Consider the following 261,299-nt stretch of genomic DNA (forward strand, 5'->3'; position numbering starts at 1 on the left):
CCTCAGCTGTTCCTAGGTTCATCTCTCTTTATATGTAAGGAAGAGCAAAACAGCACATCTACATAGGTATTCAGACAACCCAGCTCTCATGCAAATCAGGCAAATCCTGTCTATTTTTTAAACCACGTCCCATGATGTCAGCCCTTCAGAGTAAACCAGACTAGGAAACCAAAGTTACACAGGCCAATATTACTTTTATTGCAAAGATCTAGTAACTGTTCTACCCCAGAGTCAGGTTTCTTTTATCTAATCATTGTCTTGGTAGGCCTTTCACTCTTCCCACTACACGTGGGTCATTCTATAAGGAAATATGTGTGGTGGTGGTGGTGGGGAATCCCACCCTTGAATGCATGCCTCCGCCTTCACCTCAACTCTTCTTCTCCTCATGCTGTCTGAACATCATTAGGGATGCAAACTCCTTTGTACTTTTCCTTTGTAATCCAGACAAACATTTCTGATTCTGCAAGAATGATCTGGTGAGTCCCTCCCTCCCTCTTCACTTTCCATGCTGCAGACAATACTTGAGTTGTAAGCATGTGTGGTTCCCCAAGAGATCTGCTTAAAAATCAAGAAGGCATTTTGTGCATATCTACTTAGGAATAGGTCCCCTTGATCTGGGTAGGAATTAATTAAAAAAGATGTAGAATTGCATTGCTCAGCTGCAGTGCAGGTGTGTCTCAAAACTCTTGGGAGTGAGACTTCTTCTGGAATAACCATAAATGCAAATCACATTTGCAGAGGCAGGCAAGAAGAAAAGGTCCTCATATGGCTTCAACCAGGCAATCACAATGGAGAAAAAGTGTCATCCACATCCATTCTAAATATATAGCCAACAGTATAGCCACACTATTTTTCTTTTGTTTTTCCATTAGTCCTAATAAATAATTAAATATGTTGCTGCTGCTTCCAATAGTGCAAGTTTTGAAAAATTAAAATAAGGGTTGAGTGATTTCACATTACAAACATTTCCTCAGGTAGAGCTAAGTATAGATATTTCTAAAGGATATCATAAAAATGCCAGTATAGAACTGAAATATGCATTGATGTTTTTGGATGCTCAGAAAGCATTCGATAATGTGAATTGGCAGTTTATGATAAGACAACTACAGATTATGGATTTTGGGGAGAAATTTATAAATGTAATTAAAGCAATCTACAATAAGCAAATAGCTAAAATAATGATTAATGGAGATATGACTGAAAAGATTAATATTATGAAGGGAACAAGGCAGGGATGCCCTTTATCCCCATTATTGTTTGTATTGACACTAGAGATACTAAATAGAACTATAAGACAGAATAAGGATATAAAAGGTATGAAAGTTAAGAGAGAAGAATACAAGCTACAAGCTTTCGCAGATGATCTAGTATTTATCTTGGAGGAGCCACTAGAGACAGGACCTGTATTAATAGAACAAACAGAAAAATATGGCGAGGTAGCAGATTTGAAGGTTAATAAAGATAAAACAAAAATGTTAGTGAAAAATATTACTGAAAAACAAAAAAAAAAGAATTGATGGGAAAGTTAGAGATACAGATTGTAAAGAAGGTAAAATATCTGGGGATTCACCTGACAGCAAGATGTATAACAATTAAAGAAGTTAACTATTATAAGTTAAAAAGAGAAATTGAAGTAGATTTGGATAAATGGAAAAAGGTACAACTATCATTAATGGGTAGGATTGCAATAATCAAAAAGAATATATTACCATGATTGTTGTTGTTTTTTTCAACAATACCAATAAAATTGGAAAAGAAATATTTTGAGGGGCTAAATAAAATAATTTTGAAATATATTTGGCAGGGGGGAAAGGCAAGGATTAATACACAGCTATTTCCAGAGACATCATATCAGGAATTCTTTATTGATGGTTTGGGAGAAAATAAAGAGGAAGCATTACTTGAGGATTCCAGATTGGCTTTCAACTATGGAAGCGTTAATACACCCCAATATGTTTAACATGGGAAACATTATAAGATATAAAGACCTACTAACAGATACGGGGAAGCTGAAAACCAAACAACAATTAGAGGAACAAGGAATAAAGATGGATTGGTACATGAGAAAGCAAATACAATCTAGATATGAAAAAGATGCGGAAAATAGATGGTTTTAATTTGGGGAGAACAGAGTTAGATGAAATACGGGAACTGAAGAAAAATGGATTTTAAAAATGTATAGCTACTTACTATATAGGGAATTAGAGGAGGAGCAAGTTAAGGAGTCAATGATAAAATGGTCAAGAAATTTTGGATATACCAGTGTTTTTCAACCACTGTTCCGCGGCACACTAGTGTGCCGCGAGATGTTGCCTGGTGTGCCGTGGGAAAAATTGAAAGAACACTGACCTAGGAGACAGCGGTGAGAGGAGGAGGAGGAGGAGGAGGAGGAGGAGGAGAAACAGCCGCGGGCGGAGCAGCGCTGTAAGACTCTCTGGCGGGGCACCGGAGCCTTGGCTAAGCTGACGGCCCTACTTCGCTGGAAGCAAAAGCCCGGGAAAAGAAGTGGGCTCGACCTCTCTAGGCACCAGGGCTCCACGGCAGCATAGCTCCGCCCCCTTCTCTGGCTTCGGAGGGTCTCTTGCTGAAGAGAGAGAAGCTGGGGAGAGGTGACCGGCTCGCTTATCGGAAGAGGACGGACGGGCGGCTAGCCCGGCTCGCCTGAGCTGTCGCGTGGTTGGTTGCCTGCAACGTTCGGAAAAGCTCTTCTTCCCCAGCACGCGCCACTTACTCCTTACTCCCCGCACGGCTGAGGATGCGAGACTCCCGCCTGGTCGGCTGCCTGGCTCCGCTTTCTTTGCTCGCCGCGACCCCTTACCCCAGCCCGAAATAGAGGGATCTGACCGCTTCGCTCTTGGAGGCTTCGCTTGCGTCTGAAAAATTACATGGCTGATTTTTTTTTAACCTGTCCTTTTGATACGTTGCATAATAAAATGTCCTTTGGACCAAAGTAATTAAAAACCTTTGGGGTTCCCCCCCCTGGAGTGAAGTGCTTTTGATGGTAAAGGTGAGAAAGAAAGAAAAAAGGAAGGGAAAAAAGGAGAAAGGGGGAAGGGGAAAAGGGAGGGAGAAAGAAAAAAAGGAGAATAGAAAAGAAAGAGAGAGAGAGGAAGGAAGGAAGGAAGGAAGAAAAAAAAGCAGGAAGAAAAATTAAAAAGAAATGCAAGTAGCTTCCAGTTTCCACAACAAGTAGAAAGCAAGAAATTGAGAGAGGGAGGGAAAGAAAGTGGGAGAGAGAATGGAAGGAAGGAAGATAAAGAAAGAAAAGAGAGGGAGGGAAGAGAGGGAAGGAAGGAAGGAAGGAAGAAAGAAAAGAAGAGAAAAAAGAAAATACAGAAAGATAAATTAAAAAGAAATGCAAGCTTTCTTTTTCCTTCACAGCAAAAACAAACAAACAAAAGCCCCAAAATAAAATTAAATAAAGAGGCTAATAATAATAATAATAATAATAATAATAATAATAATAATAATAATAATAATAATAAGAAGAAGAAGAAGAAGAAGAAGAAGAAGAAGAAGAAGAAGAAGAAGAAGAAGAAGAAGAAGAAGAAGAAGAAGAAGTTGGAAGGGACCTTGGAGGTCATCTAGTCCAACCCCTTGAGAACACAGGCCATCCTCGACTTACGACTGTTCGTGTAGCGACCATGGGGAGGTCCAACGGTGCGGAAAACGGTGGAGTGCCTCGTGATTTTTTTCATGAAACAAGTGTGCCTTTGCCCAAAAAAGGTTGAAAAACACTGGGATATACGATTGAACTAGATAGATGGCAGCAGTTATGGGAAAGAAACTACAAACTGACAATGGCGACAGCGTATAAAGAAAATATGTACAAGATGTTCTACAGATGGCATATGTCTCCAGAAAGACTAGCTAAAATGTTTAAGGACAGATCCATGAAATGTTGGAAATGCCATCAAATACCAGGCTCTTACTATCATATGTGGTGGACGTGTGCAGTAGCTAAAACCTATTGGAACATAATCAAATCATGGATAGAAAAGATGCTACAACAACATATAGAACTAGGACAAGAAATATTCCTGCTGGGTATTTTACCAGAGAAATATAGTAAAGAGAACATATATTTGATTATTCATTTAACTACTGCAGCTAGGATTGTGTTTGCACAAAACTGGAAGGCACTGAAAGCTCCTCCAGAAGAAGAGGTGATCAGGAAAATAATGGAATGTGCGGAAATGAACAGATTAACAATGATAATTAAAGATAAGACAGAGTCAGAGTATTATGAAATTTGGGGAAAATTTTACGAGTGGGTGAAAAAAAGAATATGCTTAAAAGACGGCTAACACTAATTTAGATGGAAGAAAAATGAGGAGATAAGGAGGGAGACCCAGGCGACACAGTATTGCATAACCGGAGGTAGTATAAAAATTTATAGAACTATATACCAAGAAGGTCAGATTTATAGAAATATTTATGTAATAGAAAATTAATGTTATCATACCTAATATAGATATTGAAAATCCAAGGAGAGGAGCTGCTCGGACATCACCCCTAAATTGTATCGGAAGAGGAATGGGAGGGAAGAAAGGAGAGGAGAGAGGGAAGAGAGTAGAGGAGGGGGAAGGAAGTAGGAAGGTTGGAGGGAAAGAGGAGGAGAAGTGGGGAGAAACGGGAGGGGAGTGGTGAGCGAAAGAGGAGAGGAGAGGAAGTAGGAAAGAAAGGAGAAAGGGAGAAAGAAAGTAGAGAAGAGGGAAGAAAGAGAAGGAGGGTGAACACAGTGAAAGGGGAAATGGACGAGCAGCACCCAAACTTACGTGTATGTATCCATGTATGGCGGTATATTTGTTGATTTGTTTGTGGAAGAAATGGAAAAATAAAAATGAATATAAACACACACACACACACACACACACACACAAAGAACTGAAATATGCTGCTTATAAGTAGTAACATACTTTTGTGAAAGATTTTTTTCTATGCAAATAAGCATGGAAATAAGCTAAATATAGAAGTGATGTCTGCTTATAAGTAAATCAATTGTTCCAAATATTAAACTTTTATCTAATAAACATATTTATATGCCATATAAATATGCATATCACATATATTTTCTTAGAAACGAATAAATGAACATTGTTTATTTAACTCATCAATTTCTTACTTATAAAAATATTTTTATTGGAAATGATAATTTGCATTTATAATATTTTATTTCTGTTCTATTGCTAATTTTCTATCATTTAGTGCTTTGCCTCTCGGTCAGAGGTTCTGGGATTTTGTTTTAAGTTCTGTGAATTGAAAAAGTTTTTTTTAAAGGACAGATTTTTAAAAAAAACAACTGTTCTATGTTATCCAGATATAAAAAACAACAAATAACAATAAAAATTAATGTTGGTTTTTTTGGGGGGGCTAAAAGTAACTGGCGTGTACAGGACTGGGATTTAGGCTGAATTGGTTGACTGTGAGAAGGTTAAGTCTTCCCCTCCTTTCAACCCATTTAGGGTTTCTCTTCATAATTGATTCAAGGGTCTTGAGAGAACAAGTCTGCACCATGATTTCTCCCCAATCTCAAGAGGGAGGAGATGATTTTACTTCTTATTAACCCTTCAGTAGGGTTGAATTTCTTCTTCCAGCCGGCTGAGTAGAAGATTCTTGTGAAGAACGATTTTATGTGGTTTCCTGTTTCTTTAAGGCACGTTCTCATGGATCAACTGACAGCCCTCAGTGCAGACGCTTATTTACCTAAGAATGCAACTCAAGTTTTAAAACATGGCTGGATGGGGAGTGGAAAGCAGAGAAACAGATTTCTCTTGCTTTCCTGGCAACTGACCTAAAAAAGCATAATAATGCAGCCTTCAGGGCCTTTTTAATTTTCCTTTATGGGTGGTTGGCAGCCTTCTTGGGAAGACATGCCAGAAGCAACAAGCCTGGCTGCACTAATTAAACAGGCAGGTAGATCTTTGCCTTTGGAGACCGACCTGCCCTCTCCTTATGGACTGTAGGCTTGGGTAGCCAAGTCTTTGGAACCAAGAGAGTCTCCCTAACAGGTGACATCAGAACCAGTGATGTGTTGTGCCAATGGAATGAACACAAAGAAAGAATGCAACTGGAGAAAATTGGGAAAGGAAATCCAATCCAGTCCTTTACTATGATGCTAGATGGCAAGTAAAGAATGGGGATATGTAGCTAACTTCTCTGCCAAAAAGCCAATTTGAAGGTGATCACTCATTCACTGCTTAGATCAGAGGTCCCCAACCTTTTGGGCACCAGTGACTGGTTCCGTGGAGAGATGTTTTTCTGTGGTCCGGAGGGGGCGTGGTTTTGCTTGTTGCCTGCATCCTGCCGATGGGGCTTTGCTTGTTTGTGTGGACCAGTTGCTGGCATGCCACAGACAGGTACTGGTCCACAGACCAGAGGTTTGGGACCCCTGGCTTAGATGTTACTTTATTCAATCATATAGAGATCTTTGTCCATCTGCCACCAGCAAAATTCAGAGATGCTCAACCTTGGCAACTTTAAGATTTGTGGACTTCAACTCCCAGGATTCCCCTTAAAGTTGTCAAGGTTGAGAAACACTGCATGAGTATAATAAAAGACCTTCAAGTGAGGTTTATTTGTGGCAAGGATGCCATAAGTAGCTGTAGACCACTACCAGGCCTTGAGCCATTCAGAACTAGGCCACAGAAGTGACAGGTGAGTGTGTGCGCATCCCCACTTGCACGAGCAGTAGGCGAGAGTGAGCGATGTGTTCCATTTGTGTGAGTGGCAGGTCCACGTGCCCACCATTTTTGCAAATGGAGCTGCACTTGCGCATGCACTTGCCCGCTGCATGCACAGAACCATCTCCTCTTGCCCCCTCCCCCATGCTGGCCACAACTTTGCTGTAGACTCCCTGAACTTGAGAGCATTTATGGGATGGTCTTTTGAAGAGCATTTTTATATTTGGGGCTGTATTTTTCATTTGGATAAATGAGCAGTGTGGTGGCCTAGTGGTGAAGATGCTCACCTCTTACTCACAAAGTTGAGAGTTCAATCCTAGGTAGCAGCAGATGTTTCTCTCCTAGGCCACAACGAAAAAATATCTATTGTGAACTCTGCATGGCGTCAGGAAGAGCATTTGGCCAGTAAACGTTCAGCTCCATCCACTCGCCCGACTCTACCGCGAATTAAGGGATTACGAGGTCGTAAAAATGGAGTTATTGTTCATTTTGATAAATTGAGACCTTGGATTTTTGTCAGGAGCCATGGTTAGAATGCAGCATTGCAATCCAAATTCTGCCCACAGTCAGGAGTTTAATCCTGACCAGCTTAAGATTGAGTCAGCCTTCCATCCTTTTGAGGCCAGTAAAATGAGGACTCAGATTGTTGGGGGCAACATGCTGACATTTGTAAGCCACTCAGAGAGTGCTGTGAAACACTATGGAACAGTATATAACTGTTAAGTGCTATTGCTATTAAGACCCTAGTCTTAATATGGCACCATATTCTTGACTGAGTAAATAATAGTGCTTCATTTAATGGTGTCCACAAGGCACAAATCTTTCCCTCTGTTTGCATGAATGTCACTAAACATTAACCTCTTTTCCAAAATTCTAAGAATGCTGTCAAGGGAAGTCTTCTCCCCTTACCTAATTGCCATCAGGGATTATCCTGATAGGCATTACAGCTGGGAATGGAACTTCCCTTCCTCATGTATTGCAATTCCAGAAACTCTCATGTGACAAGGATATTTGGCGGGCAGGGGAAAGCAGTGTTGTAAATAGAAGACAGAATATTGTTGGCAGGAGATTCTCGGGAGATTACAGCTGCAGAGGGAGGAACTGACTTTGAAGTCCACCTCACATATGGCAGCTCCCCTTAGAAAACTTCCATACAAAATCAAGATTTATTTCCATTTCATTAAAATTAAAGTTGGGAGAAAATTGTTGACACACACCCCTTCTCTTTCTGGTAACCGCCCTTACTGTCCCTTCCTACTCAGATATATACCGATGAAACTTTTAAAAATATTAAATGGATTTCACATGTAAGATAGTTCCTTTGAAGTGATTGTACTCTGGTCTAGTTCAAAGGAATTGTGCTCTTGAACTGCTTTTCTTCTTTTTCTTCTTTTTTTAAAAAAGCTCTTATCAGAAAGTTAAACCATGGCTGAGAACTGGTCCACCAACAGAGGTGTTTACATTATTTTTTGTATGTGTGCAAATCTATGATCCTGTTCGCAGAAAACACTGTATATAGTCAGAAGAAGAGAGGATACCATTACAATTGTTTTAACACATTCGTGGTTGGCTTAAGCTTTGTATAAGGAAATGTGTATTGCATGGACATGAATTATGTGTGGGGCATACAACATAACACATATTAACACCTGGCATTTATGATTAATCCTTACAACTGTTCTGCAGAGGACCAGTCCTCCTGTTTCTATAAGTACAGGTAGTCCTTGACTTACATCCACAATTGAGCCCAAATTTTCAGGTGGTAAGTGAGAAAATTGTTAAATGAGTTTTGCCTCAGTTTACTATCTTTCTTGCCACCGTTGTTATGTGAATCACTGCAGTTGTAAAGTTAATAACATGACTTAAGTGAATCTGGCTCCCCCATTGACTTTGCTTGTCAGAAGGTCACAAAAAGTGACCGCACTGCAACTGTCATAAATATGAGTCAGTTGTAAGCATCTGAATTTTGTTCATGTGACCCTGGGGATGCTGCAACAGACGTAAGTGTGAAAAACAGTCATGACACTTTTTCCCCATGGCGTTGCAACTTCAAACCGTCACTAAACAAATGGTTGTAAGTCAAAACCATCTGCATATATCAGGATATGGCTCAACCCACATTAACCAAAAGTTCAGAAAAAGTCCTAACAGCCAGAGTATTCGAACATATATTTCATGAAATAATGAACATGGTCTTTGGCTTACAGGGTTGTTCAAACCCTGTCTGATGTTCAAGTTAAGATGAAGAGAACTGAATCCAAATTTATAACCGCTGTTTGGGGTGGGTTAGTTCCATTTTTATTTTTCATCCCTGTGAGAAGGATTTTACACAATAAAGGCTTGTGGGGCTTTTCTCTCAAGCAGAGCCTCATGGTTTATTTTTTAAAAAACAAACAGGAAATGCTAGTTAACCAACATCGCTGGGTTGGGGGGGAAAGGGCGGAGTCCTAATAGAGCTTATTTGATTTGCTCTGCCCTTGGTTGATTATGATGAAATTTGATCCTTACCCATGCTTAAACTAAGCTTTGTTTACCATTTTATAGGAATAGATTGAAAGTGTTTTTCTCCCAATTCCAAATTAGCAGGTGGAAATTTTATACTGAAAGGGTAGGTCTAGTTCTCTTGTTTTCCTATGCTGTACGCTGTCATTCACACACACACACAAAGTTTATCAGTGTAAAGAAAAATTCTGGATATATTGTAGGGAAAACAGTTTATAGATTGGTAGTGATAATGCAACACAGAATGTTTTAGGTTCTGCTGGCTGATGATTCATAATGTGGCAGGCATCCAATCACTAGAAATGCATTATAACAGCTGGAATAATAAGAAAGACATAAGTCAGGGCTTGTCCATTCTGACAAATTATCAAACTTGTAGTTAACAGACATATACCCACCCACACATATATATGTATATCAGGCGCACATAGTAATTTATGATGATTGCAATTATACAAACTATATGTGTGTGAGTTTGGTTATAATATACCTGTGCAAAGCACCCCTGCCATAGCAGATTCCTGGTAGATTAAATGTACGTATTTTTCTCAAGTGGGGATTTTCCCTCAATTATTTGTATAAGAATACGAAATGAATTCTGTGGATCAAAACTAGGAATTGCAAATGGGGTATTTTCAAATTTAAAGAAGAGGTGTAAAGGGTGGAGGAACATTGACTCAAATCAACCTTGGGGGAAGCTGGTAGCGGTCTGATTGAGGTTTAGTGTTTGTACTTTTCCAGATGTGGGGTGTTAAAATTTATAGCATTACTATTGACTATTTCTTTTTTTAAAATGCACTTATTGTATGGTTGCATGTCACCTAGCTTTACCACAGTGATGGAGGCATCTTCTAAATGGATTAAATCAGGGCTTTTCAACCTTTTCAGAAATTGTACCACTTTTAGGACATGACAATATTCGAGTATCACCAGTGCTTAACAAGGTGTCAAAAACTTGATGACTAAAAAAAAAGGGGGGGGGGTATTTTGGGTTTTATTGGTTACATTCATTTGTTGTTATAGAAATGGCTAGCTAGTTTATAATATTATGGAAAAGTAAAAAGTTGAGGTTCAATGTTAATGTTTCCTTCTACTCCTGCAACAGAGGAAGTCAGAACTCAGTGCCTTTTCTTTTTCCCTTTTCCCTCTCACTTTTCCCTTTTTCTCTCACCCTTCGCTCGCAAAAGCCCCCAACTCACTCACTCACACTTTGTTCACAAAAACCTCCACTCGCTCTCACTCACTTCTCTGTCTCTTTCAAAGGAACCTCGCTCGGTCTCTCCCCCACTCACTCCGTCTCTTTCAAAGGCCTCTTGCTCTCTCGCTCACTTACTGCCCTGTCGCTTCCAAATGCTTCCAAATGCCACTTGCTCATTCACTCGCTCACTTACTGCCCCGTCGCTTCCAAACTCCACTTGCTTGCTTACTTACTGCAAAGCTGCCAGCCACACAACACGCCTGGCCGTGGCAGGTCAAGAGGCAACCCCGGGCAAAGGAGGGGCACACGCACAACCACCTTCAAGTATGCACTCTCCTCTGCCTCTGTGCACACACAGGCAGGTCTGTGATGTCGCCGGTTCACTTCACCCGGCTGCTCCGTGTCGTGAGAATGCGCTGCTGCCTGCCAAAACCAGGCTGGGATCTGGGTGGCATAGGGCAGGGCAATGGGAGGGAGGGAGGGAGGGAAGGGAGGGAGGAAGGAAGGGAGGAAGGGTGGCTGTATCAGCTGTAGCCCAGTGCTGATCCTGGGCTCCTGCCCAGCTCACTTGCTTGCAGAAAGCAAGCAGAAAGCGAGCAAGCTGGGCGGGAGTGCGGGATCGGTGTGTGCAGCTACAACTGAGTCACGCTCAGAAACGCCGATCCTGTGCTCCTGCTCAGCTCACTTGCTTGTGGAAAACATGCTGCTTGCTAAATGAAGCCCCAGGATCAGTGGGCTACAGCTGATACAGCCGTAGCCCGGTGCTAATCCTGGGGCTTCACTTTGCAAGCAGCATGTTTTCCACAAGGGATCTGGGCAGGAGCTGTTTGCTTGCTAGCCCTTCCGCCCAAAACACGCCACTTGCTCACTCACCCTTCCTTGCTCACTGTTCCTCCAAAAACAGGCCAGTCTGCCCCTTTTATACCTTTTCTTCTCTCTGCCCTCCTCCTTTTCTCTTCTGGGTGCACCAGAAGCTCCAATTAGTATGTCGTGACGTGGCAGATCCTGGGGATTCAGGCAAGCTCTGCAGCTTCAACTGATCTTCTCCAGGTCTGTGCTGCTCCGTTTTAACTGGTTCCCTCCCACACTCCAATTAGCTAGGGCTCTCATACCACCAGCCAGGTGCTCGCGTACCACTGGTGGTACGTGTACCACGGGTTGAAAAGCCCTGGATTAAATGATAACATCATCATCCTCTTAGCTGCAAAGACAAGTTGCAAATGGGAACTTCACATGGAGATTTTGCATTACCCCACCCCACCCCCCTTTTCTCTGTTCCACAATGAGCTATTTCAAGTTTGTCTGCAATGCATCCTAAATCACATTCAGCAAGAGTTTCTGTTGGTGAAAATGTCTCACATTAATTCATGCCCCAATTCCCGGGTTTGATTCAGTTTTCTCTCTGTAGCTTTTCAGCCACCACACTGTCGTTCTGAGACAATATCACTTGGAAAGCAAGAGAGGGATTGTGCCTTCAGGGTTTTGCAGAAGTCCTTTTCTAGCATTCATTTGGTTTGTGGAGGAACTCAACAGGAGAAAGTACAGAGCATGCAAGAAAGCTGTGTGGGTTGAGAGACACAGGTTGTGTGGTCTTATTAGTGGTTTCTGAGTGACCAGTTGGTGAGTAAGCTCTGATTCATTCACAGCATTGGCTTGTGTTGTATGTAGCTTTTGAGAAAAACTAGCCCTTTCAGGCACTGACATACCTAAGTAAACCTATTATTGCAAGAATGGTACTTGGTTAGTTTTAGTTTAGTTTAGGGTTTTGTGTGGGGGGGGGCGGTTGCTTCAATCATCTGCATCTGCCTTCCCCAGTCTAGTGCTCTGTGCATAAGTTGCATCACAACCCTTATGAACTCCAGCCTGTCTGTACTTTAAGATTTATGACCACTCTTTAGTACTCATCACTTGCACTGATCTGTACATCTAGAGCAGTGTTTCTCAACCTTGGCAATTTTAAGACACGTGGGCTTCAACTTCCCGAATTCCCTAGCCAGAAGATGTCTACACATCTTAAAGTTGCCAAGGTTGAGAAAACCCTGATCTAGATCATACTTGGGTCATAATATAGCTGCTGGTGATGTACGGTAGTTTATCACCAGATAAGCTGAAAGATCATGCAGTGTATGCCTCCCAGCATACACAAAGGACAGCACAGCAGGAGGCTGATGGTGCAGATCAGCATAGGGGTTGGACAGCTCCGGGCGATAAATGCTCACACAGGGTAAGCATAATGAGTTAAGCTGTTGACAGCCCCAGGCATGGTCAGCCTGGTGGGAAGCCAGGATCTACACCCATTGTCACCTGCACTGGCAGGAAGCCCAGGTTTGAACTGATTGGATGCCATCCACCTGGGCAGGTACAAATAGACGCCAGGCTTCCCTGTTTCCCCAGTTCGTTCTGTTCTGAATAAACTCATCGTTACCCCAGCTCTGTGTCCGTCTCTATGTGAAGCACGCGACTTTACAGATCACACATTGTGTTGGCCTCTTTCTACACAGTACATTTTACTTCAAACTAAGATGCAAATCTTCCGCAAAGTTATACTCTTATTTTTTTTTTCCTTTGCGATGAATCCAATAAAAGAAAGAGAATTGGTAATCATACCAATAGTAATAGTAATTGCAAAGTTTATATCTTTTGTGCCTTAAAGTCAGTGTTGACTCTTAGTGACTGTCTGGGCAACTCTGCAGTTTTCTTGGCAAGGTTTTTCAGAAATGGCTTGCCATTGCCTGCTTCCAAGGACAGTGGGAGAGTGACTGGCCCAAGGTCCCCGGCTGGCTTCTGGTCTGAGGCGAAACTAGAACACATAGTCTCTAGCCTGATGCCTTAATGCCAAAACTGATTCTAACAAAATAAAGGTAAAGGTAAAGGTTCCCCCGCACATGCGTGCTAGTCGTTTCCGACTCTAGGGGCCGGTGCTCATCTCCGTTTCAAAGCCGAAGAGCCAGCGCTTGTCCGAGGACGTCTCCGTGGTCATGTGGCCGGCATGACTAGACACCAAAGGCGCACGGAACGCTGTTACCTTCCCACCGTAGTGGTCCCTATTTTTCTACTTGCATTTTTACGTGCTTTCGAACTGCTAGGTTGGCAGAAGCTGGGATGAGTAACAGGCGCTCACTCTGTTATGCGGCACTCGGGATTCGACCCGCCAAACTGCCGACCTTCCGATCGACAAGCTCAGCGTCCTAACCCACTGAGCCACCGCATCCCCTCTAACAAAATAGGTGACTATTATTCCTAGTTTAGAGATTTTGAGAGAAAACTCAAAAGTTTCACTGCAGATAGAATGTATGTCATCTGGCATATATTATCCTAGGCAAGTATTTTCTCTTAGCAATGGAATATTTGACTAGGATAATATATGCCAGATGAGATACAGTGTACCTGAAGTTCTGTAATGTACTCTGTGTTATGATGTTATGAAAATCCAGAAGGAATATATCAGCTTGTCTATCGGACAATTTTCCATTGTTTCTAGACCAAATTGAATGCTGGTTTCACCTATCTTACAAGCCATAGAAGGGTGCTTCATTCTGATGTAGTATGTGCTAACCTTGCTAAATGTCCAGTTGCCTCTTGGGAAAAGCATCTTTGGATATTAACCTTGCTGTTACGATTTGCAAATCATGGCTTGCAGGTTAGCTTATGTGAATTGAGGTAATTGTATCCAAGCCATGTTTAAAATTTGACTATTTATTAGACAATGGTAACTACATATTGCAGTTTTAAAATTTTAATTTGAGAATTTTTCATGCATCTTGGGATACCTACAAAAATGTTAACTAGGATCATTGGCACGGCTACACTGAACAACAACAGCCTGATTAAGACTCAGATCATTGTTGATTTTATGCAAGGTAACAATATCTTCCTTGCTTAGGAGAAATGTGAAAATGTAAGTAACTTTAAAATTCTTACATGAATTGATTTTTAATTATCCATAAAGTTTAAATTATTTTAATTTTTGCCATTTATTTATTTTTCCACTGCATACTTTGATAAAGCTTTTTTTTAAAAAAATGTTTGTTTAACTGATTTCAGCAGTACTGCAAATTAAGATTATAATTATAGCTCTTGTGCTTTGGTTTTTGTTTTTATTATATTATATGCAACTCCCCCAACAAACATATAGTGCATACAAAAACTGAAGATATTGTTCAGCTTTAAATAAATAAAATATTCATCTTTCCATTCAAATCAATAAAGTAGCAACTCAAATACAGAATTAAGCACCCATCTGTAATTAGGGATTGCAAATCCAGACTAATTCTATCTTTTCAACATTGAATAATTATCTTCTTTTCTATCCCCAAGCACTATAATCCCATAAGTCTTTGTGCAGTAATGAATTCCAAATTTTAGGATCTAATTCAAGTGCATAATCACACCCTTAAACTACAATGATCTTTGTAACACCCGTAACAATGCTGTGAATATAAATCCAAAATGAAACATTAATTGAACAATCCAATATCGCATAGATAATTGTTCTCTCATCTCTCTTCTGTTTCCAACTTTTTAACTCTGTTATCGTCTATCCAAATAATAAAGCCGGGTGAGACCTGCTCAGAGTGGGCATGAGGCAGTCTTCAGTGCAACTCCAGATTTGTTTTCTGATCAGATCTTTTTTTTTATTCCCATTTATATCCCGCCCTTCTCCGAAGACTCAGGGCGGCTTACAATTTAAAGCACAAATCAATGTGCTTAGCAATAGCCTTCATTCTATGTATATGCCTGCTTATTAGGGCTTTCCCCTCTCCAAGCGGCATTATTACAAAGTCAGCTTATTGCCACCAACAATCTGGGTCCTCATTTTACCTACCTCGGAAGGATGGAAGGCTGAGTCAACCTTGAGCCTGGTGGGATGCGAACCTGCACTAATTGCAGGCAGCTGGTGTTACTTAAGGAGGCATTAGCCCACTGCTCCACCAATTTTAAGATACAAATGAGCCAAGGTGGTGCAGTGGTTACAATGCCATATTGCAGGCTAACTCTGCCCACTGCTAGGAATTTGACCCTGACTGACTCAAGGTTGACTCAGCCTTCCATCCTTCCAAAGTTGGTAAAATGAGGAGCCCAGATTATTGGGGGGCGATGTGCTCACTCTGTAAACTGCGCTATATAAGTCCAAATGCTATTGCTAAATTATGATCATGATTTATCACTTGTTGCTTGCATATACAGTGAAAGCTTATGCACCAGAGACAAATTCCTTGTGTGTCCAATCATATTTGGCCAATAAAGAATTCTATTCTATTCTATTCTGTTCTGTTCTGTTCTGTTCTGTTCTGCTCTGCTCTATTGCTAGCTAGAGGAACCCTTTTCATGGAGTACAGTATATCTTCACCTCTCTGCAGAAAAAATAGATTATTTTAAAATTAATTCTTAAGCATACGGACAAATTCAACTTATGAGTACAAAACCCATTCATTTAGGATATACATTTACGCTAGCTGAAAAACTAGTGTTCAATAAAGCAACAAAAGTTTAAAGAACAGATGTTATGTGTGTTCACGGACAGTATATCCTTGCATCAACTGGATGAAATGTTATCTTGCCTTACAATTTGATATATAATATACGGTACATTCATTTTTGAGAAGAATCAATCTTCCAGTTATTTTTCATAGACATGCACATACACATACCCAAACACGAAAGTATTCTCAAATATCATAGCTAGTTTAGCTATAAATCACACTGCCTCGCACAACCTTCGCCTTCGACACATCTCACCGTGTCTTTCTAAGGACAATTATGAGTTTTTCTTTTCTCTGACCCAAAATTAACTTCAGTGGAGAGCCTGTCTGATCTGATTTTGGTCACAGTAAAATTTTCACCATAGACTGTGCTTAACAACAACAAGGAACAACTTGTTAAAATATGATTTTAAAAAACTGCTTCCAAAAGTGAACAGCTAATTAAATTACATTTAATTCACATTAAATGCAATGTGGTGACTACAAATGAAATGCAAACTTGCAATAAACATGGCTATATGACAAGTACATGATAGCATCCTCCTCCTCCTGCCCCCCCCCCCTTCTTCTTGCAAGCCAGAAATGCTGGGGAAAAGCCATGGTCTACTTACATCCTTTTCTACAGCAATAGCTTTGCTCTGTCAAGGCTTCTTCCACCTACATACATACAAACCCCCACTCCCCATCTTTGCCTCCATTTTTGCCTTTGCCTATGGATAGCTTTTTAAAAATAGAAGAAGAAAAGACAAAGCTCCAGCTGAGTTTAATAGGATGTCTCATTACCACATCCTCATTCATAGCTCATGCTTTGGGGAAAGAAGCCTTTGTTCTCCTTCATATTCCTGTTCATCATTTAAAAATAAAAATAAAAATGCTAATATGCTGGTGGGTGCACATCTGCATTTAGTCTTCTCTATTCATGTTGCAATTTATTTAATAGGGCCAAGAGCTTTTAATAATTGTATCTCAACTAGCGTATTAGAAATACATCTTTATTTATGATCGTCAATATGATAGCTGTTCTTAAGACCAGACAAGAAAGAACATGCCAATTCATCTTTTGTGCCATATTCTTCTTTTTCTTCTCTTTCCCTGCAGATTCTTCTATTAGCTCTCTATAACAGAAAACACTCACAGTGTGTGCAAAGCGCTAGTCTCCCTTTTTGTGTGCATGGAAAATAGCGTGGCATATACGGTTAGGGTTTCAATTTTTAGCATTTTTTTCCAGTTCTGGTTTCATGTCTGTGGTTTGAGCAATATTCTCCCCTCTTCCAAGAGGCCCCCCCCCAAAAAATTTATGGCTTTTTGTGTCCCTATAAGAGTGTTAGATTCAATTTGTTGCTGAAAAAAATTGAGGGCCAACCCTGGAAACTGCTAGTCAGAAGTATTTCTCAACTTCTTCATTTATTTTACAAATGCACCACATTGTGATCTTTGTATTTGTGTGTCATTCTCAAACTGTGTACCATTTTGTAGGACGCTCCTGTTCAGATTCTGGGATTACACGAACTGAGAAATGTTCCACCAAAAAAGACAAAAATATCAGGTTCGGGAAGCTGAAGTTTTAAAAAAGCGGTCTAGCAATGTAAGCCTTAAGGAAATGACCCCCATTTTATATAAATAGCTGCATATCAAATACTGCAATAACATAATAAACTCAACAATATTGTGTGAAACTTAATTGAAGCTAACAGTATGAAAACGACTCTATAAGAGGTCACGTAAATACTACTACCATTTATATCTATGGAGATTCTCAATCATCCAGGTCATGGTTGTCCCGAAGATGCTTTTTCAAAAGGCAACTGGACTTTCTTTGTTTTTTTTCCCCCTTGAAAACCTTTTGCTTCTCATCCAAGATGCTTCTTCAGTTCTTAGTATAACAGTTGGCTAGATTGCTTTCACAGTCTGGATCTATCAATTAGTCTTGGATAACACTGCAATTATTCTTTAAAATAAATGAGAATACATTCAAAATAAAGTCACGACAGATGTAAATTCAATAATTTCTTCCTTCTGGTCAGGAAACATCATTCCATTTCCCCTTCTTTTTACATTTCAGGATGAACAAAGCAGGGGAAAAAATTAGTTTCTTCTATAGATTCTTAATAACATAGTGACATAATATATACCACTTGCATTTATTTTCTGTAAGAATTATACTTTGCGTAACACTTACCAAATATTACATTAATATTTCCACACCTTCCCACAAAATGTAGTTCAAAGTAAACATAAGCGTAAGCTGAAACTAGATGTGTAGCAACATCTAAATAATACAAAGCTGTGTTTCTCATCTTCAGCAACTTTAAGACGTATAAACATGCTGGCTGGGGAATTCTGGGAGTTGAAGTCTACACTTCTTAAATCTGCTAAAGTTGAGAAACACTGACACAAATGAACAAAATCCCTGAAAACCTCCATTATCTTTCATCCTTTTTTAGTAGTAGTAGTAGTGTTTCTCAGTGCTTTTTTTGTAAAAGAAAAAGGTGCCGGAACTCACACATGTCATACAACCTGCCTTGCCTACCCTACAAGGTTCCATCCAAAAAAGGTGCCGGAACCCCGTTCTGAGCGTTCTATGAGGAAAAAAGCTTTGGTGTTTCTCAAAATGGATGTAACATTTTGTCGTTGATTATTTTTATGCACAAACAAGCAAATGCCATTTCTGGTCTCAATTATCCATGCTATATTTATCCTCAGGATAGATTTTGTAACATGCTATAAGCAGTTCGGTCTTTGAAGGCCCATTGCTCAGTTTCTACAGAATTTGGTTGGTTGAGCAATAAGTAGAACTAAATTTATTGCCATTCTACAGCTAATGTAGGCTGTGTCTATTTCAGTCCCCGTCCCCCACTGTTTTGAGAAACTGGTTTTAAAGACTTCATAGCTTGCTATGCATCTCTGTCTCCAGATGGGGAGGATGTGTTGACAAGTTGTTACTGTCAAGGACAACAGAGTAGTCCTTCTCAGCAGTTGTCTCCAGTTACATAATTCTTCCAGACATTTTCTCTCCTCTTTTTTATTTTTTTATATTTCAATAAAAAAAACAACTTCTGGGGAATCAAATGGTCAGAAATTAAAATCACAATCACATATAAATATACATCCCAATAAACAAGAAAGAAATGGCTTGATGCTTGCATGCCAACATGAAAGGCCCTCTTAAACAGTTCTGGTTTTAATCATTTCCTAAAAAAACTAATAAAGTAAAATAACGTTTATAGGATGGAACTGCTGGAATATATTTGTAATGGCTTGTTTTTGATGTCAATAATTTTGCAGTTGTAATAGTGAAAACTTGATTGAAAATAATGTGGCCTTTTTCTAATTGACAAAAGACCTTGCCTTTATTTTATAGATGTTTTAGAGGACATTTTCTCCACTACTTCAGCATATTATCAGTTAGCTTTAATTCTAGGCTCTAGAAAAAGCTTAAGAATTTATTTTGAGCACACCTAGCCTGACAATGTCAGAAGTCATTTGCTTTTTAGTAGAGTGTAATTCCTGGACAAACATGAATCTAGCATCTAAAACAAGCAGGCATTCCCCAGTTAACACAGGCTAGCTCCTGAGTTCATTATCTATGAGACATGCATACAAATTGGGGGGGGGGAACCTTGATCAGTGGAACAAAAAATGGTACAGAAATTTTTATTTCCTATGGTTTATGACTTCTTTAAATCAGTGTTGGCTTTGATTTATTGATCTTTACTTTCTGCAACTGTTGATTGTGTATCATGGGATCAGCAGGCACTTTGACAATTTGTAGCCTGCATTTTTCATTCAAGGGTAGTATCATATTTTACAAACTTTAGCTAAACGAGTCATACTGTAAAAGCCATATGTCTGGTTAGTAGAACATTGTACCATTATTACAATGTCCCTTAATTTGGCTGTACCACAACTGTGCATAGACTTCCCAATAAGCATTAGGCAAATGGGTCCCTGTGCTAAAACATGTTGTTCAGTCATGCAAATGGAAGACAGCCAGTTTCTCCTACAGCACCTATGGAGCTTCAGTCATCTGTCTTGACCTGCTCAAGGTGTTCATTTCATTCAAGAGGAGGATTTTATATTTGGCCTGCAAAATATAAATTCTATACAAAATCCGTAGCTACATATGCTAGTTCACCTGTGTACCAAGCAGTTGCATTGTTATAATGAATATACAGTGTGTTGCTTGTGTACAAAAAGTTCTCTTGCCAGAAGCAAGGGAAATAAATCCTACCTGAAGTCATGGACTGCCAACATTCCCATCAGTGTTGATAATTCTTGATTAAAGCAGTCAGTGATCTGACTCATTCTAAGCTTCATTGTTCCCCCTTTTCTTTACCTCGTTGGGACTATGCAATGTGTGCACACCTTTCTTATTTTAGACTTTTGGACTAGTTGTTGCAGAACAACTAGTTGCATAGTTGTTCCTGTGCCATCCCTTCAGACTCCTTCCCCCTCACCTTTGAATTGTAGTGTTGGAGCAAATTGTTGAGACTGCCTTGGTCTGCAGGAAGAATAAATCATCTGGTACTAAATGAATAAAGCTAGACCACTCAGTAGAAACTCTAATAATGAAATCTGAAGCTTGCATATTTTTGAGAGATGTGAAAGAAGAACTTAATGTTGGCAAAACTGTAAAGTTAACAGTAGACAACAAGATAGCTAGATACTATCTCTAACTACAAGTCGTCCTTAACTTACAATCAGCCATTGAGTGACAGTAGAAAGTTATAATGGATCTCTCCAGAGCTACTTATGACCTGGTTTTGAAGTTCCAACAGCTGCTCCCCTCGCAGTCATGTGATCGCATTTGGGCACTTGACAATCAATCCACATTTATAGCCATTTGCAGCATTCTGCAGTTACATGATCACAATTTACAATATATTTTGCTGGAAACCAGTGTTTATTTTCAGTTTCCTGCAAAAATGCCCATTGGGTTCACATAATGACCACAATATTCATTAAACAACCTCAGAATTCGATTAGCAACTGCAGCATTCGCTTAACAGGCACTAGAAAAAAAATGTCATAAATTTGGACACAGTCAAGTAGTTACCCACTTAATTGCTGGCATGATTTATGACTGTAATTCCCAACTCAATTATACTGTAATTGTAAATTGAGAACTACCTGTACAACTGTAAGGAGCAGCTCATGGCAGAAAACCCTGGTGAACTGATCCCTCTCAAGTCACAAGGAATCAGAAGCAACTGAACCAGTGGTGGGATTCAGCCAGTTTGCACCACTTTGGCAGAACCGGTAGCTAATTTTGTGTTGCCTAGCCCTAGGCCCAGAATGGACTTCCCAAAGCGGCATCCATGCAGAGAACTGGTTGTTCACATATTTGAATCCCACCACTGAACTGAACAATGATGAACTTATGGCAGAAAAGATCATAAGTAGAGCTCTGGTACTAAAAATAGATTTCTGGGCATTTAGTATGCTCCAGGATACATTAAAGGATGGACAGGATCCTTTGGACAGGATCATGGGGACAGGATCATGGGGAGGCTGAGCACCACCACATGTTTATTGGACCCGTGCCCTTCCTGGCTGGTTTATGCAGCCCGGGAGAGGACACGCAGCTGGTTCCAGGCAGTTATATCGGCTTCTTTGAGTGAGGGTATCTTCCCCGCCGTCTTGAAGGAGGCGGTGGTGAGGCCTCTCCTCAAGAAGCCTGCCCTGGACCCTGCTGTATTGAATAACTTTCGTCCTGTCTCCAACCTTCGCTTTCTTGCGAAGGTTGTTGAGAGTGTGGTGGCGCATCAGCTCCCTCTGGTCCTGGATGAAGCGGATTATCTAGACCCGTACCAATCGGGTTTCAGGCCCGGGCACAGCACGGAGACGGCATTGGTCGCGCTGGTGAATGATCTCTGGAGGGCTCGGGACAGGGGGCATTCCTCTGTCCTAGTCCTATTAGACCTCTCGGCGGCTTTCGATACCATCGACCATGGTATCTTGCTGCGGCGTCTCAGGGGATTGGGAGTGGGAGGCACAGTTTTACGGTGGTTCTCCTCCTATCTCTTGGGACGTTCGCAGTCGGTGTTGGCAGGGGGGCAGAGGTCGACCGCGAGGTCTCTCATTTGTGGAGTTCCTCAGGGGTCGGTCCTCTCGCCTCTCCTGTTCAACATCTATATGAAGCCGCTGGGTGAGATCATTCGTGGCTTTGGAGTTGGGTATCATCAGTACGCTGATGATACCCAACTTTTCTTTTCGACCCCAAACCACCCCAGTGATGCCCTCGACGTGATGTCCCGTTGCCTGGAGGCGGTTCGGGTCTGGATGGGGAGGAACAGACTCCAGCTCAACCCCGACAAGACTGAGTGGCTTTGCATATCTTCATCCCGGGTTTATTCGGACATTCCACCTCTAACTATGGGGGGTGAATTATTACCCCCCGTAGATAGGGCTCGCAACTTGGGGGTCCTCCTAGATTCACGGCTCACCTTGGAAGATCATATAGGAGCCGTGACTAGGGGGGCCTTTGCACAGGTTCGCCTGGTGCGTCAGTTGCGGCCCTATCTTAGCCGGGATGATCTGTGCACGGTCACTCATGCGCTCGTGTCCTCTCGTCTGGACTACTGCAACGCTCTCTACATGGGGCTGCCCTTGAGGACCACTCGGAAGCTCCAACTGGTACAGAATGCAGCCGCGAGAGTGGTGTTGGGAGTCTCCCGATACTCCCACGTTACACCTCTGCTCCGTGAGCTGCATTGGTTGCCAGTTGTCTTCCGGGTGAGATTCAAGGTACTGGTAACGGTATTCAAAGCACTCCATGGCATGGGGCCGGAGTACCTCAGGGAACATCTGCTGCCGGCATCAAGCTCCCTGCGCCCTGTGCGTTCCCACAGAGAGGGCCTCCTCAGGGTGCCACCGATCAGAGAATGTCGATTGGTGGCCCCCAGGGGGAGATCCTTCTCTGTGGGCGCTCCGGAGCTGTGGAATCAGCTACCGGTAGAGCTCCGGATGGCGCCCGATCTTCGCTCCTTTCGCCGCGATCTCAAGACATTTTTGTTTGTACAAGCCGGCCTAGCCTGAGGGGGAGTGTTGGGGTTGTTTTATTTTTTGTTTTTTAATTTTTCTGGGGGTTTTTAGCGTTGTATCATATTGTTTTTAACTAGGGCAATTGTTTAATCTGTTTTTAATGTTTGTATTGGTTATTTTATTCTGCCCTGTGAACCGCCCTGAGTCCTCAGGGAGAAGGGCGGTATATAAATGTTATTAAATTAAATTAAATTAAATTAAAGGGACACGGTGGCTCAGTGGGTTAGGACACTGAGCTTGTCGATCAGAAGGTCGGCAGTTTGGCGGGTCAAATCCCGAGTGCTGCGTAACAGAGTGAGCGCCTGTTACTTGTCCCAGCTTCTGCCAACCTAGCAGTTTGAAAGCACGTAAAAATGCAAGTACAAAAATAGGGACCACTACGGTGGGAAGGTAACAGCGTTCCGTGTGCCTTTGGCATCTAGTCATGCCGGCCACATGACCACGGACAAGCGCTGGCTCTTCGGCTTTGAAATGGAGATGAGCACCGCCCCCTAGAGTCGGAAACGACTAGCACACATGTGAGGGGGATCCTTTACCTTTAGGATACATTATTTCTTAACTATAGTTAGGCATGTCAAACTAGTTGGTGAATCTTGACAATAAAAACAAAATAGTTCTTGTATATCTATTTTGCCCAAATTTGAAATATGAACATGTTAATTTCAGCGTATTAGTGGTTACACAAGGTTTATTTTTTCTATTGTTTTATTTTATTTCCAAAATTGCATGACAAATAAAAGTTGTCAATTAATGTGTATTGGCTTCATTTCATATTTTGAATGAAGTTCTTTCATTTTAACTAATGGTACTGTTTTTTCCCCTGAGTAAAGGACATTACTACAAAATTTGTTATCTTTTAAAGTATTTGTTTCCAATACAACAGATTTATAAAACAGTGTGTATAATACTGGCCATTCTAACATCAACATTTTGATCGCATGTGATTATATGCATGTCCACATTGCCAGATTATTAATTTATTAGCAATAATACATTAAATTAGTTGTTTCTGAAGTTAATGTAAGATAGCAGTTTTGTCTAAGTAAGTCCAGTATATCTGTAGATATTGCCTGATATCTATTATTTTTAAAAGTCATTGTTGCATTTTCTACTACTTAATTACTGTAAATATAATAACTTGATTTCATTATAATGCTAGCAGATAGGATCTGGGAACCAAACACATAATCTTTGTCCATTTTTTATTCCTTTTATTTTCCATAAGTATTCTACTAATTACTAATGCTGTCATCTGTCTGAAGTTATACAACAGATAAGCCTTAACAAATATACTGAACATACTATTTCCTCTTTGAACTTTCTGATTGATATATTTCAGGGTTTTTTTCCCCAATGTATTCCAATTAGGACTGTGCCCTAAAGGTTCATAAATTGCCATCAACTCCTTTATATACTTTTAATCTGCTGCCAAGGAAGAGATCATTTATTCCAAACATTCAACAATGTTTTTTTCTATTCTTATACAATTATATTTTCCATTTTTTCCCCCCGCTAACCTATTGCAAATACTTTGAGGTCAGTTTAAACATACGCCGTTAACAAAAATAACGTTATGTATCTCATCTGAACTTCTCTGATAATTAATTTCTCTCATTAATTAACTGGGCTACGTGGTAATGTAATGGTAATCGAACAGCAGCTACTGTAAGTTACCAACTTGCTTATTTTCAGTTGTGTTTTCTTTTCACATTTTCTAAAATTTTCCATTATTAAAACTTGCCTTTGCTGTTTTGCAAGCTGAGCCTAGAACAACAGTGTTTTAAGTAAAATAAAAAATCTGCATTCTTGAAATGTACATAAAGTATTTTATTAGCCACTTGATCACTTCTTATTTACTTACTTTGAGAAATATAAGACATTCATACATTTAACCAGTTATGTTTTCTACTCAAATATAGAATGGAATGGAATGGAGTGGAGTGGAGTGGAGTGGAGTGGAGTGGAATGGAATGGAATGGAATGGAATAGAATAGAATAGAATAGAATAGAATAGAATAGAATAGAATAGAATAGAATAGAATAGAATAGAATAGAATAGAATAGAATAGACCTTGGAGGACCTCTAGTCCAGCCCCCTGCTCAAGCAGGAGAACCTATACCATCTCAGACAGGTGATTGTCTATTCTTAAAAATCTCCAGTGATGGAGCGCCCACAATTTCTGGGGGTAAGCTGTTCCAATGGGTGACTGTCCTCACTGTCAGGAAGTTTCTCCTTAATTCCAAGTTGCTTCTCTCTTTGATCAGTTTCCAACCATTGTTTCTGGTCCTTCCCTCTGGTGCTCTGGTGAACAATGTGACCTCTCAGATATTGGAATAGTGCTATAATGTCTCCCCTGTTTCTTCTTTCCTTTAGACTAGCCTAGGGGTAGGCAACCTTGGCTCTTTTATGACTCATGGACTTCAACTCCCAGAATTCCTGAGCCAGTCATGCTGGCTCAGGAATTCTGGGAGTTGAAGTCCACGAGTCATAAAAGAGCCAAGGTTGCCTTTCCCTGGACTAGCCAAACCCAAGTCCTGCAGCCATTCTTCATATGTTTTACTTTCCAGGGCTTTGATCATCTTAGTAGCTCTTGTCTGAATTTTTTTCCAAACTCTCAGCATTTTTTTTGTGATATGGTAACCAAAATTGGCTGCAGTATTCCAGGTGTGGTCTTACTAGGATTTTATAAAGTGGTACTAATACTTGGCCAGATCTTGATTCTATGCCTCTATTTATACAACCCAGGATTGTATTAGCTTTTTTGGTTGCTGCTGCACATTGCTGGCTCATAGTCAAGTGATCATCCACTAGGACTCCAAGGTCCCTCTCACAGTTACTGTTTTTAAGCCAGATCTCACCCAATCTGTACTTGTACCTTTGATTTTTCCTGCCTAAATGTAAAACTGATTTTAAAAAGACACCATCTGAAAAGGATTTGAAGTACTCTGGGGATATCTAGTGAATACTATTGGCAAACAAGCTTGCTTACATTTTGGACTGACCTTGGCATTAAGATAAAAACCTGAAACAGCTGGAGATGAATTTGGCTTAGACTTGTGGAGGTGGACACTTACTGATTTTTGTTTGAAAAAAAGCCTCCACCAAGGACTATTTATAATTATTACAAAATGGAGAAGGATCAGCCACAAACCTCGCTTGACTATAATCTTATACTTGAAACAATTTACAGAATCACCGAGATGTCTATCTCCAGATTTAATAATTTACATGCCAACCTTAAGTCACATATTGAAACCCAGACTGCAACTAAAGAATTTACACTTCAGAATATAACAAAATTGGAAGATATTACTATTGAGACAGAGGAATATAAGCAACAACAACAAAGTACTAAAAAAACTAATATCCAAAACCTGACTTTACTCAAAGAACCTACAATGTTTAAACTACAAGGAACCACTACTATGACAGACAATCTTAAAGGCCAACAACAAACTAGGGAAAAATTTAATACTCAACTTCTGACCCTCTAAGGAGCCTACAATTTCAGAAGTACACTACATGCAAGATAGTGATGCCAATATAGAGGAAGCCTAAGACCAACAAAGACAACCTGTGGAAGGCTTGGACAGTCAATTACTAACTATAAAACTGGATAAGATTTTCTACTCAAAACAGATCAACCCAGATGGAAGAAGAATCCAGACTGAACCGCAGACAGAGATGTCAGAGCAAATAAAGAGAGTGGTATTAACATGGCAACAATGTAATGTCTATAAATGGTTCAACCCTTGTATATTGCTGATGGTTGGATGGCCTCCTCTGGTGCAAATAATATACATGTGAACAAATCAAGACCTACTTGGCAATTTAAAGCCCTGGGTCTGGAAACCCGACTGGTAAAAAAAAAATCTAGAGTTAGATTTAAAAATATGAATTCCTAGAGAATTATCATTGGTCATTTTGTTAGTAATTTGTGACTTATTAGGATCTGAAACAGAAAATATTCATGAGATAGAATTAAAATGTGTTTAAGTATTTACTAAGCTTATTTCAAATATTATAAATTTATATATTGATATAATGGAAATTTGGCTTATGGATCCTATGTTTGATGTTAAAATTTTGGTTATGTATAAGTAGAAGTAGATTGATAAATATAGACTCTCCGATTGGTAACTTGTGATGTATTAGGATCTGAAATAAACAATGTTTATTAGGTAGAAGCTAGCTATTTAAATATTGGGTTATGTTAGATGATACAATTTTTGGTGTAATAAGATAAGGAAACTTTGGGTTGTGAATACTATTTGGGATGTCAAAGGTTAAACTTGGATACTATAATTAACATCAAAATTAGATAAAATTTAATAACAGGATATAGATATACCTTATCAAAATTGGATTGAAAAAACCTTCTTTAATTGACTATGCTATTCCTAGAAATTTGTTAGTTTAAATATGTTGTATTGAATGTTGAGGGAAATAGAGAAGGATGCTATGATAATGTAACCCGAACTACGTATTGAAAACTCAATTGATGACTACCCAGGTATCAAGATGCTTTCTAAATATATAGGTTGTAGTTTGAAAAACTAATAAAACTTGGGTTTTTTTTAAAAAAAGGAGATGATAAATGATTGAAGTGTTTCCATAGAAAGAATAGCCATATTTAGAGAGATTCTGTATAAAAAGTTATTTTTAAGAAACTAATCCATTTTATGTCTATACTTCTTCCAAACTCTCAACAATGCCTGTCTTAAAATATGCACTTTAAACACATTATCTACCTTCTTATCATACAACAAATATGCATGCCAGCCAAATAACAAGTCGTGGCCCTCAAGATTTAATAATCTCTCTTGTATCAAATTAATCCAGTCACTTATTCCTGCTAACGCAGCAGCTTCATAATATAATTTAAGATTGGGCATTTTAAGACCACCTCTTTCACGAGTATCCTGCATAATCTTAAGTTTAACTCGTGGCCTTTTCCCTGCCCAAACAAATTTATTGATACCCCGCTGCCATTCTTCCAAATTAGAATCTTTCTTAAGAACCGGTATCATTTGAAATAAGAATAAAAATTTAGGCAGGACATTCATTTTCACTGCTGCGATTCTTCCCAATAAAGACAATTGCAATTTTTCCCAACTCTCCATTTCTTTTTGAATTTTTCCCCATAATTTTTCATAGTTATTTTTATATAACTTTGTATTAGAGGGTGACAAAAACACCCCCAAATACTTGACCCTTTTAGCAATCTCAAATCCAGTTAATCCTTCTAAAAGAGCCTTTTGCGATACTGTCATATTTTTGGCCAGAATTTTAGTTTTTTGTGCATTAACTTTAAATCCAGAAACCTTCCCATATTGCATTATTATCTCCATCAGGTCCACAACAGAGTTCTCCGGCTGGGTCACCGTAACAACCAGATCATCTGCGAACGCTCTCAACCTATAATCCTGATCTCTAATTTGTATACCCTTAATTCTTTCCGAATTCCATATTTTTACCAATAATATCTCCAATGTTAACACAAATAACAAAGGCGATAACGGACACCCTTGCCTTGTGCCCTTCTCAATATTACATGCTTCAGTCAAACTATTGTTAACTATTATTCGGGCAGTTTGTTTTTGATATAATGCCCTAATTGGTTGCAAAAATTTATCCCCAAAATTCATTTTATCTAAAACTTTCATCAAAAATTGCCAATTCAATTGATCAAAAGCTTTTTCAGCATGTAAAAAGATTAGCGCCGCAGGGATCTGGTTGTTCCTTTCCAAAAACTCTAACACATCAACTATATGCCTCACATTATTTTTCATTTGCCTACCACTAATAAACCCAGTTTGATCCCCATGAATCACCTGTTGCAGAACCCTCATCAATCTGTTAGCCAACACCTTAGCAAATATCTTATAATCTGTATTTAAAAGTGATATCGGTCTGTAATTTTTTACTTGAGTAGCATCTTGATCTTCCTTCGGAATCAGAGAGATAAAAGCAGTTCTCCAAGACAGAGGCACCTTTCCCCCTCTCTGAATTATCTGGAACAGTTCCTTTAACGGCTTTATTAACTCCATTTGTAAATTTTTGTAGTAAACCGCATTCAAACCATCCATACCTGGCGCTTTGTCCAACTTCAATTCCTTAATTGCTATAAAAATTTCTTCTTCTGTTATCAGTTGGTTAATCTCCTCTTTTTGTATTTGCGTAAGAACCGGGATGCTAGCATTCTCCAAATATACATCAATGTCCTTTTCATTAATCTTCTCCTTAGCATATAATTTAGAGTAAAAATCCAGAAAGGCTTCCTTAATAAGATCCTGTTGAAACACAACCTTTCCCTTATGTTCAATTTTATCTATATTGGAAGCCCTTTGTTTTTTCCTTAGTCTATAAGCTAGCCATCTACCTGGCTTGTTAGCATTGCAAAAAGTATTATGCCTAGCAAACCGCAAGTTGGTTGCCACTTGATCAGCCATTAATTTATCAAATTGTCCTCTTAATAGCTTAATAACCTCCTTAGTCTTCACATCCGATGGGTTCAAAATCAAGGCCTTTTCTTTTTCCCTAATTTCATTCTCCAGTTCTTTCCTTCTGGCTTCTAAAGTACGTCTATGTTTATTATTCAGTTTCTGACTGATCTTGGAAAGCTAAACTGGGGTAGACCTGGCTGAGCACTGGGAAACTGCTTGAAAATCCCAGAGCTGTAGACTAAATTGGGAAGTCAGGGAAGCATCCGAGAAAATAGCAAACCACTTCTATTTTGTTGCCAAAAAAGGCACAATGAAGTAAGGTTTGAGAAAGTATTTGTCTTGATATGTCTTGATATGAACAGAGCTGAGAATTAGATTAATGTTGACTTCCTTTTCTTTTTTAGATAGATTGGACAAAACCGTAAGGAGATGACTCAATTATAATTCCTCCTAAGTCTGAAGTGTACGGGCAGACTTGATCTATGCTACATAAACTCATTGAAGGTAAATGGGGACAAGGGAAATTAATCTGCTGATACATGCCTCTGGTGACAAGCAAAATGGTTTTAGCATTCTCAACTCCTCAGTGTGCCACTTAACAAAAATGAAGGATTTATATGTTGCGTGCATGGGCTCGTGCTCTTTATATAAGCACGTAAAGACTTGATTTGGACTCAGGGTCCAAAAGAGATTGTTGCTACCCTTCCATCTTCATTACATGAAGTTACTTCAACATCTTTTCTCTGGCCAGGATGTGTCTTTTTAATCTATAAATGCATCAGAGCTATTTATAGTTTTAAGCACTGAGAGGAGAAGAGTAGAGCCTCCAATCTTGCACATTTAGCCTAAAATACAAAAGTGGCAGTTGCCCTGAAATAAACCTGTTTTGACGGATGCTTTATGGTCTTCTTAAAAATGTGGCTATTGACATTATTTATTTATTTATTTATTTATTTATTTTATTATATTTATGTACCGCCCTTTCCCGAAGGACTCAGGGCGGTTTACAGGGTGATTAAAACAAAAAATACAAAAGTTAAAAACAGATTAAAAAAATTATATACATCCCTGAACAAATAAAACCCCAGTTAAAATTAAAATTAAAATTAAAATTCTCAGCCTGGGCCAGAGAGCTCGAAGAGCCAGGTCTTCAGGTCCCGGCGGAACGAACGGAGGTCGGGGGCGGTCCTAAGCTCCACTGGCAGCTGGTTCCAAAGGGCAGGCGCACCCACTGAGAAGGCCCTATCCCTGGGTGTTGTCCGCCGGCAGTCTCTTACCGGCGGTACCCTGAGAAGACCCTCCCTGTGGGAGCGCACTGGACGAAGGGAGCTTGATGCCGGCAGAAGGTGTTCCCTCAGATAACCCGGACCCAAGCCATTTAGGGCTTTATAGGTCATCACCAGCACCTTGAATCTCACCCGGAGGGCAACCAGGAGCCAATGCAGCTCGCGGAGTCATTTCCTTTTTGTAAGAGCCACCTGGGAACTTCAAAGTACAGAAACATTTTGTGAAAAGTTGGTGTGATCCAACCTTAAGGCATGAAGTTGAGGATCTTCTTACATTCAGAGGATAAAATTATATTTTTTAAAATATATACTTACATGGTAATCTCCACTTCATAATTTAATAAATAAGAGGTCTATTTTGTGAAGAAAATAAAAGCATTAATATTAGCAGGTTCATATATAATATACCACAATATTTATCATGGGAAACAAAATTGCAAAGGCTATTTTTTTTCATGTATGCATCATTTATACCACTTAGCAATGTCTGAAACTTTTCTTCCCAATGTCTTCTTCACTTAACTTTGCCACATATTCTATGAAACTAAAACCAACATAAATGATCATGTATTATTATTATTATTATTATTATTATTATTATTATTATTATTATTATTATTATTATTATTATTATTATTATTATTATTATTGGGATTTATATCCCGCCCTATCTCCCGAAGGACTCAGGGCGGCTAACAACAAAACATATAATAAGTACAGAAATTAAGATAAAAATAAAATTAAAATCATCTGTGCAATAAATTAAAATTAAAAATTAAAAATAAATTAAAAATTGTAAATATAATTAAAATGCCTGTCAGTCCAGGTCAGCCAGGTGGAAAAGGAGTGTTTTGAGGCCGCGGCGAAAGGACTGGAGATTTTGGGCCATCTGAAGCTCAGGGGGGAGCTGGTTCCATAGGACTGGCGCTCCCACAGAGAAGGCCTTCCCCCTGGGGGTCGCCAGCCGACATTGTCTAGCCGACGGTACCCTGAGGAGGCCCTCTCTGTGTGAGCGTCCTGGGCGATGGGAATTCGTTCCCGGTAGCAGATGGTCCTGCAAGTATCCCGGGCCTAAGCCATGTAGGGCTTTAAAGGTAAGTACCAGCACCTTAAATCTCACCCGGAGGGCAACCGGTAACCAATGCAGCTCATGGAGCAGAGGTGTTATATGGGAGTATCGGGGAGCTCCCATCACTACCCGTGTAGCCACATTCTGCACCAGCTGAAGCCTCCGGGTGGTTTTCAAGGGCAGCCCCATGTAGAGAGCATTGCAGTAGTCTATACGGGAGGTAACGAGTGCGTGGGTGACTGTACGTAGGGCATCTCGGTCCAGAAAGGGGCGTAATTGGTATATTAGGTGAATCTGGGCAAATGCCCCCCTAGCTACGACTCCAATATGATCTTCAAAACTGAGTCGTGAATCTAGGAGGACGCCCAGATTGCGTGCTCTATCAATGGGAGGTAACATCTCTCCTCCTATAATCAAAGATGGAACCTCTTGGACTAAATGAGATGACGGTATGTAAAGCCACTCAGTCTTGGCCGGGTTGAGCCGAAGCCTGTTCTTTCCCATCCAAATCTGTACCGCTTCCAGGCAACGGGACATCACATCGAGGACATCACTGGGTTGGTTCAGGGTGGAGATGAAAAGCTGGGTATCATCAGCATATTGATGATATTTCACCCACGGATGATCTCTCCCAGCGGCTTCATATAGATGTTGAACAGGAGGGGCGAGAGCACCGATCCCTGAGGTACTCCACAACTAAGGGGCCTAGGGCTTGACCTCTGCCCCCCTGCTAACACCGTCTGCGAATGGCCCAAGAGGTAGGAGAAGAACCACCGCAGAACGGTGCCTCCCACTCCCAACCCCTCAAGACGACGCAATAAGATACCGTGGTCGATGGTATCAAAAGCCGCTGAGAGATCTAATAGGACCAGGACAGAGGAATAACCTGTATCTCTGGCCCGCCAGAGATCATTCACCAGTGCGACCAATGCCATCTCCATGCTATACCCGGGTCTGAAACCCGATTGGTACGGATCCAGATACTCAGCTTCCTCCAGGACCAAAGGGAGCTGTCATGCCACCACGCTCTCAATGACCTTCGCAAGAAAGCGAAGGTTGGAGACAGGACGGAAGTTGTTTAAAATAGCTGGATCCAATGCAGGTTTCTTAAGGAGGGGCCTTACCACTGCCTCTTTCAAGGCGGCAGGGAAGTACCCTTCACTCAGTGAGGCATTGATAACTGCTAGGAGCCAGCCTCATGTAACCTCCCGAGATGCATAGACCAGCCAGGAGGGACACGGGTCCAACAAACATGTGGCAGCACTTAGTTTCCCCATGATCTTGTCCACTTCATCCAGAGTCACAGGATCAAACTCTTCCCAAATGTTCTCAGCCAAATTCATCGTTTTCCTCTCGTCAGATACTGCCCAGTCAGAGTCCAGACCAGCCCGAATCTGAGCAATTTTGTCCACCAGATATTTACTAAATTCCTCAGCCCGTCCTTTTAGGGGGTCCTCTCCCGTCTCTTGATTTAAAAGGGAGCGGCCGGGCGGTTATCTGCGGACGCAATGAGGGTGGTGAAGTAAGCGCGCTTTGCCACCCTCATTGCCACAAGATAAGATCTAGAAAAGGATCTTAACTGTGTTCGGTCAGACTCGGACCGACTGGTTCTCCAAATGCTCTCTAGGCCCCTTCTCTGGCGTTTCATCTCCCGCAGGTCCTTGGAGAACCAAGGAACGAGTCGGGACCTGCGCCGGGTCAGAGGCCGCAAAGGGACAACGCGGTCGAGAGCTTCCGAAGCAGCCTGTTGCCAGGCATTAACTAAGGACTTGACCGGGCTGTGGGAGAGGGAGGTGGGAATCAGTCCAAGCGCCATCTGGAATTTATCTGGGTCCATCAGGTGTCTGGGGCGGAACCACCTGGTCGGTTCCATCTCCTGACAGCGGGGGGTGACGTGACGGAGGCCCAACCGCAGGAGATAATGGTCTGTCCATGAAAGGGGTTGAGATGTTGGAGTAACCCCACCCAGTCCATTAAGCCATGTAGATAAATGATTTTTAAAAATCCAAAATCCTCTTGGCTTTTGTCTTAGTAGACGTAATAAAAATGGAATAAAAATGTGCAAGTTTTCAAGTTCCTCCAAATTATTCATTATGCAAGCTTGCAAGCATGGGGGGGGGGCTGTAAAGAGGCAGGAAGCAAGAAGAACCACAGCAGGCAACAAAGAACAGAGGGAATGGCCTTGAAGGACAGGAGGAAGAGCTGCTACCAAGGCAACAGTCAGATAAAGGGGGCCTTAGTCTGGGCAAAGAATGTAATGTGAGTAAACATCTCAGACAACCCCCTCCCTAGTTTACACAAAGATAAAGGGAGGGAGTAGGGAACTACATTCAAGATTCTGTTATAATAGCTTTTTAATAAAAGTAGCACTGACCCATACGGCATTGTCTTCCAATGCCATCTGGAGTTATAATATGTAAGGAGAGCCATTACTCTACAAAGCTGTTTGATCATGTTAGGTAGATGACTATGGCCTAACTGGTTGGGTTGGCAATATATATAAACTATGATCGTATTGTTGTGATAGAAACTGTATTGTATCACTTTAAATGTGTGATGATTGGCCAACGCTGTTTTTCCAACAGCCATAAGAGGGAGCTAGAGACATAGCTTCTCTCTCTCTCTTATTCTCTCTGTTACGTTTGCTGTTACTTGCTGATTATTGTGGTTTGTGGGTTTGCTACTGTTTGCTAAACCTGAAGAACTGTGTTTTGACTTACGGACTGGTAAGAAGACTCTGTATTGGATAATCCTTGGACTATTGTTATTTGCTATCATCTCTTTACTCGTGTATGACCTGGACTGATTTTTTCTTAGACTGTGCTATTGTATTATTCCACAAGTAAACCTTTTTTACACACCTCAGTGTATCTGTGTGGTTGTTGCGTAAACTTGACTACTCTCAGTATCCTCTTTTTCTGTGCAAGCTCTTGTTAGCTCAAGAGGTACTCTGCACATTCTTATCAGATCATGCAATAATTTCTGGCCTAGAAAAAATGCTAAGAAATTATTGTCAGTAACATAAATGTTTCCTATTGCATTTTATTGCTTCTTTTAGTATCATGATGTTTATTTAGGCACAATCACCACCTTCCCCTAAATAATATTCTTTGCATTGAGAACCCTGTCTTATACAGCATGTGTCAAGAGGAAAGATCCATTCATGCTCATCTTCAGTCTTAGATTGTGGGGTTTTGTTTTTAAAGACCCATGTCAAACACTCTTCAAAAAATGCAAAACAGCTTTTAATGATCTTATAAGATAGGATAAAGGATGGCTTTTGCAGAACGAAATGTCCATGCTCCCTCGGAAGAATCTCTCTCAAAGAGAAGAGGGATCAGCAAATGCAACCTTCACAGACTTTCTCAGACTTTCTCACATATAGCCTTTTCCCAACTTTGGAATCTGACATCAGTATCAATCTGGCCTCAAACCTGGGGTGAAATCAAGGAAAGATAGATTGCATGGAACGGAACCTTACAGGTAGTGCTCTGCTTGGCTATTGGGTTTTCGAGAAACCAACCAATAATCAGCAGCAGATTTAAGCCTCAGCTTGATTAGCAGTCAAATGCCAAAATATCTTCTGTCACAGTCTTGGGCAACTGTCTCGACATCCTTATTTTTTTACTTTTGTCTGCTACTACTTCCATGATAGATTATTCTTGACTGGGCTTTGACTATGCTATTATGGTTCACTCTTGGAAACCACACTCTTTCTGTTTCTTTTTAACTTCTGTTCAATTATGTCTTGTGCTCTATTAGTCAACCATGCTTCCCAAATTATCATTTCCGGTGCAACAGAAGGGAATGAATAAATACACGCCTAAATGGTATTTCTACTAACACTGTTTGAAAAGTTGCCCTGTAAACCAAATAAGATCAGATTTTAAGTTTTGTCCTGACTCTTTCACTATTTGATGAAGATGACCTCTTCTCAAGGCCCTGAGTCATAAAACCTTTGGATCTCTGACCCAAGTCCTGGAGAAAATCTACTGTATTTATGTGATGACTAAGGATCAACACCAAGTTGGGTGTACATAATAATTTATACTCATATATCACCTAGGCCAATACAGCTTATACTTTAACACTGTTTTCCTGATAATTGTGGTGCCCCAGCATATAATTTGTGTATGTGTGTATAAAATTTTACTGACAAAGAATTAAAGGGAGACTAGTATAGCTATTTCAAGCTATTTAGCTCTCATCAGCATACCCTTCTGAGATTCGAGTTGTTGCTCTCTAGCCCCATCTAGTGGCCTGGGGAGTAAATACCAATCTATTGTTTTGAAGCTAACCCAACCGCTTTACCCAGGAACCCTCACTCTTAGAACAAGTGCATGCTGGGAAGCCAGACTCCATTTCCTTTAGCATTTGGAGGGAAGCAAAAGCACCAGGAAGAATCCAGCCTAATCTGTGGCACATGGTCATCTGAGGAAAAACCCACATCCCATACACACAGCATCACTGGTGAGATTTAGATTTTATCTATATTTGTTAATTGTTATGTTCACCAGCAACTCAATACTGCTTATTTTGTATTTGGATTTTTATTATATGTATTTCTATTTTTTTCCAGTTTCACCCATCCTGTTCCTTTAATAAAGCATTCAGATCTACGCATATGGTCTGTTTTATTGGAGGATAGGCGGGTTTAACTGCATGTGAAGCTGCACACACAGTAACAGCAGGGCTTTTTTTGTCATAGAACGCTCAGAACGGAGTTCCAGCACCTTTTTTGGATGGAACCTTGTAGGGTAGGCAAGGTGGGTTGTGTGACATGTGTGAGTTCTGGCACCTTTTTCTTTTACAAAAAAAGCACTGAGTAACAGTAAGGACAGAGCAGTAATGCTGCTTTCTGTTTTGCTTTCGTTAGGCAGAAGAGTACAGGAGGTGTTCTTATATTTTACCTTTAGTGTTCATGTTGTGTATGTAAATAGTTAGCAATAAGCCATGGAAGAGATTGCAAACACAGTGCAGCTTTGCAAGGTTTAAAGCGGGAAAATAAGGTGCAATCATTGGACGCCACAACCAAGGAGCGGGAAAACAGACTGCTTGTATTGGTTACAGTTCAAACGCTTTCTCTATAAAAGGGTTGCAACATTTGACAGTTGACAGTTGACTTTGTGTATTCAATAAACTCGTTCAGTGTTAACCACTCTGAGTCCTCGTCAATTCGAACCAAACAACTGGCGACGAGGGTGGGATTGACAGAAGACCAGAGAGTAGGAAGAATTGTCGTGAAGGCGGCAAATTCAGAGCGAGTCACAGTCAACCGAGCGGCCGCGGCAGAATAGGAAAAAAATTCTCCGAATGGCGCAAATCGGGTCACTGAAGGAATTCGACCCTAACTTCCCCGAAGATTGGGAAGAATACATCGGTCAGGTCGAAGGATTCCTGTTAGTGAACGGAATCACTGACGACCGAAAAAAAGCGGCGGCACTTTTGACAATTTGCGGCACACCGGTCTACAGAGTTGCTGTCGGGCTGTGCCAGCCACAACCAGTCTCCAGCGTGCCCTATGCCGACCTCCTCGCAAAACTAAAGGTTCACTTTACTCCCCGAAGGTCCGAACTCTTTTGGCGGCGCATCTTCGAGAAGAGAAATCAGAGACCGGGGGAGTCCATACAGAAATTCGTCGCTGCCGTCAGGGAAGCCGCAGTACGTTGCAAATACGATAATTTAGAAATTAGAATTCGGGACAGAGTCGTGCTGGGCTTACGTGATGAACAATTACAAAATAGAATAATCGCCAAACCTACCGGCGATTTACAGGAAGTGCTCGACGAACTCCTAACGTATGAGTCAACCGGGTATCGCGACCCCCCCGCAGTAGCATGGCGGCAGCACCCGAAATTAACCAAGAGGGCTATGTGGACTGCGGGGAGGTGGATCAGCAGTGGGAGGAAGAGATCGCCGAAGTCTCCAGGCGATTCGGAAAGATGGCACCAAGACAACTCAGAAGCGAGGGGCCGGAACCTGGCCGCCGGCAACAACCCGCAACACCGCAAAGACCACCGACCGGGGCACAACGACCGTGGCGGGACACCGCAACCAGACCGCGCGACAACGACACCCAGAACCGATGTGGCAGCTGTGGCGGCAACCATCCCCGCGCTTCCTGCCGATTCTGCACCGCCAAGTGCAGGGCTTGCGGCAAGACCGGCCACATCCAGGCCATCTGCAGAAACCGCGTTCGGGACTCCCGTCTGAACGAAGTCGATGTGTGGCCAGAGGGTAAGGTAACCCCCAATGCTAGTGGCAAGGAGACCCCTAGAACCCGGGTGAAAATTCCAAACCTAAGGGAGGTGGCCCGAGTCAATCGGAGACGGCGGGGAAGGGGGCACAATTTTCCGGACGGAAAATTAAAAATCACAGTCCTTCTGCAAGGGGTCCCTTGCAGAATGGAAATCGACTCAGGGGCTTCAGTGTCGATAATTTCCACTGAAACCCTTGAGAAAATTGAACAACTAAGCGGAAAAAGAATTCCACTTAGTCCAACAAATATTCAATTAATGGACTTCCAAAAAAGTCCAATAATCGTAAAAGGAAAGACCAGCCTTAGAGTAAACTTTAAGGGGTTTAAGGGGGTCTTAGATTTGATAGTTACGGAGGGAAATAGGACCAGCTTAATAGGGCTTAATTGGTTTCCTGCCCTGGGAATTTGGATAGGGGGAATAAATTCAGTGATTAGAAATAAGACCCTCGAATCCGTCTGCAAAGAATTTGCAGACGTATTCGATGGATCTCTAGGCAAGTACAAAGGGCCCCCCATTAATTTTAACCTAGACCCCTCAGTAAATCCAATCAGGCTAAAGGCCCGGAGGGTACCTTTTGCCTTAAAAGAAAAAATCGAGGCCGAGCTCGACCGGCTTGTAGGCCTCGGAGTTTTAGAACCTGTTGAGGGCGGTTTGTGGGAGACGCCGATTGTCACACCCCTCAAACCCAATGGGGATGTGAGAATCTGCGCCGACTACAAGGCGACCCTCAACATTGGAATGAAAAAGCATGCTTACCCGGTCCCGACGGTGAAGCAGGTCCTCGCCACGATCCAGGACGCCGCCATCTTCGCCAAGCTCGACTTGGCGCATGCGTACTTACAGTTGACTGTTTCCAAAGAGGCTGCAGAGGCACAGACAATTGTTACCCACAAGGGGGCGTTCCGAGTCCACAGACTGCAATTTGGAATTGCAGCAGCTCCAGGCATCTTCCAAGAAGTGATGGAGAGGACCTTAAAGGGCATACCTGGAGTATGCCCTTACTTTGATGATGTCCTAATAGCTGGAAAAGATGAAGGAATGTTAGTAGAGCGGCTGGAACAGGTACTGGGTAGATTTAGAAAGGCTGGATTAAAATTAAAAAAGGAAAAATGTAGCATAGGGGTTAAATCCACTGATTTTTTGGGGTTCAGGATTGACAAAAGCGGAGTCCACCCTACCCCTGAAAAAATTAAAGCAATAAAAGGGGCTCCTGAACCAAGGAACAAGGCTGAGCTACAGGCCTTCCTAGGCTTGGTAAATTTTTATCACACTTTTGTGCCACATAAGGCTGCCATTGCAGAACCACTGCACAGGCTTTTAGATAAGAAGACCCCTTGGCATTGGCAAGACAAGCACAAAGCGAGTTTCCAGACCTTAAAAGACATCCTTTCCAGTAGCTCAACTGTAACCCACTTTATAGAAAACAGACCAATCTACCTGGCGTGCGATGCTTCGCCTTATGGCGTTGGGGCAGTAATCAGCCATTTAGACACCCAGGGAATGCAAAGACCCATTGCTTACTACTCCCGCACACTAACCAAGGCAGAGCGGAACTATGCTCAAATAGACCGGGAAGCTTTAGCCATAGTGGCAGGAGTTAAAAAGTTCCACGACTACCTGTATGGCAGGAACTTTACAATACTGACAGACCACAAACCCCTGCTGGGACTGTTTACCACAGATAAACAGACTCCCCAAATTATGTCTCCCAGGATGCTGAGATGGTCCATTTTCCTCTCAGCATATTCATTTTCCCTCCAATACCGACCAGGTAAGGACATGGGTCACGCAGACGCTCTTAGCAGATTGCCCCTTAGCACAACAGAGGAGGACCCTGCCCCAGTGGGACAAGTAATGTCCCTACAAGATATTCCTGATCTGCCCCTAACTGCTAAAGACATAGCTGAGGCAACCAATAAGGACCTCATCTTAAGGAGAGTAATGGCCTGGGTCATGAGTGGTTGGCCCAACGCCAACCCGGACGTAAAATACAGTCCATTTTTCAGAAGGAAAGATGAACTATCAGTTCATATGGGTTGCTTACTCTGGGGAACTCGTGTAGTAATTCCAGAAATCCACAAATCAGCTATTCTATTTGAATTGCATGAGGGACACCCCGGAATAGTAAGGATGAAGGCCCTGGCTAGGAGTCACTTGTGGTGGCCAGGATTGGACCACGACATTGAGGAATGCGTTGCCAATTGCCATCTGTGCCAACGTTCCAGGCCTGAACAACAACACATCCGCACACATAAATGGGAGCTAGCTAGGAATCCTTGGTCCAGGATTCATATTGACTTCGCTGGACCTTTCCAGGGGTTAACGTTCCTTGTAGTGGTCGACAGCTACTCTAGATGGCTAGAAGTAGTACCGGTCAGTTCAGTAACGGCAGGCAGAACAATACAGGCATTAAGGGGCCTCTTTGCCACTCATGGGTTGCCGGATTTAATAGTGTCTGATAACGGGCCACAATTCACATCTATTGAATTTCAGGATTTCCTCAAGGCCAACTCGATTAAGCATAAGACTTCTGCACCCTTCCACCCCTCCACCAACGGATTGGCTGAAAGGAATGTGAGGACCACGAAGGACGCGCTTAAAAGAATCATCCGAGGTGACTGGCATCAGAGACTAGCTGAGTTCTTGTTGGCTCAGCACACAACCCCTTGTTCGGCTACAGGGAAAAGTCCAGCTGAAATGAGGTGGGGCAGGAAAATTTTGACCAAGTTGGACAGACTACACCCTGACAGACTCCAACCAAACATTGAATTAGACATTCCTAACAGAACATTTGAAGTGGGGGACTTGATTTGGGCCAGGAACTACGCCCAAGGGGACAAATGGATTCCAGGGGTGGTAACTGAAATCTTAGGTCCCCTATCATACATCATTGAGGGGGAAGGGAATAGGATCTGTAAAAGACACATAGACCAGCTGAGGAAAAGATCTAGTGGGTGTGTGCCGGCTGAGGGGGACCAAAGCTCAGTAAGGGGAAACAGTACAGACAACATTAGGCCAGAAAGTGGTGTAGAGGTTGGGCAAGATGACACATTCCCTGATGCCCAACAACAACAATTCAGTCCAATTGATTGGGAAATACCCCTGCGAAGTAGGCCAGTGACCACTGAATCCCAAACACAACCTAATACACAAGGCAGTACATCTGAAGCCAGTAACCCTGAGCCCAGGTCTAGTAGTAACCAGCATAGTAACCAGCAGCCAAGCAGTCAACCAGGAAGAAGGGTCCCTAATAGCCAAAGTAACAGATACCCGTCCAGAATACATAGGCCACCAAAATACCTAATGGATTTTGTAAAGAAATGACACCAACTGGGGGGTAAGGGGTGTTGTGTATGTAAATAGTTAGCAATAAGCCATGGAAGAGATTGCAAACACAGTGCAGCTTTGCAAGGTTTAAAGCGGGAAAATAAGGTGCAATCATTGGACGCCACAACCAAGGAGCGGGAAAACAGACTGCTTGTATTGGTTACAGTTCAAACGCTTTCTCTATAAAAGGGTTGCAACATTTGACAGTTGACAGTTGACTTTGTGTATTCAATAAACTCGTTCAGTGTTAACCACTCTGAGTCCTCGTCAATTCGAACCAAACAGTTCATATCATCCAAGATCTTACAGGAGAGCTTTAGATTCATTTTGGACTGGAGAAGCTCCAATGCTTGCAATCAGTATAAGGACAAAGATGCTATGTCTGCATGCTGGATGGGGAATTCTGTGAGTTGAAGTCCACACATTTTAAAGTTGCTAGGGTTGAGAAACACTGGGGATATGTATAAAGCAAGTACTGGAAGCAGAGCAGCAAAATATTATTTATGCATTTTTGCATGTCAGCTAGTGTATAAAAGAACATTTTATTTTTGACAAGTCAGGCCCTTTGTAGTCCTGAAGAGTTTCTTCCTCTATCTTGTGCAGAATCTGGAAAACATTACAGGTTAAATTTTAGCATTTCTTGCTGTCTCAGTCCAGACTTGGAAGCTGGCTTTTGCCTGCCTTGAACTCTTCAAAATCTCCCTTATCTATATAAATGTTCTGGACATCTTTTATCGGAGCCAGATGGTCTCATAATATTTTTTCCATCGTTGTTCCTTCACCCTTTTATTTCCATCCAAACAATGTCTGTCCCACTTGCCAAACTACACATAATAAAACATTCCTCAGTATTGGCACTATTCCCTGTTCCTTGTTTTGTCTACGTCTTTTGTGAACTATCTCTTTCAGGAATATATTACCCCATCTGCTTTTGCAGTACTTTGATCCTATTCTCTGTTAATCCTGTTACATAATATATCAATTACTTTAAAAGCAAGGAAGGTGAATTCCACCAGTTCCTCAAGCAAGAACTGTGAAATCAATTAACACTATTCTGATTTTTTCTACACAGAATCTTATTTACTTGATGTTTTATTAACTAAAAACATTTTAATATTGTTCCTCATTGATTAAGATTCTAGGAAAGAATGTGATGTATGGAAATAATAAATCAACAAACGATTATCCTGTAATTGTAAAAATGCTAATCAACATTTTTAATGCTTGGGTAAATACTGCTCATACTGTCTTAGTTTAAGATCTATCGGCTTGTTAAATATGTGCGAGGAACATCTTATTAGGGAGCCATATTCAAGGACAAAGATGTGATCTGTTGTTAAAAGCTCCTTCTTTAGCAGTGGATTTGAGATGTGCTTTTAATATTTACATTCTGCTTTTTCTTAAAACAAAAATCTGATCAGTACATGTGCTATATATATAAAACTGCCTTATATCTAATTCATTTTATCCTTCCAACAATCCTAGATTAGCCTGAAAAAAACCAAAGTCAGATCCAAATTCACCCATTCACACCTAATGAAGGTCTCAACCTGAGTCCTTATTCTACTCAGATGGTTTAACCATCCCATTTACACTAATAGTCCATAGGTAGCTGCACTTAGAAGAACTAAAGAGCCTCTTGTTGCCGGTGAAGAAGGAGAGTGCGAAAGTTGGGTTCTTAACATTAAGAAAACCAAGATCATGGCATCCGGCCCTCTCAATTCCTGGCAAATAGATGGGAAAGAAATGGAGGTAGTGACAGATTTTATTTTCCTGGGCTCCAAGATCACCGCAGACAGGGACTGCAGCCAAGAAATTAAAAGACGCTTGCTCCTGGGGAGGAAATCCATGGCAAATCTAGACAGCACACTAAAAAGCAGAGACGTTACCCTGCCAACAAAAGTGTGTATAGTCAAGGCCATGGTCTTCCCACTTGCAATGTATGGCTGTGAAAGTTGGACCATAAGAAAGGCTGAGTGCCAAAGAATTGAGGCCTTTGAACTATGGTTCTGGAGAAGACTCCTGCGAGTCCCTTTGACTGCAAGGCGATAAAACCGGTCAGTCCTAGAGGAGATCAACCCTGACTACTCTTTAGAAGGCCAGATCCTGAAGTTGAAACTCAAATACTTTGGCCACCTAATGAGAAGGAAGGACTCACTGGAGAAGAGCCTAATGCTGGGAAAGGTTGAGGGCAAGAGAAGAAGGGGACGACAGAGAATGAGGTGGCTGGATGGAGTCACTGAAGCAGTAGGCTTCAGAAGATGGTAGAGGACAGGAAGGCCTGGAGGAACATTGTCCATAGGGTCGCGATGGGTCGGACACGACTTCGCAGCTAACAACAGCAGCTGCACTTGCATATCTTTGTAATTCTTCTTCAATCATGTTAATTGCTTTCACCAGAATTAATTAAAAATAACTGTTGGTTACCTTGAAGCTTTTACTTCATTGATGCTGGAGGAAAAAGATGTTTTTTGTCCAAATGCTTAAAATACTGATATGGTATCATTTCGGTTGCTTAGAAACCAGACTTGTGTTTCTTTTTGCTATATCGAACCATAACAATAATTGATGTGGGATTCATTCATTCATTCATTCACTCATTTAATTTCTGTAGCTGCCTATTTCAATCAATGACTGTGGGTGGCTATCAATATCAGCCAAATTGTAGTTATCCTGTCTGATGGAAGCAACATTTCTTATTAGTTCTTTGGGGTGCAAAGATTGTACAGTTGTGATTCATGTAGGAAGCTTGTTTTCCAAGGTTAATCCATTCAGAGAGTCATCTGACTGCAGTAGTTTGTCAAGGGCTGACTACAGTACTTAGGGCACTCAATCTGTCCTTTAACTCACATTGCAGTCCTAAAAAGGACACTATTGGCTTCAGCATTTTGTGACTTTTAAATGGGATACTGGGCTATATGCAGTCTATGAACAGCCCACCCTGGAGTTAGCATGTGGGGCAAATGGAATCTTCCTGCACTGTCTAAGCTTTGACAACTTTAAGATGTGTGGACTTCAACTCCCAGGCCCCCCATCCCCAATGGCAACCCTCCAACCATTCCCATGCTCCTTACCTGCAATTCATACATTTTGGGTTACAGTGACAGCTGGGATTGTCTGGATTGCCATTGCTAAAAAATGTGGTCACATGACATCATACTTTACAGCCATATTGCTTAGCAACAGCAATCTTGGCAGTCCCGGCTGTCATTGTAACCTCTAGGACCCACAATCTCAGTCCCAATGGCCATTGTGTCTCAAGGGCCATCTGCATGACCTCCCTTGATTTAAATGCAATGTTTCTATTAATACAGTCCCAGATTGCATTGGCTTTTTCAGCTGTTGCCTCATATTGATTCTAGTACTCCTAGATCTTTTTCACTGGCACTGTCATCAAGCCAAATCTCCACAATCCTGCATCAATGGGTTTGACTTTCTCCTCCCAGATTCAGGATCTTACACATCATAGTTGAACACCATCCTGCTGGATTTGGCCCAGTGTTGAAGTCTGCCATGATTATTTGAAACTGAGATTTTATCCCCTAAACCAGGGGTCTCCAACCATCCCCTCTCCCCCATCATTACAGCCACTGCCACTGCTGGTCCATGGAGCCAAAAAGGTTGGAGTCGGCTGCTTTAAACTGTAGGCTAACCTCTCACTTCGAGTTATCTGCAGATCTGAGAACATCCCTTCTGTTCTATTCAGGGGTGTCAAAGTCCGGCCCAAGGGCTGGCTGCATCATACAGAAGCCGTGCCCACCCCATTGCCGGCAATGGCAAAACTGTCCCGACACCTTGCACGACATCACGTGATGTCACGAGTTTGACATGTCTGCCCTAAGTTATTTATAAAGATGTTGAACGCCATGGACCAATCCCTTCATGCTGCAGAACCAGTAAAAGTACAATTAGTTCTGTGGCAGTGCCACAATCGTATTACAAAGAGTGCTCTTGCTTTTCTGAGGGAGGCAACACATTAAGCAATTTTACTTTCTCCTTTTCTTCTTCCTGATGCAACCTCCTCGACCCTCATCTCTAACATAGCTCCAAAATCCTAATGGTACCATGCCAGTCATGCTGTTTTGCCTTCCAGGCCTTCAACATTTCCTTTCTCCATTTTCCCTTCTCTTGGCAATTCTTTTTGAAGGAGATCTTCTTTTTCGGGATCTCCCACTTGCCAACCCTTTAGATTTCACAGCATGGGGTAGCCTGGGTTTAGTGAACTATCTTCCTGGACTCCAAGATACATTACTTTTCTCAATTTTTCTTCTTCTGCCTTGAGCTCCCTGGTGGTAGCAGTTGTCCCACTGTTGGGATAGAAGGCTGGATTAGATCCAGCAGCCTGTTGTGCTCATCCACTTGATGGGCATTGCACAAAAGCTCCTGGAGGCTTTCTTCTTCCTGAGATTGCAGAGAGACTTAGGATATTTGAATGCTTACAACACCTAATTCTTTCTTCTTCCTACTCCTGCTCCTCATTTTTTCTGCTTCCCTTTCATTCATTCCACGATCACCTAACATTTGTAGTATATACACTCGGAACGAGCTAAACATGGCATCTTTTCAAGGACACCATGTCAGGGCTACAACCTTTCCAGTTTAGACATTTTTAATATAATATTTAATACTTTGTTTTTATTCATTCATACTGTGCAACCCACTGAAAAGATAGGGTGCTAGGCGTTCTTGCTTTATAGTAGTATGCCAGTAAAAATATGGCACAGATAATACAGATTATTTATGGATATAAACATTACATTCCCTCTGGATTCTTAACCTACTTGTAATTCATACTCAGTGCTAACTTGCCAAGACTTTCTTTTCTTTTTTCTTTCTCCAAAGGCTTCTCTTTTTCCAAGATCATTTGCTCTTTCTTTCTTGCAGCAAAAGAAGTACTGTATGGCAACACATCTCAATCCAATTTAAAAGACATTTTACTTAGAATAGCAAAAATAAAAAAGTCTAATTTCTTGAAATAACCACACTCCAGTGAGCGTAGATGTTGCATTTTTAAAACCCACTAATACTTGGTTGGGTTTCATTTTTTTTACTCGATTATATTTGTTCATTTGTTATGAACACATACACACAAATCTGTAAAGGTGTTTTATTTCATAATGTTAAATGTTAAGACAAATTAACTGAAAATCATTTATTTAAAGAATAAATATGCTGGGGATACCAGAAATCTGGCAAAGTTTGCAGATTTATTAAGAGGGAAATTACACCCCAGTTTTAAATCAAGACACCATTCTTGAAAGTAGCACATTGTATACAGTATAATCAGCACCAGTGACTGACTTTTAGATCCTTCTACTCTTTCCCTAAAGAAATAGAAGAATCAGCCTCTCAAAAGGCAGAACCAGATGCTAATTAGCTTAGCCTGTTGTGGCATTAGCAAGATTGTTCTAGTTTCTAAATCCTTGGAGCAGTTTTCTCCTTTAAAAATATTTCCCATATTTTTCACAAACAGTCCAGCTCCACCACATTGGGATTGGCTTCAGGTCGTGATTAAGCTGCAATGGGATTTGTCTGTTTGGAGGGTGTATTGCATGAACTCGGGCAGCACAAATTTGTAATCCATTGTTTGTGGCTTGCTATGTTATGTGAATCCAGCTAACTAGGGTCAAACAAATTATTGCTTAAGAAAAAGGATGAAGGCAGCCCCCCCACTGACACCCATGACATCAACATGCAAATAACACAGTTATGTAATTATGACACCACACATGCCTTTTAATTTGGCCCCCTGGATGCTAGTGCCACCCACATGGTAGCAAATAATGCCTGACATGTACTCACTTTACTGTATATTTAGATCTACATTTATTTATTGTAATGAGTATTCCTTTACATGCTTTCTTCTTCTACCCTATTTGTAACCACAAAGAATGACATTTGCCCCCCAATTGTGCCTCCTTATCTTTTTAACAACTCAATGACACTACATAGAGCAGAAAAAAGGTGTCATGGACGTTGGATTAACTGTTTCGGCAGGATGGCTGTCTTGAAAGTGGGAACTGTCTCTTTCCTCTTCTCATTAGCTTATGAAACTAAAGATCTAGGAGAGGATTTGCCCTGCAGAGCAAGGCTGATAAGTATTCTAATCTTATTTGCTGAATAAGGGAAGGAATTTATTATCTGTTTACATTGCTGTTATTTTAATGAAGTTTAAAGACTGAATGACTGTAGAGAAATGTGGAGACAGATGAAATACAGAATCAGATAGCAATAACACATGTAACAAGAATCAAATCGACGGATAGATATTAGATTTCTATATTTGAGATATTTTTAAAGGATTGTGATATAAAATAGTGACACAATAAATATAGCAAGTCCTGTATAGAGGAGAAAGATTATAATGATTTGTAGACCCATTGCGCAAGGAGGGGGGGGGAAATTTACTAGATTCATTTGAGACATATTTGTCAACATTCAACTAGGATGAATGCTGTATGTTTAACGTTGGTTTCATATATGCTGTGCACACTTTTTAAATATTTTTCCTTTTTATCTTGTTTATAATTTTTCTTTTTTTGTTCCTTTTTAAAAAAAAAATACCTTGTCTTTGAAATAAAATTTATTATTTTTTAAAAAGATCAAATCAATGAAGGAATCAAAACAGTAGGGAAAATAAATGAATTAATGGAATATTATGCTTCTAATCCAGATAAGAATAATATCTTCTGTTCCACAACTGCACTGAATAACAATTCTGCATTGGAAAGGACAAGTATTTTATCTGACACAACAGAACTTACATCACATTCCTGAGATTCTTTGGCCCATGAATAGTAGTATCTCAAGTGCAAGACAGATGTTTAGTCATGCAAGGCTCCTTGCTGAGGGATGTCAGATAACAAATCTGTTCAATTTGCTCCTCTTACTCCATCTACCTGAGTTCCTGGAAAGTGTTAATTGCCCATTTCCTGAAGTTACTCTTGGACTAGAAGACCATAATATAAGACTAGAAGACCATGAGCACATAATATCTTGACTAAAAATTGGTTAGGTTCTTGCTCAGTATATTGTGGATGTGAGAGCGATCTGGCTGCAACATCTGTCACCCCATTGATTGCCAGGGTTGATTCGGCTGATCTGGCTGGCTAGGCGGGTGTCCCCTTCCTCCCTCACCACTCCATGTGCGTCCCTCCCGAAGCTGCATGCTGGGTGGAAGAGGACGACCATTCCAGATAGAAGGAGTGTACCAATCTTCGGTCAAGGGTATACGATAGCTCAGTATATTGCATGGATCCAAACAATAAATTCTATAAATTGTGGCTCTGACAACTATGGGGTATTTTTTTAAAATCTGAAGATAGCTTATGACTTCCTATACTTAAGGAAAGTGGCTAGAGAAGTAATTTTCCTTGAATCAGTTTTCTGTCTGATGCTCCAGAATAAGCAGGTTCTTATAGTCATCCTCTGTTGAACTAGCAGAATGATTCTTTTGTAATGAATGAACCAATCAGAATTGAAATTATAGAATAGAACATTCCGCCACTCCCCCAAATGTTCAGTCTTAGCTAAAACATATAATTGCTTAGCATGATGTGTGAAGTCAATCTCTATCTATGGGATAACAGCTACTAATAGTTTCCCCCCAAAAATGCCTTAACTAGTGTTCCCCAATTGTTTGTCTTCCAGATGGGTTAGAATTTAACAATTCTGGAGAAAACCAAGATGTGGAAATCCAAAGTCAGAAAGAATCTGGAAGCACTTTTTCAGACTAATACATTTTTATTATCTTTATTTTAAAAAAGACATTTTGATGAGTTGTAGCTTACTTCATCAACTGCATCTGAGGAAGTGAACAGCAACTCATGAAAACTTAAGGTTTCTGATAAAATTTGTTAGTCTAAAAAAGTGTTACAAACTCTTCTGACTCTTGGCTAACATAGATTAACGTGAGTGTCCTCCTTCAATGCCCAAGATGTGGGAAATTGTCCTTAGAACAGGGATATGAATGGCTGGTGGTGAGAATTGAATTGCTTGTAGTAGCTGGAATCAGAACATAATCCTATCTATACAGACTCTTCCTTGGGAGTAAATCTCATTATACTTAATTCTGAATAAGCGTATTTAAAACAATAGTGCTAGTGATTCTAATTGAAACATATCACTCAGCCTCTAATTGTACAATGGAGTATCCCAGATGTGTTGCAATCCGAAAGACTGTACTTAGAAATTACATAAGTCTGTGGTTTGCATTGGGATAAAAAAGTTTAGCTGTGCATGTTTACTGGAAAGAATGCTCTCTGCTATAAAGCCACAGGCAAGATTCCTTTCCCAGTTTCCAGAATTGGGAATATCATGCAGGCTAGGAATTCTGGAAAATGTTGGTCTAAGCATATTTGTACCCAGAATATTGGGGAAGACTACTTTAAGCTTACTTGCAGGAAAGCTGTACAGGTTGTTTGAAAAAGCTGGGGTTGTCAGATCTGGATTGCAAGAACTGGAAGAACTCTTGTCAGCAAAGAAATTCAGGAGACTTTGCAGAATATATTGGCAGAGTTGCTCAAGATTAATGCAAGCTAATGACAATAATAACAAGTAATTGTAATCAAGAAGAGAGCCAATTTGGTGTAGTGGGTAAAGCATCAAGTTAGAAATGGAGTCTGTGAGTTCTAATTCTGCCCTGGGCACAAAGCCAACCGGGTGATTTTGGGCCCATCCCTTTCTCTCAGCCTAGGAAGGAAACAATGGCAAACCATGAAAAGCATTGCCATGAAAACTGCAGGGACCTGTCCAGGCAGTCTCTGAGAATTGAACAAAATTGAATGGAAGAAAATAATACGGTAATTAGGAAAAAATGTTACTAAAATGTTACATACAGAAGAATTCATTTTATTTACTGCTTTCCTATATTAAGTTTTCTTGTGGGGCTAAGAATTTTAATATTTACAGTGAATAGGCAATGGATCTCTAAGGAGTTCAACAGGTTAATCTGCATTACAAGAAGTACCTATTTTTTGCTTCCCAGAAAAGTGTTTTGCCTCTGAAAAATTACAAGGGTTTTGTAGGTTTTTTTTTAATCTACCACATTCTGGTTCTCTCTGAAAATGCATGTCCCAGGATGGAGGTTATTGGTGAGTGCTGCTAAATCAGCTTTTACACACATTCCTTTATTTCCTTGCTGGAGTTTGTCCACATTTTCTAAGGAGAAGACTGAGGGGAATACTTGACAACATCCACTTTCTAACAAGAAATATGAAGTTAGTTTTTAAGAGCCAGAAATGGATCCCTCAAAACTGGCCATGCTGATTGGGACTGCTGGGTGTTATATTGCTATTATTAAACATTATCTTCAACTTTTCTGCTTTGGGTTTTCTGGTGTCAATCAGCAATATCTGAAGGCCACCTGTTCTGAGTTATGAGGCTAATAATGTTGGCAGGGTAAGTGGGACCAACAATAGGTTGGATTTTCTATGTTAAAGAAGGGGTTCTCTCTCAAGCAGTAGTGGGTGAATGGTGCTTTTTATTAACTGACCAAAGATTTTGATCAGATTCTTTGTTGGAGTCACAGCCTTACTTATCCTCTTTTCTGCACAAAGCTCTCCTTAAGCCAAGAAGTTGCTAACAAAGGAAATCCCAACCTCCTTTCCATTTTACACGGCCAAGGATGGTCTCAATGATTGCTGGTTTGGACAGTCTTGTCTTTCTATGTCTCTAATATGGACACATGGGCATCCTTGGCGCTCTCTGAACTAAGCACACTGGTGATGTAACCTAGTTTGGTAATGAAATGTCTTCAAGAAAAGCACAAAGGAGCACCGAGGACCCCATGGTTCAACCCTGAACTACAAACATTATTTTCTATGGATGCAGAGAAAGTTGGCCTTTCCTGTCTCTGTCTCACAATACACCAAGACAATAGTATTTCATGGAATCAGCATTCACCAAATTATTTCATCCCGTCTCAATGTGTTTAAAATGGTCCTTTCTACATGGTGTCTGTGTCTCAGGCAACTCCTTTATTCTTGCTTCTACTACATTCATTGATAGGAAGCAAATTATTGTGCATCCAGGCACTTATGAGTAAACTCATCTCTTAGCATTCTTTCTCTTGGGAAAAACTAGAGGAGCCATTAGTGAGCAACAGGTTTTTCCTAAGCTTGCAGTACCTTAAGGATTATAATTTTTATTAAAGCACTGACTTTCATGCACTTTATTAGAAGGTTTAACCCGATTGATTAAACGGAATATGTTGTAAATCATTTTCATCAGTTAATCAGGTAATAATGTATTTAATATGCTTTACAACCATAATGGGTGTGACCTAGCAGCTGTTTTGGAAGTAGTCACTAACCATAGGTAATTATCACTGTCTGCAACTTATACATTTCATTTCCCTCTGGGTTATTTGTTTACTTATTGAGTCACTAATTTTACTTTTATCTCTCATCTCCCTATTTTTAAGCTGTGTACACCCCCCACACACTTAACCATTTTAACCACTGGCTACTGAATCGACACTCGTTTCTGGATCCAAACCACATACTAAGTCATAAACTAACCACATACTAAGTCATAAACTGACCACAGGGGCCGATCTTGCATAACACGTCGGCCGACATGCGGTGCGACTGTGTGAACATCACCATGTTGCATGAATTTGATGAAGCGGACTGTAATCTGAAGAAGTTTGTAGCACAAGACAATCCACTTCCCCAGTCGTGAAAGTGTGAACAAAATCCTTGCGGGCTTTTGCAGCACAGACCAACACCGCTGCCACCCCTGGAATTCACTTCACCAAATCTAGGAATGACATCTTTAACAGGCCACTCACTCTCGTCTTGGGCGGAGCAAAGTGTGTGTGTGTGTGGGGGGGCGACTTTAAGAAAAGTTCCACAAAGGAAGGTGTTAAATGTTCAGTTCAACTCAAAACTTAAGAGAAAATTTTTATAAAATGTTTTAATAGATGGCATCTGGATCCCAAGAAGTTGTCTAACATGTATCCTAATTTACAGTCTAAATGTTGGAGATGTGGTAGTTTAAAAGGCACCTATTTTCATATGTGGTGGACTTGTAGAAATATAAAAGTTTTTTGGATTAAAATTTGGTGGAACATTCAAAAGATTTTTAAGAGAAAGATAAAGTTTTCTCTGCAATTGGGTATTGGGTATTGTTGTAGATTGTGATGTTAAAGAAACCAATTTGATATTGAATATGATAACAGCAGCACAGTTACTGGTGGGACAATATTGGAAGAAGGATAGTTTGCCTACTATAGAAGAATGGGTGTTTAAAGTTTCGAATCTTGCAGAAATGTCCAAGATTTCTGCTTACTTGAAAGATCGTTCACAGGAAAGATATATTTCAGTTTGGAGGAGATGGATAGATTATATTCAGAACAAATATGGGACTAAAAAGTTCCATTTAGCTTATGAGTAGATTTTAGAGGGATATTGTTATTGGTACTTTGTACGTAGTTATGTTAAAGGGAAGCTAAAGCACATTATGAATTGGGTTAATTGTATATTACGCATGATTTTTATTTAGAATATGATTATTATAACTATAATCCTGTATTTAGCTCTGGGAAGTGTGTGTGTGGGGGGGAAGTGGGCGGGTTTGGGGTGGGGGGAGATTTGGGGATCTATTGTAAAATCTTGTTTTTGTAAAACTCTTTAATAAAAAAAATATGTTCGGTTCAACAGGTGAGGGGAGCTTTTAAGGCAGGGGTCTTCAAACTTGGCCCTTTTATGACTTGTGGACTTCAACTCCCAGAATTCCTCAGCCAGCAAAGCTGGCTGAGGAATTCTGGGAGTTGAAGTCCACAAGTCATAAAAGGGCCAAGTTTGAAGACCCCTGTTTTAAGAAGTGGTTCTTCGAGCGGCCGGCTTGGGGGAAAGGGAAAAGTTTCCGAAAGTCGAGGGCAGAGAGAAGCAAGCGGGCCAGGCCGTCCCGGCCTCGCCATTCGAATCCCCTCAATTGTTTGTGCAGAAGAGCCGAGGCGCAGCTTGGTGGCACCAGATACCTCCCTTTCCCCCCCCCCCCCGGCTGACTCCGATCCCGGCCCTGCCGCTCCCGAGCCTCTTTTCAGCTCCGGAATTTGCCGCTCTCCGCAAGCAGCGCTTGTTTTCCATCGGCCGTCTTAAGCCGAGCTCCCAGTCTCCCCGCAAGGCGAGCGAGGGAGCCGTCCGCCTGCCCGTCTCCGGCGAGGGAAGCTGCCCGGGCGGCTCGGCTCGGCTCGGCTCGGCTCGAAGCGGCCGAGCCGTTTCCCTTGGAAGCAGGCGCGCCCGGAGCTCGTGATTGGAGGTCTCCGCGTGGAGGTTTCGGCCGCCTCTCCCCGGAGCCCTGAGGCGTAGCAGCCGCCTGCTCCTCCCTCTCTTGCCTCCCGCTCGCCCTCCCTCCTTCCCTCCCTCAGCCCCGCACCGAAGTTTGGGAAGCGTCGGGGAAAGTTTGTGCGCCGCGCTCGGGCCGGGAAAGCCGTCGCCGTCGCCAAGCATCATGGCGAGCAGGCCAGCCGGATCGGAAGAGGCCGCCCGAAGAGTTCCCTGCTGCTCCAGCGGCCCGCTTCTCCTCCGGAGAAGGGACGGCGGCGGCGGACGGCGGCCCCTGTGGCTCTTCTGCTTGGCACTTTTCTGGAGACTCAGCGCCGCCGACTCGGAGTTTTCCATTCTGGAGGAGGCGCAAGTTTTGGCCGCTCAAATGAGAAAACTAGCCGCCGAGGAGTTGGGCGTCGTTAACATGCAGGTAGGTAATATTGCCCATTTGCTAATCTCTTCCCTCCCCCTCCTTCCCGATTTTCTTTTTCTCCCCCCCTTTCCTTCTTTTTTTCCCTTCCTGGTTTTCCTCCCCCCCTCCCCCGTTCTCCCTTTCCCTCCATCTACTAGAAGCTCTTCCTTTCCCCCTCTTTTAGTACCGATGCTTCTCCAAGATCCTCCGTCTTTTCTCTTAAAATGCCTGATGGAAGCAGCTTCGGCGCCTCGATTTAGAAGGAGCCGGAGGGAATCTCTCGGCTGGAGGTTCTCCCCGTTCCTCGATGAGACTCGGGGAGGGGAGGGGGGGGCAGGTGGCGTGGGGCTGGGGAGGAAAGAGGAAAGTTTCTCTTTGACCAACAGAACGTGCGTTTTCTCACGACCGTCTTACTGACTTCTGATCCGGGCAGCCTCCCGTACCCTTTTCATATGAGAGCATCGATGAATGCTGAAACACGATCTCCTGGATTTAGACTGCTGCCTCCTGGACAGAGATACTTTCCGGGGTGGGAGGCAAGCTTGTAACGGGGGGCATTTTGCATACTTTTGGTCTGCCTTCAGAGGTTTGGTACATAATATGCTACCTTGGAAGAGATTAGGTGGAAATCCGAATCCTTCTTTGCACGTAACTTTCGGCGGATTGGAAATCGCCCAATTGTCACAAATAACTGAAGGTTTTTAACTAAGTGTGAAACCAAAAACTGGAATGAGGTTTCGTGGTTGGTTTAGTGCCGCTTTTTTCCTGGAAGCCATTCTATTGACCAAGTTTTCCCTCTGAAAGAAAGTTAATGGAAAAGCATTAAACTCTGCCTGATCTTTGATCAACGGCTAAATTATGCCACGGGTGCAATTTCTCTTTTGCGCTGCAAGTGCTCAATTATTTTAAATATGACTTAAATCGAGCACTTTGTGATGGCTGATAACGAGGTGGGAAAGGAAGGCCTTGTTTTTTGGGGGAAAAAATATTCTTACGGTGCACACCTCCCATACTTTAGAGACAGCAACAAATTTGTCGGGAGAGATGGCAAGGAGGGGTAAATACAAAATGATTATAAATGGAAATAGACTTCAGATAGGCATAATTTACTTTCCTAATTGAAGGATTTAAGTTAGCAAGTTCATTTGTTTCCTGCAAAAACTCATTCCTGACCCGGATAATTTGCTCCAGTTCAGAGGGAACCAGATGATTAGTAATTATGGTCTATTTCTGCCTTTGTGGTTGCATATTAATGACAGTTTGAGTATTGTCCTTGCTGCAAAGGAGGCTAATAGCTGTGTTACTGCCACCAAGGGCCAGCCCAGCTCCCTGGACAAAAGGTGAAATTGGATCCCCAACACCCTGCAAATGCAAGTAGTCAGTGGCAAAGGCAGTTTTTAAAGCTTCCTAGATTGAAAAGGAAACACTTCTATGGAACCAGCAGGGGTCTGTGCCCAAATGGCTCTTTATCTTCTTCAAACCGGCTCCCTTCCATTATCTTTTGAAATATTTTTGTTTCGCTTCCCTCCTGGGGCTCAGCCTTTGTCAGTTCTTCTCTTCCTGGCCTTTATAGTAAGAAGCCATACATTAAAATGACTTCGCTTAACAAGGTAGATAGTAGTAAATTATTGATACACTGAACTATGGAGAATTCACAAGTCACTTCTTGCAAAGAGCCGAAAGATGTGTGTGTCTCCCTCTAAAGAAGCCTATGCATACTCTGTGGTCTCTTGCAAATCTGTTAAGGATTATTGCAGGTTTTTGTTTTTGTGTGTGTGTACTGTGTAGTGAAACCGGATCTCTTCATTTTTAAGAACTTTGCATATTTTTGGGTACGTATGAGACTTCTTTTAATCCAGTCAAGGTGTATTAAATACATACACATTGATTATACGAGTGCTTTCAAATGTGTAATTTAATCGTATTTAATAAAATGCCTGTCTTTAGGAATGGCAGCTTTGAATGATATTGGTTTCAATAAAAATACCTGTAACTATAGCCTACTATTGGTAAGGGAAAAGTTTAAAGCCAGATGCCTTCAGTTGATTAAAGCAGTTTTATTAATATTTATATTTTGTTCATTTTAGAGGAACCTATTTGTGTTATAAATGCTTCTGTCTGAAATGAAGGCTGTGATTTCTGAAGTAGAAACTGTTAATTTAGAAGGCTGTAATTTTGTTGACTCCTGGTAATAAGTAGGCAAATATTCTTGTTATACTGAAAATCTCCAGTTGTAACAATGATATATGATAGGATTGCCCTGTAGTTCTAAGTGTTGTCAGGTGTCCTATAATTGCAATAGATATAGAAGAATAAACATTTACAACATTTACTTAATTACGAGTTTGCTCTGAGTCGCTGGAGCAGCATAGAAGAAAATATGATGGCTGGGATAATCGAGGTAAAATGAATGATAAGGATGGGGTTTAGAATAGATTAAATTGTGGTATAGGTGAAATAAAATAAGATTACATGATGGGTAGTCCTGAAGAAGAAAAATGTAGATATTTTGGATGTGACCCTGAATATTTAGTGGCGATACAGCTGATTGGGGAAGTTAAAGGTCTGGAGGTAATTGTACAAATTTAAAAAAAAGGAAAGTACTCTGTGACACAAGCAGAAGATGAAAATAGAAAAGTAGGTAGCCACTCCCAAGTTCATGAGACCAATAAGAGGATCTGTAGCTGAATTAATATGAAAGACATCGTGGTGTTTATTCCAACTCTGAAGAACAGTAAACCATGTTTTGATCTATTGTGAAATTTTGGCCCCGAGGAAAGCAGAAATATCAGGATCTGGGGAGAAGTGTACTGAGAGGTTGACTTGATAAAATTTGCATGTATGGGAATTATACAAGATTGCCTATGAGGAATATGAGGGGGAGCAAATGTTTTCTGTTCTCTCATTAATGGATGAAGAATAATGGCCAAATCTCTCCTGGAAAGGTGAGAGGTAAAATCAAGGGAGATTTTTGTGCCGGAAACCTCCATGATGTGAACGTGTCTATAAGAGCAAATGCTCTGCAAGATGCAGAATGCTTTTCAGAAATTAGGCAAACTCTGCCTAGATTATGGCTGTCAATGGTTGTTTTCCCCCCCTTTCTGTTTAATGCATTAAACTTTCTGTTTAATGTATTCCATTTCTAAAACCAGAAATTATAAAAAGCGTAGCAGCATTTTTTTGTGAGAATAACACCTTTTCTTCAGATGATAAGGATTCATATACTTATATAGTGGAAAATATTCACATTTATTGCATAGGAAGTTAAGGTTGGAGTAGGAATACATTATCCTAAATAGTAAGCTGCAATTAAGATTTGTTTATGTTTTCATGGCAATATAATTAAGGCTTTGATCAAGTTTATTGGTATAACTAGCTACTTTTAGATTTTGCATGCCTCATGCTTTGTTTTTGATTAAAGTTTCTAAAATAAAGCTTTTATGCTTGGTATAATAGAATGTAAAATGTATTCCATATTTTGATGCATGTTTACAATTTAATTCTTAATTGAGGTTTACAAACCAGACATCTTAATAATATAGGATTCTTTTTTTTTATTAAAGAGTTTTACAAAAACAAGATTTTACAATACATCCCCAAATCCCACCCACCCCAAACAACCCCCCTTCCCCCCACTTCCCAGAGCTAAATACAGGGTTATAGTTATAATAATCATATTCTAACTAAAGATTATCCATAATATAAGATTAACCAAATTCATAATGTGCTTTAACTCCCCTTTAACATAACTACATACAAAGTACTAACACTAAAATTAATAACAATATCCCTCTAAAATCTACTCATAAGCTAAATGGAACTTTTTAGTCCCATATTTATTCTGAATATAATCTATCCATCTCCTCCAAACTGAAATATATCTTTCTTGTGAATGATCCTTCAAATAAGCAGAAATCTTAGACATTTCTGCAAGATTCGAAACTTTAAACACCCATTCTTCTATAGTAGGCAAACTATCCTTCTTCCAGTATTGTCCCACCAGTAACCTTGCTGCTGTTATCAAATTCAACGTCAAATTGGTTTCTTTAACATCACAATCTACAACAATACCCAATAAAAACAATTGCGGAGAGAACTTTATCTTTCTCTTAAAAATCTTTTGAATGTTCCACCAAATTTTAACCCAAAAAGCAATAATATAGGATTCTTAATTTGGTACAAAATAATGCGTGTAATTTACACACACACACACACACACACACACACACACAAAAAAAAAAATGCCAACATTTTACTTCATTCTTCCTTTTGAAAAAGTTTGTACAACATTCAATGCATGGCTTAGCATTGACAACATATTGTTCATAGGCCTGTGCCAAATAATGTGGCAAAACGTGGCTTGTCATTATATGTAAAAAAAAAATGTCTGCAACTTTTAACGGGGATGGCTGCTTAAAGCCCCCCTTCCCCAACTTTAAAAGTAGCAATTCTTGTTGCTGAAATACAGTGTGTAATTTGCACTTTGGAAAAGTTTGGTTCATCTGGACATATACTTAGAGGACACATGGGAGCATTTTGCAGTAATGATAAGAATATTTGTTTCTTGAAACTCAGTGACATATAATTATGTACATTTACCTGGAATGAGTCCCATTAAGAAAGGCTGACTTCAAAGTAAACATGCATAAGGCCAGGTGGGTTAACTAATATGCTGGCTTAAACATTTGCATACTTCACACTCACCTCTAGATTTTTCAGCTGAAGATATGCATGGTTTAACTTGAAAGGCATTGAATTGGTACTGGAGCAATTCATTTTTCATTCATATGTATATTAAATGCTGTCTGTTCAGAATAATAACCACATATGTGATACCATAGGAAACATTATACATAGGTGTGCTGTGCGTGAGGTAGGCATATCTGCTGATTCCTTTTTCTAAGTAATGAAAACTAGCTTCAGCTGACTCCTAGCTTGATTTCAAGAAATCTAGATGGGTCATTCTTTTCATCCTATGTGTTCTGCTTAGAATGTGACCTGCTTTTTTAAGACCTTTGCTTCTCCCTCAGACTGGGGATCACCTGTAACCTTTTTTATTTGTGTATATTTTTAAAGATCTGGAGGCTGTTTTCTTTGTGTTTGTTTTTAAGTAGTTCACATGCCAATCTTGGAATTATCTATAAAATAGAAGAACAGAATTTGCTGACAAGATGGATCAGCAGCATACACAAAGGTCACGCTTCTTGTCAATATTGTAAGAATTGATCATTTCATGTTGATTTAATCCTGCTATTTGTTTTGGATGAAAGTCATCTCTTAAAATCATTGTTAAAATATATGCAGCCTAGAACAATTCACTACTTTGGATTTATATTGTACATCTTTTGTTCATGGCAAGGACTGCAGTGGCCAGCAAATCTCTGTTGCATAGGCAGGAAAATGAGGCCAATGATTATTCTGATACTTCTATTATAAACCTCGTGTCAGGAATTTCCATTTGAGTGTCCTCCTGAGAAATGGGGTGGGATTACTGTAATTCTGACTAAATCATGTGATATGAAACAAGGCTATGTTCAACTCTACTAATCTGCTTGTCTAGTGAGATGATTCCTGAATAGTCACACAATAAAATACTGGTCAGGGTTGATATTGATTGAAGCAGCATATAAATCCAGTAAATAAATATATAAAATGGATCTTCCTGAGGATCACTAATTGATTAAAACCATCTCAACTTGCAACGAGATAGGCAGCAAATAAATTGTATAAATGAAATAAAGAAATAAATAAGATTAAATGAATACATCACACAATGAAAAGATGTCAAGTATTTGTTTTAATCCTGGGCTTTTTAACTTTAATGGCCAAGTATGGAGACAGGAGATGGTTCTTTGGATTTATGCTTAGCTGTATTGTCTTGACAGGCATAGGATCAGCAGTCATGAGAAGCAATGTAAGAATATGTAGGCTTTGGGTTTGATCCTATAGATGTTTTTCTCTCTATATTAACCAAATAGGGTACACATCTCATAGAACTGCTGCAAAAATGTTTAGTGGGTTCCATTATGTGTATTTAGCTATACCTCTTTTTCCTATTACACTTTTGTGCCTTTCCCAGCCCTTAATAAGTTTTTAATGTTGCCTAGCTCACATTAGAAAGGGAAAGATTGAAGAAGTAGTACAGTATTCCATACTAACAGTATAGTGCTAAACTGCTTCAGATTTCTACTTAATGAATCAGAAATAGATTTGACATATACAAGGGTCAACAGTTCATTTCAAAGTTGGGAGTACCTAGTAACAGGATAAAGTATTTTGCTGGCTGGGGATTTAGTGTAATAAGAATTGTTAGGTTGCCAAAAAGTGTCAACACTTTTTGACATAGTACTGCTTTTAACATTAGTATGTACTGCATATTTGGCTTGAAGGGGTTCTGTTACACATTCTACATTCATTGTATTTCTAGCCAAAGCCTTATGCATTGATATTTACATTATTTTAACATTAATAAAGCTGAAAGAAATATACAAAGGGAACATTTCTGTTTCTTGTTCATTTCCTTTGTGTGTTTAGCAGTACTTGGACTATCTGTTGGCCTAAGTAAAATTATTCTAGTTTATCCCAAATAGTCAAGCTTTATATGAGAGACAAAAGGTTCGCATCCCACCAGGCTCAAGGTTGACTCAGCCTTCCATCCTTCCGAGGTAGGTAAAATGAGGACCCAGATTGTTGGGGGCAATTAAGCTGACTTTGTAATAATGCCACTTGGGGGGGGCGAAAGCCCTAATAAGCAGGCATATACATAGAATGAAGGCTATTGCTAAGCACATTTGATTTGTGCTTAGATTGTAAGCCGCCCTGAGTCTTCGGAGAAGGGCAGGATATAAATGGGATTAAAATAAATAAATAAATAAATAAAAGTGAACAAATGAATATTGCTGTAATCCCACAATAGCTAAGTATATAACTACAATTAAAAATTACTCAAGTTAAGTACCATATGGTTTTAGCTTTAATTAGCTTTAAATATTTTTTGTCTGTTATGTGTTATAGTATAGTTAAAGAGTAAAGGGTACAGGTTTTGCATGAGAGTGTTGAAAGCTTTCCAAATGGAATTTTCATCTTAAGTAATGTCATGAAGGTAGAAATGGTTGAATACACAGAGATGAACTGTGCATTTAATTTACATAAAATCCAGTTAAATGTGGTTATTGTCATGATCCTATCCTTGCCTATTTTTGGAATGCAGGTTCTGGTATAGAAGTCAAAGGACAAGGATGCTGTATGTCTAGAAACAGATTAGAGCATTGGTGTCCAACATTTTGGCTTCCCTGGGTTGCATTGAGTGAAGAGGAATTATCTTCATCTACATATAAAATATATAATATAATTAATGCATATAAATATCACTTCATATTACAAAGTAATGTTGAAAGTTTACAATCTTGGGGGACCGTATTACTAGCTGTCCAGGGCCTCATGTAGCCCATGAGCTGTGGATTGGACACTGCTGGATTAGAGTGTAAGCATACGAAGGATTGATGTAGCCAGCAACTCAGCCAGTTAGTAGATTTCTTTGCAGTTGAGAATTGGGTAGCTGTTACAAAACACTATGAATAGGTGGCTTCTTTGCCTGGAAATTAGGGAGGCTGGCTGCTTTTGATGCACTGATGATATGTAAGCTTAGGGTTACTCTCAAGAGTCATCGGTATCAGTGAAGAGATAAGTGAATCCATGATAAAATATGGCAATTTTCCAGCTTGAACTGGCTTCTCAATATAGGTTACTGGGCACTGTAGTAAGCCTTGCATTGATAGCCTCAAGGTGGATTTGTAGGTGGGGAATCATAGCTAGTGTAAAATATTGTAGCTAGATTGCTGACAGTGGCTTTAACCCTCTATGAACATAGTAAACTAATAACAACAACGTTGGAAGGGACCTTGGAGGTCATCTAGTCCAACCCCCTGCTCAGGCTTGTTCTAAAAGAGCTGCTCTGGCTGCTGGTTTGTTGTCAAATCATGTTGAAGTTACGTGTTGTGACAAAGGCCGGGATAAACCTTTCTTTTGTTCCTGTACATCAACTTAGATTCTAGTGAGGATGCTCTCTTGGGTGGGTGATTAGCTATGTGATAGCCCAAATTATGGCACACCTGATGCAATCATTCTACAGGTAGCCCTGGATTTGCAGCCATTTTATTCAGTGACCATTTGAAGTTACAACAGAACTTGAAAAAAGCAATTTATGATTGGTTTTCACACTTGCAACTGTTGCAGCATCTCTGTGATCATATGATCAAAATTCGGACACTTGACAACTGTCCCAGGGTCATGTGATCACCATTTGTAACCTTCCCAGCTGGCTTCCGACAAGCTAAGTTAATTTGTAAGCCAGATTCACTTAATACCTGCATGGTTCACTTAAAGTGGCGAACGTACGTAATGCTCCTTATTTTGTTATTTTACATTTTGTTATTTTATTTCATATTTTATTTTATTTGCATCTCACCTTTGTTATTTTTATAAATAACTCAAGATGGCGAACCTATCTAACATATTTTCCTCCTATTTTCTCCACAACAACCACCAGTGAGGCGGGTTGAGCATAGGATGCTGTGATAGTTAAAGTGTAAGGACCAGTTGTAAAACATGCTTTTTAGTGCCATCCTGACTTTGAATGGTCATTAAATGAATGGCTGTAAGTCAAGGACTATCTTCATAGGAATTATGAAACAAAAGGTGTTACTACAAAAAAAATTAAAATTAATTTTATGAACATATTATCTGCTTGAGACTTTTGCCTGGGTGCTTGTGGGGGATAAGGAGAGGGGCGCCTGATAACACATGAATTGCGACATCATCACACAAATTATGTGACTTGTGTGCTGACATGTAGTTTCATAATATCATTATGTAATCTCGTAATTACAAGCTACATGGTGCAATTATGTAGTGTACAAGTCATTTTGACATCATCATGGCTTGAAAGACAGGGGGCTCTAAATCATGAATTATTTGTCAATATATGAGCATTTATTACATTAACGCTTTGGATTGAATAAATCCTGAATTAACTTTTTACCAAATAAATTAAATTTTGGAGTATACTTGGATTACATTAGTTTTCAGATATTTAACATAAAGTGAAATAGGCCAGCTCAATAAGTCACAGCTTTTTTTTTCTTTGTAGCTTCTGGTTGCTGTAGAATTTCCCCCCCTTTTTAATCAGTCGGTTATTTAAGGAAACCAAAAGCAACCCAAAACATTACAACTGATAAATCTGTATGGAACCATGTTTCTTACAAAAACTGTGTGCGGTGTAGTAATTAGAATTGAAGGAGCCAAATAAAAAATCATCTGGTTTACATGATTGTGCATTGGTTTGGATCCAACCATAACAGCCTTTTTAAAATGCTCCAAGACTGCCCCAAGTCCACAACAGTTTTTCATCCTATTTCTCTACCATTTCCTTTCTTTCTTTTTTTAAATAGCCAAATATTTTGGAAATATGGAACAAGGTACTGGTGAAAAAGCAGTTAATATTGTTATGCTTAGGAGAACAAATCTGAATTTTTAATTAGGCTTTAGTTGTTTCTTTGGAGCGTCAAGGCATCATTAGAGATGTAAGTCTTGTTGCATTAGCTGAGAATGACATTTCACTTCAAACACAGAGAATACAGCTGTCCTGCTCTGATAAAAGTTGCCAAATGTGGTACAGCAAGGTGGATTCATTGATAATTAGCTGTCCCATTTCACTGCTATGTTGAAGGACCCTGCTGGTCATGTACCAAAAAAAAGAGAGAGAGAGAGAGAGAGAGAGAGAAAGAGAGAAAAAAGAGTTATTAATTGGGAGAAAATCCGAAAGCTTCAATCCAGCTATTGCAGGGCTGATAAAATATTTTGTTAAGAAAGCACGTATATAATAAGTAGTGTAAGTGTTAGGTGCAGCTTCTTAAGATGTTTACGTATTAATTTAGTCATCTGGAAAGAATATAGGCTGTAATGATCCCTTCTTGAATATCAAAAGAATAGCTTTGGCCCAAGCAGTCTCAACAAATTGGGGTAGCAGATACCCATAGTCTAACATGTCTGAATGAAAAATGTGTTTCATATGGATTGCACACATTCTTGGGTCTATTGTATGAGGAGGAAAAAGATCTCAGGGTAGTGCAGTGATTAGGGACTGGAAACAAGGATATCTTGGTTTAAAAGCAGTTTTACTAGAAGACCTCACAGGTAGATCTCAGAATGACCCCAACTCCTTCAGAGTTATGATGGTGAGCTTCTCACTGTTCCTCTTAGTTGCGGTTGTCTTAATAAACCCCACAGTCACAAGATCACAATTTGGGCACTTGGCAACTAGATAGCAATTATGATGACTGTGATTCCGCACTCACCATTTGTGACTTACCTTACTGAATTCCAACAAAGTCAATGGGGCCCTTAGCAGGAGGTGGCAAATGGTATTGTATGACCTCACACTTAACAATGTGGGATTTTCTTAGCAATGGTAACCTAAAGTGCTGTTTTAAGTTGGCACGATAACATGACATTGTGATTTATAACTTCATCTCTTACCGATGGAGTTGCCTGCTTCAGTTACCATTGTTAAGCAAGGACTATTAACTACTTATACAATGATTGCTAACCTAGAGTAGGAAACCCGCATGTAGTATCTGCAACATATTCCCCCCCCCGCCCCCGCCGCCCCAAACCTAGTCCTTGAGGTCATGCTGAAGCAATTTAGCAATACAGTGTTTTAATTTTAGGGGCTCTGTTTTGCTCCCTCTTCCATCAGAATTATGGTACTGGGAGTGGAAAGGATGTGTAAGTTGGAGATGAAAAGTGAAGCAGATGGGATCTGATCAATATTGGATGGGAGAGTCTCAGAAAATACCAGGGCTGTTGACAAGGCCTAATGCCCTTCACTTTTTAGTTACAATGTACCGTAGTTTCTTATACGTTTGAAATGGTTCTTAAGATATAGCAAGGAATTGATTATTCTGTCTTCTTTTTACTTTCAGTTTAAAAATGTGGGCTAAGATCAATAGAATCATTAAGGACAAACATTAACTTAAAGTTTTGTCTGGCAACTTTCATCAGTTTAAGTATACATCATTGTATACTGATCTCTTTTGAGGCAACATGTTAACTGTCAGTAATAGATAGGCACTAGACCAAATCTAGTTTTTATATGATCCTTTAATTATTACCTGAAAAAAAAGTATTAATTGCAGGACTGTCTTCATTTTGACTGAAAACATTTTTTTTCCTCACGAAGATCTTGTATAGATTTAGAGTCAAATTAAAACAGAATTGTTTGCCAACTAGAGGGGAAAAAATCCCTGCATTTTAAGTAAAGAATTATGCTGTGGATGGCTTATGAACATGTCAAAACATCAGTACAATTTGAAATTTCATTCTAATACATGTTTGCAGTAAAACCCTCCCACACGTATGAAAAAAGTTAATACCTTTTCTGGGTTTCTCCTTGAAAAATAACAATTTTTGTGATATAGTTGAGAGGAAAATAGCTTGTTCTAAATACAGATATTGCAATATTTAAGGGAGCCTTCACCAATCATCAGTATAGCAACTCCCAGATGTAACATTAAAACTATCTTCATACTAACCATCAGTAAAATTAAAACTGTCACTAGTCTTAAACAAGGCTGGTCAGAAAACAAGGGATGTGCATCAATAAGAAGAGGGAGTATGTTTCACTGCTTATCCAAGTAGCTTTTTCAGATTGAGGGTTCTGGGATAAGCAATGAAAGGTTTCAAACCAAAAGAAAAAGAAAAGAAGTTCCGTTGCCATGACTCAACCTCTAAACAACTCTATCTGAATGAATGAAAATCTTCAAGGATGCCTTCCTATAACATACTTTGTAACCCTTACTAGCATAGATGGAGCTTTTCTACACTATCAGAAAAACTGCAATATTTCTTATGGGAAATATGTGAATGTTTAGATACTACACATTCTTAACTCTCTTAAAAATCAAAAATAAATGTATTTTCCTTCCTCTTTTTATATCTAGTCTAGTTGATATTATAATCCACTTTCTTGGTTCAGGGAAGAAATGGACCTCATCGAAACAGCAAATGCCTGTATGCAGAGAAGTATGTAGATCTGATACTTGTATTTGAAGTAGTGCTTTTATGAAACTAGTTTGAACTAACCCCAAAATATAGGCAGTCCTCAATTTACGACCACAATGGAGCCCAACATTTCTGTTGCTGAGACAAATGTTAAGTGAGTTTTGCCCCATTTTACAATCTTTTTTTGCCACAGTTGTTAAGTGAACCACTGAAGATGTTAAGTTAGTAGCACATTTGTTAAGTCAATCCAGCTTCCCCATTGACTTTACTTGTCAGAAGGTCGCAAAAGGTGATCACTGCAGTTGTCATAAATATGAACCAGTTGCCAAGCATCTGAATTTTGATCATGTGACCATGGGGATGCTGCAATGGTTGTAAGTGTGAGAAATGGTCATAAGTCACTTATTTTCAGTGCCATTGTAACTTTGAATGGTCACTAAATGAATTGTTAAGTCGAGGACTACCTGAATGCAGGCTTGATTATTATGAGTATGCAGGGCTTTTTTTCTCATAGAATGCTCAGAACAGCGTTCCGGCACCTTTTTTTGCAACCAAAAAAAAAAAAAAAGCTCCCTCTCTTGGCTTTCGAAAGCCTATTGCAGGAGTAGGCAATCTTGGCTCTTTTATAACTCGTGGACTTCAACTCCCAGAAATCCTGAGCCAGCCACGCTGAGGGGAAAGAAAGAGGTTTCCAAGCTGAGTCATGCTGGCTCAGGAATTCTGGGAGTTGGTCCTTGAGTCATAAAAGAGCCAAGGTTGCTTACCCCTGCACTAGAGGAGGACATTAAAATTATTTACAAGGTTACTTCTTTAGGAACTAAACTTTTAGAATCTAAAACAGCTAATTCAGAAAAGCCAACAGGAAAGAACCTCACATTTTTCATCCGCTTCTGTCTTTTGGAAGGTAAAATTAGATAACAAAATAATCTATTTCCTATGTTAACATCTCTGCAATGAAATCAATAAAGGTAACAGGAAAGAAATGAGAAACATTTTTCTCAATGTAATATGTCTAATTTAGGTGATGCTAGAAAAGAAATAGTATCTTTTGTACATACCCTTGAAAACTATTTTGAATCTATGACCATCTATTACAACTAAACCACTTTAAATCGAACAATTCTTAAGAATGAAATATTCTTAATTTGGACTTTACTTTTACTGTTTGGACTGTTGTGTCTTTTGAAAAATAGATTATTTAGAATCTAGTTATGTTGCAATTCAGTCTTTAAATAATTAACCTAGTATATACATAACAATATACGATGTTTTCCATGGTGAGCTTAACATCAATAACAACATTTATTACAAAGGCTAAAACAATTTCTGGTGGTATTATCTGTACATTAAAATTTTGTTTAGTCACAATCTTTCACTTTTCACATTCTGGACAAGCAGTGGTCATGTATCCTAGCAAAAGATGTTACATATGTGCATAAGCGTAGTCAGTAGCATATGCCTTTTTAAAAATATCAAACATGCAAAGAAACAAAAATAAGTCCAAAATATCTGTATTACATCCAGAAATGCCAACTTTGAAACCAATATTTCTCATCCATAACTATGGCACCCTAAGGATACCTGCATACATGCAAATGCTTCTCTGGGATCAGTAATGCAGCAGGGATTGCTTTTTCCTTCCAGTAACAGATTGCTGGGAAATACCAAACATGGCCTTGAGAATTCCAATGTTTGTTACAAATTTTTCTGGATGTGGTTGGAAAGACGCCTAGAAATGCCAGCACAAATACATCACACTTGCTGAACGGGCACACACAACTAATTACAATCTTCAATTATATGTGATATATCTAAAATGAGATGGGCTGTCTCAACTGCAACCTGCAAACTGTTCCGTTTTGTGGCAAAACAACCCAGGACAAGCTGATCAGCAGAGCTTAGAGAGGACTCATTAACACAATTTTTGGGAAGGAAAGAAAAAGGACAGTTTAACATCTTCCAGTTGATGTTATGTTATGTAACATCTTCTGGGAGTTGAAGTCCATGAGTCATAAAAGAGCCAAGGTTGCTTCCCCCAGGCCTATTGGCTTTCAAAAGCCAATAGGAATTGCTGCTGAGCGCGCCAAAAAACCCGGCCGACAAACGTTGCACAGACAAGTTGTCTGCAGCAAAGGCAGGAACTTTGCACCCCTCCCTGCTGCCCAACTACACCATCTCAATTAGGTAAGTTAGATATTATTTGCAAATAGGATGGCAATAAACAATTTAGGCTGCATTTACATCAGGGCTTTTTAACCTTTTCAGAAATTGTATCACTTTTAGGACATGACAATACTCAAGTACCACCAGTGATTAACAAGGTGTCAAAAACTTGAATAAAAAAAAAGGGGGGGGTATTTTGGATTTCATTGGTTAGATTCATTTATTGTTATAGAAATGGCTAGTTTATAATATTATAGAAAAGCAAAAAGTTGAGGTTCAATGTTAATGCTTCCTTCTACTCCTGCAACAGAGGAAGTCAGAACTCAGTGCCTTTTCTTTTTCCCTTTTCCCTCTCACTTTTCCCTTTTTCTCTCACCCTTCACTCACACTTTGCTCACAAAAGCCTCCAGTCGCTCTCACTCACTCCGTCTCTTTCAAAGGCATCTCGTTCAGTCTCTCCTCCACTCCCTCTCTTTCAAAGGCCTCTTGCTCACTCGCTCACTTACTGCCTTGTTGCTTCCAAACACCATTTGCTCGTTCACACACTCACTTAGTGCCCCAACGCTTCCAAACACCATTTGCTCATTCACTCACTTACTGCCCTGTTGCTTCCAAATGCTTCCAAACGCCACTTGCTCACTCGCTCACTTACTGCATTTGGAAGCGACAGGGCAGTAAGTGAACGAGTGCTGGTGCTGGAGGCCATCAGCTGTTTGGCGCCAGAGACCACTGCCACGAGGAACATAGCTCTGGGTCAGGGTTCAAAGCAGCTGTGGGTGGGGGCACAGCACGGGCCGCGGCATGGCAACTGCGGGGAGGGGAATCCTCGCAGCGGCTGTGGGGAGGGGAATCCCCACGGCCTGTGGCTCCGAGCTGCAGGGGCAGAGGTGCAAAGGACGGGTGGTGACACCGTAGCAAGACACCGGCATCGCTCCTAGTGACAGCACCTCTGAGTTCTGGCACCTTTTTTTTTTTTTTTTAGAAAAAAAGCACTGCGAGTATGTATTTGGGAAAATGTAGCTTGTGCCTGGGATCTCTCAAATGCTTGCTGTCTAAGCTTGCTTGCTTTAGAGCCTTGGTGGAGCAGTGGGCTAATGCCTCCTTAAGTAACACCAGCTGCCTGCAATTAGTGCAGGTTCGCATCCCACCAGGCTCAAGGTTGACTCAGCCTTCCATCCTTCCCAGGTAGGTAAAATGAGGACCCAGATTGTTGGGGGCAATAAGCTGACTTTGTAATAATGCCGCTGGGGGGCCGAAAGCCCTAATAAGCAGGCATATACATAGAATGAAGGCTATTGCTAAGCACATTGGTTTGTGCTTAAATTGTAAGCCGCCCTGAGTCTTTGGAGAAGGGCGGGATATAAATGGGATTAAAATTAAATTAAAATTAAAATTAATTAATTAATTTGTATCCCACCCTTTAATATTTTTGCAAATAACTCAAGGGTGGTGAATATACCTAATACGACTGGCTCAAAAGTCATCCAGCTGGCTTTCATGACTAAGGCAGAATTTGAACTCACGGTCTCACAATTTCTAGCCAGGTGCACTAACCACCAAACTGTCTCTCATTATTCTGTATACTTTTACTGTGCCAAACTTCATTTTGCTAAACTTTTTTCAAAGCATAAATGGTTTGCAACAGATTTGTAGCCTAAAGATTTCATTTTAGTTATGAAACAACTTTCCATAATTCCTTTGAGTGCCACTTTGCCCGTAGTGTTATGAATTTCCATATTGTAATATAGTGATTTGGTTTGGGACTAGCTAGAACTTGAGTGAATGCTGATAGGATATTCACATTGAAATAGTACTATCATTTCAACATTGTCAGTATAGGATTGAAAATTTATGAAAAATGTGTATATGTGCAGAAATGTACATATGACAGTCTTAAATGTTGCCCACAAAATTCCAAAATTAACTTTAAAAATAATAGACATTTTTATAAAGGTTGGAAAATCCCAGGCCATTTGTGAGATTTTAGGGTAAGTTTATAGATATTTTGTAAGACTTGAGAATTTCATGAAAGTTTTTTAAAAATACGTTAGCACTGTCTTGATTGTGTAGTGGTGTTTACCCCCTGAAAAAGTTGCCCGTTCCAATTTTAAATATAAACAGTAAGAAGAATTGCAGTGCAGTTGTTATAAAATGATTTTTAATTTCCCCCCAATTATATTTACTAAATCAAAAACAACTGCAAACAGCCAGGAGTCAAGAAAAACAATTGTCAGTGATTTGCTGCTTTCTCTGGATTATAGAAGCCAAACTTTTATTTTCATTTCTAATATCTGATCTTCATCTTACAAGGTGAGGCATCCAAGTTACACAAAATGCAATAGTATAACAAACTCTGATTGATTAAAAATGGATAAGATTAGGATTGTTCTTATTTTTTCTATTTTTTTTGTACTTGTCTTGATGTAATTTGTTTACAAATGAGTTGAAAGATTTATACTATAGGAAATATTTTGTATACGTTGCAGGAAAGGGCTTTCTACAATTCATGTCAAAATCAAGCTATTCTGCCCAATAGTAAAATACAAGTAACTCCACCCACCAGTTTGGCTGCTGTTTAGTTTAAAACAGTAGGTCTTAGTTTACTGTTTCTTATGAATTTAGCTCCTGCTCAACATTACCCCTTCATAACTTCAAATACTGACATTCTAATTAACGTCTCGATCATATTAATATAACATATGAGAAGTATCAAGTAGCTAAAATCCTGTATATGTCTAATAATAAACAACAGTTAAAGCATTTGGGCTGAAACAGCTCCGTTTTCTCATGGGCACGCCTCATAAGTTGCCCCTTTGTGTTGAAGCCAAAATCTTGATCTTGTGGGTGATCCAGTGTTTGTTGCTCATAATCTCTTTATAAAATGTGTGAGCATGAAGGGGATGTTTTAAATGGATATACTGCCTGGATGAAAGAATGCTTTGTGCAGGGAAGCATTGTCCAGTTGTGGATCTCGTCACAGTTCCTGTGGAGCTTCCCAAGTCCTTCTGACTCAGAGAGTGGGGGGAAAAAACCTCTCAATTTGAAGCATGACTGGAGAATAATTAAAGGGGGAGGGAGGGGGAAAGAAATAAAGAAAGACATGGCTGGGGGAAGGGATTTGTTGCTGGCAACATAGAGAGCCTTGGTGCTGACATTTGTCATGTCAACATTTCCTCCTTTTCATTCTGTAAATAAAACTCTAGGATTTGCAGAGGAGACCTTTCTGATCTTTAAGTGCAAATGAACTTTTTTTTCATAATAAGTCCAGGCAGTTAAATGTATTGTCTATTTAAGTTAGATAAAATCTTGTCTTTGACCCAATATTCCGTAGATTGGCCTTCTTAAAGAGTAGTTTTCCTTTTAAGAAATTGCCAAGCTCTGCAAGCTGTGCTATAACTATAGCTATAACTAAAGGAAAATGAAGAGGTAGAATACTTAAGACTCTTAAAAGCTTACTTAGGACGATATACACTGAGTACCCCATACTAATGAAATATGTTTTAGCTCTCTGTGTTGTAATCCGATGCTTGTTACTGATATTTAATTTACACGCAGGGGGGGGAGAGGAATGCTATTTTTCAGGGTGTATGTTTGTGTGGCTATGTATAGTGTTTCTTTTACCTTCGTGAGTGAACCGCTTAATAGTTTCCCCGACCAGAGTTTGCTTTATATAAATTTATGTTTAAGCATTATATTGTTCCTTGTAATATGTGGATGCTGTACTGTGATTGCTTAAGTTTCTATTTCTGAGTGAGAAGGTTGAAACCAATGCTATCTCCTCACTCAGAATTCCACTTAAACCTTATCTGGTTTCTGTAGAGTTAGTTGCCTGTGGACTTTTATTGAACTAAGTCTTCCCCCATCTATTTTCTTTTGTCTTTGGCATTACCTGTCAGCCGAGGTGGTGTATTTTCCTCACAAATTGATTGATTTTGTTTGTGTGTGAATGTTAGGTAGGAAGCAAGAAGGCAAAAATCCTACAAAGGTTTTGCTTTATAAGTGTGCAGAATGTGTGCCTACGGTAACATATCGAAGCAAAACGTGGGGCTTCATAAGAAATAGTCAACTTTATATTAATGCTAAACCTCTTTGATAGAAATAATTGTAGGCTTAACCGCATGGCAGCCAATTCAGAGCATGGAAGAGAATGGAGGTTGGGATGAGAAAGCAGAACAGTGAAAAGGAAAGGTGACTTTTTTTAGGTATGAACTGGATGGAACTATAGGAGGCAGTCGCAGAAGTAACCATTCAACAACAGCCCAAATGGAACCCATCTGCTGTGCAATTGTTGCTAGCTCTAATGCTGGCATTAATCTGCTTTGGAACTGGGGTTAATAAAGGTTTGTAAAGAGGATGTGCTGAAAATGGGGCAGGAATGCTATTTTTGAGGACCATATAAGTCACCGGTGTCAAACTCGCCACGTCACATGACGTGACATGACGTATCATGACTCTTTTTGCATTGCCGACAGTTTGACACCCCTGATCTAAGAGGTCAAAGTATTGGTTTCTGCATTGATTATTAAGTTCAGTGTGTGACTAAGGTGGTCATAATTATCTTTTAGACTGCAATTGCATTGCATGTTCCCTTATACCAGGCATCCTGATTCTGAGGTCCCAAACAATTAGGCAAGCCAGGTTGCTTACTTTTATCCACAGCCATGACTATGAAGTGCACTAATGTAGTGATACATCCTTTTTTTACCAACTCAATAAACTAACATTCATTTCAGTTGAGCAAATCTATTCATAGAATCACAGATTTGGAAAAAAATGTAAGAAATTAAGTCTATCCTCTGTTCAGTGCAGGAATCCAAATTAAAGCATTCTTGAGAGATTCTTATCAAGCCTCTGCTTCAACTATGTAAGGATGGAAGAAAATGTACCATCTGACTAAAGTTTTGGTTCTGCAGTTAAACTGCTCTTCCATTCAGTGAGTATCTGCTATCTGATGTTCCAAAATTATTGATTTGTGAATAAACATTCTGGGGTGAAACAGCTCAAGATTTTGAGGTTCTTAAAGACTACTGTCCATTCTTTTAAATAGTCATTTCTCAAGGCTAAACTTACCCAATACCCTCTTTCCTCCTTGATTTATTTTTCAACCTCCTGAATATCATTTTAGCTTGAATTGTCTTTAAAAGACATTGCCAAGAACTACACAGGTAGTCCTTAACTTATGAACATAAATGAGCCTGGAATTGTCATTGTTAGTCGTGGTGGTTGTTAAGCGGGTCAGCATATGACCACAGCCAATTTTACAACCTGTTTTTTCTGGCGGTCATTAAGCTAATATTTCAGTTGTTAAATTAACCCTTTCCCCCCAAAAGCAGGGGTTTTTTTGCCATAAACTGAAAGTAAATGACAAAAAACAGCCAAAATGACAAAAATTGCTCAAAATACAAATCTAAAATGCTAAGTGTCCAAAATACAGTCATGTGAAATAGTGTGTGCAGATGTGAAAACTTCAAAACTGGGTTGTCAGTAGCTTTGGGGAGGTCCATCATAACTTTGAACAGTTGTGAAGCAGCTCGTCATGAAGCAACGACTACATGTATGTAGAATTCATGGTATAATTTAACAAATGCAGACTAGAGAGGTTCTGTAAAAATTGAAAATTTTTGATCATCTGCCAGCCCTAAAATTGCATTTGTATTCTTTGTGACCATATCACAGTTTTGGCTCATTTTTAGCTTTCAAGCAACATACTGTTTCTTCCAAGTCTTGCTTCAGGGTATCTATGGCCAGCAACAACATATTAATAAATCTTAACATTTTGGGGAAAATGAAAATGATGCTGTACAAGCGTTGTTAAAGACTTTCAAAAGATTTCAAGTAAAACAAGTAATTAAATGGGTACTATTACAGAGATGGTAATATATGCATGAATATAATGCAAATTTAAGGAGTGCCATTTATGAACTATTTGTTCAACTCTTGATGACTTGTTGATTTTTACACATCGAAACAGTATCAAGCTGTGAAATCCTGAGTTTTTTTTCAGACTTTCAAGATAGCCAATTTTATTTGATACGAGTTTCCTATAATATTTAAAAAGTTCCTTTGATTTAAATTGCTCTGATTCACTGTCCTTCAAACATTATTAATATTCTTGATTAGTAAGACATTTAGTACATGGCTTAAAAATATTTAGAAGCAGATGATTTAAATTTTCTGGCCCATATCATTTGTTTCTCTGAATTCCAAAATGAATATCTGAAGCAAGGAAAAACTGAACTCATTGTCTACCTAGGTTGGGAATGGATTAATCACATATGGAAACTTTTCATAGTGTAAGAAGTGAAAAGTAGGAAAACTTTGCTGCTTGCATTGAAATGCCAAAATTTATCAGAATATTTGAAGCTTAAAAAAATATCTTAGTCTGTTTTAATTGTTTACAAAATTTGTGTCTTCTGACCTTTCAGTTTTTATCTGCATGGCTTGATTTCCTCAGGAATCTATTAAAAACTAAAGTTCTTTTTCAAACTTTCAGTGTTCCGGTCATGCTTTTAAAAATTAATTTCACACATACAAAAAGCAGCAGCTAACTTTTTGTAAGTGCAAATAAAATTTCCTTGTAAGTTGTGGTCCCAGGGCAATTAGCAGTCTTTTGGACAAGAAAATAATTAGCAATCCTACCTTAGGCTGGTGGTTGGGTGGGGCCAGGCTAACCTTTTCCTTAGCATAAGGGTTTTGCAGCAAGACATAAATTAATTGGCAGACACTAAAGGATATTAATCATTAGGCCTTTTGTTATCTCACAAACTAAGGCAGCCATTGCTGTTTTGGTTTCTTGCCTAGTTTTTACCTTTACTAACTTAAATTGCTGCGACTAAGCAAATTCTGACTGTCTGTAGTTATTTTCTTTTGAGATAGTCTGTTAGAATGCAAGCGTTCATAAACTAACAGTATTCAGAGTTTGCTGATTGTCTGAAACATGCCATATAATTAATAGTCAAGGTACAATGCAATGCTTGATTGAAAAAGCTTTTGTAGTGACAATATTAATCTGTAAGGGCTTTGCTACAAACAATATCATTAAATGCATTATATATATGTACATATGGCAGTACTTTGCATGCAAATCAGAATTAGGATTCTTGTGTGTATTGTAGAATGGAATAACATTTGTTAATGTATTCCTATCTTATAAATCAATTTATTTTATTTATTTGCTGAATGGCAAACAATTGAAACAGGAAATGACCTTAGATCTAGTTGCCATGACACCCTTCAGTCCTATCTAGTTTTCAGGAAGATGAAAGGATATAACTATCTTTTGATAGTGAGCAACTAATTGGATGGTTGAAAGTGGGAGAGATTTAATGCAGAAAAAATAAAAAACAGGAAAAAAAGTGGAACAGCTGTGTTTTTGTGTACACCTATAATCCTCCAATACGACATTCCAAGGACAAAATGACCTGAATGAACCTAAAACACACAGATTCTAATACCACTGAAAAGAGTTTTTTACTGTTTTTTAAAGCATATTTGCAGTGAAAATCACATTATCCCTATCCATGCAATACTTTTATGGGAATTTTTTCCTTGTCCAGATATTTTTATAACCAGGATAAGTAACACTGAAATTAATCTGGAGAATGAAGTTATTTCTGGGTGGTAGAGCAAGGACAGTGAAGTTCATTTTTATTAGGTTTAAATGGCATATTTTATTAAAAGCAATGGAGATGTTCATGACCAAAGTCAGGTTCAATATATATATAAATGTTTTTGTGTAAGTAGGTGTAGATGTAAATTGTATATAAGAGGCTACAGTTCTGCTTACCCATATATGTAGTTATACTGATGTTGCATACTATTATTTGTAGTGTTTTTCTCATTTTTCACTGAAGGATTGTATTCAATATTTAGAAAGCGTGTTCAGAAGAGATTTAAAAAGGGCTATAATATTTTGGCAAATAGTTATACTGTATGTCACTTTGAATCCTTAAATTATTGTATATAACATCTCCTATCAAATCACTTTATTTCTGTCATTGACCAGCTCAGTCTCTTCATAAATGTCAGCCTTGATGCAGCCATTTTGATATGGCGGATGCTCTTTAACTTTCACATTAAAATTAGAAGAAAGTTTGCAATTGTTTACCCATCTGGTGTAGCTTATTCATTGAAAGCCCAAACTGACTGACTATTGTGCACCCATCTGGTCTAATTTCTGTCCCTTCTGTCCACCGGGTATAATGCTATAACAAGTTGCTACTTAAATTTTACAGAGATGAGAAAATTGTCAATAAGCTTCTTGCCTTACTATCGCAAACACTGTATTAATCTAAGAGGCAGATTGCTCAGAATTTCATATGATCCTTTCAAAAATCTATATAATCAGAACTCATACAACAACATTTGGTGCCATGACGCAAGGTTACTAATCCCAATTTGAAGCCATCCTTGAAGTTTCTCCTCCCAATTAATGTATGCTTGTAAAACACTTGCATATGAATGTACCCATATGAATGTACATGTATGTAACAGTACCCAGCTGTCAAACTTCAAAGGAATGGCAGGGGCAGACAAAGATTAAATTGCTATAAACTGAATTAATAATGATTAAAGTGAATTGCTCCAGTTATAATAATTATGTATCTGCTAACAGCTTTTACATTCAAATATATGTACACATCACACATATAGTCAAATACATTTATATGAATATTCATATCCCTCTGCCCTTCCAGGAAAGAAGAAAAAAACAGGGTAATGAAAGAGGGGAAAGAATGACAAAACTAAGCTGGAACAAAATGGGATACGGTGAGAGGAACAGGTAGCGTGGCAGAGAATATATGATAATATTAGACAATTCACACAAAATACAGTATAGGTTTTTTGGGGGGTTCATGTGTAGGTGCTGTTTTGACTGACCCATGAATGCCTGTTTGTTAGTAAATTCTGTTGTATTCAAAGTCTCTTAATCTCAGGTGGGTATGCTTAAGACTTCTAGTCCTCTTCAATCATTATGAAATTTGATAGCAATATGTTTCAGGGATAAAAAGCTACACTCTGTCCGCTTCCTTTTTGTGGTCTGCAAAATGGATGGGATCAAAACTAGCCCCTCTCATTTTTCTTTTGCATTAAAGCTCCAGAAGACCCCTTACAGAACAGATTCACCCATTTTCCAAGTACAGGCCTCTATGTACTTTGCAAAGCTTGTTGTGGCCTCTGAATTGAGAGACTTGCTCAATCCTGATCTATTTCTATTCAATGGCAAATGAGAGACCTTCTTAGCGCCACCCGCCCCTCCCCCTTCATTTCAATATATAAAAGAAGCATCAATGCTAAAAAAAAAACGCCATAATCTGAATAGAAACAGATCTGTATGTTTAAATATAATGCCACAGGTATTTCTTCATCTCCCAGGATTTTAATGCATATATTTTAAACTAGACATCATAGCATCAGTAGAGAAATACAGAATCAAATATCAAGAGCAACTACCTCTGGCAAACAAGTGAAATGTATTGTGTGTTAGTATTATGATGAGGAAAAAAAAGTAGCAAAAAATCAATTGTACTCCTGTGGGATTTTTATTTAACATGGACAGTATGTATACTTTACTACCAGGTTCAGTGCCTAGTAGTATCAGGAAATATAAAGATTTTAGAGAAGTCAGATCAATGTTCATTTTGCAATATTTTTTGTAGTTAAGCAAACCCATTGCAATGGTATTTTCGCCTTTGGTTCTATGTTCACCTGGTGTATAGTCTATATACTGACATGCCAAATACCCAGAGCAAAGTACGCCTTGTTTTCATCCTAGTTCCATTCTTCAGGAAGCTTTGAACCCATCCCATGTAATCATGGGCTTAATGGGTGAGTGGTTCTTAATGACAAAATTAATATACGAACAAAAGCTTGCAACCTGACAGCATGGGAATATTGGCCATCTGAGATCAGGAACATAAACCACAGAAACCTCTTTAGTTTTTGAGACTTCCTATATGATAGCTATGAATAGATTGGTAGTATTTTATTTTTTTTATTTATTTTAATTCCATTTATATCCCGCCCTTCTCCGAAGACTCAGGGCGGCTTACAAGCTTAGCAGTAAGTAAGTAAGCAGTAAGTAAGTAAGTAAGCACACAGGAATTATCGCCAGATATTCTACATTCGCTTTAAGATTTCAAACTTCAGTATCTCCCACAAGTTTTATTTGATTCTGAAAGGTAGAGATTCTGTAAGGAATTTGAAAAAAAAGTGTCTTATTTTCAGTTTAAACAGTAAGAATAGATGGGTAATTCTGGGGTAGATCTGTAAGCAAGTTTGAGGAAACATCTCAATGAAGGAGAAAAAAATATCTCCCATAGTCTTTAGAATGATATTATCCAAATTATTTTAATTCTAATCTGAAAAATATTTCTAGCATTGTTTGTAAAATGTTAAAAAAGGGCAAATAGTTATTCATTTCAGTTTTCAAGATAGAGCATTCATGAAAAAAAAGGGAATGTGATTCTCCAAAATAATGTATGAGGCTTAAAGTCATTCTTTTTTATTTTGAAACCACATATAACAGAGCCATATAATATCTGTCAGTAATTTTTGCTGATGTTCCAGAGTTGAGAGAGATGTGTATCCACCTATTTTCTATCTTAATCTACTGATAAATGGTTTCTATAAAACCAGAGGACAAAAGGTTACAGTGTACTACCTTAGCCCACTTACTGAGTGTTGAACAGGGGTGTCAAACTCGCAATGTCACATGATGTGTTGTGGCGTATCGCAACTTTTTTGCCATTGCCAGCAATGGGCTGGGCGCGGTTTCGCTATGATGCATCCGGCCCGCAGGACAGCAACTTGACATCCCTGGTGTAGAAGAATGAGTATAATGGCACCTGTTATGAAACATTTTCAGGTAATTCCTTTTTTCAAATTATGATATTCAAAAACTTGCACACTCAATCAAATTTCTCCTTAGTTGCATCTACGAAAAATAGTGCTCCTCGGGATGGAATACCTCATATTTTAGTACTATTTTTAATGTATTCTGGCTCTACAATTGTTAAGAGCAGCCAAAAATTGCAGTATAGAACGTTGCGCCTTTTCAGCACTTAGTTTACCTGAACTAATTACTATAATTGCACACTATGCTCACCTGGCTATTAACTTTGCTTATTTTTTTTTTTGTATCTTATGTTGAGTGAACCAAGCCCATTTTGTTATTTTGTGATTCAGTGTATTTTGCCAAATTGGAAGATTACATAACTCAGTAACCAGAGTTAAGTGTATCTTGTGATGGGGGCCCATATCTTAGATGTCAATCCTTCATTTGCATAGAATCAGAAGGTAAGATTATCTTAATCTTTTATGAATGAACAGGTGTTGCTGCATACAACTGTTTTGCTTCTTTTCCCCCCACAGGTGACTAAACCAGCTTCTCTTCGCTGCAGGTCCCAGCAGATGGTTGTACGTGTAAATTCACAAACATCCACCCTGGGAAAATCTTTGAAGCGGTGTCATCAAACTTTCTACTAGATATGGTTTTCTTAATAGCTTTGAGGAGGCACGCTTTGCTTGCACCAATTACTTTCCAAACTATCCCACTGAATAATGTCTGCAGTCATACTAGGGACCTAATGGCATGTGGTTTGGTTGTTGCATTAATATTTACACCCAATTAGCTTCTCCCTCTGTGATGGAGATGGGTGGTTTCTAAATTTGATAAAGATATAAAATCTCTTAACTGAAAAACTTTTTGTTATATATTCTATTGATCTCAGAAGAATCTAAGTAATTCTCACCTGCTAGCATTTTTGGTGGGAATGTGTGGATAGGTTAGGAGCATGTTTCTCTTAAGAGCACGTAAATGAATTATCTTAGGCAATTTAATTTTATTTCCCTCAGTTTTTTTAAAGGCTAAAAATAATTATTAATACTAATAATCCTTTTCTGCAGTTCACCTGCTATCCTGGGAAAAGACAGTTTCAGGTTAGAGTTGAACACTTCTATCAGGTACAGGTGTAGAATTTGTGTTACACTAATTTTAAGAGATATTTCGGGCTCTGAAAGCATTTGTGTATGTGTGATTTTATATATATGGTTTCCTTCCATGCATTGTGGAATCCGCTAGGATTTCATGTTGATTCATATTGGCAGAAGCAAATAAAAAATAATTTAGGATGACAAATCACATTTTCTATCCCTTTCTTCCTTTGAAACAGGCTGTGCTTTGGGTATTTTTCCCTGTTTTGTATTAAAAGAAAGACCATGAAAATAGACAAATGATAGGATAGGACTCTTATTTTGGAACAATTCATCTAGTTACTCAGTTATTGAAACCATGGGCCAAAGTAGTGCTTTCAGAATAATAGCAGTTTGAAAAATCAGTGAAAAGCAGGATCACATAGCAATATCATTTTCATAATTGCATAACTTACATGTGAAGAAAAACAGCACTAAAAGGTTTTGCTCACTTTTCATACTTCAAAATGAAAATGAAGATCTCCATTCTTTGTGAAATGCCTTTGAAATATCAAAAAATTGCCTTCTTCACTTTTACAGTATGAATAAAGAGCTATTGTGTTGTAAACTCATGAAAATTGTGTATAAACACTTTGAGGTTTATCCAGAGTCGCTTGATAGGGAGATTGGATGTCAAATAAATTTAATAAATAATATAAAGAAATAAGATGTTTTGTTAGCATACACAATGGATGGCTGCTGCATTATCAATTACAGTTTTAAAATTGCCTGGAGTTTTGGCATTAAATTTGGTCACTCGCTGAATATTGGGCTTCTGTGAAATTACTATGAAGAGCTTAGTTTGTGTTCCTGTTTAAAAATAATTTATTGTGATGTTGATGATTCTGTAATTCATAGCACGTGCAGAATATTTTTAACTGCTTAGTAAGGTTTTCTGTGACTTTTATTTCTATTGCATGGTATTGTTGTTAGCTGCGAAGCCATGTCCGACCCATCATGACCCTATGGACAACGTTCCTCCAGGGCCAGGCCTTCCTGTCCTCTACCATCTTCTGGAGTCCATTTAAGCTCACGCCTACTGCTTCAGTGACTCCATCCAGCCACCTCATTCTCTGTCGTCCCATTCTTCTCTTGCCCTCAATCTTTCCCAGCATTAGGCTCTTCTCCAGTGAGTCCTTTCTTCTCATTAGGTGGCCAAAGTATTTGAGTTTTAGCTTCAGGATCTGGCCTTCTAAAGAGCAGTCAGGGTTGATCTCCTCTAGGACTGACCGGTTTGATCGCCTTGCAGTCCAAGGGACTCGCAGGAGTCTTCTCCAGCACCATAGCTCAAAGGCCTCAATTCTTTGGCGCTCGGCCTTTCTTATGGTCCAACTTTCACTGCCATACATTACAACTGGGAAGACCATAGCCTTGACTATAAGCACTTTTGTTGACAGGGTGATGTCTCTGCTTTCTAGTGTGCTGTCTAGATTTGTCATGGCTTTCCTCCCGAGGAGCAAGCGTCTTTTAATTTCTTGGCTACAGTCCCCATCTGCAGTGATCTTGGAGCCCAGGGAAATAAAATCTGTCACTACCTCAATTTGTTCCTCATCTATTTGCCAGGAATTGAGAGGGCTGGATGCCATGATCTTGGTATTCTTAATGTTAAGTTTCAACCCATGTTTTGCACTCTCCTTCTTCACCCACAACAAGAGGCTCTTTAGTTCTTCTTTACTTTCTGCCATTAGTGTGGTATCATCTGCATATCTTAGGTTGTTGATATTTCTTCCGGCAATCTTAATTCCAACTTTTTATTCATCTAGCCCTGGCTGTCTCATAATGTGCTCTGCATATAAGTTAAATAGGCTGGATGACAGTATACAGCCTTGCCGGACTCCTTTCCCAATTTTGAACCAATCAGTGGTTCTGTGTCCAGTTCTCACTGTTGCTTCTTGGCCCACATATAGGTTTCTCAAGAGACAAATAAGATGGTCTGGTACACCCATCTTTTAAGAACTTGTCACAGTTTGTTATGATCCACACAATCAAACGCTTTAGCATAGTCAATGAAGCAGAAGTAGATGTTTTTCTGGAACTCCCTAGCTTTCTCCATGATCCAGCATATGTTGGCAATTTGATCTCTAGTTCCTCTGCCTCTTCGAAATCCTGCCTGTACTTCTGGTAGTTCTCGATCCACATACTGCTGGAGTCTAGCTTGTAGGATTTTAAGCATAACTTTGCTAGCATGAGAAATGAGTGCAATGGTGCGATAGTTTGAACATTCTTTGGCACTGCCTTTCTTTGGAATTGGAATGTAAACTGATCTTTTCCAATCCTGTGGCCACTGTTGAGTTTTCCAAATTTGCTGGCAAATTGAGTGTAGCACTTTTACTGCATCGTCTTTTAAGATTTTGAATAGCTCAGCTGGAATACTGTCACCTCCACTAGCTTTGTTGTTGCTCAGCTTTTCTAAGGCCCACTTCACATTCTAGGATGTCTGGCTCGAGGTCAGTGACCACCTCATTGTGATTATCAGGAACGTTAAGCTCATTCTTGTATAGTTCTTCTGTGTAATTTTGCCACCTCTTCTTAATCTCTTCTGCCTCTGTTAGGTCCCTGCCATTTTGGTCCTTTATCATGCCCATTTTTGCATTAAACGTTCCCTTCATCTCTCCAATTTTCTTGAAAAGATCTCTGGTCCTCCCTATTTTATTGTTTTCTTCTATTTCTTTGCACTGTTCATTTAAGAAGGCATTCTTATCTCTTTTAGCTATTCTCTGGAATTCTGCATTCAATTGGGCGTATCTTTCTTTTTCTCCCTTGCCTTTCACTTCCCTCCTTTCCTCAGCTATTTGCAAAGCTTCCTCAGACAGCCATTTTGCTTTCTTGCATTTCTTTTTCTTTGGGATGGTTTTGGTTGCTACCTGTTGTACAATGTTGTGAACCTCTGTCCATAGTTCTTCAGGCACTCTATCAGATCTAATTCCTTAAATCTATTTGTTACCTCTACTGTATATTCAACAGGGATATGATTTAATTCATACCTGAGTGGCCTAGTGCTTTCCCCTACTTTCTTCAGTTTAAGCCTAAACTTTGCAATGAGAAGTTCATGGTCTGAGCCACAGTCAGCTCCTGGTCTTGTTTTTACTGACTGTATAGAGCTTCTCCATCTTTGGCTGCAGAGCACATAGCCAATCTGATTTCTGGGTTGACCGTCTGGTGATGTCCATGTGTAGAGCCGTCTCTTGGGTTGTTGGAAAAGAGTGTTTGCTATGACCATCGTATTCTCTTGACAAAATTCTATCAACCCTGTGCCCTGCTTCATTTTGTACTCCAAGGCCAAACTTGCCTGTTATTCCGGTTATCTTTTGGCTTCCTACTTTAGTATTCCAATCCCCCATGATGATAAGAACATCATTTTTTGGTGTTAGTTCTATAAGGTGCTGTAGGGCTTCATAGAACCGGTCAATTTCATCCTCTTCAGCACTGGTGGTTGGGGCACAGACTTGGACTACTGTGATATTGAATGGTTTGCCTTGGATTCGAACTGAGATCATTCTGTCATTTTGAGGATTGTATCCCAGTATTGCTTCTCCTGCTCTTTGATTGACTATGAAGGCTAATCCATTTCTTCTGAGGGATTCTTGCCCGCAGTAGTATACCTGATGGTCATCTGAATTAAATTCACCCATTCCTGTCCATTTTAGTTCACTGATTCCTAAGATGTCGATGTTCAGTCTTGTCATCTCTTGTTTGTCCACGTCCAGCTTGCCTTGATTCATGGATCTTACATTCTAGGTTCCTATGGAGAAAAAATCTTTACAGCATCGGACTTTTCTTTCACCACCAGACATATCCACAGCTGAGCGTCCCTTCGGCTTTGGCCCAGTCGCTTCATTCTTTCTGGCGTTACTAGTACTAGCCCTCTGCTGTTCCCCAGTAGCATATTGGACGCCTTCCGACCTGAGGGGCTTATCTTCCAGCGTCATATCGTTTTGCCTTTTGGTACTGTCCATAGGGTTTTCATGGCAAAGATACTGCAGTGGGTTGCCATTTCCTTCTCCAGTGGATCACGTTTTGTCAGAACTCTCTGCTATGACCTTTCCGTCTTGGGTGGCCCTGCAGGGCATAGCTCATAGCTTCATTGAATTATGCAAGCCCCTTCGCCACGACAAGGCAGTAATCCATGAAGGGGATTGCATGGTATATTTATAGCTAATTGTACTTAATGTGATATATCAAAGACTAAATCAGGAATAAGAATGCATAGCCTTTTTAATTCTAAACAAATTAGTTTTGTTTATTCTTCAGTTATTGAGCAGATTAGAGACAGAAAATATATTTGACTGAGATGATCAAATGAGGCCAAATAAACTTAAGATGTACAAAAGCCAACTTTTGCTTGCAAGCTCTTTCCTGCTCCTTTATTCCTCCTTTTGGGTATGCAATGAAACAAAATAGAAGGCCACAGTTAATCACAATTTGTCCTATAAATGTACCTGAAACTGTGATTAATGTTTTGCTGGAGATAAGATTTATATGCCAGTTTTTAAAAAGTTAGCTTTTGAATCTAGATTGTTTAGAAGTTAGTGGCTTTATCCATATCATGCTAAAATGGGATTGTTTTAAGGGTTATTAGTTTAATCCAGGTTTGGAGAGCATGTTTCTGTGCACACAATATTAAGCCAGGATGCCTGGATTTGTACATTTCATTGTTTATTTAAAGAATATATTGGGCTGGCCACCCAAACCTCATAAGCTGAGCGGCTAACAATAAGAAAGCATTAAAAACCAAACAAACAATATAGAAAATATAATACATTATAGCTCTGCTGTGGTTCTCCGGCGCCTTATGTCTCCTCCTAGAGGAGGCAGACAGCACCGGAGGGGACCCCGCTCACACCGTACCACCAGCGGGGCATTTTCAAAAACAAATGAGGATAGGTAGGGAAACAATAGGAAAAGAATGCAAGTCTGGAAAATCCATAAAAAAAAAGGTGCCAGAACTCTGTTCCGGTATGTTGTATGACAAAAAAAGCCGTGATGTTAGGATTTGGTACTGATGTACGTTCAGTTCTAGAACATGCAGTCAAGTATTGTTGAATCTGTGTAGCCAAATTGCATGCAACTTTGACAAATATAAGCAAGGAGTCCTTCAAAAATCTTTTTAAATTGTTTGTAGTCTGTCTTAAAAGGTCTAAAGGGAAACTCCGTAACTTGGCTTAGTTTATTTGCTGATGTTTCCTGCAAAATATTCCAGCAAGTGAAGCAACCAGATGTTTTGTTCTGCTGGTGCAGATGTGCTAATGACTTTCTCCTTTTCTTTCTTCTTTTCATATTGAAGAACAGAAACTGCTAGTAAGAGCTTATTTGTGACCTTATTTTCCACACAGTAAAATCTTGAGCTTGTAACTATGTAAAGTTGTTATTTCTATGGATTCCTAAAGTGTCAGGCTTATAAAACTGCAGATTGTAAACAGCTCTTTCCTCCCTTGCTTTTACAAATAGCAGCAAAAAATTCTGAAACGTTCTGGCTGTTTGCTTAACTGACTTAGGGCTGCTTGTTTCCTAAACTGATCTTAGGCAGATGATGGGAAACAATATGAATCTATCTAAAACCAGAATGTCATCTCCCCCCCCCCCTCTCTCTCTCTCTCTTTTTCGTCTGAATGCTTCATACCTCAGTGGCCTTTCCTTGGCTTGTATTCATTTATCTAAAATTTCTTTCGTCTTCTTTTTAAATTGTTTGCATTTGGAACAGATAGGACAGCTGGTTCCCTGATGATTTGAAAAGAAAATGCAGAATTTCCAAGAGAGAGAGAGAGAGAGAGAGAGAGAGAGAGAGAAGAAAAGTGATAGGGTACAAATGAAATGTGTAGTCATTTAAAAAAAATCTAAAACTGTGTTCTCTTCCAATTGTTGAATTTCCATAGACATAGAACCATTTACCAGTCCTTACAAAGCAATGATGATGAGCACATGCTGATACTCTGTGTGTGTGGGTGTGTATGAGATGTAGCTGGCATTTCTAAAGCCACATTTCAGAAATTTTCTTCCATGTTTTTTTTTAAAAGTGGGGGGGGGGAGAGAGAGAGAGAGAGAGAGAGAGAGAGAGAGAGAGAGAGAGAGAGAGAGAGAGGGGCGTACAGTTTAACTGAGGAAGAGAAGGATGGTGAAAGAAGTTAATGGGGATTTGTCTACAGAGCCACTTTAAATAGGATGCTAAGAATGCCTTTAAGTGTATTGATAATAGATAAAAAGGAGGGGGGGGAGCCGTATAGGAAGTTGGAGAATTCCTGTGCCAGAATAAAAAAGGAGATGTTAATCAAGAGATGATGATTTTCTGAGTTTAATTAGATTCACATTGTTTCTCATCATTTGCCTAATATCAGTTTAGGAACCAAGCAGTCCTAGGTCATTTAACAGAATTGGTGGGATTTGGGGGGAAATTGACTTTCAGCTTGCCTTTAGAAACATAATTTATGTTCCTTTTTTGCATTTCATTTCCCTTGCAGTTAGCTTTGTAGTCAGGACAGATAGATTTTATGGTGTCATTCCTGCTTTGGAAGTGGTTAAAACGAGAGCTGTGCTCATCTGTAAAATGAGGCCTAGTTTGAGAGTATGGCTGACATTTTAGCATTCTAATTTCAAAAACCTTCTGAGTTATAAATATTTTATGTGCAGTGAACCATCCTTAAAAATTAAATATGAATGAGTATAACCAAACCTTGCTGCACACTGAATACACTGAAGTTCCAGAATTTCTGTAAATGTGTGCTGGGGAACCTTAAATTGTTTTTAATTGAGAATACATTGGACTATTGATCACCAAGGGTATATAGCTGAACAGCAAGGATTTGTTTTAAATGAATTGCTATGCATTCTCTAGAGACTCATATATTTATTTTATTTTGTTGTTAATTTGTTTCATTAGACAGGCAAAATGACAGGTGCCATACTTCTTCCATCTGTAATTGAAATTATTTAATTGTAGCAATTTGTCAAAAGCAGCAGTTGTTATATAATTGAAGGTAGCTGTCAGAGAAGAAGCTGTTGGATGTAATTGATAATTGTTGAAAACGGCCCTCTGGCTTTCTCTTACTAATTTATAAGTTTAAAAACATTGCTTTCATAGATGGATTTTCATTTGTTTGGGAATGCATTCTTCTCAAAGAGATAACGTATTTTTTTAAGTGGCAATGCTTCTTTTTTAAGGGTACAGTTTATCCCAATTGTGCCATAATATCCAAGATTTGGAATATGATTTTGTATTTTTGGTTGTTTTTCCCCCCAAGTGCTTTTTTCAAAGTTTTTCCAGGTCCACTCTTAAATATTTGTAAATATAGGCAGAACGTAGAATAATAGCTTTATTTGGGAGTGAAGCGGAGGAATGAAGAACATTTTTATAGATTAATATGGTCCTTTGTCTTACAATTAACCAGTCTGAACACTAAGCTAAAAGGCAAGATGACTTATGAAATCTGTTCATGAATAAAAGTGATGAGAGATTGCTTTCACTGCCCAAAGTGGCTACTTGGCAGTGAAAATTTTAACTGAAGAGTGGTGCGTCATTTTTTTAAACAGCACTGAGCAAGGAGATTTATAACTGATCCTTTTGATTGCAGCATCCCTGCAGTCACATGATTTCTGTTTGCAATCTTCACTGCTGTCTTCTGATAAGCAGTCAATGGGGAAGCTGGCAGGAGGTTGCAAATGGTGGTCACATGACCATGCGATAATGCAAATGTGCGGGATTGTCAGGCACAAATAACCAGGCACATTCATTGAGTTCAAAGCACAGAAGCACTTATTATTACTACTTATGTATAAGAATCTAGTCAACTAACGTTCAAAGTTAAGTTGGCGCTACAAAAGTTCCATGTAATTCATGGGATGAGGCTGGACTTGGGTCTATTGTGGCAATGTAATGATGACATGTTTAACTCCATCTTACAGTTCAACCTGCTCTTTTCCTATAGGGATTGACCTAATGACTATAACCGGGACTGTTGCAACTGTTGTACTGGAGCACAGTCATGAGATGACAGTCATTGTCATTGTAAGACATAATAACAGAATAACAGACTTGAAAGAGACCTTGGAGGTCTTCTAGTCGAATACCCCACTATTCCATTTTCCTCTTAAAACTTCCATTGTTGGAGCCCACAACCTCTGGAGGCAAACCAATGGTGGGGTTCAAATATGTGAACAACCGTTCTCTGTATGGATGCCACTTCCGGAAGTCCATTCTGGGCCTTGGCAACAAAAAATTAGCTACCGGTTCTGTCAAAGTGGTGCAAACCAGCTGAATCCCACCAATGAAGCAAACCATTCCATTGATTAATTGTTTTAACTGTCAGGGAATTTCCTCTTAGTTCTAGGTTAGGTCTCTCCTTGATTAGTTTCCATCCACTGCTTCTTGTTCTGTCTTCAGGTGCTTTGGAGAATAAGTTGATCCCCTCTTCTTTGTGGCAATCCCCTAGTCATGCTTTACACTTGTCATACTTGTGACAGCCTCATAAGTCACACTTTTTGATCACATCGCTAAGCCTTGTCAGTCTTAAAAAAACGCTTGCAATCTTCCTGTAAATGGTTCTTAACCCCATGGGGTTTCATGAACCCCTTTAAGTGTTTAAGAAGTGTTTGACAATATGTAGCTGTTTGGAGTCCGGCAAGGCTGTATACTGTATACTGTATACTGTCGCCCTGCCTATTTAACTTATATGCAGAGCACATCATGAGAAAGGCAGGGCTAGATGAATCAAAAGTTGGAATTAAGATTGCTGGAAGAAATATCAACAACCTAAGATACGCAGATGATACCACTCTAATGGCAGAAAGTGAAGAAGAACTAAAGAGCCTCTTGTTGCGGGTGAAGAAGGAGAGTGCAAAACTTGGGTTGAAACTTAACATTAAGAAAACCAAGATCATGGCATCTGGCCCTCTCAATTCCTGGCAAATAGATGGGGAAGAAATGGAGGTAGTGACAGATTTTGTTTTCCTGGGCTCCAAGATCACTGCAGATGGGGACTGTAGCCAAGAAATTAAAAGACGCTTGCTCCTGGGAAGGAAAGCCATGGCAAATCTAGACAGCACACTAAAAAGCAGAGACATCACCCTGTCAACAAAAGTGTGTATAGTCAAGGCTATGGTCTTCCCAGTTGCAATGTATGGCAGTGAAAATTGGACCATAAGAAAGGCTGAGCACCAAAGAATTGAGGCCTTTGAACTATGGTGCTGGAGAAGACTCCTGCGAGTCCCTTGGACTGCAAGGCGATCAAACCGGTCAGTCCTAGAGGAGATCAACCCTGACTGCTCTTTAGAAGGCCAGATCCTGAAGCTAAAACTCAAATACTTTGGCCACCTAATGAGAAGGAAGGACTCACTGGAGAAGAGCCTAATGCTGGGAAAGATCGAGGGCAATAGAAGAAGGGGACGACAGAGAATGAGGTGGCTGGATGGAGTCACTGAAGCAGTAGGCGTGAGCTTAAATGGACTCCAGAAGATGGTAGAAGACAGGAAGGCCTGGAGGAATGTTGTCCATAGGGTCGCGATGAGTCGGACACGACTTCGCAGCTAACAACAACAACAAGCTGTTTGGTATCATGTTTATCATGGAAATAGAATTCTTTCATTTTGTATCTGGACAGTTGTGTATAAGTGTCTTTCACTGTGTATACTTTATTGCCTTTTTAATATCAAATTAATGTTTGATATTAATATTTAATATTAAATAATATTTAATATTTAATTTATTAAATAAATAATACTAAATATTAATTGAAATTCATTTTACTTGTGAAAGACTAAAGTATGTGTATTCCAAAGATATGCAATGGAAATCACTCAAAATAACTATGGAATCAGTATAATATGCTTGCAGTGGTGCAGTTTCTTACCAATTTTTGTGGTGAAACAAAGAAAGCGCATTTCCCATAGTTTCTCCTACAACCTCACTTAAAAGAGGGGAAAAAGCTGAGATTTCCAACTTGTATTCTTCAGTGATGTTTATCATGTCATTCCATCTCTTGGCTGTTGAAAACAATAATACATTCAAAAAAGGGCATTGCGGCTACAGAATATTAATTATTGTCTTGTTTTTGCTAGCCTTCCCCAATTTTGTTTATTTATTTGACTTATTTATAGCTTGAGATTAATAGATTAGAAAACAAAGGCAGAAAGAAGCAAAATGATTAATAATACAGTGTATATAAAATTACAAATGAAAGCAAATATATTGTGTCCCAGTGTAATGTTGCAGGATCTAATCTGGGTTGGTCACCAGGATCAGAAGTTTAGTCTTTAAAGCTTTCGTGCATACCGGTAGAGAAAAGTTACCTGAGGATGGGCTCCAGCACAAGTCCAAAATCTCAGAAGACTAAACCTCTGGTCCCGGTGACCGACCCAGATTAAATCCTGGAAATAAAATTAAGCAGTGCATTATACAGACGTTCTAGCACCGGGTAACCAGAAATAATATTCCCTGATTAACTGAAGAAAACTGGAGTACACGCCCTTTACAGCAATTACAATTGCTTTATTAGAGCCGCAAGCCAGAAGGTTTGTTCTGGCTGAGAATTCTGGGGATCTGGAAACTAGCAGCACAGGAAAAGCTGGTCTGTGCAAACCTGTAAAATGCATATTTCTCACAGGATAACGCTGAAGAGTTGTTGTAGCAATTCTTTGTTTGGATCCTAGAAAATGTGTTTTCATTTGACATCAGCCTTGGCATATATTATTTCCAAGTTCATATTATTTACGTAATAGATAGATAAATGAGAACAGTTAAATGGCTCTTTCTGTTGGGCTTTTTAAAAGCCATGTGCTTCTTGATCTTGCTAATCATTGTTAGAACAACACATGAAGCATCATACATATTAGATGGTGGTGGGTTGTTGTTGTTTTGCCCAGAGTATGAAGTTACACAGACTATGCTGTAATTTTTCATTCAGCAGACAGCTGTGTACTGTATGTGCTTTTTGTATGATAGATTGTCCTAGAGAGTAGAGAAATCACCAAAAAGGAGACAGACTCTCTTGGCATGAACAGAATTCAGAGATATTTGTGGTAAGACGGGCGGCCAATAAATTTAATAAACAAACAGATAATAAAAACATAAAAAATAAAATACATCTTGGTGATGAAGTATGGGAGCTGATTAACATTTAAGGAATGGGTTTAAGAAACATTTAAGAAAATGGGTTTATTTTCAAGTCATGTTTGTGTTGCTGCAACAAATAAAGTTAGTATTACTATTTCATGGTAGTTGGATCTGAATGTTGGTATGAAGAAGCAGAAGAGAAAGAATACAGATAGTCCTTGGATTACATCTATTTGTTCAGACACCATATGAAGTTATGATAGTGACGAATGAATCATAGCCACGACTGATCCTTAATGTTTTGTCCATTGCAACGTCTTCACAGTCATGTGATCAAAATTTGGGCACTTGGCAATTTTTGCTGGCTCTTATAATTTCTTCCCCTTAAGTGTCATCCTGCAGTAATCATTGTTTAATAAAATTAAATTTCCTCCTTCCACTCACCCAATAAACTCTTGTTCCTTTTTCCTAAAACATGTTTACTGTCAACCTTAATCCAGATAGTTGCTCAAATTTACCGGGCAGGTAGGCATTCCAGGACACAGCTCCTTGATATGTGTGTGTTTAAAATGTGTGTAAGACATAAACATTATTAATCATTTTCTCCTATGTGTTCAACTTAAATGGAGTAAGAATTTGTTTCTCAATGGGAGGGAGGGATTGGTATTTCTGTGTTGCAACAACCTTGTCTGTACTCAGACTCTGACCTTCATCATTCTACCTCTCAGAGCTGATCCACCTTATGATTATAATTTCATTTATATATTTATTTCTAAGAAAAATGTTTGCCTTTTTCCTATCTCTTTCCCATCCCTAATTCTTTTGTGCTGTGTCCTAGATATCTGAGAGCAACGGAATATCTTACTGATTTTTATAAGACTCTTGGAAACTGGGGTGGGGAAGGGTTAAAGGCTTCTAAATAAATACATTGATAGTTGAAAAAAAAGAACTCAGCAGAAATTTCAGGGTGCTAGCTATTATTGAATAGACAGTGGTTGGTACAGACTCAACTTTATTATTCAGCCATCATAGTTAGTCTGCAACATGACATAATGGCATTATTTATGTGAAAATAGCTATTTTCCTTTGGAAATGAATTTGTCTCTTTTCCATTTAAATAATTTGATTTAGTTTTCATTTTATTTGACCTTATGTTTGGACTTTGGTGGTTTAACTAACTTTTACATCTTACGTGACTCTTTTCTTAGTCTCTGCTGAGAATACAAGAATCTTTTTGGAGAATTATTACTCTTCTGTTATAGAGTATAATAAATATATGTTCTTCATTCTCTACTCCCAGTCTTAACATGATGACAAATAATAGTGCATCTGGGGGAAGGGTGCCCTACCATCTGTTTTATATTTTGATATTGCATAACATCAGCTTCAGTTCTCTGAAAGATTGCCATGTACATTGTCAAGACTATAACATTTGTCAAATTACATATACTAAATGCTGAATTGTTTTAGCATATGGAACTAATTTTCTTCCCCACCCCCCTTCTTTTGGCTTTGAAAAAGTACCTTGATGGCATATTTGGTACATTTCCAGCTCTTCTTTATTGAGGGAAAATAAGAGTTTCCAAGAGGTTATGTGTAGAAATACAGTTCCTCTGATGGGACTTCCTTCTGATTTTTATAGTCTAGAAGTCTTTCATTTCAGTATTAGTGTGACTTGGAGCAATTATTCTCTTTGTCCCATTGGTTTTTACAAATATTTATTTTTGTTAGAATTGGGCCTTGACAGCTCAAATTATTGGATAGTAAGCCCAACAAAGCAAGTTTTATGAATATGCTTTATCTATTGTAGTGACAATTTGATTTCTTCTTAGTTTTTACAGTTCTGCAGCTAACATTTTGGTTTCTTTATATACAATATTTACGTACTGTTGGGCTCAGAAAATGGTTTATATTGTAAAGATCAGTAAAAATACAAATCTATCATAAAATATGAAATGCACTGCTCACCATCCATCCCCCAAAGTCTGTCCAGAATATCATTATCTCTAATCATTGTCAGAAGGCCAACAAGTGCACCAACCTTATCTCCAGAGTATAAGTAATCCTTAGTTTATGACCAGTTGCTTAAGCAACTGTTTGAAGTTACCATAGTCCCTACTAGGGGGCTACGTGTGACCCAGATTCAAAATTCTGGTATTTGTCCCAACTTCCACCATGGTCATGTGACAGAACTTGGGGCACTAGAGAGAACTAAAGATTTTAGTTAAAGGAGAAAAATACACAAGCCTCATTAAAAGGTAATTAACTGGGTCTCATAAAATGACACAAAACATAACATTGAAAATATTGAAGGACGCTTTTGAAAAATGGATCTAGAAGTTAGTATCAACACTGTCAATAGTGGTGTTTTTTTCCTATGGATATACTATGTCCAAAAGGTTATGGAAGAAATGGCAGGTGAGGAACAAGTTTTATTGGACCAGACAAAAGATGGCTTTGAAAGTGGATCTACAAATGACAGGCTATGAGAATGACATGGAAAAGAATGTCTCACTAAAGAAAACACAAAAGAAACACACACACACACACACACACACACAAAAACCCCAACAGATTATATTTTAAAACTACAAGGAAATACAAATAATAAATCAAGGGAATTACCTGGATAATTTTTTTACATTGGATTTACAAATGAGACTTGTTAAAGTTTGAAAAATCTTGTGAGAAGGGAGAAATAAAAAATGAAAAGAAATGAAGTTCTACAATATTTGAATAAGACTAAAGATTAAGATTGTTAGAAATGGAAGGTATGTAAAATTGGTTTATTTGATTAAAGTTAAAATAAGATAAGTTGTTACTTCTGGAAACTTTTAATGGATTTTCTTCTAACACTAAAATTGAAAAGGTGATGCCTTATAAATTTGCCTGCAGAAAAGGGATGGAATATGAGATGAAGGGATTGCTGCTGTAAAACTAAGAGCCAGTGAAAAATTACAAAAATTGTTTTATAATTGAATTAAAGGTTGGAAGTCACTTCTTTTATAGATTTCTCTTACTTTAATGCATTTTTCTTTTTCTTTCTTTTTAATTGTTTAATGTTCTTTTTTCTTTTGCACCTTATAATTTTTCTTTTTTAGTTTGTATTACTATTGTCAATAAAAATATTTAATAAATTAGATAGATAGATAGATAGATAGATAGATAGATAGATAGATAGATAGATAGATCATTCTACTGTTGACAGCCAATTCTTTCTCAACAATTTTCCCAAGAAAGGGAACGCTTGAGATAGGATATTATGTTCAGAGATGTATAATAAATATATCAGCAGTAAGGGAATTATGTTCATTCTATCTTAATTCCTGGAGATCTCCCAAAATGCTAACTTTATTTCATAATTTTTGAAAAATTGATGGCTGAATATACTGTATTTCATAAACAAATTTGTGTAAGATACCATAATATGCCTTCTCTGCTGCTTCTTGCAATGCTAGCTTTCTTCTTGTTTGTACATTAAATTATTTTCTATGATAGTTTTTCTTAACCATATTCAAAGTATCCAAAGTATGACAGTAAGTGGATGCAGAACTTTCCTGTCACTGCCATATTTGTCCAGCTTGTCAAAGTATGAATTTGCTCATGGAAGGTTTTGGAAAGTCTTAAGAATAACATTGCTTCATCAGTTAATGCCTGTTGCATAACAATAATTTGATTCTGCCTTTTTCTCTGGTCAATAAGACCACATCATTTGAACTTCATGTTTTTTTAGCTTACTAGTAAAAATAAAAAGAATATGATTCTTCTTCCTTAATAAAGGACAGTTTTATCATTTTTAAATATAAAGCTCAAGTAAAAGGCTAGCTTTCCACTATAGGTGGAAATCATGTTAGTTGGGACTATTTCCTTTGTTTCTTTTGATGTCCAAAGATTCGGTTAGAAAAGAAAATGATTTTTCCCCTCAAAATGATACCCTTTAATGTCTTTTCTTCTGATGTTAAATTATGTTTATAACTTAATGGGGTGAGGTAGACAATATTTAGCATTAGTAACTGATCAGAGCTTTTAATGAAGCTGTAGAATGAGAGGACACTTGACTGTTGCTCATTTAAAATAGTTGTATTTTACGTTTTTTAATCCCTTTAAGCTCACTGAAACCTGAAAACTCAGAAGATTTAGTGGTGCCCTCTTCAAGGGTGGCCGTGAAATCAAGAGTTCAAATTTCTAAAATTCCTGAAAACCCCAGGAGGGAAAGAAATCAGGGAAAGTGACATTCATCAGCTCAGTGGAACAAATATAAGATTATTTCACAGTAAATTGTGTTTTCTGCTCTGAATAATGGCTGAAAGACTGCTGGGAAAAATTTTCTTGCCAATCTGCTTTTTATATCTTCATTTGATTTGATGTTATATATATAATACTTGCTTCCTTGTCTTGTATAAAGTGGAGGTCAGAGCTGGAGAACTTAATCTATAGAAAAGAACAAAAATTTTAGAGTTTTGATCCATGTCCATTTCCCTACTAAATATTCTTTTCCACTGATTTTCCATCCCATACGTCTTTAATTTTCATTATCAGTTCTATCTTGATATTTTAATTGTGCTTTTAATAGTGATGTATATTGTGTTTTCATCTGTTGGCATAACTCACTAACAAAAATATGTGTTCATTCTAAACAAGTGAAATTAGAAAATCTGTTTTGCAGTAATGTTTTCTATAAACTTAATTTTAAACCTCAGACTTTATAGACAGAAGATATATTTTTATTGTACAGAATTAAATACTAGATAGGCTTAAGATATGTTTTTTCATATACACCTGCAAACTCACTGAATAGAAGAATGGACATGATTTGTGCATTGCATGAACAGTGTCAGTATGTGTTTTCCCATAAGATAGAATATAAGTGTTTATGCTGTTTAGAAGAGAATATTTCTAGCTCAGGGTTGAACTACGAACAGTACTGATGATGTCACCTAGTTTGGTAATGAAATGTTTGCAAGAGCCAAGCTCTGAGAGCACCAAAGACCCCACAGTTTGTTTGATAATTATAAATAATTCAATGTTCTTAATAAAATGTGTACAACCTATTTTGGATAATAAATCTCAGAAGTTGTATTTTTCCTTTGTGATTTACTAGTTTGTTTATGCTAAAAGTATTTAAAGATTTTGGTAAGTTTATATGCTTGTTTTAGAACTGGTTCATCTAGAACAGACATGTCAAACACAAGGCCCGGGGGCCAGATCCGGCCCGCGAAGTGATTTCATGTGGCCCTCGAAGCCATCCTGGAAATAGTGAGGGAACAGCCCCCACTGCCCTGGCCCTGGCCCAGAGACCCTCCTTCCACCAGAGACCCTCAGATCTGTCCCACTCCTGCCCAGGCCCCCATAGGCACCCTTGATGCGAACGATGTAGAGCTGGCCATGCCCACCCAGTAGGCCATATGCACTCTAGCCACACCCACCCAGTAGGCCACGCCCACCCAGTACATACCCACCCAGCGCCCTAAGGGCAACCGCAATGTTGATGCGGCCCTCAATGAAATTGAGTTTGACACCCCTGATCTAGAATAATGCTTTCATGATATAGAATGATAAAGAATAAAAATAAATTTGTGTCTACATGTTTAGGATTGAAAATGAAGCGGAAGGAGAATAATTACTTATTTCATAGTGAATAAGCATTTCTGCATTTCAAAAAAACTTAGGAAAAACAAGATTTGAAAGAAGCACACACACACACACACACACACACACACACACACACACACACACACACACACACACACATATATATATATATATATATATATATATATATATATATATATATAAGGTAAAGGTTCCCCCGCACGTGCGTGCTAGTCGTTTCCGACTCTAGGGGCCGGTGCTCATCTCCGTTTCAAAGCCGAAGAGCCAGCGCTTGTCCGAGGACGTCTCCGTGGTCATGTGGCTGGCATGACTAGACGCCAAAGGTGCACGGAACGCTGTTACCTTCCCACCGTAGTGGTCCCTATTTTTCTACTTGCATTTTTTACGTGCTTTCGAACTGCTAGGTTGGCAGAAGCTGGGACGAGTAACAGGCGCTCACTCTGTTACGCGGCACTCGGGATTCGACCCGCCAAACTGCCGACCTTCTGATCGACAAGCTCAGCGTCCTAACCCACTGAGCCACCGCGTCCCACATATATATATATATATATATATATATATATATATATATATATATATATATATATATATATATATATAAAGAGAGAGAGAGAGAGAGAGAGAGAGAGAGAGAGAGAGAGAGAATTTTTATTGAATGTACATTTAAAAATAAAAGTGGACATGTTACAACTTCCCTGGCTACAACACTGCTATTAGTTCCCTTATGTAACAAAGGGAAAAACAGAACAGAAAAATACATTCTATGATGGGACAGAATATGACAAAATGTACATATAACATCTGTAAGTTTTCTGGTAAACAGTCTTTCAGTTGTCTACGTTGTAAATAAATATCTTTCAATTCTGTCCTGATATAGGTGCTAGTAAAAAGTCTCTGCGTTGTCAACTAATCAATCAATAGTCATCTCAGCGTTCCTCCTTAATTCTAACTATTTGTACAAATTGTTCCAAATTTCATAATACTCTGTTTCAGTTTTATTTTTGATCTCTAATGTTAACCTGTCCATTTCAGCGCAGGATAGAATTTTGTTTATTATTTCTTCTTCAGTAGGGGTTTCCTTTCTTTTCCATTTTTGAGCATAGGCCAATGTTGCTGTGGTTAAAATAGGCAATAGTAAGTAAAAAGATCATTTGCTGAATTTATCATTAATAATCCCTAATAGGAAGGTTTCTGGTTTTAAATCAAATTTTTGTAATAATAATAATTCTTCAAGCCAATTCTTTATCAGGTGCCAAAAAGTTTGCGCTTTTAAACATTCCCACCACATGTGATAGTAGTTCCCTGGAAGCTTTCTACATTTCCAGCATGTTGGTGAGGTTTTTTAAATCTATTTTTGCTAGCCTTTTTTTATCTATTTTGCTTCCCATCTATAAAACATCTTGTATAAATTTTCTTTATAGGAGGTGGCTAGTGTTAACCTCCTGTTTCTATCCCATCGTGATTGCCAATTGTCTAGGTCTATACTGTAACCGAATTTTTTGCTCCAGATTAGCATTGTATCTTTTACCTGTTCTTCTAACATATCTTGTTCTAGGTAAAGGTTCCCCCACACATGCATGCTAGTTGTTTCCAACTCTAGGGGCCGGTGCTCATCTCCGTTTCAAAGCCGAAGAGCCAGCGTTTGTCCGAGGACGTCTACATGGTCATGTGGCCAGCATGACTAGACGCCAAAGGCACACAGAACGCTTCCCACCATAGTAGTCCCTATTTTTCTACTTGCATTTTTACGTGCTTTCGAACTGCTAGGTTGGCAGAAGCTGGGACGAGTAACGCACTCTGTTACACGGCACTTGGGATTCGACCCGCCAAACTGCTGATCTTCTGATCAACAAGCTCAGCGTCCTTACCCACTGAGCCACCATGTCCCTTATCTTGTTCTAATAAATATTAATATATCTTTTTTATCATTTTGTCTTCTGTTCCTAGAAGGATTTTATCTAATTGTGTATGCTCTAATTTTATCCTGGGTTCTTTTTTGTCTTTTCTATATTGTGACTGTATTTGTAGGTATGCCCACCATTCCAGCTCTATACCGTCTTAAAATAGTCTTTTCCTTGTTTTCAAATCTCCATTATATCTTTATATGTGATTACTCTTCCTAAGTTTATGAATTTGGGGTGCATGAATATCTCTAATATTGATAGCCAATTGGGGATTTCTACATAGTTAAATATTTTAATTTTAATCCACGCGTCTAATAGTGCCCGTCTGATATAATGATTCTGGAAGTACAGATGAGCCTTGTTTTTCCTGTCCCACATTATGGCATGCCACCCTATCTGCATGTCGTGGCCTTCTAGTGCTAGTAGTCTTCTATTTCTTAGGTGTATCCAATTCTTTATCCATACTGATATTGCCACCTGATAATATTTTTCCCAATTCGGGAGGCCGAGCCCTCCTATTTCCTTTGCGTCCTGTAATAATTTTAATTTAATTCTTGGTTTTCTACCTTGCCAAATAAATTTGGATGTAATTCTGTTTAAATTTTCAAAAAAATCCTTGCCTAATTTAATTGGTACATATTGGAATAAAAAGAGTAATTTGGGTAGTATATTCATCTTGATTGTCGCTATTCTCCCCATAAAGGACAGCTGCAAGTTTTTCCATTTGTCTAAGTCTGCTATACACCTGTAATACATCTTGCCGACAGTTGGATCCCCAAGTACCTTACTCTTTTAGATGTCTGGATGTTAATTTTTTCTACTAGCTCAGTTTCTTGTAAATTGGACACGTTTTTAACTAGCATTTTAGTTTTTTCTTTTTTAACTTGAACCCCGCAACATCTCCATAATTTTTCAGCACCTGTAGTAGTCTTGTTCCAGATTCTAAGGGGTCTTCCAGAATAAAAACTAAATTGTCTGCCTAGGGCTGTAATTTAAATGTCTCTTTTCTGTTTTCTAGTCCTTTAATCAGCTTATCTTTTTGGATTATTTTTGTTAGTACTTCTAAAGAAAGAACAAATAATAGAGGACATAGTGGGCAACCTTGTCTCGTGCCTTTTTGTATTTGAACGCTATTTGTGAATTCTCCATTTATAATTACTTGTGCTTCTTGTTTGGAATAGATTGCTTTAAACATGTTTATAAATCTTTCCCCAAATTCCATCTGTTTAAGTTGAGTCAACATAAAATTCCATTTGACGTTATCAAACGCTTTCTGAGTGTCAACAAATCAATGCCATTTGTTTTTCGCTGTGTGATTCTTAATATTCTAAGTTGTCTATTATAATCGTAACATTGTGTCTAATTTGTCTTTTGGGCAAGAAACCGTTTTGGTTGGTATGGATAAATTCAGCCAAGTATTTTTTTAATCTTTCTGCCATTATAGTCATGAAAATCTTATAATCCGTATTTAATAAAGAAATGGGCCTATAGTTTTTAATGGAAGTCAAATAGGAGTTTTCTTTAGGAATTAGTGAGATAGTTGCTTCTTTCCATGAGTTTGGGATTTTTTTCTGTGTTTAGTACTTCGTTAAATATGTCCAATAAAGTTGGGGCCAAAAGTTCTTGGAGGTTCTTGTATATTTCAGATGGTAATCTGTCGGGGCCAGGTGTTTTATTACTTTTTTGCTTTTTAATTGCTTCTATAATTTCCTGGGCTGTTATGTCCTTATTTAATATATTTTGAAATTCTTCCGGAACCTTCGATAAGTCCACTTTCATGAGATATTGTAATATTCTTTCTTCAGTGATCTTTTCGTCATCTTTATAGAGATTTTTATAGAATTCATATGTCACCCATTTTTTCCCTTCATTTTGATGTAGCATCTCCCCTGCTTCATTGCATAGTTTACTAATCCATCTTTTATCTTTTTGTTTTTTCAGTCTATGGGCCAACCATCTGGGTTTATTTGCCTGTTCAAAAAAAATTTGTCTAATACTTTTTATTCTTTGTGCCATTTCTTCCTTTTCTATAATGTTAATGTATTTATTTATTAATTTATTAATTTAATTTCTATACCGCCCTTCTCCCGAAGGACTCAGGGCGGTGTACAGGGCAATAAAATGCAATAAAAATATAATATACAAAAGTTAAAATGAGAATTAAATAGAATGGCCCAATTGCAGTAAAAAGTTAATTAAAATTACAATTAAAATACCCCAAAAACATCAGACCAGGCCGGCTTGTTCAAACAGGTGAGTTTTCAGGTCACGGCAGAAAGAGCGAAGGTCAGGAGCCATCCGGAGCTCAACCGCTAAATGATTCCAAAGGTCTGGCGCGCCCACAGAGAACGCCCTCCCCCTGGGGGCCGCCAGCTGACACACTCTGACTGACGGCACCCTGAGGAGGCCCTCTCTGTGGGAGCCCACTGGACGAAGGGAAGTTGCCGCCGGCAGCAGGTGCTCCCGTAAGTAATCCAGACCCATGCCATTTAGGGCTTTATAGGTCATCACCAGCACCTTGAATCTCACCCGGAGGGCAATTGGAACCCAATGCAGCTCGCGGAGTAGAGGTGTTACATGAGAGTATCGGGAGACCTCCAACACAACTCACGCGGCCACATTCTGCACCAGCTGAAGCCTCCGAGTGGTCCTCAAGGGCAGCCCCATGTATTGCAGTAGTCTAAACAAGAGGTCACGAGTGCATGAGTGACTGTACGCAAGGCATCCCAGTCCAGATAAGGTCGCAACTTAGGTTGGAGACCGGACGATAGTTGTTCAAAATAGCCGGGTCCAGGAGAGGCTTCTTGAGGAGGGGTCTCACCACCGCCTCCTTCAAGGCGGCAGGAAAGCTACCCTCACTCAAAGAAGCAGTTATCACTGCCTGGAGCCAGCCTCGTGTCCCCTCCCGAGCCGCATAAACCAGCCAGGAGGGGCACGGGTCCAATAAACACGTGGTGGAGCTCAGACTCCTCATGATCCTGTCCACATCTTCCGGAGTCACAGGATCGAACTCTTCCCAGATAACATCACCAAGACCACCCATGTCACCACCGTCAGACTCTGCCCAGTCGGAGTCCAGACCGGTCCGGATCCGAGCGATTTTGTCCGAAAGATGTTGGCTAAACTCCTCAGCATGACCCTGCAAGGGCTCCTCCCTCACCTCCTGATTGAGGAGGGAGCGGGTCACCCTAAACAGGGCGGCCGGGCGATTATCTGCAGATGCGATGAGGATAGCAAAGACCTTGCTGTCCTCATCGCCGTGAGATAAGACCTCATAGAGGACCTTAGTCGCAATCGGTCGAATTCAGACCGGCTGGATCTCCAACAGCTCTCTAGGCCCCATCTCCGACGCTTCATTTATGCTTATTTAAATCTAGTTGTTGTTTTAGGTCTCTACATTGTGGATTTTTTTGTAGTTCTAATTCTAATTTTTTTGTGTTCTTCCTCTAAACTTTTTCGATATTGCCTTTTCTTTTTATTTTCATTGGCCATGTATGCAATTGCAGTTCCTCTCAAAACTTCCTTGGCCATATCCCATAAGTTTTGAGTGCTAGTCTCCTCTTTCTTGTTTGTCTGGAGGAATATCCGCATTTGTTCTTCCATCTTGTGCTTAAATTCTTTTTGGTTTAGGATTGCCATTTTTAGAGTCCACCTCCTTGTTGTTGTCTTCTGTTCTTTCCATTTGATAGGATTATGGTCTGCCCGAGTATTAATGTCTATTACTACATCGTCTATATCTGAATTTAATTCTTTCGTTGTCCAGACCATGTCAATTCTGGACCACGATTGATGCTGCCCTGAATAATATGTAAATTGCTTTTCATTCAAATTTCTCTCCCTCCAACTATCTTGAATATTTAATTCTTCCGCCATTTTAAAAAAAGTACCTGGTAATATTCTTCTGGTTCATTTTCTTACTTCCTCACTCTTATATCTAATTCTCTGTCTGTAACTGCATTAAAATCGCCAATTAAACAAATGTTCTCATATTCAATATCAGCAATAACCATATGCAGTTTCTTATAAAATTGTCTTTGTTTCTCATTGGGGGCATAAATTCCTACCAGGACGACCTTTTTTTTCTTCAGGGATATTTCAATTATCAGTATTCTACCTTCCTCGTCTCAATAGATTTGTTTTGCTGGAATTTTTTCTTTAACATATATCACAATTCCTCCTTTCTTCTGCTGTGAAAGCGATACAAATTTGATTCCTAGCTTAGAGTGGTTTAGTAGATCTTGGTATTGGTTCTTTATATGTGTTTCTTGTAAAATTATTATGTCTACGTTTTTCTTACTGAGCTTGTTCAAAATTATATTTCTCTTAGCCAGGGAGTTTAGTCCATTTACGTTTAATGATAATACTGTTAATACTTCCACATTACTGCCTATATTTTGATTTTGTCACTCTTGTCGGTCTATCTTCCTTGAGTTCTTTGTGTCTACTTTCATCATCATTGTCATAGTTCATTTTCATTTTTTCTCTTCTCTCCGTTTCCCGTTCTTTGCCTTGTGATTCTCGTGTCTTTCTATTATATGTCTCTGTATTGTTCTCTTCTCTTAACTCTCTTTCTTCTAATTCATCTTCATTGCCTAGGTACTGCTGGAAAAATTCTTTTGCTTTGTCAATCATATCTAGCCTGTATCTTTTTTCTTGCCAGGTCACCAGAATCCCTTCTGGCATCAGCCACCTAAAATTGATGTTTTGTCTTATTAATTTTGATGTGATATCTTGGTAGAGCCTTCTTGGGTGTCTTACCCTCCTGGGAACTTGTTTGAGGACTGTTAGTTGTTTGCCTCTGTATTCTATCGGGTCATCCCTGGTTCTGTGCAAGATCTCATCCCTAACTGACTTCTTAACAAATCTAATATGTACTTCCTTGGGTAGGTTATTTCTTCTTACATAGTTTGTGCGGATTCTGTATATTTCATCAATCTCATTTGCCATCTCTTCTTTTCCTGTCCCTAAGGTCCTCGCTAACAAGTCCGTCATCATTTCTGGGAAGTCCTCCCCCTTCTCTTCTTTCACGTTTTGAAAACGTAGATAATGGTCTGCTTTCTTAGTTTCAAGCAGGATGATGGTTTTTTCTAATTCTTTGTTTGCTTGTGAGAGTTTTTCATTCATTTCATCTACTCTTCTTTCCTCCTTATTCATTCTGTCTTCCATTTCTAATAATTTCTGTTCATTTTTCAATATTTGTTGTTGGAAACATTCAAATTTTCCATCCATTGCTCCCATCTTTTCTTTAAGTTCTCCAGTATCATTCCTTATTTCACCTATTTCTTTTTTCAGATCCTCGTGATTTCTCAGCATAACCTCTTGTATGGATTGTAGCATTGATTGTAGGTCTTTAAGTAAACCTGCTCTCTCCCGTGTCATCATCTCTTCTATGGATCTTTGCCCTGCTGGGCTTAATTCCGCCGATGAGGCTTGGGTTATCTGCCTTCTTCCAGTCCCAACTCTTGTTAGATTTGGGATGCTTGTCATCTTTCGAAATGACGTCAACCAACCCTCTCACTTATACACAAACTGTCTTTCCTTCCACCATACCTGGAGAATTTATTATTCTTCCAAAGTTATAGTCACTAGTGCCTTATGTCTTAACAATAATATATTTTGTTGCTAACACAATATAAAACCTATTACGCTAACACTTCTAATATACAATAATCAATATTAATCAATTTCAAGTGTTTATATTCCACTACAGTCCTAATTTATCTATATAGTAACATGTAACAATAATATAATCATTAAGTTACCTAAATATTGTAACAAGTATTCAGTTCATTAGCAGTAAAGACCAGGTTTTACAGTCAGTCTCTTGGCAGTTATAGATATTATTGTATTCATCAAGAAGACAAATAAATTTTCTCACCCTCCTTGGCCATTCAACCTTTTGTTCCTAGTTAGCCTCCTCCAATTCAATCATACAATGGGTTATGTTCAATTAATTCTTATTGGTCTGAGCTCTCAATTCAATTATAGTTTATCCCTTTTGTTTTAGAAAATTTTTAAAGCAATTACTTCACTTTTTAACTTATGAGTGTCACCCTTCCCTCATTTAATGCTAATTGGTTGTCAGTTCTTGTTCAAAATGTCCGCTCTCTCTGCTCAGTCCACACTGTCGCTCTTCAAAGTTTTTTTAGCTTCTTCTTCTTGGCTTTGCTGCAGGAGCCAGAAAGAGAAACCACCCTTGTTCACCAATCCTTATAGCCTATTGGTTTGCTACTTTAAGGTAAAATCTCTTTTCCCCCTTCTCCTTGTCGCCGCTTTCTGTCAGGGTAGATGATTTTCTCCTTTCACTCTGGGGCTTCCCCTCTTTTCTTCTCTTCTTTGAAATTCTCTGGAATGATTTCACGATCTGGAACACTTACGAAGGTTCGCTGAGTACTCACTCCGCCAGGTTAGTTGAGTCGCTGTTCCATTGATTCACCACTGTTTCTGTCCAAGTGACAGCTGTCATTTCTTCACGACCGCCATAATGGGCCGTCTCCTTCACCCAGCTTTCCCCAAGCCTTTCCTGATTTTTGCGGTTCGGACTGCTGTCGAGAACCATTCACCTGGGTGCCTCCATTTCCAATCTCCTTCCAAGAGATCTGGGGCTTTAAAAAAACCCACCAGGAACAGAGAAATGGCTGTGAAATCGGCACGCTCATTCAGAGCGGCGACTCGGCACAGCCATTCCGTTTGACAGCTGACTCCACCTCCCTAAGATTTGAAAGAAGTATCTTGTTATTCAATGTACATATGGGTTTTAAAGTATGTATATTTTCTTTAGATTTGCCCATTGGCCTTAGATTTAGTCAATCCATTAACACTTTTTTATACTTTTTTGTTACAGTGCTTTTCAACCTGTCGTATGCATACCACCTGCCAGGTGCCAAAGTACCACCAGTGGTATGCGTACCACAGGTTGAGCAGCACTGTTTTATAGCACTCTCTGGCCAGTTTACAATGTAGAACAGTGGTTCTCAATCTTTTCTTCACCATGGACCCCCTTTAAATAACTTTTGTGACCATGGCCATGGACCCCCAAGGCTTAACTCAAAATTTAAATTATAACATTTCTTCAAGCCTTCACGGACCATAGACCACCAGGGATACATGGACCACAGGTTGAGAACCACTGATGCAAAGCATCAGTTTATTGATCTGGAAAGGATGGAAGGCTGAGTCAACCTTGAGCCCTGTCAGGATTGAATGGAGGATATGGGCGGAGTTTGCGTGCAATACTGCACTTTAAACAGTGTGCCACCTGGGCTCCTCCTAATCCCCACCAATTAAATTCAGGTGGGACAAAAGGAGGTTGAAGGGTCTCCAACAGCTTCTTTCTACCCATGCAGCTTCTCATCTGTATCTTCTTTTAGGTCCCAGGTTGGTTGAAGGCATGCAGCAAAGAAGGGACAAGAGCATAAGGATAACTTTCTCCTCGCCTTTACAGTGCTGTTCGAATGCTCCTGAGAGTATAACTCAAGAGTTAAATTAGGAAGTTTCTGGTTCAAGGATATGCCTGAATAGTGAGCAATTTCTTATCTCTGTCTTATTAGTTTGGCCTAAGAAAGACGATTGTGTCTTTCTTTTATTCTAGTGAAATATAAATAAAGATACAGTGGTTAATATAAGCTGTTGGATAGTCCCCATTCACCCTGAGTCCAATTTACCTTTCAGATATAGGGGTATAAAAGGGGGGAAGGCTACAAATGCCATCCTTTACCTCTAGAGGAATAATTTTAAAGGCAATGATTATTAATATTTTTTTTAAATTTTTACTTTATATTCCTTATATGGTACTGACCTAGAGAAAAAAAGAAAAAGTATGAAAGGAGTTGAACTGGTAAAAAAATAAAAATGCAAATGAAAGTAGTAATCAATGCAATAACTGCATTCTCCTTGTTTAAAACTTGGGCGATGCATTATCCCTGTGGTGGTACTTCATGTGAACATCAGCACTGGGAGAAGAAAGTATAAGCCCCTCCCTTCCCATCATGGCAAATATCTATAGGGGCCTCTACTTGATATCAGATAAAAGCAGTTTAGAAGTCTAGACTGGTTCCTAATGAATTGAGATTAACAGAGAAGAAAACCTGAAAGCAAAGAGATTGGAAGAGGGAAGGCATTTTTAAAAAGCTGCATTGAATTAAATGTATGTGTAAACAATTCCTATACTTGGACAAAATCAGATTTCAGATGTAAAGCTTTTTTTAAATTTATGCCATTTGAATGCAATAGCAGGCACTCTGGATGCAATATCCTAGTCTTTTTTCCACAAAAACACAAACACGTTTAATTTAATTAAGGAAGCATATGTGTGTCTAAATGAAACTGGTGTGGTTTTTCGTTCTCTGGTATGATAATTCTTTTAAACTTTAATCTTTTGCCTTATAATACCAGTACTCAATCCAGCTGCTTTTTATTCTGAATATGTTAAAACCATGATTATTGTGCCATGATGTCTAAGTGGTCTTTCTTAATTGTGTTGCAGCGGATATTCAACTCCTTTGTGTACACAGAAAAAATCTCAAACGGAGAAAGTGAAGTTCAGCAGGTAAGAAAGTGTTGCTTAACCACCTATTACAACAATAATATACTATTTTTTTTTCTTAATGTTCTCTCCCGGGTCTATACATTCAGTAGGTTTTTTTTTGCCTTTTTTTGTTTTACTTCACTGTTTTAAATTGCAAACTTATAAATGCTTCTGTTGAGAATTGAATAAAGTTTTGCATTAGAAAATGCTGATGGATTCATGAAAGTCTTAGATTGAAAGTGTTTTTTCTTCACTGAATAGCATTGATGGTTGTAAAACATTTCATTTTGATGCTGGTTATAGTGCGTTCAGAGTAGTTCAGAGTTCTCCAGTAAAGTTTTTCTCCCTCAAGAAAAGAGCATTCAAACCCCCTGAAGTGTAAATAAGACCAAGCCAAACAAAGACAGTTCATCTGGAAACACTTTCCCTTTCTTCTGCCTGTGGGGGGAAAGTGGATCAAAGAATGCAAGAATGGGGAGGGCCACGTGGGCCCACAGAGAAGGACTGTTTGGAAACCAAAAGTCTGCAGGGAAAAAAAACACACCCAAAGAAGCAACTGTCTTAATTGTCTCCAGTCAATGCCAGAGGATGGTAACACGGTCCTTTGGGCTATGCTGATTAGGACAAACATAGAAATATCTTGGGATTTTGCTTTCTGAGACAGATGACACCTCTTCTGTAAGTTGTGTAGCATATAGGACATATTCTAGGCAGTGCTTCACTGTCAAAGTTTGCTCTACAAACATTGCTTCTCCTGAATCACTTATTATGTGTATAGATTGGCAGTGGAGTTTGACATTGAAGGACACATGTTTGGTATTATTAATTTTCCATTAGACACATCTTCAAAAGTTTCTCTGTAACTTTGTTGAAAGCAAATTCAGCTGGGTTACTGCCACACAAAAAAGAATCCAAAAAGCTTTTTAGAAGGCATAACGAAAGAGATGTATCTTCACATCCTGTCGAGCAGCAATGGAAACATTTAAGACATGTAACTGATAATTTAAATTGTTTGTTGTAAAGCTTTTAATATAATTATGTTAGCAAGTGGACTTTTTTCCTATTGGTTAAACATGATTGACCTTACACAAGATAACAAAGGAATCTGTAAAAACATACTAACCGAGGAAACAGTCTAAAATGAGCAGTCACCTACCTTGCTCTTACCTAGTTTATGGATAGACTTAAGTGTAAACCCCATCAAATCTAGACCTGTGCCAGATTGCTGTAACTGGATAAAATAAGAAAGTACCGGTACTTGTAATCTAGCAAAGCTGGAGTATACCAAATTGAGGAAGATTAGAGGTTTGAGAGTAGATCACTACTATTTATCTTTTTTAAAAAGATTTTTTTATTGTTAGCAAAGGGAAAGAAAAGTCTAATTTGATAGTGATAGTGAAATAAAACAGAGAAACAAGTAAGAAGCATAAATAAAAACACTAAAGGATAACTTTCTAGTGACACATTCTCCCTTTCCCTTCTCTTCCATTAGTTTCTCACAACTGTTGATTACAACCTGGACATTTATACATTGAACATTGAAGATAATTGCTTTTAAGTCCTTTCGCCTGTTATTTTTTATTGGTCTCGTAACTTTTTCCTTAAAAACCTTGTGCGTGTAGATGACTTTAGGAGAGCTTGGGATGGGGTTGATGCAACCATTCTGGCCTCCTTGGTCTCTTAGGAGCTGCCGGTGCCATTGACCATGGTGTTCTTCTGGACCAGCTTTGGTGGTTGGGAGTGGGAGGCACTTTGTGTGGTGTTTCTACTTTCTACTTTCTGGTTACAGTCAGTGTTGGAGAGGTCAGTGAAGGATGTGCCTTGGCGCTTCAGTATTTTGACTCGCCTCTTTAATACCTCCATGAAATTGCTGGAGGAAATAATCTGATGGCATGGGATGCGGTATCATTAGAATGCTGAAGATATTTTGTTATTCATTTCCACCACTAGATGGACAGATGAATGCTATTGCAGTCTGGCTGAGTGGGCATAGGGTCTCGGGCTGGATGGAGTGACTTTGACTCAATCCTGGCAACCCTGGCAAATCAGAGTGGGTCTGGGTTTTTGGTTCCCCCAACCTGGGTGATATTTCATTTTTTACTATTGACAGCTTTGCATAGATCTGTCTTATGTGCCAGTTGTGCCCTTTCCTGCAACATGCTGTACATTGGGCTGCCTTTGAAGACTACCTGGAAGTTTCAACTGGTCAAAATGCAGTGGCATGGATAGTGATGTGTGTCCCCAGATTTACCCATGTTACACATCACTTGCACAAGTTGCACTGGCTCACAGTTTCTTTCTGGGTGCAATTCAAGCTTAACTTTAAAACTGTAAAACATGGGACCAGTTTATCTGCAGGACTTCCCTCTCCTTAAGGATATGCGCCCATTTTCTTAGTTGAAAAACAGGTTGGACATGCTCCTAGTCTCCCCTTTTATATGTTGCCATCTTATGGAATCTAGGAAGTATGCCTTTTCCATGTCAGCCACTGCCCTATGAATCACCCTATGCCGCGATATTTGGCAGCAGCCCCCCCCCCACTCTTTTAACCTTCCAAAAAGCACTTAAGATCTTAAGATTTCTTGCAAGCACAAGGTGAGGGTGAAATTAATCAGATGAAACTTGTGGTCTGCATGTGAAAGTTTAGCTATGGCACTAGGATTTTTTGTTTATTTGGTTAGTTTTAGTATAAGTGGTTTTAATACATTTTTAATTGCAAACAGATACCAGCTGTTTACGGGTGTTCCGGTGTCTAAATTTGGCTTGCTGTGTAATGTGTAGTAGGGGTCTCCAATCTTTCTTACTCCATAGACTGGCAATGATGGCAGCAGGGGGGAAGGGGATGGTTTCATGCGTACAACTCAATCCTGTGCATGCACAAATGAAGCTTCACACACTTGCCCTCTGCTTGCGCAGATTGATACCTTTTCACGGCACGGGAGTTGGAGACCCCTGATATATATAGGATAAAAAGGAACCATTCCTGCATAGATTTTGGTCAGACCTCTCTAAGAGGTATATACTCTCAATTTTGCCATTACTACATTTCTCTTAGTCTGGTCAACCAATCTAATATTGTTGACAAGATTCCTCTTTTCCAGTGTTGTACAAAATTTGGTCTTGCAGCTGCCAGCATGTAGTAGTAATTGTGACATTTTGCATTTATTGTTTCTGGAATTATATCTAATAAAAATGGTTTCAACTCGAATTTTATTTTTAGGGCTTCCTATTTTGATGTATTTTTGAGTACTTTTGAATTTTTTTATATAACCACTGTATATGATTAAATGTTCCTTCTTTGTTAGGACATTGCTAGGATGTTTTCAATATTTAATATATGATTTTTCTAATTTGGTAATCAGTGATGGATTTACATTTATAAAATATTTTGGATCAGTTTCACCTTAAATATTTCAAGGTGCACCTGTAGGTACTAATGCTACTGCATTCTGGACAATTGTAGTTTCCAGATGATTTTCAAGTCCCAGTTAGAGTGTTTTGCAACACCCTAACAAAGAAATGGCATGAGTGGTTGGAAGCAGGGTCTCCCAATCCAGGATGGGGCACAATTAGCACACTAAATGGAGTGATGTAAACATCTGTACCCATACGCAAATGATATTCAAGCTCTTGATGAGCTGCTATAAATAGTTCATAGAGATGAAACAGATATTACAATTCTGGAGCACTGTGGAGGAAAACCAGAAGCAAATTTGGTCAAATCAAGAATGACCTCACATTTGTACCTACATTACAAGGACAGAAAATTTTTGTGTGTGTGTTTATACACATACATACATACACACATACACATACATACACACACACAGTTCTTGCATTAGAGTTCTGGGATATATTCTCCATGTAGGAAGGTCAATTCTGAAGTCCATACAATAGAATTGGGGTTAACCATTATAACTAGTAAGGATAGTATACTTTCTGATCAACAAATCGATGAAGCCACAAAATGGTTTAGGGCACGGGCACCGGCCCATGGGCCGGCAGTTTGACACCCCTGGTTTAGGGGAATAATGTACAAACCAGAATATTACATTGTTACTTGGCAATTATAACATCATCCCTGAAGATCATGCATCGGAGTGCTACTATTATACCACCAATCTGCTGAATGCACCAGTTGTTGTATGATGATACAGTTCTCTTCTTGCAAACAGGGAACTGGCAGGAGTTCGTTCTTAAACCAGCTAATGTCAAATATTGCCAATAAGTGAGCCCATGCATCACTCTAGGCCAGGGGTAGGCAACCTTGGCTCTTTCACGACTCGTGGACTTCAACTCCCAGAATTCCTGAGCCAGCCATGCTGAGGAAAAAGGGAAAGGTTTCCAAGCTGAGCCAAGGTGGCTCAGGAATTCTGGGAGTTGAAGTCCACGAGTCATAAAAGAGCCAAGATTGCCTACCCCTGCTCTAGGCTATGGCGTGGTTGTACCATGATTTATTGCATAACACACAATAGTAAAGTTCACATAATACTCTAAGCCAACATCAAATAAATCAGATATGTCAATAGGTGCGCTATTGAGCCTAAAATAGAATCAGAGCATTAGAAGAGATGGCAAGAGCCTGGAAAAAAATCATTGTCAGAGAAAATGGCAATATCTCCCACAGAAAGCAACCTAGTGTAGTCCTAATAAATTTGCATGATAGAAAGGTAGCTAGGAAAATATGAACAGAACCTCAGAAGTTTGAGGCTTGCCTCAGGGAATACAGTTCTTTTTATGTGGCAGATTGTCTTCTGTCAGTAGGAAAAAAATTAATAAAAACACTTGTTGCTTAGTGTAGATTGGAATAGCCTGCTGTGATTGACTTATCTTGGAGACATTGGTACAAATAAATGCTTAAACTCTCATAATAGTTATTCCATCCAAATAATGTAGCTCTAGACATTTAAAAGGCTAATAATGTAGAAGCCTTCCAAAGGATGCATTTCTCTGACAAATTTACAAACAGGGATAGCAAGAAGAGAATTCCTTAATCTAAAACAATTATGTTCAGCCTTTATTCTTTTTACTACCTGATCTTTGATCCAGGAATTATTTGTATTAAGAGAATAGAAAGGTGTGTGTGTGTGTGTGTGTGTGTGTGTGGTGCATATTCTTGATTTTAAAAGATCCATGTATCATATTCTAGACTAAACCAAAGTATCATTGTTAGTCTTTAGCTATACAACATAATGTAATGGAAAAAAACAGTAATTGAGACATATAAGAAGAAGCTTGGTCTGGGAGTTAGGACATCAGGCTAGAAGCTAGGAGACTGTGAATTCAGGTCCCCTTAGACACAAAGCCAGTTGGGTGATCTTGGGCCAGTCACTCTTTCTCAGTCCAAAGAAGGAGGGAATGGCAAACCACTTCCAAAAACTTTGCCAAGAAAAATTCAGGGACCTGTCCAGGGAGTTGCAAGAAGTTAACACAAGTGCGCATGTGTGCGCGCGCACACACAAAAACACACACAGCTAGTAATATTGGGTCCAAGATCACCACAGAATCTCTCGATGAAAGATTTTAAGAGCCAATATGAGCTTTTTAATACAATTTGCTATGTTTTCTTTCTGTTTGTTGCACCTAACATCCCCTGGTCATTTTGCTGTTGCAAGATCTTGACTTCTTTGCCTGATCTGCAGATAGTTTTAAAGGGCTTTGTTTTCTTCCTGGCTTGCTTGGTCCTGGATGAGAATTACAAATGATTGGCACAATGGACTTCTAGCACAGCAGAGGCAAAAGAATTACACACCATGGATTTGGGGCTGCAAAGGATGTTTCCAGGCAACAGGATTAAAGAATGTACCAAGACAACCTTAAAATAATATCTAAACAGCCTAAGAAAATCTAATATAGATAATTAATGTAGACATATAAAAGTAGTAATCTAACTTAACATTTTCATGTTTATTTCAAGAATTTGAATTATGTTCAGGATTTAAAATTAGCAACAGGTCTTTCAGAAAATCTGAAATGATCTGGAAACTCTATCAATGAATTTAACTAGCAGCAGTTGTTCTTAAGCAAGTTTGTCCTTTCCTCTTTAGCTCTAAAATGTCCACGCATCTTAAACTTGCTGAGGTTTAGAAACTGTGTACTAATAAATTCTTACGAAAGTAAACCTATTAAATTGTTTTTTACTATATGCTGATCTGTATAAATTTGATCTGATATTCCTATAGCAGAACATATGTTCCTTTTATTGCATTGCTATATTGTTTTCTGCTTTGTCAATTTGCTGATTCACCTGCATACATTTCCTTCTCACCTTAAGACTGCCAGTGAGTGGTTACATCTAAGCCCATAAAATAAATAAATCTAGTGGTCACTTACCTAATTATAAAACATCTTGAGATACATTGACTGCCCTGTGTGGGACTGAAAATTGTAGTCAAGGGTAACCATCCATTTATTGGGAGCATGTCACATTTGTGCATATGTGTGAATTTGTGAGAATTTTGTGTGAAATTGAGAACTAAAGGGAATTATCATTGAAGTGGCTATAAAATCTAGTGTGTTTGGAAACATTTTGATCCTTCCAGAGACTGTTTCATTGGCTTTCTTTGAAGAATAATGCCTTTCACTACAATTTTGTGGGTGGTCTGCACACTATTTAAAATCATATGAGTTAAATTATACAAGGGATTTTAGAAGAAGAGACTCATTTGGAAGTGTTTGCTGGTAAAGCCTCCAATAGGTATTACTTACACCACCTCCCTAGATGCATACATTAACTCTTAACTAGATATAAATAAATGTCTAAACATTCTTAGTATTTTGATGAATTCTTAGGTGTCAGAGAAGATAGATGAGGCCTCATAGAGTACAGCTACAATAGTTAAAAGCTCAGAATTGAAAAGATTGAGAGAGTAAGTAAGCACTTTGGTTTTAATAATAACTAAGTCTTTTTAGTGCTAATGAATCACAAGTACTAGAGCTTTATGAGTAAAGGTAATGTATACAAATTGATCATATTAAAACAAATGTGAGGGTATTGTAAGCAAACCTAATCCTCTATCAGCTTTTTCTCTTCTTGTGGGTCATCCGTCTTTCTAAGCATCACCCTAAAAGCGCATATTGCTGGTTCATAAGCTAAAACCTTTTTTTGTAATAATTTCTGAAAACAAAAACAGTGAAGAAATACACTTGTTGGCCTGTGCAGAAATGATAGTCTCATATCAGTGGCAACTAAGGAGAATATCTGAGCTAAAACCTGTGATTTGTTGTCCAGCATGTTGGAATTATCTGCCATTAGGTACAATATTTCCGTAAGGGTTTACCACTTCTTTATTAATTCAGACTATGAGAATCATACGGAATTTTAAGAAATATGGAATGTTTAAAAAAAACCTCAAAGAGAAAATGCCTGCAGCATAGCTGGGTTTCACATAATAGTAGAAAACCTATGACATCAATTTTTGCTACATAGAGCGCCCACAAAAAAAATCAATATTTTCTCTCTTCAAAGAGGGACAAAATATTTTACTGGCAAGTTTTTAAAATAGCAATTACAGAGTATTTACTTTAAATGATCTATCTTAGAAAACGAGAAGACCTTACTCAGGAAGACCAATCTCATCTTTCAAAATAAAGAATAATATGTCCATTTAAATAATACCTTGTTTAGTTAAAATACATTGACTTGTTTCTGCATTGAAAACTAAAGAGTTTGGTATCATTGGCTAGCCATTCATTTGTACAGGCAGTCCCTGGGTTAAGAACACCTGATTTATGGACAACTAATACTTATGAACGGGCTGCCATAAAGCCTTTTATATTAAAATTTCAAGTTAAATCACTAATTTGTAACAATGCATGCATACACGAGTTTGTGTAACATTTATGAAAAGGTTGTGCAGCTTCAATAGTTTGTTGGCTCCAAGAAGGAAAACACCATCCACCATTTTAAGTGAGATCATGTTGCCCTTAACACTGGGTTGAGTGTTTACCTTTGTATTTGGCTTAAAATTTTCTTTTCTTTACTTTGTAACTCTGCCTTCAAAGTGTAAATCTGATGTAAGTGCTGTTAAGGCAGTAAAGAAAAGGAAAACAATCACAATTCAAAATAAAGTGGAAATAATAAAGTGATCATAGCAGCAGATGAGAGCATTCGAAGAAGAAGGCTGGGACCTAAAATCTCCAGAATCAAAAAGGGGGTTGGCAAAAGAGTTAGCTGAAGCCTTTCCACTCATTAAAGCAGGGATGGCAAAGTCAGAGGAACAAGATACTAATTAGAAAGAGTTTCACAAAGTTTACTGTACTGTTACCAAGAGCTTCAGCTGCTTCAAGGCCATTGTATAGCTTTCTACAACCTCCCTTAATACCTACTTCAAAGTAAAGGTAAACTATACTGTATATACTATATACTTAGACAAATATATGGCTGATGCTAAATAAGAACCATATCTACCTGTTCTTACTTGCCTACAAATTTTACTTAAAGATGGATTTAGGAACATATCACATTTGTAACTCAGAGACTGCATGTAATCAGAAATCAGAAATTCATCTATTAAACAAAATTGTGTAATGAACCTGTTCTTTGTGTCTCTCTCTCTTGGATTGAATCCGTACACTTACTGCTATGACAATGGTCTATCTTGCACTGCTTCATCTTTCTACAATCACTGTAGAATTAATTCTGACCCTTCTATTTATTTATTTAATTTTATTTATTAAATTTATATATTACCAATCTCTATCAAAGTGACTCTGAGCAGCTTATAACATTTCACTCTGGAAAATTTATTTCTATTTATTCATTAGCAATCCTCAGTATTTGATTCTTGGTCTACCTTGAATCAAATCCAATCCAATCGTCCAGTGTAGAACTTGAATTCAGTTTTACATACTGATCAAATCTAATCTAATTTAAACACCAAAAAGCAAGTCTGCTGTCATTTTATCTTAAGTTTAAATTAAAAAACATGCCTTTTTTACTACTTGCTTTTAATGCAAGGATAATACAGCTTTGTTTCATATTGATCAAGACAATGCCAGCTACACTTTTTTTGCTGGCAATAACTTTCTGTAATGACAGGGTTGATAAGGAAAAGAACAGTCAAATTTATTGAATGCTTTGTTGAGTTATGGCTGTATATTGTTTCTTAGTATTAGGACCACAACAACCACTTTGTTTCACGTTGTGTAGAGCAAGGATGAGCAGGCTCAGTATTGTGTTGGGGTCCCTGCCACTCTGTTGTGGGACATTGCCAAATTATAGAAATACATTTTATATGTTGTTGTTTTAATGAGCAAGAGAATAGCCTCTGAAAGTCATGTTATTGGGGGAGGGGAAATCCTCTGTAAATTCCCAAAAATAAAAGGAAGGGATTTCAGCACTGCACTTTTATTACAGTCATAGCTAAACTTCTGCAACACACCCGAAGGCCAATTAAAAAAAACACTGAAAAAACAAAATTGGTGGCCCTCACAGCAGAAAGGTTGCACACATATTTAGTACAAAATCAGAAGCTTTTCCTTACTTACAAATAATAGAGTGATGAATTTGACTAACTCTCCACAACTACTGTTCTCACTGAACTCTCTTATCCAGGAAGCAGCCTAGAGACCAGTAGATAACAAACGTCTCTCCGAATATGTGAAGCAGAGTGACCTATAAATGGCTAAGGGCTGGAAGAGAAGAGATATGCCTATAACAGGGGTAGGCAACCTTGGCTCTTTTATGACTCGTGGACTTCAACTCCCAGAATTCCTGAGCCAGCATGGCTCAGCTTGGAAACCTCTCCCTTTCTCCTCAGCATGGCTGGCTCAGGAATTCTGGGAGTTGAAGTCCACGAGTCATAAAAGAGCCAAGGTTGCCTACCCCTGGCCTATAGCATCCTAAAATGGTCCACATAATCAAGTTGTACACCAGAGATAATACTTTCCTTAAAAGCTAAATTCCCTCGCATAACCTTACCATGGTGAAAATATTTTAGAATAACTTGGATGCCTTGATAACAGTAGACTGTTCGTAATATTAAAACCTGAGGGAGTTCTGCATCAGAAAAATAACCGGACATGAATATTGGATGTTATGGACCTAACAAGTACACGTTTCAGATATAACCAGGAAGAAAAATAGTTAAATCATTTTTAGACAATAGTTAAAAATAGTTTATTTTTGTGGTTGTTCCAAGGTGACTGAGATGGTAGGACGAAGGATGGGAAATCCCAACCTGCTACTCCTACAAAGCCTTCTACCTTAACATTTCATCTTGGTTTGTGGCTTGATATTTACTGCTGTCATTGCCTATTGAGCTTTGTCAGTATATGGCAAAGATAGGGCTCTTATAACCCATGATCACTTTTCTGGTTGTTTTTTTTTTGTAACAAAATGATGTAGCACCATCTCCTGAGACACATAGCCAGCAGAATCCTTCCCTTTTTTGGGAAATAGACCATTCTTGAAAGCAATCAATAAAATCCATTTTAAAAAGTGATTGTCAGAAAACTCTTTTTAGTTTTAATTGGTTACCGTACATATGAAGTATTTGGTGGCAAGGTTGATGAAATATAGCGCAATTTAAATAGGCCACAATTTAAAAAGTTCTTCCATCAAAGAATATACAGGAAATACCAGATTTTGAACAAACTGCAAGATGATGCTTCGTCCAGTCATATTTTATGACCAACACCATTGCTATGAGAAGGTTCTAAATTGCATGTATATCTGGGACATACCGTGGTATAAAAACACTGTAAATAAATAAAAGCACACAGTTACTTAGCTGGTACATAGAGAATAAGCACCAACAGACAAAATATTAGACTTAAGGCCACACAGTCAAAATAAAAATAAATTGTATGCAGTATTTCTAACTGCATATTTTTTAACCTATTCTTTCAGAAAAAGAAACAGATATCCCTCTGTTTTAAATTATTCCTGGATTTCCCCTCCAGATCCACTCCAGTTGATTATTTCTGAAGCCTCTGGGAAGACAGAATGACGGCTGCCTCTCTTCCTCAGCCTCAGTTAATTTTAAAAAGACCAACATTTTTTCTATCTAGACAAAAGGTAGAATGTTGGGGGTAATCTCCTTGATATGTGAACTCAGCTCTGCCTCCTCAGCTTGAAAGTTGATTGAAACTGAGAGCCTTCCTCTCAAAGAAGGTGGGGTTGGTGGCTTTGCCCGCTAATTCACACTATGGTGGTTATATTGCAAAGAGGAAATTTGTATTACTGTATTCCCTATGGATCTTAGCAACTTCTATATAAAATATTTTCGTAAGGCCAGACAGGAGATTGATATGCAGTGTAGGTTGTTGAATTTGTTGGCTAGGCAGATTGTTGACTCACTCCAATTCTTTTGTTAGGGTCTTTCTCTGTGTGTTTGTTCCTGATGCTGCTCTTCAGCCTGATGAATGAGAATAATGCCTGATGAGCTTCAAATCTGTCTGCTTTTCTGTCCCAGCAGGAGGAAAGCTTTTATTTTTATGTAAAAACATTCTCACATAAAAAGTTTTATTTTTGGTTTAGCATTACAGCTAAATAGACAAGTTATATTGCACAGTATTTTAAGCTGTAGATTTTTTTTTTCTTTTACAACCCAAGGAATTAGCCTGGCTTGTTTCAATTGAAATTTCAGATTCTTCCATCTGATTGGACCAAGGAAAAGAGTCCTGTCACATTAAAATGTGCTCTGTGATGATTTTATTTATTTTATTAAATTTGACTTCCAGACAATTTTGGGCAGCTTACATGCAAGAATTCAAACATGAGCACATTGAAACAGTGGAAAAGTATTAATTATCCGTTAAAGGAACTGTTCCAGACAATTCAGAGAGGGGGAAAGGTGCCTCCGTCTTGGAGAACTGCTTTTATCTCTCTGATTCCGAAGGAAGATCAAGATGCTACTCAAGTAAAAAACTATAGACCGATATCACTTTTAAATACAGATTACAAGATATTTGCTAAGGTGTTGGCTAATAGATTGATGAGGGTTCTGCAACAGGTGATTCATGGGGATCAAACTGGGTTTATTAGTGGTAGGCAAATGAAAAATCATGTGAGGCATATAGTTGATGTGTTAGAGTTTTTGGAAAGGAACAACCAGATCCCTGCGGCGCTAATTTTTTTAGATGCTGAAAAAGCCTTTGATCAATTGAACTGGCAATTTTTGATGAAAGTTTTAGATAAAATGAATTTTGGGGATAAATTTTTGCAACCAATTAGGGCATTATATCAAAAACAAACTGCCCGAATAATAGTTAACAATAGTTTGACTGAAGCATGTAATATTGAGAAGGGCACAAGGCAAGGGTGTCCGTTATCGCCTTTGTTATTTGTGTTAACATTTGAGATATTACTGGTAAAAATACGGAATTCGGAAAGAATTAAGGGTATACAAATTAGAGATCAGGATTATAGATTGAGAGCGTCCGCAGATGATCTGGTTGTTACGGTGACCCAGCCGGAGAACTCTGTTGTGGACCTGATGGAGATAATAATGCAATATGGGAAGGTTTCTGGATTTAAAGTTAATGCACAAAAAACTAAATTTCTGGCCAAAAATATGACAGTATCGCAAAAGGCTCTTTTAGAAGGATTAACTGGATTTGAGATTGCTAAAAGGGTCAAATATTTGGGGGTGTTTTTGTCACCCTCTAATACAAAGTTATATAAAAATAACTATGAAAAATTATGGGGAAAAATTCAAAAAGAAATGGAGAGTTGGGAAAAATTGCAATTGTCTTTGTTGGGAAGAATCGCAGCAGTGAAAATGAATGTCCTGCCTAAATTTTTATTCTTATTTCAAATGATACCGGTTCTTAAGAAAGATTCTAATTTGGAAGAATGGCAACGGGGTATCAATAAATTTGTTTGGGCAGGGAAAAGGCCACGAGTTAAACTTAAGATTATGCAGGATACTCGTGAAAGAGGTGGTCTCAAAATGCCCAATCTTAAATTATATTATGAAGCTGCTGCGTTAGCAGGAATAAGTGATTGGATTAATTTGACACAAGAGAGATTATTAAATCTTGAGGGCCATGACTTGTTATTTGGCTGGCATGCATATTTGTTGTATGATAAGAAGGTAGATAATGTGTTTAAAGTGCATATTTTAAGACAGGCATTGTTGAGAGTTTGGAAGAAGTATAGACATAAGTTAGACTGTAAGATGCCATTGTGGGCAATTCCAAAACACGCAATAGAAAACATAAATGTTGGTTTCAAACATGATGTGACTAGGTATAAGGAGATTTTAAGTTTGGAAAGAAATGTCTGGTGTTTGAAGCCGTATAACCTCTTGCGAGATGAGAAGATTGTTCAAACTTGGTTTCAATATACTCAGTTACGGGCCAGGTGGAAAGAAGATCAGAAAACTGGTTTTGCAATGACTGATGAAAATTTGATAAAGCAAATTAGAAATCAGGGTCCAGCACATATCAAACGGATATATCTTGCATTGATAGAAATTGACTCAGAAACAGAACTTGTTAAAGATTGTATGATAAAATGGGCCCAGAACATCCAAGAAGTTATTACAATGGACACGTGGGAAAAGATCTGGGTGAGGAACGTAAAATTTACACAAGCTCAAAACTTAAGAGAGAACTTTTATAAAATGTTTTATAGATGGCATTTAGATCCTAAAAAGCTTGCAAGTATGTATCCGAATTATCAGCCAAAATGCTGGAGGTGTGGTGGCGAAGATGCAACATATTTTCACATATGGTGGACCTGTAAAAAGGTCAAGGCTTTTTGGATAAAAATTTGGTGGAATATGCAGAAGATTTTCAAGCAAAGGATAAAGTTTTGTCCGCAACTCTTTTTGTTGGGCATAATTACAGATGCTACTGTTGTGGACACTAAGTTGATGTTGAATTTAATTACAGCAGCAAGACTTTTAATAGGTCAATATTGGAAGAAGGAGGAACTTCCGACTATAGAAGAATGGACTTTAAAGGTTTCTGACCTGGCAGAGATGGCAAAGATCTCAGCTTATTTGAAAGATCATTCGCAAGAACGTTATATTATGGAGTGGAGAAAATGGATTGAATATATCCAGAACAAATATGGGACTAAAAAGTTTCATTTAGCATTTGAATAAGTCTTCCTTTCTATTTCTTTTTTTTCTTTTTTTTCTTTATATGTAATATTAGTATTGTTTGTAGTTATCTTATATGAGCTAGAGAGTGATAGATTTAAGAATTTATTGTTGGTAGCATATGGATGTTTATGATTGTTCTTTGTTTTTATACCCTGTACTTAGCTCTGGGAAGTGGGGGGGGAGGGGGGGGAAGGGGGGGAGGGGAAGGGAGGGATAGGTAGGGCGGGGGAGGGGGGATTGTTAAAGATAAAATGTATTTTAAAACTTTTTAATAAAAAAAAACTTTACAGTGATGTTTGGTTGATTTGATGTGCACAGTTTTTTTGTTTAGTTTAATTTTATTGGCCATTTCCTATACACAAACATAAACCAATGATCTATGACAATGCAAGGTATGCTGACAAAAAAAATGAGGGGAATGTACTACTTAATACACATTACAGAAATAGGTTTTAGGAATTTTATACATAATTTGTTTAAATCTACTTATGAAAGGTCAGCAAATGTCACCATTGAGTAAACAACTAACATTTCTGACTTAATTGTATCACTGAGGAAAATGTTAGCATTATACCTTATGGAAAGAAATAGCTGATAGACAGCAAGCATTTCCATAGATCTCCTCATTGTAATTCAATTTGTCATCAAATTGGGCAGTGTTTCTCAACTGCAGCAACTTTTAAGATTTATGGGCTTCAATTCCCAGAATTCTTCAAGTGTCTTGAGAAACACTGATATAGGGAATGAGGCTGCTCCTTAAATTTATGTAGGAATTAAGAGATAACATTAAATGCTTCCTCTAGAAGTTGTTGTCAAATTGCTGTTATGTAGCAAACACAGTGCTTTTTTTGTAAAAGAAAAAGGTGCCGGAACTCACACATGTCATACAACCCACCTTGCTTACCCTACAAGGTTCCATCCAAAAAAGGTGCCGGAACTCCGTTCTGAGGGTTCTATGAGAAAAAAAGCCCTGAGCAAACAAGACAGTTTGAATTACATCCAACAATTACTAACTTGTAGATTTAGCATCAGAAATCATAGGCTATAAGATAATAGTGGTGGGATTCAGCCAGTTCACACCACTTCAGCAGAACCCATAGCTAATTTTTTGTTGCCCAGGCCCAGAATGGACTTCCGGAAGTGGCATCCACACAGAGAACCGGTTGTTCAACATATTTCAATCCCACCACTGCATGATAATCACAACTTTACCAGTGATAACTGTATATTGTCTGTAGTTGTGAAAGGCTATGTTATGTAGTGTGTAAAATTAATTCTACCTTTCAGAAGGTTGCTTTTTTGAAACAAAAAATGACAAAACTGTTTTTTTTGACAAATCCTATTAAAAGGTAAAGGTAAAGGTTCCCCCGCACGTGCGTGCTAGTTAAAAGGTCATAAACAAGTGTTGGGTTAATTTATGCTAATTTTAAATTTTCTAATCCTTTTTACAGCTGGCACAAATAAAGCATATTTGAAAGTATTTGTATCCCATTGAAGGGGCAAAAAAATTGAGGGTAGGAATAAAATCAGAGAGCGAGACAGAGAGAGAGAGAGAGAGGCAAAGTTTTTAAAGCTTAAGAGATATATGCAATTGAGGAGAAAGCTTTCTGTGAAGAAAACTGAAAAGGAATTCTATAATATTAAATTGAATATTGAAAGATCAACGGTAGCATTTTAAAAATGTGCGTTATCTTCCAGTATGCTTTGCAATTGTTTTTAAGGATGAAAAAGATGGAGTGAAAATCTTATAAATCAGTCAACCGGACCAATAGCTTTGATTTAGACTTTTGCCCAAAACTACTGCTGCAACATTTTTTTAAGATAATGTTTTACCAGATGAATTCCCTTTTTAGGAAAGCAGTGAAGTATCCACTTTTTCTATTAAACTACCCAAAATTAAAGTAAAAAGGTAAAGGTTCCCCCGCACATGTGTGCTAGTCGTTTCCAACTCTAGGGGCCGGTGCTCATCTCCGTTTCAAAGCCGAAGAGCCAGTGCTTGTCCAAGGACGTCTCTGTGGTCATGTGGCTGGCATGACTAGATGCCAAAGGCTCACGGAGCACTGTTACCTTCCCACCGTAGTGGTCCCTATTTTTCTACTTGCATTTTTATGTGCTTTCGAACTGCTAGGTTCGCAGAAGCTGGGACGAGTAACAGGCGCTCACTCTGTTACGCAGCACTCAGTATTCGACTTGCCAAACTGCCGACCATCTGATCAACAAGCTCAGCGTCCTAACCCACTGAGCCACCGCACTACGGGTTTATAAAAAGAAAAAAATACAAAGTGAAATTCTAGATTTCTAATATATCTTGTTTTTGATCATTTCAGTTTTTGTGCATTTCATTTAAATTACAATAAAAACTTTCTAATTCCATGGCTAGAATTTTGTATTCTGCTATTTTGTGAAAAATATTTTACCTGATCATTTTTTATTTTTTTAAAGTAATGATTAATCAGTTGATATTAATGCAAAAAACCCTCTTAGAACCAAGACAAAGCTAAAAAAGTCATCCTTATGCCTCAGAAGGAGGACAAATACTCTGGATTCACTTACTATATTTACTGTAATATTAACTCATAGCTTATAAAGTGAATGAAAAATTGTTTCATTGTTAATCTGTAGTTAATATTATTAACATTAATCACAGCTTTCCATGTCAGACAAAAAATACAGACACGATTAAGAAAAAAGAAAGAAAACGAATAATAATAATACTGTGCTGGAAAGAGGATGTATGATTCTTAGCTGAGATTCAGCTAAGATTGCCAATATACATAGCCCATCATTTGGTTGACCAATTCTGCAGGGGTCAGGTTGATCTATATTTATGTGGCTTATGTGTGTCTGTACTAAGAAAAATGTGTGTTTCAGGGGCTTTGTGTTGCTTCTTGGTCTGCTGGGTGCAAATGTAGATATTGGTTGCCACCTATAAAGCCATTCATGGGTTCTGATTGCTTTGAGAACCACGTTTTCCTGTTATTTGTTCTTTGGGAGAGTTAATGTGTTCCAGATCCCAACTATAAAGCACTGTCACTTTGTGGGACCCTAGGATACATGGCTTTGTGGCAGCTGTACCTGCTCTGTGAAATCTCATGTCTGTCCAGGTGTGCACATGTGTCACCCCTATTGCAGCAACTGCATTGGCTGCCTATTTGCTTATTCGTGCTATTTCTCACCTTTAAAGCCCTTCATGGCTTGGGACCAGCATATCTGAATGACCGTCTCTTCCCAGTTACATCCACCTGCCCACCAGAGCAGGAAGGCAGGGAATGTTGCCTAAGAAGGTACATCTAATGGGAACCAGAAAAAGGGTCTTCTCCATGGTGGCTCCCTCCTTTTGGAACATCATCCTCGCAGGGATTAGACTGGCTCCCATTTGGACTCTCTTTCTCAAGACTCCGAAGACCTGGTTTTGCCAATGGGCCTGGAGAACCCAAGATGTGATGGATGCCATCAAGTGGCTCCTTTGATTGCTTGATTCCCCAGGGAGGTGGGGTGTTATTTCTTTTATTCTTTTTATGTCAGATTTTTTTATTGTTTGTAAGCCGCTCAAAGTATGTAAATGCAATAAATAAATAGTAGTTTAGTAGTTATTTAGATAAGATAAGATAAGGTGATAAGATGATAAGATAATAAGATAAGATAAGATAATCTTTATTGTCATTTTTTTACTGTGGGCACAATGGTGCACATCAAAAATGAAATTTAGTTGCCCACTCTCAAAGTGAGACACATACATGACACACCTAAAACATACTACATACAACATATGTATAGACCCATACCCCTACATATACATAACAATAAAATATTAAATACTGTCCAACTTGAACTTAGTTAAAACCTGCCTTGCTAATCAAGTGCTGTTGTAGGGAAAGTGACTTCCTCCCTGGTAGAATAGTAGGGAAATAGTTTATGTTACTGTCCTCCCCAATCTGTGCCATGCATTGTTTTTAAGATTCTCTTGCTTCTTTTGAACAGCTAGTTGATCTTTTAATCTTAATGTGTAAGTCACTTATGATAGGGACAACATTGAAGTTGACAAATAAACTCTTAACCTACAGAACCATTCAACTATGCATAACATTCTAGTTGATATAAATGCAATAGTTTTAGATCCATAACGTAGACTGGGCCATAATCCTCTGGAGTATTAGAAATAAATCATTCTATAATGGCAATTAAATATAATGCTACAGTCATTTTATTGGAACAACTGTTTTGTTAAAAAGGCTGCCCTTGGAGACCCTTAATTGAGTCGTAGAATTTGATAGAAACAATTGAGGCAGGGCCCCTGCTCTTATCATTGTAGGCCTAATTATTCACATAAGAAGGTAAATCATGATGAAATGGCCTGTTATTAATAGTTAGGGAAGACATTTATCAAATGCAGACATGCTGCACAAACAAATTACATATTTATATGTATAAATTGAGCTGTATTTTTACATCATATCCATTTTGTAAATTTTAGGTACATGGAGAAATAGAATGAGAAGGATTAAAAAGTATCAACTAATTACCGAGCATTAATTAAATAAATCTAGCCTTTTTTTCTGAAGGCAAAATGCACTTAAAATAAGTTGCTGAACATTTTGCTTTGAACTGTAAATTATTTTAAGATTATTCTTCATTCAGGCCTTAAACTATAGGGAGCTTAAGGATTCTGTGTGTGTGCACAGAATATATTCTTGTTTTAACAAGTTGCTTACAGATGTATTTTTGTGCAGAACAAGATGTGAAAAAAAGCTATTGAAAGAAAAGACAGGTCTGCTGCAGAGCTACTGTTTTCATTGTGGTACAGTGATAGTAGGTGTATCACCCATGCTGACTCTGTTTATCCAATTCAACCAGTAGTAGCATTTGAGATAAATGACAGTGATTGTGTGTCTGCACAATGCTATCTGTAAATTATATCACAGAGCAAACCTGTGTTCTTCCTTGAGTGTGCTGTACTGTAGTGATTTAACATTTCCATGCTGAGCAGAAAGCAGAAGCAAAGCAGAGCAGAAAGCAGAAGCAAAAAACGTAGATGGTCTAGAAATTAAGGCTGGGTGTTAGGCCAGTAGAGATGAAGATCCAATAGATAAGACCTGAGCATTTTATGACCTGCAAGCTATATCTGGTCCACAGGCAGTTCCAGTACAGCCCATAGCATTGGTAGTGGGGGGATGTTGGCAGGGGATGGGGCATAAGCAATGGAGCATCGGAGGGTGGGGCAGAGGTGCAGCAGCAGTTGGGGGGGAATGGCAGAAAGAGTGGGGCTATGGGGACGAGTGTAGGCCCTCCACAACATTCCCAGTTTCAATTTTCCACTTGGGAAAACCCCTGCAGTAGATTCTCATTTTGCAGTAGATTCTCATCTTCTTGGACCATTGAGAGTTTTTTGAAGCTAGAATTTCCTGACTTTGGAAAGAACCAATAAAGGTCTGGAGAGGTGTTTTCTAGATGATCTGGATGAGTACATTCTGAATTATCATGGAAAATTGGGGCTTTTTATGACAAATTTCTAGTATAGATTTTATATCTACCACCATTTAAAAAGAGATCTGCTTCAATTGTTAATGCTACTTGAATATTGTAGGTTATTACTGTTACTTTTTTCTACCGCATAGAGCATATCAGTGAATGTGGATTGCACCGTATTCATATGCATATTCATACAAGATTTTTCCAGCTTATAAATTCATTACTTAGATTTCAGTAGAATTAATTTATGAGCGATATCCATTTGATTTTAATTAGAGATTGGTTTAAGTTCTATGTCATAAAACACAGCTGAATTGAAAAATCTGGAGATCTTTAAAACACTCACAAACAGAAAGCGAAATGATTTCAGTAAATTCTCCTTGTCCGTGTCCCCATACTTGTTGGATTATCTATAGACTATTTAATTTTATTGATTAAATATAAATATGAATGTACATATATTTCAGAATCAATTGCTTTCTCTTGCAGTTTGAGCATATTCTGCATTATGAAATATAAAACATGAATATTGAAACACAGTTTTGATTTTGTGCTTCTCTTTAAATTTTCTAGCTAGCCAAAAAAATTCGGGAAAAGTTTAACCGTTACTTAGATGTGGTAAATCGAAACAAGCATGTCGTGGAAGCTTCGTACACTGCTCACTTGACATCCCCTCTCACAGCAATTCAGGACTGTTGCACCATCCCACCATCTATGATGGAGTAAGTATTCAAATATTTTCTATTGTTTGTTTGGTGGTCATTGGATCTGATATTGGATCAAGAAGATCTGCATTAAGAAAGAACGAAGAAGACCATGTTTAAAGTATAAGGGCTTTGAGGAAAAACTTCAGAAGGGGTTCCACATTAAATGTTGATAGCATGGTAATCATGAACAAGGGAAAATGGTATAGGGCTAGGGTTATGGTCTTCCGTGAAATCCCTCTGGAAAGAAAGAAAAATTATGCAATTTATATGGTATGGAATAAATTATATATTTTATATTGAGCACCTGGAGTGAAATCAAATATTATTTATGTGCACTTCCTTCTTTTCTTGTACCTTCCCAATAGGCTTCAATAGTCATAGCTGAAAAGAAGAAATTCTGGTGATGTAGCAGTAGAAAAAATTCTTGGGTTTTACTTGCAATGGATTATTATACAATAGCACAGTTACAATATTGTGTCAGGGACTTGTGCAAATATATTATAATAGCAAGGAAAATATATTGCTCATGGGGTGTAAATATAAAGAATATATTACTATTATTATCAGCTGAACTCAACCTACTGCAAGAAGGCTTGTTCATTGAATATTATAGACTGTAATCTATGCTGATCCAATGCAGGAGTGTGTGTGTGTGTGTGTGTGTGTGTGTGTGTGTGTGTGTGTGTGTAGGCAAGTCAGGCCTAATCTGGGATGTTTTATACGCGCGCACACACACACACACACACACACACACACACACACACACACACATAAATATCAATCATGGTACTGTTCAATACTGCAACTGTTGTAAGTGCAAGCTAGTTGCCAAATGCCCAAATTGCGACCATGCAACTATAGGGGTACTGCAACAGTCAAAACGTTGAGGACTAGACAGAAGCACCACTCATTCAGTGCCATAGTAACTTTGAACAGTCGCTAACCAACTGTTCATAACCTGAGGACTACCTTAAGTTGCATGCAAAATCTCACTAGATTCATAGTTTACATTAAATGGACTTGTCCTACCTTGCTTAAGCGCATTATTTAGTGCCAAAGGTGGCTTCCACATATTTAAACATTATTAATAGGCATTATACACCCCTTATTGTAGTTATATATTGCATTAATTGCCAGTGCTTGAGTGGACATCTGCCAAAGTCCGCAAGCGAATTTCGTATAAACAAACAGCTTTTATGCAGCCTTATAAAAACATGCTTCTGTTTTACTAGCTTAAGACTTCCTTAATTATAATGATAAACTACTACAAATGCAAAATTACTACAAATATTATTTGTATATTTTAATAAACGTAAATTGGTTTATAATGGTAGTTTTGAGATGATCCAAACTTCACCGGTCTCAACTTATTTTAAGCCATGCCAAAAATAGCAGAGCCTAATCTTAAAGGAGCTAGTATTCAGGGGTGTGTCTAGATGCACTTACTGAAGTCTTTGAAGTAGCTGTACGGAAATCAGTACATTTGAATTGTGTACATCAGTAAAATACATTTGTATTGTGTACAAGGAATACATAACATAGTTCTAAAGGCTGGAGTAGAGGTGTTTGCACCACACTGCAGTTGTTCATTTCATATAGTCATGAACAACAACTTATGACCATTCACAGATCTGAAAAAATATTGCAAAATGGAAAGACTTGAGGTACACATCTATGAGATCAATTGTGTTCTTCATTATTTAGAAAGAACACCATTCCAAACTCTCTCTTGCTCCTTATAGCTGGAAAAGATAGCTGGGATAACAGAGTTTGTTATTTCTTCCTAGCCATAGTTAATATGTGATAATCCTGTGGAGATTGTTTTTTTCCTAGGAAAATTGATAAAACTGTGCTGAATGCTTTATAGATATTTTATTTTGATTGCTCAGTGCATTTAGGAGGCACTGTTTTTTATTATCGAACTCAGTGTTGACTCCTGGCACCTGCATGGCTAAGTTGATGCACGTTTCTTGACAATGGTTTTCAGAAGTGTTTTGCAATTGCTCCCCTTACATCAGTGGTAGGCAACTACCGCCCCTTTAGAGCCTTTGGACTTCAACTCCCAGAATTCCACAATTGACTTCCAGGCCTAAGGCAGCACTCGAAGTCATAGATTCCTAATTTCTGGTCCAGCACTTTTAGCTACTACTTCTGAAGGGCCATTATGTCTAGTATAAACCTATTTAAAACTATTAAATATCTTAAGATAATTATTGGGAACTTTAAAATTGATAGCATATTAAATCCTTAGTAACTGATAAACTCAACTTACATGTGCCTAAATTTTGTTTTCTGTACTTTAATTAATGTTAGTGATTGGGATTTCCCCCCCCCCCCAAAGAATTAAGGATATAGAAGCACAAACTGATATAGCTATCCTTGGTAAGGTGGGTAACTTGAAATGGCTGAGTAAATACAAATGTACTTTTCAAGTAGACAGTTATTTGAAGTTACAACTCCCAAAACATCTTAGGGAGATAATTACGTGAGCGAGATTCGAACAGCTTGACACAATGGACAGATATGGGAGATTTCATGCTATACCCTATAATGAGCGTATCTGCATTTGCGGAGCGGCAGAGGTAGAAGACCTGACTCACATCCTATTTGACTGTTGCCTGTATAAGAGGGTGAGAGACAGGTATCTTGGTTTATACACCAAATAAATGACCCATTGGGATCCCCATATCAAAACAACTTACCTTATGACCGGCCAGAACTTGAAAATAACATTTAACCTAGCACAGTACCTAAACAAAATGGTTCGGTTGAGATCTGCATATGTGGGACTGATTGCAGTAGATTGCAAGGGTGACTCCGAAATATAATTTTATCATATTTTATCTATATCTTAAATTATTGTACACTATTACAATTTCATTTTAGATTGTATTACCATTTCATTTTAAATCGTATTTTATTCTAATTCCATTTTAAATTGTATTTTATCAAATTCCATTTTAAATTGCTTTTATCAAATTTTAGTAACTATTTGTTGCTGGAACTTTGCACTTTGATATGGCCCAAGGGTTAATCAATAAAGACTTTTGGTTTTGAATGGGATTTTTTTTAAAAAAGATTCATCTTAAGCGTTGCTTTTATTTATCTCACTTGATGAAAAAAAATGCACTGGAGAACTATTTACCTCTATAACTTATTATTTGACCACTCTGTCTTGGATACATTAATGTAATATTTAGATAGATAAACCTATAGATCTGTTTTTGAAGATCATTTATGATGATTCCTTTAGAAAGTGACCTGGCTCCCTCTTACAAAATAGCTGCTTAAATATTTGCTATTACAGCTTTAGCTTTATCGCAGCTCTTTCTTTTGTTTACCTGTCCTCTCCTGGGCTGTGAAATGGAGAGATAAGGAAATTCCTATACTGATATTTCAAGTTGTTTGTGCAGTTCACATTGTCAGGAATGCTTAAAATGGTTTAGTTTTAGTACAGGATAATCTCAACATTATGCAAAGATAGTTGCAAATATTAGGAAAGTCTGGTGATCTTGTAAATGGAGGGGTGTGTGATATTTGTTCATATTGTTAGATACAAATTGAATTATAGTATTTAATTTAAGGCTCCAGTGTCTGGGATCCAGAAATCTGGAAAACAAACATCTCAAACTTGCGACATCACGTGACCTCGTGCAACGTATCGGGAGAGTTTTTCCATTGCCGGCAGTGGGGTGGGCACGGCTTCCAGATGACGCGTCCGGGCCGTGGGCCGGCAGTTTGATACCCCTGGATAACAGCAAACAGATTTAGAAAACTAACTCTTTGCTGCCATTTAGTGGCCATCTGGATTTATGTGACCTAGGCTAATTTGTAGGATAAGAAAGGCAGAAGATAGATAGACATAAATTACCTGGTACCCTGCAGATGTTTTGAGTTTCAGATTCCATAATTGGTAATTACTGAACATGGTTGGTGGTGTTTATGGAAGTATGTAAAAATTTAGGAAAGGACATGATTGGCAATATTTAGCAAAGAATGCAATTATGTCACTGCAGCTCTGCCCAGTTGCTAAATGAATTTGATAATACAACAGAATTCCTAGTAATAACAGAATTTTCATGCTGAATTCAGTAGCAGGATAATGCCACAGAACTGCATTTCTTTTATCCAGTGTTTGGATAGACCATGACTTAGTCAGATGAATCTTGGTTAACTGTACTATCCCATCAAAGCAGGCCTCCATTATTAGCTTAAATTAAGACTCAGTTGGAACTTTTCAAAAATGCTGTTTGTTTTATGTATTTTAGTTCTGCAGTATGCAAATAAAATATTGATTACAAGAACATGGCTGGCCATTAATAAAACATACTAGTTCAGCATTCTAAAGAAAACTGTGATTTCCGAATGACCTTGTTCTGCCGCTGGTATTGGGGAACACTAGAATGAAGTGTATTCACGAGAAATTTACAGAAAATATGGCAAAATAACAGTTAATATAGTAACCACATTCAGCTGGTGACTAGCATTTTGTATGCCCATTTCTCTTTCTTCATTTTATAAAACTGAAACTGCATAAAAGTTTATTTGTTTGTGAATAGTGAATAAAATCCCGTTGGCGCTTACAGGAACACTATTTTGATGTAAGATTCAAAGCTTCTGCAAATTTATTTTATCTTCTCCATTTGCTGATCTTCTGCTTGTAAATCTTGTTGAAGGAGAATAAAAATGACTGCTGCCTGATGGGAATTAAATGTCTGAAGTTCAAAGCGCTTTGCACATCAGAGCAAACGTCAATCAAATGAACATCTTGCAAGCTAGGCAGGGAGCGAATTTTTCCATGGGGAAGAGATCAAAGGGGGAGTCACAGTTCTGTTTTCCCCCCTCGGGATGCAGTTTTGACCAGTTGTTCATTAAAGTGAATCCAAAAGCAAGAGTTTTCATATACTGTAGTATAAAAAAAGAAAAGTAGGAAAGAAGAAAATTTGGGGTGGAGCTGGATGTTATTTCCTCTTGGAGCCAACATTAAGCATCATTTCAGATTGCACAAACTATTTACCACCAAAACCTACTCCCATTGTTGTGATAAGGTACATTTTGAATTTTTATTAACTTTTTGTGATAAATCTACATGTTATGAATTAACAGAATAACTCCTCTGTCTAAATTCTATATTTAAATGTTGTAGATTGAGAATTGATTGTATGTTGATGCAATAAATATATGCATATTATATAAACACTTTTTAGAGTTTATAAATAAAACAACTTTTAGGACAGAAGATGCACTTAATTATTCATTCAGTTTTTAGTCAGAGGAATTAACTACAATAGCAGGTTTAGCGTTTAGTAAAGGTGTTGGAAATAATAACCATGATAAAGCAGCTTGAGAAATTATACTCTTGACTTTCTTTTTAGTGAGGACAGTTTTGGGGATGCAAAAAAGTTCCTATAGGATTCTGCAGAACTTCATGCTAACTATTAAGGGGACATTTAATCCTGACAAGATAAATTAGATTTGAGTAGGCTGAGGAATGCATAGCTCATTTTATTCAGTCTGTTCTTACATGAATATTTTTTTTATTTTTATTTTTAATTATATAACCAATAATACACTTTAGAATGTGCAAATAGATCATTAAGGGTTTATTATCTCTTAGGGGATATTGTAAAAAAATGTATTTATTTATTACATTTATATGCTGCTCATCTCACTTAGCATTTCCTTCCTTTGCAATATCATTTGGAAGATGAATAAATATATAAAAGGTTGGAAATATTTCTGTTTTTTTTATCTGATCCACTAATGAATATAGTTGAGATTGCAGAAATTTTGATTTTGTTGTCAACATTTTTGTTTTGAAAACTTGATAAAAGTCGATCTAAATTTTTCTAACATAATTTCATCCTTCTTTGATTCTGAATATATTACCATAGATAAATAATGGAAAATGAATCTTTCAAAATACAGAAAAAAAATTCATTACCAAATTATTGAAAATTGGATTGTATGACATGTCCAAAACTACAGTCTTATTCTACCATCTTACCATCCTGCTACTAATATTGATTTGGGAAGAAATGATGCAGTGGGATACTTCATATTTTCTGGCTCTTAGCAGAGAACACACACAATATCAAGCCTAATTTAGTGCCCTAAAACCTTATTAATTTATTGAACTTTCATGTTTTATTCTATTGATAGCATATTCTTTCTCCATTCCTCATATAATGTATTTCTTCTTTACTATTCCAAATATTCATGCATGCCATTTCTGCACATCTATTTCGGTATGCATTTTTGTCATAACACACATAAAAGCCACCTCCATGCTTTCCCATCCATACCTATTGAAAGAATATGCTATTTATTTTTTTAAAATATATATATATAAAATCATTCATTCTAAAGAAGACTTTAGATTTAATCTGGATCGGGGCAATGCATGGATTGTGGCTTTTTTGGGATAAGGGATGAAATAATAAAGCCACCCTTATTTTTCCAATTTGCTTGTTCTCCTATAGCCCCAACTTTCAGTTGAAAGACATCTCCCAACAGAGACTTGTAGGTAAAGAGTCTAGGTAGGAATCTTGTAGATGCCAAAGGGTTAAAAAGTCTTGTACTATTATGTACATATTATGATCTAAATCTGGATTTGGTGCTTTGGTTGGAACTTACTTTACATCTCTACTAGTGAAAAAGAAATACCTTCCTCTGAAGAAGAAAAAGGTAAAGGTAAAGGTTCCCCCGCACATGTGTGCTAGTCGTTTCCGACTCTAGGGGCCGGTGCTCATCTCCGTTTCAAAGCCGAAGAGCCAGCGCTTGTCCGAGGACGTCTCCGTGGTCATGTGGCCGGCATGACTAGACACCAAAGGCACACGGAGCACTGTTACCTTCCCACCGTAGTGGTCCCTATTTTTCTACTTGCATTTTTACATGCTTTCGAACTGCTAGGTGGGCAGAAGCTGGGACGAGTAACAGGCGCTCACTCTGTTACGCGGCACTCGGGATTCGACCCGCCAAACTGCCAACCTTCTGATCGACAGGCTCAGCGTCCTAACCCACTGAGTCACAAGTTCATTTGAGCAAAAAGTCCATAAAAGGTTTCCAATCATTGGTGAATTTAGTCATTGTCTTCTCCCTAATCTGACATGTCAATTTTGTCGTTTCTTCAAGGGTTTTTTTTAATGCTCATTGCATCCTTTGAAAAATACTCCAGTAACTGTACAATAAATGTAGAGTTAGCATTTATAGTTGTGATTCTGTCCTGGACTACCTCAAAGGGCCAACACTGGCAGAGAAGAAGCAAGATGGTTATGAAGAAAGGAACATGAGGGACTACTTGGTGTTTTTTAAATCCTAAAAAGGTAAAGGTAAAGGTTCCCCTGCACATGCGTGCTAGTCGTTTCCGACTGTAAGTTTGGGTCAAAGTGAAGAAGCCCATACAGCTGGAATATCTTCCTGCAGAACAATTATACCACTTAAATGAAAATGTTGAATTGTAGAATTTGCTACAAGTCAAACCTTTTCTTCCTACAAATGTGGCTTTATTTGGGTTGATTGCCATTTAGTTGTTGTCTGTTTCCAAGAGGCCTCTGCGTTTGTAGATCAAGTCTCGATATTTAAGGCTGTTGGAAGTGATGGGGGGAAAAAAACCTGTCTGTCCCTATAAAAATTTGAAACAAGTATACCTGCTTATTTGTCTAATTTATTTTTCTCTTGGGCTCATTTCAGGTTTGATGGCAATTTTAACACTAACGTGTCTAGAACCATTAGCTGTGATAGATTGTCCACCACCGTGAATAGCAGAGCATTCAATCCTGGGCGTGATTTAAACTCCGGTATGTAAAGCATCTGTTTTGCAGAAGTTGCTGTATTTTACTGCCAAACCTTAGAACCATGTGCCATAACAACCCAATTTTACCCCCCTCTGAATCTGCTACATTATTTTTCACTTAAGGATATAATGATAGAAAGATGATTTCCTACAGTAATGGTTTTAGTTATGATTTTATTACAAAACTGTTGATGATTATAGCAAATTCTTTCCCCCCCCCGCCCCCATTCCATCTTCTCTGACTGCTCCGCCATCAGTTATGTCAAATTCCCAGTAGCAAGAGTCCAAAATGCTTATGATCTCAGAAAATTCTATCTAGTGTGCAATTCTTCTGCAGTCATCACCTTTAATTTTGATGTTTGATGATGCCTTGACTTTTTTTTTTACTTCTTTAATGCACCAAGGGGTTTCTGTCATGAGAACAGATCCGTTTGTTTGCTACTTTTTAAAAGAGGGAAGGGTGGTGGTTTTCCTGTCTTAAGGCTGTAAGACTTTCACAAGAGATCCAACCTTTGGTTAATGTAGTCTTTACTTTCTGGCTTTGCTTTCAAATGTAAATACTGGTTTTAATGTATTGTGAAGTGGGGGCACTCTTTTTCATCTAATACTCTAGATGATAGTTGTACCTTGTTGTAATTTCTTTTCACTTAAACATTTTCTCCCCCCCCCCCATAAATGAAAATGAAGCAGAGGACAGGATAAGAGCTGCTCAGATCAAAGCTGAAGCTAAGATGTGTTAGGTTTGAGGAAATCCAGGTTTTTTTACCTTCCTCCTTTTACTACGACTGATACTTATTCCTTATTTAGGATTTTAAAAAAGACATTCTTGTGAAGATGGGCTCATTAGCAAATCAAATGGTGTTTCAATCTTGCTCTCTTTCCTTTTCTGCTTCTTGGACTATCCTTACTTCTTTCTTCAATGAAGGGAAATTAAGGTACCCTACAGCAGACTCTTTGATATGGAAACATCAGACTGCAGTAAAGTCAGGGCCTGGCTTTAAAGTGCTTTGTTACCTTTTCCTAGCTTCAGAAGTGGCTATATATCAACAGTAATGACTGAACATGAGAAGGGGTGGAGTTGATTATTGAAAATGGTTTGATGCTGTATACCTCTCTTGTCAGTTCCATTGTTTTGTCATGATTCAATATTAATATTTCCATGTCTGCTTTCATCTGTGGTGACCTGGTTGATTTTTTTTTATTTTAATCCCATTTATATCCCATTCACCGAAGACTCGGGGCGGCTTACAATCTAAGCACAAATCAATGTGCTTAGCAATAGCCTTCATTCTATGTATATGCCTGCTTATTAGGGCTTTCAGCCCCCCCCCCAAGCGGCATTATTACAAAGTCAGCTTATTGCCCCCAACAATCTGGGTCCTCATTTTACCTACCTCGGAAGGATGGAAGGCTGAGTCAACCTTGAGATTGTCAGTCTGTCTAGTATTACCAAACTTACAAATCAGTGCTGACATCTGCATGTGAATGGATACTAGAGAGGGAGGAAGGGAGGGAGACTTGCTTCCATCTTTGCCTTCTGCTCTTACTGTGTTAACATGAGTCTTCTTGAAACATTCCCAAAATAGATGTACTTAACTGCTGATTAAGCCCTACCCACCAGGGATTTCCCTCAAGTAATACTTGTATAAGAAAAGTTCAAAAAGGTTTGCAACATCTGTATGCAAATAAAATTCCAAATGAGTCAGTTAGGCATAACTATTTTGCTCTAACTCCCCAGGCCCAAATACCTCTTGAATGAATGAACCTTTATTGTCAAAGTACAACCATGTATACATTGAGATTGGCTGAGCCTCCCTTCGTGCCCCCACCCCCAACTTACAGTGGCACAAACCCTCCATCTTATTACACCATGTGAACTAATTGCACAACACACCGGCCTCCAAGTCAATCATGCCATAAAGTTTATAAAATTATATCCCATTCAAAAGCTTAACAGCCCATGGATAAAAGCTGTTCTTCAGCCTGTTGGTACGGCTAGCTATACTCCTATATCTCCTACCCAATGGTAGGAAAGTAAAGAGATACCGTCCAGGGTGTGAGTCATCCCTGAGAATTTTCCTCACTCTTCCAAGGCAGCGAGCCCTAGCGATGTCATCCAGTGGTGTCAGGGGACAGCCCACAATGTCTTGTGCTGTGCTCACCACTCTCTGTAATGCTTTCCTATCCGCGGCTGTCAGACCAGCATACCAAACCACAATACAGTATGAGAGGACGCACTCTATAGTAGACCGGTAAAAGAGGGTCATTAGCCCTTGTTCTACCCTGTTCTTCCGCAAGACCCTGAGAAAGTGAAGCCTCTGTTGGGCCTTTCTGGCCACCTGGGTTGTATTAACTTTCCAGGTCAGATCTTTGCAGCCTATAATATCTCATTGTAGGAATTCCATAATGTAAAACGTTTGTCATGGTGTTAGCTTTTTACATTCCTGGTTTTGGGAGTTGTACCTTAGCTTGTTTCAATGAAGCTTCAAAGGAAGCATTATGTTCCTATGAACCTGTTTTTAGAGATCAGGGAGAAAAGATGTAAGAACTCATCTTTTTGTTGTTCATGTTTGGAATGTGTTCTTTTCTGTATGTTTTGCCTTTGAAAAGGAAAGAAAGTAATTTCCCCCCTCCTCAATTAAGATAAAAGACTAATACATTAAATCAGTAGGGAAACCCATTGTCTACTTCTTGAATAATGTGGTCACTTTTCAAAGGATAGATTGTCTCTGAAAGTTAAACAGTCTTACAAAGTTAATTGCTTTCTTCCTTATCTTTGGAAAATTCTGAACCTTTCCCCTTTTTCCTTCAGCAAGTTCAGTTCATTTGCCTCCCCTTGGGAAAAACTACCAATTTTGCCATAAAGCTGTGCTTATTTTTCTATGATCACAATATACAATCTTTTCTTAGATAAGCAGGGACTATTTCAGCTGAAAAAAAATTGCTTTCTTCCTCCCTTCAGGTGTACTTTTTAGCTTCCATCTCCTCAGACTGCAGGAATTCCCCACAGAGATGGCCTCACTTTCTTCCTTGCTTAAAACTGTAAGAGATGTGATTTAGGACTCTATTTTTCTTCATTCCACCTCTTTTATTCTTTAAAATGCAGTTCTGCACTTTAATATCTTCCAGTATCTACGACAAAACTAGTTTGGGGAGACGTTCCATATTCTCCAAAGACAGAGGTGTTGCAGGCTGTGTTTGCAAGTTATAACTGTGTTTGTCAACCTGCATTTTACTTCAAGAATCACTAGCTAACTGTGATGCTAAGATTTTCAGTTGTTATTTTATGCCAGATGATGTGAGAGCCTTGTAATAATTAATAAGCTAGAGGTTAGGCAAAGCAGATTTATTTTCTGTTTCTAGTGTTACATACTGTTTAACAATATAGCATAGTAATATAGATTTTACATGTAAATCTATCTGATAATATCTAAGGAATGTCTTTTAGTCAGATTTTTTTCAAGGGAAAACCTCCAAATTGTTGGAAGCCAAAAATTATGCAATTGGGCTCAGGTGTATCATCTGTGCTGTGAGTTGCAATGATTAGTTATTCCTGTGGAAATGATTTGAGGGGAAATAGATTTACTGTGTTTTATGTCTAATATTAGGTGTTCTCGTAATTGTTTTTATCCTTTGTTTATTTTGTTTCTCCTTACTTCATTATGCATAAATATTTGTTGTCTTGTTCATGTGTAGTACATATCTACTGAATTATATATGTAATTGATACTCTGGTGAAAAACAGTGCGTACCAGTTTGGATCTCTAGGTTATATACAGTATGTCTCCATCTGTTACCTGCCGTTGATAAGGCTCGCAACTTAGGTGTCCTCCTAGACTCATGGCTCAATTTTGAAGATCATATATGAACCGTGACCAGGGGAGCTTTTGCCCAGGTTCGCCTGGTCCACCAGTTGCGACCCTACCTGGACCGAGATGCCCTACGAACAGTCACTCATGCGCTCATAACCTCCCGTTTAGACTATTGCAATGCTCTCTACATGGGGCTGCCCTTGAGGACCATTCGGAGACTACAACTGGTGCAGAATGCGGCCGCGCGAGTTGTGATGGGGGTTTCCCGATACTCCCATGTAACACCTCTACTCCGTGAGCTGCATTGGCTTCTGGTTGCCCTCTGGGTGAGATTCAAAGTGCTGGTGATGACCTATAAAGCCCTAAATGGCTTGGGTCCGGGATATTTGAGGGAACACCTGCTGCCAGCATCAAGTTCCCTTTGTCCAGTGCGCTCGCAGAGGGAGGGTCTTCTCAGGGTGCCGCCGGTAAAAGATTGTTGGTGGATAACACCCAGGGAGAGGGCCTTTTCTGTGGGTGCGCCTACCCTCTGGAACCAGCTGCCCGTGGAGCTCAGGACTGCCCCTGACCTACGCTCATTCCGCCGGGACCTGAAGACTTGGCTCTTTGAGCTCTCTGACCCAGGCTGAGAATTTTAACTGGGGTTTTATTTTCAGGGATAATTTAATCTTTTAATTCTCTTTTAACTTTGTATTTTATATTGATGTGATTTTAAAATGCCCTGTAAACCGCCCTGAGTCCTTCGGGAAAGGGCGGTATATAAATCTAATAAAATCTAAAAAAATCTAAAATCTATAGGAAATGGAGATATTGGTCAGGAACAGAGTCCAGCAGCATCTAGAACAGATGTGTCTAACTCATTACTTACTAACCATGGACACTACCAATGCAGCTCCACAAGATAATAAATATTTTTAAAAGGTTTGTTATTTATGCATATTAACTATATTCTATATTTTATATGCATCCCAAGACAATTCTTCTTCACTCAATGTGGCCCAGGGGATTCAAAAGGCTGGACAACCGTGTTCCAGAGTCTTCAGGTTCAAAGCAAACTCTTTTTAAAATCCAAAAGAAAAAAAATGAACAGAAACAAAATAAAACTAAACAAAAAGATTGAAAAGAATGTGAATTAAAAAAAGGACAAAAACACAACTCTTCACCGTTCATTAGCAATAAAAGGCAACTCAAGTTCAATTCAAGATTAGTTTAAAATTTACTCTTAGCATTCTAAAATGTAATTTATTATTTATTAATTTGGTTTATATACCGCCCTACTCCCAAAGGACTCAGGGCGGTTTACAAGGCAAAATTTAAAAGCAATACAATATAAAATTAAAATAAAATTAAATTAAGTCTAGCTGCAAAAAATTAAAATCACAATTTAAAAACATTAAACCCCTCAGTCCAGACCAGATAGCTCAAAGAGCCAGGTTTTTAGGTCCCGGCGAAATGAACGAAGGTCAGGGGCAGTCCGGAGTTCCATTGGCAGTTGATTCCATAGGGCAGGCACACCCACAGAGAACGCCCTCCCCCTGGGGATCACCTGTTGGCAATCCTTGACTGGTGGTACCCTGAGGAGGCCCTCCCTGTGGGAGCACACAGGACGATGGGAAATGGACGCTGGCAGCAGGTGCTCCCTCAGATAATCCGGGCCCATGCCATTTAGGGCTTTATAGGTCATCACCAGCACCTTGAATCTCACCCGGAGGGCAACTGGAAGCCAATGCAGCTCGCAGAGAAGAGGTGTTACATGGGAGTATCGGGAGACTCCCATCACAACTCGCGTGGCTGCATTCTGCACCAGCTGAAGCCTCTGAGTGGTCCTCAAGGGCAGCCCCATGTAGAGAGCATTGCAGTAGTCTAGCCGGAAGGTCACGAGCTCATGGGTGACTGTGCGTAGGGCATCTCGGTCCAGATAGGGCCATAACTGGCGCACCAGGCGAACCTGGGCAAAAGCCCTCCTGGCCACGGCTACTATATGATCTTCCAAACTGAAGACACCCAAGTTGCGGGCTCTATCAACGGGGGGGGGGGAACACCTCGTTATATATTCGTTATACATTTTCTTCCTTGCCCAGTCTGGAAACGCTGTGGAATTTTGGCCAGGAGCGATGGGTCAAATCAGGCTGAAGTTAAGCCAAGTGAGATGAAATTGGTGTTGGTCTAGCATGTTTTGGGTTTAAATCTTTGATGACACTTCCCCCTAAGGAGCAAGTTGGACTCCCTCTGAACACATAATAAAGATTGATAAAAAAATAATTGCACAAAATGATAGCAGTTCTTTCCTTGCTATAAATTTCATTCATGGTGTGAAGAAAGAACCAAAGGTGAACCATGCATAATGACAGTTTTATGAAAATAATAATATTCAGCACCTAAAGATAATACTTCCAAGACACAAAGCATATTGAAACAGTTAAAAATTCATCTTCAGGGCTGACCTGTACTAAAAACAGAGCATAGTTTACTTATTGCGCAAGGTTACTTTGATAAGTTACCCTTGAATATGGGTGACATAGGCTGGAAAACAGCAGTCCCTGTACCATATTTCTAGATCAATGTTCTAGAAACAACCAGAAGGCGATAGTAGTTCCTTTAGGAGAAAGATTCTGTACTGGTAGCAGAAACAGGAAAAGCTTAACAAAGAAAATAGTTTTTACATATTTATTTATATAGGTATTTTTGTCTGAAATGAAATAGTATGCAGATATAATCAAACAGTGATTTAACAACCAGATTTAAATTTGAATCTGCTGCCAAAGAGTACATAAACAGCTTTAACAATGCTGTTATCTTGCAATTAGCAAGCTTTGCAGTACAAGTGGATTTCATATTCTAACAAATATGAATCTATCAAAAATATAAAAATCATTGAGGAGGAAAATTTGTTCCTTGGGTGATCTGTTGCCTAATGTCCTCAGTCCAAATCTATTGCAAAAGTGGAAGTCTGTACCATTAGATCATTTATTGGGCTACACCACAGGTCTGCAACCCGCGGCTCTGGAGCAGCATGCGGCTCTTTCAGCCGTCTCCTGCGGCTCCCAGTCCTCTGCCATGTGCAGTCCAAAAAAAAAAAAGTGGGACTAAAAAAGTTCAATCAATCAATTCAAATATGCAGGGTAGGTGCATATCTCGACTTGGCTCCACTCTTCGGTCAAACCCTGTTCTGCGCATGCGCGCATGTACGCGCATGTGCACACATTTTTTGCGGCTCCCAGTTTTCCCTTTTGTGAGGGAACCGGTTCCGAGTGGCTCTTTCACTGTTTCAGGTTGCTCACCCCTGGGCTACACCATTAGCTTTTATATCTAACACTGCCATAGGTTCTTTCCAGCTATGAAATATGTCTTAACGTTGCCCTTGTGTTATAAGATTGAGACTCAGTTTTCATGTTTGATCTTTCATTGCTGGAGCTTTAATCTTATAGCGAGAACAAGCAAAATAAATGGTGTGCAAATTCTTGCTGAGAGTGCCTAATTTATAGGATTGTCATAATTTAGGCTTTACGTTCATGCATATTTAAATTTACATGTTTCATCCTACGAGTATTTCTACCTATGCCAAGAAGGCTCTCTGGTCTTCCAAAACCAAAACCAGTTAAATTATTATGAGAAATATTCTATTGCTTAACTTTGTTGTATTTATCTTACAATTAAACATTTGATGTTTTGGTATATTACATGGGTTCCCTCACGTTAAGATAGTAAGTTACCAAGGATTAGTTCATGTAACATCATAATTTGACCTTGTAGGCATATATATTTGGTTGCACAACACTGCACCAAAAATCCAATTCAGACTGAGGACAAGACTTCCTGCCTTTGTTATAAATGGGAAACTCTTTCATCTTTCAGAAGTCATTGAAAGGAAGACGTTTTGGGTGTGCGTGTGTTTTTAAAAACCCCTCCCTTTCTCCTGCTTATTCTTAAAAAAATAATCTGCTGCACTGCAAAGTTTGCAATGATCTAGTGAACGACTAGATTTTTAGCCAGGAAACTATTGAGCTTAGCAATGAAATAGTTCAGGTAGCTCTGTCAGCAAGATAAAGCTTTAGTCAGGGTTCAGCAAAGCATTTACTCTAACAGGCATATTTCTTTGAGAGTACTGTTTTATAAGTCAGGAAGGCCCAGAATGGCTTCTTATCTGATTAATTTGGGCTGTGAGGTTGTTGTATTATACTAGTGATAGTGCAAAGCAGTAAGGAACAGGTCATTATTTCTCTCATCCTGTTTGTTCACTGATAAAATAAAGCAGAGGGAGGGTGTGTGTGTCCAACATGAGCTATTTTAAGACTTGTGGACTTCATTTCCCAGGATTCCCCAGACAAGCATGCTGACTTGGGAATTTTGGGAGTTGAAGTCCACAAGTCTTACAGTTGCTGATGTTAGACACCTCTGATATAAAGACTAAGGTAACTAAGTATTGAAAATGAGCAAGCTGACTGCAGTACCACTAAGCCAGGGGTGGGGAACTATATCCCTTTTATGACTTGTGGACCTCAACTCCCAGAATTCTGAGAGTTGAAGTCCACAAGTCATAAAGGGGCCATGGTTCCCATCGCTGCACTAAGCAGTTCCACTAAGCTGAAGCAGCAGTACTGTTAACGGTAGTTGTAGTTAACCTGCTGCAGAAACATAAAATAAACTATGTTGTTGTTGTTGTTGTTGTTGTTAGCTGCGAAGTCGTGTCCGACACATCGCGACCCTATGGACAACGTTCCTCCAGGCCTTCCTGTCTTCCACCATCTTCTGGAGTCCATTTAAGCTCACGCCTACTGCTTCAGTGACTCCATCCAGCCACCTCATTCTCTGTCGTCCCCTTCTTCTATTGCCCTCAACCTTTCCCAGCATTAGGCTCTTCTCCAGTGAGTCCTTCCTTCTCATTAGGTGGCCAAAGTATTTGAGTTTTAGCTTCAGGATCTGGCCTTCTAAAGAGCAGTCAGGATTGATCTCCTGACTATATTCCCTTTATTAGCATGCTTGGCATAGGGAATGTGCAGAAGTATATAAACAGACAGTACATGCTCTGATGAAACAGTCATTCAAGTTTAATTACAAAGTCAGTTTAGCTTTGTAGGTAATGCTTTCTGCTGCAGTGATACAATGGAGAAATGGTTATGTTATCTTCATCTTGGACAATTGCAGTCTCTTGGCATTCACTATCAGATCACAATCATTATCTTTGAGAGAACACCTTGCTCCTGGGTAATTCCAAAGTGGAGTGGGATGATACGAAAGTTTTAGAAAAATCATTAGTACAGAATAACTGGCAATTTTAGAATGATGATCTCATGGACTTGAAAGGATACAGAGGTTGAACTGTCTTAATAAGTCACTGAGAAGATTGGTAGATTTGCAGGAAGATCAGAGTTTGTGTCGTGGGAAGATTGGTGGCAGACCATTGAGAAGATGGGAGGTGAAGGCTCAATGAATATTTTAATGCCTGTGCAAAAAGGTGGATTTAATGGATACTGAGATGGGAGGTCCCTAAAAAGTCCTGATAATAAATTTTGAGAGAGTCTTTAGTGTAATTACAGCTTTTAGATCTGGCAGAGTCTAAACATATTATGTGTGTATTTAGAAGATCAAGGTCTTTGGGATTTTCTCTTTTAGTCGCTGTATTTTAAATATCTGGGATTTCTTTTTTTTTAGAAGTCAATGGTTAAAGGTCCTTTTGGCAGACTTGTTCTTTGACATCTATTAAACAATATTACTATTGTGATCAATAATTTGTTTTAACCTTAGTCTTACTGAGCATACAGGAGTTTTGTTTCTAAACCTAATTTTGTTTTTCTTTTATTATTATTTAGTCTAAGAAAGACTAAATAAATAAACACTAATGAAGCTGGAGTTTAAGTGGCAAAACATATCCAACAGCTGTTTCTTGTCCAGGCTCAAGTATCAAGTAAAATCACGGCTTAATAAATTAAAAACCAAACCTTGAAAAAGTTGTGTTTGAATAATTAAGAAAACATAATTTACAAAAATGAGCAAGAATGAGCAAGTAACCTGAACTTAAATTTAGGATGCAATTTCCGAAGCTTACCGGTATATTACTTGCTCTGCTGCTTTGCTTCCTTGCATAAATTATTCTACATTTTTCTGTACCTAACACTGTATTTGTAAGATGAGAATAACATTGTCCCAAGTGTGTAATATGTGCATTTTCATGAAAGGGGGGGAAAACATCATATCTAACATCATTTTTATCTTTCTGTTTAAGAATGATATTTTATAGGTGCAGTTAATTTGAAGCTAGAATGCAAATCTTAAAGCATGCCAAAAAGCCAATTTCTAGAACTACATTCTCCTTTCATTTCAGCAAAGGAAACCTGAATCTTTCCTTGTGGGAATTATTCTAGTGGAAAGTAGAAATAAGTCGTCTGTTTCTAATAGATTCTTGACACCTGGAGAAAGAGTTATACTTGGGGGGTGGAGGTGGAGGGAGAAGAAATATAACCATTTAAGATGGGAATGTGACAAAAGTGAGAAATGAATAAAGAAACTTGATATAATATAAACATATAGCTTTAGTTTGAACATAGATTTGAATTATTACCTACTCTTTAATGTACATTTAATGTTGTTTACAAAGGAGTTCCATTTTATCATTTGGTAAACAAGCATAGGTATGAGTTTGAGTAAATAATAATAGTGAGGATGTATTCCTATCATCCTAACTGGAGTATTCCTATTCAGAGTTTCTGCAGAAGTCAGAAGTGAACCATTAGGGTCCCAAGCAAAATTGATTCCCTCATTCTTCCTCTGACAACTTATTTTCTAGCCAACATCAACTCTTGAATGTTCATTTGGGGCTATTGGGGAAAAGGTTGTATACTTTAGAGTGAAATGTTGGGATTAGAAGGCCTGACTTTCTGCTTTCTGTGAAGAACTCTACTTAAGCCTGCTGATAATTAACCACTTGCTTATTAGATTCCTTACTTTGCCTCTTCTTCTTTCAGTAGCAAGACACCAGATTGTCTATTGGAAAGGCTGACTATCTATGAAATGATCAGTATCTACATAGCCACAGGGAGGAAAATGTGGAGCTGTCAGGATTGACAGATCAAGTGTGAGCTGCAGAGGTCACCTCAACCATTTTTAAAATAGTCTTGACTGGAGAGCTGCCTTCCTCCTTTTTAACTCAACCAAATCCAATTCTCTTACAACTGTCTGCTTGTTAGTATTCTAGCAAATTAAATTCTATAATAGCAGCACTGAAATACAGCAGATGATGTAACCTCTCTTTGGATGAACATTTTAATTTTAGTTCAGAGGAAGGAATGCAAGCCAGTTATTCTCAAATCCTAAAATTTCATTTCCTCAGTGTGTGTGAGAGAGAATGCGTGCTTTGTCCTTTCTCAGAAAGGTTTGTAAAGTTCCTATGCTTCACATACTAGCATAGTATTACCTCCCTGTTATTTTAAAATATATAATCTGTTGTGATGGTATAAAATCTGGGATGCAGTACATAAAAAATTTTCCTCCAAGAAAGTCCCTGATATTCTTTATTTCATAGGATAATTTGCAGATTTGTTAGTTTATCTCAGAATTGTGTCTTGCAGATTTGGGTGTAGCTTTTGCACCTTAATATTTCCTGAAAAGAATAACAATAGGAACTATGCACCAATTTTAATGAGGGCAAAACTATTACACGCATAAAATATTAATATTATTAATATAAATATTAAAAATATCAAACACATGAAAATAAAGTAGGCTTATGGTTTATGGCAAGGGTGTCAAACTGCCGGCCAGTGGGCCGGACACGTCATCCGGAAGTTGCGCCCACCCCATTGCTGGCAATGGCGAAAAGGCTCTAATATGTTGCGTGACATCACATGACATCACGAGTTTGACATGTCTGGTTATGGCAATTGGACTTTCACATACTGTACGTTCCTTATGAAAGTTTATCTAGAGGATGTATCATTTCAGACAGCCTGGTGCTATACTAAGAAAACTTTTAATCAAATAAAAAACATTTAAGATATTTTTTTCCTGTCCTCATAATACTGCTAATGTCCTTTTCTGTTTTATTATATATTTAATAGTACTTGCTGACAATTTGAAATCAAATCCTGGAATCAAATGGCAATACTTTAGTTCAGAAGAAGGCATTTTTACTGTGTTTCCAGCTCACAAATTCCGATGTAAAGGCAATTATGAACACCGCAGCAGGTATGGTTTTGGTGAATTCCGTATAAGTATTTTGGAGATAAAAATACTTTTATTAGTAATGTCATTCCAGTAGAGAATTTAGATTCCATGCATGTCAAATGACAAGAATAGCATGATGAACCCATTCAAAATTTAGCGTTTCAGCATCTTCCAGTTAACAAAATACAGATTTTTAAAAATTATATCCATTAACATTACAGGTATTCTTCACTTAACAACTGTAATTGGGACTGTAATTTCTTGTCTCTAAGTGAAGCATATATAAGAATGATGTCATTTGACCATTCTGGCAATCCCTGGTTTAAAGTCATTAAGTGAGAACAGCATGGGTTGTTTAGTGAGGACCTCATGTGATCATGACTCCTGACTTTCTGCCAGCTTCCCCATTGATTTTGCTTGTGAGAAGATGGCAGCAAAGGTCACAAATCATGATCATGTGTCCGTGGGATGCTGTGATGGTCAGAAATCCAGACTAGTTGCTGAGCATCCAGATCACAATGACATGATCGTGGAAGTTGTACGATGGCTAGAACTTCAAGGACCAGTCAAAACTACCACTTTTTCAGTGATGTTGGCACTGAATTAGTGGCCATCAAACAAGTTGTGTCTTTTAACTTTTTCAATCCAGGAGAAAATAAATGGCAATTATTCTCTTTTCCCTTATGGCATATTTAACAACATTTTTTGCTCTTTAAAAAAATTAATAAACTTTTCAAAAGTATTTTACACAGATAAAAAACTTGCATAGCACATCCTATATGGATCACATTCTGTACTATTAATAGAAAAGTTGGCCTTGACATTAGACTTTTATTCATGATGAAAAAAACAAACCTTAAGCCTAATGCAGGAGTACAATTTTACACTTCTTGCGTAGTCTTTTAATATGCCAGCAACTATACTAGATTACATTAATTTATCTGCCTAATTTGGAATCAGTGCATCAGATGATATAAATACATATCAGGACTACCTTACAATTCTATTTATGAAAGTGATTATTTGTAAAAAAAACCCTATTCCTAATAGGCAAACACTGTAATTAGTTGTACTAGTATTAAAGTGAATACTAAAGGCTGTATTAAGATAATCAGTATAACCCATTCCAGTATTGTTGGGTTGGGTTAAAGGCTGAGATGATGGCTAATAGATAATAATTATCTATAGATAATGGATAGTATCAATTTATAGGATTCTGAGTAGAAATATGAAGGCTAACATTTTTGGAGGAAAATAAATTTTCTTTTTTAAATGATAAAATAGGTAACATATGATTGTTTTGGTCTGCAATTTGCTGAAACCAAAATAAATATGTAAAGGTAAGTTGAACACACAGTTGATTCAAACAATGCCTTTGGACAATGCAAGAAACTTCTGGAGTTTGTTCTGTTGTAATTCTCTTAATGAGTGTGAAGCACAGCAGACTGTAACTTTTATTTTTAGGCCTGTCTACGTCTCTACAGTTAGACCTCAGTCCAAGCATGTAGCTGTCATTATAGATCATGGAGCTTCAGTTACAGAAACACAACTGCAGATTGCTAAAGATGCAGCCCAGGTTATTCTGAACTCAATAGATGAACATGATAAGGTGAGTTAACTCAGAATGGTAAGTCAGAACTTAGTTTTGATTCTCCCTCACTCTGTTTCTCAAGCTTCAAATATGGCAACGGAAAAATTGAATGGATCTGGATATAATCTGATTATCTCAGAGGAGAATAAGACTAGAAAATAAGATGAGACAGCTTTCACCCCTTTCATCCTGAATTTTGGAAATGGTATTGGAGGACACTCTTAGTATGGCATGTGTACTTGTAGCCTCTGGCTACATATTCTGGAGAAAAAGATAGATTTATGTATTCATGAGCAAACCTACTTTCATGATTACTAGAAATAAGACTGTTACTTTGAATTTCATTCAAGGGTCTCATAAAATGTAGGGTCCCCACTTCTTTCTGTTCCCTAAAATAATCTGCTATTTGCTCTGTTTTCATTACTAGGATCTGAAAGTTCTATGACACTTTCTGATTATTATTGCAAACATTTTACATAAGAAATAATACTTTGTTGACAAATCAAAGATGTGATTTTTCATAAATTAGCTATCCTTAAGTTTTATAGATACACGCCTTTATTTTTGATTCAACAATTGAATTTTAAAATCAGGTAGGCTTTTCTATTGTTATTATAGCACAGTGTAAAAAAAAGACAACTCTAAACAGGAGGTAATTTTGTTTTATCTTTCTTCAGATTTCTGTGTTAACTGTGGCAGACACAGTAAGAACTTGCTCTTTGGATCAGTGCTACAAGACATTTCTGTCTCCTGCTACCAGTGAGACAAAAAGGAAAATGTCCACCTTTGTTAGCAATATCAAATCATCTGACAGCCCTACCCAGCATGCCACAGGCTTTCAGAAAGCATTTCAGTTGATGCGAAATACAAACAATAGCACCAAACTTCAAGCAAGTAAGTATATTGTTACACAAAATTAATACCTTTGCTCCTGATCTTTTCTTCCTTTTTGGATTTGGGTTTTTCTTTTTAACAGGGCAGAGAAGAAGAGAATGTCTTAAATTCTATAAATATTACCTGGAAATTTTTTGTTTTTGTTTTTAGCTTAATCTATACAACAACCCAAAGAAACTTCATTTATTGTATTGTTACATGTACTATCTTTTCTTTATCATTTCTCATCCCTTAATGATTACTAGATACTATTAGTTATAAAAAAGTACAATATGATGATATATTATGGAAATTGTTTATGGTTCCATTTTTCCAGGGTGTTTCCCCCCCCCAAACATACGGCCTTGGTCTATCCTAGTAGCCTTCCATCCAAGTATTAATTATGGACAACCTTGCCTAGTTTTTGAGATAATCTAAGTTTAATTATACCAACTAATATTTAAAGTTGTGCAAAGACCACATGTTTAAGGGAGTCCAAAAAATAATGTGGATGAATAAAATGTAGTTCCAACATAAAGCTAAGCAGGTGGGCCTCATCAATGTATTAGAAGAATGCCAGTAGCAATCTTTTCCTTTTCTTCTCTGAAATACATTGATCAAGCTGCTCCAGGATAGCCTGGTAGCTTTCCAGAAGTTAGATTAATTTCTGGGAAACTGATCAACTCTGGAACAACTAGATCAGTCTGATCAGAAGGACGAAAGAAACATATTCTGGAGTTCTCAGTTCTGGAACAGCCAATGTTGTCCATGTATCAAATTGTGTCACTTAAAGTTGGTAGTTTTGATACTAAATTTTGGCAGTCCAATCTGGATATACTCTGAACTTGTAATTTTTTTTTAAAGCCCACCCCAAACCCCTTCCAGATGGGTTGATGAATTTTGGTCATGCACACCTAGAAATTATTTGGAAGAAGGCCTTCAGAAATAATCCTTTGGCTTATTTATTAAAACAGCTCTCTTAGGCTTCCACCTGAGTCTGAAAAAATAAATACAGCTTATTTAATTGTATGAGTTAACTCATAAAGCAGCAGCATCATTTTTCAGACTCACATGGAAATCTGAAAAACGTCGGGCTGCCTTAATAAATAGCAGAATGTTGCTGAGCTCACACGTGCACAAACTCCAAGCAACTTCTTCCAAATCATTTTTGAAACATGCACAACCGTATATGATGGACCAAGTCTTTCTTAAATGTTATGGCTATGCTGGAGTGTCAGTTTGACTGATCAAAACTGTATAATAAAATTTTGTATAATCAGATTAAGCAGGAAGAAGTGTTTGTATTCCTGAATGCCTGTTAGATAATGAAATTAGACTGTTACAGCAATTGATATTAGCATTAATGATTACATTTTTCACAATGTGAAAAATTGATCCATTGCATACAAAAGTCAGTTGATTAGAGATCTGCAGTATTGAGGTTTCACAGTGTTGTTAACTCTTCTGAATATATTTTTATTATTTTTATAACAAGATATGTATGTATGTAATTGTTATAAAAATAGCAACATGCACACATGGATTCTTGAAGCATCTCCCCTTGTTTTACATTGGAATTATTGTAGTTTAGCATAAATACTAATACTGAGGAACTATACTGTGTAGTAAAGTACTGGGTACTCAGTACAGTACTGAAGAACTATGTTTTGGTCATGAGGAGGATGTGCTTCTATTTTTTATAAACAATCTTGATTGTTATATCTAGTACAAATATGGTTGTATTAAAATATTGTGATGTTTTTAACATCTTGCTTTCTCAGCAGGCTCAACATGCACATCATCAAGTCTTCTGAATGGAGATTTATGATGCAAAATATTGTTGAGAAACACCTAGCACAAAAAATAAGATGAGATTGGAAATTTGGCATGTTTAATAACTTTCAACCATTAAAAACAGGGGCATTGTTTAATTAATTTAGCTGCTTAAATTTCTTTTATTCTAGGAACATCATGAAACTTAAAAAAATTATTATCATATTGCGACTTATATTGTAATTCAGTAAATCAAGGAAAAAACAACAGGCAATATGCTGGAATATAGTTGGCTGATGGTAGAAAATTAATGTTGGGAGAGTTGGTTATCAAAATTATAAATTAACAATTGTAGTGTTTTCCTTTAATGGCTTGTTCTTACTGAACAAGCAATTTACTTACTGAATGCTTTTCCATAAGCTGTTTCCATTAGTGATTGTAAGGAAGCCATATAAATGCTACTTACTGATTCAGTCTGCAAAGCTTGGCATGATATGGGTTCCATCAGTTAAACAATGCTATCCATCAGGATCCTGGAAGTATATCTTCTCTATAACAGCACCTATCCTCTAGAATGCAGATGCTCCCAAATTTGAACAATTTCCACTCACCCTGACCTTTGAAGAGGACAATTGATCCCCCTTTCTTTGATTGATGTTCCCCTCTGCCATTATTGCCCCTTTGTCTCATGCTATTTTTGTATTTTATCTATTATTATCTGTTTTTTTAATGTTTTAACAATTATAAACCACCCAGACACTCTGGGAGGTGGGTGGCATATACATTTGATAAATCATCATCATAATCATCATTATCAGCTGCAGCAACAGCAACAGCAGCAGAATCAAATAACATTCTTAAGTTTATCCAAAAGTAATTTGGTTAACATGTTTCCCCCCCCCCAGAGGTATTGCATTGAAAAGGAAGGTTTAAAAACATGCAAAACCTCTAACCTCTACAAATATTTACTGCTTTTTCAGTCAAAGTGTCAAAGTAAATGCATGTATATAAAATAGAAATGTCATCTTTTTTTATATCAAAAAGATGAAAACACAGTCTGCTTTTCCTCTGGCTTAACTGCCCTATTGAAATCCTAATCTTAATGGTCTGGCCTAAAAATGGAAAGTTAATATAAAGGAATTGTTAATAAAAGATGGTATATCTTTATTTTAGATGATGTATAACATTCTGTGGAATACACACACACACACACACACACACACAGAGAGAGAGAGAGAGAGAGAGAGAGAGAGAGAGAGAGAGAGAGAGACTTTGTTTGTAGGTAACCTTGGATAACTATCTTATTTCTGTTTAATTTGGTAGTGAAATTTGCAAACATTGGCTCGTTTAAGGTTTCTTTTAATGGGTACCAAAATTAGCGACATTAGATGGAGTAGAACTTTGAGTATTTTTAGGACGAGAAATCTAGTCCACTTATTACAAGCATAATTTTAATCTTGAGAATCTACTATTGCAAATACTTCCTAGTATGTTAGATTATATGCACATCAGGTCTCTTCTTATATTTCTTAGACACAGATACAGTCATAATTTACTTATCAGCTGGAATAACATCAAGGGATTCATCCGAAGATAGTAAAAAGACTACTCTTCGTGTCATCAATGAAGAAAATAGTTTGCTTAACAACTCCGTAATGATCCTTACTTATGCTCTCATGAATGGTAAGATGTGTTTGAATTACTAAGGGTCTTTCAGTTGTATATTCAGTATTCTGAATTTTCAGAAGGCATACTAATAAAATTATTTTTATATATGCATTAAGTTGTATAATGACTAGTTTATAATTTCCACTCTTCTCAGTTCAGTTTCATAAGCTAGGTGCTTTAATTTTTCTTTCTGTTTATGTGCAATGTCTATTTTTGCAGAGGGTGTGACAGGCTTAAAAGAATTAGCCTTTCTTCGAGATCTGGCAGAACAAAATTCAGCAAAGTATGGAGTCCCAGATCGAACAGCTTTTCCAGTAACTAAGGGCAGTATGATGGTCCTTAACCAGCTGAGCAATTTGGAAACAACTGTTGGACGGTTTTATACAAATCTCCCAAATCATATGATTGATGAAGCAGTCTTCAGTTTGCCCTTTTCTGATGAAATGGGTGATGGTAAGAGCTTCCTCTTTAAAAAAAAACAATGAAAAAACACATGTAGTGGCATGAGTTAAGAGCATTCATGGTGGTGCTACAATAAAACAATGTCATATAGGAGGCCTATTGGGGGGATGGGACATGTAAAGGGCATCTGTATTTTGTATTTGTGTCAAAAATGAAATTCTCGTTTTGATCTAAATAGCTGGTGCTGACATGTACATTTGTTGTTGTTGTTAGTTGCGAAGTCATGTTCAACCTATCACGACCCCGTGGACAACATTCCTCCAAGCCTTCCTGTCCTCTACCATCTTCTGGAGTCAATTTAAGCTCACTCCTACTGCTTCAGTGACTCCATCCAGCCACCTCATTCTCTGTCGTCTCCTTCTTCTATTGCCCTCAATCTTTCCCAGCATTAGGCTCTTCTCCAGTGAGTCCTTCCTTCTCATTAGTTGGCCAAAGTATTTAAGTTTGAACTTCAGGATCTGGCCTTCTAAAGAGCAGTCAGGGTTGATCTCCTCTAGGACTGACTGGTTTGATCGCCTTGCAGTCCAAGGGACTCGCAGGAGTCTTGTCCAGCATATTCAAAATGTTACTTTTGTTGAACATAAATTATGCCACAAAGGGCAGTTTTCAGCAGAGACGAGTCTTCCATCTTTTGTTGTATTATGAAGCTTTTGGTAGGCAGTAAGAATAAGAAGTTATTTGATCTTTGTGAGGCTGAAGAGGTGGAGTTTCAGCTGGGAGTTTGTCTTCCTCATGAGGGATGACATGAAAATTGGTGATCTCAAGCCAAGACAGTTTTGAATGTAAAACGCCTTGCTTGTCCTACAGAAATAGCTTGAACTATTTCTATGCACTGAAAGATACTAATGGTAATGATAGCTTGATTTTTTTTTTGTTATACAGCTTATGTTTTGGGAAAGTTATACATGTATTTATGCAGGTAAATGTATTAGAAACTTATGTGGAGGAAACCTAACCTAACATGTGTTTCCTCCACATAAGTTTCTAATACATTTACCTGCATAAATACATGTATAACTTTCCCAAAACATAAGCTGTATAGGTATCCAATGATTGTCGGCAAAGAATTTAAGCAGCCATTGTTACCGCTTGATCACAGAACATTGCCTCCTGTTTTGTTAGAATAACTCAGTAGATCTACATCCATATGTTCCTAGGATTAAAATTAACAAATTATTTGGGGCTTCTTCTTAGATCAAAATAACGTAGCTCTAATAATAGGACTTGAATATCTAAAATTGGAGTTGGATTTTGCTGTTGGACGATTTTATTCAAAATGCAGCCATGAAATTAAGCCTAGTGCTGAGCTTGTATTCCTCTGGACTCTTCGTTGATGTTTTTTAATAAGGTGCTCAGAGGCTTATCTAAACTTAGAGGTTATCAGTCACAGCCTAAAAATAGCCATTTTGGTTCTTAATCAGTGTTAAATCTATTGGGTGGTTCAAATCAGATGTTCAGCTCAGAAAGAAATTCAGCTTCCAAGATTGTGTAAGAAACATTTTTCTTGTAGTAAGCATATTATGAGGCTCAGACTGCTACAAGTTTCTGATTAATTGACAAAGGGTGGGAACATCTTTTACAAACTTTTAACTGACACACAAACTATTCCCATTTTTTTTTAAAAAAAAGGTCACACTTTTATCACTTCTAGTACAGACTATTATAACTTTATATTTGATGATACCGTGAGGATAGCTTAAAGTCAAACTACATGCTGCATTAAATTTGTAGTATGTAGCTCTGTGTTGTCATGCATTACTCAAAAGTAAGTCAGGAATGCTCCCGATCCAGATCAAGAATATATAGCACACAAGATAAGAAAATTAAATCATTTCTGCTTCCATCGTTGCCTCTTGACATCTAACGGTTACTAGAATGTATTTTTTTATTTTTTATTTTTATTTTTTTTTAATTCCATTTATATCCCGCCCTTCTCCGAAGACTCAGGGCGGCTTACAAGCTTAGCAGTAGCCTTCATTCTATGTATATGCCTGCTTATTAGGGCTTTCACACACACACCCAGCGGCATTATTACAAAGTCAGCTTATTGCCCCCAACAATCTGGGTCCTCATTTTACCTACCTCGGAAGGATGGAAGGCTGAGTCAACCTTGAGCCTGGTGGGATGCGAACCTGCACTAATTGCAGGCAGCTGGTGTTATTTAAGGAGGCATTAGCCCACTGCTCCACCAAGGCTCTAGGAACGTGTAGGAACGTGCCCAGTCTATTCATCAGCAATATTATGTGTTTTAATATACTTCATAGTTTGAACCTTAGCTAAATGTGGTCCCTGTTCTATGTGTCATTGTTAAAGTGAAAATGACAAGAGAGGAAGGCCTATATCTTAGTCTTATCAAAGTTGTGCAATAATTGTGTGATGATGGTGAGATTGCTTCAGTTTTATAACTGAAGGAAAAAGTATAAAACATCTCTCTTCTGGAATGCTCAATGTTTCTGGAGCTATTGATGTTCTTGTGTTGATTTTTCATGGCTAAAGTTTTTATACTGTTTGAAAGCATCTTGAAACTTTGGAAAGGCAGAATATGTTAGTTTTAAATTGCAAGGCTTAACTTTCAAAAGCTGTACATCCGTGTTTCTCAAACTTTTTTGCACTCATGGATCCCTGAATAAGGCTTCAGAAAATGCAGGAATTTCCTTGTTAAACCTGGATGCCATTCAAAGTGCTGATTGTCATCATTAAAGCTCTTCGTGGCTTGGGGCCTGGATACTTATGAGATTGGCTTCTCCAGATTGAATCTGACCACCCAGTGAGATCAGAAAGAGGGCGCTTGCTGAGGGTCCTTTCTTTCAAGGAATACTCAGAGGGGGAGCCATCTTGTCTGTCCTTTGGAACAGCTTCCTTCCAGATATATCCATGTCTAGTCTGCTTTATTGGGTTTACGAACAGCTGTAAAGACTTAAGTCTTTCTGAAGATACTTCAAGATGTGGTGATTTAGTCTCTCCCCACAAGATGGCACTGTCATGAGTTGTGGGGTGTTACTTGCTGGGGTTTTTTGTTTATGGTATTAAGGCTTGTGGCATTCTGCTAGCCCAGGAGTAGGCAACCTTGGCTCTTCTATGACTCATGGACTTCAACTCCCAGAATTCCTGAGCCAGCCTTGCTGAGGGGAAAGGGAGAGTTTCCAAGCTGAGTCATGCTGGCTCAGGAATTCTGGGAGTTGAAGTCCATGAGTCATAAAAGAGCCAAGGTTGCCTACCCCTGTGCTAGCCCCTTAAAGCCTATGGGAATTTAGTGGCATTGAAGCTTTGGTAAATAAAAAAGCAAAGATCCTTTCCCTATACTTTCATTTTTAAGAATACGAGACTATCTGGTTTTCACTGGATAAGAAAATAAACAGTTGCATTCCGTAATTTTACACTGACATTGAAGACATTTTAAATATTTTTTTTTAAAAAAATGCCATTTGAGTTATTTTATGTACCACATAGAAAAAATGACCTGTATTAATGATAGCTCCTCACACAAACTGGCTGGTCTATAATGATTTTAGATTGCAATCCTTAAATTCATATCAGTGGGAGAGGTCTCCAGTGAGAGGTATCTTTTGACAGTGTAAGTTGTGTGACATTGACTTGGAGGAACTGTATGAAAATGTCACACAGTGGAATTGAGTGACAGTAAACATTGGGAATGAGAGACTGAGGTGGCATATGTCTTTGCTGTGGACACAGGGAGACAGAGGCTGAGCTAGCAAGCAGTCTGTAGTTGGGAAATACAGATGGTTGTGGACAGCATGGACCACAGAGGCGGGATCACTGCTGTATATAATTGTGGAAGATACATATTGTACAGTTAGAAAAAATAACTTCCACAGTTATCCCAAAAGAGCTTTTTCAGAAGGCAACTGGACTTTCTTGTTTAAACAAAAAACATACAAAGGTGCCTTGTGAAAAAGCACCTTTGGTATAACTATTACTTGGATGACTGAGAATCTCCATAGACATTTAATTATCACAGTGTATTAACATTAGAAGATACACAATGCGTGCAAGGAAGAGGGCATGTAAACACAGTCAAGAATTTTAAGTCACTTCTGGATGTATGCAAATTCAAGCCTGTATGCTATTTATTGAGTATAATTTATTGAGTATTTCTCTGCTACAAAGACCCAAGTATCATCAGAAGTAGCAGCTTGCTTCTAGATATTTTTCTAATGTGGCAACAGAACAGATTAGTAAGAATATTCTGGAAACTCTTTTATAGACTCTTCTGGATTGTGGCAATACTAGTTGAGAAGGTAGGAAGACTTTCCAAAGCTCACACCATCAAGATCTTCCTAAATTTTTGTAGGCTTCTTTTTTCAGAGTTCCATATCAGTTGCTAGATTGGGATTTACTTTGTCAAAAAGAATGTAATGAACCAGCTTGTTTTCCAAAATCTGGAAATGTGATGCAATGATTTCATTAAACCTAAACAGGTTTAGATGTGTTCAGGGAATGCCTGGATTAGTCTGGGACTTCTCTGCGTGCTATCTTGATCTACCTGAGATGAAGGGGAGGTGTAGATATTTACATATAATTATTTATTATAATTTCCTTTCTTCTAATACCCTTATGTATAATACAATATATTATTCAGAATTGTTGCTGTCATTTCAGAAGTGAAGTATCAGTTTCGATGTTGCTTTGAAAAGGAACAGGGAAATATATATTATGTTATAAGAATGCCCAGAAAACATGAACATTCATTTGCAATGCAAATCCTTATTCCCCCCCACCTAAATAATACTAATTTTTGACTGTTTTCAACTTCCACTGGAATCACTGACCATGATTTCTCAACTTACTGTAAAATTATGTCCATCTTTTAATTGTTTGAGAGTATTGTTTTATTCCTTTCATCCCTTTAGAGGTATAAACTTTCATTTTAATGCTGTTGGATCTTGTAATTATGTGATGACAGAATTGACTGAATCAGTTTGGTCCATGACATGGCCTCAAATGTCCTGGCCCATGATCCCAATTGGCATGAAAATTGCAATTAAATTGATAAGTAAGATAACTAAAAAAATTATTTAAGAAAAAAGTTATAGTATTTAGGCTGCAAGCTTACACATACATTTTAAAAGTTTACTTCTAATGGCCAAGTTCACATATTCAGTCCAACACGTAGTGACCGAGTGTCAAAACATAGATGGAGATTTTGCTGATTTCCTGGCAGCGACAAATGAAGTAAAAATATATTTGCAACTTAATTATACTTTAGTAATCATCCTGTTAAGATTTCAATTTTTATATTCTATGTTTTGTATTTTACCAGTGTTCCTTTTTACTAAAATATGATGTGAATGTTCTATATCAGGGCTTTTCAACCAGTGGTGCGGGTACCACCTGTGGTACATTGGCACCGGCAAGTGGTACGCAACCATCCTAGAAAAGTGGTAGCAGGGGAGGGGAATGAGCTGAATCGGTGGCAGCACAAGCCTGAGCGAGAGATGGCTGGAGCTGCAGGGCTGTCAGGGCTCAGCGGAAGCTCCAGGATCAGCGCCAGGCTCCAGCTGGAGCTCAGCACTGATCCTGGCGCTTCTGCTGAGCCCAGAAGAAGCGCCAATCAGCTGGAATGTTGCAGCATCTCCACGGTCTTGTTCTTTACATTCAGTTGCTTGGCAACTGATTCCTATTTGTGACGGTCACAGTGTCCCAGGGTCATGTGAAATGACCAAAACCTGCTTTAACCACCCAGCAGACGGGGGGATTAAAAACCAAACCCCCACCCCACCCCCACTTCCAATCCTCAACAGAAATGCTCACAACAATGAAAACCTTAGACAGGAGGAAGACCGCTGCCGGGCAGGCAGGCAAGCATCTTGCTCGGCTGTGGCTTGGGGGGCACTTTTTTCAGTGCCATTGTAACTTCGAACAGTCACTAAGCAAACTTTTGTAAGTCAAGGACTACCTGTATTTCATCACTTTTTCCCTTTTTTGGGCGGGGTCAAGTTTTTGATACCTTGCTAGGCGACTGGTGGTACTAGGATGTTGCCATATCCTAAAAGTGGTACAATGGGTGAAAAGGTTGAAAAGCCCTGTTTTGTATGATAAATACATATTCAGTCCTGAAAGTTGAGCACCCCTCATTGCAGGTCCCTGCAATATTGCTGTCTTGATGGATTGTGGGTCATGTTAATTAAAAAGCATGGTGCATTTCTTCAGCCATTAAAGCTAAAAGCTTATATGCAGTTATTTGAAAAGTCCTGTTGAATCATGAGCTGGTTGTTCTCAGGCTCTCCAGATTTTCTATTGCTAATCATTGTCATCTGCATGTTTCAAACAGGTCTGATAATGACTGTCAGCAAACCATGTTACTTTGGAAACCTGTTGTTAGGAATTGTTGGAGTGGATGTTAATCTAGCCTATATTTTGGAAGATGTTACCTATTACCAAGATTCTTTGGCTTCATACACATTTCTGATTGATGATAAAGGTAATGTAATAATTCAATTCTTATTGTATAGGAAGATAATACAATTTCATTGTCTGAGTAACTATTTAATTTGATATTTTCCAATCATTCCAATATCACATCAATGTAATATATGGAAAACTCTCTCTTTTTGTTTTTTTTATTTTTTTTTATTTTTAGGCTATACGCTGATGCACCCCTCTCTTACCAGACCCTACTTGCTTTCTGAACCACCGCTTCACACAGACATAATACATTATGAGAATATTCCAAAATTCGAACTGGTTCGACAGAATATCCTCAGGTAAGATTTTGAATTGATCCTTATAGAAACTTAGTGTATGCTTGAGAGCTAGTTTGGTGTGGTGGTGAAGACATCAGATTAGAAACCAGGAGACTGCGAGGCCCAAAAACCAGCTTGGGCTAGTCATTTCCTCTAAATGCTAGACCAGACATGTCAAACACAGGGCCCGGGGGCCGGATGCGGCCCGCGAAGTGGTTTCATGTGGCCCGCGAAGCCATCCTGGAAACAGTGAGGGAATGGCCCCCATTGCCTTGGCCCTGGCCCAGAGACCCTCCTTCTGCCAGAGACCCTCAGATCTGTCCCACTCCTGCCCAGGCCCCCATAGGCACCCTTGATGCAAACGATGTGCTGGCCATGCCCACCCAGTAGGCCATACGCACTCTAGCCACGCCCACCCAGTAGGCCACGCTTACCCTGGCCATACCCACCCGGCCCCCTGAGGGCAACCGCAATGCTGATGCGGCCCTCAATGAAATTGAGTTTGACACCCCTGTGCTAGACAGATTGAGATCCTTAATGCCTTATGTGATAAGCAATTCATCATTGTTGCTGCTGTATAGCTTCTTGCATGATTGGCTTTATCTTCTGCTTCACACACACACACAGGATAGAGCTACCTGCCCTGAAATAACATGGAAAAGATTGGTTATAAAAGCAAAGGGCAAGGGTGTCAAGATATTTCAACTGCGTAGTCCTGGACTATATTATGGAGTCTTGCAAATTTTGGTCTTCTAATATTTCTTTTATTGAAAAGTTTTATAAAATACAATTTTCCTTTAAAAAAACCCCCCTTCCCCCTCCCTCCTCCCCTCCCTACCTCCCCCCTATCTCCCCCCCTCCCCCTCCCCCTCCTCCCTCCCCTACCTCCCCCCCTCCACTTCCCCTCCTCCCCCCTCCCCCCCCCGACTTCCCAGAGCAAAATACAAGGTATATATCTAAAAGGCAATCATAAACAATCATATACTAACAATTATAAACTCTAAAATCCATCACTCTCTAGCTTGTATATAGTAAACCAATCCTTAATAATACTAAATATATATAAAAAACTAAAATAAAAGAAAACTAGCATCATTCCCATCTATGTTCTTCCACAATTCACTATTACCTTAACATATTCTCATTTGCACATTAATAAATAGTTCTTACACAAATTAACCCACATTAACCCACAAAACTTTCTTCCTCTTCCTCTGTAGTAAGTTGTCCATTAATTCCAAATTAAAAAAAAAAAAATCTATTACCATACATAGCATCCCAAAACTTTTTTTTTTTTTTAAAAAACACAACTACCACTTAACTATAAATATTTTGTGGAAGTTCCATAGATTTCTACTGGTCTTATTTTTTTTCCTTTTTTGAGCGTTTTAAGGCAGCACGCGTCACCCTCTGTTCTCTAAGATCATCCAAAAGAGTTGCAGCTTGAACTCCTCCTGTACCCTTCTCGTCTATCTGTGCATCTTCATCCTCTTGATGTTCTCCTTCTCCAGATCCCTCTGCAGCTTCCAGAAGTGTTGATGGGGTTACTTTCAAGACATTATTATAAAAATCATGCGCTTGCTTCACATTACTCAAACAGTACCTTTTGCCATCATACATGAAGCTCAACCCAGCTGGGATCTCCCATCTGAACCTTATATCTCTTTGCTTGAGCTCTTGCACAAGAAATATAAAATCCTTCCTTCTCTTTAAAATCTTTGGAGGAATTTCTTTTAGAACCAAAACTTGTTGACCAGCAATCACAACTTTGGTATCGTAGGCAGCTTGTATAACTTCATCTCTAATTTCCCTTTTTACAAAATAAACCACCACATCTCTAGGCAACTTTCTCTGTTTAGCAATCCACGAATTCACACGAAACACTTTGTCCATACCTTGTTTTAATTCAGATGCTGGATGGTTCAATACTCCCTCAAAAGCCTCAGAAACCAGCTGCTTTAAATCTTCCTTAATATTCTCTTTTAGGCCTCTAATTCTCACAGCAAACTGCATCTGGTAAAATTGGGCCAAGCTCTGTTCACTGTCGATTTTGTCTTTTAAATCTTCAATTTCCAATACTTTTGCTTCTAATAAAGCATTCTTTTGAATCAAATCTTGCACTTGATCATCCAGCACCTCCACACATTTAGCAACTTTTTGCACTGAGGACAAAATGTCTACCTTCATTTCTCTAAGTTTCTGTTCCATCCTTTCTTCCATTCTCTGCTCCAATTTCTCCAATTTCTCCTCCATCTGTAGAAATTTAACACCCATTGACTCCAAAATTAACTGGGTATGTTTTTCAAGATCCTTCGATGTCAATACATCAGGAGAATGCAACGCCTGCAGCAATGATTGTTGTTGCACCGGAGAATTTCCAGCACTCCGAAAAGTTCTAGGGGGAGGTTTAGCCGCCATCTTTTACTTACAATTGTGACGCACTTTCACTTTAAGTTTTAAGCAAAGTCCATCAAGCTTGAGAGTAAAATAAAATCTTCTTCATCTCTTCATCTTTCCCTCTTGTACTGCTCTGCCTGCTCTTTCCCTTTCATAGTCTCTCCTTCAAGCAGGGATGGTCGCAGACGCCTGGCTCTGCTCCATGAAGTCCGGAGCAGAGACGCTAGCCAGCTGGGAGCAGCCCAGGCTACGGGGGAGTTCAATCCTTCAGCCGCCCAAGCTCCAAGCTCAGGCGGCCCCGGAGAACTCAACCCCCACCTGGGGGCTCACCCCCTCCTCTTCTCCCGAGGAGGGGGCTTCAGATTCGCCCGAACAGCTGATCGGCGCTGTTTCGGGCGAAAAAACACCAGCTGAGCCGCGGGCAGCCCGGGAAGGCTCCCTCCGTCGCCGCGGAGCCACCGGAAGTCAGTCTTCTAATATTTCTTAATAAGGCTCCTGCTCTTCCCTCCATCTCTGTTGAAAAAGACATCACGACGCCATCTGTCTCAGTTGTGCATTGCAGTTTGTAGCTGCAAGTGTCTTTTCTGGCACTTGGAAGCCTGGAGAAGGCAAGAACAATAAACTTTCAATTTTCTTTTGAGTGTAGTGAGGACACTAGGCTCCTGCCTTGCATGTTAAGTAACACATGCAAGCGAGCATTGTGATTGGTGGAAAAGAAGAGGAAGATTCCATTGCCCCCCTGCATCCAGCAGAGAGATGGTAGACTCTTGCAAAATGGACAATGTCATCTGCCAGCCCCAACTGTTGGCTCTAACTTTTGTGGACCTATTTTCCAGACTCCCCCAGCTCCTTTAATATGAACGGAGCTTGGCTGCTGGAAATACATGAAGAAGTGAGGCTCTGCTTGATTCTTGACTCTTCCTTTTTCTTGAAGGAGTTAGTTATCTATCAGCTATGGGGCAGTATTATCATTTGCCTATATGTATAACTAGGGAACCAACTTTACCATTTCTTCTCTAATGCCTTTGGTGGTTTCATTCCCTCTATATAAGCACTGAAATTTTTCATCTGCAACCAATTCATGTGATCAGAACCAGCATTTTGGCTTTGAGTATGAAAAGTAAATAGAATGTAGCAAAGCAGTATATTTCTATTTTAATTAAACATAAATTCCATGCAGCCCTTCCCTGAGTGATCTGACTTTAAAGTAAAAAAAAAAAACAGTACTGAGTTGGTTTGCCATTTTAAGTAGTTGATGGATATTATTTGTTGCCAACTTAGCCTCCCTCTCGGCAGTCAACTTATTACAGTCCCGGTGAATTCGTCACTGTCTTGGCATGTCAACAAATTGCGTGAAATTGGGAAAGATGCCTACAATGTGAGTTATGCCTGGAAAATGGTAAGTGACACTTGAAGATATGATAATATATTGAAGCTGAAGGCATTTTTTTTAATTGCAGCAAAACAGGCATTCTTCTTAGATTTCCAAGCAATAGGAGTCTTATTACATGCCTCCAGGCCAGTGAGAATCAAGGTTTACATCTAGTGTTTGCTGTGGCTGAGAGTTGTATCTTGATAAATACTTGGGAATTATGCCACATAAATTAAAAATAAAATAAACTGCTTATAGTAAATGCCTGTTTATGCCTGCTGTGTCACTCAATCTTCAGAAATTAATAGGATGCATTCCTGTGAAGAATGGTTGCTGCAAGGATTGATCATGTTAATTTTGAACATTTAAATTGATTCTCAGATAAAAGAATGTCAAGTCTATGTTGGCCATGATTTGATAGTCAACATGTATGAAAATCCTTTATAAATTTAATAGGATGAATTAATTGGAAAATTGATCCAGAATATTACATAACTTACACTGTTATAATAAATAAATAAATTAGAAAATCACAAATCTCAAAGAGCCCAAGAGAAAGAAGTGTTTAAAGAAAGTGCAGGTCTTTGAAAACATAGACCAGAAATGTTCACTTACTGTACATTAAAACATTTATAAACAGTTCAATTTTGCTTCTGAATTTGAAATAGAATGCATTTCTTATTAAATCATGCTTGCTTATATTTTAGGTTCAAGACACATCTTTCATTTTGTGTATAGTTGTAATACAACCAGAAATACCTGTTAGACAACTTAAAAATCTCAACACTGTACCCAGTAGCAAACTTCTTTATCATCGTTTGGATCTCTTAGGCCAGCCCAATGCTTGTCTGCATTTCAAACAACTGGCAACCTTAGGTAAAGTATTTCTTTTCCTAATATCTGTCCCACCCTTTCTTATGAAAGTTCAACTAGCTCTGATAAGTTATCAGAATCCCTGTTTATTCATTTTTGAAATTCTTTCAGGTAGGATTTCAATCATTTCAGGATAACAAATTATTTTAGGATCAAACTGTCTTTTAGGTTATCTTCCAGATAGTTTTTAAAAGCATGAACTACATTACAATGTTCACAAAGAGGCTTAAAGAAATGAAATATATCATAATTTTAGGTTTTCTTGAACTGAGGTCATGTTATCCACATTCAATACTACCATTAACCTTATCCCCAAAACTGTCATTTTGGTCTCTCTTCTAAAAGGTAAGGACCGATTGTTCCTTATGTCTCTTTGGTACTTGTACAATATAGTATGCATCTTCTTGCCTTTTAATCAAAGTTTAGATCCTAAACTGATCCCAAATGAGACTTTTTCCCAGTGTTAGACACTAATGCTGTAGACCTCTGAGGGTTAACTATTAAAACATACTAAAGAAAGTATCCATCCAAGTATCTTCGTTAATACAGGGGATAGGACATGTGTTGCATAGTTTTGGAGAAATATCCAGCTAATACAAAGCCAGTAACCACCTTGAATATCTGTCGCAGATATTGGTCGCCAGCAGCACCCATCATTTCTGATATTCACTGGTTTGGATTAGTGGGGGTTACAATTCAACAACTTTTTGGGACCACACATTGGAACTGTTAGTTTGTGCATTAGGACAGAATTGTTACCAATTGTGGGAGCCCAGCAGAAAATTTATGGAGAGCATATAAAGAGAAATTGTCAAAAGCGTAATTCAATTTGGCTGAGAGAGGTTCCATAATTTTATTCAGACAAATGCAGAAATTGCATTGCTGAGCTGCCTAGCTGGCTCAAAGATTACAGAGCTTAGGAGCCAGAGAATTAAGTTCTGGGAGATGTCAAGATGAAAGCCAATAGAAAAGTGATTTTTTTCCCCATCAGCAAGAAATGAAAATAAAAAGATAAGACTTTAATCATGCACATTTTACCTTGGTACATCTTTTTCTTCTAATCCCACTATTTGACTAATAGACTTCATGCCTTTGTTTTCAGTAGGCTTGCCTTAGTCTGGCATATAATTAAATGTTCTTAATGGATAATTGACAGGGAGAATCATATCATTCTTTTGTATGTGGAAGACCTTAGGTTCAGTCGTTGGCATCTTCAGAAAGGATTAGAAAAACCAGCTTGAAACATTAGGGAACTGCTGGCAGCCAGTATCAAAAACAGTAAGCCAGAAGGTCAAAGGGTCTAATACAATATAAAGTTTGCTTTCCTTTCAGTCACCCTATTTTAGTGAATTCTAGCAACTGTTCGCCAAAATGGACCTGGCTACAAATTAGTTAAATGTACAAGTGAAATGAAATGTCTATTTTTTTTTTTGCTTCTAAAAAGTTTGAAATAAATATACCTTGGAAATAAGACAGCTGCATAACTTACCTTCCAGAAAACAGAATGTGTTAAGTATGAGTCGTGTTGTTACACTATTTCAAAGCTGAGCTTGATTCTCCTGGCTGTCAAATAAATCATTAGCAATAACATGAAAACATTGAAGTCCATGCCAGTCATGGTGTATCCTAGTAATTTTGGAATTATGTAGATTTTATTCCTAGCTATAAATATTTAATACTGTCAATCTTTGTAAAAGGAAGCTAGAACTCTGGAGAGAATGGACTTTGAAATATTTTTAATTGGCAAGTTCAGAGATATTAAAACTGTTTAAAACTTTTGAATTCAGTGAAGCATTGTCTTTTTTTTTTAAAAAAAAAAGAAATCAGAATAAATTTATACAGTAAAACCAGGCACATTCGCTTTGGAAGTTTGCTCCAGGTCATGCTGAAGTAGGAAATTTAAAGTTAGAGAAATAATAAGTTGTTTTTGAAACAAAAAGACTTTTCTTCATACAGTTTCACATTTTTTCCTACATTTTAATTCCTCAGTAGTTATTATCAATCTCTTTCCTGTTACCCCTTTAAATGTGCATAGTTAAAATGCTTATTTGGAAACTATTTTACAAAAATGGGTTATTGTATAGTAATTATTATTGCTATCCACTTAAAGGCTGAGGAAAATTAATAAACAATATAAAGGTGAGGAAAAAGATTTCCAGCTTATTTTTTCCATTCAACATGTTATATTAAATAGTGTGTACACCAATACTTTCCTATTTAGTAACTTCCAGATGTTGACTGGGAATTATGAGAGCAGAATCTGGATATTACTAGATTGGGGAAAGTCAATGCATACATTGAAAAATCCTAGTGCCTCCAGATTACTGTTTCTGTTGCTCCTAGTTGATCAGCACTGACTTTTCTCTGCATTGGTGGTCAATCGGAGACCGGTGAGAACTTGAGAGCATTTTCAGTACACCACAAATAACATTCTACATCTTAGATTCAGGCTTATTTTATTCCTCACCATCCAGTTTGCTTTTGACAACTGTTTTTCCATGACTAGATACTTTGTAATTATTTACTATTAGGTGGATTGATTGTAGAAGGGATTTAAAATAACCTGATCTTCGTGTATGTATTTTAATATCACCTCAGCAAATGGTAGCATCTGGTTGAATGTTCCTTTGAACACACTTTCATTGTGTAGTCCAGTGGTTAGAATGCAGGCTACTTCTGCTGACTCCCAGCTGCCAGCAGTTTGGCAGTTCGAGTCTCACTGGCTCGGTTGACTCAGCCTTCCATTCTTCTGAGCTCAGTAAAATGAGGACCCAGATTGTTGAGGTCAATACGCTGATTCTGTAAACCGCTTAGAGAGGGCTGTAAAGCACTGTGAAGCGGTATATAAGTCAAAGTGCTAATGCTATTCCTATTGTGTGCTAAGCATGGTGAATCATTATTTGAGTGGAATACCCCATGGGAATTCCAAGACTTGAGACTAGCCAAGGAAATCAAAGCTAATATTCCAGAAGAAGTCAAAGGCAAACTAGTTTCACCCTTTCACCAGGAAAATTGAATGGACATGCTCACTAAGTCAACAGGAGTTGAGATTGAATTGAAGGGACTTCACATTATTAAAGCCTAGGTAGCTGTCTACCATTTCCACTCATCCACCCCAACTACTCCATTGTCCTATAATATCCTGAAGTATGATAGGTGTTTCTTCTGTTTCAATCTTCTTGTTGTATAGAAATGGTAGGGAATTAAGAGAATGTTAAGTAGTACAGTTTCATTACAACAGTACACCCTGGTGGTGAGAAGCACAATAGTACTTCATTTGAGATGTTTTTTGGTTTTTTTAATTACACATGCTCAGACAGTACAATTCAGTTGGAACAGGGGTCCAACTAGGTCAGGGGTCGGCAACCTTAAACACTCAAAGAGCCACTTGGACCCGTTTCCCAGAGGGGAAAAAACCACTGGGAGCTGCAAAACTTGTGCACGTGCGAGGGGGGCAGCTTGATTGAAGAGTGTAATTAAAAAGAAATAGAGGCTACTGTGCATGAGTTCTCTCTCCCTCCCTCCCTCCGTCTCCCTCTCTCTGATCTTCTGCTCACCTGGCAAGCTGGTTTCACACTGTTGTCCGACAAGCTGACACACATTCTTATTGGGCTGGCTCTCCTGCCCTTGAGAGTTGCTGCTTCCTGTGGAGACGCAACAAAGGCAGGAGCCCCACCCAATAAGCTTGTCACCTTCTCGGAGAACAGTGTGAGACCACACTCTTTTTTACACACACACACACACACACACACATACACACACAGAGAGAGAGGGGGGAAGCACAAGTGCCGCCCCCTCTGCAAATGGCAGAGGTTGACTGGGAGCCGCATGAGAAGGCTGAAAGAGCCGCATGCGGCTCCAGAGCTGTGAGTTGCCGACCTGTTGAACTAGGTAATGGATTTTCTACAGGTGGGTTCTAGGGAATATTTTCTGACTTAAACCATTTATCTGTGCTGCCTTTCCAGAAAGCCCTACAGTGATGTTGTCTGCAGGTGGTTTTTCGTCTCCATATGAACATCTAAGTCAGCCCGAGACCAAGAGGATGGTGGAACATTATACAGCATATCTGAGTGACAACACCCGCCTCATTGCCAACCCTGGGCTGAAAGTATGATTTTTGTGCCCATTTTACCTTTCATACTTTTACGATGCTTCTGTCCTTGGGGATGTTGTGCTAATTGTTGAAACTCTTTGATGTGAGATTTGAAAGGAGCAACTGGGTTTTGAAAACCTCTGATGAATATTTGGCTAGGTTTGGGGTTTTGTTTGATCGGATAGCTGATTTTTATGGTTCTTTGGGTTATACCATTTTTAATTCTTTGTTCTGGTTTTTTTAAAATTATTTTTTTTATCAGGTAAATTTCGTTCTTGGCAACATGAAAAATGTAGTATATTTAAATTTGGACTATTTCTTTTCTTTGAAGTAGAATGAACAATATTCACTAAGACAGTTTCTAAGCCAACTGAATCCCAAAATGGATTTCCAAAGTACTGATTTAAGATCATGGTTCCAAATTACTTACCTAAGAAAAACAGGCAGCAGTTTTTGATAGCAAAAAAAAAAGTTTTGTTAGATAGCAGTGTGAACAATTTGAAAATCTGGTCAATGTTACAAACATGGGAAAAAATCAAATGCTCTTCATTTCTGAAAGTGTAGAAAATTAAAATTACAACAAGAATTTAGATCCAAAGTAAAACATAAAATATTATGAATACTGCCAAAGTATTTCATTAGTGTTAGGATTTACTAAAAAAAAATAATTATTAGATCCGTCTGTGGAGAGAAGATTTTAAAGTAGTAATTGGGTTTAGATTATCTCCGATGAATCAGTAAGAAACTCTGCAAGCAGCTTATTATCTTTTCAGTCAAGTTTTAAAGAAACCCTGCTAGGTCTGTCTTTGTTTTGCAGTTCTCTGTCAGAAATGAAGTAATGGCTACCAGTCACGTCACAGATGAATGGATGACACAAATGGAAATGAGTAGCTTGAACAGTTACATTGTCCGCCGTTACATAGCAACGCCCAATGGGGTGCTCAGAATTTATCCTGGTTCCCTCATGGACAAAGCATTTGATTCCACTAGGAGACAATGGTGAGTTTTAGGATTCCATTATGAAAGGTTTTAAGGAAACCATTCAGGCTAATAATATTGAATGAGAGTGAATATTCCATGATGGATTTATAGGAAAAATAAATCCCTGGCGGATGAAATATCTTCATGTGTAATAGTATAGTTTGTGTTAATGTATTAAATTTTGGTTAGCTGCTTGCTTTTTAACAGGCAAATTCTCTTTCTTTGCCCTTTGGTGGATCAGCAAATAAATTCGGATACTAAAATCTGCTATTTACAAAATGCATCAGAACTTATCTTCCGGGGTTCTCTATGAATTTCAGATCCTCATGGCATTGTTGTTTCTCACACTATTTTGAGGAGCTGCTCTCCTGTAGTGTAGGTTTCCTATGCTGTAATCCCATTTTAAGTTGTCTATTAATTATGCACAAGCTTGGCTTAAGAAAATGTTTTGTATACATTGTAAATGAGATAATAACCATGAGGAAACTCCTAAATGTATCCCATTCCACATGCTCTGTGAGAACTAAGCCATTTTGCTAATCAGAGGAGAAGCCAGTGAATTTAACCAAATGCAGAATGCCTGTCCCTAGCTTCTCATGCTGTCAGTCCTTTCTGCCAATCCTGTCAATCCATCTCTGCCTTGTTTTTATCCTCTGGAGTAGCAAAGTATTGGAGAATTGAAATAATCATTTCTTTACCACTTTTTCCTTTAGAGTTCAGATATTTCTATATACTTAATTATAAGAAGCTAGCTACAAACACTCTGTTTAAATTAGAAAAATTGAGAAGGTAGAAGTAGAAGGGTTGCCCCAACACCAGCAAGAAATTGACATCTTTGATACTTCAAGGAGATGATTCTTGAAATAGGAAAAATGAAGTTCATATTTTCAGTGCAATTGCTCATTAGGACATTCAGTTCTCTTGAAATGAGCCTCGCTAATTTGTGTCTGTCATCTTTCAATAATTATAGATTCATCATCATAATATTACTGTATTGACACATTTTAATCCTAAAAATACTTGGCCTTTAAAAAACATGGAATATGGAATACAGATTTGATAGATGACTTCAACTAATTTTAAACTGCCTGCGTTTCTATGGTTTTATGCATTTTCCCATATTTCAGAATTCGAGCTCGCATATTACAAGGTTCATTTTGTCATGTGAAATTATTCGGTTACATCAAAAGTGATCATTTTGTTTTCTGATAGGTACCTCCATGCAGTGGCCAATCCAGGATTAATTACTTTCACTGGGCCATATTTAGATGTTGGAGGAGCGGGCTACGTAGTTACCATCAGTCATACTGTCCATTCCTCAAGGTAATGTTTGTATTTAGCAGTGATGACCATATCTTGATCTCCAAATAAATTAGCCCACTAATTTATGGAAAAATAAACTAGATCAGCGTTTCATCCCATCTTTGGTGGGGCAGCAGAAAGATTGGGAGTGTTGAATTGATGAACTACAAAATAGTCTCTTTCAGATTGCCCATTGACCAGAGGGCAAAGTAGTGATATTGGTCCAGTTGCCTCCTCTTTCTCGCTGATCTTAAATAATGTTCTTTATCACCTCAGCTGATCTGTAGCATTTTTCTCCTGGCCATGCAAGTGTACTGCCAAAGAAAGCCTTCATTTTTATTTTGCAAGAATGCCTCTAGAATAGGTGCAGATTCTTTAATATTTTTGAAATAAAGACAATGCTTAGGGCTCCGCTTTATTTTGTATTATACTAGCTGCTCATTTGTTCATTTTTATTTTTCTTGATGAAAGCATGAGCCTGGTAAGTGCCAAAAGAGGTGGCTGTGGTGTATTTAGTACCATGAGCACCAGACTGAAATCGAAACGTTAAGTAAACTGACAATAAAATACAGAGTTGTACTTTATGTTAAATAAACATGTCTCCCAAATGGACTGGACTGGCCAGGATTCCTGGGAATTATAGTGCTACAACTTCTGGCGTGAGCTAGGTACTAGTGGGATGGCTGGCGTATGATATCTTCAGAAAATACAGCATGCATATCTTTCAAACTACATCAGTAGTCTCTGATCTTGATAGCTAAGAGCAGTTCAGAATTTCTGGACGCTAGATTGGCTGGTTGTTTCTGTGTGCCACCCTAAACTTCTTTTGGATAACTAAGTTTAGTAGCATGTTTAACTACAGTTGGCTCTTGTGGAAGGCATGGAACTTTGTGATTCCTGGTGAGGGGGAATCTGGAATGTTTAAGCAAATTTCAGGTTAGAGAGAAGAAGCTTTTGTCTGCATGTGGGGGGAGGGGGGGAAAGTCTGCATCTGGGCTTTGCATGCAAAAGGGAGCAAGTCTCCTGCAATTCCATGCCAAAATAAGATCCTTGAACCAGAGGACTTCAAAGGGAGGGTTGAACTTGCCCTTAATGGCTTCTTGTGAAAATGTGATCTATCTGCAAACTATATTGGAGAGAGGTCTTCAGCACTGTACATGTATATCCTTTCACCAAAATTGTTTTAGGTACTATAATAGTAGCAGATGACTGAAAGAGGATTCTTTTTCCCTTCTGCACATTGTTGTAAATACATGCAAGTACAGGCTTTCGAAGACAGTTTTTTATGGCCCTTTCATGTGTCAGTTGCTAAGGCAACGATATGCAATCTTGAACTATGGAGTAAAATATGGGTATCAGCAGACCTCCACGTCTGGGCAAGATATTATCATTTATTCACAGCTGCTGTTCCTACTTCTGCATCTTTTAAGCCTCGATATACAGAACACATACCCAGTATCTTTTATAAGGACCTGAGCCTCCAGGTTCAATTGTCGGGCTTGTATGTATGGCTAAGGCTTGTTTACATTGTCATGATGTGCTGAATTTAGTAGCTGGGTGGTAGGGAGTCTTACTCATGATAATACAAGAATGTTAAGTGGGAATAATCAATCACATCCAGTGGGGTGGTGAGATGTAAGGGTTTGTGTGGGAATGACCTTGGGAGTCGGGAAAGAGCTGAAGCCAGGGGAACCATTGGATAAGCAGCAGCTTAGGCCACAGCAGTAATGTGGGCATTACCATCGTTTCAAAAAGTATCCTCCCTTGTTTCTTGCACTGTAACAGCTATAGGGCAGAAATGTGTTTTCAGATGTACAGAATTCTGCTAATGTGATTTTACAATAAAGTTAGTTCATCTGGGCATGCTTCTTTTTTTTAAAAATCCCATTTATATCCTGCCCTTCTCTGAAGACTCAGGGCGGCTTACAATCTAAAGCACAAACCAATGTGCTTAGCAATAGCCTTCATTCTATGTATATGCCTGCTTATTAGGGCTTTCGCCCCCCCCCCAATAAGTCAGCTTATTGCCCCCAACAATCTGGGTCCTCATTTTACCTACCTCGGAAGGATGGAAGGCTGAGTCAACCTTGAGCCTGGTGGGACTCGAGCCTGCACTAACTGCAGGCAGCTGGTGTTCCTTAAGGAGGCATTAGCCCACTGCTCCACCAAGGCTGTTGGCTGTTCTTGTCTGGATTACCTTGCAAAGCCAACATAAGTTGGAAAACACCTGGTTTGTTAGGTAGAATTGAAACTGGATGAATCCTTCCACACACGGCATTTATGACAATTACCATTGATATTGTACCACTGAATTCCTGTGATACCTCTCTGGGGCGTCTCCTTTTGATAATGCTAGCAGTGCTGGAGATTCATGGGGTTTCGAGGTGGCTCTCATACAAAAGGTCTCACCACTCCTGCCATCATGTGAATTCTGTAGCTTGTCTGGGCAATTTTATATGAGGCCACATCTTAGTCTTCTGATTAATTTGTGCTCAATTTCACGGTATGAAAAAAAACATGGTTTGAATTCCTAGCACTGCCACAGATTTCACTTGAAATTTATATGCAGGAAGAATGACATTTAGTGAGCAAGCAGCTTGTTCTGTGCAACTGCCACTCAGATTTCTTGCCAAGCAGTCAAGACAAATACATACTGAATGCACTGAAAATGGAGGCTAGCAATTTAATTTTTATCCCTTCTGTTACGGAATGTTTGTTACTTAGGGACCGCCATAGCTCAGGGGATAGGGAATTGATAGATGATGGGTTGTTGTTGTTGTTGTTGTTGTTTTTGCATTATCCTTTTAGCTGTTGGAGGGAACATTGTTTGGCTCAAAGTATCCCATGCCATCCTGAAATTGGTGGCTTCGAAATGCTTAGGAGGGTTTGGGGAGTGAAAACGATGCCATGTAAAAATGGCCTTAGGAAAATGTTTCTCCCACTGCAGGGAATTTATTCACTTACCCGACATATTTCTATGCCACTGTAATTAAACAATTTGGTGGCTTACATAGGGAAAAATGCAGTGTAAACCTACCTAAATTATAAACAACAAAATACAGCGAATACAACAAAACGCAGAACTTTACAGAGAACAAAACAGGGAACTTAAAGTAAAAGCGTGTATAGGGTAGTCTTTACTTCTCAAGTCTTTGGTTATTGTACTGTCATTCTCTGCCTGGGCTCCGATTTGATATAATATGCCATAGACTTATGGGGCAAAAGGGGAGAGGGAAGGAAGAGAGGCTGAGGATGCACAACCAAGTAAAATTGTGTATGACACATGCATTCCAAGTTGAGAAACAGGCTGACTAGGAATTAGTGGTTGCTATCAATGATTGAGAGTTACATTTTATCAAAAGTCCTAAGCTGTTGTGGTCTATAGCAGGGGTCTTCAAACTTGGCCCTTTTATGACTTGTGGACTTCAACTCCCAGAATTCCTCAGCCACCTCAGTCCACAAGTCATAAAAGGGCCAAGTTTGAAGACCCCTGGTCTATAGCTTATTTCATTAGATGCACCACAAGAGATTATTATCCCTTGGATAAAATGTGGTACGGGCAATCCTCAACTTACAACAGTTCATTTAGTGACTGTTCGAAGTTACAACTGCACTGAAAAAGTGACTTATAATCATTTTTCACACTTAATGATTGTTGCAGCGTCCCCATGGTCACAGTGATGAAAAATTGGATGCTTGGCAATTGGTTCATATTTATGACCATTGCAGTTTCCTGGGGTCATGTGATCCCCTTTTGTGACCTACTAACAGTCAAAGTCAATGGAAAAACTAGATTTACTTAACAGAAGTGTTACTAATTTAACAACTGCAGTGATTCATTTAACAACTGTGGCAAGAAAGTTTATAAAATGGGGCCAAATTAAGAAATGTCTCACTTAACAACAGAAATTTTGGGCTCAATTGTGGTCGTAAGTCAAGGACAACTTGTCTGAAAAGGGGCATCTCCTGATTTTTGGCTACAGGATGTGTGTGCGTGTGTGTGGGGTGTATCTTGTGATCCTTGTTATTTATTTCGTATTTCAGCTATGTTTTACAGGTATATAAAGACTGTAAAGCTTTTTGCTTGGGTAGCTATTTCCCATTGACTTAGAGACACTTCTGTCCATACTGCAGTTTTATTTCCTTTAAGTTTCTATTATAACTTGAGAGAGAATCCTGGATGCATAATATTGCACTAGATTTGTGTTACAGCATTGTGGCGTAGCATACAAAAACTAGATCTTTTTGCCAGAAAAGGACTTTTCTTTTGCATTCCCGCATGGATCCTTAATCTCTACTGCAAAGGGGGGAAAAAATAGTTTGACAAGGCAATCCTGATAACAATTATCTTTTCAGAAAAGAGACTTTTCTCCACCAGCCGAATTTTATCCCCTAAAGGAACATTTGAATATAAGCTGATTTCAGGTCTAAACCCTAAATTCCTAACCAATTTGATGGGCAATTAGATGCCCATATTCATTTCTAAACCAGAGCTTTTGACCTTTCAGCTACTTGGAATTTTTAGTATCTTTGCAGGGAATTCATATTCCCTTTCCCATGATGGGAGGAAGTGAAGAGCTGTGAAGAATTTTAATAGGCAGAAGGTCTGAAGGCCATGCAGTTCCCCACAAGCTGAAAAGAATCTGATTCTTTAAACAGCATCTACCCACGTAAGGCGTCTATATTTCTGTAGCTGCTGGAACGCTGTGAGGGACCTGGAGGCTGTCATGAGCCCTGGGATTTTATCTATTGCTTTGTTTTTTGTTTACATTTCAGCTCTTTTCTCTTTTTGAAGTTTATCTGCCATCTCTCTATTTTAATGAAGACCAGTACCAATTTCAGGAAAGCTAAAGTCAGTCACCTTTACAACTTTGACAAAGCAGTTGTGTTGTATTTTTATATGGTTTAGAAAAACATCAGGTTTCGAATTAAAAGTGCTACAAACAGAACTCAGTTTTGCTTCTCATGTATAAAGTTATTTGTACAAGAGAAAAATGGATGCTGAAAACAAGGTTTTCTGAAATGAGAATTCTGTGCATTGCCAGAGAATACTAAATAAATTGTAGTACAGATTTTTTTTTTAAAGTGCCACAAAATGCTTTTTCTGTTAGATTTTGATAATCCAGTAAATACAAATGTTTGCTTTGTCCTTATCCTTTTTTAGTGGGGCTTTTCATTAAATTAAATGTACTTTGTTTTTTTCCCTGCATACCTTTTCATTTAGCTGTAGAAAGCGTTCTGGAAAATGCATGCTTGTACAGTTTGTTGATAGGGACGCGGTGGCTCAGTGGGTTAGGACGCTGAGCTTGTCGATCAGAAGATCGACAGTTTGGCGGGTCAAATCCTGAGTGCCGCGTAGCAGAGAGAGGGCCTGTTACTCATCCCAACTTCTGCCAACCTAGCAGTTCGAAAGCACGTAAAAATGCAAGCAGAAAAATAGGGACCACTATGGTGAGAAGGTAACAGCGTTCCGTGTGCCTTTGGCGTCTAGTCATGCCGGCCACATGACCATGGAGGCGCTGGCTGTTCGGCTTTGAAACGGAGATGAGCACCAGCCCCTAGAGTTGGAAACGACTATCACGCATGTGCGGGGGAACCTTTACCTTTACCTTTACAGTTTATTGAGAATTCCTAAAATTATATCTCTACTTTCCTTGTTTTATCTTATCCTGTCTTCCTTTTATTCACATTAAGTAATGTGCCAATTGAGCATTTCCTGCTAATAATTTGGCCAGGATTTTGATTTAAATTAAGAAATGTAGTGCACAACAGTGTGATACCCAAGTTAAAAAAAATAAAATAATATTCTGCTCAACATGCTGATATATTGTTAAATGTATAAGACTAAAGAGATGAGAGGTATAAAATTCTAATTTGCATTAGGTCACACCTCAGTAATCATAAAATCTTGATTCACTTGAGAAAAATTTGGCCAAATGAAACTTTAATTCAGTTTTAAAGAAAATTAGTGACATATCTCATGACTTCTCATGTAAGTAATATTTTGTGGCATGATTAGAAGGAAAGAAATAAAGGTGAAGAAAACTTGCCAAATAGTATTTTATCTCAGTTGATTAATTTACTATTTTCCATCTTGACTCATCAGTTGAATTTTATAATATTGCCTACTGAAAAAAAATGCATAGATACATCCCACTAAACTATTTACAGTATTTGATTTTGGCTTAGCATAATGTGGTTGGTAAACTACTGCAATATGTTAAACTTACAGTCTAGCAGGTTGGTTAATTGAAAATACATTTAAACAGATTGGTAGCTTAGATTGTCATATGAAATTAGCCACTGCATACCAACATGTTGCGACTGCAGCCAAATTGATGAATTTTCCGCTTCAAATGTTGGCGCCATCCCTGGAGGTCTTTTATGGATTACTTAAAAGCTTTCCATTTGCTTACTGCTGATATAAGCATGCTATCGATTGTAGGATTCTGTATGGTTTCAGATTTAATTTGGAAGATGTGTTTCAGAATATAATACATAGGAGAGCAATTACAGCACCAGACTACAGCTCTTTAAAGCACCTGCATCTTTTTCTGGGATCATGCAATTGTAGAGAATGCCTCCCTGCAGGAGCCTCATCATTCTGGGGGAGGGGGATAACTTACAGAGACTTTTAAGAAACAATCCAGAAGCTGATTGTTCCTCTGCAATGTATTCTGAAGTGCCTCTTGTACGGAAAATCCAGAGCATTGCAGGGCAACACTCGCGTCTGTTGTACCTGCCTCCTCTTTTTTTGTTGTTGTTTACTATATTGCTTTTTGCAATTGCTTTTCCCTCTTGCTCTTGATTTTTCTCTGATTTTATTTTATAGTTTTGGTATTGCCACCTTGAATGGTAGACACTAGCATGAATGCATACAGACACATGCATGCGCATATAATCAGGAGACAGACAAAGCTGTTTCTGTTAAGTTTCTGTTTGTTTTCTTTTGTTCTCTGCAGGAGAATCTGCTGAGATGAATTAAGTTATGAATGCTTGTTCCTATTGTTTGTGAAAGTCCAAGGTTAAAAGGCTATATATAATTCAGAGTCCTTACTCCTTTAAATTCCCCTTTCTAAGCAATATTTTGGCTATTTCCTTAATTCTATGTCTCTCAAGAGGTCCTCTTGTGCTTGTTTGTAGCTCACAGATGTCTTCTGGCCATTCCGTCGCGGTGATGGGCATTGATTTTACTCTGCGATATTTCTACAAAGTACTAATGGACCTTTTACCAGTTTGTAACCAAGATGGAGGCAATAAAATAAGGTAAAATGTTATGCAATACCTTTGCTTTAATTTTATACTTTGTGTGTGTGTGTGTGTGTGTGTGTGTGTGTGTGTGTGTGTGTGTGTGTGTATTTCCATTTACTACGCTACAATTTGATGCCATTAAGCAGAAATTCTGGACGTTAGAAAAAAAAATAGTGAAAATCTTAATTCTGAAAGAAAGTCTTTTAATCTGTATTGAAGACAAATAGCTTTCAATTCAGAAATCAACTAGTTCACAGTGATATTTGCTTTTTCTAATCAAGAGATCATTTGATTTCTGAAATATTTAAGGGTATATTTGATAGGTATATAAAACTGGAAGACAAAAATGAATATTGCACGAGGATGAAAACACGGGGAAACACCTTAAGTATTGAAGAATTACATACGTAAATGAACAAAAGCAGATGTTGAGATGACCTATATTCAGATCTGAAGAAGCGCTTGGTGCTTGGACCAAGTGCTTGGACCAAGAGATGGGATCGTTTCCTCCTTCATCAGTGCATTAAATGAATTAGCATTAATCACTTCCAGAGGTCCCTCAGGCCCAGCCTATTGTCCATAGGTATATTACCTCCCTGCTTCTTCCCATCTATCATCTGATTCTTAACCTTCAGAATGAGCTGGAGGAAAGGAAGTACATCGAACAATGAGAAGAAATAGTTGCTGAAGACAAGACAAATAGTAAAAAAAAAAGGAGAGAGAATGCAATTATCTGGCAAGGAAAGCTAGAATGAAAGACCATGTAGCACTATATATCTCGGGCTCCAGAAGCAACCTATACTGTTGGACTTGTATAGATTGACTACTTGTATTGACTACAAGTTATTTGCCATCATGCCGAGCATTGCACTTTGAGATTGTGCTCTTGATCATGGGATGATCTTTTTTTTTTTTGCAAAATAAAATTAAAGATTGGAACGGTTTGGGAAGCAAATTATTCTCCTTTCCCCTTTAACCCCCACTAAGTCCTCCAAACCAAACCAGTATTTTCCTGGTAAAATTACGCTTACAATGCAGCTCTACTCCGAAATATTAACCATTTCTTTCCATGCTAAGTGTGTAAGATTGCAAGATTATTGATGAAATTATGGAATATAAAAGGAATACATAGATCTTTTCTATATCTTTTCCACAGTTTTATGAGTTATGATCACCAGACTGATGGATTAAAAAGAAAAAAAGAAAATTCTGCCCTTCCATCTTTAGTGAAAGATAATGAAAAATTACAAAATTTAGGACAACTCATCCGATGGCTGGCATTTTATTTTTTTGATAAAGTAGAATATTTCAATATGATTTTAGATGTTAACTATGGAACTGTTTGGGTCACTTTGGTGATACAATATTCACTAATGACTGGACAAAAAAATCGGTTGATGTGATTATTAGACCTCTCAACTACTTTTGCCACTACTGAATCTAATTTCCTAGGCTACTTGGGATAAGTGAAACTTGATTGATATGGCTTTGTGGTATCTTTAGTTCTTCTCGGAGGATTAATCTTAGAAACTCCTGCTGGAAAATACTTACACTGCTTGGCACAAAATTTTGTAATTTATATGCGTTTGCCTTAGGGGATATTTTATTTCACCCTTAGTGAAAAGCAACCCCATTCTGAACCTTCTATTGGAATAAAATTTGAACTACTTCAAGTGATGTAATTCCAGTCAAACAAGACCCCAACATACTCCAAGTGTTCCACTATTGGAATGTGAAATAATACTGAATCCAGCAAAAATTAAGTTTAATATAGCCAATGAACATCACAGTCCTCCTCACTCAAATAATATTTCTATATGGCTTTAGAATTGGGAGAACTTTATTCCAAATTGATCTGAATGTAGTGTCTACTTTTTCCATGTTGAAACTGGCCTTGGCTGCAACAACTGTCAAAAATAGAAAGCCAACTATAATTTGGCAGTGCAATGCATTTTAGAAATTGTCTTTAAAAACCCTGAATTTCACTAGAAGTCAGTCTTAGGGCTCTTGTAACACACAAAGCTCTACTGCTGAAATTGGCAGTTGAGAACAAAATAATGTCTTTGTTCCAAATTAGGAACACTTGGAAAAGAGGTTCTAAGCTTCAGAAATTTGGAACTTGCAACCTTTCAAGTAATCCCTAATTACTTTTTCTAGGTTATGTTTTTCTATTTTGTTCTTTCTGTGTGTTGCTCTGTTGTTGTGAGTATCCAAGAATTGATTGGAGTTGGGTGGCATCTAAATGGAATATCTAGATCAGAAGTCCCCAACCTTTTGGGGACCAGGGACGGTTCTGTGGAGAGAGGTTTTTCCGCAGACTGGAAGGGGTGTGGTTTTGTGTGCTGCTTGCATTCCGCAGATGGGGCTTTACTTGTTTGTGTCGACCAGTTGATAGCATGGCACGGCCCGGTACCAGTCCATGGATTGGGGGTTGGGGACCCCTGGTCTAGATAAATAAACACATATGTTTTCCACGCACATGCTTGTTTGGCAAACTATACACCCTGCTACCTAATAATACATGTATTCTGATCTATGGTTTCTTTTCTTTTACTGTTTGCTTTTTGATAGATGCTTTATTATGGAAGACAGAGGATATCTTGTGGCACATCCAACTCTTATTGATCCTAAAGGTCATGCTCCAGTAGAACAACAACATATCACACACAAGGTTTGCCTACACCATGGTGTTTTGATATATAATTAGTTCTTGAGTTACAACCACACATTCAACAGCTGTTCAAAGTTACAACAGCTCTAAATGAGGGGGACTTAGGACCAAGTCTGCAAAGTTGCAGCTGTTGCAGCATCCCCACAGTTGTGTGATTGTGGTCTAGGTGCTTGGTGCCCAGCTCACAATCATGACAGCAAGCCACGGTTATGTGATCATGATCATTTTTTAAAAAAATATAATTTTATTAAGATTTTAATAAATACAGGTAAAAACTAACAAAATTAATATTTAAAGAAAATTAAAGGAAAAAAGGAAAATTGCAGAAAAAAGAAAAACATAAGTAGCAGGTTCTAATTTTCTTTACAGCAGTATAAGTATAAATTTACCTCTTGCTCTATGGTTGCACCATAGCTTTTTTTTTCTTTAATCTATTTTTCCCCCTAATCATTGAAGCCATATACTATACATTCATTTTGTTCTGCTTCATGGAAAATGTCTATGAAGGATTTCCAGTCAGCAATACATTCAGTTAATGTCTTTTCTCTGATCAGAACTATCTTTGGCCATCTCGGCAAGTTCCATCATCTTCACCATCCATTCCTCCGTTGCGAGTTCACTGGGAGATCTTCATGATCCCTGCTTGCTTCCCACAAGCAAAGTCAGTGGGGAAGCCAGTTGAAAGTTAGAAGTCGCTCCTGCTCCCACTGTTTTTGTCTGCCTGTGCTCCATAGTGCCTGCCCACCGCATATCCTGATCTCCCACAGCATCAGGTGACACTCCAAAGCAGCTGCTCACAGTGTCCCCTGCCCCTCCATGCATACACTGGCCTGCTTGCCTGCAAAAACCCCATGTGGTCCTGGGGTTATGATGGCAACCAGAACTGCCAGTATGCTGTTGCTAAGTGATACAATCGTGTGATGTTGTTCTTTACAACCACACTGCTTAGTGATGGAAATTCCAGTCCCAATTTCCGTTGTAACTCGAGTACTGCTTGTGTATAGATATAACTGCCAGTTTAACGAGAAATAACACTGCTGATATTTGTACAATTGTGACACTATTAACAGTCTTTTACTTTTTATTTGTAGGAACCTCTTGTGGCAAACGATATCCTAAATCATCCAAACTTTGTGAAGAAAAATGTGTGTAACAGTTTCAGTGACAGGACTGTCCAGAGATTTTATAAATTTAATACTAGCCTGACGGTATGTTATATAATAAACTGCTTTATATTTAAATAGAATATTATTTAACTTGTACCAGAGACAGTATAACAAGCGATTTTGCAGCATTGGTCTGATAGTCTGAATGTAGATCATGGGGCACTTTATTTATACATCTTAAATCCATAAGTATTATGGGTGAACCTTTAGGCATTCTGCTTTATTCCAGTCAGCGACCAAAATTTTAAAAACACTACTAGCAAATTACAGTGAATTTGGATTTGCAGAGGTTTTGCAGCTTCATTGCTGAAGCCCAGGTGTTTCTTTGCTACATGGGGCAAAAAAAGAGGTTTTCAGTATAGGTACCTGAACATGTTATCAATCTTCATGCTTTCCATGCACTTTTGGGAACATGGAAATTATACCTGATGATGTCATTCCATACAAAAGCCTACATGACTGGTAATATGGAACTCATATAGAGGGCATTCTGTTGGGAAAGTGCATTACGTTAGCAAGGCATAGAAAACCATAGATTTAATACTGTGGCAAATGCAATATTCTTTAACTATGCAAATCTATAATGGGAACAACATTTAAAATAGTGTGCTCAGGTTTTTTTAAAATTTCATTTCAAAGGTTGTTCCAAAAGTAGAAAAAGTAAAAAAAAAGTGAATTGAAATTACGAGAGGGCTGGTACATTTTCCCTATTAGAAAAGGCACTAAGGATTTGAGAACTTGAAATGAAAAAAAAAGTACTAATTACTTATGATGATCATATGCAGTCTTCCAAGATCAGAGGAGCCTTGTCCTAATGAACTGTGGCGAGAAAGCAGCAGCAGGAGGGTGCTGTAGGCCTTATGTAAACAACTCAGGAGGTTGGCCACTGCGGAGAACAGGTTGCTGCAAACTTTTTCTGGGATCCAACAGACTGCTTGGATCCATAGCTGAAATGGGTTATGTGACGCTCTGGAATAATCATAGTACTATTATTTGAGTTCATTAATGAACGAGTAGACATTTGTCCTTGCATTTGAAATAAAGTGTATTCCAGCTATTGCCTTTTAATTCTTCCTTCTCTCTAATGATTGGGAAAGCTGGGAGGAACAATATAGTAGATAATTTGCTGTTTCAACATTATTCTTTGAATCGGAAACTTGCTAGCCAGATGGTGATAGGGCCTCGTGATTTTTTTCTTCTCGGTTTGCAAACATTGTTTTCAAAAGGTAACAAATGTGAGAGGTAATATTCCATGCTTGCTCACCCATAGCAAACTGACATCCATTAAATTACATCGTTTTTAGTCAGAAAAATTTATTGCCTACAGTTTATGTTCATTTTTATCTGGTTGGGCTAATTTGTATGTTGGAAGTATTGATTGCTGATGAGAGTTCATTTAGTGGGACACTGTAGGCTTACAGTCTAGCAGATAACATTTGTCGTAACAAGAACAATTCACTTCACTGGGAAACATGTTTTCTGCTACATGTCTGATATGTTTTCCTTCCCCCTAGGGTGATCTGACAAATCTTGTGCACGGCAGCCACTGTTCTAAATACAAGCTGACAAGAATACCTGGAACCAATGCCTTTGTTGGAATAGTAAATGAAACCTGTGACTCACTTGCTTTCTGTGCCTGCAGTATGGTAGACAGGCTCTGTCTGAACTGTCACAGGTAAGAGGACATTTGAAATGAGACATGATTGGATTATACTTTGGATTGTGCTTCTTTAAAATGGAGGGGTTGCAGGGCCTCAAGTTAACGTGCATTTGGTTTACAGTAGCTGAATGAAGCAGCACATGACTCAACAGGCACGCTAAGTCTTATTTACAAAATGCCTAGGCAGATTACTTATTCACTATGTAAGGTACAGCTCAGTATTCTGTGTGAGGGAGAAGCAAAACATTTCTAGCTATATAGGGTTTCCTGCCTGAGCAGGGGGTTGGACTAGATGACCTCTAAGGTCCCTTCCAACTTATTATTATTATTATTATACCTGGTCATTTTGACACCCAAACATTTGATTTATGGGGTCCAGCAGACTCTCCTGCTTCCTTCCAGAAGAGTACTATATTTTTTATGTATATGTATTGGATTTTTATGATTGTATAAGTAAACTAAGGTGATGAACATACCTAAGACTGCTTCCTCCTATTTTCCTCACAACAACAACCCTGTGAGGTGAGTTGGGCTGAGAGAGAGTGACCCAGCCAGCTTTCAAGCCTAAAGCGGAACTAGAATTTACAGTCTCCTGCTTTCTAGGCCAGCACCTTCAATCACTAGACCTGTTGTATAGTTAACAGATTGGTTTCTTTTTTGTTGCATTTATCTTAGAAGATAGGGCTATACTTTCTTTTGAAGGAGCAGGACTATCACATATGTAACCTAACCTCCTTGTTGGATAGCGATTGGGTCACCAAGCTATAGCTGCACTGAGCTGTGTGTAGCAGAAACCAGTTACAGTTCGGAGGACAGCCTGTCAGTCGGCACATGAGCTGTAGCCATTTTTCAGGATAGGAACCAAAAGGGCTGAATTAGAGATTGCTTGTTACCTCAACGTAGTTTCTTTCACAACAAAGAGTTCCCACCTGCCTCTACCCAGAGATTCTTTCAGACTGTATATTATTTCTGAGTAAATAATCTAGTGCAGGGTTCCTCAACATTGGCAACTTTTAAGATTTGTGGACTTCAACTCCCAGAATTCCTCAGCCAGCTGGCTAAGGAATTCTGGGAGTTGTGGCCAGGCGATCTATAAAGTATGGTGCTTTTATTTATTTATTTATTTGTAAAATTTATTGGCTGCCATCTTACCACTAGGGTAAGATCTTTGGACTATTCTGGTGGTGAGATTTTGTCATCGTGTACCAAAAATGATATCGCAGAGGGGGAAAAATAGAAAAGACAACCATTAGGTTTGTTTAATTTTAAAAAGTAAAAAGGCTCATAACGAAAATAAGAAGAAGAAACAGGATGCAGAGAATTTCCACCTTCTCTTATACTGAAGCTCAGCAACAAAGCTGAACAATGAGAGATTGTAGATCAGGGGTGTCAAACTACCGGCCCGCAGGCCAGAGCGTCATGGAGAAACCGCACCCATCCCATTGCCGGCAATGGGAAAAAGTTCCGATACGTCGCGCGACGTCACATGACGTTGCGAGTTTGACATGTCTGTTGTAGATAATGCTAAACTAAATTCTGGATTTTGGTGCTACTACTCGCTTGAGGTATTAAAGGATGATTTGAAAATGAAAATGAGGCTACTAGTGACTACTAATTGTAATAGTTACATGCTACTTCACATGAAATCACCATAGCTGTAGCGGAGTAATAGTCCTAATAACCTCTTTGTGCTGATATCATTGTAATGACTATGGACTTTGAAAACTTTGTAAAATGTGAAAAGGACTCTTTACATACATTGCCAACAGTTGTGCTAGTAATAAGGTCAACATAACTTGTAAACAACACTATTGGTCCTATTTGACACTAAAATTGTTTTGTGGCCTAAGATTCAAGATATGCAGGGAGTAGTAGGTAATAAATATTATTTTATTTTCTTCCTGAAGAATGGAACAGAATGAATGTGAATGCCCTTGTGAGTGCCCTTTAGAAGTCAATGAATGTACAGGCAACCTTACCAATGCAGAAAGCAGGTATGCAAAGCTAACAACTTATTAATAATGTTATGATAATACATATTGTTGAAGGTGTTAGATGGGCAGTTACATTGTTTTTAAGGGTAATTAAGTAACATAACCACTGAGTTTTTGAAACCTAGTTTTTGCGTACTGCTTTCCAAATTTCAGGAACCCTAGTTGTGAAGTCCATCAGGAACCTCTGACTTTTATTGCTGTGGATCCCAGCCTACAGGATGCTCTTCCTCAGTGTATCAATACACAGTGTAATCAAAGAATGGAGAGTGGGTAAGTTACATCATTTTTCCCCCTTAAAGAAGTCAATAAAGAATTTTTGTTACCTGCCTGTAGAATTAAAATAAAAACTATCATGAAATCAGTTAAATTTATCTTTATCTAACCTAATAAACCTATAGCTCCTCTTCTTTGCAGATTCAGATTCTACCCATTGAAAGTTACAAAACCTTTAAAATCACCTCCATAACAATGAAGACATTAAATCAGAGCAGCTTGCCTGAACCTAGAGCCTGAAAAAATGTTAGAGAGTCCTTGCTTTGGGGACTCTTGGGTGGACGTATGGAAACGACTGCTTGAGGTCTCAAATTTTAATCAGGATTGCACTGCTAGCAGTAGCAGAAATTGTCTTGTTCCGCTTTCAAGAAAAGGAGAGTAAGGAAGATGGAGGAAAATTAGTGTCATTTCTGATTAGTGGACAAGTAATATATCAGGTTCACATCTGGCACGAAGGAATCATTATTTTGTTTTATAGAACAGCTTAGCTGGTAAAAAGACAGATTTGTTTTTCATTGGAAGTGCAAATTTGCACCGACAACAAAGAGATAGCAAGGTGAGATAGCCAAACCTGTCTGTCGGTCTAGCTATAAAAGGCTGACTTCACAAATTGCTTTGTCTCGAGTTACTTAATCTTGTAATAAGTAAGCTTTCACAGCCATTTCTTTATCTTGCAGAGATTGTTTTGGTGTCTTAGACTGTGAGTGGTGCATGGTAGACAGTGATGGAAAGACTCACCTTGATAAATCCTATTGTGCTCTTCAGAAGGAATGCTTTGGAGGTATTGTGGGTGCCAAAAGCCCCTATACGGATGACATGGGATCCATTGGTAAGATCCATTTGGATTTTTTAATGTATTGAGATCTGGTCTGGATTATCTACATAAAAAAACCAACCATACTTTTTATGAGAATCACGCAGGGTGAAGCTGAGGTCCAGTTTCTTTTTATCACAACAGAATTTCACCTGGGGAAGCAGAATAGATTGGATTAATCCTGTATAAGAGATGCTTTCTAGCCCATTCAGTCTGTAAGATGAAATGCCATTTTGGTGTATTGATTAGGATAGGAATTTAGTGTATTCATAAACATTTTTAATATATTAAACAGAGCAATGGAATGGTCACCTGGCTTGTTTTGAAAACTGGCATTTCCTGTTCAGAGTGTCTTTGTCACCCAAAGTTAGACTTCAGATAGCACCCATAATCTAGCAATTATCTAGATTATTTTAACAGGATTTGAACTTCTTTAGGAGATTTTCACATTATTTTCTTTTTTTTTCTCCCTCTGAAATGAAAGGAGATGAAGTGATAACCTTGAATATGATAAAAAGTGCTCCAGTTGGTCCTGTAGCAGGAGGTATTATGGGATGCATAATGGTGTTGGTTCTCGCAGTCTATGCCTATCGTCATCAGATCCATCGCAGAAGTCATCAGCATATGTCTCCACTTGCAGCCCAAGGTAAGCTGAAGAAATGTTTTGCTTATGGAGTAGAATTACAATGTTTTCTGGTCCTGACTCTTTGAATTTATGCAAATCTTCTGATAATCTCAAATTGAATTATAATCATATGTCCTATTGAGTATATTTTGTTCACATTGCTCTGGTAATATAGAATAGGCACCACTGCCCTCTGCTGGATAAAGAAATTAAAGTTGCACTGATTTTATTAAATCTGTCCTGGAATCTTGTAATTCTTTCCGCTGATTCTAGAGCATGTTAGATATGCAATTAGTTTTCCAGGATAGATGTGCATGCCTTATGGATCCTTTATCGACACATTTAGTAATTTTTAAGAGGTTCTAAATCCATGTTTTTGCTCCAGTTGACCAGAAGACAAAATGGCATTTTCTAGGTACATCCTTTTATATAAACACATTATATAATCTCACTGTTTAGCATTTTGCCTTCTTAATAATAAAACTCAAAAGAGAGTATATTACTGCTGATTATAATTGTAACCATTTTCTAGCATTGATCTGTGTAATTCCATGAAAATATCAATTGACATTGTACAAATGATTGGAAAAACAGGAATTATGAAAGTGTTGACATAAATGGAAAGAAAATGTTTAATCACAGTCATCACTTTTTAACATTTCTAAAAGAGCTATTATTTCCCACAGAAGAGAATATATGTAGCTCGGAGTTAAACTGTGGAGTCCTTAGTACTCTCTGAGCTTGGCTATTGTACTGATTATACACTGGTTGTTGCACCTGATTGTGCACTGATATTGTTACCTAGTTGGGTAATAAATATCTGCAAGCAACCAAGCTCAGAGCATATCAGGGATCCCGGAGCCGTTTTTATTTCTTTACTTATTTCTTTATTAAATTTATATGCTGCCCATCTCATTGTTACAGCGACTTTGGGTGGCTATTACTTCACAGAATTTGATAAACATTGCTGAGTCATACATATTTTACACTTAAATAGTACCTACATATTGCTTGGTTTAAAAGAGAAGAGAGAGGTAGGGGAGCTAACAATTTTATGCCATAACTTCAACCATAATTGCTATATGGTTTCCAGGCCTCTGCTTCTTTGTCCTTCAAAAAGGGGGTAACCCAAGGCCATTTTCAAAACATTGCACTCTTACAGGCTAATGCAACTTCTCTCTCTTAATAGTTGCATTTTTCTGTTTGTAACGGTGTGTAGAAATGTCAGTCCGCATGTCCAACCTGGAGAATGAGAGAGATGAAAGGGATGAGGACAGTCATGAAGACAGAGGAATCAGTGAGTATTTAGCAATCCCATTCTGGTTGGGGTTGGGCAGGAAAACACGGGGATAGGCTGCATGTGGGTTTTTTCCCCCCTGCAGTCTTTCCTTCTATAGATGTGTAGTGTTATTCACCTCTGTATTCATTTCAAGAGGGCAAAGTGCTTTACAGTTTTGGCCCTGTCAGTCTGGCAGGAGTTCTGAAGAAAGGCTGTGTATTGCTGCCTTTCCACAGACTGAACGTAACTGTAAAAAAATATTGACTTGCTCACACCCAATTCACAGAGATTTTACCTCAATGATTTATGAGCAGGGCTTTATCTTTTGGTCCATTATTTGTCTCCACCACTTGCTATCTTTCTCTTTTCTTTTGAAGACCAAATAGGCCATACATCAATATTCTTGTCATCCAGACTTAGACAATTCTTAAAATCTAGCAGCCTTTTGAGTTGCAGATTTCTTCACTTGACTTTCGAGAACTGTATAATGTCCATTGTTAAATAAGACCCACCCACCCACCTAACTTTGAAAAATTGTAGGGAAATGTAGTGATCAAACTCACAGTTATTATTCTATAGATGCTCCTCTGTTTTCCTTACCAGGTTTTAACTACTGCTAAGATTTGCAGTTTTGCAGGGTTTTTTTCATTTTTGCAAAAAATATTGCATTTTAAGATAACTTAAAGAGGTATTTAAGGTATACTAAAAGTACACCTTAAATACCTTAGATGCATTTTGTTACTGAATTGGCTCTAAGTAATTTACAATGCTGTCTGGGAATCAAAAAAGTTACTGTTCTTTCATACTGTTTTATTTATTTATTTTTTATTAAAGAGTTTTACAAAAACAAAATTTTACAATATATCCCCGAATCCCTCCCACCCCAAACCCGCCCACTTCCCCCCCCACTACCCAGAGCTAAATACAGGATTATAGTTACAATAATCATATTCTAAATAAAAATTATGCATAATATACAATTAACCAAATTCATAATGTGCTTTAACTCCCCTTTAACATAACTACAAACAAAGTACCAATAACAATATCCCTCTAAAATCTACTCATAAGCTAAATGGAACTTTTTTGTCCCATATTTGTTCTGAATATAATTTATCCATATCTCCTCCAAACTGAAATATATCTTTCCTGTGAATGATCTTTCAAATAAGCAGAAATCTTAGACATTTCTGCAAGATTAGAAACTTTAAACACCCATTCTTCTATAGTGGGCAAACTATCCTTCTTCCAATATTGTCCCACCAGTAACCGTGCTGCTGTTATCATGTTCAACATCAAGTTAGTTTCTTTAACATCACAATCTACAACAATACCCAATAAAAACAATTGCGGAGAAAACTTTATCTTTCTCTTTCATACTGTTTTAGAAGCTTGATCAGTTTTGGAATTTGACAACAATGTAATAAGCTATTTTATAATGTCTTCAAATTGATCTGCTTGATGAATATGTGAAGTTATCCTTTATTTCTCTCTCCTTTTCTTTGTTCTGCTCATTGTAGTCAGTAACACTCGGTTTATAGCAGCAGTTATTGAGCGGCATGCTCACAGTCCTGAACGTAGACGCCGCTACTGGGGACGATCAGGAACAGAAAGTGATCATGGTAAGATCATAAAGGCCGCTCATCTTGCTTGTGTTTACAATATAACATATTTTCTAAGAAGGTAATCCCAGGGCTGTTCTTCATTTAAAACAAATTTGATGCTTTCCATTCCAGGGCAAGGCCCTTGCCAACTTTGAAACTATTTTCGTTTCATTCCTCCACTTAGCATCTTAATCACTGATATATCAACACTGATATATGAATATGCACTCTTACAAAAAGTAAAGTTTTACAAAAATTAAATCCCCTCTTTTCCCAGTAGGGTCATTTGAAATGTATTTTAATACTTGTCCCATTAACTTTGCTCTACTTGATAAAGAATAACACTATTCCTTTTCTTTTTATTTTAATCAAACGGTGTTTACTTTTAAGCCATAGATACCAAGAGTTTATTTCTTGTTGCTAGGTTAAATCAAGCCTGGGTTAAATTTTAAAAGGTTGAATGCCTTCTTGGCTTACTGGTATGTATTATGATTCATAAGAAGATTTGTGACAGACAGAATTACTGCAAACACATTTCTCCTTTGGTTCACATAGAAATAAAATGATTAAGGAAACAGGATTTGGGCTTTTGTGACATTTCTTCCTAAATTAAAAAATAACTTACAATGCAGGCTGGGAATGACTTTTTTACCACATAATTGACCAATCACCAGTCAGACTGGACAGTTGTTGCTAAATCTTCCATCCTGTATCAAGTTGATGAGTCCACTAAGAGGATTAATGTGAGGTTGGCATATTATTATTTTTTTGCCATGGCTGTCAGCTGTATCTTCATATCACTTTCACTATAAATACCGTATGATACACTAAATGCATAGCCAGGACAGAATTAAGAGTTTGTATTTGATTTCCTGGAGCCCTTGAATGTTTCTACATATTCACTCAGTATGGGGCAACGATCCCTGACTGAAACATACAAGCCCTTATATCTTTCATAGGACTGCAACCCTATGATATTTCTAGTTAATATAAATATGACATTAGAAAGGCAGAATGTAGAAAGTATTTTTTAAAGTACCCAACGACAAGTTTCATAATTCTAAAGAGAAAAATAGCAGCTCTTCCCTAGCCAGATTTGAAAGCCTTCATGTATTAATCAGATACAGAATTTTGTTCAATAGAACCATTAAAAATAAAAACAAAGAAACGTGTATATGCTATGCTGTGCTTCTATGGCAACATTAAATATTATATATAAAAACAATCGTGCTTTAGGCCATAAGAGTACAGGTAGTCCTTGACTTACAACACACAATTGAGCCCAAAATTTCTGTTGCTAAGCAAGGCATTTGTTAAGTGAGTTTTGCCTCGTTGTACAACCTTTCTTGCCACAGTTGTTAAGTGAATTACTGAAGTTGTTAATTTAGTAACACGATTGTTAAGTGGATCTGGCTTCCCCATTGACTTTGCTTGTCAGAAGGTTGCAACAGGTGTTCACATGACCCTGGGACACTACAATTGTTATAAATATGAGTCACTTGCCAAACATCTGAATTTTGATCAAATGACCATGGGGATGCAGCATGCAAGGTTGTGTGAAAAATGTGTCATAAGTCACAATTTTCAGTACTGTTGTAACTTTGGTCGCTAAACAAACTGTTATAAGTTGACAACTACCTGTATATGAAAAAATTAAATCACATGCAGTTGGTTCCTAATAACTAGGTGTCAAACCTTGGTTGGTTGGTTGGTTTCCAATAAACACTTTTCACGGAAGCTTAGACAATAATATTTCCTTGACAAATTTTCCTGTACATTACACGTGATTGTAACGTTATTATCTGAAATAACCTAATGCATTGCATAATTTCCTTTCCTCAGTATTTCCTTCCAAGTAACACAGAGAAGCAGAGATTTTAAACAATAGCCAGAGATTCGGATTGTGCCAACATTGGAATGTCTCTTTGAATGCCTCTTAGGGCTGTTGGCATTGTGATTATTTTTCTTTTGCTTACTTCCTTTTATTTGCAGAAGATTGGAGGCTGTAGTTGAGTCATTATACAAAGGTTAAAATGTTCATTACCTGGTGTTACTAGAATTACAGTCCTTCTTCCTGCTTTACCACAATTATTTTGCATTTAATAACATAATAGGTGTCAAATTGTTTCAAAAGCTTTGTTGAATTAACTTTACGTTTAATGCAACTTGTTTTCCTGTCATGCTTTATTTTTAAAAAAATGTCAGCATTTGGGAGAAACCAAAACAGAATTAAATCTAGAGGCAACAGCTGGAAAGAGTTCTGTTGCATAAAAGTAAATATAACTATTAATGTTGATGCAAGAGACTACAGTTTTTCAAACTGGGCAACTTTAAGTTACGTGGACCTCATTCCCCAGAATTCTCCAGCCAATGTGCTGACAATTGTTTATATTTAATATAGGATTCTATGTTTCTCTACTTACAAATTTGCTGCACTTATGCAATTCACATAATTGCACTATCACTGGGATCCCCAAAGGCCCGGTCGGCGGACCAGTGCCAGGCCGTGGCCTGTTCAGAACTCGGCTGCAGAAGTGGTGGGCGAGTGTGTGCATGCTCATGTGCAAATGAGTGAAGCCGCAAAAGCGGTGAATGCACAAGTGTAAAACCATCCCCTCTCCCTACTGTTACCGCCATGTCCACCAAGCCGGAAAGGTTGGAGACTGCTATGCTGTCACATGTTCAATTGAATTTGTAGACTTCTAAATTGGCATTTATTACATTCTGTCAGAGTGTGATTTTGATTTTATTTTTTTTTTACTTTGGAAATCTATTTACTCTTTCTTAATTTTACTAAGTATGCGAAATTATTTATTTATCTGTTTATGTTTCACATTTCTATACCGCCCTTCTCCTTCGAAGGGTAAAAAAAAATCCATAAACTACCCATGAACCGTTGGGTCATCCTTTCAGAGATCATTCTTTACCTAAAAAGATAAACAGAATGACCAGGGGAGGGCAAAAAACAATGGGAGTGGGAGCATCTTCCGACTTCCTGCCAGCTTCCCCATTGACTTTGCTTGTAGGAAGCTAGTAGGGCACATCAAGGATCATGATTATGTGACCCTGGCTGACTACATCAATGCTGCAGCACCTACAACCTTGCAAATACAACTATTGTGAAAATTCTTGAAATTTCAGTTACGCAGGAGTTATGGATCCAAGATATTATTTGTACATATTATTTAAGTTAGCAGATTTGGGGTAATCTGATTCAAAGATGTCTGTGCTATAATGCACCTTTTGGGATAACTGAAAATTACAAACAGGAGAGTCGTAGCAGCACATAGATTTTTATGGCACAGTTCAGTATGTTGGGAATATTCTGAATTTTACACATTTGGGGCATTTATTTTTTGCACTTTTTGCAGCAGTGATTGAAAACCTCACAAAGCAGAGGTACAATTGGCTAAAATACATTTTAGAATTCTAGATTTTAATGGTGCTGTTTCCAGTCAATGTTATCAATAAGGCAGACTAAGGCTTTACAGCATCAGCTAAGATGAAAGGAAGCTCAAATAAGTTCCCCTAGGGGAGTTTAAATTGCTATTTATTTTGTTGTTGTTTTCTCCATTATAACATCACTGTCTCAGTTACAGTATTGAACAAATTGTTCAGCAGATGCAGAACAATTTCTCTTATCAAAGAGAAACTCTGTTCATGATATTGATTCAGATCAGTATATAGTAAAAGTATGCTCCAATGTGGCTTCTTCTTCATAGATTGCTAAGTGCAAAGTTGAGAAAAGAAGCCAGATTTGGGCTGTTAATATGATGCTAAATTGATGAAGATCACTGCTTTATTTCTGGTGATTTTGCTGGTTGCAAATCAGTCTTGATTTAGAGCAGCCCCATCCTGTACAGCTATGTTAAAACTACAGAGCAGTATAAGAAAAGAAGAAAATCCCACTGATTAATAATAATGTCTGTCTTTACAAAGGAAATAAATGTCTATATTAGGAAACTACTGTACCAGCTCAGTAATGTCTATTGAGCAGTTCTTAACTATGACAAATAAATAAAATAAAAGTAATCCTGTAAATATGGTCTGTATCAGTAATATCCAATTGTCAAGCTATATTTGGTGACTCCGTCTGTCTGTCTGTATGTCTGTCTATCTATCTATCTATCATCTATCTATCTATCTATCTATCTATCTATCTATCTATCTATCTATCTACATCCCACCTTCACGATTTTTAAAAATTACTCAAGGCAGTGAACATATCCAACACATCTTCCTTCTCCTGTTCTCCCCACAATAACAACCCTGTGAGAGATGGTTGGGCTGAGAGAGCATGACGGGCCCAAAGTCACCCAGCTGGCTTTCATGGCTAAAACAGGACTTGAATTCACGGCCTAGTTTGGTACCATTCCCTTTCTGTTTGGCCATGCTACGATCCTGCTGGGTATGTTCGTTCTGTGGTATACCCTAATTTGACCATTCCCAGGCATCTTGGAGCTTTTCTGGAGGTCATCTCCAGTTCTCAGGATTAAGTTAGCCATCCAGAGTTGCTTTCAATAATGATATGGGTGGCATAAAAATTTAATAAATGAATAATAATGTAAACTACCACTGAATGCAAACAGAATGGCATAGACAGAACATTCTGGAATTTTCCATTCTAAGAAGGGAAGGTAATGCACAATCTTACAGGACAATAAGACATAGAGAAGTTAAGGATGAGGAAGAAAAAAAGTTGGAACAGTTTGATCCATATACCTTGTGACTCCTACAGTATTTGTTAATTATTGATACTGTTTGCTTTTGGTCTGGAGTCATACATTACTTATGCTTACTGCCAACTTTCCCTCTCCTTCAATTCCCCCATGGCTCTGACAAGCTGTCAATCCTTCAAGTTAGTCCAGAGAAGAAAGCAAAACAATAAGTATTAATACTAGCTTTACTGAAAGGCTGCAGTAAGAATTTTATAACTCTGAAAACACTTCCCCTCCCTTGCCTATCTTTACTTTCCAGAGAACTAGGGAGGGCCCTTGTGAGACACTTCCTCCATCCCTATTTCTCCTTTGGACTCACTTTTTTTTTAATCAGACTTAATTAATTAGTCTAAACTGCAGCTCCTCCTCCTGTCTCCCAAAGTTATTTTCACAGTTCATTATACAGACATCAGGGCCATTCCATTTAATTTGGGAAAGTTCATCACAATAAAAAACCGCTTCTCTTCTTATTACTGGAAGTTGACAAGATGCAATTTGCATTTTTTTTCTATTCAGAAAAAGTGATTTGTTCATTACTGGCTTTCCCACAAGATGGTCAGGCCGACTAATCATGTGCTACTTTGTCATTGCTCTCCTCAGCACGTGAACTTCTAAGCCTGATGGCATGTACTGTTTACTATGAAAGAATTTTCAAAGGAATTTTCCTGTACGCTAGCTTATCTTTCATCATGCACCTGAAGTAGGATATGTTTTGTTTGCTTATTTCTTAAGTTTTAAACCTATCTTTGATTCAGAAGCTGTCGCTTCTGTATTTTTCTTACAACAGTAAGGGTCGGGCTGAGAGTGACCAGTCCCTAATTAAGCTCACAATCTGAAGATGGATTAAAACTTGGTACATGAAAGAAAGAAAAAGTCCAAACTATAATAATAATCGTGGGCAAGCCAGTTTTGTGCATATTTCCCTTAAATGTGAATTTCACTAAGCAACTAAGCACTAGGCTTTATTTACTCCAAATTAACTATGCATAGCTTTTACAACTGAAACCTATTGTATGCACTTTTATTATAGTTGCGTTGCTTAAACATTCTTAAGTTGCATTGTTTTAAAATATATTTACCGGGACTGTGTTGAGTTTAAAATTCCTCCTGCCTTTTAAAGACTTGGCAATTGCATATGTCAAAAAAAATTAATATTGGGAAAAATATATTTTAGTGGTATGATAAATGCTACAATGTGTTGGTTATTGTACTTGTAAACTCATTAATTTAAAACTAAAAAAAATCTTGACTAAAGCCATTGAAAAATCTACATTGGTAGAGAAAATAAATATTTTATTTTATTTTATTTTGTTCCATTTATATCCCGCCCTTCTCCGAAGACTCAGGGCGGCTTACAAACTTAGCAGTAGCCTTCATTCTATGTATATGCCTGCTTATTAGGGCTTTCACACACACTACAAGCGGCATTATTACAAAGTCAGCTTAATTGCCCCCAACAAATACACTCTCATACCCTTTAGTTGTCCAAAAAAGCAAATAAAAAAGTCCCTGACAGTTTGAGTATACTTGCCAGATAAATAAACAGGAATGTATTTATGCATAAGAGTTGTTTTGATAAACTAAATCCTAAGTTTTTGAACCAATGGGAAGATTCAATGTCCATAGATTCAGATGCCTCTTTTATAAGAAATACAGGTATTCCTTGACTTACAACTACAATGTGGTTATTAAGTGAAGAATCACATGAGTGCTTCACTCAACTACCACAATCCTGTTACTCTCAGTTGTGATTGTTAAGCAATCTTGCACATCATTAAACAGATGGAGTCCCAGGTAAGGTGCATAGGATGCCTTGTGGTGTACGGGGGACACCCTGGGAAACACTGCTCAGGAGCTGAAAATCCTCCATGCCAAAATGCAAGCGGGATTTTCAGCCCCTGAATGGCTGAAAGCTAGGGGCAAGAGGCATTTGTGCAAGGCCTGCACTAGGCTTCCCACAAACACTTGAGGTATTCCACGTTCCTTTACTGTGTTGTCTCTGCTTGTATTTCAGTTCCTTCTTGTCTCGAATTGGCTGAAAGAGCTGCCTATCAAAGGGGTTCAGCTCCCTAGAAAACTCCTCGGGTGGAGTGTATGAATGGAGCTCATATCTATAGGCAAATTCCGACTGGAGGAATTCAGTTCTCCTCCATGCAGGGGAGAGAACAGGTTTATAAATAGAACACCTAAAATGGTGAACCAATTCTCTTCACTGTGTGTTAGTCCACCAAATTGACATTGAGGAGTCTGAGGAGGTTGCTCAGATGTTACCTACATCATTGTTACAGTAAATGAAGCTATTGAAGATAGATAATTTGTATAATCATAAAGGAAATTATTTGAAGACTTTGTTTAGCTAATAAAATCACAAAATATTAAAAGGTGTAAACAATTATTTGGTACGTTTTATGTTGATTGTTTTCAACAAATATGAGGTTTATTCTGTGTGTGTGTGTATATATATATATATATATATATATATATATATATATATATATATATATATATATATATATATGACTTTTATTCTGCCTTTATCACTTGAAGCAACTCAAGGCAGTGAACAAGCCAAATACTCCTTTCTCCTCCTTTTTTCCCCACAACAACAACCCTGTGAGGTGGGTTGGTCGAGAGAGAGTGACTGGCCCAAGGTCACCCAGCTGACTGTTGAAAACTTAATGAATTAATAGTCAAATTATTGCAGGCAGAGGAATTAAATAATAGTTATGTAACAGCATTCTTTCCATGTTGTGCTGACATATTTTTTTGTACAAAATCAGAAACTCAAAGAAACAATATGAGGGAAAGGAAATCAAACTCTTGTTTAAATAATCTAAGACTCCTGCAACAGTTGGCATTGTGGGGGTCTGATTTTTCCTTCCTGCAGTGTGCTAAATTATAAATGTGAATGATTGTTTCTAAGTATTATGAACATTATTGTTCAAAGTCAATCCATCTTGGCTTTCATGTGGCTTTATTTTTCAGGCTATAGTACTATGAGTCCTCAGGAAGACAGCGAAAACCCTCCCTGCAACAATGACCCATTATCAGCTGGTGTAGATGTGGGAAATCATGATGAAGATTTAGACCTGGAGACCCCACCTCAGACTGCTGCCCTTTTGAGTCACAAGTTCCACCACTATAGGTTGCACCATCCCGCTCCCCACCACAGTCACCACTTACAGGCTGCAGTGACGGTACACACGGTAGATGCAGAATGCTAACGACTTTGAACTCGGGGGAAAATTGCATCTAATGACACAGGCAGCAGGAGCCCAACTTGTGATCATCTTTCGTGACAGGCATGGTTTTGGTGACTATCACAGGATGCATTTCAGACGCAAATGTTCTCTTTCTAAAACATAAAGCTGGCCCTGGAGTGGAGAAGTTAAGGTGATAAATGAACCTGCCATAACACTCAAGTCAAATGGAATAGTAGGAATGTTCGATCTCCAAGCACAAGAAAGAAGAAAGGTTTACACAAAGGTTTTTAAGCTGAGTATTTTGAACTCGGTTAATCTGAGCCAAGAAAAGAGTTAGTGCAGTTGAAGGCGAAGATTTTGCTTTCCTTAAAGGGAAGTACAGAAATTGCAGCCAGAGAGAAAGAAGGTGCTGGATCTAAAAATAGCCATTGCCACAAGGTTTTCATTTGTGTGGGCTCCTTTTTTAAAAAAAGTTCATTGCTCTTACAAGTTATTGTATAGGATCTAGGACAATGCATCTGGAGATTTTTAAATAAAGGATTATTTTTGTACTATTTATTGAACTCAAAACACTCCTGAACTCTGAGAGAAAGGAAAGGGAGGGAATAAAGGCATCACAGACTTTCCGTGAATACAGCCTAAAGTTTTATTTGTGTTGGTGACGCTGTGGTTCTTAAGAGACTTGATATTCAACCCCCTTCTGCACCATGCTATAAAGGGAAAATGAAGAAATTGTGTGCTGATTTGTTTACATAATTAAGGGTTCGTTTCCATGGTCATTTGTACACTATAAACATGGCTTGTTGTGGTTATATTATATATATCGCCCTTCTCCACAATTTATATATATGACTAAAATTGTGTAGAAATGTGATACGAAGTCTAAGCCTCCTGGCTAAAGCCTTGAATAATCCTATTCTTCTCTTATTCGCCATCTTACTTCCAACTTGGGGGCAGAATTCCATTTAATATAGTAACGCAGTATTCAGTGCCATTCATGATTGATAAACTGAAAATGCTAATTGTTTCCATTTCACACAATGGAAAATTTTCAGAACAATGATAAAAGGTCTCTCCCATTTATCTGGAGTTTAACACTGTTTTAGTTCTTCATTGGAGATTCATAACATCTGACTTGATGACACATGGACCATATAATTTTAAGCTAGTTTTAAGTCGACGTGTTTTGTTTTAAAGTGACTAAAATATTATGGGCACATATTTGCACTGTGCATATGATAAACATTCATCTATATGTAGTTTTTAAAAAGGTATCTGAATATTGCTTTAATAGGGTACTTAATAGTTATGTAAATGGTTTTTAACAGTATGGTAAAGTAAGTGTGTGCTATCATGATGCCCTTTATACTATGTATAAAATCACAATTTCTAGTGGAATAAAATTATGTAAAGTATGGATTTATGAATTACTTTTGACAGGTCCAAATGTAATTTGGCATAAAAATGTTTTATATTAACTTGCAACTCAGTTATACAAGTTCTTCAGCATTAGATATTCTCTTCCAGATGCCATCTTCATTTCTAAATATTCAAGCTCACAGATACTTTGAAAATAGCGGTGGGGAGCTGCATGTGAATTCCATGGTCTTCTGATATAAAAGGAGACATAATCTGTACTCAGTGTGGGAATCTTGGTGTGAATAGGATATGGCCTTAATGGAATTGATTAGAAAGCTTCTCTTCCCACGTGGTTGTGATGTTTGTCATTTGATTGTTAGTCCTTAGAATTACGGTAAACAAAACACTCTTAAGAGTTCAAACACAGCATGAACACGTTTTTATAATAACTGCAGTTGCTGTTTTATAATATTTTAAACAATTGGTAATGTTCAATTTCAGTTCCTGCAGAAACTAATCAAATACTGGGAAAATGTTAAAATTCCCTAGGTTTAATAATTGCTGGAAGTAACTACAATAGAAAATGAACTGCATCTGCATACAGTACATGAAAATTGGATAGTTCAAATTTCAAAGATTACGTTAATAACCTTTACTGACCTTGAATATGTTTTTTTAAAATAATATATCCTACCTAGAAGTATAACCTGGAACATATACTGTTAAATGAAATAGTCATAAAGTTTTAGCATTCTAAACATACTGTGTTAGTTTTCACTTGGATTTTAAATGCATCTTACCAGAACGATAGAACTCTTAATAGTCTGCCCCCCCCCCGGTCTTTCTTGAGAGCTAGTTTTGTGTAGTGGTTAAAGGCCCTGGACTGGATATTGGGAGACTCTCTTGCCTTAAACCAACTGGGTGTCTTTGGGCTAGTTTCTGCCAGCCCTTAAAAAAAAATGGCAAACCAGGTTTTTTTTTGGGGGGGGGGACTGCATGCAGTTGTTCAGGCATTGACCAGAACCAAGATATGGAGGCCATCCAAGGTTGGTATTTTGTGAGCTGTCATTTCCATGTGCATGCCTAGCTAGAAGCAATCCCAAGGAAAAAAAGATCTAAGTTGCTCTCCTAATATTCACCCGCATATCTCAGTCTATTATCTAAGGCAGGGGTCGGCAACCTGAAACAGTGAAAGGGCCATTCGGAACCGGTTCCCTCACAAAAGGAAAAACGGAGCTGCAAACAATGGGTGCGCATGTGCGTGCATGCGCAGAACAAGAGGCTTGAGGAAATAGGAGATTTGGTTGGGGGGACATTCATGCAGGATCTTAGAAATTTAACTCTCATTGCACTCGAAGTTGTTTCAAATCAACTCCCTCCAAAAGCAAGAATATGCATAAATAAGTACATTTTTCAAAGTTACTTAAGAGAAATAGTGCTATTTAAACAGAGGAAGCACTTAACTCACCATTTTTTAAATTTACTTAGATGCTCTTCCACTTTTTTTTAAAAAATCCCATTTATATCCCGCCCTTCTCTGAAGACTCAGGGCGGCTTACAATCTAAGAAGCACAAATCAATGTGCTTAGCAATAGCCTTCATTCTATGTATATGCCTGCTTATTAGGGCTTTCGGGGGTCCCCAAGCGGCATTTTTACAAAGTCAGCTTATTGCCCCCAACAATCTGGGTCCTCAGTAATACTTAATGAATTTTGTGTTTCTCAATTCAGTGATATACAATACTATACTATTTTTTCGCATTCACATTTTTATAATGGGTTTTATATTAGAAGCTCCAGCATGTCATATTTAAATATGTAAAGCAACAGAGTCTTAACCTCTGTCTGAAGTTGTACTATACTTAAAACCTCTCCATGAAAATCTAGGTCTCTTCTGGCTATTTACCTCACAGAGTCTCATATATTGGATGTGTTTCTGGTTTTTAAAGTGACTGAAATAGTAAACTCTTGAATTTTCCAAAGTAACTCTGATACAATATTGTTCCAGCTACCATTTTCATTTTATACTATTCCCAAATCTTGCAACAGTTCTAGGATTTTGTGTGAAATGTTAATAGTTGCAGCTATCAACCCCAACTAAGCTACAGTATTGAATGCTGATGCTGGACATGCCAAGATCAGGAATGGAAAGTATTTCCTATTTCTCTATTATGAAGAGCCAGATCTTTTCAATTGTCATTGACAAAACGCCTTTAATTGATGATCTTCCACAGCTGGAAGGAGCGGACATTATTTGAGTTCAGTTTTTGATGTTTTAAGTGGCCAGGATGACTTATTCTAAAATTCTTGTGAGATAACGAGAGAATTCAATACTGGGCATTTACTGTACAATAACACCTAAAGTAAAATAGTACCATTCATGCCATAGACTAAGCTACAACATAGATCTTGAATGATAAGGTATAAAAAAGTAAAAATAGTTTTAATACAGGACTCCGTATGTTTACAGACCCAGCTATAATTTCAAATCTCATAAAAATTGCTAATCTCCAAAAACAGGTTTAATCAATTTTTAAAACAACTCATTTTAATTGGGGGGTAGGGTCCCAAATGCCACTTTTGATTCCTATCAGCCCTTTATGATGTAGCAAAAATAGCAAGCCATGGCTTCTTGTAACAGGCGACCTAAGGTGATTTTATACAGTTAAAGAAAAAGTGTATGTATAGGTGTATTTTAGTTTAGCTTATAAGCTATTCCATTTCAAAAGCTTCAAGCAGCTTAGAACAATACTGTAAAAGTCAAATATAAACAATTACAAAGATGTTAACAATAATTGTCAGTAATTGTTAACAACTGAAATGGAAAAAAATAATATACACAACAAGGTCCTGATACATCATAGTTGAGGCAAGCATCCCAAAATACCTGTCTGAAGAGCTATGTTCTCTAGGCTCTCTGCAAATATAATTGGGAACTGGTAGTCCAACTATCTGGAGGTAGCTATTCTATAAGCAGGATTACACTGGAAAAGCTTGGGTATGGGATCACTGTAGTTGGTGTTCTCAACTTTGAGACACTGAAGTCTTCCCTGCTAGATCACACTGGTTGGGCACATTAGGTTCAGAGGAAGTTATGGAGATCCTAGCCAGTAATAAGAATTACATCCTTAAGCTGTCAGTCAATGTAACTGCCATTGAAATGATATAACATGAGCGAATCTAGTTTCTTCCACAACTATTTGGACCTCTGCTAAACCACCAAGGGTTTCTGAATAGACTTCAACTGCAGTCTAATATAGAGGAAATTATAGTAAACTATCTGTTATATGAATAGCCACAACTGGCACATAAGATGTAATTTTATGGAGGCATTCCTGGCCACAGCCTCCATCTACTGTTCAAGCAGAAATTATTTGAGTCCAAAGGATTTTATATTATTATTAAAAAAATACAAATGAGGGATATGCATTATGTGGAATATACATTCTGTTTCAAAGCAGAAAGTAATGAAAGTTATGATGAACCATTTTGGATCAGACCTTGGCAGAAACAAAACCTGGAGCATTCTGAATATTTGAGGTTTTAGCTGAAACAAAATCCATAATAATTTGTGTTGTTCTATGGCGACGATAAGGCAAAGCTGTTGTCATCCAAAAAAACCCTTCAGACATGGCTTTGTTCTACTCTTACCACCTCCTCATATTGCTTCTAACCCAAAATCAGTTGCTTGAGCCATGTGGCTATAGAACAGGGGTGTCAAACTGGCAGCCCACCAGCTGGATGCATCATGCACGAACATGTCCACCCTGGCTCTTAAAGGCAAAAAATACGTCACATGATGTGATCAAGTTTGACACCTGTGCTATATTGGATGGATGGATAGACAGATGAAAGCAAATGAACATTTCAATCTATACCAGTATGTTTCCAATGAATGGAAGCATTTGAAATAGATACATTAGTTCAGGTTAGGCATGGACTATCCAACACAAGCAGTTCTGTGGGTCAGACATTCCGATACAGAATTTTTGGGTCACCTGTAATGGTTATTAGTTCATGTTGGTCTTATTTTTCCACCATGCTAATCCATATGATTGGCCTATCTAAGTTCTTATTGATATGAATAATTTAATTTTGCATTACTGTGTGTTGAAGCCCAACTTAATAATAATGTCGCTGTTCGTGGCACAGTGGTTAAGGTATTAGAGTTCCTCAGCCATGGAAGTTCTCTGGCTTTCTCAGCCCAAGACAGCTGTTAAAATGAATTTTCCCCCATCTTGCCACGTTCATTAAGTGAATCACTGCAGTTGTTAAAGTTAGTAACACAGTTGTTAAGTGAATCTGGCTTCCCCATTGATTTTGCTTGTCAGAAAGTCGCAAAAGGTGATGAAATGACCCGGCATCGCAACCATCTTAAATTACATGCCATTTGCCAAGCATTCAAATTTTGATCACCGTGGGGATGCTGCAAGAGTTGTAAATGTGAAAAATGGTCATAAGTCACTTTGTTCAGTACCATTGTAACTTTGGTCACTAAAGGAATAGTTGTAAGTCAAGGACTACCTATAGACATGCTGGTCTAAACTGAAGGAATACCAATAAAAATCTATAACAATATGGGCCATGTACAATTTGCAGCTGTGGTAAATAACCAATTAGGCAAGGAGCCTGTTTGTTTAGGAATGTTACAGATTCTCCTTTGTTTGATTTCAGAAGGGATCAATGCAATCAAGATTATAGCAATTCCTGCAGAGAGGATTCAACAATCTTTGGCTGATGTAGCCACACTCAAGTGTCTGATTAATGACTCCCCCAAAATACAAGTGCCAATCCCAAATATTAATGTTAGTTACCAACAAGTATCTTGGTGCATGAAAAGGGATCCAATTTTATTTAACGCTATTTGAACTACAAAGCCATGTGCTTTTGCATTGAAGTGCAGTACAAATGGCTAAGTCATGATTTGTTTTCATCATAATTTGTTAAATAAGTGTCTGGGTTCACACAACGTACTAAATCTAAAGCCAGTCAGCCAATTGTGCCTTACAACTCATCTCCATTGATGAGTTGAAATACTATACAGTACACTCAACTCGGAGTAGGCAGAAACTATACACTGCTGATTTCCTATCTCATCTAATCTCCTCCAAACTAGAGGTGACAAAACATGACAGATTTTGAGGTTGCCATGGCTGTTGTTAAAACAAGGGAGAAAAATATTATTTTACCACCTGTTAGGTTAAGGATAATTTAATTCTTTCACTCCTGGCCTGGGAATGTGATTGAAGGCAGGGTCATAGGGACACAAAAGAAGAAAGGTGCCAAGGCATACAGGCTGTCCTCAACTTACAACTTTTATTCATTTAATAACCAAAATTATGGCACTGAAAAAAGTAACAACTGATCCTCACACTTAAAACTGTTGCAGAATCCCCAGAAACAGATGATTAATATTTGGGCACTTGGCAACTGGCATGTATTTACAACTATTGCAGTGTCCTGGGCTTATGTGATTGCCATTTGTGACCTTCCCAGCCATCTTCTGGCAAGCAGTCAATGGAGGAAGCTGGATTCCCTTAATGACCTTAATGACCCTTGATTCACTTCACAATGGCAGCAAAAAAAAGGAAGTAAAATTGGGATGGTTTTCGCAGCAGTCATGTTACAATATGACTGTGGGAGTTGGGCCATAAGGAAGGCTAAGTGTCGAAGAATTGATGGTTTCCAATTGTGGTGTTGGAGAAGACTCTTGAGAGTCCCTTATCTGCAAGGAGGTCAAATCAGTCAATCCTAAAGGAAAGCAATCCTGACTGTCCTTTGGAAGGCCAGATACTGAAGCTGAAGCTCAAGTATTTTGGCCACCAAATGAGAAGAGGGGACTTGTTAGAAAAGACTCTGATGACGGGAAAGACTGAAGACAAAAGGAGAAGTGGATGGCCGAGGATGAGATGGTTAGATAGTATCATTGATGAAAGTGAGTTTGGGCAAACTTCCAGAGACAGTGGAGGATGAGGGGGCTGGCATGCTATGGTCCAAACAGTTGGACATGACTTAGGGACCGAACAAAAAACTTTCACTTAACAACCGTCTTGCTTAACAACATCTAATCCCATTTGTGGTTGAATGTCAAGGGCTACCTATACAGGTAGTCCTCGACTTACGACCACAATTGAGCCCAACATTTCTTTTGCTAAGTGAAACATTTGCTAAGTGAATTGTGCTCCATTTTACGACCTTTCTTGCCACAGTTGTTAAGTGAATTATTGCAGTTCTTAAGTGAATCTGGCTTCCCCATTGACTTTGCTTGTCAGAAGATTACAAAAGGGGATCACATGACCCCCTGGGACACTGCAACCGTCATAACTATGACTCAGTAGCTAAGTGTCTGAACTTTGACCACGTGACCATGGAGATGCTGCAACAGTTGTAAATGTGAAAAATGGTCATAAGTCACTTTTTCAGGGCTGTTGTAACTTTGAACAGTCACTAAATGAACTGTTGTAAGTCGAGGACTACCTGTAGTTGATCTGCTGGCTAGAGGCAAGTGACAAAGCCTCTTGGGCCACCTGTGCAAATGATTGTTTGCCAGCTGTTTATTTTATTTCCATCCTCTTCTAGGACAGCTGTTGAAATACAAGGATTTCCTTAGTTATGATGAATATGAGGGTGGTGTTCAAGGTCAATTAATTCAGCCTGTCACCTGATACTACCCAGAGGTTCTAACCTGCGTTTGTTGCTACAGTAAAACCTAACAATGCAGGCAGAGGGATCTCTACAGAGTTAATATAAAACGCTACGTTACTTTACCAAGAGGGTGGAGGAACGCATTTATTATCCCCAAGCTTTTGCGGAGTTTGCTAAAATGTGCATGTCTGCAAATCTGTTTCCATTCTTCAGAAACCTTAAATTATTTTTCCCCTCCCACCAATTAAATAACAAAAAAAGCGAGGGAAGGTCAACGTCTGTAACTGTGAAGAAGTTTTAAAAACAGCTGTTCCCTGTTCTTAACGCTTTCTCCTTCTGAAGCGTTAAAAACTCCAAATGCTTTCCCAAGTCTCGCAGTGCATTGGGGAGGAAAAACACGACTTAGGAATATATATATATATATATATATATATATATATATATATATATATATATATATATATATATATATATATATATATATATATATATATATATATATATATATATATATATATATATATATATATATATATATATATATATATATATATATATATATAATATCCTATATAATATGCTAGCTGTGGTGAAAGATCAATCCACTTTCCCTTCAAGGGACTAGCCTCCCACGTGGCGCCCCGCGCCATTCCGAGGGCAACGTTTTCCCTTCATCGTGCCATCTCGAGTGTCACCTCCCTTCCTTGCCTTGACCCGCAGCTCTTAAGGAGCGAAAGGTGTCAAACTATTGCTCCGCCGGCGGATGCAACCCTTTCTTTCTAACGCATCCAAAGCGGCTGGATAATTCAAGAGCTGGCTAAGAGGGATTTCTAAAGGGGCGCGGAAGGCGCCTCATTCCTTTCGTAGGCGACCCCGAGCCAAAACCGCGACGCGCGGAATCCTTCGCCCTGCAAGGCATCCTTCCCGGTCAAGAGAGGCGAGCAAGAGCCCGGCCAGGAACTTCCAAAGCCCGGGCAAGCGAAGGCGCGCGAGCCCGCCTGGCGCTTTTTTTGTGTGTGTGTCCCAGGCGGCCTCAGGCTGACCACCGCCGGCTGCTGAGCTTCCCTTGCCCCTCCCGCTCCGACCCAGCCCGCCCTGGCTCCCCTCCCGCCCACCGGCTTCCCCTGGCGGAGGGAGAGCGTGCGTTCGCCTCTGGGCCGGCAAGATGGCGGCATCCGCCGGGTCCGACCCCGACTCCGACTCGCTCGGGGTTCCGGGGGAGCCCGCCGTAGGGGCGGGTGGGGAGCCCCCCGCTCTGTCCCGGGAGGAGATCGCCCGCAGGCTGCAGAGCACAAGGCGGGAGTTGAGCAACAGGCGCAAGATTCTGCTGAGGAACCTGCCCGCCGAAAGCAGCAGCCAGGTGGGTGGCGAAGAAGCAGAAGGCGCGGCAGGGCAGAGCAAGGCGCGGGGCCCCGGAGCGGGAAGGAGAAAGAGGCGAGAGCCGGAGGGGTGGTGGGGACCGCGACGGGGACCTCACGAGCCGAGCGGAAACAGCTCGGCGCCTTCCGAAGGTTTTGCGCTAGCATTCCCTCAAGTTCCCTCTATATGAAAATTGATGTTTTGGGGCGTTATGACTGATAGTCCAAAGATCCGGACCGTCCCAGTGTGGGAAAAGTAACCTTGGGGATTTTCCATACTACGAGTCGGGAAGGGAGAGTTTGCTGTGGGGAGAGGATGACTCTCGCCCCGGGGTTAGCGAAACCAGTTCTTCCATCTCTGTTAAAACCAGTGGGGCAAGTGCCCCTCATAGAAGAAGAGACATCGGTGCCCAGGTTCTTAGTAGAGAGAGGAAGAAGTCTTTTTGTTCCAAAGGTGCTTTTTTTTTCTTTCTTTTTTTCTTTTCAAGAGGCAACTGGACTTTCTTGGTTTTTTTGTGTTTTTTTTATGAAGACGTTCTCGTGCAAGAAGCTCCTTCAAGCTCTGACTGGAGGGTGGGGAAGCGAAGAAGAAGCCGAAGGAGCTTCTTGGATGAGAAGCAAAACGTCTTCAAACAAAATCAAGAAAGTCCAGTTGCCTCAATGAAAAAAAAAGCACCTTTGGGACAAACGTCACCTGGATGACTGAGAATCTGGATAGACATTGAGGAAGTCTTTGGGTCTCTGGAAGGCAAAATAAGGGGAGATTTAGATAGCAGTGTGAACTGCTCACAAGAACTAGAAGAGAACAGTTAGGGAAAGAGCTAACCCTGGAAGTCACAAGTAGGGAAAAGTAATCTTGTAGCCAAGGTTGCACTTCACAATTTTTGCAACAGAATACAGTATGCCAAAGAAACTATCTCTTGTTTTATTGACAGCAAAATATACAAAAGCTCTTGCGGCTTCTCTCTGCAACTATAGAGTTGTCTGGCAATAGAAGAGGAAGTGTGAAGCATTATTATTGTGGTTGATGGCACAGTCAACCCTGTGTTCAGACTGGATTTGGCATTTTTATTGCTCTCAAGTCCTTCCCAAGGATAGGCAGATGTTGTTGTTTGATAGTATTAAAAGCTATCCTTGCAGGATGTAAGATGTTCCAAGTAGAGTTGCCATTTTCCTTTTTTAAAATAATAACCTCTCTGTGTTTGGAGGATTATACTCTATATTTTGTTGAATAATACAAGCAGGGGTTTTCTCCCCCTTTAGATTGAGACAGACATCCCATAAATGGAAGCACAGTCAGGATTTATGACTGCTAAGAGTAATAAAAAAATGCAAAGGAAAATACTTCTGTTCTCTTGTCTGGAAAGCAGATGTAACCAATATCTGCGCTTTATCTTACTGAATCTTTGGAAATGCATATTGCGTGTTCTCCTTCTCTCCAAATAAAGCATTATTTATGCTCTCTGAGACCATCTCTTTTTTTTCCTAATTCACATTAGAGCTACAAATTCTAAAGACTTCTATTTATTTTATTTTTCAAGAGTGAATTTATAAACTTCTAATAACTTCCCATTGCTAACATTGATCAGGTTTCTAGCTCCTAAATGTCCCTTTACTTCCATGTGATTATAAAATATATTGGTAATATAAAAATATTCAAGCTTATGGGGCCCATCTGTGTAAAAGAATTTCAGAGCTGACAGGTGCTATCACATTACAATTTGAAATACTAACTCTTTTCTAAGTCTGCTATAGCTAAAAATTAAGAGTGTAGAGAATCTTGGCATTAATGCATTATTTGTCTCTATAAAGGTAATTAAATTACGGGTGAACAAACATTTTGCTATTTCTGTGTACCTAAACATATGTTTATATGGTGGTTCATCTTTTCAGATGTTCAAAAAATTATTTGTCTTTATGTTTAGAGAAGATTCAATTGGAGCAAATCTGCTTTTGTTTTTAAAAATAGAGTGTGTAAGTTCTACTAAGGATGTTAATCCACAACATTTTCTTCACAATACATGTGCTTGCACAGTTAAAACCTCAATAATGTTATTTAATTTTTGCAAACTTTTATTCCATATAGCAAATGGCTTTTAAAAATCTCTTGCTTTGGAAGAGATTGTGAGAGGTTTAAAAAGCTTAAGCCTGAAGTGTGGAAATAGTTGCATAGGATATCCAGGAAAAAGGTGAAGAAAGATTCTGGTTTTATAAGTAAGATGTATCCTGAAGGTTAACTAACACAAAACTTGCAGTTACCGGTAATTGTTCACTTTTTCCAGACCCTTATAGTACTGTATTGTGAAGGACAATAATGTATTTTGCCCAGTACTTAACACAGTACTATGTTTTATTCTGACATTGCAAGCACCTAGGATGTAGAGTGTGGGTATAAAATCTTATAATGCCCTTTCCCATTAAGTATCAATTGAGAGTATCTGTAAAGAGATACATAAGAAATATCAAATATCAAATGGCTTTCATTTGTTGTGAGCACTAGTTCAATTTGCTCTTTTGCCTGACTTTATAATATTGGTAAAACCATTATAAAATTATCTTACTTTGAATTTTAAAATTTCCATTTAAAATTTTATATCATAAAAATATTCTGTACTCCCTCATGTGTTACAGGTCAGTATAATTTAGAGATTATTTAGTAAAATATAGATGCCGGTGCTACCAAAATTGGTCGATTAGGTTTAGTTTACTTAGAATTGGAATAAACTTCATTTTTAGTCCTGAATATAATGACAAGATTGCATATTCTGAAGAGGAAGCACATAATTCCCTGCTGATCTTGGGTGCTTAGGCTCATGAAACAAACTACAGCGCTAAAACAATGTAAACATCACTTTAAAGTTTTATACTTTCTGCTTACAGAAAAACAATTTCAAAATACTACCTCAGAGATGGAAATCAGTGAAAGAATTAGCCTGGCAGCGTGGTAAATGTACTGCATAGAAATAATAATAATTTTATTTTAAAAAACCCTGAATCTTAGGCCTCCCATAAAAGCTGGTTAGGAGTCTTTGGGGCCAGTTACTGTCTCTCAACTTATCCCATCTCACAGGGTGGTTGATATGATCCAAAGTACTCTAGCTGCTTCCTCTCAAAACCCAAATAATCAGACACTTGATGATAACGGCAGTGAAGAATCAGCACAGTGTTAGAACGATCCCTTGGAAAGAGGAGGGCAAGGCTTCCACATCCAAAGAATCTATTCAGAATCACTGCTTTCCAGCTTGAGAAGGGGAGGTAGTGAACCCACATTTCTTTCAATAATCTTCTTTAAAATCCTTGCCTTCCTCCTGCTAATGGTAGGGAGAAGGCAGAAATCCTGAGCAGAGCTGATGGGAAGGGAAAGGATGTGACTGAATCTCTGTGGCCCACCTGGCAGCCACTATTGAAGCAGAATTTCATCATTAAGTAGAGCTATTTGGAAGCTGTTTTAAAATATAATTGGACACAACGATTTTCCTGTGAAATAGGATTTAGATTGCAAATTGTAAAAAGAGAATGAGTTATTTGCCAGATGTTTGCATTTTTATTACCTCTGAGATCTGAAAACACTCACATGGTACTGTGGTGTATTCTTTGTCAGAGTTGTTTTCCTGAATATGGATTGAAACATTGACTAGAAATAAGAAGAAATAATACGTAGCAAAATAAATTCTGCACTATTAACACACCACTTCAGATGATGGTTACAACAAATAGACTATGCATCCTGTTGCTTCCTGTTATTTTTTTAAAAAATATATTTTAGTCCATCATATAAAATTAATATGTTTTGTGCACATGCATGTGTGTGAATAAGGCTAGAGGAAGCCAATCACAATTAGATATGATGAGAAAATGCTGCCCCAAAAGAAGTGCTGGAGTTGTTATGTGTGAAGAATTGGCACATAAGACAAGAGGGAAATGTTTTTCCTCTTGTGCATGTTGAATGATTATATGGGTTTATTTTCCTTGAGCAGTTTTTTTTATCTAACAAGGAAATGTACAGTTTTTTACCAGGTGGAGCGAAATCTATAATTATAAATCCCACTGTATATAAACAAGTAAGACAAGTCTGTCCCTATTGAAATCATGATAATTCAAGAATGTACGCATGGCATTAAATTGAATTCTGATGCAATCTTGTTTTAAGGGTGCACTATAGGTACGTTTTGTGGTTGGCTTGTGTATGTTTTTGATTCAAGAATTCCTCTGCTTTAATGAAATGCATGGGAAGGAGGGGCACTAACAGACAAACCATCACATGCAGATATATAGAAAAGAATCCCTATGTAGAGAACTGTCCAGAGGCTTCTTAAGGACACAGTGGCCCAGAAGAACACAAGAATATGACAGCTACGGACTTCCGGTCCTGCGCAGTAGCAACTAGTCGCGGGCTTGTGGACCACTGCAATTTCGTCCTGCCTGGAGACCCTAATGGGTCCAAGCCGCCCCGGACAGGCAGTGAAGAAAGAAGGGTGCCCTGGCGATTCTGGAATGACAGTAGTCGTTCTATTTGTCTTGGGGAAAGCCTTCTAACCCAACAGGAGAAAGGCTGTATTTCATCGATCAGCCCAAGCTACTTGCAACAGGAGTCCAAAAGAACTAACCAGAACTACAGTAAACAGCGTGCTTGAAACTGGTTGAGAAATCTGATATTCCCTTTTCTATCCTACACTTAATTTCCTGGAAAAGATCCCCAAGAAGCAAAATACCTCCGAAAGTGAAGCAAGGGGACTTCCGCCCCATCCTTATACTAATGGAAGTGGTGAATAAAAATTTCTATGGAGGATCAAAATATGTGATAGTGAAATAAATTTATAAAACTTGAAAGCTAAAATTTAACTTTGGACAAGTTTAAGATTTTTTTTTATTGAAAAGTTTTACAGTACATTTTAAATATACTCCATCCCTCCCCCCGACTTCCCAGAGCTGAAAACAGGGTATTGCCTCTAACAAGCTTAAACTAAAATATTCTAACCAACTGTGAATACACTTTAAATCCTATTGCACTTTAACTCCCCTTATACATAGGTAAATAATAGTACATCTTATAATTCTAATATTCATTCATATGCTAGATGAAATTTTTTAGTCCCATATTTATTCTGAATATATTCAATCCATCTTCTCCATTCCAAAATATATCTCTGTTGCGATTGTTCTTTCAGGTATGCTGAAATTTTTGCCATTTCTGCCAAGTTTGAAACTTTTAAAGTCCACTCTTCTATAGTAGGCAGTTCCTCCTTCTTCCAATATTGCGAAACCAAAAGTCTTGCTGCCGTTATTAAATTCAACATCAATTTAATTTCTATAACAGTACAATCAGTAATAATACCCAATAAGAATAAGTGTGGGGTAAACCTTATCTTTTTGTTAAATATCTTCTGCATATTCCACCAAATTTTAATCCAAAAAGCTTTAACTTTTTTACAAGTCCACCACATGTGGTAATAGGTTGCATCCTCACAACCACACCTCCAGCATTTAGGCTGATAATTTGGATACATACATGCTAATTGTTTAGGATCTAAGTGCCACCTATAAAACATTTTATAAAAATTTTCTCTTAAATTTTGTGCCTGTGTAAATTTTACATTTCTGACCCAATTTTCCCCCCAAACATCCATCGTTATTGGCTCTTGAATATTCTGGGCCCATTTTATCATACAATCTTTGACAAGTTCCGTTTCTGAATCTATTTCTATCAATGCATTATATATCCTTCTTATATGTGCTTGACTTTGATCTCTAATTTGTTTTACCAAATTTTCACCTGTTGTTGTAATACCAATTTTCTGATCTTCTTTCCATCTAGCTTGTATCTGACCATACTGAAACCAAGTTTGTACTATTTTCCCTTCTTTTAAAATATTAAATGGCTTTAATTGCCATACATTCCTCTCCAGTCTAAGAATATCTTTATATGTAGTCACATCGTGTTTGAATCCCAGACTTATATTTTCTATTGCATGCTTAGGTATTGCCCAAATTGGTATTTTATAATTTAACTTATATCAATATTTTTTCCAAACTCGCAACAGGGCATACGTTAATATATGTGTCTTAAAGATATTATCCACCTTTTTATCATACAATAAATATTCATGCCAGCCATATAATAAATCATGTCCCTCAATATTCAACAATCTTCCTTCTGTTAAAGTTGGCCAATTTAAGACTACCTCTTTCACGTATATCTTGCATTATCTTGAGTTTTACTCTCGGTCTTTTCCTTGCCCAAATAAATGTATTAATGCCTTTCTGCCATTCTTTCAAATTTGAATCTTTTTTAAGTATAGGTATCATTTGAAACAAAAATAAAAATTTTGGTAAAACATTCATTTTAACTGCTACAATTCTTCCCAATAAAGACAATTGTAGTTTCCTCCAACTATCTAATTCTTTTTGTATTTTTAACCATAACAATTCATAATTATTTTTATATAATTTCACATTTGAGTCTGTAAGATATACCCCCAAATATTTAATCGTTTTAGCTATCTCAAATCCTGTTAATTTTTCTAAAACTACCTTTTGTTCCATAGTCATATTTTTAGACAAAATTTTAGTTTTTTGTCTATTAACCTTAAATCCAGAAACTTGCCCATATTGCGAAATTATTTCCATTAAATCTATAACCGAATGAGTCGGTTGAGCTAATGTAATAACCAAGTCATCTGCAAACGCTCTCAATCTATAATCTTGATCTTTAATTTTAATTCCCTTTATTTTATTTGAGTCACGTATCTTAATATTTCCAATGTTAAAACAAACAGCAATGGTGACAACGGACATCCCTGTCTTGTACCCTTTTCAATTTTACAAGCTTCTGTTAAACTACCATTAATTGTTATTTGAGCTGTTTGCTTCTGATATATTGCCCTAATAGGTTGTAAAAACTTATTGCCAAACTCCATCTTCTCTAAAACTTTAAATAAAAATTGCCAATTCAATTGATCAAACGCCTTTTCAGCATCCAAGAAAATAAGCACTGCAAGGACTTGATTATTTCTTTCCAAATATTCTAATAGGTTTACAATATGTCTCACATTACTCTTCATTTGTCTACCACTTATAAATCCTGTTTGATCACTATAAATCATTTGCTGCATAACCTTCATTAATCTATTTGCTAAGATCTTTGCAAATATCTGATAGTCTGTATTTAAGAGTGATATAGGTCTATAATTTTTTGGTTGGGTAAGATCTTGATCTTCCTTTGGAATCAATGATATGAATGCTGTTCTCCATGATGGAGGCACTTCCCCTCCAGATTGAATTGTCCTAAATAATTCTTTTAAAGGTTCCACCAACTCTAATTGTAAATTTTTATAATAAATGGCCGTCAAACTGTCTGTTCCAGGTGATTTACCCACTTTTAATTGTTTAAGTGCTAAAATAATTTTTTCAGCAGTTATCGGTTGGTTCATCCCTTCCCTCTGCTCCTGTGTAAGTATAGGGATATTCACTTCTTGTAAATACCTATCTATATCTAAACCTTGAGTTATATCCCTTGCCTTTTTAATAAGATTTTGCTGAAACACCTCTTTACCCTTATATTCTACTTTATCTATGTTACGTGATTTTTGTTTTTTCCTTAACAAATAAGCTAACCATCTACCTGGCTTATTAGCATTATAAAAAGTATTATGTTTGACATATCGTAAATTGGTTGCCACTTGATCTGCCATCAGCATATCAAACTGCCCTCTTAGCAAATTAATTGCTTCTTTCAACCTTTTATTAGATGAATCCAAAATAAAAGCCTTCTCTTTCATCTTTATTTTCTCCTCTAATTCTTTACGCTTATATTCCAATCTATGTCTATATTTATTATTCAAATATATTAACACTCCTCTCATATAAGCTTTACTTGCATCCAAGACCATTTCAATGGGTGTACCCTTATGCATATTTATAACAAAAAATTCTTTCGTTTTTTACATTCTTCCAAATTTTCTTCATATCTAAACAAGTTTTCAATTAACCTCCAAGATCTATCTCCCTTCTCCTTGTCCAATTCCATCCATACTGGACTGTGGTCTGATAAGGTTCTTGGACATATCTTGATCTTCTTAACCCTAGGGAAAAAATCAGTAGTTTACAAAATCAATCCTAGAAAAGGATTGATGTCTGTCAGAAAAAAAAGTAAAATCTCTTTCATCCATGTTTCGTTCTCTCCAAACATCTCTCAGTTCCAAATTGTCTGTCATGTCAAAGAAGGATTTAGGCAATTTAGCGTGATTTAAAAGGTCCTTTTTTATCTTTTTGTGTATCCAGCACTCCATTCCAGTCTCCCATTAAAATACACGATTTATAATCCCACTGAATTATTTTGTTATGTAAAAGTTTATAAAATTCTCCTTGCTCTTGGTTAGGTGCATATAAAGTATTTTCTTTCCTTCTATTAAGAGTTCAATTGTAACGTATCTTCCTTGTTTATCTGCTTCAATTAGATTGGCTGTTAGATTTTTCTTCACATAAATAACCACCATTTTTCTTTTCTGGAGCAGATGCAATAAACTGATGCAATAAATCTAGAGTTTATCAAATATTTTTGATCAGCTACATGAATATGCGTCTCCTGCAAGCATATAATATCATTTTAAAATTGTTTCAGGTACTGAAATATTTTCTTTCTCTTTTGCGGTGAATTTAAACCATTAACATTCCATGTCAGGAACTTTGTCAACATCTTTTGCGACGTGAAGCTTTCGGAGCGTATCTTGCAGATTCACAAACATCTACTTCTTTGGTCTCGCTCCTCCCACTGCTTCTATATTAGTAGATTCTTGAGTTGTAATTGTGGAATATTGTTTCTGTTGTTGTTGTTGCTCCTTGCGTCTAGTTGCAGCTCTTGTCACTCTTTGAGACCTTGGATCTTCTAATGGGACCAAGGCTGCGCAATTTCCAAAGTTTGCTGTGCTTCTTTTGAAATCAGCGAGGTGATTTCTTCATCTCGCTGTGTACCTTCCAATTGTGTCTTTCACACTTCTTTTTCCTCCTTTTAATTTCTGGGGATGGCGGTGAGCCTGCCTTCAGTATATTGCAATAAAAGTCTCGGGCCTTAAGAACTGTATTAAGACGATACCTTGTGCCAACATAATTCACCACTATCCCGGTTGGTATCTCCCATCTAAACTGAATCTGTCGTTTTTTTAATTCATCTGCCAAAAAAACCAAATTCTTTCCTTCTTAAAGTTTTTGGTGGAATTTCTTTCAGAATTAAAATCTCTTCATCAGCCACTTTAAATCTGTTGTTATAAAAAGCTTGAATAATCGCATTTCTGATTGTTCTCTTTGTAAAATAAACAACCACATCCCTTGGCAATTTTCTTTGCCTAGCAATCCAAGAGTTGACGCAAAATATTTTATCTGTTTCCAATATAACATCTTCAACTCGCCAACCCAAAATATGCGCCACAGCTTTTGCCACTATTTCCTCCAAATTTTCTTGTGGATTTTCTTTCAGACCTCTGATCCTCAAAGCAAACTCCATGTCCCTCTATTGTATCATCACCATCTCATCATCGATTTTTTCCATTTTATTCTCAGCTTCACTGACTTTGGCTTCCAATATCAAATTATTTTGATTGACTTCTTCCACATGATCATCCAGATTCTCAATACAGACTGTCAGTCCTTGAAGTGCCAGCAAAATGTCCTCTCTTATTTCTTTATTTTTCTCATTAATAAGCTCTGCCACTTGCTCAGATATTTGCTCAGATTGGAGTTTTAAAGCATCTTGCAAATCTTTCAATGTTAATGTGGGTGCAGATGCTGCAGGGGGTGGCATCAGTGATTGAAGACCAGATTGTTGAACTGGTGAAGCCCCCGCACCTTTAGAAGCAGGGAATCTAGGTGGTTTGGAAGCCATTTTAACACCCAATTTACTTTCGTTTCTCACTTTCACTTTTCTGCACTAATTGCAACTTTGTTGCTTCACTGTCAAATAGCCAAGTCTCTTAAATCATCTTTGAACCAACTTCAAATGTTTTAAACAAAGTCTTTTACAACTTTTAAAAATCTACTTTCTGTCTTCCCCTTGCTTCTATTTTATTTTCCTTGTTCTTTTGTACTTCATGCTTTCTCTCAGAAGTTATTCTGGCGCCATCTTCCTCCCCTTCTTTTAAGTTAAACCGGAGTTAAAGATCATATACATGCTGTTTCTGTATTCTCCCGCTCAGCTCTGCCTGCGTCCAAGTAATCCAAAATACACTGTTGAAAGCAGGGATGGTTGCAGCATCCTGTTCTGTTCCAAAGCCTTGAAACAGAAGAGTCCCGAGTCTGGAGTTGATTCAGGCTCCAAGGGAGCTCTCACCCTTCAACCCCCAGATTAAGTTCTGGGGGTCTAGGGGAGCTCTACCTCTTGCCTGAATACTCACCCCCCCCCTTCTCCTGAAGGGGGGATTCCCAAAGCGCGAAACAGCTGATCGTCGCTGTTTTTGCGGTTTAAACGGAACAGCGGGGCTGACGGTCAAAAATGACCGCCATCGACGGAGCCTTGCCACCCGGAAGTCCAAGTTTAAGACTGTTGAATGGTTAAGACTCTCATTTTAAAGACCATTGTTCATATTGAAAACTAAATAGAGCCTGACACCTAGTGGTGGATGAAGATTATGACAGCTATGATTTCCATAGAGAACTTGCCAAAACCTGAGAAAAGCTAATCTGTGTTTGTGACCTTCAAAGCTTTAATAATAAAGAACAGCTGTGACAAAAAAAGACTACAATCTGGGCTGCAGACAGAGAATTATAAACTTTAGAAAAAAAGTCTTTTTTGAACTCTTTGGATTACAAATATCTATTTAACCAGGACTCTAAAGCTATTTGCAGATAAGAAGGAAAACTCCAACTTTTGACCATAATGGATCAGAGACATGCAGACAGAACACACCAAGAAAACATAAATACCTCTCAGGAGGAGAGATGTAGTATACTGCAATTAATTCAAATAACACTGAGTTCAAATCACAAAGAAATCCAAAATAACTTTGAAAATATAAATCAATCTATCTCTAAGTTAACTTTACAACAAAAAACTTCCAGGAAACAACAACAGAGAAGGAACAGACAAAACAAATAAGTAGACATAAAATTGAAAATAGAGACTCAAAGACGGAACTTAACAAAGCAAGAAAACATGATTTAATCCTAGTGGGGAAAAATGTATAAGAAATGGAAAAAACAACTGATCCCTTAAGACTACAAAATAAATCTGAGGACAAAAAAACAGGTTGGATAAAATGGAATGTAGAGATGTTGAAAACATCAGAGAGAAAGGTAGTGATAAGAGAAGCAAAGAAGAAGAAAGAGAAAAACATTTTCAAGAAACATGGAAATGCAAAAGCCTCACATAAAGACACTTTATTTGATTTACTTCTTATACCTACAGCAACAGTCATGAATATATGGAAAACCTTTTTGATTCAGCAAAACACATTGATCAAGAAAGATACTGGTCAAAGGAAAAAGATCAAAGTGAAAATTAAGAAAATAGATGATGGGATCTACCAGAGAGAATATTTTAAAAAGAAACATTTGTTTGAATATGGTTAAAGAAATAGAAAAGAGTTTGAATACATATGTCATTCTAAGAGAGATGAATTCCTTAAATAATACTGTATGTTTTCCCCCCCTTTTTATTTTAATTCTTGATATAAGTAATGTAATACTGCTGAAATGGCCTAGAGATGAAGGAAAAGTTTTAGATTTGGTTTTGATTTGATTTGATTTTATTAAATTTATATGCTGCCCTTCTCCCTGAGGACTCAGGTCGGCTCACAACCATAAAAAATTAAAAAACACAAAGTAAAAAATTTAAAAAAGAATTAAATAATAGATGTAATAAATGCAAGACAATTTAACCCAGTAAAAAACCTAATTAAAAAAAACGTAGTCAGTCCAGGCCCGCTTGTTGGAACAGCCAGGTCTTCAGGTCATGGCGGAAGGACCGAAGGTCAGGGGCCGTCCGCAGCTCTGGGGGTAGTTCATTCCAGAGGGTCGGCGCACCCACAGAGAAAGCTCTCCCCCTGGGGGTCGCCAGCCGGCATTGCCTGAGGAGGCTGACTGTGGGAGAGAACCGGGCGATGGGAGGTTGACAATGGCAGCAGGTGGTCTCGCAAGTACCCCGGGCCTAAGCCATGTAGGGCTTTAAAGGTTATTACCAGCACCTTGAATCGCACTCGGAGGGTAACCAGAAGCCAATGCAGCTCGCACAGGAGTGGTGTAACATGGGAGTACCGAGATACTCCCATAAGCACCTGCGCGGCCGCATTTTGAACCAGTTGAAGCCTCCGGGTGCTCTTCAAGGGCAGCCCCATGTAGAGATCATTGCAGTAATCCAGGTGAGAAGTGACGAGGGCGTGGGTAACCGTGCATAGGGCATCTCAGTCCAAAAAGGGGCACAACTGGCACACTAGGAGAACCTGTGCGAAGGCCCCCTGGTCATGGCCGTTAAATGATCTTCCAAATTAAGCTGTGAATCCAGGAGGACACCCAAGTTGCGAGCCCTTTCTGAGGGGGGCATTACCTCTCCCCCATCAAAAGAGATGGAACTTGTTGGACAATATGAGATGCCGGTATCCACAGCCACTCAGTCTTGGAGGGGTTAAGCCTGAGCCTCTTCCTTCTCATCCAGACCCGCACTGCCTCCAGGCACCGGACATCACGTCAAGGGCATCACTGGGTTGGCTCGGGGTGGAGATAAACAACTGGGTATCATCCACATATTGGTGATACTTCACCCCAAAGCCACAGATGATCTCACCCAGCGGCTTCATATAGATGTTAAACAGGAGGGGGGAGAGAACCGACCCCTGAGGCACCCCGCAAGTGACGGGCCTTGGGGTAGATCTCTGTCCCCCTGCCAATACAAACTGCGAACGGCCCGAGAGGTAGGAGGAGAACCAAAGTAAAACAGTTCCTCCCACTCCCAACCCTTTGAGCCGTCGCAGCAGGATACCATGGTCAATGGTATCAAAAGCCGCTGAGAGGTCAAGTAGGACCAGGATAGAGGAACAACCCCTGTGCCGGGGTTGTGTCTGAAATTAGGGAAATTATAATGTATAAAAAAGAAAAAATGTTTTGAATAAGAGTTAAAGGATTACATGACTAGGCATATTAAATGGAATATTTAAAGTAAATATATTTTTAATCATGGTTAAAAAGAATAAGAAATTTTGGGAATGAATATACATTAGCTTAGGAGGAATATATATTTTAAGTAGTATTTTACTTTTTATGTTTCTTTGCTCTTACTCTCTTTTCCTTTTCTTTACTGTTTTTACCTATTCTTTAAGAAATGTAAAAGTGTTGAGATGGTTTATATGGGAAAAATGGATTTAAATCTTTAAATGTAATTAACTGTTGAGAAAATCTTAACCAGCAAGAATACTTTGAACTTTATGGGAGAAACAAATCTAAATAAGGACTGTAACAGGATATGAGATTAGGCAACCAGAATGATTAGATAGAAAAGAAATATTATATTGATGTGATCATTATTTCTAGGAATATTGGGGGAAAATCATATATTTAACTGTTATTTATCAAAATAATAAGAACTGTATTATTTCAAGGTTTGCAAAGAAGACATTTTGGGGAAAAGGGGAAATCAACTAAATAATGTGGATTATGGATTATAGAAACCAATTACTAATGATTTTTCTTTTCAAATGTAAACCCAGCAAACACACTGTTTACCAACTATTAAGTGATTTATGTTTTTTAAAAATCAATAAAATATATGGGGGGAAAAAGAATATGACAGCTACATGGGAGAATTGGTGTGTTTAATGGTTAAGATTTAGGGTTAAAATAGAGGAGACTCAAAACTGGTTTCCTCTCTCAAATACTCTAGATGATTTTGGCCCAGTCTAGGTTCAACCAATCTTACAAGTTTATTGTGTGAACAAATAGAGGAAGAAATGCTATTTATTCCAGGTTAAACTCATATAGGTTTAACAAATATGTAAGGGCAGATAACAGACTGAAGCAGTGGAAATGTGCAAAAAGAGACATAAACCCCCCATCAACTCCATTATCTGATCCTATTAATTTAAGTAATAATGATTGAATCAATTTGTTGTTATATCTTCTGTGGAATATTTCTTTTTCTAGTTGTGAAGAGTGAGAAATTAAAAACATTCTTACATTTTATGCTGACATTATATAATTCTAGGAAAGGACTTTTTCTGAGAATGTATAGCAAAATTCAGGAAGTTCCAGTTCTAATATAATTTTTATTAGAAATTCATGGTTTTGGAAATTGTTACTTGGTAATCGAGGCAGCATACAAACTGATGAATAAATAAATAAATAAAGAGTTGACCGAGCTCTGAGATGGGTGGCAAATAAAATAGATAGATAGATAGATAGATAGATAGATAGATAGATAGATAGATAGATAGATAGATAGATAGATAGATAGATTAGACAGGCAAACAGAAAGAACTCTGACACACCTCTAAATGACTACTTGGATACTCAGAATGCAAAACACCGCCAAATGTTTTACCATAGTGTTGTATAAATTCTCATAGTTGATGACAAAAATGTAAGACGGTATACAGTTAGCATAGTGTCATAGCTAAAAGTGCTGAATCTGGATTTCCCAATCCAAGTCTAAGTACCCTTTGAACTTGAAGCTTTCTGGATAATTTTGAATCATTTATTTTCTCTCTGGCCACTCTATTATTGTATGGATAAATTTAAATAAATTTAAAAGAATTCCAAATATATTATCTGAATCTCTCAAAGAAAGATGGTTATTCTTGCTACCTTGCAAGATTACAAAAGGTTACCTGTAATCTGAAAAGGTCTCAAGGAAAGTCATTGTCTCTCAACTCTCTTTTCTGCAATACCAGAAAATGCAATATTGACGTAGCCAATGACTCCCCCTTGTCATGTATAAAGTCTTACTATTGAAGCATCAATGGAAGATATTTTATAAATAGTATTTGCTCTAGACATAGGTAATTGTATTTTTAGAATAATAGAATTCAAGATACCATAAATATCTATATATTGCTAAATATGCATTTAAAAATGTTTCAAAAATGTTCTTTTTTAATATAGAGCTTTAGTTTGGTTGCAAAAATCTTTATTGTAGAAACAAATATAAATAAAAAATTCAGAAAAGAATATTGTAATACATTATGATATACATAACTTGTAATACATTATGAGTTGCTGAAATAAAGTATATTATTTTGTATCTTTGCTCATTTACAATATTGGGTTTTTTAATAATTAAAATATTTGCCTCAAAAATGTAATTGATGGTCACTAATCCCAAGCTGCATTTCTTTAAGTGATTTTGGATTATGGTTCATATAAGGCAGAATTATATGATTTTGATATCCTCTTATTTCTCTAGGGCAGTGAGGAACTGTATATAATACAGCAATTAGCACTCCAAGACTCTTTGTGTAGGATAATAATGATTATCATTGTATAGATGCGATTTCTCCCTTTGTAATTTAGAATAGAATGGAATAGAATAGAGCTGGAGGTGAATGTCTAGTCTCTTTTTAAAAATCTTCAGTGATGGCATGCCCACAATTTCTGAAGACAAGTTTTTCCACCAGTTAATTGTCCTCACTGTTAGGAAGTTTCTCTTAATTTCAGATTGCTTCTCTCTTTCATCAGTTTCCAACTATTGTTTCTTGTCCTGCCCTCTGGTGCTTTGGAGAATAATTTGACCCCGTCTTCTTTGTACGAGCCCCTCAAATACTGGCATACTGCCATCATGTCACCTCTATTTCTTCTTTTCTTTAGACTAGCCAAACCCAAGTCCTGCAGCCATTCTTCACATGTTTTACTTTCCAGGCCTTTGATCATCTTAGTTGCTCTTCTCTGAATTTTATCCAAAATCTCAACATCTTTTTTGTAGTATGGTGACCAAAACTGGCTGCAGTATTCCAGGTGTGGTCTTACTAGGGTTTTATAAAGTGGTACTAACACTTCATGTGATCTTGATTCTATGCCTCTGTTTATACAACCCAGGATTGTATTAGCTCTTTTTGGCTACTGCGGCACACTGCTTGCTCATATTCAAGTGATCATCCACTAGGACTCCAAAGTCCCTCTCACAGTTACTGTTTTTGAGCCAGGTCTCGCCTAATCTGTACTTATCCCTTTGATTTTTCCTGCCTAAATGTAAAACTTTGCTTTTCTCCACATTAAAATTCATTTTGTTGGATAGGGCCCATTGTTCAAATTCGTCAAGATCTTTTTGGATCCTGAGCTTGTCTTCTGGAGTATTGGTTATTCCTGTCAGTTTAGTGTCATCTTTTTAAAATCATTTTTAAATGGTTTAGCTTTCAAATGAAAAAAAGTGTTCGTCTTTTTCCTATAAGTTTTCTCCTGAATGTATCTATTAGCATTTAAGCATATTTAATTTAATGTAATGTACTTTATCCCAAATGCCTGGTTGAATAGCTGATTAATTGCTCCTTAACTATGCCACAGACACACAGGCCACATTTTGTGGATTGCTTTTCTTTTATACCACTGCAATAACCTTGATCTATGTATAAATGAGAAGCAATATGTTAATAATATAAATAAGCAAATATATAAATATATCAGAATTGAGATTCTAAAATGGGTAGATCTGGAACTTGTATTGTAGGGAATAGAGTTAACATCCCAAGTGACCTTGGAAATTTTCTTCTTCTTGGTCATGATAGCTCATGAGAATAAAAAAGTAAGTATAAAAGGAGAATAAGAAAGTAACTATGAAAAGTAGATAGCTCTGTGCAAGTATAAACTCTAAAAGTATTAATAAACAATTTGACGTTTGTGTATTTCTCCATCATCCATCAGTTAATATTCAGGTTTGCTCCGAGGAATATGAGAACATTATATTTTTCTACATTCATATCACACTGAGATATAATTCTTGATTTCTTATGGACCCTTATTTGGAACTGTTTAAATAACACATGCAATCTGCAGTTCAAGAGTTGGGAGATTCTGACAGCTGTATTTGTAAAAACACAAAGACTACTGTACAAATGTTTTAACTACACTGTGAGTCGCTGAATAGCAAAGCATATTTTCCATGATCTAAAAATAAACCTAGCAGATCAGGGTAATTTATTGTGTTAATCCTTTTTTTAAATTTGGTTTTATAGATGTCAGTCGGATATTATTTTATTTGGTGGACTATCCTCAGAAGAATGATGCATGTAACAAAAGCAGTTGTCCATTATACAAGTTTCAGCCATGCTTTCTGCAATGTCTTTAAATAGTAAATAGCTCATCGTAACATTAAGAAGCTTCTCTGTAATTGCCTTTCATGGAAAGCACTTTTTATTCCTATCCTTACAAATAAAATTTCCCTTTCTCTTTTAAAATGTTGCTCTCACATAGAAAAATGGGCAGGTCTGGTTGATTACCGAACAACAGCAGTAACATAGTATCACTGCATAGTTCCTCCAAAAAGCAGCATCATGTTTTATTAAAATGGCATTTGACAGCTGTTAACCGAGGAAATAAGAGACCAGTGTTCAATTTGACTAAAAAGAAGATACTTGATCCTGCCATTAAACTATATATGTTGAATTAGCAGATTGGCAAAACAAGAGTGCATTGTGATCTTGGACTGAGGTCGCTCATTTATTAGAGATGTATCCAGAGGCTTATGCATTTGGCCTTGAAGATGTGCATATGTGTAGACAACACCACAGGTCAGGGATTCCCAACATTGGCCACTTTATGACTTGTGAACTTCAACTCCCAGAATTCCTCAGCCAGCATGAGTCCACAAGTCATAAAGTGGCCAAGGTTGGGGAACTCTGCCATAGGTACTTTTAGCTAATACATATAAAGCTGGTCAGATAGGCTATCTCTCCTAGGATGTGGTACATGAAAAAAATAGACACTTTACTCTTTTGGTTGCACAGATTTTCCTTTCAAAAATAATGTCATTAAATTGTTAACAGGCAGTCCTCAACTTATGACCACAATTGAGCTCAAAATAAGCGAGGCAATTGTTAAGTGAGTTTTGCCCCACTTTACGACCTTTTCTGCCACAGTTGTTAAGTGAATCACTGCAGTTGTCAAATTAGTAACACAGCTGTTAAATGAATCTGGCTTCCCCATTGACTTTGTTTGTCAGGTCATAAAAGGAGATCACATGTCCCGGGACACTGCAACCCTCATTAAAACATGCCAGTTGCCAAGTGTCCAAATTTTGATCATGTGACCGTGGGGATGCTACATCCGTGTAAGTTTGAAAAACAGTTATGAGTCCATTTTTTCACTGCCACTGTAACTTGGAATGGTCACAAAATGAATGGTTGTAAGTTGTAATTTGAGGACGACTTGTACTTCCCTCCAAAATTGTATTTGGAGGCATGAATACTACCTTTGGGACTGCTCTCTGACAGGTAATAAACAGCTTATCTCCTTGTTCCCATTTTTGCCTGCTGTGATCTCTGTATTGTGTCTGTGATATGCAGAAAAATGTGCTTCATTAAAATTTCAGCTTTTCATTCTGCACTTAATCTGTAACAATACAAGCTTAAGTCTCACAATACACTCAGACAACAACTTTTATTTGGTGTTGTTTTTCTAACGCTGCACAGGCTAATCAATTTAGCATGCTGTGAAAAACCCCAATCCGTTATGTTATTGCTTATTCAGAAGATCATGGTTAAACAAACCATTGTTTAATACAGTGCATTTGCCCAGTCACAATTAGTTCATACGGAAACTTGGTCACTTCAATACATGGACCAGGTGCTATTTCCTGCTGGGAGCTACAGATGGGGTTTTGGTTATCATCGGAGACTGAGCATCTTTCTTCAGCTCGCACATGTGGACATTTGTATAATTCTGCCCATATTTTGGATTGTCATCCAAATTAGAAACTATATACACCATTTGGCTTTTTTTATAAACAAAGAATCTCAAAATACTGTATATGAACTTCTTTGCTTGCTTCATTAGTTGATTATTTATTTTTAAAATGACTTAAGGTCTAACTATTTCTTATACTGTAGTTGGGAATTGCCCAGTTACTTAGATTAGCAGCAGAGGCCCCCCTGAAGATGCCCTCATATTCAGGATCTCCGTTACTGACTATATAGGATAGGGATAGGCCATCTTGTCTATGACTTCCAAGCAATAAAATGTTCTTCCCAGAGACATGCATTTAGATTTCATACTACCAGTATCTAGGAAATGATTAAGTGGCAGAAATGTATTTCATCAAACTTTTGTTATTGTTATTGTTGCTATTGATTTTAATGTTGATTGTACTGGTTCCACTGCCATAAGTGGACATTTAATTATGGCAAAACTGCTCTTATATAAGAAAAAAGACAGGATGTAAAATTAATAATATGAAATAAATAAATAATACTATACATACAGTACATAAATACAGACCACAGGGGAGCACATTTTTTGAAATATCTGAAGTTAAAAAATAATCCTAACAATAGAAGTCTGGCATAACACTTGCAATTAACAAAATTTAAAATGTGCTTCTCAATCTGAATTAATACATTGTTTTAGTTTGGCATTTTATCAGTTCCTGCACACAGCCGTATTTTTGCATGTAAAAACCTAATCTCAGCTCAGGTATCCTAATCTGATCCAGTTCAATCCAATCCAATTGAAATCCAGTCTAACCCAAATACAACTTATTTTGCTAAGTAAGAAAGAAAATTAGATGATTTGTTTTCTGTGAACTGCAACTACTTTTGACCTGGTATCTCCTAAGCTTTTTAATAGATAGTTTCTATCCTTTTTCCCCCCCTGGAAATTGTTCCCCAACTTTTCCAAGTGACCTATCTTAAATGTAAGCCGTACAGCCCTTGTTTCCTCTAAACCTCAAGATCACCACCACTATCACTAATTCATTTATTATAGGTGGTTTTGTGCCATTTCAGTCAAGTGAATCTATGCAAGCTACAAAAGCAAACATGACCCAAATAACATATAATATCAAGAAACCACAACTAAATAGCAACTTTGACTTTAGGATTTCTAGTTGCTAAAACAAATCAAGAAACACATAATATCAATTTATTGTCTGTTGGCAAAAAAGGATCTGAGTAACAGTAATTATTATTTATTCTAATGGAATTTCATCAAAGAACACTAAATAGTTTTATAAAAGTAAGTCACCATTTATCAGCTGAACCATTTGTGTATTGATCTCTATAGAAGCAGAATATATGACATTAAATCTTAATTCAGTAAAGACATACTACAAGGTATACAAAGAGTTGGTAGCCAATAGACAATTCCTCTGCCCCCATTTTACAACACCCAGAACAGCCACAGAGTGCACTGTGGCAAAAGAAGAAGTTTTCAGTACTGTAATTTAATAACAGAAATAGAATAAGAGACAAAACTTCCAATCCTCTACATCTCTGATGACATGTAATAAAATCCAAGCACATATTTGTTGTTTACTGTAACTAAATGATGGGGGTCCAGATAGTCTTCTAAATCTATCTGGATGGGGGTCCAGATAGATTTAGAAGATAGTGTAATTAATCTATCAAGTAAGGATGATCTATAGTTTACTGTCTTTCCATCCCCCTGAAGTTCAGATATATGTTGAATTTCATCCTCTTCATAATCATACAAACTAACAAATATAAGAAAGATACAAATTTTGAAGTTACTGTAACATTTGAAATTTTATATTCTTGGTAGAACAGAGTGCTCTTTGTCCCACTTCAATGGAAGTTGAGTAGTAAAATCAGATCTGACTGTTCCCTAACTGGATAGACTCAATTAGATGGGTTCACAATTGGAAAATCTGAAGAACCAGCCTCACCATGGAGAAAATCTGGCCCACCCTACATAAAAAAAGATAGATGGTAAAATGGACAAAGACTAGAGAGAACTGAAACACTCTATACCACGCTGGCTGAGGAATTCTGGGAGTTGAAGTCATAAAAGGGCCAAATTTGAAGACCCCTGCCCTATACTCCCATGTAACACCTCTATTCCATGAGCTGCATTGGCTTCCAGTTGCCCTCCGGGTAAGATTCAAGGTGCTGGTAATGACCTATAAAGCCCTAAATGGCATGGGTCCGGATTACTTACGGGAGCACTTGCTGCCGGCATCAACTTCCCTTCGTCCAGTGCGCTCCCACAGAGAGGGCCTCCTTAGGGTGCCGTCGGTCAAAGAGTGTCGACTGGCGGCCCCCAGGGGGAGGGCGTTCTCTGTGGGTGCCCCAGACCTTTGGAACCATTTACCGGTTGAGCTCCGGATGGTTCCCGACCTTCGCTCCTTCCGACGTGACCTAAAAACATACTTATTTGAACAAGCCTGCCTGGTCTGATGGGTTTGGAGTATTTTAATTTTAATATTAACTGTATTAATTTTTATTGGAATTGGGCTGTATTATTTAACTCTTTTTTAACTTTTGTAGATTGTATTTTTATTGTATTTGCCCTGTACACCGCCCTGAGTGCTTCGGGAGAAGGGCGGTATAGAAATTAAATTATTATTGTTATTATTATACCATGGAAACTCATCTGGTGGATTTGCATTAGTCACTCTATTTCAGCCTGGTCTTCCAAAACTTGTAGAGGAGATAAAATGAAAGTACATTTCCAAGCTGCCTGTCTGGAGAAAAGGCAGAATGTAATTCCAATTTTAAAAAGCAATTTTAAAAAATAATGTTCCTTTTAGAATTATCTTAATATTATCAACATGACTATGCCAATTACATGAATTGCAACAAGTACACCAGTGGGTCTATATAACAATAGCAGTGCTAATTCATAATAGTACAAGTGTGATTTATATGAATTATGGACTCAGGATAAAATCAATATTTAGCTGGAAGCCTAGCCTTGCACACTGCAGCATTCAAATGTTTTTCTTTGCTGATCCTTATCAATACACTAGAGGAACAGGATGCAGATGCTATTTATTGTATTCCATGAGGATTTGCACGATACAATTAATTATAGAGGAGGAAAAATGCTTTGCAGCAGAAGAAAGTTAATAGAAATGGGAGGGATTTTTCTACTCCTATGCAGCCTTATTTCAAAATAATAAAAAACAGGTTTTCAAAATTCAATACTGATATCTCAAACGACGTTAAATTCTGGTAGCAGATGGGGTTGCCCTGTGAACATAGATGTTGGGGCAGCTAATTGGGTTGAGGTTTAATTTCATACATTTCATGAAACATGACTGGTTAAGTTTAGATTTTGAGGATCGGTATTTCTGGTATTCTCTTTCTACGAAGAACATGTAGTATAATGTAGCTAATAGAAGATATCACTGTGAGGAAATGCCTTTTGGCTCCAAAAAATTTTTTAAAAGCTAACCTTTGGCAAATGTTGGCATTTTTAAAATAAGATGTTGTGAATTCTGCTGTTCAGATGGTCCTGCATACTGTTGAATTGTGTCATGCTCATATTGATAGTTAACTAATATTTTCTGGCAGCATGTCTCCAGAATAATTTTCTACTTGGAACATTTTCAGATCTCTACGCTGAAATAAAAAGAGTCATTCTATGCTGAAATAAAAAGAGTCATTCCATTGTGTTTCTATTTAATCATGCATTGTTTTTCTTTTAGGAAATCCATGAGTTATTAAAACACTTTGAGCTGAAGTATTGTTACGTGGACAAACATAAAAGAACAGGTAAAAACTTGCAATGTAATAGTTATTCTTAATAGATGTGGCTATTCGGGTTAATTTTAGATCTCACAATTTAATAACAATTTAAATTGTTATATTAAATTGTTGCTTCAGTGTGTTTATGTGCGTGTCAGAAACCGACATTTACATTTCTTTCCTGCACACTGATTCTTTTCTTAATATTCACAAATCATATTGTACTAGTTTGTTTGAATAATAATGACAAACTGAAAAAGGTGCCTGGGAATTGTAGTATATGAGAGGAAAATAGGTTCAAATTATAATTTTCAGAATTAGAGTCAGCTTAATATGATTAAATCTGAAGTTATATTATTACATAAACATAAAGAGATTTATAATTACTACTTTCTATTTTGGATTTGAAAGGGGTTCAGAAATGTTGGAAACCCTATATTTTTTAAATTAGGGACAAATTTTCAGCCTATAGTGTTTATTCTACTAGGGGACAGTTTTCATAATTTAATTGTTCGGTATCAATAACCTGAATGTGCAAAGTGATCACTGAAGAGGAAATGCTACTAGCAAATTATTATTGATTAAATTTATATAGCTGCCCATCTCACCAAAGGCAAATCTTTCCTCTAAATTAATGTCTCATTGAACTTTGTAAGTACTAGACTATTAGTGTGTACTATCAATGAATTTTAATCTTTGTTTAAAAAATTAATGAGTGACAATCAAATTTGAAGTGCTCTTGCATTATTGATACATGAGAATAGAATTTAATGATGGTTAAAATTGTTTAGGGGTTTTGCAGTTTTGAGGCAACAACTAGTTGAAACTTAGGAGAGTTGTAGAACAGAACTTCTGAAGTGCAACTTGCTGCCTACCATTGTTATAATTATGGTGGGTAACTTAACCATCAAAATTAATTGACACTATTTTTGTAAACTGTCCTCGTTGATTTTGTGTATAATACTATGAGTAAAAAATTACTTGAATCTGTTTGTATGGGATGATATTCGGTGTCAAGGCCAACTTCTACAAAGGTCCTCCTTCTCTTCCTCCTCTCTTCCTTCTGTCAGACGTTTTTTAACTCCTCTCCAGGGGACACAATAGATATCAGGGATGGTATTTTATAGGGATGTAACAGAAATGGAGAATTGTTTGACACTGAAAACCTTGCCTATAATCCAAAATATGCTGCCTGATTTGGAGTGATTCTTCTATCCCATTGCATTTCCATGACCTAGAGCAAATAAATCAAGATTGTATATAAATTGTATAGTTCAAGGGTCGGGAACCTTGGCTCTTTTATGACTTGTGGACTTCAACTCCCAGAATTCCTGAGTCAGCATGGCTGGTTCAGGAATTCTGGGTATTGAAGTCCACAACTCATAAAAGAGCCAAGGTTCCCTACCCCTGGTATAGTGGTTAAGGCATCATTCTAGAAGCCAAGATACTGTGAGTTTGAGTTCTGCTTTAGGTACAAAGACTGACTTCAGGTCTGTCACTTTCAGCCCTATGAAGGACTCAACAGCAAACCACTTCTGAAAAACCTTGCTGAGAAAACTAGGGACTTATCCAGACCGTCTCCAAAAATAAGACATGATTAAATAGAAGGGGGGAAAAGTGTTTTCCGGGATAAGGATTGTGTTTGGTCTTTGATTGACATATTGAGGATTAAGTATAAGAATGTGAATAGGATAAAAATAAATAAATTAGATTAAATAATATTAATATGATTGCTTGTTGGCTGTTCTTAAAACATTAAAACTTGATTAGAACTTAGAAGACCTCCAGAATTCAAAGGTAGTAATCTAGACTAGGAAGCTGAATGAATTGTGTATTGCTGTCAAAATAATTATGGATGTGCCCACATAGCTGTTATGAGCCTTTATTAAAAGAATTACTTCCTATGTTTTTGAAATGTTCTTATGCTACATATCCAGAATATCATTTTAGTTATTACTTTGAAAGGACTTAGAGGGGTTGGTTGCACAGCTCCGATATAAGTAACATGCCTTTCATTGTAACCAGTTCCTCTATGAGTCTTCCAGTTATATTTTATTTAGTAAACCTCTCGAGTAGACTTGAGGATAGTATAACCTTTGATTATTCAGGCTTGAAAGAAGATGTTAACATTCCTGATTCTCAGTAGTATCGTCTTACCATTCTATTTTGCTTCCACTTGCGTTTTAGTGTTCAGTAGAAACAGATGATTAATAGGCATGCTGGAATAAAAGATGTTTTTGGTTTTAAACAATAATCCTGCAACCAGAGCTTCCCGGAATTGAATTTCAGGAAAAGTCTATCGAAATGTGATATGTCGGCAATAACTTTAAAAGGTTATATGTGCTAGACAACACTTTCACCTTCCAATGACATCATGCCAATTTTTAACCAAATGTAAGAAGGAGTAATGTAAACCTGAGAGGAATGAACACACGTTACTGTTAGTTTAGGATCTGGTTTATTCCCAGAATTTGCCTGGCAGTATTAAAACATATGAATATAATTTTATTTTAAAGATCAACATTGTTTATACTTTGATTGTAAAATGTCATGTCATAAAGCTGCAAATTGTATGGTTTTGGCCAATACAGCAGTCATATAAAAACATTTTCTTTCCTTCTTTCCTACTGTGCCACCCCATCCCATATATATATCCCATGAATTTGAACTCAAGGTGGTTCCAGGAAATGATGGGAAGAGTAGCAAATCCTGAAAAAAATCCAATGGAAGAGGATCCATCTGATCCGAGTTTCTACTCTTTAGTGAAAGAAAATGGCTAATATCGTGAATTTGTCATATTGATTTTAAATTAAGAAAAAAAATACTGTTACAGATTTACATGTTATGCTTCTGTATATATTGGAATATTGTGCTTTTCTTAGTCCAGGAGCAAACAAAATGTTTGTGTCGGCACAGTTGAGGGTTAAAAAAAAAAACAAAAACCAGAAGAAAATAACACTACCTATCCTAAGTGATAATTGCTGAAATGGAGAATGCAGGGGAATGTGTTTGTGTGTATGTAATAATGTATGAAAGGATTGTGAAACAATATCAGTTTCAAGGCACCTCGGGCTTAGAAATCACAAGGCTTGATAGTTCTCACGATCTTAAAATCTGCCCAACCCAGTCACAGAGTTTATTTGAAAGTTTTGTCTGATTTGCTGTCTTTCAGCTTTTGTTACTCTGTTGAATGGGGAGCAAGCTCAGAGTGCAATCCGGCTATTTCACCAACATTCCCTTCGAGGAAAAGAAATATCAGTGCAGCTTCAGCCAACCGATGCCCTGCTCTGCATTACCAATTTGCCCCCTTTCTATACGTTGCAAGAGTTTGAAGAGCTAGTGCGACCTTATGGCAATGTTGAGAGACAGTTCTTGGTATACAGTGAAGTCACAGGCTATTCCAAGGGCTATGGTTTTGTGGAATACATGAAAAAGGATTCTGCAGCAAAGGCTAGGTTGGACCTTCTCGGGAAGCCATTAGGTGGAAATGTCCTTTTTGCACAATGGATGGATGCTAATCAAATAACTCCAGAACTCCTACATTCAAAGTGCCTTTGTGTGGAAAATCTTCCTGTAGACTATACTGGTGATGATCTCTTGCAAAATTTCTCAACTAAATATAAACCTGTGTTCTACCAAGTAAGTAAAATGCTTTGTCTTCAAAGTAAAAGCTGTTTTCACAGATGTTATGATTTAATGGCATAGCATGGACTTCCCTTGATTTTCAGATTAATATGGTCACATTAATGAGGAGTTATATATTTGTAGCTCTAGGCAGTATTTATTAGATCTGACAATGATTGCCGTCTACAAGTCACCTGGGAATTACATAAATGAATATCTCAACTAATATGTTATTGTCATAATAATAATTTATTTAAACATATATAAAATTGCTATTCAACGGAAACGTTAGGAACTTTTAAAAACTAAATTTAGGAATATCTAAAGTTCTGAGGGATGGAGTAGGAAAAAAGCTTCATTATATCAAAATATTACATTTGCAAAACTTGCATTCTTTTTTAAATTTTATTATTTAATTTTTAAAATTTATTTTTGGCTCTCAGTACCGCACAAAACTGTACAATGGTGCCGTCTGCCTAAAAAGTTATTGATCTCTTCCTTAAAATACAGTAACAGACTATGCATTCCCATTAAAAAAGTACTGGAAATCATAGCTGGAAGTTTTCCCATCCAAAGTGAGTGATGGAAAATGCTAGATTAGAAAAACCAAGAGTTTATGTCTATTGAGGGCAGTTCCTACACATAGCCAGTTGTTTTTCCAATGTAGGCATGTGATCTTTTCTCAGTTCTTACAATAGAATATTTTTTATTGCAGCTAATGTTTTGTTAATAAATTATCTGGTTAGGGACAAACAATTTGAATTAGGGACATAAATATTATTCTTTTTATTGCAGTTCAATATTAAGGGTTAACAAGTAACAAATCAAACTCCCATTTATAAACAGGTTGGATGTGACCTGGCTTTGATTTACCAGAAAAAGGAATGCTATTTATTGTATAACCACTTGGAATACCACATACAGTTCCATTCCCATGACTCAGAAACTTTTCTTCAAAAACCTAAAAAGATGCAGAAGGAGGCTAAATGTTAAGCATAAGAAATTAAGACTAGACTATGACGTGAAATTAAGTGCACTTTGGAGAAAAAAAAAGAATGAGCTTATTCATAACAAGTGCTGTCCAAAGAAACTGAATGTTTCATTGAAATTTAGGAAACTCAGGATAAATTATGGAGACGTGCATCTTGATCAGGATAAGTTTTTGAAGCAGTGACATTTACAATTACAAAGCATAGTGATCGAAATATTCGTGGAAGATAAGGCACTGGTAGTCGCTAGTTTTAATGTCTACTTATTGCCTTCCAGAAATGGAGGCAATATACCTCTCAGTGCCAATTGTTGGGGAACAGTGTAGAAAGATGTCTCTGCTCTCATGTTGTGCTTGTGTTCTTTCCAAAGACATCTACTTGGCAACTGTGGGAACAAAATATTGGACTAGATAGACTTTCATGTGATCCAGCTGTCTTTGCTCTTCTTCTGGCATGTTGCAAGATACTTATCGTAACTGTCCTTTCAGCTGCAGGCTGTGTTATTTCACAGTTGTTATTTTTCTAAACATTATTCTGATTTTGTTTATACATAGTGTTTTGTTCTGTGGCAGAATGTTATTATCCGAGGCTATATTCTGCATTTGTTCCCAGTAATATTTTACTTGTGGATCTATTTTGGAACGATCCTAGTGACTAGCATTGTTTTCAAGGAACTTTCATCCACTTTGACAAGGTTTGCACAGGTGGATTATACCTATTTATGTTTTTATATTGTTCTAGAGAGAGTTTATAGGACAGAGTGAACAGCTGCTACTTGTTTATCAAAGGGGGAAAAGTTCTCGGTTGGCATGAAATGAGTGCTGCTAAGCTCCATATTTCCTGTGGGGGTTGAGCAGATGAAGATTCTTTAAGACCTTTTCAAAGTGATGGATAAATAAATTGCTGTGATTGCCAGTTATGGACTGGCAATATCAATATAAATATTGACACTTTTCATCTTTTTCTCTTGCTAAATACTGAAACGGGAGGGGGAGCACACTTTTGAACAATGTCTGCCTTTATTAGTTAATTACATAAAAACAATGCCATTCACACTTTCTTTGGAAACAGAATGGAATAGAAAAAATCCAAAAGAGGATTTGCACTTTCCATGAGGAAAAATTTAAGTACAATACTCTATATCAGGGGTGTCAAACTTAATTTCACTGAGGGCCGCATCAGCATTGCGGTTGCCCTCAGGGGGCCGGGTGGGTATGGCCTGGGTGGGCGTGGCCTACTGGGTGGGCGTGGCTAGAGTACGTATGGCCTACTGGGTGGGCGTGGCCAGCTCTACATCGTTCGCATCAAGGGTGCCTATGGGGGCCTGGGCAGGAGTGGGACAGATCTGGGGGTCTCTGGCAGAAGGAAGGCTCTGGGCCAGGGCCAAGGCAGTGGGGGCTGTTCCCTCACTGTTTCCAGGATGGCTTCGCGGGCTGCATGAAACCACTTCGCGGGCCGGATCCGGCCCCCGGGCCTTGTGTTTGACATGTCTGCTCTATATGCATGTTAAAAACATATTTATACCTTTATGTATAAATGATGGCTCAGTGGTTAAAGATTAGGTCAGTTCGAGACCTGAGAGCCGCACGACAGGGTGAGCTCCTGTTACTTGCCCCAGCTCCTGTCAACCTAGCACACGGGATGGCAACCCGCGGCTCTGGAGCCACATGCAGCTCTTTTAGCCTTCTCCTGCGGCTCCCAGTCATCCTCCACCATTTGCAGAGAGACAGAGAGGCACTTGTGCTTCTCTTCTCTTCTCTCTCTCTTTCTCTCTCTGTCTCTGTCTCTGTCTCTCTCTGTGTGTATGTGTGTGTGTCTGTGTATGTGTGTGTAAAAAAAAGAGAGTGGCCTCACGCTGTTCTCCAACAAGCTGACAAGCTTATTGGACAGGGCTCCTGCCTTTGCTGCATCTCGTTTCAGCAGAAAGCAGCATCTCTCTCTCTCTCTCTCTCTCTCTCTCACACACACACACACACACACACACACACACTCACTCACACTCACACTGAGTGGGGGAAGAGGACTGTCAGACCAAGGGCAGGAGAGCCAGCCCAATAAGAATGTGTGTCAGCTTGTTGGAGAACAGCGTGAAGCCAGCTTGCCAAGTGAGCAGAAGATCAGAGAGAAGGAGAGAGAGGGGGGGAGAGAGAAAGAGGGAGGGAAGAAAGAGGGAGAGAGAGGGAAGGAGAGAGAGAGAGAGAGAGAGAGAGAGAGAAAACTCATGCACAGCAGCCTCTATTTCTTTTTAATTAAACTTTTCAATCAAGTTCCCCCCCCCCCACACACACACACAAAATTTTTGCAGCTCCCACTGTTTTCTTTTCTCTGGGAAACGGGTCCAAGTGGCTCTTTGAGTATTTAAGGATGCCAACCCCTGACCTAGCAGTTTGAAAGCATGTTTGAAAGCATGCAAATGCATGTAGATAAATAGGTACCATTTCAGTGGAAAGGTAATAGCGTTCCATATGCCTTGCATGTAGTCATGCTGGCCACAAGACCACGGAAATGTCTTCCTGGCTATCTCAGCTAAGAAATGGAGATGAGCATCCCTAGAATCAGACACGACTGGAAATCTTAATGTTTACTTTAGGAAACAACCAATACAACATGGAAAAGTATAGCCTGCTATCCACATGCAGTCTGACAATAATAGGCAATTTCTCGAGCACCACATTCTTTCTTGTGCTTTTTTTATTACAAATGAACCTCAAAGAGCTTTTAGGTAGCCTTCTGTTGTTCGTTCTTAGATTGATCAGACTTTCTTCCAAGAATATGGGGTTGCTCCAGAATTGAACTTCTAAAGTGAGCATATTTAATATGCAATAGGGAGGGAGGGGAAAGGAGAATAAATGTGCATGCCTTGCTTCTTTGGTATCTCCACCCTTTCCCGTACATAGGGGTGAGAGACAGGCTGAATTTCTAACTATTTTCAAGTGTAGCGATTCCCGTGGGAAAAAATGAAAGCATCAGCAAGGAGTAGTAAGGCGAATATGAAATGGGGAAAGCTACCGAAAGGGCGGGGGGGGGGGGGGGGAAGGACACTGATATTATTCATAATCACTTTCCTAGATATTATTTTTTCTTTTTTCATTTTTGGAGAAAGATACGAAATATAATTTCATTAACTACACGTATGTTTATGAGTTCCTTGCACATAGACATAGAGAAAAGGTGAAAGAATACAGTGAGATTTATCTCCAGGAAACCGAATGCGCAGTTGCAGCATTATTGCAAATTAGTCTTTGACCAGGAGGGAAATTATCCTTAAACCTATATCTAAGAAAGAGCAAGAAATATGAGTATCCGTTAGCTCTCGCGTTCTGTGTCTTCTCTCTGGTTCAAAAGGATACTAGTTTTCTTAATAGCATGTGTCTTATCAGCACTTTACTTGGGAGGGGGAGGGGCATCAAGGGGAAGGAGTGCAGTTATAGATTACCAAGAAGCTGGTCACATGACTTCACGGAATTTAACTTGTTTTTACTGTCTTGTTTCCACCAAAAAAACAACCCACGCACCTGCTCTTTGTTTGCTTGTTCTCTTCTTTACACTTCTATGCATCTTCTGTAACCAATAGGCTTATATGATTCTGCTGCTTAACTAGCATAGTACCTACAGCAGGGGGTAGGCAACCTCGGCTCTTTTATGACTCATGGACTTCAACTCCCAGAATTCCTGAGTCAGCATAGCTGACTCAGGAATTCTGGGAGTTGAAGTTCATGAGACATAAAAGAGCCGAGGTTGCCTAACCCCTGACCTACAGGAATATCTATGGGATTGCTTACTCCAGTAATATCTGCTAGTCTGATAAGATCAGATAGAGTGCGGTCCCAAGGAACGATACCTCCAGAGACTCATAGAAACAAGCTTTCTCAATTTGATGCTCACCTTCTGTGGAAGAAGAGCCCAGCCAGACACTGCAATGGCCTTTTTTCTATTGATTTTCCTAGAGGCCATTAAAATGTGTTTATTGCATTAGACCTTGGAGATTTGAAAAATGTGAGCTTTCTGCTTCTGGCTGCAGAAGGTTTCCGTTTTTTTGGCTAACCGAATTGGTTTTATTTTGTTTAGTGTTCTCAATATGTACAGTATGGATTGACAGGCTTTGTTTTAATGGTATTGTTTTAGCCTCACTAAGATAAATGTGTAACTCAAAGTCGCTTGTAATTGGAACAGTTTATAAGCCCAGAAAAAAATGAGAACATGGTTTACCTGCGTTCATTTCAAAGTTCATAAAGCAGAGGCACATGATGCTGATCTTAAAAAGACTGCAGTTTGACATGATCACCAAGTGATGCATCCAGGCACCATATCCAGTGAAACATTTGTCTATATAGATTTATTGTTCTCTGGCAAGATAAATTATCTTCCCTACCGAATGCAAACATATTTGAGTATTTAGATTCTGGTAACTGTTGGGGAGATGTTGAGGACCCAGATTGTTGGGGGCAATAAGCTGACTTTATAATAATGCCGCTTGGGGCCCCCCGAAAGCCCTAATAAGCAGGCATATACATAGAATGAAGGCTATTGCTAAGCACATTGATTTGTGCTTAGATTGTAAGCCGCCCTGAGTCTTCGGAGGAGGGCGGGATATAAATGGGATTTTTTTAAAAAAAGATGCTTCACCTGTAATGCTATAAAAGGAAACAAACAAAACCTATACCTTGCACAAGAATGCATGTAGATATTAAAACTAATCAAGTAAAATTTAATTGCGTTTCATGCTTTTGGATAAGAAAGTGTGTCAATACGATTGCGTTTAAAAGTCAGTAGTACGTATTTCATAGTAAGAATAATATTTCAAGGAAATATATGCTCATCATTACAAAGTTGTTCCTAATTTAATTCTGTTTCTTAGTGCTGCATAACCGCCAAAAAAAAAATTATAGGACAGGGTATTCATAAAATGGGCAGTATCTATTGTTTCTGTGTGTAATTTATTATCCTTAGTATATTAGATTAAGTTTTGATTAAGGAATGATCTGCATGTTAATTTATTTCATTCAAGACATACAGGTTATACACAGTTGGAACAGCTGAAACAGAACAGACTTCTTTTCATTGTGTTGTGAAATGTCCTTTCAGCTTGCTCAGGATGAAGACAGCTCTGTTGGTGGCTTTGCAGTAATTGAGTATGAGACAGCAGAACAAACAGAGGAAGTGGAGCAAAGCACAGATGGTTTGACTATCAACGAAAAAAGAGTCCACGTGTCTTATTGTGCTCCTGGAGTTCCGGGCCTCAGTACTCTTGCTACACTTATAGCAGCACAACGAATGGTAAAAATGTTTGGACTGTAAAAGCAGACACATTTATTACATTACTTATATATGGATATTACCACGCTTATGTGTAGCCCAAAGTTAATGGATCTGTGATTCAGGTTTTGTTTCCGTGTGGATTTGTGACTTTTCTGTGTTTGATGGTCTCTAGGAATGTAAAATTTGCTCTGTGTATGCATCAGATTATTTTTCTTTTATCAGTTTCTTCTGAGACAGATCTATGAATTGCTCTTGCAAACTGGACTAGATGACCTCCAAGGTCCCTTCCAACTTTATATATTATTATTATTACTGAGCAAAAGGCAATCTGTTCCTCTCCATATCCTGACAACATTTGCCTTTCTGGTCTGGGTTTAGCTGCATTTACCATTATACTTTGTCCCTATGGTTTTATTTATTTATTTTAAAAAAAATTTATGCTACCCAGAATCACTTTGGATAGTGAGATGGCTGGCGTATAAATTTAATAAAAATAAATAAATATGAGATCCAATTTGGTGGAGTGATTAAGGCAGAGTAAAGCAAGAAGACTGCTTCCTGCAATCTGGACTCTTTGTTCTTCTTAATGCTCTTAAAGATATATTGGATTTCCATGATCAACCGATCTGAGGAGATCAACTTAGTCTTGTAAGACTCCTGTTAATAAATACCAATGTTAAGCGCTCAGGTCCAGGATCTGTTTCTTCCCCTTTCTGAAAATAAGGAGTCTTCTGGGATTTTGCCTTTCTCCAGGACTTTGCAAAGATTACAGAGAATGGTTCTGCAATTAGCCATGTCAGTTTTACTTCTCCCCCCCCCAATCCTCTTTGTGTAATGAAATGTTGAAAATTGAAAGCTTTCCATGATTCTATAAAGCCTTCATCTATCCTAAGATATTTTTTTTGCCACTGCTGATTTTGGATTTTCTCATTGCTATTTTGAGCTGTTTGTGCACAAATGAATGAATAGATATTAATATCCTTCTTTTATTGTGAAACTCAGTTTCCTTTTAATTTCTCCTTTATTCAAGATGAAAAACAATCAAAAAGGGTTACTTCCAGAACCAAATGCTGTGCAAATCATGAAAAGCTTAAATACTCCAGCCATGTTGCAGATGTTGTTACGGCATCAGGTGCATGGATGTGGTAAGCTTTGATATATATGTATATATATTCTGAAATAATTTAGAATTCCCATTATACATTAATTTCATAAAATAAACAGCTTTGGAGGGGAAGAAACCAAAGCAGTTACAGACCTTTTCTGTTTTTCCATTTTTTAAAAAATGTATTTATTTACTATTGATCTCAAATAACTTGAAGTTTTGGAGTGCATTCCCACTGACTGAGTGTGGAAAATCTGAACTCATCTCAGATGATATTGAAGGATTTACAGGGGACTTACAGATAAAATATAGGCAGACCTGAGCCCTGGGTTTTTGTTTTTGTTTTTTTTTTGCCCTAAAGAAGGAGTCCTTTGTCTCATAGGCACCTTACTAAACCTTCTTCCAAAAGCTGTGTGAAGTTCTTAGTTATTCCTATATTGGAATAAGACACTATATGGAAATAATACACTTTTACAAAGTTTGAAAATTAAAAATGAAGCTATCATTTGGGCCTTAGAAATTAGCTATAAAGGTACAGAAGATAAATTATATGTTGCTGAAGCTATAATTATGAGCAAAGCTTGCAGAATTCACTTTTTTGTTTCAGTTTCAAAAAAAGCTTTTTTGGGGAGCAGCAATAAATAGTGCATCATTTTATCCATGTCTCCAGCTTTTAATATGTGTATCCTTGAAAATTTGGGAATTTAGGAAAAAGTTATACCTTATCTTCCTGGCAAAAGCCAAACTTAAATTGTACCAAAGTTGTCTATAAAACTTTCTACATTATTTCAACATTATTGTGTCCATGAATTTTGCACTGCCATAGAAACAGTGAGAATGGTTTATAGTGTCTGCCATCTTAGACAAAAACAGCAACTCTGCTGAAGCTCAGCTTATCTTATTGCAAAAGATAAGTCCTTTAAAATAACGTTTAGCTATTCATACATTATCTTAACATAGGCATTATAAGTAAATTAATGGTAAATCTGGTTATATTTTTTTTCCTAAAATAGTCCTAGGAGCTCCCATGAATGTGTCTCACCTTGTAAATCCATCAATCGGTCCAGCCTTTTTGCATTTGAATAAAGTTCATCAGGTATGTTTATAGATAACATATATTGTTGAAGCAGATGTGTGATAAGAGTTAGAATTTTAGTGTATTATCATAATAATAGCAATAGGAGGTAATTAGATGCTCCAGTATGAAATGCTAAATTATTACAGTATTTTTCTTGACTGTATTTATCTTGATTGCAACATCTGTTTTATGTATTCTGAATTTTAGTTTCTAGAATTTGCTCCCCAGAGAGCAAAGAGACAGAACATGATCTGGATTTCCATATTAAACTAACAAATACAAGAAACACCTGAGAAGTGGTTATAAACAACTAAACCGAATTATTGATTTACCTCTGTATTATATTTGTGCTCTTTCTAGGTTGAAGTAAAAAAAACATTATATGTAACAGAAACCATACTGCTAAGGTTATTATTTCAGCACCTTACTTGCATTTGACATGCCTTATACTATAAATAACCTTTTTTAAAAAAATTGTAGTAGAAAAGAAGATTTCTGGTGTTAAAGAGATCTAAAAAACTGAAGTTAGCTATTATGTCATCGGCTATATTATTTTCATAGCACTCTTGTGATACCTTCAGAGAAAGATTTTACTTTTATACTTAAATACTGGGAAACATGTTACTCGGATTGCCCATAATTGGCCAAATAAGTGCTTTGCCATAGCGTTAGTTTGAAAGTATGTTTCAACTATGCATGAGACACCTGCTATGCTTTCAGATGGTGTTGGAATCAAATTCCTTACCAATCCCAGACAACAGGCTCAAATTTTTACACTCTCTATTTGACTCTTTATTTTTTAAAAAGAGTAGACAAAGAGGGGGGGAAAATGAATATTTTGAAAATCAAAATAGTTGATCTAGATGCTAAGATCTATTTTCTTAATCCTTATTAACAAAGATGCAGAATATTAAATAATTAGAGCAAGTTTGGTCTAGTGATCAAGGTGCCAGGCTAGACTCTGGGAGAGTGTGAGTTCTAGTTCTGCCTTAGCTAGGAAAGCAGCTGAGCGACTTTGGGCCAGTCACTCTCATTCTCAGCCCAACACACCTCACAAGGTTGTTGTTGTTCTGGGGAAAATAGGAGAAAAAAAGTGTGTTGGATAGGTTCGCTGCCTTGAGTTATTTGTAAAAAAATAATAAAAGTGGGATACAAATAAACAAAAACAAACAAATAGATAAACTTGTTTTCAAGATTACGTAGTGACATAGTAGATCAGGGGATGTCAAACTCAATTTCATTGAGGGCCGCATCAGCATTGCAGTTGCCCTCAGGGGGCCAGGTGGGTATGGTCAGGGTGGGCGTGGCCTACTGGGTGGGCGTGGCTAGAGTGCGTATGGCCTACTGGGTGGGCATGGCCAGCTCTACATCGTTGGCATCAAGGGTGCCTATGGGGGCCTGGGCAGGAGTGGGACAGATCTGAGGGTCTCTGGCAGGAGGAGGGTCTCTAGGCCAGGGCCAAGGCAGTGGGGGCCGTTCCCTCACTGTTTCCAGGATGGCTTCACGGGCCGCATGAAACCACTTCGCGGGCCGGATCGGGCCCCCGGGCCTTGTGTTTGACATGTCTGTAGTAGATAATGTACTTACCTAATAATGTAGAGGGTATTTTTCCTTAATCTCGAAGAGAGCTACCCATAGACTGCTACCCCAACCTTGATCTTGCTGAATTTTGGCAGCAAAGTAGTTTTCTTCCAGCACCATCTTTTGGGGATTAAAAACTTTTTTTAAAAGAGGGGGGGGAGAGAATGGGATTCAAAGGACTCTAGGAAATGAAATGCTTCCCATGTAATCAAACTCTTCCAACCTCAAATCCATTGGAAAAAGAACAAAAAGCTTTTGTCCTGCCTCTTCTGGTAATGTCAAAACATTAGAAAGGTACTAGGTGACAACTAGTTGGAAGTTGCAGTCTCTGACATAGACGAAGTTTTGCTGGTTTAAACTTATAAAACAGGGATTTCTCTGGTTATTTTTAATAATGGATTGAATCTTTTGTTTCTTCAGTTGCATATATTTGGGAATAGATGGTGTAGCTAACTTAAAAAGTAGTTCCCCTCAAATTATTATGCCCACGTTGTTTTCCTAGCACTACAGGTAGACCTTTGACTTTACGACCACAATTGAGCCCAAAATTTCCTTTGTGAAGCAAGGCCATTGTTAAGTGACTTGTGCCCCATTTTTTTACTTTTTTTTTTGCCACAGTTCGTATGCAAATCAGTGCAGGTGTTGAGTGAATTACGCAATTGTTAAGTGAATCTGCTTTCCCCTATTGACTGCTTGCTGGGAAGGTTGCAAATGCTGATCACATGACCCTAGGACAATGCAGCTGTCATAAATACATGCAGGATCATGTGAATACGTGACCACGGGGATGCTGCAATGGTCATAAGTATGAAAAACGGTCGTAAGTCCCTTTTTTCGGTCCATTGTAACTTTGGTCATTAAATGAGTGGTTGTAAGTTGAGGACTACCTGTAAATCAAAAGTGGTTTTCCTGGCCACCTTCTGGTTTATTTTTTCAAATGACCGGTCTAGCTTACAGACCCGGTATTTATTGGTAGTCTCCCATCTAAATAAAAACCAGCACTAAACCCTATTTAACTTCTTATCCTGGACATGGTCAGTCAGTTTCTAACACTTGTTGAAAAACAGCTCGTTTAAATTTTTAGTTATTTACATTTATATCCATCCTTTGAAATAGGAAGGCATTAATATTAATTAATTAATATTCAAATTAATCAATATTAATTATTTTTATTTATTTATTTTAATTAAATTTCTATAACGCCCTATTCCCGAAGGACTCAGGGCGGTTTACAGGGCAGAATAAAATACAATATAAAAATAATATAGAATTAAAATACATTAAATTAATTAAGCCCAATTAAAACATTTAAAAAGCTAAAACCCCTTCAGTCCAGGCCTGATAGATCGAAAAACCAGGTTTTCAGGTCCCAGCGAAACGAACGCAGATCGGGGGCGGTCCTAAGTTCCATGGGTAGATCATTCCAGAGGGCAGGCGCACCCACAGAGAACGCTCTTCCCCTAGGAATAACCCGCCGGCATTCCCTAACTGGCGGTATCCTGAGAAGGCCCTCCCTGTGGGAGCGCACGGGACGAAGGGAGCTTGATGCTGGCAGCAGGTGTTCCCTCAGATAACCCGGACCCAAGCCATTAAGGGCTTTATAGGTCATCACCAGCACCTTGAATCTCACCCGAAGGGCAACCGGAAGCCAATGCAGCTCGCAGAGTAGAGGTGTTACATGGGAGTATCGGGAAGCCCCCATCACAACTCGCGCGGCCGCATTCTGCACCAGTTGAAGCCTCCGAGTGGTCCTCAAGGGCAGCCCCATGTAGAGAGCGTTGCAGTAGTCTAAATGGGAGGTCACGAGTGCATGAGTGACTGTGCGTAGGGCATCTCGGTCCAGATAGGGTCGCAACTGGCGCACCAGGTGAACCTGGGCAAAAGCCCCCCTGGTCACGGCTCATATATGATCTTCTAAACTGAGCTGTGAATCCAGGAGGACGCCCAAGTTGCGAGCCCTATCAACGGGGGGGTAACACCTCACCCCCCCATAGTTAACGATGGACAAAACTGGTTTTCCCGAGATGCCGGTATGCATAGCCACTCAGTCTTGGCAGGATTGAGTCGGAGCCTGTTTCTCCCCATCCAGACCTGAACCGCCTCCAGGCAACGGGACATCACATCACTGAGTTGGTTCGGGGTGGAAAGAAAAAGTTGGGTATCATCAGTGTACTGATGATACCCCACCCCGAAACCACGAATGATCTCACCCAGTGGCTTCATATAGATGTTGAACAGGAGGGGAGAGAGGACCGACCCCTGAGGAACTCCACAAACGAGAGGCCTCGGGGCGGACCTCTGCCATCCCGTCAACACCGACTGTGAACGGCCCAGGAGGTAGGAGGAGAACCACTATAAAACAGTGCCCCCCACTCCCAACCCCTCGAGACGTCGCAGCAGGATACCATGGTCAATGGTATCAAAAGCTGCTGAGAGATCTAAAAGGACTAGGACAGAGGAGCAACCCCTGTCCCGAGCCCGCCAGAGATCATTCATCAGTGCGACCAATGCCGTCTCCGTGCTGTACCCGGGCCTGAAACCCAATTGGTACAGGTCCAGATATCAGTTTCCTCCAGGAACAGAGGAAGCGCCAAAAAGCGCCACCACACTCTCAACAACCTTCGCCAAAAAGCGAAGGTTGGAGACTGGACGGTAGTTATTTAAAACAGCCGGGTCCAGGGCAGGCTTCTTGAGATGGGGTCTCACCACCACCTCCTTCAAGGCAGCAGGAAAGACACCCTCACTCAAAGAGGCAGATATCACTGCCTGGAACCAGCCTCGTGTCTCCTCCCGAGCTGAATAAACCAGCCAGGAGGGGCACGGGTCCAATAAACAGGTGGTAGAGCTCAGCCTCCCCATAATCCTGTCCACCTCCTCGGGAGTCACAGGATCAAACTCAGTCCAGATAATACTACTCTCAAGACCGCTCGATTCCTCCCCATCAGACTCTGCCCAGTCAGCGTCCAACCCAGTCCGAATCTGAGCAATTTTGTCCGCCAGATTCTGGCTGAACTCCTCGGCCCGCCCCTGTAAGGGCTCCTATTATTATTATTATTATTATTATTATTATTATTATTATTATTATTATTATTATTATTATTATTATATTAATATTACTTAATATATGAGATATTACTTCTTCCTAATATTGGAAAATAGCCAAGATCAAATCCGTAGTGAAAAACTTTTAAAAAAAACCACACCATTGTTTCCATTAAGAGGAACAAGATTACATTTTTTTTTCATCTTCACTTAGAGGTTACACATTTTAGCAATAGTAATAGCGCTTAGACTTATATACCACTTTACAGCCCTCTTTGAGCATTTTACAGAGTCAGCATATTGCCCCCAACAATCTGGGTCCTCAATTTTACCGACCTCGGAAGGTTGGAAGGCTGAGTCAACCTTGAGCAAGTGAGAACTGAACTGCTGGTAGTCAGCTGGCAGTCAGCAGAATTAGCCTGCAATAATCCATTCTAACCACTGCACCACCATGAGTCCTACCTTTTACCATCTTTTAGAACAGCGTTTCCCAACCTTAGGAACTTGAAGATGCGTGGACTTCAACTCCCAGAATTCCCCAGCCAGCATAGCTGGCTGGGGAATTCTGGGAGTTGAAGTCCACGCATCTTCAAGTTCCTAAAGGTTGGGAAACGCTGTTTTAGAAGAGTGAAATGAAAAATAGGGTATGTGTACTAGTTCTCAGCAAAATTTAGTAGCTGTCCCAAAGTGATATGCAGTGTTGTCATTTCACAAATATGTGATACATCTTTAATGTTGAAAGGAATTCTGAATTTTGAAGTTTGGATCATATAGTTGGTGAAAGATATGAAATGAATTTATATTTATCTCTTTTTCTTGTTTGGAATAATATTTGTTCCATATGTATATAACTCTTACATAATTCTATTCCTTTCAATCTTACAGGGTCCTGTTTTTGGAAACGCATCAAATTTGTTGCTACAAAATTTGTCACATCTACCTATGGCACCACTATCAAAGATTGAGAATATGCAACCTAATAGTGTGAGTTAAAATAGGCCTGTACTTATAATTTAGGCCAGACTCCTGGATAAAATGAAGAATGGAAATATATTCTAATTCATATTTTTGTTGCCAATATTAGTAGCAGCACTAGCAGTATTTCCTTTTTCTTCGTCTTCTGTTATCAGCTAAGATGGTAAAACAGAGTGTGTGCACTGGAAATCTTTGGAACAATTTTAATCAAATACATTTTAAAAAGTAATCTATATTCTTTTTTCTTTGTAGAAACCAAGTTTGCTTGGAGAGCCGCCAACTATGTTGCTTCAAACAATGTTAGGAATGGGGCCTTTACCACAAGCAGCCCCAGACATAGGGAGTCCGGGAGAACCATGCAAGTAACATTTTGTTTCCTTTATAATAATAGAAATTCACCTTGAAAATATAGGTGGTCCTCGCTTACTGACAGCCTCATTTAGCAACCATTTAAAGTTAGAACATTATTTTAAAATGCTCATATTTACAACTGTCACAGCACTCGATGGTCATGTGATAATTTTAGGGACACAATTCAATATTAAATATATTAATAGCCAGACATGTGAGTTAAATTATTTTTGCCCAATGGCAGAAATAGTGGCTCTAACTTTATACTTTACACATTTATTCATTTATTCAATTTCATTTATTCATCTCAAACCAGTGGGTGGCGAACAATCATTAAAAACATTTTAAACTATCAAAACATAATACAAAAAATAAAATTAAAATTATATTGTGTGCACTGCATTGACACCCTGTATTGTGCCCTCTTATTCATATTTATTTAAAAGCTGCAGTGTGTTTAGTAGACTTTCTCTCAGATGTTGTGCCTTAGTGTTGCAACCTGCTATAGAAATTTTAGATTTAAAACCTTTTTATTTTATATTTTCCCCTTCAGAGATAAAAGAAGTTTACCACTGTTGCAGTATTCTTTAAAATATAATTATCATTAACAGTATTTCAAGAAACAAATGGTATATGGATATCAATTATTGATTAGTGATCAAAAAGAGCCTTGGTGGAGCAGTGGGCTAATGCCTCCTTAAGTAACACCAGCTGCCTGCAGTTAGTGCAGGCTCGAGTCCCACCAGGCTCAAGGTTGACTCAGCCTTCCATCCTTCCGAGGTAGGTAAAATGAGGACCCAGATTGTTGGGGGCAATTAAGCTGACTTTGTAATAATGCCGCTTGGGGGTGTGTGTGAAAGCCCTAATAAGCAGGCATATACAAAGAATGAAGGCTACTGCTAAGCTTGTAAGCTGCCCTGAGTCTTCGGAGAAGGGCGGGATATAAATGGAATTTTTTAAAAAAATTAAATATTATCGTACATCTCAAAAAGACCAGCATTTGCCATTTTTGACATAGAAAAATAGGATGACTGCTATCATCCAGAATTCCATTCTTAGGGCAAATCATAAGCAGAATTATTTTCCAAAATTAGCGTATAAAATGTGAACAGTATGGTGTGCATATGTATACTTCAATAGGCTTGCACAGTATTCAGTAAGTAAGGATAGTTCAATAATTCGTTGCAAGTATCAACGTGAACCTTAGCGCTTTTCATGTAGTAAAAATCCAGTGTTCTGTTCTATAACAGTTTTTTTTCTATTTATGGCTGATTCTACAGTATCTCATCAGACTCCAGCTCCAATGGCAGTGGCAGCAGGGATTGGCTTACTACCATTCTTCCCAAACCAGCATGTAACTGGGCAAGCAGTGCCAAGGCAAAATAACACCCAAGAGAAATTGCCATCTTCACTGGAACTGACAGAAGGCACCGGCTCCACATCTGAAACATATCAACAGAGCTTAACCAATGTTGCTATAGGAGGCCTACAGGGAGGACACCTCCACCAGCAGAGCCAGCCAAAGAATGCTGACTCAAACATTGGTGTAAGGAAATGGGATTCAGCTTTTTTTTTTCTTCTGCCCTTGTACTTAGATTCATTCATTAGTGTTGCAGCCAGCAAGAAGTTTTACAATTGTTTTATCAGCATTCCAATCTTAATTGCAAAAAGCATTTTCAAACAGATTATTAATTTTAAATTACAGTGAAAGACTAATGGCTTTTATTAAAATTAGAAATGTAGTGACAAGTGTTTCCTGTCTTTTGCAATTAATTGCTCTATTTGCGTTAACTATCAGGAAGATGAAATTCGCCTATCATACTAAGCCATAATGTGATTATGGTTTGCAAGCCATAAGTCTTAGATGCAATTTTAAAAAGTCAGGTAAGGTTTACTCAATCTACCTTAGTGAAATGAAACATGACCTAGCATGATACCTAATGCCACCAAGTTTATTGCAGTTGTTCTGCAGCAGAGTTTCCTCTTAACCAAAATATGAAACCTGAACAGTTTTACTTATGGTAGGATTGATTTAAAATTATCCTTATAAGTTTAGAGATTTCTTTTCATTTATCTTTAAGCTGGTACAAACCCCAAGAATTTAGGGCTTGGAAATATATTTTAAATCATGGTTTATCATTTTTTAAATTATATACGTAGTTTGCATGTATGAAATTTGTAATGCAACTGCTGAATAATATATCAATATTCCACTGACAAAATAGCAAACAGACCTGTGAAACTGTTCATTCTGGATAAATTTTCAAGAAACATTTTCTGAGAAAAAAAACTCACCGTTTTCGTCAATTCAGGGAATATTCATTCAAAAATACAAACTTTTTAAAAATGTGGTTTTTATTTTGTTTCATACTAATAGCCTTTTATTCCTTTTTTCCTTCTCTCTCATATTCTCCACTATTATACACAAACATTTATTACATTCATCTAGAGAGTTTTCTATGAACAGTGTAATAATATGCACTTTGAGCTCGTCCCATTGAGCTGAGTGGATCCTACCTCCAAATTAATATTTTCAATTGCAGTTTCTGTCCTTTTAAAGCCCATGTACCCACAATCTATTTCATTTCATACATCAAATTGTCCAGTTTCTAACTGCACTCTGCTCAACCTGATAGGAAGGAATGTATTCTGAATAGATAAGTAAGTGCTCAATCCCCAGTTCCTTCCAAAAACTAGTTTTTCTCCTGCTCACATAATGTTTGATACTAATGTGGAATTAATTAACAATTTGGGGCATGTTCTGAAACATGACAATCTACTGGCAAATATGAAATCTTTTAGGTTAGTACCAATAGGAACAGGTGCCTTTGGTACAATCCCCAAAACATCTGGAGCACCACTTGAACAGCATCAGCATTGACAGAATCACCATCAGTCAATTGCAAAAAACAGCTTTATTTGAAACAGTTTATATACTGCACAGATAAGTAACGCCATCTAGCAACATCTCCCTATCCTGAAATGGACTCAACAGGTGGATGAAAATGCCAATTCCAGTCGAAACCTCTGACAGTGCGATGAACCGTAGACTTATTCAGTATCTAGAAATACTGAATTTATCGGACCTGAACACCCTAATTTTACAAAAAACAAAAACAAAACCCAACCCTGCTTGGAACTGCCTATATTATTAGATGCTACCTTAATAATTTTTAGGCCTTGATTAAGACTTGAATTGTTAGGTTTTAACCAGTCTTATACTGTAAATCTAACTGTGGATTACCCACATATAATTTATTATTAAATTACCATTGGGAAGAACTTGATGCAGATAAAGAGCCACACCAATTAAAGAACTAGCAGCTGTGACTCCATGTTCTGAACAGATAATAATTGATTAAACTTGTATGCTGCCCAGATCTCAATGGCTCTGGGTGACAATCAAACAAAGAAATTTCAATCAAATCAATAAAACATAAAAAGGAGAGATAAAAGATGGCATATACACACCCTTACATACATACATGCTGTAATAAAGCAGGATGACTATTCAAACATTTTTGCTTCTTTCAACAAACACTCATTCTTTATAACATACAGGCTGCTTCCATTATCTTTTAAAATGTCAGTTTTGGTTCAGCTGAACCTCAGTTCATCCAGAATGACTCGTTCAGACTTCCATGCCACGAAGTTTGTTTTGTACACACCTCTGTTTTATAGCATTTCATCATTTTTTTCCTGCAACAGCAGCATCTATTCTCTTATATTCATTTTTTCCCATCTTCTTTTACTTGGCAAACTTTTTAATGCTTTCTATTATCATAACTTTGCACAATGTTTGTAATGTAAACTTTTTCATTCTGTTTCAGGCAGCTTCCATTTCCTCTTTACTATTCTGCTTTTCTTATGTGGCATAACATAACCTTAGTGCCATAGCAAATTTGTGTTATCTCCCTCTTCCTGTACATAGAGACATTGCTTTGATATGGCCCAGAAAAGAGTATAGTTAATATACTTGCCTGTTTTCCTTTTAGTAGTTTGGCGGATAAAGATCTGTCTCCCAGCCTTTAGGTTAACTGGCTAATCTGGTTTTACCAGTCTGGTTTATGGTTGATTATTTAGTCATTCATTTTGCCTTTAAGAAAGAAAGATTATATTCTGTATTGGTTCCTAGACTAGTTTCCTTCAGTTGAAAATTCAGTAGAACAAAAAAGAATGCTACATTTTTGTTGTCTAAAAGAAAGAGACATTAGTTGATGGTTGCACACCAACAATTCAGCTTAGATAGAGAGTTTGCCCTTATGCCTTTCAAGCCTTTAAATGTCATGCCACATTAAAAAAAGCAGAATACAAGACTCAGAAAAAAAATCACAAAAATCATACAGGCATTTATATTATATGTGAGAATAGCCAAAACAGTGCCATGTTTTTTCTATATATGCTTTACTTTCGTTTGTCTTTTATTTTTATCTCAGGTACGTAAGCAAGAGCTTGAACATATAATGACTGTATAGCACAGATAAGTTTGTGTGTGTGTGTGTGTGTGTGTGTGTTTCTAAAGTGGTAATTATTGTGTTATCCTTTAAAAAGAATGGATAAATTTATAGATAAAAAAGAGTTAAAGATTGTAACGTGTTTGTAACGTGAGAGGTTAGTTAGTAACGTGAGGGGTTTTCTAATGGAAAATCACTTTGTACTTCGGCTGTAGTTATGTGATGAAATGTATCTATTTTATAGAGTTGTTCCAAAAATCAAACCTCTCTACTTGGAGAACCTCCTAAGGAAATACACCTCAGCACAAATCCCTACTTGAACTTGGCAAGTGTTCTGCCTTCTGTGTGTCTTTCAGGTAAGCAGGCAGGAGTCAAAGAGATTATAATACTTGCAGATAATACAATTATATTGTTTGGTATAATTTAAATCTGGAACTTGCCTTTAAGAAGAGTTTACAATAAAAAAGATCTGCTGTTGCTGATGTTTATCGTACAATCCACTGCAGGATGGTTACATTATTGAAGAGTATGGACCATAATCTATTATACATGTCCAGTGCTGGTTGGTAGATAATTTGTTTTACAATTCCCAGAATAGGGCTGAAAGAGTGTAACTGAAATTAACTCCTTTAGATTACAGTGGTACCTTGATACTCATTGTTAATTGGTTCCAGGAGGTGCAACGAGTACTACGAGTGCCAAACAAACCACCTGATTTACCACGTGACCTTTTGTTTCAGTCGGGAAGGACTTCCTGTCTGTCCCTATTCCTATGTCAGTGACCTTTCCAGCATGGCCGACTTCCTGTCCTCCCTCTCTTGCCCTGTCACCCTCTTTTGCAGTGACCTTCCCAGCATGGCTGACTTCCTGTCTGTTCGCTACGGCTATTCTCCTTTTTTAATCGTAGCATATCACGTACCAAACAAACAAAGACAACATTTTTGCTTCAAAATGCATCGAATACCAAATTCGACGGGTTTTGAAGCAGTCAACTACTGAGGTATCACCGTATGCTTATTAGTGCCTTATTTTGTTTTGAAAAGAACAGCTCTATGCCTTTGTTTTGTTACGAATTTATTTAATATTGCACTGTGTACCTATAAGGGCCTTTGGGGGAAGCAAATGTGTTTAAAACTATTTATACCTTGTTATAATTAGTAATAAATTATAATTTCTTCTTTTAGGAGCAGTCTCCAACAAAGCTAATAATACTAAGTCACAATCTGTAGTTGCAAGTAACTCAATCAACAGTGTAAATGCTCAGGGAAACACACCACAGCATGCACTGGAAAACTCTTTTAACTACTCACGACAATACAGTGATTATACACAGGTATGTGAGAGATATATAATGTCACTGCAGCTGGTGACAATGTATTCTTCTTTCGAAAGCATTAATTCTCCAGACTGATCATAATTGAGAAACATCAATCAGCAAGATTTGCTGAAAAAGTCAGATTTCCAGTGCTAAGAACTGGATTACAAGTAAATAGTGGGTGATATTGTTGTCCTGGGGGGAAAAAACATACTGTAACCATATGGTAGTAATATTCAAAAGAATTCTGATAGTGAATTCATGCAAATAAGAAATTATAAATGACCTGCAAATTAGAGATCACACTTGGTATAGTGCGCCTGTTTCTTTTAGCTGTCAAGAGCTGTTAGCTGTTAATTTAATAGCACCTCTCTGTAGGTTGTATAGAAGAAGAAACAAAGTGTGCAGGTAATTTATACAAATTCGGAATCTGGTTGCCAACAGCTATAAGAAACAATTGTATGATTTAGAAGCATAGAGAGGCAGGTGGTCTTCAAATGGTATGTTGCAACTGTTAGCAGCCTTGGAATCAGCTCCATAGCTATAACCATCATTGCTTCCACAAGAATTTTCTGTCACTGATGTGTAATATATTTGTGGCATGCATAATAACCCATGAACAGCCTTGGTAAAAGGAGCTGATTTGGCTGGATGATATTTGAAATTATCTTCTTCTAATCCCAAGAGAAACCCAAGGAAGGCCCACTCTTTATTTAATCTAGGCTGTTGATTCCATATTCTGGATATTTTAAATCTGTCGGGATGCCTTCTCCTTTGACCTATGAGAAATCCAGTATTCCCAAACTACTACTCAAACACACAACAGGTATTTGTATTATGTGGCATTATTATAAAAAAAGAGCACAAATTGCTGATTATATGAAGTAACCCATAACATGCTGCTTAGAGAAATCTTGGTATAATTCATCAAATACAGCCTTGCATTAAAGGCCAATTTTAATACAGGATTTTTTTTAAAAAAAAGGCATAACATTAACCATAAAAACAGATCAAGCAAACTCTTCCTTAGTGGAAGAGTTGTTTGTTTTTTTTTCTGTTCAATGGGGTCTGGTTCTCGGAGACCTCCTGGACAAATCCCTGACGTTTTCTTGGCAAGATGTTTCAGAAATGGTTTGCCATTGTCTCCTTGCTAGGGTTGAGAGACAGAGATTGGCCCAAATACACCAAAGCAGGACTAGAAAGCATGGTCCCCCCAATTTCTAATCTTAACCACTATACTGTACTCTAAATTGAAGCTAGTACCCTCTAGTTAGCAAAGCCACTAGGGCAGGGGTAAGCAACCTTGGCTATGACTCATGGACTTCAACTCCCAGAAATCCTTAGCCAGCACAGCACAGGAATTCTGGGAGTTGAAGTCCACGAGTCATAAAAGAGCCAAGGTTGCCTACCCTGCCCTAGAGAATGGCCTGCATACCGCTACTTATAAAAATAACCCGGCCGTCTTGAAAGTTATATTGGAAGTTTGATACCGTTTGGCAAAAAAGAATTTGTGGCTACAGTTTGATTATGTATTGATTCATATGAAGTGTAATCTAAACATTGCTTTTTGCTTTAAATGAGACAAGACTGAACTGGGGTAACTGGTTTGCAAAACGTGTACTCTTGGTGGCATACAGCTGGCAAAACAATAATTATGAAAAAAATAAAAAATGCTTTTGCCTTTTGTAGGATTCAGTCCAGCAGTGGTATCAGCAGTATGCTCAGGCATACCATAGCATTCAAACTAAAGTAGGAGACTTAGAAAACAGTGGCTCAGATGTAAGTTTCTTTCATTTGTTTATTTGCTGGGTTTATATAGCCTGCTTTTCAATTATAGTATCTTTCTTTTAAAAATTAGATATGGTTTTGTTATTATCATTTTCTGATTTTATATATGCTCAAAGAAGCAGCCCATTGTTATTTTTTTTCTTCCTATTACAACCAAATTCACCTGGGAAAAATATTCTGTAGCAGTAGACACCCATAGAAGTCTAGCAGATCCATGTCCCTTGCCTCATTTCCAAACTGCTTTTCTTTGGGTGACAAGAAATTGTTCAGATTTGGCTTCGAAATTTGGTGGGGAGGCAGGAATAAAAACTGCTGATGCATTGTTCTGCAAACTTTATAATTTTTGCTCTAGTCTAGAAAGAAATTTAATTCAGAGGAGTTTTTCCCCAGAGTATGAGGTGGGAAGCAAGCCTGTGTACTATTATAATTTATGCATAAATAACACTTCAAGTTGCAAACCTGTGTTTTCATTTACTTGTATATGTGCTCTGTTGGGTCTTTTTGGCAATCCTTTTTCATGCTTCACTGAATTTTTCACATGACTTATCAGAAAACAGCCTTACATTACATTGTCCATTTAGCTCTATATTGTCTATAGTAACTACTCTTCAGAATTTGACTGGAGCCTTCCCAAACCCTACCCAAAGAATCAAGGAATTAAATCTCTGGTTTTGTCCTAGGAAATCAGCAGCTCTGCTCTGGGCAATATTTCCCATCTTCTTGTAAGGGATTGTGTAGAGCAGAGGTCCCCAACCCCTTGGTCTGCGGACTGGTACCGGGCCGTGGCATGCCAACAACTGGTCCGCACAAAGAAACAAAGCCCCATCCATGGGATGCAGGCAGCACACGAAACCACGCCCTCTCTGGTCCATGGAAAAACCTTTCTCCATGGAACCAGTCCCTGGTGCCCAAAAGGTTGGGGACATCTGGTGTAGAGAGTAGCTGCGGAGTGTCTTTTACTATAGGGTTAGGATGTTTTGCCCAGAGTTTGAGCTTATTCTACTTTCACCATGTGGCTCAGGGATCAGATATCAGGCACCAGTTAGTAGCTTAACTGCCAATTTTGCATGACTTGCAGTTTTTAGAAACTCAGAGCTAATCTCTTACAGAGTGAATTGAAATTCCAAAGTCGGGGTATAATTAAGAATGAATAGATTTCTAGTGAAACTTGTTGTGACAGATTCCTGGAAAAGCTTTGCTTTTAGAGATTACATACAGTATATTTCTGTCACCTAGACTTTATTTTGTACTGTGCTTTTCCTAGCTATATACCACTAAAACTCTCATGTTTGACACTTTTTACCCCTGCATTTGGGTGAAACAATGCATGCTTGAGAAACATTTTTTTTAATCAAAGTACCTCAGGCTAACTTACAGAATGCATCCAAAATCCTGGATGCTTGACTCCCCTGGGACTGAAATTTGGCAAGGTTGCAGCCGCTTTCTGATTATACTTCCCAGAAACCCATAGGTTCCACGGCGCAAGGGAAGATGGGAAAAATTTATATCTGCTCACATCCCTGCCTTCCTCTGGCCCTTGCACCCAATCAGCTGGCAGCGAGGCTGCTTTGGAATTGAAGTTTGAAATCTCTGAATGCCTAGTGAGGAAGAACAAAGGAGTGATTCGGATTCCTACGGGCAAAATAGAGTTGGCTAAGGGATGCTGGTGGTTGACAAATGAGTCTTATTCTTCCCTGGAATGATGTTGCCTTTGGGGGACAGAGTAGAGCAGGGGTCTTCAAACTCGGCCCTTTTATGACTCATGGACTTCAACTCCCAGAATTCCTCAGCCAGGCATGCTGGCTGAGGAATTCTGGGAGTTGAAGTCCATGAGTCATAAAAGGGCCAAGTTTGAAGACTCCTGGAGTAGAGTGAAAGAGTGCAGTTTTCCTCATGGTCCACAGCTGCCTTTTCCCACCTCTCTCCAGCAAAATGTAGGCAGTTCCATGGTTTGGAGGAGGAGGAGTGGGAGGAGGAGGAGAGGAAGAGGACTCTCCTGACGGGAGGGTAAATGACACAAATTATATTATATGTGGAAAGAGGAAGGATGAGGGAGTGACTGAGATGGCTGCTGGTGAGGTAGGCCTGGCTGGATTGTGCTGGCAGAAGGTGAACCTTGTTCCTCCCTGGAGCAAGAAGGAATGTGGAGCAGGGGTGCAGGTTTCCTTGGAATTCCCAGCTCCCTTTGTTACGCCTTCCCCAGCAAAGTGGCAGACAGTTCCATAGGTCAGCTAAGGAAGCGGAGGAGGCTTCACCAGGACTATCCCTTCCTGTCATGAGGGAGAGGAAATGGCACATGCCTACAGTATATATGGAAAGAAGAAGGCCAACAAAGACAAAGATGATATGTTGTCTAGTGGGAATTTAAGGCAGTGCCTACTATATGTAGCTGCTTTATCCTTACAACAGTGCTATTACAAATTAGGACTGTAGCGATGTAGCAAGTTCACCAGTGAACTTTAGAAGCAAGAGAAACTCAAGACTACAATCTCCTCTACTCCATTTTCTAAGTATTATGCCAGATATGCCTCTCTTTCTGAAAATTTATGTTATTAATTTGTTGCAATTTGATTTCTTAATTGGTTATCAGCTTTCTAACACATATTTTTCTTTTTCTGTTTTGTTCTGTAGGAACCCAGTGGAGGAGTTTATGGTGATTATGGTACCTATTTACAGGTCATGCCTTCATATTATGCTGCAGCCCAAGGATTCTTTCATCCAAGCGCCTTGCCATTTACACCTCAACATCCCCTGAAGGTAAGAAACATTTCTGATGGAGCCTAAAACGACAGAATGCATTAAACATAAGCAACATTTAGATAGCTACAATCCAGAGTCCTATATCCAAAGTCCTATATCATGTTGAGATGCATTGAAGGATAAGTAGGGCAGAGTTTAATCTGCTATAATTTCTTTTTTTTCTTTTTACAATATATATGTTTTGAACAGTTATGTATTCTCAGTTGAGATCTTGTGCTACCATTAAGTGTTCTGAGATAGTGCTAATTTATTAGAGTTGCTGTGAATGCTGTTTGTTATTTTAATAATACTTTTTCTGAGTAACCATGAAATTGGAATCAACTTAGACCTCCTGTAGTCAGGGTTTCACCTGCCTCATGTATTCCTGCTCTAAAAAACTAGCAGCAATATCCTCAAAGGGCAGCTTTGGAAACTGCAGATAGATTCCTTTTCCACCTGCAAGAATACTTTATACAACTCCACCCAGGAATACATAATCCAGGGAAATAAAATTCTGAAACCATTTCTATCTGTTAAGATCATTTTCTTGTGTGGATCATGGTTAGGGTTTATCAAACACCAAATTCTAGGTGCTGCACATTACTATGTTTGACTTTTTATAATCCTTAGATGACTCCAGTAAAAAATGAAAAGCGGAGCTCTTCATACCTCATCACAAATCCAGAAGACAGTCCAGTGGAGTATGTTGGCCCACACCCTCAGGGCTCTGGAGTGCATTATACAAAACTATACCTTAAAAGAAAACGTGTCTATTAAGATTTCTATCTAATTGAAATCAAAATCACTTCTTGTGGCATTCTTGCCACAATATATACAATATATATATTGTACATAACATGTGCAATAGTATTGCAGAAATTAGTTTTGATAAGGAAAAATGGTATGGGGAAGAGGCTTCCAGTTTAATTTTTTGTTGTTGTTTGGGTTTAAACACTTTTGAAATGTGTTTTTAAAGGACAGCAATGTTACGGTGTGAGAGCTACTCTCAAAGCAATGAAATAATGGAACTTTCCTACAGAATTGCTGAGAAACTGCATTGATATTCTTAAAAAGCAATAATGCTGGTCAGTGCTGTTACAAGAAATCTCTTTGATGACTTAAGGTCCTTGATTGAAGAGGATTCATGTTTCACATTAATAATGATACACCATTATTGAGATGATTGGGTTTAGATTTATAACTTTCAAATGTAAATAATATTAGACAACTCTCCTAGCAGTAAGTTAAAAAAATGTCAAGTTACACATGTACTGAAAATAATGTTGAAATATAAAGTATGTATAACAAAGTTTCTGAGGAAATGAAGGACTGATTAGATTTATGTCTGTAGATGTTGGCCTTTAGGGTTATAAGTTCTAAATCTAGACAATATTTAAACACATGTTCAAATTTAGCGTGTATGAATATTTAATATCCAGTTGGAGCTGAATTTATATTAGTCACTTGCATTTAATTAAATGATTATGCTTTCCAGATTGTTCTTACAGACACCTGATTTATCTCACTTCCAACTTGAAAAGTCTTTTTTGTCACACTTTTTTGACCATTTGTGGGTACGCTCCCCAGAAGTAATACTTTGTTCTTACGCAAAATGCTTCTGTTGATATGCTTTCTAACTGGTCTACTTTTCTTGTGAGTAAAAATGTGTTTGAAACAGGCTTCTTTACTACTGTGTGTTCACAGTGTTGAGAACTGTAATATGGCTTTACCCATAAAAAGTAAGTGTATTTAAATCTGATTGAAATGTTTATTGGGGTTGTGCCACTGAGGTCAATAGCAGCTTTATTGCAGCAAGCAGCTGTTCTGTAGAATTAGACCTAAGTGTCATATTTTAACACTAAGTAATGGGTTTTGGTTGTATGCTTCTGGAAGAAGGCAGACACTTCTGGCAGCATTTATAGTGCAACCTTAATTGGACCCACTATATTTATGTACTGGTCTCATTACATTTCCATTATCTTTTGACTAATCAAACTCTTCATAAATAAACGGGCAAGTTAATGTTCTTACAAGCCTATATAGTTTCGTCCACCTCGCTCATATAGGAAGAGGTTAAATCAGCTGAAGAATGTACACATTGGGCAACCAATCAACTTTTTTTTTACCTGCAATAATATTACAGAAATTTAAGAAATAAGCAGTTATGATAAGATTGTTTTGCCTGGTTATATCTTTATCAAGTGACAGCCCTATGGATGGTTTACAAAGTGAACCTCCTTAATGTATGCCTATAGTAAAGAATGGAAGGAGCGCAAAAGTTCAATGACTTCATCCACAACTTTAATATTATAGTTCTGCTGATATATCACAGCAGCATAATTACTTTGTGCGCTCAAATTGCCGCTTTTAGACATATGGTAGACGTGAATAGAAAAAACAGTAGAAATGCGAAAATA

General features: G+C 38.2%; 2 protein-coding genes across 3 annotated transcripts; both read left to right on the plus strand.

The window, feature by feature from the left end:
• Positions 1–53,709: 53,709 nt before the first annotated feature.
• Positions 53,710–200,019, plus strand: CACHD1 (cache domain containing 1). Its single transcript, XM_083359916.1, has 27 exons — positions 53,710–54,001; positions 107,223–107,285; positions 127,364–127,512; positions 135,190–135,296; positions 147,159–147,285; positions 148,729–148,873; positions 149,533–149,749; positions 153,035–153,184; positions 153,389–153,622; positions 159,924–160,073; positions 160,233–160,356; positions 164,014–164,131; positions 164,812–164,980; positions 168,943–169,085; positions 169,888–170,069; positions 171,264–171,374; positions 178,497–178,619; positions 181,176–181,275; positions 182,367–182,483; positions 183,956–184,116; positions 186,009–186,095; positions 186,249–186,365; positions 187,046–187,197; positions 187,667–187,828; positions 189,027–189,104; positions 190,607–190,708; positions 198,394–200,019. Exons 1-27 carry the CDS (start codon positions 53,756–53,758, stop codon positions 198,630–198,632), a joined length of 3,873 nt encoding a protein of 1,290 aa, XP_083216042.1. The 5' UTR covers positions 53,710–53,755; the 3' UTR covers positions 198,633–200,019.
• Positions 200,020–207,722: 7,703 nt separating this feature from the next.
• Positions 207,723–260,641, plus strand: RAVER2 (ribonucleoprotein, PTB binding 2). Of its 2 annotated transcripts, XM_083359905.1 has the most exons (14): positions 207,723–207,974; positions 230,543–230,609; positions 233,755–234,221; positions 240,281–240,472; positions 241,485–241,599; positions 242,573–242,655; positions 248,146–248,244; positions 248,488–248,593; positions 249,867–250,132; positions 253,285–253,396; positions 254,225–254,373; positions 256,045–256,134; positions 258,775–258,900; positions 259,513–260,641. In XM_083359905.1, exons 1-14 carry the CDS (start codon positions 207,780–207,782, stop codon positions 259,657–259,659), a joined length of 2,214 nt encoding a protein of 737 aa, XP_083216031.1. In that variant the 5' UTR covers positions 207,723–207,779; the 3' UTR covers positions 259,660–260,641. The 2 variants fall into 2 exon arrangements, with proteins under 2 accessions (XP_083216031.1, XP_083216032.1); XM_083359906.1 differs by lacking the exon at positions 256,045–256,134.
• The last annotated feature ends 658 nt before the right edge of the window (positions 260,642–261,299 follow it).

The sequence above is a fragment of the Vipera ursinii genome (assembly GCF_947247035.1).
Source record: "Vipera ursinii genome assembly, chromosome: 3".
Lineage (NCBI taxonomy): Eukaryota > Metazoa > Chordata > Lepidosauria > Squamata > Viperidae > Vipera > Vipera ursinii.

Excerpts from the sequence above, each read along its gene's own strand:
- CACHD1 (XM_083359916.1), top strand. The coding sequence starts at position 53,756 with ATGGCGAGCAGGCCAGCCGGATCGGAAGAGGCCGCCCGAAGAGTTCCC. Across the intron at positions 107,286-127,363 it reads GAGAAAGTGAAGTTCAGCAG|CTAGCCAAAAAAATTCGGGA; the intron begins GTAAGAAAGTGT and ends TAAATTTTCTAG. Across the intron at positions 164,132-164,811 it reads TGAGTTATGCCTGGAAAATG|GTTCAAGACACATCTTTCAT; the intron begins GTAAGTGACACT and ends CTTATATTTTAG.
- RAVER2 (XM_083359905.1), top strand. The coding sequence starts at position 207,780 with ATGGCGGCATCCGCCGGGTCCGACCCCGACTCCGACTCGCTCGGGGTT. Across the intron at positions 240,473-241,484 it reads TTATAGCAGCACAACGAATG|ATGAAAAACAATCAAAAAGG; the intron begins GTAAAAATGTTT and ends CCTTTATTCAAG. Across the intron at positions 256,135-258,774 it reads TAGAAAACAGTGGCTCAGAT|GAACCCAGTGGAGGAGTTTA; the intron begins GTAAGTTTCTTT and ends TTTGTTCTGTAG.